Source organism: Liolophura sinensis, chromosome 6 (genome assembly GCF_032854445.1).
Source record: "Liolophura sinensis isolate JHLJ2023 chromosome 6, CUHK_Ljap_v2, whole genome shotgun sequence".
Taxonomy (NCBI): domain Eukaryota; kingdom Metazoa; phylum Mollusca; class Polyplacophora; order Chitonida; family Chitonidae; genus Liolophura; species Liolophura sinensis.
In genome coordinates, this window is record NC_088300.1 from 17785688 (window position 1) to 18074045 (window position 288358).

The 288358-nt window shown below is 39.0% G+C and overlaps 11 protein-coding genes and 1 long non-coding RNA gene across 19 annotated transcripts; 7 read left to right on the forward strand and 5 right to left on the reverse strand.

Annotated features, from left to right (window-relative positions):
• Positions 1-13301: 13301 nt before the first annotated feature.
• On the reverse strand, positions 13302-18088 carry LOC135468125 (claudin domain-containing protein 2-like). The gene is made up of 3 exons (XM_064746199.1): positions 17811-18088; positions 16032-16178; positions 13302-15427 (listed from the first exon to the last, which is right to left on the reverse strand). Exons 1-3 carry the CDS (start codon positions 18028-18030, stop codon positions 15255-15257), a joined length of 540 nt encoding a protein of 179 aa, XP_064602269.1. The 5' UTR covers positions 18031-18088; the 3' UTR covers positions 13302-15254.
• Positions 18089-26635: 8547 nt separating this feature from the next.
• On the forward strand, positions 26636-46076 carry LOC135468702 (uncharacterized). Of its 2 annotated transcripts, none has more exons than XM_064747096.1 (3): positions 26636-26891; positions 42932-43081; positions 44715-46076. In XM_064747096.1, the coding sequence occupies exons 1-3, from the start codon at positions 26705-26707 to the stop codon at positions 44864-44866; spliced, it is 489 nt and encodes a 162-aa protein (XP_064603166.1). In that variant the 5' UTR covers positions 26636-26704; the 3' UTR covers positions 44867-46076. The 2 variants fall into 2 exon arrangements, with proteins under 2 accessions (XP_064603166.1, XP_064603167.1); XM_064747097.1 differs by lacking the exon at positions 26636-26891 and adding an exon at positions 35206-35447.
• An 11077-nt stretch (positions 46077-57153) lies between these two features.
• On the forward strand, positions 57154-64663 carry LOC135466426 (dynein axonemal assembly factor 10-like). Its single transcript, XM_064743883.1, has 8 exons — positions 57154-57426; positions 58290-58390; positions 58530-58660; positions 59484-59585; positions 60213-60328; positions 60660-60794; positions 61012-61109; positions 61384-64663. Exons 1-8 carry the CDS (start codon positions 57253-57255, stop codon positions 61589-61591), a joined length of 1065 nt encoding a protein of 354 aa, XP_064599953.1. The 5' UTR covers positions 57154-57252; the 3' UTR covers positions 61592-64663.
• A 9501-nt stretch (positions 64664-74164) lies between these two features.
• LOC135466479 (mediator of RNA polymerase II transcription subunit 6-like) lies at positions 74165-133945 on the reverse strand. 3 transcript variants are annotated; one of them, XR_010444122.1, is made up of 10 exons: positions 133870-133945; positions 132956-133021; positions 130785-130917; positions 128699-128847; positions 127218-127313; positions 124587-124640; positions 123411-123589; positions 122029-122131; positions 117794-120534; positions 85306-85431 (listed from the first exon to the last, which is right to left on the reverse strand). XR_010444122.1 is itself a non-coding variant. In XM_064743975.1 (8 exons), the coding sequence occupies exons 1-8, from the start codon at positions 117921-117923 to the stop codon at positions 76253-76255; spliced, it is 831 nt and encodes a 276-aa protein (XP_064600045.1). In that variant the 5' UTR covers positions 117924-120388; the 3' UTR covers positions 74165-76252. The 3 variants fall into 3 exon arrangements, 2 of the variants coding, with proteins under 2 accessions (XP_064600045.1, XP_064600046.1); XM_064743975.1 differs by lacking the exons at positions 122029-122131; positions 123411-123589; positions 124587-124640; ... (3 more) ...; positions 132956-133021; positions 133870-133945 and adding exons at positions 74165-76368; positions 79033-79173; positions 81101-81169; ... (1 more) ...; positions 83436-83518; positions 84442-84533 and having other exon boundaries at positions 85272-85431; positions 117794-120388; XM_064743976.1 differs by lacking the exons at positions 117794-120534; positions 122029-122131; positions 123411-123589; ... (4 more) ...; positions 132956-133021; positions 133870-133945 and adding exons at positions 74165-76368; positions 79033-79173; positions 81101-81169; ... (2 more) ...; positions 84442-84533; positions 85911-86015 and having other exon boundaries at positions 85272-85431.
• LOC135468150 (uncharacterized) lies at positions 86379-100551 on the forward strand. Of its 2 annotated transcripts, none has more exons than XM_064746235.1 (9): positions 86379-86578; positions 88690-88824; positions 89739-89891; positions 91793-92029; positions 93006-93146; positions 93934-94146; positions 95225-95412; positions 96720-96999; positions 98037-100551. In XM_064746235.1, the coding sequence occupies exons 1-9, from the start codon at positions 86512-86514 to the stop codon at positions 98411-98413; spliced, it is 1791 nt and encodes a 596-aa protein (XP_064602305.1). In that variant the 5' UTR covers positions 86379-86511; the 3' UTR covers positions 98414-100551. The 2 variants fall into 2 exon arrangements, with proteins under 2 accessions (XP_064602305.1, XP_064602306.1); XM_064746236.1 differs by lacking the exon at positions 86379-86578 and adding an exon at positions 87197-87479.
• A 2893-nt stretch (positions 133946-136838) lies between the features above and the next one.
• LOC135466530 (uncharacterized) lies at positions 136839-155133 on the forward strand. The gene is made up of 16 exons (XM_064744066.1): positions 136839-136964; positions 138630-139839; positions 140286-140342; positions 140945-141057; positions 141955-141982; positions 142526-142991; positions 143368-143521; positions 144128-145335; positions 147792-147843; positions 148112-148198; positions 148720-148889; positions 150078-150246; positions 150579-150686; positions 151161-151267; positions 152240-152351; positions 152839-155133. The coding sequence occupies exons 2-16, from the start codon at positions 138687-138689 to the stop codon at positions 153586-153588; spliced, it is 4734 nt and encodes a 1577-aa protein (XP_064600136.1). The 5' UTR covers positions 136839-136964; positions 138630-138686; the 3' UTR covers positions 153589-155133.
• Positions 155134-158172: 3039 nt separating this feature from the next.
• Positions 158173-170562, reverse strand: LOC135466776 (isoaspartyl peptidase/L-asparaginase-like). 4 transcript variants are annotated; one of them, XM_064744448.1, is made up of 8 exons: positions 169742-170562; positions 168549-168664; positions 166042-166238; positions 164675-164817; positions 164145-164305; positions 163234-163376; positions 161948-162058; positions 158173-158948 (listed from the first exon to the last, which is right to left on the reverse strand). In XM_064744448.1, the coding sequence occupies exons 2-8, from the start codon at positions 168650-168652 to the stop codon at positions 158743-158745; spliced, it is 1065 nt and encodes a 354-aa protein (XP_064600518.1). In that variant the 5' UTR covers positions 168653-168664; positions 169742-170562; the 3' UTR covers positions 158173-158742. The 4 variants fall into 4 exon arrangements, with proteins under 4 accessions (XP_064600518.1, XP_064600517.1, XP_064600521.1 ...); XM_064744447.1 differs by having other exon boundaries at positions 169734-170562; XM_064744451.1 differs by lacking the exon at positions 168549-168664.
• A 660-nt stretch (positions 170563-171222) lies between these two features.
• LOC135466757 (retinoblastoma-binding protein 5 homolog) lies at positions 171223-185694 on the reverse strand. Its single transcript, XM_064744421.1, has 16 exons — positions 185498-185694; positions 183452-183477; positions 182768-182940; positions 182239-182379; positions 181751-181838; positions 180797-180868; positions 179810-179919; positions 179308-179427; positions 177659-177812; positions 176336-176407; positions 175376-175493; positions 174997-175063; positions 174717-174816; positions 173774-173894; positions 173459-173613; positions 171223-173009 (listed from the first exon to the last, which is right to left on the reverse strand). The coding sequence occupies exons 1-15, from the start codon at positions 185514-185516 to the stop codon at positions 173462-173464; spliced, it is 1533 nt and encodes a 510-aa protein (XP_064600491.1). The 5' UTR covers positions 185517-185694; the 3' UTR covers positions 171223-173009; positions 173459-173461.
• Positions 185695-185856: 162 nt separating this feature from the next.
• LOC135468240 (uncharacterized) lies at positions 185857-210335 on the forward strand. Its single transcript, XM_064746382.1, has 11 exons — positions 185857-185976; positions 187450-187535; positions 190112-190258; positions 196536-196724; positions 197871-198014; positions 198448-206157; positions 206606-206731; positions 207567-207662; positions 208196-208318; positions 208915-209010; positions 209284-210335. Exons 4-11 carry the CDS (start codon positions 196652-196654, stop codon positions 209484-209486), a joined length of 8571 nt encoding a protein of 2856 aa, XP_064602452.1. The 5' UTR covers positions 185857-185976; positions 187450-187535; positions 190112-190258; positions 196536-196651; the 3' UTR covers positions 209487-210335.
• Positions 210336-216934: 6599 nt separating this feature from the next.
• On the forward strand, positions 216935-220413 carry LOC135466507 (uncharacterized). Its single transcript, XR_010444123.1, has 3 exons — positions 216935-217055; positions 218059-218112; positions 220274-220413. It is a non-coding gene; the product is annotated as an uncharacterized LOC135466507 (long non-coding RNA).
• Positions 220414-220557: 144 nt separating this feature from the next.
• On the forward strand, positions 220558-229790 carry LOC135468977 (uncharacterized). The gene is made up of 11 exons (XM_064747480.1): positions 220558-220634; positions 221931-222138; positions 222728-222855; positions 223395-223597; positions 224239-224407; positions 224718-224889; positions 225103-225200; positions 225581-225722; positions 226973-227055; positions 227736-227901; positions 229643-229790. The coding sequence occupies exons 2-11, from the start codon at positions 221955-221957 to the stop codon at positions 229750-229752; spliced, it is 1455 nt and encodes a 484-aa protein (XP_064603550.1). The 5' UTR covers positions 220558-220634; positions 221931-221954; the 3' UTR covers positions 229753-229790.
• A 15829-nt stretch (positions 229791-245619) lies between these two features.
• LOC135466963 (muscarinic acetylcholine receptor M1-like) lies at positions 245620-274224 on the reverse strand. The gene is made up of 2 exons (XM_064744717.1): positions 272190-274224; positions 245620-245801 (listed from the first exon to the last, which is right to left on the reverse strand). Exons 1-2 carry the CDS (start codon positions 274222-274224, stop codon positions 245620-245622), a joined length of 2217 nt encoding a protein of 738 aa, XP_064600787.1.
• Positions 274225-288358: the final 14134 nt, after the last annotated feature.

Consider the following 288358-nt stretch of genomic DNA (forward strand, 5'->3'; position numbering starts at 1 on the left):
TACAGACGATGAAAATAATTTGCTACAAGAAATCAGTTGAGTTGTTATTTCCATTTCATATATTTTCCATTCACAAAGGCAGTCTTATATTTAAAATACACAGGACTTGCAAGTATAAATGCAAACCATTAGGCTGACTCCACAATTCACCAGATGGATTATAATGATACATAATGCTTCCCCATATACTATAACTACGCTGATTTTAACCTATACCAAACTCGACTAAACCATTCAAAAGCAAAACAAGAAACAAAATAACCCATAACCAGTCATTATGAATCTATAAAAGACACAGGCACATGGGCAGGATACATAATCAATGTCTCCCATGCGAATAGGTGTACATTATGTGCATATTGGTATACCTTAATGAAGATGTACAACACTCATACGCTGTTAACCACAGTTAATAGGGCCTACCCGTAGGTTACCTATTAGACAAATATAGACAATCTAGCCCATGTTAGCTTAATCTCATATACACATACATAACATGACCTGATCTAAGCTTGGATAGAACTTAATTTTGGCCACCCATATAAGACGTTCCAACGTTTAGATTGTTTCAGCACCTTGATAAATTAGTTTGGACCCATGGTACTAAAATTTCTGGCATCTAGTTAGAACGAAGACCAAAACTTGGAAACTATTTTGACTAATTGATCCTCTGTGGACATACATAAACCCTACAGAAAAGTATCCGGAATGCAGTTTACAGAACAAAACATTATCACGGAAACGAGGCCAGAATGACAGGCCGGCTAAGTATATAGACAGGATTACCCAGGAGTCGGCTACAAGGTTGGGGGGGGGGGGGGAGGGGATAAACTGAGCCATATAACATACACTTTCATCATAAACTACACCCATCAAGAACACTTACTACATAAATCGCGTCTCAAACTACTCAGAAATTATAATGTACTATATCAACTGTTTTTACATTATTGGTTCGATATCAACGAGCTTATTGAAGAAGATCGCGAGCGAAATCGCTCGACTCGGAGGTCGTATTGTTTGAGTTACGTGACCACAACCGCAAAACAATCTGTGTCGGTAACCAACTGAAAATGGCCTCAGTGGCCAACAATCGATTCCGGCCTATTCAAGAAGCAGACCTGAAATTATTTCTGGATGAGTTTATATATAGATAGAAATGGTTTTTCACATTAGTTTCCTTTGAGGGTGTTAATTTACAATAATTTTTGCCTTGCTGAAACTTACATACAGCCTGTCGCTCATTGCGTCTTCACACAAGACCTGTCTATCGAGAAAATTTACCAAAGAGGCATTAATGTACAAAGCTCGTTATCGAGAGAATCGTTAAGTTCATCCTCGGCATCCTGAAGAGGTGAAGATGTATTCGGGCCTTGCTCTTCTCCCGCTGCGCCCCTGAGGAGACTCCACGCCCTGGTCTGTTGCTGGTTTGCTAGACTTGCGCAGATGGTGAAGCTCAGACACTACCTGCTGTTTGGGGCTCTCCACAATTTGTTTTGACTGTGGATCAGTCAACCTTTGGCTGTTGACATACACCTCAACGGACGCCTCGATGTTTTCACGCGAAATCTGGATATCTTTGCAGAAGTGTATGAATGACTTGGGAATTGCTTTCTTGAATGTTTTGCCTGCTGAGTCAATAGACTTAAGGAAAAAGAACTCTGATTAATAATACATCGAGGCGTACCTAATAAGGAGTAGACATTTTGCAAAGTTCATCATGTGACGTTGTTCTCACACAAAAACATAATAACATCATCACATAATCACACACACAAAAATAACATAAATGTTAAATGTTTCATTTGAACTATATAATTCTTTTTGTATGAACATTTTCCTGATGTGAACAGGAAGGTCATCTGAAACCTGATCGCCTCCCTGGATGCTGAACACCAGTCCGGGTCACGGAGTTAACCTTAATCCCAGCGCAAAATGTAAGCAAGATTGAAATTTAAGATGAGTCCACAGGTGAACTCTAGTCATGGGATGAGATAAGTTGTTTTGCCCTCCCCTTTCAGATCCCAGTTATTTACTCATTACATGGTATGGATGTTAAACTTGTTAATGGTATAAGCAGTGAACCATTTATGGCATCGAATTATACTCCACAGTTTTAGCAATATGTCCCTTAAGTAGAATATCATTCTATACCTGTTTTCCCTACAAAAATGGGAATGTTTGGTATCTGTTTCATCTTATGCGAATAAGATATTAGCTCGGCGCATTTATTCATTGCTAATTTTTTTAACCAAACATAACACACTTAAAGATATGTCAAAATGAGATACGGTTTGTTCTCAATTTCCTCTAGTGCTGTGGGAATATAATAATTCTTATAGTACATGTAATATACACATTATTAATTAATATCTCCAGCAGATGTCAATTTATGTACTGCACAGCAATTTTGATGAGTTTGACAGGAAAAACTTTTCTTGTATTTCTGGAAACTATGCACAGACTATGATTTGATCTCTAGACCTCCGTTCGACCTTAAACTGATTCGATTTTACACAACTATATATATTTGTTACATTCAGCGTGTGAACTATAAGTTTAGCGGACATGTGTATGCAGAAACGACTGCATAAATATATGCTGTTCATTCAAACTTTTTAAAAAATATAACCTATACCTATGTTGTTTCAACATAGGAAACGTTCCTGCATGTAGATTAATTTGTCGGATAACCTATTATATCTCATACATGTACGTACATCTATAATTTTTGCTTTCATGAAAAACTTATACGTTCTGTGCTGTACTAGTCCTCTCAAACTAAACTTTCAAAAATGTATATTTGATTTCTGTTTACTCTTATGGGTTTGATTGTAACGAACAATGCCATGTTAAATATTTTTCCTTGTAGTGTTTGGAAACACATGTACCTGTAATTCGCGACCTAGTTTTATCTAGTTTTACAGTGAATTCAAGGTGTCTTGGGGGAAAGGTCATTCACTCGGAACCGGTCCGATATAGTTGTACTGGAAAATATCATTGCGCACCATGTTATCCACATCAATCTCTCCTGCTAGCGTAAATCGAGGTAGTGTATTACGAATTCAAAGGATGGATGTTTTGTAGGCTACATCGATAGTAGTTAAATCCGTTCAATATATTCTTTGCGTGGATGCTAATGTCTCGCGCCGTACATACGCATGCGTGTAATTATTACGCCCCAGGCGCTAAACTTGGTCATAATTCGAATTGTCGTCCCGTGCCAGCCCGGGTCGTGGTTCTTATGCGCCGGGTCTGAGTGATCGCAATAAAGGAGGGTTATAGCAAACCGCCTGTCCGTGTTAACAAGACAACCAGTGATACTATCACGGCAAAGTTCGCTTACATGAGTTTTCTGCTCAGAAATGAGACCGTGTTTTATGCGTACATGCGGCCGAGAATAGCCCATCCTGAATGTACTGACATGACCCTTAGCTGAGAACGCCTTCTCGACTGAAAAAAAAATAGGTGACATTCTGATGAGATTGAGTCAAAATCCATTGCTCATTGCGAGATCTGGTCGATATTCAGAGTAGATTTGGTCGAGAACTGAATGAGGAAGAGAGATTGCAGCGAGGACGCGAGATTCACTCGACAACGCGACATTCTGGCGAGGGCGCGTTTCTCTCCAGCACTTGGCGTTTCATCTGCTTACAAAACTCTTGTAAGTTCACACGATAGGACTCGGAAATGCCCCAAAAAGTTGTCCAGTACTTATACCCATCGCTTTGGTGTGTGTGCTGGTGGCTATTCTGTCGCATGGGATTGTATTCTTAACAGGGAGAACATTTCTCGCATGACACTTACACGATTGGCGAGGACGAGTCCAGCTCATATACATCAATATAGGAGGTGTGTAGGAACACGTGCTGGCTACGAACTTGGTCACTTGGGCGAATGCATGAACTCCATGATAGGAACAGCCCAAGGAAGGCTTGAAATATGGGCTGACGACATTTCTAAACACAGGCAAAAAACAAATTAATCAATGATTTGGCCTGCACATATAACGTATATATGGTCTGAGCGCCTCTTAGGATTATTCCAAACATTATTCGGAAGGTAAAATTACACGGAACAAGACGATTGTATTGCCAGATGGTATACCACAACGCTGTCTTTTATTTTAAATGCTCTTACTGTATGTTTATCATCATTCTATTACGTAAGTGGAAGAGGCAGGTTGAACTCTAACCGTGTGCATATGTTCGAGGGTGGTGAACCTACCTCGCGGTTCGCAACGGACATTCAACATAAAACGAATAACTTAAGGAAGATTTTCACACTACTGTGGCAATGCATCAGTCGAAAAAAATATACCATTTCTTCAAAGGTGTCGATTGCGTCAGCACGTAAATTATAAATGTAGTCTCTATTTCCAGCCTATCAGAATCTCAGCTATATCAACTAATTGTACTTTTCCTGTGACAAAATGGCCTACCTTGAATTTCTTTAGGCTGGATGGCGTTTGTTCACGCCATGGCCGCGTTTGGCTTTTGCCGGAATCCTGTGGTCTCTAATATTAATTATGGCTAACCTGTTAATAATATTTTTATCACTGCAGGAGATGGCAGAAATGTGTTTATATAACATTGTATGTAACTGGAATTCACACTGTGTACTTCCCAACAAATCCTGCCATCTATGTTACTTCTAACATTAGCTTAAGATTCTCTTATGAACTGATATTCTCCTTATACCAGTCTTCAGCCTACTTTACTTAATGAGATCCATTTTAACACTTATTTACGCAGACTGACAGTTTCAGAAACATGTTTTCCCTTCTGATTTTCTCTATAGATATCCTGTATTTGATGGCATCATCATTTTCGCTGTGAAGTTTAGCACTCTAGAAATCCAGCGCTAGTATAATCCCATACATTCATGGTCCTTCGTTCTGGCTGTGGTTTCAATCATTCTGGAGCTGACGGTCGTAAGGAGGCCTCCACCTCGCCATCATAGACATTTATCATTTCTCAACGAAGTTAGTGTCAGTGGAAATGTAAAGACATAACCGCATTCTCGGACGATCGGAGATGATTAAAATTCTAGCCAAAAGCTGTGCTAGTATTAAAAATTAGCCATTCGTAGTGCTTAAATTACCTTTATAAATTTTGTTATCTTCTGTTTCATTTGGGTCGCATACTTGGTGTAATCAAGCCTTTGTGTAATTTTACCTGAATGTCCCGATGGTTTAGTTATGTCTTAGTTAAATGAATGTTTAACACAGGTGCTGTTAACATTAGAAACTTACACTTCTATAAGGACGAATGATAGGTCACAGTATAATGTCCAATGTGTTCCATATACGAGTGAATTGATGATTTATGACACGGGTCAAATATTACGGCTCTGCGATGACGGCCATCAAACCAGGTATTCGCCGTCAAGGTGGTGTACCTCTGGGCTGTGGAATGTTCCCTCCCCTATGAGAGTAGGACATCCAGCCTAAGCGTATGCATTCTCATCGGAGAGTACAATTTAAGAGGAATGAATGTTGACTCTAGGGTCAGACGAGCTTATTATTATTACTTGTTGTTAAGGGAGTTGTTCACTATACAAGGCATAATAACTGTAACAGTTACAGATCAGGCTATAGACAGTAACACGACATCTTAATCCATCCATCGCTCTCCATATATCGCCATATCGTAACTGAACACGATGGGAGAATTCACCTTTGAGAAGGTCTCTAACAGAGTCAAGACAAATTCCATGTTAATCAACGTGGTTCTTGCTCTTCTGGCTGCTGCGAACTTTCTCAACATGCTGGCATTCACGACGACGGCCTGGGGACGGGTGTACTCAATCTCCGGGGGAGGCTTCTTTGGCTTCGGTCTCTGGCGAATCTGTTCCTCTGGCACACAGTCATTCAGTGCGGGCTCTCTCTGTACAGATACCACCGGATGGCCGCAAGGTAAGACAAAGCAGATATAGATATGTCTGTATGACAGCAGGATATTCGAAGAAAGAAAATGCGATCTGCGGATGCACATCCACATATTTTTCGAATAAAGGATTAAACAAACTGTAATATGATAGGCTGATCAGGATACATGCCCTAAGCCGTTGGAACAAAGAAAAAGAGTATCCGTAAAATGCTTTTTTCCAAGAGAAGCAACTTTAAACATTAAATCTTTCAGAGACATCTTTTACTTTGACTGATTGACATAATAATGTTTAACCAAAACATATTTTCAAATCTCTGCAGACTTTTTAATGCTTAACCGAAACATCTGCATAAATGTGTATTTTCAGACTGGTACGGTGCTTCTCAGACTTTAGCCATCTTTGGTTTCCTGGGTATCGTTGGTGGCTTGATCATGTTGATGCTGTTTCTCTGCTTGAAGCAATGCAAAGGCAACACATCATTTCTCTTTGGGACCGCCTTGTACATACTCATCACAGGTATGTAAGGGATATACAACACTACAGGAAGCCAAATCTACTCTCAAAAAATAATCTGTTAAATTTAACCGATAATCTTTTCTCTGAGTGATTCTAGAATGTATTCTGCTATTGCAACAGACTAAATATTAGCATACATATTCTGTTAATTCAATATAAAGATTGTATTAGACCAGCAAGATATTATGTTGACTATTATGACACACTTTTATATGTTGGAATAACAGAGCTCATTCCAGCGTCACTCAGACAACAGACTTTCTGTTAAAAATAACAGATTATGTTTTTAGTGTACCGTCCATATAGGGTGTTCTGAAGAGTTACTGGTGTGTTTATCAGGGAGAATGATTACTTCTCTTTCCTTCTTGCGAATTCTCTCCTTTTACAAACGGTTACATTTTGTTCGATCAGTTTGAAAGAAAATCGTGCTCCAATTCATTTCCGCTTCCTTTTCCTTCCATTTTCCTCCAGGTATCATTTACTTTATCGGAATCGTTATCTTTGGTGTGACGTTTGACACTTTGTATGGGGCCTTCGTAAGTGGGTTTGGTAGCCTGGCATCTTTGTCCTGGTCCTTCGGTGTAGCTCTCGTGGCGGACATCTTGTCTTTGACGGCAGGGGTTCTGTTGGCGATAGAAGCCAGACGAGGCAGATACACATCTCCCCGCCGAGAAAAACATTCCAAATCATCATCAAAGCACGGACACAAGAAACAGTCCAGCATCAGGGGGAAACAAGGCAATAAAAAGGTCTCTGACAAACCTACTACGACACATGAGCCCGAGTGCGCTAAGACACAGAGTTCACATACACCTGTAGAGGTATCAGCACCTCCAGCGTCGACAACTGACGCCAATTTTGACATTGAGTCATTTTCGACCACTCCAGCTAAGCCAAATTTGTCAAATATGTGCGGTAAATAAACCTAGTGACTGTGTGCTCGTTATTGAGCGAAATATGGAGTTTTTATCAAAAGAATTGAGCCTATTTTGTGTCTTAGGCCTTATATTCATTTCCTTGGAGCGACATGTAACTCTGAAGGTATACAGCGACACAATGTGCTGGAAAATAAGTAAAGTCAACATGAGTGCTTCATTCTATAAATTCACTTAACTCGCGTATATATTTTTACTAACTATATTTTGAGCAAAAGTATCAGTTGTTTTTTGTGGTTATCAATAAAATGCCTCAAAGAAGTATTTGTCTTATAAGCAAGAGTCAGCCGATGGGATGATATTCCCTTTCTCTGTGAAATATATTCTTCACGAAATAAGTTAATACAACTGAATTTCTTGTTCACTTAGCAACATCTTGCATTAACATAACTAATTGTAGAGAAGCTTCCTCTTCGGTCCTGTATTGTCAAATGATGTCTGTGCGATCTTCTAATAGTGCCATATTTATTTATGTATTATGATTGTTGTTTTACGCTCGAATTGTTCTATAGCTGGATGCCTCAGTTGCCAGGTGTGATATGGTTAGGACATCAAGCATGTGCTCTAGATATCTGTCGTGAGGTCAGCTGGCTGCACACTCACAATTCCGTTAATCTCCATTGAACTGTGACATGGTTTGAATTGATCAGAGACTGTATGACAATCAGTAAGCACGACGATGAGCACCTGAATGAATTGTCATACCCAATATTTTACTCATAAAACGTATACTATATATAATCTTTACAACTTTGCACAGTTTTGGCCTGATAACACCACCTTGTTTTATCCTTCATTTGAATGTGGTGCATGGAAAAGCCGACCTTTGTTGAATTCCGACAGTCCTAGCCGTCATTGGGTATGTTGTACAGAACATGTAAATGTATAGGACAATATGTGAATCTGAAGCAATCTGGAGAACTGCAAAACAGTTTCGGCTGGGGTTCACGTCGCTTGTTGTCGTAATTATCATCGTATACTATCAAGTCATGGGAAATCATGGACAGTGCAACATAAACCAACCAGTCAAAAGAGTGTGTATCTCTCCAGTTGCCATTTAACTCCATGTTAAACCAATATTCTTAAATATCTATTTCTGAAAAACGGTGGTGCTATATAAAACGATTCTATAGCGAGAAAACTATTAATCGTAGCCCATTCGTTGGGGCGAAACAGAAAGAGCGTGTCTTGGGTGCAAATTTCCCATTTCCAGCTCTCATAGCTAACGAGTTATCGTCTCTTTTTATTATACCTCAAACAGTTACAAAGACATAAAAATAAACAAATACAGATTCGGAATCCCTGGCTCGTATATCCTGGAATACATAAAAACAAAATTAAATTTCGGCAAATGGCGAGTTTCCACAGTTTTACCGGAAGTGAACGATTTTCGCACACTTATTGTATCTAGGAACAGCCTACCTGCATGTCAAATGTGAGCACAATCACTGGAATAGCTGTTCACATAAGTTTAAGTGTACGGGAATTTGGCCGCAATATTTCGGTTTATCTGTCAAACGATCTAGGCTTTTAGCAGTTTCACAAACTTGATGGAATAAAATAATAGTCCGAACCTTTTCAATAGGACTCCCAATAAAGGACGGTTACTGATTAAATCGTTATATTCTAGAAATCGTGGATACTTGGATGTTTGATATCTGAGAAATTATTTGTACTTATATATATGGAAAATCGAGCTGAAATTTACACGAGGCCTTGAATGTCCCTCTGCTCCCGCCCGTAAATTCAAGTGTAATTTTCATGAAGCTTTTTTCCAACTCCGCGAAGTGACGTCATTTTTCTTAGGAAACCATCGTGAAAACCTTTGTAAAAATGGTCGCCAAGTTAATTGGTATTGTTGTTTCCCAGACGAACGCCCCGGAAACTCCCGAGTGTCCACGAAACAATGAACTGTCCCAGATTGTGTACCTTGGCTTGTGCTGATAAAATCGTTCACTCTCCACAGATAAAACTGTAGATACTGTCACGAAGGACATGTTTTGTACCAGAACACCTAGATGATAATCGCCTATATATGTACATGCAAAACAACAAAACAGATCGTCGGATCAAAGTGTGATGTCAACATCTAACAATGCATAGTCAAATCGACTAGCCCGAGTACGGTCTAACACAAGCCTTCTATAGCTAAGATAGGGGATCTGCGATGAGGAAGACAACTAATTACTCCATCCAATATGGCGGCACTTACGCTATACCCCCGAGCTTGCCTGGGAAGTTAGGTCTGATTGGCGTGGTACTCGGTGTTTGCCTCTTGCTGGTGGGGTGCTGTACTCCACACTGGCGTATCACCCAGTCCGGACACAGCGGATTATGGGTAAACTGTGAGGTTGAAGTATGCCGTAATCATGAAATCACAGGTAATTCAATCAAACACTGGTGGTGATGGTCGGATACAATGATGAAAGTATATCGTGAATTATATTTTCTTTGATCACATATAAATATCCCATTATTTGTTCATTTATGATTGTGGTTTATAAACGTTATATTCAAGACTATTTCCCATAAACGAAGAATGGCGGGAACTGGACGTAAACGTTATCTGGCCGGGGCAAACGCTGGTACATGCAGAACCATAAACATTTGGCTTCTACTTTCCCGATTGTCAAATTTTCTCTGCCATGTGATGAGCGTGATGTGATTGCGTTTAAAGCCCTTAAGGGACGAGTTCAATAAAAATCATTAATAAAATATGAACTGATAACAGGCCGAATAATTTATGTCAGTATCATTTCCTTTATTAAAACATGATCTCTGCACAGAAATGAAATTAAACAACTGATAACCATCTCCGTCTAATAGCAGGAAATTAACATTTCCTGACAATGTTGAGTACAGTGTCTCGAATACACCACAAATACGTGTTATCACACGTAATCAGTTACCAGTATTACTCTACAAATCCTTCTTGCCTCTGCAGTCTCACTACAAGTCAGCCAGGCCATGGCCGTGATCGCTGTCATCCTCGGATTGCTTAATGCCTACATGAGCGCCGCCTACTTCCTGCCAAACCGCTTTCAGGGAAGAATGATCACATGTAGAGCTAACCTCCTGCTCTCAGCTCTGGCAGGTAAATTTAAAAATATCTGCTGTCTTTCCGCACCGGTATAAAGACGAAAGCAACATCCCACGGATGGCTGTGGGTTCCCCCGGGTTCTGCCTGGTTTCCACCCAACGCAATGCTCACCGCTGTCGATTAAGAGAAATATTCTTGAGTAAGGCGTAATATTCTTCGGTTTATTATTAAGGTTCAAAAATTCGTTATTTCGGTACTGTCTTGCTTGGTAGTATAAGGGTATACTGGTCAGTGCCAACATACTGTGGCTTGATGGAGAGTAATTTCTGAGGCCCTCTGTCTGATGACCTCTGTCTGATGGCCCCCACCACTGCATTGTTGAAAATGTTTGAGTTAATTTAAACAATCAAACATACACTCGTATCAAATAAATTATGACTAAGCTTCACTCGTATCTGGACGGCCTGTAAAAGTGTTGATGTCAAATGGACCCAACTTCCACTGCAAACCAGGCAGTTGAAGACTGTTTTTTTTTCTATTTTTTTTTTCTTCATATAAACTGTGGTGGTGAATTATTGAAATACGCTATATTTAGAACGAACTCTACGTGCGCGCAACGGTTTGGAAGTGTCGTGCAGACCACCGCGCTACCACATACAACGCAAAGCAACAGAGTGCGAGGTACATACATGGATTTTAATGTCCCAAGATAGCTGAGTTGTCGGTACGGCAACACAACCGCAGATCAGCACAGTGTACTAATAATATCTATATATTGGCCGACAAAAGTTAATGTTCAGATAGTATGGTGAACTTTATATCTCATATTTTCATGCAATAATGTGCAGGTATTTCAAGTATGTTCAAGTAACATTTATTTATTTGATTGGTGTTTTACGCCGTACTCAAGAATATTTCACTTATACGCCGGCGGCGGTGGAAGGAAACTGGGCAAAGCCTGGAGGAAACCCACGACCATCCGCAGGTTATTGTCAGACCTTCTAACTTACGGCCGAAGAGGAAGCCAGCATAGGCTGGACTTGAACTCACAGCGACCGCATTGGTGAGAGTGTTCAAGTAATACTATAACTAAAATTATCTGATATTAAGCACAGATTAGATTGAAGAAAAAGACATGAAATAATGCAAATAAAAATAATAAAAAACAATATAAGACCCATAAAGCCCACCATACAATGTGAACATTTATTACTGCATTTTTCTCGGTAAGAAAAATCTTTTAAAATTTCTAGTGAAGCTTACTTCATTTCTTTTTTGGGCGGGTGGGGAGGGGTCCTTGAACACAACCACTCAAACAACAGTCAGTCGTTCTATGAGAATTACGCTTCATCTTGCAGCTTTTTCCGTGCTGGTTTGTCTGTGTATGATGGGCTCCGAGGTTCACGGACTGTCCTATCTCAACTGGTCCTTCTACCTGGCGCTAGGTGGAGCCGTTTGTCTGTCCATTGGGGGTCTCTTGTGGCTGGTCCAGCTCTTTTGGTTGTGACACCCCAGTCACCTTGTATGCCGACCCGGAAGTTAAATACCAAACCGATCCTTGACGCAGTATACCTTCTGCGAAATTTCTAAAATGTATGTAAGGACTTGTGGGATTGTATTCCATTTTCCTCATTGCACTCTAAACGACATACTACAGCAGAGATCTGCACTACTATGCCAACAATCCCTAGGGCTAATCTCTAGGGCCAGTTCTCAAGGAAGAAAGTTAAGTTTGAGCAAGATAAAACATAGGTCCTTCTATCTGTGGATAAAACCGACGGCCGGAATAGTTACTCGAACATGTATGGAAAATCCTAGTCCGTTTCGAGAATCTGAGCAAGGGCAATGTCAGAAAGTACAGACTTTGGGATTAAGACTAATGTGCCTAAACTGTATGGAGGGCCAAATTAACATTTCATCGAAAATTATCGATCACTGCTACAGTGTGTCTGTTAGCATAAGCACTGTGAAGTCTGCTACTTCAAATCACCGACCTTGGTCAAACGGCCCTGACCATGCTGCTTTACTTGTTCTATGCCTGACCATGCTTTCGTTGGCCTTTGATTTATCGATTTCGACAAATGGTAGCGATTTATTGATATCGCTTATTCATTTATCGATATCGACACATCATTTACTGAATGAACGATATCGATAAATATTATTCGATACTCTGATATCTATAAATAGTGTTTATTGTTGGTTTTAATGGAAATGACTGCTACCTCTAAGATGTTAAGAGAGACAGGCAGATAAAAACATATTTTTATATACAACGGCCGATGAAGCATGGTCAGGCATCGAAGAAGTAAATGCAGCAGAGTCAGAGCCGTCTGACCGAGGTCGGTGATTTGATGCAGCAGACTTCACAGTGCTTATAACGGACACACTGTAGCAGTGATACAGATAATAGTATAATAGCTGTAAAAAATGGTAAATTTCATTCGTTTTACTTGATTCTGCTAAAACTTCTGGAAGGAAGGAACAATAATTATCAGAAGGCTGAAAAGGCGAAATTATCTACGTATAGTGGTATTTATCAACATCGATAAATGATTTAGAAATCACGAATCACGATAAATGATTTATCGATATCCCTAATTCATTTATTGATATCGATAAGTCATTTATTGGTATCGATAAATACCACTATTTAATCGATATCGATAAATCATTTATTGATATCGATAAATCATTTATTGATATCGGCAAATCATTTATCGATATTGATAATTCTCGTTAAACTCTTAATTTGGGCCATCATAAAAAAATGGACTAAGAGAAATCAACGTGTGATTTTCAAACATTAAATAAAATACAATAATCATTGACACAAAATGGGTCTACCTACAGCCACAGTTGACGGGAACTTGCTGCCTGCGCTTGTCTAGTTGCCTATCTTTAAAATAAATAAGAAACTGCAGATGGGGTGCCGTATTTACAATGTAGAATTAAAGGATGTTAAACAACACGATGTCAAAGATTGGCGCATATACTGTATCAAGCCTTTAATATAAATGTATATACATGCATACAATACTTCATTTTTGAAAGAATTACTAAGTTGTAGTCAGAAATATTAGATTTCGCACCATTTTGAGTAAAACAGTTCAATCCAAGGCTTGATTAACATATTTCTTTGAAGTATATCTTGGTGAACATATTTCACATGTAGGCCCGATATAGAATTGTTAGAAAAGTCGAAATACTACCATACATTGCAACTGTCATACGATGTATGGGAGATAACCGTACGGAACTGTTGGTTTTCACCAAAGAAAGCTTGTGTTACAGATAGCCTCCCTTGATCCCAACGCCATGTACGCAAGATGCCTCTGATCAACATGATAAGACAAAATAAATGTAAACGAAATTATTCAACAAGTACCTGCCTCTGTTATCGCCCTTTGTTCCTACTTGAAACATATGGTGAAAATGTCTTTATGCGTTAATATTTTACCTTTAGATTTAACAATGATCAACAAGATTAAAAAATATATAAGCTAGTCTATACAAATTATTCCACGACAAACGTCGGGGCGAAGGTTTGCTGGAAGTACCACTGACAAGTGCATCATTTCTGGTTTGGTGCAAATGCCATTTGCGACCAGTGGACAGTTTGTCAAGTGCCAGATCAAGGTAATACTAGACTTCTGCTGGTCTTGTGGCCATCTTCATAGGAATGTCCACACGTGTTTGCTCGTACGAAATTTCATTTTCTTAAAGAGAAACAGATGGATTTCAATGATTCATTAGCCACAAATTCACCAAATTTCCGTTTTGGAACGCTGGGAATCTGGGTTAAGTTACGCAACTAGTTCACCCATTTCTTTGGGTAAAAAACAATAACGCTGGGATCAGCCAATCAAACCACAAAGTAGTCAAATTCCAACTAAATTGAAACTGTGAATTTTTTGATGTTTTTCTTCAAAAGGGTCACTCATTTAGAGAATCAAAATGGTCGCTAAATAAGCTACGGTCGTTTTATCAGCAAAAGTATGTGGTTTGTTCCTATTTTTAGGCTGGTGAATTGGCAGACGTGTGGAGAATGATCATAAGTTATGGCTGTGATGCGATGATGGCAGACTAATTAGTCCAGTTAAGCCAGAAAATCATTTGTATCTGGTCTAAGCACATTCTCCTTGTACACTTGTATCAGTAGCACATGTACATACTACGGTACATTGTATCAGTGGTACATGAACATACTACGGTACATTGTATCAGTGGTACATGAACATACTACGGTACATTATATCAGTAGCACATGAACATACTACGGTACATTGTATCAGTGGTAAATGAACATACTACGGTACATTGTATCAGTGGTACATGAACATACTACGGTACATTATTAAAAAACACCCTATGTTGCATTGGTTAACAACCCTCTCACAGTTATATCACAGATAAAGCATTTCGATAAGCACAGAATATTTTCATCACGTCCTATCTTGCAAGAAAAGACATCGTCTTCAACTAGACGACATTTCCCAAAGCTGTTTTAATATTTTTTGATAGAAATTAATATGTACCATCTTCTGGCTTGTAGTAGGTTTCCTGTCATGAAGTTAGTAAAGATCCGCATATCTCTATAGTGACTGAAAAAGTAACGCCCAGAAAAGACATTCTATATTCACTGAAGTGGTCATTTCCTGTGGTCAGACTGACAGCATATATACAAAGTCTTTTTGGAGTGTGCACGTAGATCCGATGACAGCTGGTGATTCATTGCGTTTGGGCTACTTTAATATGACCACATCTACTGTATTGCTGAAAACCACTTCCACGTGGTTTACTACTGATATATCTTAATTATCGTCTGAGATTCCATCAGTTATCTGGCGTGGTTTCGCACCTGATGCAAATCACATATCGTCAACCCGTCTCTTCTGTCTCACAGTCAGAATCAGAAGGAACCCTGCCAAACACTGAAGACAACCAGACACAATCGCCAGAGCGAAGGACCAGGATAAATCTAAGGCGTGGATACTTGATGTTTTCTGGCTGTAGATTACCGTGCCGACCAGGATAGTTACCCCTGTAAAGTCAATATTTCGCTATTATAAAACTATTCAAAATTTGCCGAAGAGTTGTCTGGAGTTATGTTTTGTATAATGGAGACACAACTCTCAAACAGAACGGTCTATAGCTTGAACATATCTAGCTCCATCAGCTAAAACTGCTGACTGAGATACAAGTACACATACATTCACTGTGCTCTCTAATTGTGAAGGAGAGAATCTCTGTATGTCTGTTCCTTTTTTTTTCCACAACTGTGAATAGGGTCGACATCATGTTTGCCGGGTGTGTTGCTAAACACCCAACGAAATGCAGTTTCGACTATTCAATAAAATGGGTAATGATGAAGTCTAAAATTAGCACTGCACTACTTTAATAAACTGATATTTTCGGAAGGAAATAAACCATGTATTAAAGCTGATAATAGTTCCTTTGCCCTATGTACGGTTTACCGATTCTTCCGCATTTTCATTATTTGGCTTCTAGCCTGGTATTGAGAAACCCTTTCAGAAATAACGACTCCAAATCTCAGTTTCATGTATAAATATGTATGTATGCTTGGTGTCTTGGTGCTTCATGTACAATAATGCAGGAGAAAGTCTTTTTCAAAAAGTAGTTGGTACCTGAAACAACTGACGTCACAACGCCCCAACCAGCTACTGTGGGAGATGATACATCCGGCACGCATGCGTATAGGCCTATGACAATAACCGCCCCAAGCGAAAAGGTCATGCCGATTGTCTCCAGGACTTCAACACACTGAAACCATCCTAAAACAGAGATTTGAAAGACTTATGCCAAAAGACCTATAGAAACAAACATCACATTAACAATGAATGATGAAAATAATATGGTGATGACACCTTATGTAGTAACCAGTAATGATGATGATAATGGTGATGGAACTTTGTATTCAGTAACACAGAGTGCAATAACAAGTGATAGAAGGTAATAATGATGATGACTTCTTATTGTAACATAAAGTGCAATAATAACCTCACATGGGAATAATGATGCAATAACAAACGATGATGATACTGATGATTATGATGACTTGTAGAGTAACACCAGTTAGCGCTTCAGGGTGTCTTACTTGTATTTTTTATCCTTTATTTATCTTTTATTTATCCATTATTAATTTAAGTTTGGAGCAACAGATCAAAATTAATAATATGTGTGGAAAGCTGTTGCAAATAACTTATAATTAGCTATAATAAGCTGTCTGCAGCAATTTAAATCATAAAAATTTAGTCTGTGGGACCCAGTTCCTTTTTCTGCAGGTGTCATGTAAGTTTATTCACAGCTTCATAGTTTTCTCGAGATGTTTGAACAACGATTTTCCCCAGATTTTTGACATTTAACTGACTACTGGTAAAATGGAGACAACTTCCTGTCATGTGATGACTAGCCCAATATAGGTTGTGTACATATAAGGGAGCTACACAACCACATGTATGTCGTTGAGCGAGGCGCAGCGCGGTATTCAGAACATTTATCTTTTCATGGCGACTTATATTCATCGCACGTACACATATATCGTTATGACACACTTTTACTCAACACTGTAGCTCGGGCACAATGATAAAAATATGTAACACTTCCGGTTTATACATGATTTTTACTAGATGTCTAGCTGTGCCTAACTTAACACGTACTCCTCTTCTAATCATGATTTTAGGTCTGTATTCGCATTCGCTATATGCATTCCCCTACGCTGCTTAAATGTGCATGCATATCGTGCAATACCTGCTACATTCCAAAAAGTAATCCGTTAATTTTAACAGAAAGTCTGTTGTCTGAGTGATGCTAGAATGTATTCTGTTATTATAACACAATATTCTGTCATATTCAACATAATGTCTTGTAAGTGTAATAGAATATTTATGTTGAATTAATGGAATGTGTGTGTTATATGTGTGTTGTGTGTGCAATAACAGAATACATTCTAGCATCACTCAGACAAAAGACTTTCTGTTAAAAATTAACGGATTAGTTTTTGAGAGTACCAAACATATACAGGGGCTACTACATAGTAGCTTCACATAGTCACGACAAACACATATATCCAGCTTCACATAGTCACGACATACACATATATTCGGCTTCACATAGTCACGACATACATACACCCTGCGTGCGTTCAGTACAGGATTATCTAAACGAATGTGGTTTGTAATCAATGAGGGTGTGACGGTTGCAGTTTGGTTCAGGCTCTGTGCAAAGCGACGGGGGCGGGGGTGTATGGGTGTCGAACGCTAAACCCAGCTTACCCATCAGATTTGGCAATGTGCTTCTAATCATCACGATATATGAGTGTATCAGATAGCTGCAGTAGAAGACAAGGACTGAGTCAATACAGAGGGCATCATCCCAGCCCACTTACCCAGTGCCCATACACTTACCGTCCACGCCATCACTCAGCCGGGCCTTTAGTGTGTCGGATGTGTACAGCCTTCTACAAATGCTTTTCTCACACGTCTCCCATAGTCCCATATGTAGGATGTCCGAGGCTCGCCAGTATGGCGTAGCCACGGCTATGATCGCTAGGATCAAACCACATGTGGCCAACAGGATGGACACGCGGCCTAGACGGCTGGCGTGAACGAGAGAAAACATGGCCATTGCTAGAGGATGTAACTTTCGACGACCGGAGACAGATGAGGAATACACTGACTATAGGAGAAGTCTACCTTTCCGGGTCACGTTGCGCAAACGCAGCGTATGTGCATGTAAATACAGTGAATGTAGGTTAATACATGCCTCGCTAGATATCCTGAAATTTCTCTAGCTAGATACACTATATGAAGCGAAGATGTTACTTTTCTTTATCTGATTCTTGTTAAAACGCCACATCTACTCAAGAATGTTTCACCGACTTATAGGAGAGAAACCACTTTAATGCAACCGGATTGCTCGGGGTAAACCACCGACCTTTCAGAGGGCGGAGAACGTATATATACAGTGAATACATAGAGATATATATAGTGAATACATAGAGGCCTAGTGTATTAGATACAGTACTGTCGCTCTGTTCTTTATTTGTGCCAGTGAACGGAGAGTAAAAGCTGCAGGTTACACATGCGCACTGATTGGATGCTGGGGTAACAGACTCGTAAAAGAAATAAGTGTTAGAAGCCTACATATTCGACTTGCAATGGAAAGCTATTGCTTGTGAGGTGACCTTTTCGTTTCCTTATATACATCGATATACTTTACTGCTTTGTGTTTTCAGAGAAAATGTGATAAGTCAATTGGTTTATTTATAGCGAAAACAGATCAACAATTTCCGATAGATGAGAATTGCTGTGTCACATATAGCAAAATGTTGCAATCTGCTTTATTACGTTTATATGTTTAGCATTTTTTAAGTCTCAGATTATGCTTGAATCTGGTTGATTCACCTTAAATTCCCTATCAGAAAGTCTTAAGAGTTTTTCTTCAAAATTATCATTTTAAGGCCTTTGTGTGCTTGTGAATACGCAGTTTTACGTGTTAAACTTTAGGTGAAATACAGTGATACTAACTTTACGGCTATTACAGCTTAATATTACACCAAAGTGAAAGGAGTTTATGAAACAGCCTGAACTTTAAACGGTGATATATACTTTCTACTGAAGTACGCTTCGTACGCTCCCGGTTGCTAAAACCGTTTATAATACTAATTTTCATTTTGTCACACATTACCTGCATTCACAACGTTTGAAGTTTACAAAATTTTACACAAATATTTTATAGTTTAAAATGAACATAAAGCCAGTCACTAAAGCTGAATTAATTAATAAAGTAGTATTTCAGACATGTTCTAAAATATCTTTAAAATTCTACACCGCTTATCAACAAAATAAATAGCTAACAATAGTCAGTACTTAGCCACTCATTTCGTAACGCCATTTTGCCATGTTATAGCTATCTAGAGTGACGTCACAAAACCTAGGCGCTCTCCCCTACCATCTCGTCTACCGAAAATATAAACAAAAACGCCTGATACCTAACCAGCGAGTATCAGCTCTGTTCCGTTTTCAAAGGGCCGATGTTTCATTTAATTTGGCTCGCGGGCAAGGCGATGTTCGTGGACACAAACGTCGTGTTTTAGCGGTCCTGCTCGTCATCGTCCTGCACGGGTGTGAGCGTGTGGCCAAGCTGGCTGTACCGATTTCAGGGAATTTACCGAACATAGCAGGACCTTCTGATTGATGACAGACCCTTTCATTCAGATTTTGGGAAGATATTTTCGTGATAAATCTGACTTTACTAAGGAAAAATGATGCGAGGTCACCATATTTTTCTTCAAGCAATGACTCTCTCGAGGCGTGTTTTTGCCAGCTCACCCTGACAAGTTACTACAGTATCCTGCCCAACATGTGCGCCTTGTGACACGGGCAGCAGTTCTCAGTTCCCTGCTCATAAATGTGGTCAAAAAAGCACCCGTTTGACACTTAAACTAACCGCAAAATCCAGTTTATTGCACCGATATCCGTCTATCCACTATAAGAAACCACACTGACAATCGAGAGCTAATAAGTTTCTTGACGTGAATTAACACTTGACGCTTTCAGCACTAGTGATCGGCCAAGTTCATAAGGGCTTCGGAGTGAATTGTCAGTCAATGTCATATCCCCAATGCTGAACTTCATCTTTTTGGCTTGCAAAACTTTATAGAATTCCTCACATATTTTTATGTGATAACCGTATCCTATAACCTTTTTTTTCATGCCCATATAGTGGCAGACTTTACTTCACTTTCATGCGAGTTTTGTCGGAACATCATGTTTGAATAAACAATTATGGCCAACCCGTTATATTTCCTTTCGGATTCTTCCGTGGATTATATTGTATTTCTTTGTAAATATAAATTCAGAACCATGTGTATGTACTTCATTAATAAGTACTCTATAGCTGTTACTATATGAATAGTAGTGTAAGATTGCATTTAGGTTGAGTAAGTGGTTCGCAAACGGTATGAGGTAAACCATAAACGAATACCAGATAAAATTCAACTTAAGCAACATGTGTATACATCAATTCTGTATTTTAATGTTAAATCCAATGCGAAGTTCTGTCCGCTCTCTAATAAAACCGTTGTAGATTTGTCGCCATTTTGAAAACCACATCGAAAAATTTCTTGGTGATTAATACTTCTCTGATTAACACATTGGCAGCTACAGTAAATCCTACTTTTGGTCGCGTGCATTATTTCATACTCATACATGCATGGTAAGTTAAGTGTGGGGGCTTATCCTACACGTTATACCTTAGTGGTCAGTTTATATGGGGAATGCGCTTGGTTCATATATCTTTAGTTGGCCGAGCGTGTCACTTTAGAAACCATCATTCCTTCGACATGAGTTCTTATATACTCTTGAGTAGGGTATAAAAAGCAAATAAAATATTTTGCACAAATAAAGTTACATGTATACCAATTCAAACTCTTCTAAGTACGGCATATCAAACTGTCCTAAAATATCTGTTCATTGATTACACCTTATAATAGCCATTTACCATTATTTATTCCCTGTCATCATTATTTATTCCCTGTCATCATTATTTATTCCCTGTCATCATTATTTATTCCCTGTCATCATTATTTATTCCCTGTCATAATATAAACCCTCTCCATTCACTGTTTGTGAAATGAAGGAGACTGATGTCGTGAACGGGCCTTTAAACAAAATGAGCTTGTTGCTCGGAAACAATTTCATCCGATAACTGTTGACTACAGACTAAGATAGTGTCACGTCTGGTGACGAATTCATACTGTCAAAGCCCTTGCGCCATTTTCCACCTAGTGCTTCTGATAACCGATGATAGATACTCCTCTAATAGAAAAATATCATGCAGTGCCACACCAATGAAGTGTCTGTTTATGTTATGATACTTTAGCGTACTGTTTTGTTTTAAAGTAGTTTGCACAATATCTTATCTTTTCCCTGAAACTGAACTCCAGCTGTCCATTTTTCAAACCTGTCGCAAGGTTGCGAAAAGCGTATTTAATATGGTGACATATGTCATGGACATTATACGCCAGGCGCAAGTCAAGACTGCCTCGTAAAATGGGTCCCAGTGCAAACTCGCGTTGCTCTTCGATAAGGTTACGTCCTACTCTTGAAGAGAAGAATTGCCAGTAGAATCCCAGCGATGACACTCAACGCTGAGCTTCCTGCCGATACACCGAACGCCCAGGAGAATTTCGCCTCAGTTTTCTTCGTGAAGATGCTTGGTAGATTAGCCCTGATTTCTCCGCCAAATAGACCGATGCTCACGATCACTGTTAAACCTGAATACAATATCAAATCCTCAGTCAGTTGGACTATACTGACAGCTGACTATTCAAGAATCGAATCGGTGAATTGAGTTCTAAAAAGAGAGGTACAAATACACCATCTTTCTCATTCCAAGACATTTCCCATTTCAGGGGATACAGCATCGACTCTGATTGGCTGGTGTGAAAGACAGGCAAGAAAGGTCATTCCTTGCCTTAGCTGAATTTAGATATGGTACATTTATTCAAACATGACCAAGGCTGTAAACTTTAACCCAGGAAACCCTATATCTTCACTCAGGCAAATCATATCGGCTTCGATCGTGTAACCCTTTAAGTTACTGAAACACACTGGGATACCTTTTCCCGCGCAAAGGCGACTCCTATCCAAGCTGAGGTAAACACCATTGTTATGCATGAGACATATGTTCTAATTTGCTCGTAAAACGTCATGAATGAAGGAACGAACCATATATCGCACGGCTGAGGTTCCAATTACCGTAGTCGTGAAAGGTTCCCAACTGGGTATCTCTGGTACTGAACAAATACCTCAAGGCAATTAACAAGAACGAAAAATTAACTGTACACTTAAGCAATCTCAGACACTGAGTACACCGTACGGTGAACACCTGTATGGTCAAACATTGATGAGCTAGTGCATTCATACCCACTGTTTCTAATGAAACCTCAGACTATAAGTACTCCTATAGCAAGAAACTAGCTGTTCGTTCAGAAGTTTTAACTTGCTTTGTTACATAACAAAGTAACTGGCCATTGCACGTAACTCTACAATTCATAAGATTTTTTTGGGACTGAAATACTGCCGATGTGGCGTTAAATCCCAATTATCCATTCATTTAGGGATGAAATGAACACAGCATGTATGCACATTATTGTACCAGATTCAAAATGCATTTAAACTCGTTGGTTTAATCGATTTAGAATCAGGGAACTGAGTATCACTACTTACCAGTAAGAAAGCAGACAAGCATGTCGACAAAGCAGACAATGCTACTGTGTTCACTTTGGGACAGGTACATATAGACGCCTGTGAGAATGGCGGTGGCCAAAGACAAACAAAACCCCACAGCCTGAAGACCCTGGACGGCGTGAAACCAACCTTGGTAAACCAAAAGCATGAGTGGTTTTGACTCTGAATGGGCTGTTATCTGCTTGGTGAGTTATAGAAACGTACATATTTTGACCGAGCCACATAAACAGCAAGGTACAGATTGGTGTTTTACGCCGTACTCGTTTACACGACGGCGGCCATCGTTGTGGGAGGAAACAGGACAGAACCCTCCATCATCTGTAAATTCCCCACGTAGGACCGGAAGAAAAGCCAGCATGAGCTGGACTTGAACTCACAGCGACCCCTTTGGTCAGAGGTTCCTGTGTTATTGCGGCGCGCTGGCACGCTAATCACCTCGTCCATGGAGGCCGCAGTACAGATTTGAGGCCAGCTACATATACAGCAAAGTCACAGAGCTGGGCATAGGAAAGCGTATAGTAAGATACAGATTTTGGCGGATTTACAGATATAGCAATATACAATCTTAGACCCAGCTACAGGCCTTTCTAGGTGCAGATTTGGGCCTGGCTACACATATAGTAAGGGTCAGATTTGAGCTGGGATGAGCTTTAGGAAACCCGCTGAAGGTCATAAGGTGTTTGGGTTATATAAAAATAATATTTTAGATTTAACAAAAAGTCTTTTTCTGATTTCTGAATGATGCTGGAATGTATTCTGTCTTTACAGCTGATTATTCTGTCCTTGCAGCAGAATATTCCATTAAATACAGCACACGCATTTCAATACTTCAAAATAAAGGTTCTGTTAGACTAACAGTATATTTTATTGAATTTGACACAGAATTATACGTTATTATAACATAACACACCACCACAGTTTTTTTTATTAGTGTACACAAGAGACCTTGACCTATAGGCCTTGGCTACCAGGCTGTATGTCAACGAATAGATAGTCTTGGAGACTAAGTTTGACCTTAGAAAACCCACTGAGGTATCTGTGACTTCAACTGTCCGGTGATGTCAGTCTTAGAAAACCAAGGGTCATTTTGACTGAGGTCAGGACAGGAAACCAGTGCAAGTAAGTAAAACTTAAGCGGAATGGGCCCGATGATGTGACCTATACCTACCAAATTATATCAACATAAAGATAAGTATTTGTGCTATGAACAGGTAGGTGGAGTTGATGATAGGCAATAACCCATACTCTTGTGCCCATATAGGGCAAAGAGCTCACTGAATACGTACGTGTATATTGACTGAGTATGGTAGAGTGTCCTCATATTCACGCACCACATATTAATACCAGTTGTAGTCAACGAAAAAGTTTGACCAATTCATCTGACATGGGAAAAATGTTTTCACCTGGTGTTGCGTTCTCGGGGTAGATAGGTCCACAAAAATGCCATAAGCCGAGATGTAAGCCCTTCCCAGCGTCCATCCAGTAGGGTGAAGCTAGGCCGACCAGCTGAGCCCCCAAGCCGACAACCTGAACGCCCAGTACGATCTTCTTCATCACCGACGTGGCCTCCATTTTGTCCGGCTTTACGTGCCGATCGTTGTAAGACTCTCAACACCTTGACGCCCCCATCGATAACGTCTTCGTCTTTAGACGATCGTTATCAGTTAATACAGGCTTTAATCTGGGCGCATGTGCGGTCAACATCTTTCGTAAGCACAGAGATTATCGAGACAGTTGTAGAGCAAAGGCTGTGTTATCACCAATATTCTATACACATGTATAGCTGTAATTCCTCATCCTTTTTGCATGATTATTTGAGCTTATTTAAGCATGCATATTTCTAAGTTATCACATGACTTACCGTAACTGATAATACTAAACTTCGCGTAAAGCGTCGAAATGTGTCGACACAGTCACAGTATAGGTTTATTTATATATATATATATATAAACATAATTAAGCCGCACATGTATTGATAAATTTTATTCAGCGCTGTATATTAATGTGTGAAAATGATACCACTGCCAAATTAGCAAATCGTTAAAAAAATCATCTGATTAACACCACACTCAAGAATTTGAGAAAAGAAATAAACGTAAAATGAAACATATTTTGAAGCGTAGAATGGTTTTGATGCCCGATGAAACTTTTTGTCACGACAAATACATGACTGTGATGGTCATAAACACAGGCTTTGGTGAAATTTTGATTTCTCTCTGTAGAACAGCAAAATACAAAGTGTATAAGCTCCTGTTCTGCATGCTCCTGTCACGGTGTTTTACTGAAGTCCGAACGTTGTCATAATGTAGCTCTGTTTCAGGGAATGTCAGGATTAATTAGTACCAGGTAGCTGATTATTTCAAGATTCAATATCATGTCAGATCCAACTTTAAGTAGTGTCTGACTAGACTACCACCACAGCCTGTAGGCACAAGGCTTCTGCGCGATGGGCGAACGAGGGCCAGGTGAAGATGTGCTATGTGCGGGGCTCTGCCAGTGAGGTGAGAGCCTATGGAGCCGTAAACGTGACAGTTGAGGACGAGTTATATGCTTGGAGATGTCGGTGACACAAGAACCAAACGAAGATGCGTTATGTGAATGGCGACGACGGTGACACAAGAACCAAACGAAGGTGCGTTATGTGAATGGCGACGACGGTGACACAAGAATCAAATGAAGATGCGTTGTGTCCGTGGCGATGACGGTGACACAAGAACCAAACGAAGATGCGTTATGTACGTGGCGACGACAGTGAACACAAGAACCAAATGAAGATGGGTTATGTACGTGGCGATGACGGTGACACAAGAACCAAACGAAGATGCGTTATGTACATTGCGACGACGGTGAACACAAGAACCAAATAAAGATGGGTTATGTACGTGGCGATGACGGTGACACAAGAACCAAACGAAGATCCGTTATGTACGCGGCGACGATGGTAACACAAGAACCGAACGAAGATGCGTTATGTACGTGGCGATAAAGGTGACACTAACGAAAATGCATTATGCACGTGGCAATGACGGCGACGCGAAAATCAGTTGAGGGCGACTTATACGGGTGGCGCTGACGGTGAAAAGAACAAGACGAAGGACTTACGTGTGAGGCTCTGACAGAGAAACAAAAAAAAAAACAGCTGGAGACGATATGTTAGTGTCTCTGAAGTGGGCACGAGAACCAGACCATGATGAAAGAAATCGGCTAGAGTGGAAAACAGTATACTAGTATATGTACATGCAGTTATAAAGTGTTCAGTTTTCTAACGTAATATTAATGAAATTTCTGATATGCAGGCAACAGTTACATTTTATTCATTCACGTTATTTCCAAATACCGCTTTATGAAAAGCTAGTATTTCTTAAATACACAGTCATGTATACACTACAAAGTTTAGATCATCTGAGAATGAATTTGACACATAGACTACACATAGAAATGTATTGATATTTGATATATATGTACTTTCATATATATACATAGTTATATTCCAATAGTTACTGGAAGATAAGTGGTCTTCCTTGAATGCGCAAACTGTGCCACAAGTGTCGTCCACCGTTTATTGTCACCAAGGCTACACAAACAGTGAAAGCGGGGGAATGTAAAATGACCACGGCCACGAATCATGCGCACTAGAGGCAAGCGCCTCCAACGACCACCACAAAGAAACCTGTGTGAATCAAAAGGCTTGTCTCATAATTCAAAGAAAGTCGCGTTACTTTTCTATGTAGAATGTCACTGGGAGGAAAATTCAATTCGTATACAGTTCCATGAGGTGGATCACTGTGTACGCTATGTGTTGAGATCAAAACAGACATGGACAGCTGTAGTGCTTTTACTGAGGGCGCTTTGTGCCTTCGTGGCATTTACACGTGAAGACATTACATACACGATCTAGGTTAGTGAGCAGCTATATGCCAAAATGTGGCAGGAGGGGGGCTATATATAAGTAGCGTGAAGAAAATAACAACCACCGGTTTGTGGGATATAGCGTAAAAGCTTGTGTGTGTACCATACGGCTTCTCCATCCTTCCGTTCAGGTAGTCATGGAGGTAGTAGTGGACTTCAAGGATGCCCACCTTCTCACCAAGGTGGCTTTAGTCACAATCTCTGTGGCGGACTTGATCTTACTTATTGGAGTATCGACGAACTATTGGTACCATGAATCATACCGCTATCTCATACACCTTGGTAACCCTCATTTCGGGCTCTGGAGGGGAGGATACTACCTGTGTAAGTAGAATGTGTATTTGTGTTAAGACACCCGATCACACCCTTCTTCCCGATCCCCTACTCGACCAGACCACATTCCCGTCTGTGAGGGTATCTGGGCAGCATCGTGCCAATCACACCATATACCCCGCTAAGACAAACTCCGATATCAATGGCATATTTATACATCTATATATAAGCCTTTTTTCAAAATTTACCTGAAGAGCAGACGGTAACTTGCTTATTAGGCAACTATTCCAGGTATTAATATCGAATAACGTTTAATGCCTTCATTAGTGGGATTCATTCGTTAATATTTGAAAGACTTTCCTATCTGTTAGTTTTAAAAGGTTCTTCTGCTAAGAAATCATACGCAATATTTTATTAAAGGGAGTTAATCCAGTACCGGTACAGACACTTCGACAAACGTTTTTTTCACACGCCACACAGTGCAGTTATAACTCTCGATTCTCAGTCACTATGTCTTCTCTAAAAATAAGTACGTTAGTGTTTTGCCTAGTCTATATATAAGTGCATCCCAAATAGACGGGATTGTACCGGTGAAAACGAGGCTGGTAGACGATCGGCTAAGGTGTAGACCTGTACCAAATTCCTTGGCCTCCACACATTGATGCGGTACAAAATCTTACTAAAAGAGCCAGCCAGCCCTCAAAGAACTTACGTTTCAAATGTCTGAGAAAAAATGACACCTTGATACTGGAAACAATTCCCTAAAACTGCCAAGCGCATATTTCAACATTTTCCTGGGACAGTTTCTTATGCACGTTGAACAGATATTGGGCCTATACCAAACATAGAAGCGCAAGTCTCTGTAATACATGCACACCAACAAGGCGTATGCCAGTCAGGATGGCAGCTACATATGTATGAAAAGGCAATAGAATACAAAGTGTTACTTTTGCTGTAGGCCCGCTTTTGCCAAAGTTTCCGAAGTCAAAAGTCCATTCTAAGCATGTACCACGACTAATACAGCATCGGTTCATTAACGCTATATACATTGCAGTCTCGGCGGAGAGATTACACTATATCGATTGTGAGATACTGTACATTATCGGTTGAGGGTTACCATAAGTCTCGTTTGAAATCTGTAGAGATCCCACTGTATCAATTGTGAGACATTGTACACTTTCGGTTGACGGTTACTATAAATTCTCGGTTGAGATCTGTAGAGATCTCACTGTATCGATTGTGAGACACTGTACGCTATCGGTTGAGGGTTACTATAAATTCTCGGTTGAGATCTGTAGAGATCCCACTGTACCGATTGTGAAACACTGTACACTATCGGTTGAGGGTTACTATAGATTCTCGGTTGAGATCTGTAGAGATCCCACTGTATCGATTGTGAGATACTGTACACTATCGGTTGAGGGTTACTATAGATTCTCAGTTGAGATCTGTAGAGATCCCAGTGTATCGACTGTGAAACACTGTACACTTTCGGTTGAGGGTTACTATAGATTCTCGGTTGAGGTCTGTAGAGATCCCACTGTATCGATTATGAGATACTGTACACTATCGGTTGAGGGTTACTATAGATTCTCAGTTGATATCTGTAGAGATCCCAGTGTATCGACTGTGAAACACTGTACGCTTTCGGTTGAGGGTTACTATAGATTCTCGGTTGAGGTCTGTAGAGATCCCAGTGTATCGACTGTGAGACACTGCACATTATCTGTTGAGGGTTACTACAGAGTCTGGGTTGAGATCTGTAGAGATCCCAGTGTATCGACTGTGAGACACTGTACACTTTCGGTTGAGGGTTACTATAGATTCTCGGTTGAGATCAGTAGAGATCCCACTGTATCGATTGTGAGACACTGCACATTATCTGTTGAGGGTTACTACAGAGTCTGGGTTGAGATCTGTAGAGATCCCACTGTATCGATTGTTAGACACTGTACATTATCGGTTGAGGGTTACTACAGAGTCTGGGTTGAGATCTGTAGAGATCCCACTGTATCGATTGTGAGATACTGTACACTATCGGTTGAGGGTTACTATAGATTCTCAGTTGAGATTTGTAGAGATCCCACTGTATCGATTGTGAGACACTGTACACTATCGGTTGAGGGTTACTATAGATTCTCAGTTGAGATCTGTGGAGATCCCAGTGTATCGACTGTGAGACACTGTACACTTTCGGTTGAGGGTTACCATAGATTCTCGGTTGAGATCTGTAGAGATCCCACTGTATCGACTGTGAGACACTGCACATTATCTGTTGAGGGTTACTACAGAGTCTGGGTTGAGATCTGTAGAGATCCCACTGTATCGACTGTGAGACACTGTACACCTTCGGTTGAGGGTTACTATAGATTCTCGGTTGAGATCAGTAGATATCCCACTGTATCGATTGTGAGACACTGCACATTAGCTGTTGAGGGTTACTACAGAGTCTGGGTTGAGATCTGTAGAGATCCCTCTGTATCGATTGTGAGACACTGTACATTATCGGTTGAGGCTAACTATAGATTCTCGGTTGAGATCTGTAGAGATCCCACTGTATCGATTGTGAGACACTGTGCATTATCGGTTGAGGGTTACTACAGAGTCTGGGTTGAGATCTGTAGAGATCCCACTGTATCGATTGTGAGACACTGTATACTATCGGTTGAGGGTTACTATAGATTCTCGGTTGAGATCTGTAGAGATCCCTCTGTATCGATTGTTAGATACTGTACACTATCGGTTGAGGGTTACTATAGATTCTCGGTTGAGATGTGTAGAGATCCCTCTGTATCGATTGTGAGATACTACAGTATTGGTTGAGCGATACATTACAGTATCGTCTGAGATGTTATCGATTGAGATGTTTTAGTATTGTACAGCATCGTTTGTAACCGATACCGTAAAATTCTTCGTTATCGGCAAAAGAAATACGGTTCAATACTCATGATGCTCCCAACACCCCCACCCACTGCTCCTCCTGAGAAAATGTAGCGGTACACAGCATTAACTGTATCAGTAGGTGAAGCGTAATCAGTGATCAGTTCATACATTTCTGTTTGTTGCATACAGTAAGCCTAACTACGTTGATAATAGTTAATGCTGTTTCGGTAGTTACAAATGGTAAGCATTGGTGAACAAAATCTTTACTCGGTTAGCCATACCCACTTAAATATTTTAAATACTTAATTATAAGAAGCGGGCGACACAGGCAACTATATCAAGGTGCAATCAGTTCTTACCTGATCCAAAAATTATTACAGTTCCAGCACAAAAACCTTGGGTACCTTCTAACATTAGAGAATGATCTACCGAGGTCTCCTGTCTTGATGACAGTAGAGGATTTGGCTTATAATGAGGGATCTTAATTCTTTCAAGCTCTAATAGTCTCCATCATCTTTCTAATTTGAGCAAATTTTTACAGAAAGAAAATAATTTCGCCGTATGCGAATCCAAAAGAATTGTTTCATTCACATGTCGAGAATAAGTCGGTCAAACCAGCGTTTTATTTTTATAAACCGTCACAACTTCTGTTTAGTTGTGCATGCGCGCGAAGCAAAGATTTAGTTCACTGCGCAGTGTAACAATAGGTAACAATGTACCTGTTTTTACACAACTTATGACCGACTTGTTTAAGTAGTAAGTGTTCCTCATCAAGTGGGAAATGTTCGTAGCCAAACCAGATAGGCAGGTCAACCTTCCATGTATATTATCCTAATCCGTACGTTTTCCTCCGTGAGAATATAGGGTAGATATATTCTATTACTTGAAGTCTGCTTTGAGAGTATTTATAGACATGTACTTCATACCGGCGGAGCGAAACACGCTCTGTCAGTTTGTACCTCTGCAAGGATTAGCGATGCGCGCAAAAACAATGTACGAGTGGCGTGCGCAGCTCACTGTTGCACAAAGACCTAGATTACTTTTCTGGGCCTCTCACCTTGACAAGGTTTTAGTTCAAGAGGAAAAAATAAACATGACTTGCCATAAATGACAGACAGAAAACCATAAATCTAAATTTTGACCTCCCTTCGTTCTTTGCAGAATTTAAACCTGTCCATCTGAGTTCATTTATAACAACAGGCCTACACAGTTTTAACAAATACTCAGGTGAATCTCAAACCCCTCCCCCCCCCCCTCCACTTTTCCCTCCAGTGCACGGAAAAGCCAACTTCCTATTGAGGTGGCGTAGATACAGTTTATGACCATAGTTACTGCTGTTCAAGTCGCAGTCGTGCGACTATGACAGCAGATAGTAGTATTCATTCTCTCTTTGTTATGCCTGTTATGACCCTAATGACCTAATACACACATACATGTCTTTCTTGTGGCGCAATACAGACTGGCCATATCACCACAGTAACAATATATTTTAACGTTGAGAACGCGTGGATATCTAATAGGTTACGCGCGTATAGAGCAGGGCTTAGATCGACTTGCAATCGTAAGCAACTGGGTACAACCGGACGCAGTCGACAATGGCGTAGCGCCTATGTCGAAAAGTCTAACAAAACCTTACGATCGTGAGCAAATAGTGGAGTCTGATCAGACTCAGTTTTGGTGCGCCTACGTCGACTACGACTGGAAGCAAATGTGACTGGGCGGGGGCCCTTGTACACCACGCGTGGATGTAATTGATATAATATAATATACGTTTAAGTTGTCTTTTCTTTGGAAATTCTCGTGTCCATTTATTCCAACTTTTCTACACTCCCCATGTACACCATATGTTTGTGCCTTGCAAGAAGTGCCGTACAAGCACGGGCTAAGCCTCTAAACGTCACTGAGATTATTTTCCACCTCATCGGTCCACTCGGTGGTCGCCATTTTCGCCGTGCAACTCGAGCATCACTGGGAGCAACTGTGACCAAGTGGACTGAAGCATGCGCAGATTGACGGAACTTAGTACAGCTGGGTACTTCGAGTCTCAGAAAAGTAGACCATGTTCAACACAGAGCTGAGTCAGCAGTTGTTGGTGTTGGTGGATATGCAACCCAGAGTCCATTGTAATAGTAATAAAAGGAAGCACGCGTGGATCGACCAAAACCAGCGTCTGACCGTATGCTCCCAGTTGCTTCCGGTTGCCAAAAACCCAGTTGCTCCTAGTCGCAAGGCCAATCTACGCCCGGCTTAAGAACGACACAATGTTTCAACAATTTGTCATCACAAAATGATAAAAAAAACACATACTGCGCTAAGACAAACGATTTCATCAAGTGTTCGTATCGCCCTGTTGTAAGGTCAAACCTGTTTATCGTGTTTACGTGGATCCTGAATAAAGATTTATAAAAGTTCAACTAATCATTCTGATCCCAGCGTTTGTTAAATACAATAGAAGCCAGTTGTTTATCACTTTAAATAGTTTGTTTGGCTAGAGAGTTGACGGTAACAACATGGCGGGCTTTGCGACGGCCATTAACACCACTAAGGCAGCTTTTATCATGCTCTGTGTAGGCTTGATTATTTTCATTATTGGATTCGCAACAGATTACTGGTATTCAAAACACATCGCCTTTTATTACTATTACCATGGACTTTGGGTTGCATATCCACCAGGTATGTTTTCAAATAATTATGTCTTACTTACCATTACTTTTGTCTTTCAAATAAGACCTAAAAATTCGCTAAAACTTTATACATTCTATTTCCGTGGCACCAGTCCTTATGAACGCGCTCTCTTCCGTATATGTTACCTTATCACGCACTGTACTTCGCTCATGTCTCCTTACCGTGCATTGTATTGCAAAAATGTAACCGCATCACACATGGTATTTCCGTGGCACCAATCCTTAGGATCATACAATCCCATTTACCTTTCACCTTTTGTGGTAATTTTATTATGTATGTCACGTCACACTAAGCAATCTTCCCTATAATTATCATATCTTATGGCATATTTCATTTCTGTGGCTCCAGTCCACATGATCAAGTGATCTTCCGTTTAGGTTACCTTGTTATCTTATGTATGGTACATTTTATTTCTGTGGCCCTAGTCCATATGATCACGCCGTCTTTGATATATGTCACCATATCGTATATTGTACTTTGGCGGCACAAGGGCACACGTCATGCAATGTGCTATGGTTGCTAGACCGTCTGAGTGTTTTTTTTTAAATATTTTATCATGAAATTATAAGCAGGATTTATGCTTCCTACCTCTACCGTCCTACGGACCTGATTATTTCCTTGTAAGTGGATAGTGCTATGCTTTACGTGTAAATCTAACAGTTTATGTCACGATACCAGTTTAACTCGTTATATAGTTAGCACTTGGCTTTAATGTTTATATAGAGCATATATAGAGTTTATAAAAGCGTATGATTGATTACACCGCCCTCATTTTCTAAATATTTATACATAAGTAAAGCGTAGGTAAAAACCTGTTCTCAAAATTTCATGTTTGCTTGTTATTATGGTGAAAAACTGGTTTTCGCTGATGGCCTAGATGAAATTTCCGAGCATTTGTACACAAATAAATAGTAGCGCAAGTTTCAGCAACTAATTTTCGGAAGCACTTCGGCTTGTTTGTATATAGTAAAACCGGTCTGCTTATAGTGCAACTTTCACCGAACAACTTTTGGATTCACCTCTCAATACAATTAAATTGTATACCTGACTGTGACTGAAATTTTCACAGACACTTCAGCTTGTTTTGTATATTTTAAAATCGATCTCCTCACTGCATCTTTCACAGAACAACTCTAATTTGGATTCACTTTACAGTTAAGTTACATAGGCCTACTAGTAGCTGAGTGTGACAAATTTTCGGAGACACTTTGGCGTATCGCGTGTTGCAAAATCCCTCCATCCGTATATATATATATATATATATATATATATATATATATATATATATATATATATATATATATATATATATATATATATATATATATATATATATATATATATATATATATATGTATATATATATGGTCGTCTGTTGATGTTTTCCTCTGGCACATGACCTTAGGCATTTAACCAGTATAAACAGGTGCATTTATTTAGAGCAGGAGATAAAACGGAATTAAGTGATGACATTGCATAGTTTCGGTTGCCTATGGCTTATTACTATTCTATTTTGTCTATATTCAGCTATGGCTATGTTCTTTCCCTAATGCCGTCCGATTTGTATCGAAAGCTCAGCAGCTCTCGTCGAACAACTTTCGCTCTCACTTTTTATGTAACAATAAAAAGGATCAAGTATAGCATCATATATACTACATCATCTACAGAGCGCCTCCAGTTCTCGTAGTCGGGAGACTTAGCTGGGATCAATGACATGGGTTTTGTTTGGCGCTCAGTACTGTGATTTTAGAGCACGGAAACAGGACAGGTTGGCTCGGTGTCAAATAACACATAATGTAACTGGGCGAACTCGCCGTGCTACAAGATGACACAGCATATACACACACCGACAATGACTTCTCGTCGTCATATGATTGAAAAAAATAAGTACGACATAAAGGCCCAAGAATACATGCATGTACTAACTGTAACAGGAATTTTCGGAAACACTTCCGTTTGTACAAAACCGGCCAAACGAATATCACTTGTCCATTGATATTTCCGCCTACATGTAACATGGAACATTTGTTGAATTCGCCGAAACGTTCAAATTAAGATCGTCACTCTTTGCATAAGAGACGTTGGTTTTCGTTTTATTGGCTGGTAAACATCCGTTGTATAATGATTCAAGGAAATCAGGGATGAACGTTATTTTCAACTCCTGTGAACGAGTTCTCATTTTAATAAAATGTCAAATTATTTCTCACAGGAAGGTAGCAAATAAGAAGTGAATTTCATTCATGTACAAATGAAATAGCATGCGGATTTGCGAAGAGAATTCTTATACTGTACGCCACAGACGTGAATAAAGTTGAAACACAGTTAAGAAGTCTAACGGCTATAGATGACCCCTGTGGCCCACTCATATCCCTCAACCATGATGACCTCTCCCCAATCCCTCTCTTTTACCCCAGCCCGGGCAAAGTTACTTCTTGTGCATACCAGTGGCAGTAAGACGCCATCTGCTGGTGAGGCCTCCACATTTACCGGCTCAGAAACAGGCGTTGGTTTGTACGGCAGCATCTGTGTCACTTGATACCGTGTTGCAGACCTGCATCCTTACTCATTACACACACTTTTCCCATCAGCTACTTTTCCACAGCTCTAATTAACATAATTTCTCAGGGGCCCCACTAAGCCGATTGGTGGGCAAGTTCACAAGCAGGATATTCATTGGTTGAAATCCCAACTTCGGAAAGTTCTTCCAAACTTGAAGCCGGCTTACCAAGGCCGTGAGGTTAACGGGTTTGTTCTGGGGTATACATCCTGCATCAGCGTTAAACCGGGCTGTGGAGTGTAGGGCTGGAGACAAGCTTGGGGGAGAGTTTCAGAATTTGGGGGAGAATTGTTCAGTATTTGCTGTAGCTGTCAATATGTCGTTCCAATCAGCTACCACCCTGACAAAGATTGCTTTCATAGCAATGTGTATTGGGTTGTTACTGTTTATTATCGGATTTTCGACAGACTTCTGGGTTAAAGCATACGGACACCGTGGAATATACGTTCATCTTGGGCTCTGGGGTTTCGCTGCCTATATGTGTAAGTGCACAACTTCTTTTACCACACCCATAGGGCATTTACAGCCGCATATAGCGCTTGACTTCATTAAGGATACTGAAAATATACCATGATAGATTTTATAATCGATTTTAAGCATATGGCGCAGCATATTATGTATTAACATTCGACCCATATGCCATAAGTGAACTTTAACCCATACGTTGCTCTAGTCGGACGGGTATAGTGGCAACTAAGTGTGGTTCTTCCTAAGTTGCTAAACTGTTTACTAACATGTTTGTGTCATAGTTGCAAAGCTATACGTATACTTTTATATAGGCCCAAATTTCAGAACTCCTAGGACTTGCAGGAGAGCAGGTGTACCCACGTTGCGGATTTCTCATGAGATTGTATCTTTACATATACGACACAGCTTTTGTCATGCGGATGACAGTGGCGCTTGTAACTCACAGAAATCCCCCTGTGTACAGTCAACACAAAAGGAGACGTGGCATTTTCAACAAAATGTTAAATGTTTCCGAAGGAAAATTCAAAAAACACTTTGCACAGAATATACGATCATGAGCACGCAATTTCCCGGTCCTTCAATATTTGCTTTTAGTCAGTGCTTCTGCAAAAGCAATCAAGCTAACTGTTATCTCCTATAATATGCACATGTAGGTGGTGAAAATAATGAATTGGTAAAAGTAGAGTTCATAAACCATTTCCCATTCAAAAGGGTGAACGATCTAGCCTGCATACAATCATTTGAAAATCTGGTGTTACACTAGTAATCAAATAAATTTAGAAGGCCTTAAAATTAGGTCCATACTTCGTTAAAATCTAAAGTAAAAAGATCCCACCCCAGTGCAGATTTATATGTGTTTATAATACTGACTGTGTAGTCAAGCTTCTCTGACCTGTGTATCCCGATATGGCGCACTTTTATTTCGGTAATACATAAACAATTAATATATATTTTCCACCCCAAAGTAAATTTTAACCAAGGCACCTTCCACGTCTTCCATATATGTTTAAAGAAGCACACACGCAAAAAATAAATTAGGTCGGAAAACATTTAAAATGAAGTCCACAATGACCGTATAGTGTTGCCAGTCAAAGATTTCAGACAGGTGTGTAATTGGTAGGAAAGAAAGGGAGATATTTTTTGAAAACTTTTCTGCCTTTGTTGCATTGTGTTTTCGTGTATTAAATGGAAATTCAGATTATTTTTAGCGCGTTCATTTTTGTTGAGATATGACCATGTGACCATTTGGCTGACATATTACTGTTCCCGATGTAATCCATTGTACAGAAGAATTCTGAAAAATATAGGACACACATACACTCAATCTGTTAATTTTAACAGAAATTTTAACAGGATATTATGTTGAATATGACAGAATATTGTGTTATACATGATATATAATAGCAGAACACATTCTAGCATCACTCAGACAACAGGCACTCTGTTAGAATTAAGAGATATTTGGTGTAGATTAAAACGGTTAAACTAATAACTTTATACTTTAGTTTACTGCTTTATATTGGGATGCTAAAATAAACAAATAGTACATGTTGTTCTCAAAAGAAGCTTCCGTTCAGAGTTGAAAGATTTGTGTTTCTCTTATAGCTTGCTGAATCAAAAGGCGTAAACACTGACATTAATTAACGGATGTAGGGTACATGCCGAAGGCTTAAATGCTCGACGATGCGGGTATGCTTTATAGTGTTACATATACTACCATTAGTAGTACTACCTTTTACTACTCTGTGAGAAAAAAAAAACATAATTTGAGCGTTATTGTAATAGTGGAGTCAATCACGTGATGTGGCCATTTCAATAAATGTAATTAACTGGTCCATATGTAATAATAAAATCGACATCAGAGTCAGGTGAATGGTTTTTATTATTAGTTATTTTAGGCTAACTAGGCACATGTGGTCCAACATAGCTAGATGGGCATACAGTAAAAATATTTATCACATAATGTCATAGTTTAGCGATTCTCGATGCCCTTTATGGTTGAAATAAATTATTATACATCCATATAGCACAGCGTCCTCCGCGAGATAATTAGCTTTGAGTGAAATGCAGCGGTATAAAGAAATAATGAGTATGCTGTAGCCGTAGTTAACACTAGTTATAAAGTATTATCATTTCTAAAAAAATAATTTATTTTAAATTATTTTAATTTAATTTATAGTCTATTTAATTATAATAATTTAATTTATAGTCTGTGAAATATAGTACATATATTCGATCGTTTTAACATAAAGATTATAATAGCCTAACCGAATATTATGTTGAATATGACACGCCATTATGTTATAATAACAGGATACATTCAGTAGCATTACTCAGACAGCAGACTTCCCGTAAAAGTTAACAGATTGTTTTAAGTGTATCGAGGATTCAGGAATATACCCCTAACCATTGGGATGCCGTTTGATCAACTGACTGTTCCAAACAGTGTAACAAATGCTTAATTTCACACTATAACTAAGACGACACGTTTGTGTCTACAAAGGTTTATAAAGTTGAATTCCTCGAGCCACAGGATACGTTTTAAACTGTCTATGCAATTTTATATATTTTGACATTAATGACTTTTGGCGTGAAATGACAATAAGATAAATAAATATATTTGGACTTTCATGTCGAAAATCAATTGATGGAATCTGACTTGTGCACAAAAAAGAGTGTTATCAGAAAAAGGAGTGCTGAGGGTATCCCTCGACATCTTTGGTTGGGAAAATCTATGATTCAGATGTTCTGTATCTCTGATGTTCTGTATCTCTGATGTTCTGTGTAATATATGGTTGCATCTGGTTCAGCTTATCCCTGAGATATAGTGGATTTACAAGCATTCATGTCAACATGTTGGTTTTATTAACACTTTGAATCAAAGCGCTTCTGAGATGCTTATATTTGCAAACGAATTGGAAATTATCTAGGGACTTCGAGTTTGAAATGTGAATTGGATGTCATACCTGGAATTACGACTCCCATGAGCCATTGAAAACAGATGACCTCTTCTCTCGTATATATCACCAGCTTGCTATTTGTATGTATTATTTCTTACATATTCCTCTGGAAACTGGTCTGCTAATATGTTGTTATTATCGATTTGAAATGCCACTGCACATAGTGGTAAACAAATGTTGGACTTGACGCTTATAGATTCACAAAAAGGAAATATTTACTGTGGATAGCTCCATAGAAAAATCCGGTGGAAGTCAGCTTAGTATTTTCTCAAAAGTCAATGCTTTTTTTGTAACTGTAGATGTACAAGTAATACAAAAATACAGTAGGTTACAAAATCTTTTGCATGGAAAGCGCATTAGCTAGGGGAATAGCATGTTAACGGTATTTAACCTTTAACATTTTGGACAGAAACTCACGCTATACAGTCTGCTGCAGCTTTATCACGAAGACGTCGTGATGTTGTGGTCATTGTATTTGCGCATATATGTATAGGTGTGGTCATTTCCCAGTCCCACTGTTCGATGTGACATTCATAACTTAACTACCTAATTATCAACATCAGATACCATGTTCTTCAGATAAAAATTAATTCAGATTTCTTATATACTGTATGGTTGAAAACTAGGTATATGGCCGTAAAACGTTAAATAATTACACTATACATACATTTTTTTACACCTGTTACACTCTGTTACGAGTGTTTCGTTACTCAACTTTCCAATTATTCTATAAACTGTGTGTTTCTTTACTAATAATTGCGATGTAGGTATGGCCCATCGTCCAGTTTTGAGTTTCACTCATATTGACACTCAGTGTATAACAATGCATAATACTCTTAATGTTCCTCGAAGACCACTTGTCTTCAACAAATATGGTGCTCATATGTGAACGCGTTACGCGTGTGAAGTTCGTGAGTATGATGCCAAAGTTCTGTGGTTTACCCTGCACTCTCTGGCTCCTTCCACTCATCCCAACGACTGCCATCGTGTAAGACAAACATGCAAAGGCAAACGTGATTTTATTAGTAAAACAACTAGCAAATCCAAGAAACAAATGCTTTAGACCAGCTCGTTGTACCCTGCCAAAAGAGTATACTAAATATCTTTTACACCACATGAGGCTTGCCAATAGAACATTTTGGCATTGAACACGAATTGTTATGTTGGGGAAAACATAGTATTTTTTTTTTGCCTGTCTGTTTGTAACGATGAACCGACTCCCTCATGGTATCCAGTCCATGCCGTGTACACCACAAAATCTAGTACAGAAATGTTTGTATGCCCGGGAAAACATTTCATCAATGAGTACAAGCGGGAGAACACAAACAGGGGCCACACATGTGTTTCATCAGAAGTCATTATAGGCCTTCCCATGGAGTTGTTGTTGTTGTGCATCAGTGGAAACTTTCCATGCGGGGCCTGCCATGTTCTACAAAGTGATTGTAGGCTACGCTGTTTGTGACCACAATGGTAATACATATTAAAATACATGTGTAACCATAGTATTTACAGCAGCCCTTTTTATAATTTGTCCTATAGGACAAGGTCACCTTAATGTAAATTACCGCGTATCCCAAATGTCACGTGGGATTTTCTTTTCTTCCTGTTGTCTGGAAACGCAAGTTAGTCGTAATTAGTCGTAATTTCGATGAAATTCATCTGTGTAGTTCATTTGAGTTGCATTTATGTCATGGGCATACTCAAAATTATTTCAGTTGAACGATGACGGTGTGGCTCAGGAACAGTTCAAACCAGGTATCACAATGTGGAATGCTTCGCACTTTTTAAGAATCCTTTAAAAAGTGCATGCGCCTTTTATAGAATAAAGTAAAACCAAGCAGCCATCTTTAAACATGTGATAAAAGTTCTCAATATTAAATATACGAAATATGTTAAATCTGTAAAATTAAGCCAGTGAATGATTTTTCGGTTTAATATTGCTGTTTATTTTCGGTCTCCACAACCAGATGTTAGGCACGTTGGGTACAGATATTTTCTTCTTTATATGACTGCTCTGGTCTGAAAATAGTTAGCTATGGCTTTATACCTTCGATGGGAATCCGGGAATCCCATTCTCGTCGGCATGATTCCCTTCAACCAAAACTACAGGAATCGCTATTCTCGGCGGCATAATTCCTTCAACCAAAACTACGGGAATTCAATTCTCGTCGGCATTCCAGTAAGGGTAAAGAAATATTTTCCAAAATATAAAATGTTCTGATTTTAACCTTTCTAACTACAAGTGCATGTGCCATACCTCCTTAAGCATGTGCATACGACAAATAAATTATATGAAATATATTTCATATGATTTATAATTATAAAATCCACAAAATCTGTTTGCCATTATATGCATGACAACCTTAAGCAACAGCTTTGTGGTTCTAGATGTCAGTGGATAAACTATGGAAATAAAGGCCTTTGGCTGTTGAGGTTTCTGTTTTCTTTCCGAAAATAAGGCCTAGCATTGCCGAAGCCTGATTGTGTTCAAGCATGGTTTACACAGCTCCGCCCTGGCCGCATTCCACCCTATACCACTCACCCCCCAGGCGCCATAAATAGTCAACCGCAGTGTACACGTACCGTGCGTATGCGTGACTGCTGCTCACGCAGAATCAGCGTAGACTTGAGTGAAATTGGATTCGGGCAGTTACACATACAGCCAGTTATGCTGACACCTTGTCGGTGAGAGAGTTGATGCAGTGAGAGATCGGTACTCGCATGAGGCACAGTAATACGCCCTCGCCCCCCCCCCCCCCCATTCACCTCCCTGCTCCCCACATCCCTCACCCCCATACTCTATATGTGTCGTTATGCCTCGTATTACAGTTCAGGTTACAATTATATCACCATTATGTTGTTGTCGATTTGACGCTACATGTAAGAAAACATAGCATTCCCACTGTACTTCATATTTGTGTATTTGTAAGAAAATCTCACTAGGAGTAAGTATGACAACCATGATGGGATATACCGATGCAGCAATGTCTATGTAGCTGCAAATAGCTGTATTTTTATACAAGGGTTATTCCATAGATAGGGGGTTTAACATTGGTGGGTTTTCAGTACGCAGTTTGCAACACCCAGTAGCACCCGATGACAAAATTCAGTTCATTAATTTAATTGTTGTATAGAAAACCTCCAAAATTTCATGGTAAATATCAGGAAATGACCATATATATCGCTGCAAAGTGGCACAACGGGACACCACTTTGATGTCGAAACACGAAAACTCCAAATATCACTGGCAAAATTCACAATATTTGCACTTTTTGACTGGCGAAAAATCCAAATAAAAGTAAACTATAAACACACTGAATGGTGAAAAGCAGAACATCTCTATTTGAAGAGGACATCAGCACATGGCCACCTAACAGTTATGTCATGACAGACCCTCAAACATGAGATCGTATCATTGAATTTTAGTTTCCTCTGCGACTGTAGATCTGGCGGTATACCTGGCAAAAAGTAATGATTTTTATCTTCCTGTGTCCGATTTGCTTAAGCCATGGTAAGAGTGGAGGGGGGGGGGGGTATAAATTGCTATTTATGCATTTACATGAACAGTTAGAATAAAACACTGACAGGTAAATTGACAAGAGGCCATTTGCCAGTTATCACACTGTTGTCGCTGCTCTGGCCATACTCTCTATGCTGTACGTCTTTAATTATGCACCAATGCGGTAGCTGTGAGTTCAAGTCCAGCTCATGCTGGCTTCCTCTCCGGCCGTAAGTGGGAAGATCTCTCAGCAACCTGTGGATGGTCGTGGGTTTCCCCCGGGCTCTGCCCGGTTTCCACCCACCATAATGCTGGCCGCCGTCGTATAAGTGAAATATTCTTGAGTACGGCGTAAAACACCAATCAAATAAAATAAATAAATAAATCTTTAATTATGTGTTTGACGTTTGACGTATTTCTCCAGGTTCAGACAATTATGTCAGACAGCCTTCTTTGACATCTTTTATGACTGGTATTATACAGATAATGCATGTTGAGGGATGGGATAACAGGAAATGTCAACCGGAGTAAAGTAAAAGCATTTGTCGAGAGCTGACAGTTCCTGACATCCCATCCCCCAGCATGCACTATGCCCTCTATTTTACCTGTCCTCTCAGTTGGTACTTTATATCGATAACGGAGCTAGCCGTTGTCAAAGGGAGGTAAATGGAGTAGAATGAACGCACGTGATCGTTGGATATTAGCATGAGATCGTTGCCTATTGCCTCGTGAACTTGGGATATTCATGATCGTGACGTTTCTTTGTAAACAATGATTATTTCAGCTTGATCCATCATTGGGGAGCGAGTCTAGACGTTTAGTGTGCTTGCCTTTCAATCTCTTGTGTGTACACCTGTACATGTTCGTCACATGTGGGAGAGTTCATCAGTTACTTGCCAAAGGTCGGTGGTTTACTCCACTCATAAAACTGTATGGCACTGAATAACAATCAAAACCAAATCAAATTGAGTCGCCGTTGTGAGGGAAAGTTACAACGTTACATTTAAGTTAGTCTCAAGCATGTTTTTTCGCTTTTCAGCCTTTTGGCAGGCGACCCAGGCCATGGAATGCATCGGATTGATCCTTGGAGTCATTGCTCTCATCCTCGTTATCCTCTACCTGTTCGTCGACCAATTCAGAGGGAACAAAAACATCGTCCTCTACTCACTCGTCTCTGCCATAGCCGCCGGTAAGAAGTAGTATTGTTTTCCTATCGACATTATGAGTCATTATGAGCACTATTATTGTCTCATACACCTCCCCAAACTTACAGACGTTTCAACTGTAAATTTAATCTGTATAAGGAGGGTCTTACTCCTAAGGAACTGGTCTGACTACTTCGGTCACCAAGTGTAAGGCCAAGCGCCTCCGTAGTCGGCTACGCGAGTTTAATCATGATTCGTTTGGTACCAAAATCTATAGGCTATCTTGGACATTTATCTTGGTGTCTGAAATAAAATGAGAGGCAAAGTACTGGTGGGTCAAGTGCCAGCATACCGTGACATGGTAGAACGCCAGACAGCACTATAAATATAGTGTTCAAAAAAAAAGGAAAGAAAGAAAAGAAAAGAAAAACGCGCAGGTGAATCTTCTGAAGTTCAGAGTGAGATACTTGATTTAATATTCTGTTGATTTTAGCCAGGTTACACAGTGAGAGCGTTGGAATGTCAGTAATCATAAATCAAGCATTAGAAGCTGACACCAGGTCACCATTATGTGCCACGTTCCTGTTCTGGGAGGGTATAAAGCGAAATTAAAAGCCCAAGGAAACAACCATCTAGGGGGATGAGTCAGTTTTTGCCATTCAAAATAGTCATATCCAGTTTATTGGATGCAGGCCGTATCTCAACACCATTAAACATGTCGTAGGGTAGATGTTTTGCTAAGGGCGGATGATGTTTGCCTCTGCTGTGACTGCAAGTCAGTTCGAACCTGGTTCATAGGCTGTATTCATGTAGCTTCCCTATCCCTACACATGAATAATTTGAAATGCATGTTTTTTAGGAGTGGACACGTTTTCTGCTATATTTAATACCGAGATAGAATTCAGTGAGAGCGTAATTATCCTCACACTGTCATGAGATTGGATTACTCTTTTTCGAGCATATATGACTAATCTGTTCACCGACAAATCCATGGTTATTATTCCATTATCCACAACATCACGACGTTGTGTTCTGTCCTCTTTCTGCAATACAAAGCATATTAATAGGTCTTTATTATTACCATTTTATACACGCAAATATTTTTTGACGATGCCCAATCTGTCTCATGGGTTTAAAATGTTCGTCTCGATGCAGACAGTAGTGCTTCATTTACATTCAGGAGATTTCTTCACGTACTTTGGCTCTGTTTGGTTTCCTCCACCCATAAACAGACCTTGACCTGAAAGTCCGGATGTTTCCTCGGGTGTTTGAATCTCTTTGTATGGCTTCGCTGCCTATGAAGCTGACCAAAAATAATGCGTGCCTCAGATGAAAAGTAACAGAGGACTGTGTCCAGATATACTTCATACAAATTTTTTATTTATATTTTCTTATCGAGAAGTCAGACAAAGGCCTAGTTTTGTCAGAAGCCTCTGACCAATTCAGACCATGTGAGTTCAAGTCCAGCTCATTGTTGTTTCCCCTTTGGTCCTACACGGAAAGGCTTGCCAACAACCTACTAATGGACGTGCGGTTCTCCCGGCCCTGTCCGGTTTCCTCCTTCCATAATGTTAGCCGTCATCGTGCGAAGGAAATATTCTTAAATGCGGTGTAAAACACCAATCAATCAAAGAAATAAATAAACATGCAAAATTAAATCCGTGTTTTGTCTTTCAGGTATTTTCATCACTATCGGTATCATCATCTGGGGAACACATTACCCCTCCTACCAACTCGGCTGGTCGTTCGCCCTGGCCTGTGTGGGCGGAGTCTTCCTCTTCTTAGCCGGCCTTCTCCTCATCCCAGAGAAGAAACCCCAGCTGATCTAACTCAGGCTGACCACAAACTGCCACCATCACCGTCATGAGGGCCTTATGCTCACCCCTGGGCTTTGGTCGGATGTCATCATTTCTTTATCAGAAGACTGTCAAATCTTAATTATAACCAGAAGTGAATGTCACTCATTCCGTTGGGCTGTCTCTGCCACCGCAAGGCAGAAATATTCAAAACAAAGAAGTTTGGTTTCATTTGAGTTAATTGCCAGGTATATACCAGAGAAGAAAGCCGCACACTTTTCCCTTTGTGGAGGATTTATAAAAGAAAGTTCAGACGAAATTGTGTACATGGCGGTCGGTAGATATGCACCGAGAGGCAGTATGGGGAATCTGATCAGCGAAAGCCTCTTCTTGTAATTTCGCAGGGAGAATTTTCTCCACAAGTGACGTCATTTGAGGGATATTCTCCGTAGGTGACGTCATCTTGCTACACATAGAGATAGCGTATATTTGCGACAAAAAGTCTCCCTGCGAGCATCCACGAAAGAGGTCCCTGAAATTTGACAAATCAATTGCCATATTACAAAGGACTCATTACCTTGATGCAAGATCACCTTGGTAACGACGCCATTGCTTTCTAAGATGGGTTATTGTGGCATTCTGAATTCTGAAAAAGTTCTGAATTTCAGTCAGATGCATGATTTCAAGGTTGTGTCGCTTCATATTGTTAAGTTTTTAGAATCGTTGTTGACCTATAGAGTATATCTGCTAATGAATTTACAATTAAAAGTTTGTTTTTGTTGGATGAGCTAGGTCATGACAGTTTTACGAGAAGGTCATGACGGAACTGCACATGTACCCGGAATGCACAAAGGTGGAATACATGTACCTCATCGTCAAATAAATAAATTGTCACTTTCGAAAATATGGTAAGATAATACTTGTTAGTTTCATTTAAAGGACATTTTTGGATGTTCTGACCTTTAGTCCTTCTGGTTACTCTGATAACATATGGTGTGCGCTCCCATGTAAGGCCTGTAGACGACTAGATGGTAATTGTAGTTAGCTCAACTGCTGTGTTTATGTTAATGAAAATGTTATGTACAGAAGACGTTTACAAAATCACTCTTTAACACTGTCTGTATTTTAGGAAATGCGCATAATATGTGGTTCGGTGTACTTTTATGTTCATTCTTCTGCGTTACAAATTATGTGTGTATAAGTCTATGTATATCACTTTCTCAATAAAGAAACATGTAGTCTATGTTAACTCGAAGAGACGTTTTCCCTTCAGAGACGATGTGTCTATCACATATACTTAAAACACGTGGTGACCCTCACAACTATATCCGGCCCTTGACCTATGATCAATGTGTGTTCTAAAGCGGTTTTCAGTCAACCACAAGATTCATAGTTGTAAGCATCCAAGTTCCTGGTAAGGAGCAGGAGACGATAAATAACATGGAACGACATGAGCGAAATGTTGATTTTTGCCCATTCTTAAAGTTTAAAATACTACAGGTCACTGAAACTATCCTATCTGAAGGTAGACACATTCTGATTAGTTTCCCCAGAAAGAATTTAGTTAAGATACATATTTTTCATTTTTTTATAATAAAATTTTTTTTAAAAAAAGCCTCTCCTTCAAGGCCCAACTGACCTGGGTAAAATTCGCTTCGTTTTCTTCGCCAGTACTCTGTGACCAAAGAAAGCGCTGATGATTGGCTCAGAGCAGGTATGACATAACTGCAAAACGATGATGGTTTGTCATGTACCTGGCGAAAGTTGGTTTATTGTACAGGCAGTCAAGCCTGTCCCTGACAAGCAATGGCGGCCTGTCGTCATACGACTGTGCTATATAATATAGGGTTAGACAGGGTTTTGTACATGCTCTATCCGCTACAACGCTTAGGGACATACGAGACCTACGATTGTCCCATCTGAGGATTTGCTTACCGTATATACGACTGTCCATAGACCTATGACTAACATTCATATATGTGAGTCTAATGAACTTGTTTAATACAGCGCTATGCATATACCTTGTTTTTTAGGTATACAAAAAATCAGCTTGTATACTGTACATAAATTTACCCTGAACTTTCTATCCCCAAATACATTTCTAGATATATTTTGAGTCATAAAATATACTATCCAAAAAAAGAAACGCATAACCCGGTTTTTTGCGGTGGTGATGCAGTCTTTTCAATTATGCATAACTAAATAAGAATTGCTATTCTGCAAATATTTTTTTACACAGATTAAGGAAGGGTCCATATCTAGACAACAAGGCCATCAACTTGAGGTAAGACACTCACAATGAGTCTCCCACTTGAGTGGAATGTCAGTATCTGTTGTGACCACCACGGGCACGAATAACAGTTCTGACACGCCTTGTCATGGACTGGATGAGACGCTGGATAGAGGCCTGGGGAATGTTCTGCCACTCCTCCTGCAAACATGCAACTTGCTCTTGAAGCGTTTGGGGTTGAGGTTGACGTTGTCGTAGACGTCGATCAAGTTCATCCCACAGATGCTCAATTGGGTTAAGATCCGGGGAACGGGACAGCCAGGGTAGCACATTTACATTGTTTTCGGCGAGGAAGTCCCTTGTGACACGTGCCGTGTGCGGTCTGGCGTTGTTCTGCTGGAACAACTCCCGCTGAACGTCAATGACAGGTAAGAGGTGTGGCTGCAGGATGGTGTCTCGGTAGCGTACGGCCGTAAGATTTCCCTGAACGTGGACAAGATTTGAACGACCAGTATACGATATTGCTGCCCACATCATCACACTCCCTCCACCAAATCTGTCCACTTGGCGTACGCAGTTAGGGGCATAACGTTCGTGAGCACGTCTGTAAACCCGGTTTCTACCATCACGTCTCTGCAATAGGAATCTGGACTCATCACTGAACCAAATGCGTCTCCAGTTGCGTAGATTCCATGCAGTCACGTTGTTACACCATCGGAGGCGATTCGCGCGATGGTGAGGACGCAGCACGATCCCAACATAGGGCCTCCTGGCTCTCAGTCCATGTTCCCTCAGCCTGTTCCGCACTGTCTGACCTGATATCCTCCTCAGTCCCGGTATGCTGGCTGCTGTGCTTTCAGCTGTAGCACAACGGTCACGCAAATGGAGGACCATTATGTAGCGATCTTGGGCTGCTGTAGTGACACGTGGTCGACCTGAACGCCGACGGTCATTTGTTGTCCCAGTATTGTTGTAGCGGGCAGCAAGCCGTGAAATCGTGCTCTGGCTGACGTGTAGACGCCTAGAAATGGACGATTGGGACTCTCCAGCTTGAAGTCTTCCAATGGCAATATTTCTTGTGACAGTGTCAAGACGTGGCATGTTGAATTAGCTTGAAAACACCACTTGAAAGACGCCGATTTCCGGCCCGAAGTTGCGGTTTTATAGTCACACACTGTATGCTTTCCATGCGTAAGTTCGGCGTGTAAGACTGCACGTGATGCAGTGTGGTGTGTGTTTACTTCTTCCAAAAACGGCCTCCAAACTCAACATTTTCAACCAAGAAATGTTTTGAGGAATAAAATGTGTGCTAACTGTGACTATTAACAATATTAAAACACATTTTGCTCATGAAATGAAGACAAAATGTATTTATTTCATTTTAAAATAAAACAAAACACCTATGCGTTTCTTTTTTGGATAGTATATTACTTTTAGCGCCAAATCTCTTTCTTTTCAGGTAGCCTTCCAAACAAACCCCAATATATCTATCTTAAACAATATAAGAAGCCTCAGAATAGAGTGAAATAGCGAAATTTTAAGTCAGATATTTCTCATGCTTATTTATATGTATATACAAATATATTTGATTACTTATCATTTAATAATAAATTTAAAGTGTATTTATAAACCTCAAATCAGTGTAACTCCCCATCAAATTGTTCTTTATTAGACGGGGAATTACTAATATCAAGGTTTTCCCGTATTCATTTAGTTACTAATATGAATGTATATACATTCAGGCAAATTTTAAACAGTACTTTTAATTACTGTTGGTGGACAGATTTCATAGAGAAAGAGATTATTTTCCTGAGTCAAATGAAATCTTTTTAATTTTCTGTATATTATTTCGCTATACATGTGTAGTTGAGACAATCCGTGACTGAGGGGGTTAGCACGCCAGTACGGCGCGATCACCCAGGAGCTTCCCACCAAAGCAGGTGCTGCATGTGACGGTCTGGCAACCACCTGCGGATCGTCATGGGTTTCCCCCGTTGCCCGGTTTCCTCCTACCATAATGCTGGCCACCGTCGTATAAGTGAAATAATCTTGAGTGTGGCGTAAAAACTAATCAAATAAATAAATAATATGAATAGTTGCTTGTATCGTAGGTGACCGAACGGCATACCGTATACGGTTCGACCGAGCGTTGAAAATTGTCTATGCGGCAGCTGTTTGTAATATATGGCAGTTTTATGCACGCCATGGTAAGTTTCCGTATGTACATTGCAAACATCGCAACCTCCCGGTATTGCATAGCAGTCCCGTGCACGCTACTTTGTGGCAACTGCGCAATACTGCACGGCAGCCGCTTATTATTGTGCGTCAGTCGAACAGTACATTTTGTACATATCATGCTCTTGCTGCACTGTACTGCTCTCCTGTTGTGCAGTATATACTTACTGAAGGCTTGCCGTGTGCAAGTGTTGCTGGGTAGCCTGATACAAAACTCTGGAAACCAAGGATAAGCATGCAGACTTTACGGCCAAATCACCTTGACAATGATTCACAAATGATGTATGACCACCATGTTCATGGTTGAGTTTAAAAATCTACTGAATGAAAAAACTGCAGACCATAACAGATATAAAGCCATGGCTGTGAAAAATATTTGTCAACCATGTATATGTGTGGCCCATGGAGAGGTAGAAATAAATCCACAACACCAATGTTCAAGATGCCATTTTCACTTTTTTAATGGGAATAATTTGAATGTAGGCTGAATGAAATCCAACGCTCCCAGTAACGTATGGCCTCTAACGTTATCACGGATGGTAAATACCGATGTGACAGAATGTTTATCACCGTAGCTATCTGAATTACAGGTATCATTAGACTATGCTGGTAAATACTTCACACAAGTATAAAATGATGTTACTACATGAAACATTACGCAGTCGGATTACCAAAGCAATCCAAACGACAGTCACAACTATGTGTCTCATCCGGCCTGCTATTCCACCAGCAAACACCTGTAGACACCAAGGTCAGCACTTCACGCAGGTAAGTAACCAGGCCGGTGGGCACTCGGCCGCATCGTCGGGCAATCAAGAGAAACTTGCACTCCACCACGTAAAAGAGGGCCTTATTGCAAGAGATTTTGCAATATTTCGTGGCAGGATATAGGGAATATCATTAACATCAGTAGCGTCGTTTCCTTGACAACAAAGCGGTTATCATCATCTTCCGAAGAGAACAATTCCTTTCACACATCCTACCAAAATTAAACCCATCTGTTACATATGGCTTTAATATGTCCATTTTCCTCATCGAAAATTATCAGCAAACATTTATAAATATCATATTCTGTTCAGTGAGTGAGCAAAATTCACTATCAGAATCAGAAATAAAATTTACTTCTAACAATCGGCGGACGTGCGTTGCACATTAACTATTTCCACACTCACACTGAAGTAAATGTACACAAGTAAGTGTATGCGTCATTTGGTTGCAATATAGAGCAAACTCATAAAACACACATCAGAATAAATAAATCAGGCATAAACACAAGACAATGTTATTTTTACTAACAATGCAATTTTATTTAGAAGTCATAATGTCACCCTGAGAACAGCCAATAATATCATAACAGAAGTTGAATTCAAAATAACCTCCCTCTTTCTGCTTTTGCCTTGTGAGGTGAGTAACATTAAAAAGTCGGTCTACTGCTAACTGAGCCCTTATCAAGTAAAAACAACTTGTACTGTAACCTTATGTAATCAAATAAAAAGCTTTTTGTTAACACTTTATCAATATTAATTTCAAGGTCACACAAGGGCCTAAAATATATAATAAATTTTATATTAAATAAATTTGCTAAAGATAAAATTACTAAAAGCATATCACAAACTATTCCACATTTTTGAGGAAAGAAATAATTGAATGGATCATGTCATCAGAAACTGACATTATGCTGCTATTTCACGCAACATTAACCAGTAGTACACATGCTTTGTCAAATGATGAACTTCAAACCACATCTCAAATGCGCAGATGGCAGCTAACTCGAACTTGAAAACTATCAACAGTGACACATCCATGGTAAAAAAAAAAACACTGAAAGACAACAAAATTCCATCACAGTTACCTAATTAAGAACGCAAGTACATTTAATACTAGGTGTAGGTCAGCAACAGAAGCTCGAAAATGTTAGTAGTACCATCTATCCTATGACAAGTTCCTTGATACGTATTTTAAGACTAAACCAAGATTGACTTTCAAATCTAGGGAAATCAAAATTTGCTTAAGTCTCTCGCCTAAGGGCACCGATAGGACCATAATCAAGAAGTTTAAAGGTAACAACTTCAGACTAGATGATTTCAGTGCAACAGCAACAATAAGTAATCACTTGCAAAGTGCTAAAATTCAGTACAGTATTGAATGCATACAATATTGGAAAGTCTTGGAATAAAACTACAACATGGAACTCATACAATTAATGGTTATGATCTGCGGAGTGATGTACATTAAATCACTTAAATGGCATTACGCTACAAAAGGTCTTGATGAAATTTTACAACCTTTTGCGACACTGAATTCCATCTTTTATTAGATGTAATATAGCATTCCAGATAACTAACCTAATTCTTCCACCTTTTCGGATGTTTGAGGACAATTTTGAATGTAATTTATCTGCCTTAAAACTTTGATAATGGTGAAAATTTATGTTTAATTGGGTTTGCCAACATCAAGGCTTCACCGAGAAAATCAAGCTTTTAAGTCTAGATAGAGAAATCTCCTTAGAAAAGGTTTAAAACACCAGGTGAACATGTTAAAAGGTTGAAGAAATATAGGGTAGGCCTACTAGTAACCTGGTGAAATGCAATGAAAAGAAATTAACCCCATTAGTGGTTATAATATTTGTTTTATTATTTATATACTATATCTATTTGTTTGTAATATGTCCTACTCAGACAAGTCATACATCTCACGCAGCGGTCTTTGTGCGAGCAAACATCTCAGCAAGCCTCTATGGCACGCGGACCAAGACAGGATTGCACAGCCGTCAGCGCAGGTCTAGATATTTCAAAGCAAATATCCATCGCAAGAGTTCGTAACATTAACTAGATTTATAACTGTCACAAAAGATGATAAGAACACATTTATTCAAAATAATTCAATGAAAAACATCTCAACATGAGGAAACGTGAAGATTTTCTGTGAAAAATTCTTGTGTAAGGTGTTAAACAACAATCAAATCAGAAAATTAAAGTCGTTTAATTATTCCACACTTATATATATGTATATATATGTGGTATATTTCTGAGTATGTTTTGTTGTTTCCTGATCAAATACACAGGTGATTAATAAAAATGTTTTTAAATTGCTGTTTTCACATCGCCCTATTTATAGGTCCTCCATCTATAATATTAGTTGGTTCTTGGTAGGCTACATTGGCCTTCAACTTCGTCTTGAGTCGATGAAGCCTGCCACAGGCCAATATGACAGATCTTGGAACTGTAACAAGGCCGATATGAAAACAGCCATTTAATAACATAATATTATAAACCTGTTACAAGAATAGATTGAGCTAACTAAAAGCTGTGTTGTCAAACCATTACAAATGGTATGGTTTGTAGCTGGTGTACATACATTTAAGTAACTTCATAAACCTGTAAGGACATAGGTGGACAGGAATTTGACATTTAGTGATTTATACTAAATGAAATAATTTTTCCTTCACCATTACTGATGTTATGAATTTTATGTTTTATATTTTACCACAGATTATTGCTTACCCGGTATTAACAATATAATCTACAATATATTACCAACATAATATTAATAATTTTGAAATGTTCAGTTAATTAAAATATGCAGAAATGATGGAATTTTGTTCAATAAAAATATATTTAGAACTGTACCGTAAAAATGTTCAAGGTTATAGGCCTATACCAGTAAGCAAAGTTAACTACAATGGGGGATTGACATAGACATGGCCTTGAAATTATTTTATTGACATTGTTTCATTACTATGTCATAACGATAATGCAACATTAAAAACAGTTACAATGAAAACTGATACATTTAAGTTGTAACATATAGTAGCCATTGAGCAGACGTTGCGCAACAATTCATTTGTGACACAATGGCTTAAGGTACTTCTTCACACTAGCGCCACCTCCTGTGAATAAAAAATATCCCTCCGTCCCATTATTTTCACCATATATTAACTTGGGAGTCCTGAATAAAAACAATTGTTATATTGATACAATAAAATCAGTAATTTAATTGCCAGTTGAGCTATTAAAGTGAAGAACTTGGTAAGATGTGTCAAGGAAATATCCATCCATGTTAGACAAACATGTCTACAGATGGTAATGGTACACCTGCTCTGCACTGATGAAACATGTTGATAAATCACACGTAAATTAAACGCTTCCATTAATAAACCATACACAACTTAAAAATGCCCTTTGGGATAATAGTCTATACTTGAAATAATAGAAGCTTATAAGTGATTAAATTCACCAAAATTACATTCGGTGAAATGTCAAGGTATAGTACTGGCTGAATATATAATTGATAATATAATGGTTAAACTTGTATTTTCTTATAAATACAATGATGCGGCAATATATATATATATATATATATATATATAATATATATATATATATATATATATATATATATATATATATATATATATATATATATTCAGTAAAACTGTTAACATTACGAATTTATTTAGGTAATACAAAAGTTAATAGAACAAAAAAAAAAAAATAGCAAACCGTGGATCACATTGAAAACATCTAATTACCCAACTAATTTTTAAAAGGAATTATTTGAAAAGAAAAACACAATATGCACAATATGTAGCCTACATGGACATCGGCTAAGTGAACATTATATATAAATAATATATCATTGATAGGCCTATGAGGACATATTCATGAACTGAATACAATGAACTGCAAACCGTGGATATCGTTGATAACATCACAACATGCCTAAACATTACCATACTCATCCTAAAAATGAGAATTATTTGAAAAGAAAAAAAAATATATGTACACTTACATATTATGCCTACTACATACTACATGCCTACATGTGCCTCAGCACATGTTCAACAGCCATCGTTCCTGTAGTTCGTATTTTGTTGCATCACAAGTTGTTGTGACGATAAGTGACGTGTGAGATCACACCGTGACGACATCTGGCGACAGGGTGAAGAGGTTGCGGAGTGCAAGTTTCTCTTGATTGCCATCGGAACATAAACGATGATGGCGTGAATCCCAAAAACATGCTAACCTTGAGGTCAGAAAAAGCCACCTAATGGTTTAGGCAATTTAATCTTACATAACGGTATACACAGGGAGATAAGTCAAATCTAACACAAACATGGGAGCAGATTTATAACCTCTTCCCACACATACCCTACAGAGCGAAGTGTCGTAGTTTCTCTCATGAAATATCCTTTTCCTCTGTTAGCCCGTGGGTCCCTTCACTCAAAAAATCGATCTGTTAATTTTAACAGAAAGTCAGTTGTCTGAGCTAGAATGTATTCTGTTATTAAAACGTAATATTCTGTCATATTCAACATAATACCCTGTTAGTCTAATACAATCGTTATGCTGAATTAATATTTATTTGTTTATTTATTTGAATTGTGTTTTACGCCGTACTCAAGAATATTTCACTTATACGAAGGCGGCCAGCGTTATTGTGGGAGGAAACCGGGCAGAGCCCAGGGGAAACCCACGACCATGCATTGAGGTGCATTGGTTTCTCTTGGTATCTATCTGGTTCCCTCTATCAGATAGGTCCCTTCAAAGCTAGACGCCATGGGTCTGTGTGGTTTTCCTTTTGAGTTATAGACCCTTGCATGCCAAGGTACTGTTTTCTCTCGGGGTCCTCCCCTGCATATACCTAGATGCAATGGTCTTCCTCAGGATCTATATGGTTTCCCTTGTGAATTAGACCCCTGTATTTGGAAAACTGCAATGGCCTCTCTTGAGGTCTATTCAGTTTCCTCCGACGAAAGGGGCTTTTTTTTATTTCTTGTTTGTTTGTTCTTGTTTTTTGTTGTTGTTATGTTGTTTTTTGGCGGGGAGGGGGGTTGTCCGCGAAAATTTAGTATCCTAATTATTATACTACCTATGTAATTACGAGCAGCCGGCAAAAAGACAGATATCAGTAGGTCCGGGGCAATACGGTTTTATAATAAGGTGCAACTCTCTACCATCATAATTGTAGTTATCCGAAGCTAGCCATAACCAACCGGGTAATGTTTATTGCTAATTAAGCTAGTGCACAGCCAGATGAATTTTCTGCGCTATTAACAAACTTTGGTCCACGATACAACCAGAATTGGACGTATGGCCAGTTATTTAATAACGCGTTATTTAAGGATAATTAAATCGGTGGTATTATTAGTATGTACGTGTGTCAATTATGGATGGGCTTATACATGAAATATAGATCGTACTGATCTTTATCATAGTATGGCTGTGGTAACATATCTTTGGTGTGAATATCATGGGTTTAGTGCTTGTTAAATGTAAAATCATGACGCAAAATACTAGATAATTTAACCAACCCCTCCCCTCCAACTCTCCCTCGCCAATCGCCTACTGCCAGTCACCGGCTGGTTTCACCCATGTATCATGTAACAATGAATGAAAGAATGGTTATCGTTTAACGCCACATCGGCCATTTTGCAGTCATATCGTGGCGACATGTAATAATGAAATCTGTGCATGCCTGACATACAAGTGGCTATTGCAGACTGAGCAAATGAGCTGTGCATTCGTTCACGTTAAACCATACAGCAAAGCAGTCTATTGCTTGTGTCTTAAACAAGAATGAATGGTAATATGGTCTAACGTTACTTCCCCTTTTGGATTTATGTAATATGTAATCGTGAGACAAGACTATTTTCACATTAACAACGGCCCAGACAGAGCCCGGCAGAAACCAGATATGCCGACGGTCCGAATCCAAACTTAAATCCACAGTTTACAGAGGGTATCGCTCAGTGAAGGTTGAATAGGCCTACCATAAATATTGTTCGAGTGAGAGGTATCGTGTGTTATCATTTCTACCTCAAACAATATTTATGGTGTTCAATGCTTAGTGCTAATGCAATATAGATATATACGTAAATTAAGCACATGAAGAATTTCTGCCTCTTTTTTGGCGAACTATATATTGCGCACAAGTGCAACGCCTTGTGATGCGGTCCACAAAGATTTCATAGTGGCTGCATGAAGAGACAATGAATGTAGCAGACGGCATGTACAAAAGTAGTTCCGGCAAGGTCGTGTAATAGCAAAATGAATAACAAAAGTGATATCTTACTAGTGAAGATATAATTTTTATCAGTGAATTAAATACTGGGATTTTACTGATGTATAAATAATACAATGTTCATAGCACACAAAGGCTAGTCCACAGTGTCACCTACAACACATTTGACAACTTGACCAACGAGGACTGCAAAAGTAGTTCAAAATACAGAGAACGAAAAGCATCATTTTATAAACATGAAATCGTTGACTGTGTATAATGCTTCTTTTAAATACGGTACAAATAACCAATTGTGCAACTCTGTACCATTATATGTACAGATATCATGAGTTTAGGGCTTCCCCTGAATTTCAGTACAGGCTAATATGTTTGCCATATTTTTCACAGAAACAAAAAAAATGTTAAAAATCATATGGAATTTGTCATGTCACATGACATTTCAAATTCAGCATATAGGCCTATAGCCTATGTTTATCTTACACGTAGGCATGCCATACATGTCCCGCACGCACTTACTTAGGCCTACCTAGCTATGACATACCGTATTAAGTCTACATTGACACTTACATCGAACGTTAGTTTAAATTGTATAACACATAAAGTAATTAGTAAATCCCGTTTAATGCTAACCCAATGCTAATTTAAAACACAACACTGCAATTCTGTTACACCAGACTGAGACAATTAAATTATTTTTGAAACACCGCCTAATGCTTCGCTTCTGGGGCATAAATTGACCAACCCTAGTACCCAGTTGTCTCCCCTAGCAAAAAGTCTCCTCCATTTGGAGGAAAGAAGATCGGCGATCTGTCATGGCCCGCATGGACTTGTTGATATCCGTCTGTCGTTTTGGAAACGCAGAAGTCTCTCGAAGACCTCAAGACATTTGACCGACAGGCGAGCTTTCCAGCACAACCGAACAGAGGGGAAAATGGATAAACCACAGATTATTTCCCATGTTATGAAAAGTTTAAATTTCACTCTATTTGATGTGAAATGGATTCCCTGCAGCGCAAAATTTGTCGTACTCGGTAACCATCCGAGAGGAACAGGGGCTTTGAACGTTTACGAACTCTCCCATGCGGATTTGAAATCTGTGCTGGAGGTAATGTAATAATTATATGGGACACACGGTGTTAAGTTTTACAGGGTTCAAATTGTATTGGTAATTATATTGTAATGGTGAGTTCCAACCTCAAGGAAGGCGCTTCACTGCAGTCACGATTATACAACTACAGGTCCGGTCCTACAGCTGCATGAGTACAGTATGTAAAGAAGGATAAGGTGGGAAACACAATTTTTACAAATTTTAGAAATAAAGCATTTCTCCTGTGGGTTTACGCTCGTTTGTACTGTATGGTACACATATACACGTAGTAGTATGACCATACTTGTAGGATCGATCAAAACCCCTGCATTTCAAAATCATAGGAGGGGACTGCAGGTTTACAAAGAGATATTCGACTGAAATACTGCTCTAAATGAATTAACTGCGCGAAAGTAACAATGGTAACCTATGAACAGTTTGAGATTGCTCTGAAGTTTGGCAGAATTGTGTTTTGCTCCGAGGGTCACTAAAGTATATTATCTTACTGAGCCTCCTCACACATGCTACCAGCTTCAGACTGGAAAGTTGTGCTCGCACCTTTCAGTTTAGCCTGGTTGTGGCTAAAACTGCGCTCTAAATGACACAGAATCACTAAGGAAGCCCATTCCATAATCATGTATTAATCCCCCATGTAGATTAAGGATTCACGCAGTTAAGTAAGAATACCAATATTTTCAACAATTTCCGATATTCATATGCCTTAACCGTTGAAGAGAAACTGACAGTAACTATAAAGAACCTATGGTATTGAAAAAAGCTTATTTAAACTGTCAGCTCAATTCAGAGTCTTTAAATATTTGTATTATAAATAACATGAAGTATAGATATTTTAAATTTTTTATTTTGGCTCCTCTTAACAGAAAGAAAAGTCAGCATCATTGAAATGTGGAACATTTGGTGCTTCTCCCCGAAGCAGTCATCATCTGGCAACTGGAGATTTTGAAGGCAAAATGCAAATATGGTTTGTAACACTCTGTTTTTGTTGATTCTTTGAGACTTATTATTCCTTAAGGTTTTAATTTTATTTCTGATATTTCATGGTTTGAGCGTATGATGGAGTTGCATTGCCACATTATCTTTGATGCATTTGCTGTTTGCAGGAACCTTGAGCAGCCAGAAGTACCTGTTTATTCTGTGAAGGGCCACAAGGAGATCATCAATGCCATAGATGGTGTTGGGGGTCTGGGAATCGGGGAGGGGGCGCCAGAGATTGTCTCAGGAAGCAGAGATGGTGCGTCCAAAAAACGGCTATACTGCTAAAATAAGAAAATTTTCACAGAATTGAAATTTTGAAAAAAAGAACCAGAAGAAGTACATAATAACAGGCTGCTTTATGCTTATGAGAGTTTTCCAGTATTTAATACCAGATATGTCACCTGAAGGCAATGTACAAAGAAAGGCAATATTTTATTTTGATAAGATTATTTATGTTTATCTGTGGAGGAGAATCCTTATGTTATAGAGAGATTTTTGTGTTTCCGAAAGGCTATTTACTTGGTAATTGGTCCACCCTTGGCTAACTTTCCTGCACCAGTGAAATTATCTTTGTATCATAACGAAGTAAGAGTATGTATCAACCCTTCGGTATTTATTGGAGCCCTAAAGATCAGATTCAACTATTGCACTAAAAGCAACACTCTTGCAAGAGCCAGTCAGTGGTTGTCTCTTGACAGTTGTGATTCAGTGCTCGAATCTAACTCCTGCTGGTTTGGCCACAGATTAAGCTAGCAGATTTCTATTAAAGGGTGATTGTTTCCCAGCCCATAAACCTCAACACTATTAATTAGATTTTTCCCCAGTTAAATAAATGAATTCAATGTGTATGTGTGTTGGGATCAGGGCAGATGTGCCTGAACCAAATAATGTAAAAATTTACGTGTATGTTCATTAAGTGAAAATGTGGGAGAGTGGAATAAATTATGTAACTCACCAACTTGTGTATGTTTTTAGGTTCAGTCAAACCATGTCTGAATTAATCAGTATATCCATGTAGTATCAGTACGCCTGTAAGGTCGTATGTATCTGAACATGAATGATGTGTCTGTGCTTTTTAGGATCAGTAAAGGTGTGGGATCCTCGTCAGAAGGATGAACCTGTGGCAACCATGGAACCAGGAGAAGGGGAAGCAAAAAGGGACTGTTGGGCTGTAGCTTTTGGTGAGTTAAAAGGGTGCACACCAAACACATATATGGTCTTCTCAGTCAACCTTGAATTATCAGTATACATGTATGCATTTACATGGATAGTCTTCTGAAAATGTTTAATTGAAGTATGTTACATGTATGTAGTAAAATTTTTTATTTACACTTGTCAGGTCCTATAAGTTTATAAACTAATTAATTCACTGAAGCAAATTTTTCTCCAATATTCTATTCTATAACGAATTCCCAGCGCTCAGCTTGGTACTATAAATGCATGTTATTTACCATATGGTACATTTGCAAATGTAAATTCTGGTCACATGAATTGGTTTTGTGATCTAATGTAATTTCGTACACTGATCTGTAAATAAGAAGTCATCAGGTTACTCCAAATGTGTAGCAAGTTCTTGATTTATTATAGGTTACATTTCATTGTGGATTCTTTCATATTTACCAAACCCATATCACAACAGAAAGTTGATGTGTATCAGACAGTAGCAGTTGATCCAATATGAATCCTGCATGTGTTACCCATTGACAGTCCTGTCTGACAACAGGTTGTATATTATTCAATCATCATGTTGCATTGTCTAATTATACTATGTTTTATGGTGTTGTCAAAATGTCTTTCTCAATATACAGGTCATGCCTACACACCACATGATCGCTGTGTCTGTGCAGGCTATGATAACGGAGACCTCAAGCTCTTTGACCTCAGAACCATGAAACTGCGCTGGGAAACCAATGTTAAAAATGGGGTGAGTCAGGAAACTGCAATTTCTAGTTACGCTATATTTCTGTAGGACCAACGCCATAGTTTCAGTTTTATTTTAGTTTTCGTTCATTAATGAGCAATTATACACTCACTTGTACTTAGAACCTAACAGGACCTCTTACAGGTAAGGAATGAATTGATATGATATAATGCCATGTCAACAGTATTTCAGTCATGTTGTAGCAATTTACTACCACAAGGGAAAATATGTTAGCCCCTAATAGTGTTCATCAAAATTTTGCAGAACACCATTTTCAGTTGTGTTGTTTTTCTGCTACATCATTCTTTGAATGTTTTCTTTTGTCTTTGAGTAGATCTGTGGTCTGGAATTTGACAGAAAAGACATCAACATGAACAAACTAGGGGTGACAACTCTTGAGGCCAAAATCCATGTTTATGACATGCGAACACAGCATCCACAGAAAGGCTTCAGTAGTGTCAGTGAAAAGGTAATGAACTTCTGTGGTTACTTCCTTCTGTTGTTTTGTATTCATAGCTATTAGAAATTCATTGTAAACAAGTTTGTAATCTGAGGTGGTGGGAAACAAATTCAGTGGTTTACTACAATATTATCAATGACTGGTCATACACAGTACATGTTTGGGATACACAGTATATGTACATGTACCAGATGGTACTAGACAGCCTTATCTCCCCTTGTTTAAGGCACACAAGTCAACAGTCTGGGGTATCCGTCACCTTCCACAGAACAGGGACATTGCCATGACGTTAGGGGGTTCTGGATCGGTCAATCTATGGAAATAGTAAGTATCCTAATGAACAGCACATCAGTTGTGCCCTAGTTGATAGTGTAATGTTTGACTTTGCACTGAAGCGAACTACTTGTGTAAAGGATGTTGTAATTGTTGTAAAATGTAATTTTGTTTTGAAAAAATCAAATAACTAAATAAAATTGGCAAGGCCTTACAAAATGATGGTTATAGACTACTGTTCTCTAGAGTTCGTCTGGTACATTCTTTCTGTGCTTTACCAGAGACTGTTTCCATTGTTTTGTACAAGTACATGTTATGTTTTCAGTTCATACCCATCCCAGCGTGTGACTACCGACAGTGAGGGGAAGGAAGTTGGTGTGGCCGGTAGCCTCTCCCTCCAGCAGAATGTCACTCTGTCCACACAGCCCATTAATGCATTTGACTGGAGTCCAGACAAACAGGGCTTGTGTGCCTGCACATCATTTGATCAGACAGTCAGAGTTCTCATAGTAACAGGACTTGGAAAAATCTGAACATAGCCTACACGAACATGTAACCAGTCGATCATTGATATTACCATCCCGGCAGTTAACCAGTAGTTCATCAATATCACAATCCAAGCTGTCATCCAGGAATTCCATGATACCACCATCCAACATATCAACCAGGACTTCACTGATATCACAATCCAAGCTGTCATCCAGGAATTCCATGGTACCACCATTCAACCTGTCAACCAGTAATTCATTGATATCACTACCCAAGGTGTTGTTCAGGAATTCCATGATACCACCATCCAACCTGTCAACCAGTGATTCATTGATGTCACAATCCAAGCTGTCGTCCAGGAATTCCATGATACCACCATCCAACCTGTCAACCAGTAATTCATTGATATCACTACCCAAGGTGTTATTCAGGAATTCCATGATACCACCATCCAACCTGTCAACCAGTGATTCACTGATGTCACAATCCAAGCTGTCGTCCAGGAATTCCATGGTACCACTATCCAACCTGTCAACCAATAATTCATTGATATCACTATCCAAGGTGTCGACTAGCGGTTCCATGATACTACCAGTAAGCAGTGAAACCAGAAGTTCATTTGTATTACCATGGCAGTGAATTAATTAGTGGTTATCTGATTCATGTAACTGATATATGCAGTCAGTCAGTACATCATTGATATCACATGCAAACAAACGTCCAGCCAGTCATATACTGGTATCACAATACATCTGTGAGTAATGTTTGTTATCATTACCCTTTATATCAAAGTGCCACCAATCAACTAGGATATCGTTAATATCACAGTACTGCTCCAAACCTGTCATTACAACAACTGATATGACTTAGCCACCATACATTACCAGATCATACCTGGTACAGAACTGCTGTAACTTTAGAACTGGTCAGTGCTAAACCAGGTATCATGTTAAAATTTGTAAACCAGCATTGATACGAATTAACTCCCGTTTTGATTGATATTACAACTTCTGCTATGAACACAGTCAGCTATTGAGATTATTATTGCTCTATGACCAATCAGCAGCAGATCATTAGAGACTGTTTCAAGTCTGGTCATAGTGAACAAAATAATAGTTCTGCTTGTCAAATGTGTATTTTGGTATTAAGCAACTACAGAAGCTCAGAAGACAAAGCTTGATCGCAAACCTAACACCATGAGGAAGCACCAGTTGAATAACAGCCTCCATAGAGACTTCTGAAATATTAGAATGCCCAGTACAGACATGATTGATATGGAAATACTGAATACGGACATGGTCAATACAGACATGATTGATATGGAAATGCTGAACACGGACATGGTCAATACAGACATGATTGATGTGGAAATGCTGAACACGGACATGGTCAATACAGACATGATTGATATGGAAATGCTGAGCACGGACATGGTCAATCCAGGCATGATTGATATGGAAATGCTGAACACGGACATGGTCAATCCAGACATGATTGATATGGAAATGCTGAACACGGACATGGTCAATACAGACATGATTGATATGGAAATGCTGAACACGGACATGGTCAATACAGACATGATTCATATGGAAATGCTGAACACGGACATGGTCAATACAGACATGATTGATATGGAAATGCTGAGCACGGACATGGTCAATACAGACATGATTCATATGGAAATGCTGAACACGGACATGGTCAATACAGACATGATTCATATGGAAATGCTGAACACGGACATGGTCAATACAGACATGATTCATATGGAAATGCTGAACACGGACAGAATACAGACATGATTCATATGGAAATGCTGAACACGGACATGGTCAATACAGACATAGTCAATACAGACATGATTGATATGGAAATGCTGAACACGGACATGGTCAATACAAAGATGATTGATGTGGAAATGTTGAACACGGATGTGGTCATTACAGACGTGGTCAATACAGACATGGAAGATGTCAAAGTGGTGAATACAGACATGTTAGATATCAAAGTCTTGGATGCAAACATGATAGATGCCAACATGGCCAATACAGACATGGTCAGTTTTACACTCTGTGTTCAGCCAAACCAAACATTAATGATGCATGCATATGTTTCATTGTGGGAAGTTTTCTAAAAGCTGGGAGTGGTATGTTGTCAACCATTGATTCATCATGTAATCAGCTGATAAACCAAAGAATTTGTGATACAGCTGAGCTATAGTCATTGCAAGCCCTCTGTGCTTGGAAGGGAAAAATGTTAAACCTTTTACGATTTACTAGACTGACAGCCAGTAAAGTCTGCAGTATATGTGATGAAAGTTGTCACTGTCAGCCCATTAATAATCATGTCCTTCATAAACCATAAACATCCATATGGTAATGGACAACACCCCTTACTGATGACCGCTATATCAGATTATTACCTCTCATACTCTGATCATCGTCAGTATCATTGCCTAGCATCACGCCTTCATAGAATACACTCATGCCTGATCTGCACGCATGATCTCCCTGTGTACATAACCTTCCTCAGCCTGTGTCCATCGGTGCTAACTTTCACATGTATATTTATTACCTTCCCTCCTGTTGTCCTTGTGACTGATTCTGCCACATTCCCCCACTGAATCTCAGTTGAAGTTGGTTTGATGGAGCATACTGGTGTTGAGCTTCAAAATTACCACCAAGATGTTCGCATTATGACCTTCATTATAATCAACTTTTTGAGCATTACAACAGCACTACCTTGTGTTTCTGACAATGAGCAGCTAAACTGAAGTATATATTTTCTTTGGAGGTTTCAAAATAAAGTAGTCTGTGTTATGAATATCCAACAAGTACTGTTATGTCAATGCCTAAGTCACACTGTGGTAATCTCAAGGCATTCCACCACCCTCCCTACCCTAAAATCCTAAAAAGTCTGCTCGGGATTAAGTACAAGAGTAGTGACCAAGCGTCTTGGTATGCACAACTGTGTGTCCTGTTATCTTCCACTATTTTCTCCCTTTTGGAGGCATTACTTCGTTAATGTTCTTTTTTCACCTTGCATTTCTAAATTATTGTGAATACTTGTTTTAAGACTGCGAAGTATTAAATATATTACTTTTAAATGTTGGAGTCACGTTTTATTGTACATTGATCTATTGTGTGATGTACATTAATTTAATTTGCTTTCTCAGTTAGATTTAATTGATCTCCCCTACTTTCAATGCTCATGTGGCAATCGCCAGTCACGGTGCTTTGTATTGTGTGGTCTTGCATGAAGTTTATTCAGTGAAGACCACATCACTGATATTCACTGATATGACATTTGATATACACGAAAGAGTTCGCCAGTAACTCATAAAGGTCGATGGTTTAATCTAGACTTGTCTACCCATGAGACTACGTATATGGCTTCCTCAAGAATATAGCCGTACGTCGTACTAAAATGTTGAGAAAATCGAACAGAGTCTTGGTGGGATCGTAGACGCTCTTACTAAGACATGGTTTTTAGTGAATCTTGACGCCACCAAACTGGAAAAGTACGTACGAACACTCAAGAATATACCCAAGAATATAGCATTCGTTTCATTACGGCCTTGACAAGAGCCAAACGACGCAGTATGGATTACTCCAGAATGATTCCAGTAAGTCCCGCTAAGGCAGGTCTGCAAGAAGTAAAAACTCAAGTTTCAAGAACTCACACAGTTCTAAACGAAAAAATATTAACCCCGACAATCATCGGCTCGAAAATTTCGATGAGTCAACATACATGTATACTCTGAGAGCAAGACAGAGCCATGGATCAGGCTGATACTGGTAGAAGAGTGGTGCTTATATAGCCAGCCCCATTAGGAAGTGGGGTAGGGGTGGGGTGTGCAGATTGAGAGCCGAGCCGTGTATTTCGCCTATCCTGTAATTGTGCCTAAATATGGTAAAGCATTGCGCCTAATCGTTTAACAACATTTAATAGTGTGAAAGTCCTTCCTTCAATCGTGTATCATCACCATATCATGCTAAAGCTCTGCGCCTATAGGTGTGCATACTGGGAAAACTGCGCGTTTAATCGTAGAAACGCTCTAATCGTATTCTATTTTCCAGTCTGTTTTACATGGCTATGTTAATAAATAAATCATATACATCTGATTCATAAAACAGTGTAGAAAAATTATTTCATTCAAATGTTTTAACTGAATTCAACCCATAACCAAACGGGAGTTAATTCGTGCATCGGTACCAACACAAAAGTCATTTATTAGCAATATTTTATCTTTTAACTTTGGAGGGATTCTTCAGTTTTCATAAATGTTTTCTTGGATCACGTGCCCTGCTTTTTAGTTTTGTGCCATTCATCACAAAGTGGTGCAGATTGTACCATATCTGATATATATATATGTGAGCTGAAACCAAATATGACAGTATTTGACTGTATGAGCTCACAGCACTCATTATCATTGCCTTCATGGGCTCAGTCATCACCCTTGCCTTTATGAGGTCACTCATTAACCTTGCCTGCAAGGGCTCAGTCATTACCCTTGCTTCATGAGGTCACTCATTACCCTTGCCTTCATGAGGTCATTCATTACCCTTGCCTTCATGAGGTCACTCATGAACCTTGTCTGCATGGGACTCAGTAATTACCCTTGCCTTCATGAGGCCATTCATTAGACTTAATTACTTGTATGAGCTCAGTCATTACCATTGTCCTCATGAGGTCACAGCATGATTCCTCTTGCCTTCTTAATCGAGGTCATTCTATGACGTTTATGAAACAACGAATAGAATAGTTCACATAATATTATGTGACGGTATTTGGATCCAGATTGCCTTTAAATGGGACACCCTTCACACATGTGGAAATATTGGACTTTGGCGTTGATTTCCTGCTCGGCTAAACTATAAGTCAACGTCGTTATTCTTCGGTTTAATTCGTTTTGAACAAGGGGGCATAACTCTAAGATGCAAACCACCGACGGCTTGTTGAATGGCTACCTTGGGTGACCTTGTGAGTGCCATTTGACACAATGGCATTTAACTTCATTGAGCCCAGATTACTTAGGGGGTTTCCAGACTTACATGTGACGTAGACCTACGAATATGCCTGTACGTGCAGGTCCAAAGCGTGGGAGTGCTCTCGAGGAGGTATAGGTTTCTCGGTTGTTTCCTGTTCCACAGATAACAGATTGTGGAATGCAAACACTGACCTATATATATATATTACATTTGTTTGTAAGATTTAAGATTTGTTTGTAAGATTTATAATGTAGACATTAATAGTAATGTGCACTGGGAAAAAGTGCAGTTTACCAGGTTTAGTTTACCGAGAAAATATATTTGCAATAGTGTGATGTTTTACTGGGCGAAGGGGCCTGTTTGTGTTACAAGTATATATAATTTCCGGAACCTGAAAAGTAGAGGGGAGGGGGGTCCAAAAGATATGCTGCCCCCCCCCCCCCCCAACACACACACACTTTTGAAGTGAGGGGGGGGGGGGGTATGGCCCCCTTGGCCCCCCTGCCTCCTACGCCCCTGTCAAAGGTAAATTTTAATAGATTGTTACTTTGATAATAACAGCTATTCTGGTTGTTTCATAAACTACATTCCCTCTGCACGAATTAACAGGAGGCGTAATTAACACAAGTGTACAAGTTACTGAATTACACATTTATTGTATTGTATGAAAGCTGTACGATCAGAGGGATCACCAAAGCTAAAATGCATCTTTAAATCAACAGAAAAATTAGCGAAAAGTGATATTCTCCGATAAAAAGTACGTTAAGTTACCGTCGTCCACTCCATGTCGTAGAGATTTCTGCTAAGGCAAGGAAACAGGTCATAGTCTCTGTATAAATGAATAGCCTAGCTCAGGTTATCATCTGGCCAGTAACATGCGGAAAACATAGTTAAAACGCAAACATTGGTTTGTTAATACAGGAAAGGTGAACTGTGTGTTTCAATTCAGATAAAATATCCATAACCATACAAAGTACATAAGGTATGGTATTGAATATATTGAATAAAGCAAACATATATTATCGAATTAAGACAATTTGGGCTATTGCCAATGTATTTATCTACCACAAACTGAGAAGAACAAATGTACGGGACTGATATAGAACATTGAAGGTTCCACATAAAACACTGATATCTACATTTTTGTTGGCTTTTTTGCTTGTTTTGAGGGTATAACTTCTCTTTTAACAATATTTCGGTCATCTTATGACGGTGACTTGCAGCAAGCCCAATCCAATACCGACATATTTAAGCCTGAATATGCGTACATCCCGGTCAGGGTGTCACCGAATAAATACAGTTGTATATATGCATGTACATGTTCACAGTTTGAATTTAAGTAGATTATATACCATCATCGACAAAATTATACAATGAATGTATGACAAAAAAGGGAAGCGTCCAGCATCACGACTCATGAGCTCTAGGTTCATTCACACCCTGCTTTTGGAACACACTCCCAGCATCCAGTTCCGGTTTATGCAGAGAAAGCGAGCGCTGAACAACTATAGCTAACAACAACTTAAATGACTTTAATCTGTAGCCACATAGGGGCCTATATACCGTGTGCATGTCATACATACGCGGTATGTGTGTGTGTGACATGCAATCCATTATGTGTCCCCAGGTAACTTTATTGTGTGTCTAACTTTAAAAGGAAAGTCAATAAACTTATAAATGAAATATGTATGAAGTTTTTTTTTCTGTTTACGGGAAAATTGTTGGGTATTGGTAGGGGGAAGCCTGGATCAGTGGAAGTTGAGTAACACATCCCTGGCTGGATTAGTCAACAGCGCAACGGAATTACCCGTATATCCACGCACAGTTCCTTTGTAGTTACTTAGAATATTCACGAGGCCCATCCCATTATTTCTACAAATACCTTTACTTCTGTTTATTCTGCAACATATGTACCAGAGTGGGCTATACTCTTGTCAAAACTGCACATGGTTAACTCACCATTATATTTACATGTCACGCCTTATTGCTGCTTGTGATGCGCCGTGAACTGGCATTGAAATGATCCAGCCCGTAAATATCATCTTCCTACCAGCAAAGTTGATTCTGCGCTATAGACTTCGTAACATTGTTAGCTTGACTGAAAGAAGACGGTTGCCCACATATGCACTTATAAGCTGGTTTAACTTGCAAAATGCCTCTGACCCAATTTAACGTCACCCGTGTGAATGAATGACTATGACTTAACGCCATATCGGCAATATTTCAAAGCGAGGTCATTAAAAGTTTGGTTTATTTGCCCTTGCTATCGGCTTGGCTTTAAGTCAGTTTCAGGGCTTGAGTCCGTGTACCAGTGCCTTGACTGGATCAAATGTCCTGGATATGCGTTTTCTGGATGATGTTGCTATTATTTTGATCTGGCCTATATATGTTCGGACAAATTCGTGAATAAGCTTAAAACCGACTTGACAATGTAACGCATGCATTTCCAATAGCTGACTTCCTTTTAAACCAGTTCTGCTTTTATCCGGGGCTGAATTTGTCCGTGCATGTGAACGAGGTATAAATTTACAGTCTATCTGAACGCGTCAGAAATTATCCACCTGCTGCATGTCGCCTGTCTCTGTTGTGTATTTCACTGTAAAGCAAAGCCTATATTAAAACAAAGAAACTTTATTCCGATATCTTTCCATTTCTATAATGCGTGTAGAAACAGCAGTCTGATACATGTATGTCGTTCCTAAATTTACTCTGAGATACAATCAGTTCATTGAGCTTTAATCCCGTCAGCAATTTAGATTGTCTAAATTTATTTTTATAACACATTTCATATATTAACGTTGACATCCTGTCTTATAATTAGGTTTATGTTTGTCATGTGATATATGTAAAAAGAAACTGATGAATAAAAGAATCAGAATAAGACACTAGTTAAATAAACAGGCTAGGAATAAACGCTTAGTCGCTGAGCTGAAATACGTCGTGAGCGTTTATGATGAATATTTCAGTTTCCAAAGAGAGACTATGTATTTACGGGTACATGCTCGACGTTAGTCGTGTGGACCCAGTCTGCATGTGTGTACTAAGTGTTGACTTTAACATTTACGGTCTCTCTTATGATTTCTGTATACGTTTGGTGAAAATGGCTTTCAGATTTCAAGAGATAGATCAAGTTCACCCGCATATAGTGGCTCTCACAAAATATAACTTAATCCCAATAGCTTTGAAGAAATAGACTAAAGGTCATCAAAATAAATAAGGCTCCTTCAGTGGCGAAGTGTGCATGTGGTGCATACGTTTGGACCACAAGCATTCAAAATATAGGGTGCTTGCAGGGAGAAAGAGGCATAGGTTCACCGACATTGAAAAAAAAATGGGTCAAGGTCAGTGAAAAACAGCAGGGTTCTTTCTACAAAACATAACAAATATGTGGATCACAACTTCTATTTTTTCAGTGAGCGACGTTTCGTTATAGATACTGTAATGCCGTTATCAATCAACCTATGAAGAAACGTCGCTCACTGAATGAATAGAAGTTGTGATCCAAACATGTCACGCATATATTGTCCTTCTAAATACCATTGGGTTCTTTCTACATGACTGCACGTACAATTGGGTGCACTGCATACCCAGATGGTTAAAGCGTAGACTTGCTACAACTTGGGCACGACGTTAAACTCTAATCAAATGAATAAATATAAAGAGGTGCACATGTGAGATACGTTTCATGAAAAAAAAAAAACTTGAGTATTTAATAAAATAGGGTAAGGCCATTTAAGCACTAATAGAGAGAAAGCTATTGATCGTTGTTCAAATATGCTGATACATCGGAAAGTGCGTATCTTGGGCTACAATTTCTTGCAAATTAAAAAGGTTTAGCTCTCATAGTTTAAATTTACAGAGTATTAAAATTAAATCTCCAAAACCTTAAATTGTTTTTTTATATACAAATATACATAAAAAAGTAAAGCAGATTCGGAATCACCGGCCCATAACAGACTGGAATTCATCAGAGTTATATCAAAACTTTTTACGCTGTCACATTTTCGACCATTGGTGACCTTCTAAAATTTTTAGTGGATTTTAACGTCTTTTAAAAACTTTTTGTAACTATACAATATCCTTTTTCAGACAGTTGCGGTGTGCAGTGTTCGATGATAAACAGCATGGAAACCTACAATAAAGATCGTGAATATATTGCTATGCATATACTACTGTACACACGCATGAATGCACGTACCCACGAACATATGGACCTCAACCATTTTACGTAGACCTACCAAATACACACAACAAAGCGACGTTACATGTGTAACTTCATGAAAACTATCGGATGCTGAATTTCACACAAGGTGACAATTCGCCTATAAATCTTGTGTATAAATACGAGATAACTGTTTTATTCATTCGCTGAATGTCGATATATAGACATGTTTATGGTGCGTTATAAGTGAAATAACAACTCGCTATATATATACAAGAAGCACTTAGAGTTGACATTTTCCTTCCAGGTACATAGCACTGTATATATCCTGGGACATAGAGTATTTACACATAGACCTTGATAGTTCCCAAATGAGGTCCTTCAATCGCTAGCTTATTAGCTTTTAGAAGGTGCTATTATGATTCTGTCTTATCGGCATTAGGTCATGAATACGGTCGAAAATTCGAATCGGGCTGTCGATAGCTGAGTGACTTTGTTACAGTACACTGTATATACATATACCTAGTACTGCGCGACGGTGACGAATTTTGCGGATTCCTACCCGCTGTCTTTTAAATGAAAACTTCTTGAACTAAGCAAACTTCTTGAACTTTAACAAACGTCAAGCTAAAAATAAATTTATCCAAACAAATGCAATTTATGCGTTAATTTTATAATTGTTTTAATACAACCCACATTTAACCCGTAACAGAGATGCATGTGATTAGCAAATTGTCGCGTATATAGGTAGATCTAACGTGTTTACATTACATACCCTTGTATGTGGGCGTGGAAGATTGATCTTTTTTAAAAATTAGCTGACGCATTAAGCTGTCGTATGTAGAGGTGTATATCGAAACAAGAAAAATTCCCAAGTGTGGAGGACCCAAGACTATATACTACATACACACGTCACTGAAATTCGACAACTGACGTAGTAGGTTGGCATGCTTGTGACCCGGATGTTCCGCTGGTGAACAGCGAAAAGCTAATCTACCTGTTGTAAACATCCGTCATGTGTCCTTACGTCATCTTACATATTACCTACGCATGTGAATTGATATGCACACTGAGTATAGTGATGAACAAGGGAAAATTGCCCAGAATTGATGTTTACGATGGTTTGTTAAATTGGGCTCATAACTAACATCTATACAATCAAACTTGTCATGCATCTTAAAAGCTTTCTTAGTTTCTTTCACACTGTAGGGCTTTTATACCATTTATTGTATAAATACGGCTTTTAATGGTATGCGAGTTGACTTCATTTATTCAGAATGTTTCAAGGTAAACATATATTTTTAGACTATATCGGTAGGCTTGTACATAACGATTTTCTATAATACAACCACATCAACCTTTTCCGGTGGAAAAAGATGTAAAATTTCTATTCTTTCTTAAAAGATAAACAGTAAAAAAAACCTGATTTCCTATAACCTCTGATGTTGTCTAACACGACCAAATCTGTCCCGCTATATATTACCTCTGGCACACACCAGTTAGACCAGCTTCTTTCTTCTTATCCGGCTGTACGTGGGAAGGTCTTCCAGCAACTTGCGGATGGTCGTGGGTTTCCCCTGGGCTTTGCCCGGTTTTGTCCCACCATAATGCTGGCCGCCGTCGTATAAGTGAAATATTCTAGAGATCGCCGTAAAACACCAATGAAATAAATAAATAATAAATCTTTCTTCTTACATGCATGCATGATGTTTGCACATAGACAGTCTCCCTCGTACAGTATAAACAAAAATTAGCATACATGGGTACCTCAGTGAAATTATACGCATGAGTTCACTTGAATGCCTCACAGAATACACTTTTGTAATTTTCTGCTTTCCAGATTAAAGAAAACAGGGAGAAGGGTGCAATGAGAAAGGGGACAAAAGTAAAACTTGACCTCTGATTATAGCGAGTAACCGCTAACGAATATATTCCGATGTAAGTCACCCCAGCTGAACAAGATATTAACAATTATTTGCCTTCTTCTGACACATGTATGGCGTGTATGAGCATAGTTTACATAAACCGTGCCATGTGAGCAAACATGTACCGGTACTTTAATTTAAGAAACCGATCATAATATTCCGTATGAGAAATATGGTCACGAGGATCATACACCTCTATATTTTATTTATTTTATTGGCGTTTTAAGTCGTACAACGGCGGCCAGCATTATGGTGAGAGGAAACCGGGCAGGGGCTGGACTAGTAGGAGGCTCCTAGGTCATTGTTCCGTCTTGGTGTCATTAGCCTCGGACATGGACGTCACCGTACACGTCTGAAAGAGGTGGTTATAAAAGCCACTCCCGAACATACACTCGATAAAATATACATATAAACATATGCTGGCATTTTCCGATTGTTCACCATTTCAGGTCTGTGACTACATGTGAGTTCAAGTCAAGCTCATGCAGTTTTCCTCTCTGATCGTAAGTGGGAAAGTCTGCCAGAAAACTTCCAGTGCATGGTCGTGAGCCCTGGGCTCTGTCCGGTTTCTTCTTACCATAATTCTGCTCATGGTCGTGTGAGTGAAATATTTTTGAGTACGGTGTACAATAACTCCAGTAAAATAAAAAAAAAAAAAAAAGAAATATAGCTGTGGCCTCAGAGCCCAAAGTTGGCCAGTTTTCTGCCGAAAGGATAGAAACACTGCATATTAGAGAATATAGCTCTGTTCACTTTTTACTGAGGGAATGGCGACAAGAGACCGGATGAAAGGTTTACAGAAAGTGGACGGCGATATTCACAATTCAGGCCATCAACCATGACTCACTGCCATCAAGAAGAAACTTTTTTTATTTAGTATTGGAAACCCGGTGGCGTTGTCTAATAAGGCAACATGCAAGGCTTAATTGGAGAATTACAAAATCGTGAACATTTTGAACGCCTGGAGGAGACATAAACAAGCGAGCCTTGCCTGAGGAACAGGAATGAATAGTGATAAAGTTGAGGATACGGAAAGAATGAATGAATAAATGACTATGGCTTAACGACAAGGAAAGAAAAAATATGGGCATGTTATCTATATAAATGTTATATTATATTCAAGCATAACAGATCAAAATGCGAAACGTGATTAAGACACTAGGATGATTCACGAGAACGAGGAAAGAGACGTACACATAAGCTTGATTACTGTGAGAACAACCGCCAGAGGGCACATGAACGTTTTTCCTTCATCTGCACAATCGACACGAGCTATGAAGATAAAACAACACGAGCGTTCACGACATGAATTTCCCTTTTAGCAGTTTGTGAAAAAAAGTGACTTCAAAGTGCAGGTTGGCTGGGTTTTATCCCACATGTTTCCTCCCACCATAATGCTCCATGACTGAGTGCAGTGAAATATTCTTGAGTAGGGCTTAAAACACCTACCAAATAAATGAATAATTTCCATATGCTGGTCATGTAACAAGGGCCTGCCACGGATCTCAAAAATTCTTCCTTAGTTTCTGAGTGTCATTTTACTCTGTCTTTTATACCCCTGTTAAATACGAGAGTTGAGTTTAACGAACCAACTTGTGCAGAGCCTGAGATTCTGACCGGTCAGCCTTTGTCTGGGAAACACGAAACACCCCGATGGAAAACACAAAAAGAGACAGACCTATAGTTTAAATATATGAACATAGATACACTGTATCTTGTAGATCGTTGGTATATATTCGACAGGGACATATGTTGGGGAAATCGTGACAGTGTATACCGCTTGGGAGAATACACTTTATATGGCAGATGGTAAGTATACGACAGGTACATGTGTTGGGGAAATCGTGACAGAGTGTATACCGCATGGGAGAATACACTTTACATCGTAGATGGTAAGTATACGACAGGTACATGTGTTGGAGAAATCGTGACAGAGTATATACCGGCTGGGGAATTCAAGAGACAAGGACATACACTGTATATTCGACAAAGAAATATACGGAGCAGAGACATGCATGGATAAAATTTATTTATTTATTTGATTGGTGTTTTACGCCGTACTCAAGAATATTTCACTTATACGACGTCGGCCAGAATTATGGTGAGGGGAAACTGGGCGTAGCGCGGAGGAAACCCACGACGTAGCCAACGTGGGTAACCCCCAACCTTGGGAAGTTAACATCCCCATATGTGACGTAAAGATATGCACAGCACATTGGCTATACGCTATATTAATAGCTTACCCTAATATACCGGATCTATACGTCTGGGTACATAGATTAGCTTGCTTGCAATTTCCGGTGATACATTTAGCGTATTTCAATGGTATCATTCTCAAAAAAGGCATATTATAACGGAACAATTTGACGTTTTGCAGTAAGAAGGGATAACGACAGTGAACCACCACCGTGTCTTCTAGTGAATGAAAGACAAGCATCTTAACGATCCAGCCATGGTTCTTGAATATTTATTAATTTACTTCACAGCTGTGCAATGCCATAATCTAGACTTTTTCTCGGACAAAATGGCTGCCAGTTTACGGGGTCCATCTAGTACAATTTATTAAACAAATCCAGAGTGATATAAATCTGTGGCATTAATTGAAATCAGTACCTTTATACACTCTTGTCATGTTTGACACCTTTATTTCAGAACAAGTATTAATCACTTTTGAAGCCTTTCTCATGACCAAATCGGACATCCATTCGTGACTTTTACCATAGGAAATGACAATGTCTGAAGACCGGTATTTCACCATTTAGCAACACACAGCAGACCTTTCCCCCGTAACCATTCACCTCCTGAATGTTAACAATTTCAAAATTCATGATTTTTTTATGACAATTCATGACGCGATTCTCATTTGTTCACGATTATGAATACCCTGTCTTATAGCTGTTAATCAGGTCACATGTACTCTAGAACAAAGCAATACAATGTGCTTCAACCTTGATTACAGTACCATACTTCTAACTACACCCGAGTCTTGGGGAAGCTTTTCCCTGTGGAACTTCTCTTGGTAAATTTATCTGTATAGTTCTCAACCAGTCACCAATGTCACCCCTCATGATCTGAATGTATATGCTATAGAGGAATTACATACTATAAACATCTGATGTAGCCATGTTTCCACTCATGTTTGTTCTCATGGCAAGAGTCAGCAGCTGAGCATGGAACCTTTACCAATGTTCAATCAGCCGGTAACTGTGATGGGTGAATTTGCAATTTACTTGCTGGCACAGTCTCCCTGTCATTATTATAATGCACCTGTCTTGTGAGCATGCTGTATTAACGCACACCCTGTACCTTCTTGACATCAACTCACTCACTCAGTTAGTCACTCACTCACTCACTTAGTCAGTCAGTACATAGTTACCCTGGGGTATTAGACAAAACTCACAATAGTCACTACTGCAGCATGTCTTTGTAAGCACCCAACGGTATCACTTTCAGTGATGTTATTTACCAGTAGAAATAACAATCCTAATGCTGTGTATTTTACACATTTTGGTAAAGTCACTGTTGTAGAATCCAGGAGCTCTAATACTGTAATACTGTTCTGTAACCAAGCGAGGCTGGTTGTGTGGTAGTAACCACACCTTGAAAGCTTGTCATGACACTACCTCATCTCATTAACTTTGGTTTTTTCTCTGGAGGGGGTTTTATTGAATTTGATGTAGATTTCTCTTCCACTTTCTCTTGTTTAACTTCCACTTTGACTTCAGCTTTGACTTCTTCAGCTACAATAAGAAGAAAAGAAGCAACATAACCAAACACTAAATTTAATAAAAATTCAAACAGATGAGCTAGATGCGCACTTTGTATTACAAAATACAAATGACAACCCATTTGTAGTTAAGAGGGACATCAAGAAACATAACGACACACATTGGGTAGTTGAGCACTGCTAACAGTGAAATAAACACTCATATTCAATGGAAAACTGTCAAGAAGACAAATCTGTAAAATTTGGGGTGAACACACATTAGGCCCCAACAAATGCATTTGTCTGAAACGCATAAAAGAATACCAGCAGTATTGTGATGAGTATAACCCCTGAAGGGAATCTTCACGAGTGTTGATTATAGGTATATGGTTACCATGACAACTGCGCAAGTGCACAATAAAGTTCACCATAAAACTTTATATGGAAAACAGTTGCAGTTGTAGCCCTGACACAAAATCATTTCTATTTATATCGTATACATAAGGAAAATGGCTATCTGGTTACCATGCCAGCTGCGAAAATAAACAAATTTGAGTCGTAACACATCACCCTCTGTGTATGTATCCAGAAAAAAGTAAAGCAGGGTTACAGCCCGGGCACCAAATCAGATTTATTTGTATAGTATATAAAAGGATATCTGGTTGCCTTGACAACTATGATAATGGACAAATGTGAGTTGTGACACGTCGACTTCTGTGTATCTAAGTACCCATCAAAAATTAAGCCCTCTTTGTGGAAAACTGCTGGAGTTGTAGCCTGAACATAAAATCATATCTATTTATATAGTATACCTAGGGAAATTGTAATCTGGTAATCATGACAACCACGGAAATGAACAAATGTGAGTTGTGACACGTTGACTTCTGTGTATCTAAGTACCCATCAAAAATTAAAACTCTATGTGGAAAACTGCTGGAGTTGTAGCCCGAACATGAAATCATATCTATTTATATAGTATACCTAGGGAAATTGCAATCTGGTAATCATGACAACCACGGAAATGAACAAATGTGAGTTGCGACACGTCATCTGTGTATGCATGTACACATCAAAAACTTAAAACTCTACACAGAAAACAGTTGGAGTTATAGCCCGGACACGAATACACATGGACAGACGGACAAAATCGCTATAACACAATATGCTCCGCCTAATGGCGGTGGCGTATAAAGATGGATAAAATTAAGCAACTTTCTTCAATAATGAATCATGTCATGAATACAGTCGTTAGAAAATGCCTACCAACTTTAAGCAGTCTTACTTAAGGGTACCCTGATGTGACATTTGTCAGAAAATATGCATGTCTGTATTTGAATGTACCTGTGTCCCTATTTTACACAGCACAACAACCAACCAATTAAAAAGAGTCCTCAGAACACATAGAGTATGCAGATCATATCAAGAGAACACACTAATTAAATCCTGTCTAATTATATGGCATTATATTTTTAGTCAATGGTACAAGAACATGCAGAACTTCATAAATTTTCAACTCAATGACACAGACAATGACACAACACAAGCTTTGTACAACCCTCTAGGGCATCCTACCCACACTTCTGGAAATTTCAAAGAATAACGGTGTTGAATTAATCATCCACAGTCAATGATTTGTGTATGATACATTCTTTAGCTGTTTGTTAATATAAAATATGATGTTTCGGAAAAGCACAGGTGGGGTGCCCCACTTTATCACATGACGCTTGTTTTACATGACAGTTCATACAATGATATGATAAATACAAAAAATGTGCACATTTTAGTCCATGCTATTGTCTTTGAACATGATTAGATTAATCTTAATTACCAATGGTTTTATATTCAATGACATCTGAAATCAGGAGGCCCTTAATTTTAATGTTTGAAATATCTTGCTCACAAGTTCCTGTTTTGGTGAAGGCTCATTTTTCAAAATCTTGTTCACTATGAAATTCCATCATAACTCTTTTCTGAATAAAATGTCTGCTGTTTAATGTCAAGCGGGGTTTACACACGTATTTTATTTCTTTAATAAATCAGAAAGTCGATCTGTCCAAGAAAATACAAATTCACGTAATTCAATCTCGTGAAAGCAGGCTACTGATATACAGCATATGCTATACTGCCATTACTTTAAATCAAGTGACTGTAACAATGGTAAATCATTAATCCGGTACGCAAAACCAATAGAAGTACAAAATGCAAATTACTGTTTTTTAGCATTATTCCATCTTATAAGGTGAAAGAAGCCACTTGAAAAATGCTAAAACTTTAGGTAAAATACAGACCAATTAAACTCATAGACTAAAGGCGTTATTGTTTCTTAATAATGAGGCTTCACTCTGTACATGCATCTTATTGACTTTCTGTTTTTCATCCAGGAAATTATCCTAATGATTAATCTAAATGATATTGTTAAACCTTATCCCACACCCACACAAAATGGGTCAAACAACATCCCCACTAAGGACTGAATGACACAATATCTGTTTTCAAAATCTGTACATGGCCTACTACACAATAAACTACAAGCGGAACTGAAAACTTGCCAAAGCACTGTACCCAAATGATCAACACTGACAGTACATATGCCCTAATGACCAACACTACACTAAGATGACACCCTGAACTGACCTGGATGTACCCACCTGTCTTTTTATTATCAAATTCCATGCACATGATTCATAAAAAAACCCACCTGCTTTTTCTGGCTGAGTAGGAGCAACAAACTTAGGTGGAAATTTTTTTGATAGTTCTCCCAAAAGAAGGTCCACTCTTTGACGTTGAAACAAAGAACTTGGCTCTTCTTTCTGCTTCTTTTCTTTAGGTTTCACTTTCTCTGTTAAGGACAAATATATGATCAGACATCTCACCAACATTGTGGACAACACAAGCTTTATATTTGATGGTAAACTCAGTCGTGCTATGGAAGAAATTAAGTGACAACTCTTTAAATTTACTATTCTGATACAAGTACATGAGAAAATGTTATGAATTTGATGGTTCTCAGGTATCTGAATTTGGGCGGATAAAGCTGACAACAAAACCCATGTGAGAAACATTTGATAAGTAACTGAATGACACAATATCTGTTCTGAAATCTGTATTTCAAAATCTGTACATGGCCAACTACACAATAAAATACAAGTGAAACTGAAAACTTGATAAAGCACTGTACTTAAATGATCAACACTGACAGTACATATGCCCTACTGACCAACACTACACTAAGATGACACCCTGAACTGACCTGGATGTACCCACCTGTCTTTTTATCATCAAATTCCATGCACATGATTCATAAAAAATCCTCAGAGACTGACCTACTTTTTCTGGCTGAGTAGGAGCAACAAACTTAGGTGGTTTTTTGCTAAAAACCTGGCCTTTTTTCTTGAGAGTTGGATTCTAACTAGCCACATCCACTTAGGCAAGGGCATTATTTTGACACTGAAGACCCCTTAATTTATAGTCAGGATCTCAGTTAGAGTTTTTCAACATGTTTTAAAGCAAAAGGCCAGAGAAACTGGTAATATGACCCCACAAAAGACACCAGTTCAGGATTGCAAAATAGCTTGTATGTGCCACGGGAACATCAAATTCTAGCCAGCTGGATTGGAGACCTTTCTGACAGGTCATGAGAGTAATCTAGGAACAATCTTGTGTTATAACAGTGTTAAGGGTGGACTGGTTCATGTCTGTTACATTCTTTGAAGAGATAGTTAAGTTTGCCAAGGGCTTGTTTCACACCAGATACAGTACCAGAGCTGTCTTACTGATTCTATGCTGATGGTGTGCTGATGAATGGAGAGCTATAGAGTGAGAACTTATGACACTAAGTCAGTCAAGCAGCAGCCAAAATCCAAAACATTATTTGTCCTTTTTCTCTGTAAAACTCTTTCTACTGTTTTGTTTTTGTTTGTGAAGGCCATGGGGAAGAACAGCTTTGTACAAATTGACGGAGTAACCTTCAATACATGAAGATATTATTATTATTATTAGCAGCATATATAAGTGGTGGTGCTGGATACTCAAGAATATTTAGGTTACCTGACAGCGGCTAGCATTATGGTGGGAGGAAACCGAGCACAGCTTCGGGGAAACCCACGGCCATTCACAGGTTGCTGGAAGACCTTCCCACTTACAGCCAGAGGGGATTACCTACCCAATTTTGTAAGCTTTCATTACCCAACTCTATGTCCATCATCTTATCAAAGGAGAGCTACAGCATTGTATCCAGTATACAGTATCCAGCAAACCATACTGAGAACGTGGACAGAATTCACATAGAAAACACAACTCATGTTCAAGTAGTGTCACCTAACTTAATACTTACTCATGGTTGCCAGAACCAGTCTAGGCAAAAGGCAACCTTGTTTCCTTACATATTATAGAGAATTTTTTTTTTGCTTAATTGGCACTTTAGGTAATACTGTTCTTGAGTGTCATTAATCCAACAGCAGTTAGGATTATACACAGAAGTCACACAACAAAAGGCTTCACTTAGTGCATTACAGAAGCCCTGAGGCTGCACTAATGGCAGCTAGAGATGGATTCTGGCATACAATCTTACTGATCCAGGGCCTGTGCCCTGCAATGTGACTGGTACGTTTGACATCTGGCCAGTAAGGGGTTCCAGTGAACATGGGCCAACTACATGTAGTTTACCAAATATAGTGTTAAGTGATAATACATGCACACACCATAAAATCCCTATAAATCAGTAAAACTTTTCAGGAAGAATGTTTCCGCAAACTGTACTCTCTCACCTGTTTCCTCGGGATCCTTAAATTCCCACCAATAGCCCTTTGACGGGTGATACTTGGAGTATGACTGGGCTGGCAACAGAAAATCCATGCAGTGTTGTCAACATTTCACACATTACACAGAACGTATGATTTATACACTCAGAAACCATCACTAAACACATACATACATGTTAAGGCAGTCTGACAAGAGATATCAGCATTTAAATGGAGAAAATAAAATGACTTCACTCGTATGACAAACATGATTTTTTGGCGAAAAATAAGCATGATTAACTGAATCAGCATTTGTAGCTGAGATTAAAATGCACATGCAACACAATGCACTTCTAGTTAATAATTAAAACAGGAATGATGTGAATAATGCAAGTGTGAAAGGCAAAAAATTTTGTTCTTTTACATTCTTATGAAAATAGTGTGTGAAGCAAGAAAGTCAGGCAATGCTGGAGGAAGGGTGAAGAAGCCATCGATATATGGGTCAGCCCATGTAACTTGTTGCATAAAGGTTCCAGCACACACCACACCAGTGCAAGCGTAATGTTTCTCTTGATCAAATGGTGGAATGGGGCAAACACTAATGAGAAACTGTTACACACCCAGAAGCATGATTCAAACGCAATTTTATTTATGTAAAATGTTTCGTTCTCAGCTCATCATAATGACATCACATAAGTTAAAACTGCAACACTGCAGATATTGTGCTACAATCAAAACATGACTCATGATCCTGCTCACATTAGAGCCACCTCATGGGGTTAAAAGAAATATACTGCCTCTGCACTACACCCAATTTAGCCTTACAGTGTAGGTGAAGTAAAAAATAATGTGTGCTCTTCATGAACGGTAATATAGACAGCAACGTCCAGAAATACTTTACATTCTTTGCTAAGATACACCTTTTTTTTTCTGCTCACAGAATAGATGACTTAAACATGGTCTGAAAAGGCTGCAGTAAGTTATCTTAATCTAAATTCTTTTTATTACTTCCAAAAAAAAAACCTAAAATAAAAAAAGAACAAAAATAGCTTTGGGGACAATTTTGCACGGTGCTTTGAAAGCACTAACTCAGGTCATATCATTTATGTTCTTTTTGCTGTTTAAGTAAAACACAACCTCAGCCATTACCTTAGTATGCATGACAATGTTTATAGTTAAAACGGGATTATCATAAAATAAGCAATAATGTTACTATACTGATTCCACCATTTAAAAAAAAGCCATAGGTACATGTATACTGTCATCTTTCAGCTGTGGTTTTATTTTAGGGCCAATCACTATTGCCTCACTGTGGTTTTAAGTGTTTCAAAACTCTGGGCACTATCCCACTGGGCTCTCCAATGCGGTAGCTTTGACTTTGTCCAGTTCAGGCTGGCTTCCTCTTCAGCCGTATGTGGTCTGTCAGCAACCTGCATATGGACAGCTACATGTACAGGGCAGGGGAAGACCTATTGTATATCTCATACACTTCCCTGCATATGGACACCAAGGTTTTTTTCTTGATTTATCTATAGGCTCAAAGACAGACCATTTACATGAATGTATCGATCTATTACATGGGTATATACGGGCCCAGTATGTGGGGCCATTCTACCTCTGATTCACCAGGAGCATTTAGAGAGTTCTGGCTCATTGGTTATAACCCACTCAAATACTCACAGGCGTTTCACGGCATACATCCTAACATTCATGCAATCTTTTAGTTCTGTTTATTTTCAACCTTACTCATCCTTTCTCACTCACCTTCTTCAAATGCAGACTGGAGATTGAACACAGTGTTCAACTACAATGGAAAATTGAGGAAAACATTAGGTAAATATAGTTCATCATAACTTTACAAAGGGAGTAGGACACACCTAAATATGGGATTTCCTTCATTCTGATGCCTTGTTTTTACCAATATGAGCAGCAAACACTGTAAAGAAGAAATACAGTTCACCAAACTTGAAATCTCGTTTTTCAATGTGATTTCCTGCTTACCAGTACCTTCAAAATGACATGACTCACACATAACCACAAATGTATTGGGCAACGTGTCAACTTCGCCCTAAAGATATTGCTTAACATCAATTTCACGCTCAAACAGCCTCTGATGAGTCAACAAAAATATTCCTACACCTAAAAAAGCTCATTTGTATATGCTGAAACTAACAGAAGGAACAGAAGGTCTTTTCTTTTTTGTAAAAGCTTATGCAATTCCCATACATGGCAGTGACAAATGTCAAACAGCTTCTACTTACATATTTGCATATGGGCCAACAAGTCAGCTTCCTGTTTTGAAGAAGCCATATATATATCTTAATTACCATCACAACAGTACTATGAATAGCTATTTCCTCACCAGTCTGGAGTTGATGACAGATCCGAGGTCAGGAGCTTGGTATACCACACCGGCAATTATGTAATAGTCAGCATATGAGGTGACTACAATCAGACAAGCGAACAGATGTTAAATTTATTCCAAAAAAGAACTTTTCTATAAGAACCATCATAATACAATACTGAAGCCTGCTAGAAAATTTCATTTTTGTTGTCAACCTATACTGATTTAAAGCATGCACAAAACACTGGGTATTTATTTCTAAATACTTGTTTGTAATATATGATGTGGCCTGTCATATGAAAGAACCAAAAAGCTTATAAGCTTTAATCTTAGTGAGTAAAAATGGCTTCAAAGATTGTTTTCTTAATGCCCCAATGGTAAATGGTCAGTCTGGAAATTAAGTAGCCGTGGTATCATCGACGAATACTTCGGAACATTGACGAAATATATGCATAAATAGAGGGCTTACTAACAAATACAAATCAGCTGACTGTGGAGGAAAACAGAGCCCAGTGGAGACCACGTCCCACTGTCCGACAAGATCCTAACAAACCTGATGAGAGGGATGCTTTAAGAGAGAGTGAGAGAGAGCTCACTGTAGAGGAAACCAGAGCCCAGAGGAGACCATGTTCTACTTGTCTGGCAAGGACCTAACAAATCTGAAGAGAGGTTGTGGAGGAAACCAGAGCCCAGAGGAAACCATGTCTCTTTGTTTGGCAAGGATCTAACAAACCTGATGACAGAGACACTTCAAGAGACTGAGTGAGATAGCTGATTGTGGAGGAAACCAAAGCCCAGAGGAGACCACGTCCCAATGTCTGGCAAGAACCTAACAAACCTGACGAGATGGGCATTTCAAAGGAGCCAGAGAGCTGACTGTGGAGGAAACCATACCCCTTTGTCTGATAGGTACATGACTAATCTGTTATGAGGGACACTACAGAGGAAGGAGCTAGAGAGAGACTACTCAAAAGTATATTTTACTAAGTGATGAGATTGGTGAAGGGGGTCATTTAACTGATACCTTGCTGAGGTGAATGTCTGTGTTGCTTTCTGATGACATACAAGATAGGCTCTTGAACATGCAACAGTATATATTCCAACCCAACCATATTCCTAAAACAGAAGAAAGTTTACCAAAAAGTAGACACATATCTGACACACAAATATGAGCAATGAGCACAGGAAATGTGATTAGGCCCCTTTCCATTGTTTGTTTTTAGACCATCTTTAGTATGTAATATTGTAGAAAACAATTCAGAGTTTACAAAAAGCAAAACTGACTTCTCAAATGATGTTGAAAGAAAGATTGAGCACATTACGACTCTTCTAGGATTCAATATTTCACTTTTTAAAGTCAATTTTTAAAAAATAAACAGAACTGTACAAATGATGTATGTAAAGACTGATGTTGAGTAATTTAGGATATTAGAACCCATCAGGGGTGACATCTGCACATCTATTTTCTTTATATCTTTCCTCTCACTAACAGATGAAAATTAAGCAAATTTAAACCACGGAACTTTGCTTGATGGGAACTAGTGGTAACCAGCTCAGTCACGGAGGCCCCTCACATATTTTACAGATGAGACAATTTGACACATGCACAAATATCTATAATCAATCATCTGTATAGGATGATAAATACATCAAAGCATGTATACGGTCTTTCCAAACAGGGGTGGTATGTGGGAAGGTCTGCCAGCAACCTGCAGATGGCCGTGTGTTTCCCACTGCCTCTCCTCGCTTTCCTCCATACTGCTCGCCACCGTGAAATATTCTTGAGTATTAAATAAACAAACAAACAAGGGCAAGATATGACAGGAACACTAGAGTGCGAAAGAAAAAACCTACTGAAGTTGATCTGGGCTTACACGCTGCATCTTCACTATCTCATTGTTACATGTGCAGTCATAGAAAGGGTTACTTCTGTCAGAGAAGTAGTCTACGATGTTGGTGGGGTTGAGCAGGTGACTCCTGGCTGAATTACACCACGATATGCTGAGGCTATTGTCTGAAAAACAACAATACATAAATGCATAAACGGCTACAGTTAATTATGATTCTCATTAAATGTCTGTCACACTGACCTTCTGTGCTCTGTAATGATTAAGTATTTCGTGATAATGCACTCCATGAAGTAATAAATGATTGTAAATACCGGCATACAAGAAGTCATTCGTAAAATCATACATTATTGAATTTGTAAATGGGACACTACAGTTAACACGAAATCTGCGTCTGAAGATCGTACGCTTCCCAAAGGAGGGTGTCACAATCGTGGAATTCAACAGACATATAAATGTAGGTCGATGATGATTAATGCTATGCGGGAAATTTTCCCGATGAAGGATGCGCACTTTATATTTGACGCTGTGTTGTTGTTGTACTCAACCTCAAGTGGTATTACGTGACCTAAAAGACCTCACACTAACGAAATACGCTAAAACAAAGAAACCATTACACTTTTTATGGCATAAAATGCACGTTTACCTGATTTATCTACAGAAGCCATAGTCAGTCTCTTTTCTTGTACCGGTATCAGTAAAGTCAACAAAAGAGAGAAACGCTTCCAGTGGGACAGGGGAAGTAACTGATGGCCACCGACGTAAAGTACATGTATGCAGTTCAACGGGACAATATAGGCCTTAGTACATGTTCAATACAAGTCCAATCTTAGCCCACAAAAATTGATGCAACCCAATGTTGGTGTTTATGACCGTCACTTTAATTACCCACGCAAATCAAGAATCGGAAATCCCAGATGTTTAACACATCTAGGTTACGGTATGGCTGGGCCTGTGGGGGTAGGGTATAAAACAAGCGTCGAATGGCCATAAAACCTACAGCAAACCAGTCTTGGAAAGGTTGTAGTCAGGATGGTTGAATCGGATGTTCTCACATGAAAAGTTATCTACTAGGCTTAAAAACAACCTCTGGGTCGCCGACACAACACAGTTATCAAGGAAAAAGCCGTTTAGAATCCACGTCTAAAAATAGAAACGTTGTCACAAGTTCGCATCCTGGGAACCCCCAAAACTCTTCATAAAAACACGCAAGCCTGTGGATAAGGCTTACAACTCAAACTGACACCATGAAGGTAACATCGGGATCCACCATGCTGGCACATGTATTATTTTGGCTCATGTCCGTTGCATCAGGTAAGACAAATATATCAGACCAGTGCAGATACGTGACAATGTATGGTGTATGCAGGTTAAAGTTTAACCGTAAACATTTTACAAACAACATTATTCATTTTGCTTCTAATTTGACTTTTTTACTTCCATTATCCATGATCCTTCATAAATGTGACACTTTCCAGAACGTTTACCTGTAACGTTACAATATACCGCTTATGTACTAGCATTATACCTATATAATGGACTTCTAGTACTAGTTGTATAGCTGCACGTGGACACATGGAACCATGAAATGGCCTCTGCTAACGAATAGTCAAGAAATGCATAATATTCAGTCTACTTTTACAGATTAAATTCTGTGTTATAAACGTCAATTACTATGATTCTAAATATTTTATAAATTTTTCAAGGATAACGATTCAGGCGCATATATACACACTGGGAATAATATATCACTACTAGCCAATGCATACATTGTAGGCCAATACGTAGGTATATTCCGTGCTATATATAGACACAGAATCCCCTGTATGACGGACTGCGTAAATTCAGCGTAGCGCCATCTAACGTCAGGGGGAGGGAACCTTGCCACAGAACCCTTGTGCTATAGTAGGCCTACATGTATCTCACAAAAGCCTTCCAAGGCGCTACCGTCTGGAGCGGGGTTGTGAAATACATATACCCACTCATTTCGAAACTAAGCAGTTTTTATATTGGCTCCCATTAAATCTAGAAGTCAGTGTTGATATGATAGTTCACCTTGAACGTCATGAAATTCGGAAAATAAATGTGAAATATTCACAAATTGTTACGGAAGCGATCCAGTTTTTGGCAGAGTCATTTTGAAATAGGAGCTCAAGAGAGGCCTACAGGCCTACACTGGGTTTCCCATACTGTTCGAGTAGGCCCCACCAATAAGGTAAGGCAATAAGGCAAGGTCGGACAAAATTTTGTCCGACCAAAGACGGAAAGCACTCATTAATTTAATGAATCAACTGGGAAAATTTGTGAAATCCATTGCCTTAGGTCTAGGTATAGTCATGTTTTTGCCACAAGGCAACCTTCCTCGAAAACCGAAACTTCAGATTCAGACATTGTTGAAAATACGCGTCAACATTTATTCATAAATTGCAGGAAGGAGTATAACCATGAATTCTTAACACATGAGCTCCTCCTTTTCGGAGTTTAACGCACAGTCAGGTCTGCACGTTACATGTGTCACTGACACAGGCAAAGGTCATTAATCATAACACTGAGTCCATACCAACCTCAAAAACATCGCAGCAGATTTCCAAACTCCAACTGGATGAAACCGATCTCAGTGAGATCCGCGCTGAGGGCATCGAAAGTTACCTGAACTAAGTTTAAAGTTCTTTTTTGTGCCTCTCTAGGTTCAGTGAAGAAGATTGAAGTTGTGCTTAAATACAGTGATGGAGATACAATAGATTTTTGGAAAATTTCAGTGCCAAACAGCGAGTTAAAGTTCATTAGTTTCATCGGTGATGCTAGTAAATTAAAAAGGTAGTATTCAAGATTCCACCTGAAAATTACATACAGTAGAGGAGGTGAGTGCTATGTAGACCTATCCTACTACACACTAGTCAGATTTGAGTTTCTGCAGCCCAATTAAATGAGAAGGATGAAAAGGAGTCATTAGGTTCATTGTGTGTGTGTATACATGTACTGTGTCAGAAGTGCTAAAGCCATTGAAGTATCATGCCAAATATCACACCAGACATGACACTCCACCCAGTCATAGTATACTGACATCGAGCCAGCCATGTTTTTCTCGGCTCTACCCTCTCAATGCTGATTGCCAAGCAAAGCAGCAACAAGTATCACCTTTAAAGCCACTGGTATGACCCGAGCTGCATGGTTTTGTTCCCAATTCTCTCAAAGGTGTCAAACTAGTAGTGAAATAAAACAGGAAAAGGTCATGCAATTATCGTCCACAGGAGCAAACATTTAGAATAGAATACTATAATGTTCATTCAACAGGGTCTGAATGATAACCATGGGCAATTTAACGTACATGTACATTGATAAGTTAAATGACGGTCTTCAGGTTTAAGTATACTGCGTGTTAGATATATATTGATATGTATGTATGATCTCCGTTTGAATTGCAGTCATGATGTCCCCATGTAGACCAGGAGAAGAGTATTGTGTTTTTGCAAGGGAGTGTTACAACAAAAACACTCAAGTGTGTTGCGGAGATATGATCAGAAACAAGAATGAGAGCCTGGGATGCTGCCTCATTAGAGGTGAGAGCATACGTTTACTATATAATTCACTATTTTATAAATGATCTTGAATGGTGTTTATTGTGTTACATCCAGAGAAGAAAAACAATGCATAGTTATAATGTATTTTATCATATTTTTTTAAATGTATGTTCACATTTTGTCTTGACGTTCAGTATGAAAATAATATGAAAAACACGATCTATTAAGTAGAGGACAGGTGATTCTCATGCAAAAATTGGTGGAGGCCACAGCACAGTTTTAATTCTCATTATGTTATGATAACTTTTGTGACAATTTATGATAAAAACGAATTAGAGTTGTGATGATGGGCAGATAGTGGTGACAAACAAGGTAGAAAGTTTGACAGGCCTTACAACAGTTAAGCCAAAACTTCAAGCTGCTTAATTGGAGAACTTAATGAGATGGCTCAATACAAAGAAAGCATGAATTGTTCTGTCTTCATCAGGCAAATATGTTCATGTTTGTACTTTAATTTAATTTAACTTGGCTGTTCCTACAATATTGATCCAGTTTGCAACTGAACAATCTCCTACTAGTTGAGTGAGGGGGGTTTATCACGTAATTGATGAAGTGTTTCTCCAAAAATTTGATCGATGTGCATGTGAAATAGTGTTGAGTTTAGCCTTGAACCCTCAATAAAATAAGTAAATAAATAAGGCCACAACAACTTAAATTGTTAACTGTTTCACGGGCAGAATAAATCTGTCTCCAGTGTCGGAAGAGGTTATAGAAATACCTAAATCAAAAAAAATAAAAAGGTGGATCTAAATACTATTTTCAGGTATTTTTATTCCAATTTATGATTTTTCAATATAAGCTCATCCATAAAACACAAAATATAATTAATTTCACCTAAAACAAAAGAAAACAACAGCTTTTCATACATGTAGCCTCATTGTTTGAATTTTCAGGAAAAGAAAGGGCAAAGTTCTATAAGACACAATCACACATGTGTTGTGGGAAGGAAATTCTGGAGAGATCACCTGGTCAGGTGTGTTGCGGTGGGCAATTGAGAAGTGCCTCCAGTGGGATTTGCTGCAGAGACAACTGGAATGGACACACAGGTATGCCCCCTATGCCACATTTGTTACATTTTATAAGAGTCATGTCAGATATTTCTCCAATGGCTTACATGTACATGTATTTGATCGTGTTTTACACTGCACCAAGAAACGAGACAAAAACAACAGCCAAACCACCAAAAACTGAACCCAAAATACTGAAGTGCTGGATGATAATTTCATTTACTGTATTTCTGAAGTTTGGTATATCAAAATGCATAATCAGAAGTTAAAAACGGCCTTAAAATAATACTTTTCAAGCCAACACCTAAGTTCTTCTGATAAGAATTTAATCAGAACACTCTTGAAAATGAAAAATGCTAAACTTTTAAGAGTAATGACAACAATGTTAGTAACTACATGTACACCGCAAGGGAGTTAGCAACTACACCGCAAGGGAGTTAGCAATTACACTGCGAGGGAGTTAGTAACTACACCGCAAGGGAGTAAGTAACTACACTGCAAGGGAGTAAGTGTACACTGAACAAAAATATGATAGTTTATAATATATCATAAAACTATGATAAAAAAAAAGTCAAGTCTTCATACAAATTTCTTTCACTCATAGCTTAGTCAACTTTTAATTCAGAACACTGGAGTTGCCAGCCATGGCCGTCTTTATCACCAGGGACAAGCAGTTGGTCAGCGGGTGTATACGTGACAACAAGGCTTTACAGTGTAGCTGTTGCAACGGTACTGGATTCAGCTATACTTTGCTTTTGTCTGCTATGGTTTTGATTTGATTGATTGTTTTTTCACTCCATACTCAAGAATATTTAACTTATATGACGGTGGCCAGCATTATGGTGGGCAGATGTGTAACCCACAACCATAATAATAATAATGGCTTTATTTCAAGAAGGTAAAATACAATGCGTATACTCAGTCAACACTGGGTTTATCTACCATGAGGCCCTCAGACACAAACAATTTGAAACAATACGTTGCATTACATATGCGTTGGAAAACATGGTAATTTGGATTGTGTGAACCACATGCAACAAGATTTTGTAAACAGTATATATATAGCTGTACAGTGGCAAATTAAATCAACACAAAGTACTTAAACAGTGAAATAATAATAAAAGCATGGGTGAATTTTTCCACCATAACTATCCCAACCAATGGAAGAGACAGGTTAGAGGGAGACGGCCCATTACCGACCCCTTTATATCTCATCCAGAAGTTGGGACCTCATGAAACACATGTTCAAAACACAGAACGAGTGATTGGGTGATGGCCCTTTCCCATCCCCTTCTCATCTGCACACGAGTGTAATGATGGCATTCTCAAAAAGAAGTATCATTTTTGGTATGTAATCCCTTGATGATATCGGTTCTTAAAACATCTTAAGGACATTGAATTTCTTTACTCAAAGCATTCCATAGAATTGGTCCTGAGTAAGAATTTTTATAAGTTTCAGTTCTTCGGAAATCTCTTTGGAGTTTTTAGGAGTTTTTAGTTTAACTCCGATAGATCTTAAATTAATAGCAGGGTTTAATTCAGTCGAGAGTATAGTAGACATATATGCTGGGAAACAGTCATTAACGGATTGCAGGTTGCTGGCAGGCCTTCTCATGTATGGCCGGAGAGGAAGCCAGCATGAGCTGGACTTGAACTCACAGCGACCTTATTGGTGAGAGGCTCCTTGGTCATTGCGCTGCGCTGGCACGCTATAAACCTCCTGGGCCACCAAAGCCACCATTGTCTTCATGGATTATTAGACAGCACCATCTTCCCCTCTAATCCAGTGTTACAGGTTTACAGATTAACTAAGCAAATCTTCTACTTTTCACATACATATATTATCCCTGATTGTCCTGCACAGGTTGATTTTTCTGTATGCCACTAAAGTGGTTGAAAGACTTCAACATCACCACATTTGTTTTGTCATTTTATTTTAGCAGGTGAGAACGTACGGTGTTGCGGTAATAAATGGTTCAACATTGCAACTCAGGAATGTTGCGAATCAGGGGACCACTCTCAAGTGCATGCCCGTGGACAAGACACAGCTTGCTGTGACCTGGATGTCTACAACACAAAGACACAGCGTTGCGACCCCTCGGGAAAGGTGTGGCCCATGTTCCAGTATCAGTGTGGAGAACAGATGTATAACTCCACTCAGCAGATCTGTTGTGATGGTTAGTTCAGATTTATTCTTATTTATTTGTTGGAATAGTGTTGAATACCCTACTCGGGAAGTTTCCCACTTAACCAGGTACAAGTATCTCACAGACCTCAGTGCAGTCGAATGTCCACATATTATTTATTTATTTATTTATTAATTTTAAAAGCCATACTCAATAATTTTACACTTCTATATAATGGCTCTCACGTTTATGGGCGGAGGAAACCAGACTGCTCCTACAGTAAACCTCTGACCTTCATCAGGTATATAACAAATTTCTGGCCTTAAGGCGACAGTTGGACATTCACACTTTCAACTTTAAGACAATAGCACATATGTAGAGAGGTATTAAAAACATCACTGATAATTCTAGCTAGAGCGTGTCATACAATCCCTGCTCTATTGGCAATTCACAGACATTAGCCAACAAACAAAAACAATAGATCCTGTGTGGACAGTTTGATTAGTCCCTTGGTTTGATGAGCATGGACAGAAAAGGTGGGCAAACTACACAGGTTGAATGAGGAAGTGGCATGTGTTTTAAACCTGTGAGATGGCGCTTGTATTACAACATCTACAACATCAGAATCTATTAGTAACATCGAACTGTTTATAAGGTGATGTCATTATTATGACCTAAGAGAGAAACATTTGACATCAATAAAATATGTGCATACTAAATTGTCCATGAGGGGTCTCTGTGGCTCAGTTGTAATGCGTAATGCACAGCGTAATGACCCAGGAGCCTCTCACCAATGCGGTCGGTGAGAGTTCAAGTCCAGTATATGCTGGCTTCCTCTCTGGCTGTATGTGGGAAGGTCTGACAACAACCTGCGGATGGTCATGGATTTCCACTGGGCTTTGCCTGGTTTCCTCCCACCATAATGCTGGCCGCCATCGTTTAAGTGAAATATTCTTGAGTATGGCTTAAAACACCAATCAAATAAATAAATAAATAAGTAAAATTGTCCATGAAATTGATTTTGCAGATCATCTTCACAACAAACCCAGTGAAAGTCATAAATGCTGCGGATCCAGACTACATGATGAAAACAAGGAAACTTGCTGTAGAGACAGAAAACATGCGAAAACTTGGCTAACAAAGAGTGGTGGAGAATGTTGTGGCACATGTAAGTGAGGTTTGTGAAGTGAAGAGTGGTGGAGAATGTTGTGGCACATGTAAGTAAGGTTTGTGAAGCGAAGAGTGGTGGAGAATGTGGCGGCACATGTAAGTGAGGTTTGTGAAACGAAGAGTGGTGGAGAATGTTGTGGCACATGTAAGTGAGGTTTGTGAAGCGAAGGGTGGTGGAGAATGTTGCGGCACATGTAAGTGAGGTTTGTGAAGCGAAGGGTGGTGGAGAATGTTGCGGCACATGTAAGTGAGGTTTGTGAAGCGAAGAGTGGTGGAGAATGTTGCGGCACATGTAAGTGAGGTTTATGAAGCGAAGGGTGGTGGAGAATGTTGCGGCACATGTAAGTGACGTTTGTGAAGCGAAGCGTGGTGGAGAATGTTGCGGCACATGTAAGTGAGGTATGTGAAGCGAAGAGTGGTGGAGAATGTTGTGGCACATGTAAGTGAGGTATGTGAAGCGAAGAGTGGTGGAGAATGTTGCGGCACATGTAAGTGAGGTTTGTGAAGCGAAGAGTGGTGGAGAATGTTGTGGCACATGTAAGTGAGGTTTGTGAAGCGAAGGGTGGTGGAGAATGTTGCTGCACATGTAAGTGGGGTCTTTGAACTGAGATTTATTGTAGGGCATCTTACATTATGACCTAGAACAAAAATTACCACTAAAAATCATCATTGTCAGAATTTATAACATGTGTGAAAAAAATGTTCATGACCATTGTCCTTGATGCCAAGATGGCTGACTGTTGTGGTGCTTTTCTTGTGATCCTGTATTTTCTGTATTTGTGCAGTCTACATAGACCCTGAGACCCAGACGTGCTGTGACAAGAAGGTGATGACAAAGGATAGATTGAATGGGCTAACAGAGTGTTGTGGGCAGGAACTGTACAACCCTCAGACAAGCCTCTGCTGTAATGGACAGATCCACTTGGTCAGAGACACCAGCAGATACACCTGTTGCGAAGGCAAAGTCATGGAAAAGAACACACTGCAGTGCATAGATGGTGCGTATATTACATTTTACCTCGTAACATGAAAACTCATTTTTTTTTTTACTTTTATTTAATTGTTCATTTTTTTTTTAACTATGAATCTTACAATACCAGCATTGTTGTGTTGCTGAATGACAATTTATACAAATACTGTCATGTCGCAAACCATTTGTGCAGACTGCTTGGAAGCCGTGAAACTTATGGGTGGGGAAAACTGGGGTGCTTGGAGGAAACCACCAGATTTCACTAGAAAACTGACAAACCTCCTGACTTGGAACTTCATTTAAGTCTACGAACTTATTGGTTAGGGTATGGTAAGCTGTCGCCAGTGTTTTCAAAAATTACAGCAAAAAAGCCAGCAAATTCCCTTGACCCTTCTCAGTTTGTTTCATGCTATTTTCACGTAAACATAAACAATAATGTGCTGAACCACTGTATTTAATTGAACATATTTCATGTGAGGCTGAACTTTCAACAAGGCTTTGTAAAGCTTACCCAAATATATAATCTGTACTTTGTTTTTTTGTTTTTTCTGTACTTTGAGCTCTTCTCGGTTTCCTCCCACCATACTGCTCGCTGCCATTTTATAAGTGAAACATTCTTAAAACATTGCGTAAAACACCAATCAAAGAAAGAAAGAAATAAACCTGTGACAGTACTACTGCAATACTCAGAATAGATAATGCATCCAATACATTTGTTGCCGAAACACCTGAATAGTTAAGACATAAACATGTCTCCGGTCACATGTGGAAAGGTCCGCCAGCCACCTGCAAACTGTTGTGGCTGTCTGCCAGGCTCTGCCTAGTTTCCTCCCACAATAATGCTTGCCATGGTTGTATAAGTGAAATATTCTTTTGTTGGGCATAAAATACCAATCAAATAAATAAATCATAATCTTGTGGACTCTACGCCCCCCTGTGAAATGACTAGAGTTTGTACAGCTATAGCAGGTGACCTGTGTGCATGGTGAACATCTCACAGGTTTGACACTTATCGAATCCAACATGACTTCCTGATCTACCAACTTGGCTGGGTTGACTTGACCATGCATGGGGTAAATGTATGCATATTTTTATTCATACTTCAGGTCATATTCACCCCTTGAGTGAAAAGAAGTGTAAACATGAGGAAAGTGACTGTGTATGTGATGGACTGAAGATCAACAGCATCCAGGCTCTTTGTTGTCATGCTGTTGTCGTCAAGAAGGACAAACCCTATCACGATGGCTGCTGCAGACACGGTGACATGGTTGATACATATAGTCTAACCGGAAAGGTAAATACATGAAGCAGGGTTGTAAGAAAAAGCATATGATGACTTATGCTGCAGACATTGTGTCATGGATAGAGTTAGATCTAGGCATCAAAACAGACAGTCAAATACCAGCTGATGTTCCAGGTCGATAAGTGGAAGTTAATTTCCAAAACAATGTTCAACAAAAAAACCTCTAATAAAGTATATACAAAGTATGAAATTAAGAGGGATTTACAATCACAGCACATTTTGATGGATGCAGTGACGTGGGACAAAACCATGTGATGACTGGTGCTGTAATATTTGAATTATGGATACATTAAAGACTGTGAGGTTTACTATACAGGTTATTCATACGCCTTGAGCTAGACCACTGCTTTATGGCTGATGATGTGGACAGTGAACTACTGCATTATCACTGATGCTGTCAACAGTGGGCTACTGCATTGTGCCCGAATCTTTACACAGTGGGCTATTGCATTATGACCCATGCTGTACACAGTGGGCTATTGCATTATGACCCATGCTATACACAGTGGGCTGCCGCATTATCACTGATGCTGTACACAGTGGGCTACTGCATTATTATTTAAGCTGTACACATTGGGCTACAGCATTATGATTGATGCAGTACACAGTGGGCTACTGCATTGTGCCCAAAGCTGTACACAGTAAGCTACTGCATTATCACTGATGCTGTACACAGTGGGCTGCTGCATTATCACTGATGCTGTACACAGTGGGCTACTGCATTTTTTTTAAGCTGTACACAGTGGGCTACTGCATTATCACTGATGTTGTACACAAAAGGCTACTGCATCTTGATCGATGCAGTACACAGTGGGCTACTGCATTGTGCTTGAAGCTGTACACTGAGCACACATTGTATACAATGAGCTACTGCATTATCACTGATGCTGTATACAGTGGGCTACTGCATTATCACTGATGCTGTACAATATACAGATGAGTCTGTTTGATTACATGTATGCCTCAATATGTATACTTTCTCACAATAAAAGTATAGTATACACATTGACATACATGTACAATTTTGTCATCAATACATACAAGAACAGAAACCATAATAAAAAAAAATGAACCAGACTACCTGCATAGCATCTTCTAAAGGAGTTCTAATAATGGTAAGAAAACCTCAGATGCACATGTTCATTTGCAGTCTTATTTTGGATGTTTAACACTGAGGCATACATAACACACGCAGTCTCAGTTGTTGTTGTTGTTGTTTTAGCACATCAAGACAATATGTGACAAAATCCTGTCATCATTACAGCTACATAAACATGTTGTCTTGGTTTTGTGTATAGGATTTTAGCCCATGCCACACTGGGGCACCTGGCAAACTCTGCAATGACATATACAACCCAAAAGTGGAAATATGCTGCAATGGAAAGAGACTTTCAAAGAAGTATTTTGGATGTTGTGCAGAAAAAGTCTTCGTCAAAACGTCAACAACGATGTGTGAAAATGGCAATGTGGTATACAAGCGCAATAAGGAAAATGATGTCATCAAGGAAACGTCACATCCCATTTCATGTGAAACTGTCTGCACAAAGAAGCTACCAAGAAACTTCAAAAATCAAGCAGGTAAAATACATTTGTGATATTTAAAGCAGGAAACTAACTACTGTACTTAAAACATGAAACAGCATCAAGTTACATGGAAGGCAATGTATTGGTCAACTTTCCTGAAGACCATTAGGTCATCATAAGTGCAGATCAAATCTGACATTTATTTATTTTATTTGATTGGTGTTTAGTGTCGTATTGAAGAATATTATGCTGGGAGGAAACTGGGGAGTCCTCAACTATCTGCAGGTTGCTCATTTAAAGTACATTATTCTGCATTGTATTCTCATAATGTATTTATTTATTTGATTGGTGTTTTTTGCCATACTCAAGAATATTTCAATTGTATGACAGTGGCCAGCATTATTGTTGGAGGAAACCGGGCAGAACCCAGGCAAAACCCACGACCATTCACAGGTTGCTGGAAGACCTTCCCACATAGGGCACTAACACTAACATCTGTATCATCAAAAGACAGATCAACTCTGACACAAACATATGTATCATCATAATGCAAACTGAATGTGAAAACAATTGCATGTGTACATCTATATATTGTTTATACAGCTGATGTTAATATTGCCGCCGATATATCATATTGTATTATTATCGTGCTGCTTACCAAATTTGACAAAAATATTCATACGTTTCAGATCACCCTGTCACATAAGAACACATGCGCGTGATCTTGTCATATTGTGCACACAGATCAGATATAAATTTTTTCTCTTACATTATACTGTAAACTAAGTCAAATACTGGCATCAACATATTCCAGAACAGTTTAATATAAGCACATAAATTCATAATAGACATTATCATGCTGTAGTAACATGAACATTTCTCCATGATATCAAACTGAGCAAATCTTTCATAAAACAGCATTAAGAATAATAAAACTGACCACATCCTATTCCCACTCCTATGTTAAGGTTTATAAGTGCATGTGCCATCAACCTACGAACTAAATCAAAGGCGAAATATCATCCACATCATTACATGTACAAGTGACTTACACTTCTTTATCTGCGATTTTTTTTTTTTTTTTTTTGCAGTTGTATTGGCGAAATTAAAACGTTTTAAACGCAAAGGGCCACAACCCTACATTGGGGGCAAGAATGTTCAGAATCTGAAGAATGGAGGAGGAGTTGGCAAAATCTTAAGAGTGCGTGTGGATCTCAGCCCGCAATGTGCACGTCAGTGTCGTCTCTACAAAGGGGATGAGTTCCTGGTAATTAGCAGTTCATCTGGTAAGAGGAGGTCTGGTAAAGTCCGGTACACACTCCAGGAGGGGGATTCTTTGGTTAAGCTAACACCTTCTAATAGGAGAACACTGAGAAAAAAGGCAAGATGGTGGTGCAGGAAACAGTGCAGGAAACAAGGCAGAACAAAGCGTACATGTAGGAAGTGTAATAACAACATCTCCTTATGATGAATGGCTGTAGATTAGTTGTTATTTATTTAGTGTGAAAATGGAAGTAAGATGTGGGAATGTTTCCCATTATACATAATAGACTGTGTCTCCAAGACTGCAGCTCTGGACTAATTTTGTAGTTTGCAGACCCAATCACAATGAAAAGTTAACTAATAAAGATTAAGAAATATCATAAAACTGGACAAAACTATTCACCTTTTTTAAAAAGCTGAGATTTCTAATGCACATTCTTGAACCTACATGTCACTTGTACCAAATACAGTATTCATGTGCATCTAATACATGCTCGCCCCGATATGGCTGAAATATTGCCAATGTGGAATTATGTCATAATCATTCAAATACATGCCAGTAATCAGCCATGGCCAGTCATCATCTATAAGACACCAGAAAGAGATGAGCATTTAGAATTTCTCTCTATAAGTCTGCTTTTGGCTATATGCACACACAGACTAAAATACCCATAGTCTCTTATGGTGGTTCAAATCTCAGCATAACAACATACTCTTTGCAGGCTTTCGTAGTGTTTTATCAAAAAATATAATTATATTTTTAGAGACTGTTAAAAAAAATCTTGCTATATATGTTATTTTTATGTTCATTTACATTATCTTTTTGATTGTGTGTTGCATTTGTTACATGTACTTGTTAATACGTCACTTGTTGTTTGTTGTTATTTGTTGTTTGACCAGGGCTTGTAATATTCCATTTGTACATTTATCTATATGATACATACAAGTACCTTATTGCTCAAGAAGGTTTGCATGTGTACATATATGTATATCTAGTAGGCTTACAATTTGTCATTTGCTTGTAATATGTGGCAATTATACTTCACAGGTATTGTAATGTACTATAATACCTGCATGTACTTATATGTGTATGTAACAATCCTATGGTAAAAACTAAAGGGTTCATGAAACTGTTATATGATGATTATAAATGCTGCAGTGTTTAAACTTTTTAATAATACAGAAATGAAAAAAAAGTTTAAAAGTTTCATTTTTCATTTATGAGGCATATATAAAACTAAAACCTTAACCTACAACCACAGATAGAGTTTAAAAAGAAAGAAAATATTAAGTTTCAAGAGTCTTTTTATGAAGGAGGCCTCCGTGGCTCAGTTGGTTAGCGCGCTAGCGCAGCGTAATGACCTAGGAGTCTCTCACCAATGCGGTCGCTGTGAGCTCAAGTCCAGCTCATGCTGGCTTCCCCTCCGGCCGTAAGTGGGAAGGTCTGCCAGCAACCTGCGGATGGTTGTGGTTTCCCCCGGGCTGTGCCCGGTTTCCACCCACCATAATGCTGGCCCCCGTCGTATAAGTGAAATATTCTTGAGTACGGCGTAAAACACCAATCAATCAATCAATCAATCTTTTAATGAAAGCAAATCGTAAGTGAATGTATGTGAAATTCAGTATGATGCTTGCCAAAAGATATTTAAAAAATGCTGCAGGTACAAGTGAGGAAATAAATAATGAAAAGAATATGGCTGGTTAAGGTGTGAAAAACTTTAAAAACAAGATGTCAGTATTCCATAATCAGATCAAACATTATTAAAACAGCCACATTCCTTTAAATATACAATGTTGATCTAGTCAGATTTTAAACAAGACCTGCTTGTGTTGGGCAACTAGTTATAAGAAAGGACGAAGTACATCAGAATATAAGTGGCTATGACAAGATATATATGTGAGAGAGTTCCACAATATAGAAAATTGCCTTCTCAGAATTCTAATTCTTTTCACTTTAAGATGCATAAATTATGAAAGATTGTCATGATAATCTCTTTAAATTTTGACTATACTTTCAACATCTGCATATAAGCTCAATACGATTATTGTGAAAGGAAATGGCCAAATATTGTTGTAAAAAACAATTTGACTTCCCAAACGGGTGTTCATGTTTCAAAGTAATGTCTCAGTTTTAATGAATTAGATTAAGGATTCCTTAATCAGGTATGTACGTTTAATACATGTCTGATTTAAAAAGAGTATTCTACAAACAAGTAACAGGTGTACATGTAGTTTTTCAGGTACTTTGCCAATTTGTTATTTATTAAAACAGTTGTAAGATGTGCACAATTTAAAATGTATATATTTTTTGTACAATTTCATTAAATAAATCTTCTACATGTGTATGTGTAGTTATGTGTATTTTATGTTTTATTGTCAGATATTATAAATTCATATGCCATACTCAAGAATATTTCAAGTTCACTTACACAAAGGTGGCCAACATAATGGGAGGAAACCAGGCAGATCCCACGGTGAAACCCACAACCATCCGCACATGGCTGTCAGACCTTCCCATGTACGGCCTGGGAAGAAGCCCGCATAAGCTGGACTGGAGCTCACAGAAATCACATTAGTGAGAAACTCTTGGGTCATTGCGTCATGATGGCATGCTAATCACCTTGGCCAAGGAGGCCGCTCAAATAAAATAAATGAATACATTGTTTCTAATATGGGTCATTCATTGTGATATGAAATTGTGCTTCTGTTGATAAATTAAGAAATCAAAACACAGTTAACATTTGTAATATCCATCTCCCCTGTCCTCAATTACATTTTTTTATTAATTTGATTTGTGTTTTATGCCATACTCAAGAATATTTCACTTATACCACAGTGACCAGCAGTATGGTGGGAGGAATTCCTCAGTTACATAGACTCCGTAAAAGCTTATATCCCTGCATAGTAGGCCTAAACTTGTGTATCAGTGAATATTTTAAATTGATATGTTCCAGTCTTTTGTTGCTGTTATGTCACAATATATATATATAACTTAATACAAAGGTACTGTCAGTGAGTGCATGACTGGAGTATTCAACTTCAGGGAGGCACATGTCATACAACCTGTATGTACATATATATCTTCTCAATACCTCTTCTGAAGTGGAAAAAAAACACAAAAATCCCCTTCCTCATTATCTTTTAAACTTAAATGTACATGTACATATAAAAATCCCAAGATGACAAGGTTCTTATTTTTGGCATATAAACTAGCCCCTAAAACTAGGAACTAAAGAATAGCATGTGAGTATGTTGTAATATATTACAAGGGCAAGTAAACTCTTCATGCAGATGTAGACTATGTATTTGTATGTTTGTCAAGTGAAGCATGAAAAGGCACATGATACAGCATATTTCATGTTAGTTACAGACAGTCCTGAAATTCCTGAAATATGGAGACTATCTAGATCGAATAACATTCCAACATCATATTTACTGAGGGGCATTATCCAAACTGAACGTGCAAGTGGGCATACACTAGGAATGGACAAAATATGCTTTCACTTGGAGATGAGATATAAATCTCAAAAGGCTCTGTTTTTTTTTTTTTTTGTTTGTTTGTTTGGCAGGAGGTGGGGTTAATATCACTTATAACATTATTTCACACAAACAGACAACACCCAATAAGGGAGGTGACGAGCATTTTTGTATCTTATGTGTTATGTACATGTGAAGATTAAATTTACAAATGTTAAAAATTACATGTAGTCTCAGCTCAAAATATTAATCTGTCATTGCACTTAATGACAGAAACAATTACACAACTGTAAAGGAAAGAAAAAATGGTGGTTGCATCTACACTGTATTGCTCAATTCCTGTAGCAGCATTACAAAAGCAATACAAGAAGGTACTCTCATAATGGACAATGGTTTTATGGAAATAAAGAAACTTGCGCAAACGTATAATTTCTACATGTATACTAACCTCTCTATTTTATGCATATTTTCTGTTGAAAATTTTCTGAAATGATGTCATCAATGAACTCAAAGGAATGCCACACCAGCTGAACATTCATGCTTTTCTCCCCCAAAGAGTTATTTTGACAGTATCGTTGTTAACATCATGATTGCTGGCTATTTCATTTTCTGACTGACCGTTTACAATTGAACACATCTGCATGTTAAGATATTAAAAAAACATTTCATGTATCCTTAACAGAACAACCTTAAACAAAGGCATACAATTCATAAGGAAGATATAGTTATGTACATTATGCAGTAGGTATGTACATTATGTAGTAGGTATGTACATTATGTAGTAGGTATGTACATTATGCAGTAGGCATGTGAGTGAGTGAGTGAAAGTTTTAACGTCTCTTTCAACAATATTTCGGTTTTATCGCGACAATAAAATGTCAAGTAGTCAAGTAGTAGCTTGATATAGGAGCAAATAAGTGAACGCAAGTCCGAATTTGGAACGTCAGTTTGGGTAGTAACGGAATGCAAAGCCGCCTTCGCGGCTTCATCTGCAGCAGTATTCCCAGGGATACCCATATGCCCGGGCACCCAACAAAAGACAATGATAAAATCTTCATTAAGTCGTTTAAACATCTCCCTGATAGACAGAATGTCTGGATGTACAGGCGAACTAGCCCGAATTGCCTGGAGGCAGGAAAGGGAGTCAGAGCAGATGAGAAATCTGCCACCTCCTAGCTCTGGAATGGACCGAAGTGCGCACAAAATTGCCTTGGCTTCCGCAGTAAATACAAAACAGGAATTTGGAAACCGAGTTGAAATGGTTCTGGGCCCAAGGACAGCGGCAGAAGCCACGCCATCATCATTCTTGGAACCGTCAGTGAATATGTGGTGATAAAATGGATACTTTGAACACATATTACTAAACTCCTGCTGGTATACAAAAGGGTTGGTGGAAGATTTCTTCAGGGAGGAAAGCGAGGTATCAACCTGAGCCTCAGGACATAACCACGGTGGATCTTCCTGGATGCGTATGGGGGTGATAGTATCCAGCCCAAGTCCAGTTGGTTGCACATGTTCCTGGATGCGGACACCCAGTGGAGGAAGTCTTCAAATTCCGGATGGAAGACACAATCAAAGGCTGGGTTGGATGGATTGGCTCTAAGCTTGGTGATATACTGTAAGGATAGTTTAGTTCTCCGAAGCTCCAGGGGAGGCTCGTTTGCCTCAACATACAGACTCTCCACAGGAGAGGTACGGAAAGCACCTAAGCACAACCGTAGGGCCTGGTGATGTACAGTATTGAGTTTCTTCAACTGGGAGCATGACGCACCTCCATAAACACTGCAGGTATAGTCTAGCTTAGAACGAATCAGTGCTTGATAGAGCTGAAGTAGGGTTTCATGATCCCCTCCCCATCGAGCACTAGAGACAACCTTCAAAATATCAAGCGCCTTTAGGCATCTGGCTCTAAGATAATTAATGTGAGATTTAAATGTAAGGTGCTTATCGAAGATCACCCCGAGGAATTTTGCCTCTGGCTACCCTATCTTGATGGGGGACACATCTAAAAATACCTTGGGGTCTTCATGGGGGAAGTACTTCCGACAAAAGTGTACACAGTTAGTCTTCGACTTGGAGAACTTAAAATCCGTTCTCCAGTGCCCAGGCATGGATTTTGTTAAGGCAAATCTGCAGCTGTCTCTCAATAGTGTGCATACCTTTGCCTTGACAAGAGATACCAATATCGTCCACAAAAAGGGACGCATTCATACTAGGAGATAAAACTCTGGCAAGGCTATTAATCTTAATGCTAAAGAGAGTAACTGATAAAATGCTGCCTTGAGGAACCCCCTGATCTTGTTTAAAGTAGTCAGATAGGGTAGCCCCAACCCGAACTTGGAAGTGACGATGGTCTAAGAATTTACGAATAAAGTCAGGAAGCCGACCTCTAAGTCCAAATCCATGCATATCTTTCATAATGCCATATTTCCAAGTAGTGTCATATGCCTTTTCCAGATCAAAAAAGACAGATACGACATGGTCACGATTAACGATACCGTTCTTAATAAAGCATTCTAGACGAACAAGGTGATCAACAGTACTGCGATTCTTTCGAAATCCACATTGAATATCGCTTATCAACTCATTAGTCTCCAAAAACCAAACCAAGCGATTGTTAATCATCCTCTCCATAGTCTTGCATACACAACTGGTTAAGGAAAAAGGACAATAGTTATTTGGATCGGTAGAATCCTTTCCGGGCTTTGGGATGGGGACAATAATAGCGTTTTGCCATGAGGCAGGAAAATTCCCGGAAATCCAAATGGTATTAAAAATTCCAAGAAGCACCCTCAAGGAAGATTCTGGAAGGTATCGTAAAAGCTGATAGTGGATATCATCTGGCCCTGGAGTTGAGTCATGGGCCTTGCTCAGGGATGCGGATAGTTCATGTAGAGAAAATGTAGCATTGTAGGATTCTTCATTTGAGGATGTAAAATCAAGAGGACTTGCCTCGGTCCGTTCCTTGTTACGCTGGAACTGAGGCAAGTAATTATGTGAAGACGAATGGTGCGCAAAAGAAGCGCCCAACCTATTGGCTATGTCAAGTTTTTCTGTCAAAGAATTATTCCCGTCTTTAAGATGATTGACAGTGACATTGGATCCCTTGCCTTTGATGCGTTGGATCATATTCCAGACTTTTGACATAGGGGTACGATGATTAATCTTAGAAACATAACGTTTCCAAGAGTCACGTTTGGACCGTTTGATAGTCCTACGGGCTTCAGCTCGAGTACGCCTAACATCGTCTAAATTACCGGGAGGTGGTCTACATCGGTACACGCGCTCAGCATGTTTCCTGAAATGCCTAGCTCGTTTACAGCCCTCCGTGAACCACGGTTTCTTAATACGGGGAACCGCACAAAATTTCGGGATACATTTGGAGGCTACATCGATTAGCTGATCCGAGAATAACTGGATAGGATCAACTGCATCAAGAAAAAGGTCGCTAGTAAGTGTTTCACTTAAAGTCTGCTTTATCATAATTTAAGCGTGGAAGGGAGGAAGATACCGGCTCCTCAAGGGTAAGTATGGTGGGGAAGTGGTCGCTTCCGCACAGATCATCATGGACGCTCCAGCTGAATTCCAATCTTAGCCCTGCATCAGCCAAAGCTAAATCAAGGACCGAAATAAATGCCCTATGCAGGATGAAGGTAAGTATGTGTGCCATCATTTAAGACGCATAGAGAGTTATTAGATATAAAATCCTCCAATACAGAGCCCTTCTGGTTACGTTTAGAGTCATCCCAGAGAACACTATGGGCATTAAAGTCACCCAAAAGAAGACACGGTTTAGGTAATTGATCATATAAATTTTGCAGCTCTTGTTGGTGAAGAGTAGAAGAAGGTGGTATATAAATAGAACAGATTGTTAATACTATACCCAGTGTGATACGCACTGCCACCGCCTGCAAATCGGTGTTCAGTGCCATTCTATTGTGTATTACACCCTGCCTAATCAAAAGAGAAGAACCCCCTGATGCCTTTCCATTCGTAGACGTGGCAACAGCGTGATGAGATACATAACCTCGACATTGATAACTAGGATCAGTCATCAGAGTTTCCTGCAAGCTAAAAGCTATAGGATTGAGGTCTTGAGCTAACATCTGGAGCTCTGCCAGGTTACACCTCAATCCTCTACAGTTCCACTGTAAGATCTTTGTAGTAGCCATTATTAATATTTATCTATTCTTTTTCTTTTTTCTGGACTTCTTATACATCACTGCCCTACGTTCAGCAAAATCCTCCTCTGACAACGTTATCAAGTTCCTCTGTTTTTTAACCATGTCAACTTTAGAGTCTCGTCGCAATGTGCGATAATATGACCCCAGGGATGTTGAGACAGGTACCAAGACCTCACCCTTGCCATTGGTATAGGCAGGCAAGTCTTCGGGTGCATCCATTTCCGAAAGAGATTCCTCCATATTGGATTCTCCACCAGCCCTAGACATATCAGATTGCTGAGAGCTTCCCTGAGGATCAAGGCAATCTGCTATATCTCTAGTGTCTAACTGTGACATTGTAGACGGGTCAGGGCTGAACGTGCTACCCCATAAGGACGGGCTCTTACCAAGTGCACCTTTGGAGGGCGTCACGCCACTGGATTGCGTCTCCTTAATGCAGGATGGCGTAGTATTCGAAATTTCTGACGATCTAGGGGGTGAGGAGGTATTCGAGATTTGACTCATACTGACAACCCACTCCGGGCTATTTGACATCTGAGATGCCTCGCAAAGGCTCTGGGGCCCACCTACTACTGGCGATCTGCTTAACTTCCTGACCTTATTTGTAGCATCAATGCGCTTATGTCGAATCTTTTTGCTGGAGGACATGGAGTTAGTGACAACTTGCCACTCTCCAGCTTCCTCGTTGTCAGTAGCAGAGTTATCCAAAGTCCCTTTATTTTGTTGACTGGAAGGAACAGACTCGCCAGAAACCCCAATTTCCATATCATCCCCATGTCCCTCACTATAATTACCATCATCATCTCCTCGACCTTCATTCTCATCTTTATTGTCACCTTCAACTTCATAAACATTACTATCTTTATCATCATCATTATTATCATTGCAATCGTTATCGTCATTATTGCCATTGTCATTTTCATCGCTCAACGGGCAGTCCTTTTGAAAGTGGCCTGCCTGTTTACACTTGAGGCATTTATCCTTTAAAGGACAGTCGGCCTTGAAATGTTCTGCGCTATCACAGATGTGACAGGCACGGACCTGACCTCTGTACCACAAAGGAATTCTAAAATTCCCAACCGAAATTGATTGTGGAATGATCTCGGTCACACCACTCATGTAAATACGGCGCATACCATTCTCAAGTGACCTATCAAAAAGGTAATGTTCCTGGCTGACGTGATGGACCGTGCCATACTGGGACCTCAAACCTGGAATAGTGTCATCGGGCACCTCGATCAGACATCGAGATCTAACCAGGAGCCTTTGCTCCTCCACATTATATATTGGACAATCTACCCCTTTGAATGAGAAGCTGCTAGTCAACAGCTGTTCCTTCACAGTTCGCGTAGCCGCTGTAAAATTCCAGACATCTCTAGAGACATTGATTAGTCCCTTTAAGACATTAGGCCCACTCCCCACTAACTCCTTTAGCTGATTGTATACTTCAACCGGTTGTACACCTCCCTGTATTACAAGGTTAAGGCTTAAGGGTCTATTTACTCGCCTTGCCCACAACATTGTGGGCCAGGGCGAGAACTACTACCCTAAAGAGAGGACCACAACTATGCGTTTGGAACAGTGTGGATGCTGAGTGCAAAATAGATACAATATTACAAAGTGGAAATGCACTTAACTATGTACAGTCTATTTACAGAGAGGCTAGTGAATATGTCCTGCCTCTAAGAGCGACAGAACGTAATGTCGCACCACCTTCAGACTGGGTGACCACTAAACAAAAGCTGAGAGCACAAAGGCTAGTTCCACGGCCAGCCAGGGACTCGCAGTAGGTATGTACATTATGCAGTAGGTATGTACATTGTGCAGTAGGTATGTACATTGTGCAGTAGGTATGTACATTATGCAGTAGGTATGTACATTGTGCAGTAGGTATGTACATTGTGCAGTAGGTATGTACATTATGCACTAGGTATGTACATTGTGCAGTAGATATGTACATTGTGCAGTAGGTATGTACATTATGCAATAGGTATGTACATTATGTAGTAGGTATATACATTATGCAGTAAGTATGTACATTATGCAGTAGGTATGTACATTATGTAGTAGGTATGTACATTATGCAGTAGGTATGTACATTATGCAGTAGGTATGTACATTATGTAGTAGGTATGTACATTATGCAGTAGGTATGTACATTATGTAGTAGGTATGTACATTATGCAGTATGTACATTATGCAGTAGGTATGTACATTATGTAGTAGGTATGTACATTATGCAGTAGGTATGTACATTATCTAGTAGGTATGTACATTATGTAATAAGTATGTACATTATGTAGTAGGTATGTACATTATGCAGTATGTACATTATGCAGTAGGTATGTACATTATGTAGTAGGTATGTACATTATGCAGTAGGTATGTACATTGTTTAGTAGGTATGTACATTATGTAATAAGTATGTACATTATGTAGTAGGTATGTACATTATGTAGTATGTACATTAAGTAGTAGGTATGTACATTATGTAGTAGGTATGTACATTATGCAGTAGGTATGTACATTATCTAGTAGGTATGTACATTGTGTAGTAGGTATGTACATTATGTAGTAAGTATGTACATTATGCAGTAGGTATGTACATTGTGTAGTAGGTATGTACATTATGCAGTAGGTATGTACATTATGCAGTAGGTATGTACATTATGTAGTAGGTATGGACATTATGTAGTATGTACATTAAGTAGTAGGTATGTACATTATGTAGTAGGTATGTACATTATGCAGTAGGTATGTACATTATCTAGTAGGTATGTACATTGTGTAGTAGGTATGTACATTATGTAGTACGTATGTACATTATGCAGTAGGTATGTACATTGTGTAGTAGGTATGTACATTATGCAGTAGGTATGTACATTATGCAGTAGGTATGTACATTATGTAGTAGGTATGGACATTATGTAGTAGGTATGTACATTATGCAGTAGGTATGTACTTTATGCAGTAGGTATGTACATTGTGCAGTAGGTATGCACATTATGCAGTAGGTATGTACATTATGTAGTAGGTATGTACATTATGCAGTAGGTATGTACATTATGTAGTAGGTACGCACATTATGTAGTAGGTACGTACATTATGTAGTAGGTATGTACATTATGTAGTAGGTACGCACATTATGTAGTAGGTATGCACATTATGTAATAAGTATGTACATTATGTAGTAGGTATGCACATTATGTAATAGGTAGTAGGTATGCACATGATGTAGTAGGTATGCACATGATGTAGTAGGTATGTACAATATGTAGTAGGTATGCACATTATGTAGTAGGTATGTACATTATGTAGTAGGTATGTACATTATGTAATAGGTAGTAGGTATGCACATGATGTAGTAGGTATGCACATGATGTAGTAGGTATGTACAATATGTAGTAGGTATGCACATTATGTAGTAGGTATGTACATTATGTAGTAGGTATGTACATTATGTAATAGGTAGTAGGTATGCACATGATGTAGTAGGTATGTACATTATGTAGTAGGTATGTACAATATGTAGTAGGTATGCACATTATGTAGTAGGTATGTACATTATGTAGTAGGTATGTACATTATGTAATAGGTAGTAGGTATGCACATGATGTAGTAGGTATGCACATGATGTAGTAGGTATGTACAATATGTAGTAGGTATGTACAATATGTAGTAGGTATGCACATTATGTAGTAGGTATGTACATTATGTAGTAGGTATGTACATTATGTAATAGGTAGTAGGTATGCACATGATGTAGTAGGTATGTACATTATGTAGTAGGTATGTACATTATGTAATAGGTAGTAGGTATGCACATGATGTAGTAGGTATGTACATGATGTAGTAGGTATGTACAATATGTAGTAGGTATGTACATTATGTAGTAGGTATGTACATAATGCAGTAGGTATGTACATTATGTAATAGGTATGTACATTATGCAGTATGTACATACATTATGTAGTAGGTATGTACATTATGTAGTAGGTATGTACATTGTTTAGTAGGTATGCACATTATGTAATAAGTATGTACATTATGTAGTAGGTATGCACATTATGTAATGGGTAGCAGGTATGCACATGATGTAGTAGGTATGCACATGATGTAGTAGGTATGCACATTATGTAGTAGGCACATGTACAGGTATGTATTTGGGTAGTAGGTATGTATTTGGGTAGTAGGTATGTATATACGTATGTTCATATGCTTGGGGTTTAACGTCCTTTACAATTTTTCGATCATACGACGAGGAGGAGTACATATACTGTGTCTTCTTGTGGCAGAACAAGTCCATGCCACCAAAGTGCTGTCGCCACTGACGTATCATGCCGAAGACACACGACACCCCACCCAGTCACACTGCACTAATATCGGGCCAACCACCTATATTTCCTTGCTCTATTAAACCTCAGAGTGCTGAGCGCTAAGCAAAGTACCATTTTTTTTTCTTTGGTATGACCTGACCTGAATTTGATCCCGAGGTCTCCCGACATCGATGCTCTAACCATTAAGCCACAAAAGCAGTCACTGTTAGGAGTAGCCCTGTCTGCATGCATGGCCATTAAGATGGATGCCCGCAAAGTCTACCGTCAGACACTGAGCTATAAAGTAAGGCTACATGTACCAAAGAGTTTGCCTGTAGGAGACACAGAAATGGAAAACTTCAGGTCAAGGATTCTTATACACAAAAGAGACATACATGTACATGGAGGAAGTGAATTTGGCAATTAACTGTCATTAATTCAACACAGAGGGAATAATTTCCCTCATGTTATTGTACTCTACATGTAGATGTATTTAAAACCCAAGCTCAATACCTCCTCCACCTTTTCGCGCATCAAAGAGCAACTTACAGTACAGTTTATGCACATTTTTAATCTGATTTTGGAGACATAACAACATTGGTAGGACTGGCCAAAATCCAGGGCTTTACACAAAGTATAAGTTTATCTGACTTCACATGCCTTCAGAATATCCTCAAACAAACAAGCACCCTGCAAGCATGTGAAAAGGTTGAAGTACAGTACATGGATGAGTGTACATGTACTGTGAATCTTCACCCTCTACAACCACTAGAACACTTTTTCAGAGGAATTTACACACAGAATTATTTTGAAAATGATGCTCAAAATGACTTGTATGGTTCATTAAAGATGCTTCTTAAAACTGTGCAAATTATTTCCCTAGTCCATGCCCCATAGTTCTCTCAGAATACTTCAAAATACTGGTTGCAGAGGTGTTTGAAAAGGTTGAAGGGTTGGGGTATGTTCTACCCCGTCATATTGAAGAAGACGTAGATTTACATCCATTTATGATCGAGACGTCTGTGTCATTTTGTCATAGTGTGGGACTATACCTCTTACACACAGTGTCTTTCTTTCTCATTTTCTTGATTTTCCTAGATTCTTTCTGGTCAAAACTTAAAAATCCCACAAGTACATGCACCAGAAATACCATGAGTCATACAATCTAAGATTAAAATTCACTATTCCAAACATACGTAAATTATTGGGTCAGTGAGAAATATACACTGTATACATAATTCCCATCACAACATCTGGAAATTTTGGCTGCATGACAATTTGTTTACTAGCTAGTCCTGTCTTCACAAACACATTTTGTCAACGTCTGTTCCATCACAAGGTGTGTCAAACTTCTGAATCCATGAAAAACACATGGGTATTTTCTGGGAGTTACCCAGGAACATTCAGAACTTAAGTTTGTGCACCCTGAGTCAATTTGGGCCGCAAAGCCGCGCCTATATATCATAAACACCATCTTTATAGGTCAAACCTGCTATGTTCCTGCATGTATAATATACCAAACAAACCTACACTCACAACCATGCACTTAATCTAAAGTAATATACCAATAAAGATGCAACAAAGTTCAAAATATCACATTGATAATCATATTGTTTATTCTTCAACTTATCAGAAAAGAAATCTGTGCACTACTGAATACTGTGGTTACCACATCATGCATTCACCACATTGCACTTAGTTAAAGTGTTAGTAGTTCAAATCCCACCATGCATTCATTATGTTCCACAAATATCTTTTAGATATAACAACCACATAGATATACATGTATATATATATTGTTAAGCTGGAGATAATAAAAAAGGAATTACTGTGCTTCATTTGAAGTTTGGTGAGTAAAACTGCATTTCCACAAGCACAAAAAAGCATTCAGTGATACTTTTGATGGAAACATTTAACATTCATAAGAGATTGATCCAACTTCAAACAAACAAAAAAACAAATATTAAGTGGACCTGTTAGGCCCTTATAATGGCAAAAAAAAAGAGAAAAATAAATGGTAATTAAAAATTAAGAAAGAAAAGGGATAAACAGGATTTTCTAAGACTGCCAGGTATGTAGCACATGCATGTATGTTTCCAAGAGCATAGTTCCATAAATGAGTGAAGAAATAAAATATTGGTTTCAGATGCTTGGACTATTGTATTGTACCTTTAATTTACTGATGATAGACTCATAGCCAAAAGAAAGGATACGTTGTTTGAATTTACACATTATTTGTTTTTCTCATTTTCAGTAAAATCTTGAAATTTCTGGTTAAACTTATTACCATATTTAAATTCAGAACACAAACGCAGCTATTAGACAATCGTCACAAAGTATATCAAACATACATAAATGTACATGTAGATTTCAAAACTGGACACTAATAGTAACAACAAAGCCCTTATCACTGACTTGATACCTCAACTGGTAGACTAAAGCAGTAGGGCTACCCAAAGCCACAAGTTGATTTCTTTGGTGTTTTACGCCGTACTCAAGAATATTTCACTTACACGATTGCAGGCCATGGTCATGAATATTTCACAAATGACAGCAATCAGTTTTATGGGTAGAGGAAACAGGAGTGCTCTGTGGAAATAACCAACTTTCCACAGGTAAATAACTGCCCATACCTAACCTACAGATTTTCATACTATACTGCGGAAATCAATGGGTTTTCAACAAACTTGCGCAAATGTTCATGGGAGCATTGTCAACCACTCATTGTCAACAAGACCCCACAGGCAATGAGAGCAGGGAATTTATAAATTCCCTGCCCAATGTTGGATTTGAACCTACACCTTGTGTGTCCTCGAGATTGAAAGGCAAACGCCTCTAACCATGTGATCATCACCCGCTCCCTAAAGCTATTTTATTCTTCACACCTGAAAATGTAGATTAAATGTATTTCGGTATGAGATTTGATAAAGTGCTAAAGTTGAGAGGTGTACCTGTCAGTGTAACATAATTGAAGACTCATAATTTGCATGATGCGTAAGCAAATTCGCAAAAGTACATGTACATGTGTGTATAACTAAAATTATTACAGTTCCTACATTATTCCTATTATTACAGGGACTCAGGAGTTTTACAGAAATGAGCTGTATAATCCTAATCAAGAACTGTAACTAAATTAAATATAATCACATCACACAAGTAAAGGTATGTTACAATACCTGCATATACATGTAGCGTATTCAATGAGTGCAGGTTACTGGGACAATGAAAACACTGTCTGTGGCTTTAACTGGGACATTCCCTTCAAATTTTAAGGTAATTTTTCAAGTATTATACAATCAGTTTTTCTTTTCAAAACTATTTAAGAAGATGTGTTTACTATGTGTTTATACAGATGATTAACACTGCCACTGTAGTGACTGTCATATAAGGTGCATGCAGCACTACTACATAGAACAAACACAGAAGTAAATTAACAATAAATTCCCACTAGCTGGCTCATTCATGAATTTAAAGGTAATCATTCTTTGGCCTAGAAAACACCCACATTGTATGTACCTGTACCTGTATGTACATGTAAAGAGGGCAGGTCACTTAAACCTGACACAGGATTTCCTGCTCTTTGAAAATATGTAACCCCATGTTCACAGGAATGTGAACATTTCTAGAAGTAGCTTAGCACAAGCATAAATATACAAATGTAGGTGTACTATACTAATATTACTAAAGGATTCATTTATCTATTTAATTGGTGTTCCATTGAGCAGAGTCTTGGGTTGGGGGGGGGGGGGGGGGCAGTAAGTTGCCGGGGTAACCCACAACCATCAACAACCTGTACTATTAAAGGAACGCATATACCATACCATAGGTGTACAATGTGTACTCAACAAAATTATAATAATAATCATTTTTTGACCTAGAACACATCCACATTGTATGTATGTACATGTAAATAGGGCAGGTAACTTAATGCTGACACAGGATTTCCTGCTCTTTGAAAATATGTAATGCATATACCATACCATAGGTGTACAATGTATACTCAACAAAATCATAAACACACAACACAATTTTAAATTGTTTTCTCTTAGTATTAAATACTATGCTAACTTAACAACTGGAGTAAGTATTCATTATCAATTGTGGCTTCAATTTCCACCAGAATTTCACATTTTAATGCAACAATCCAAGAGCTACATGTAAGGTAGCATGAAAACAGTGTGGTCGGTAATCTCAGTTCACTCTAACGGTGGATTTTTTTTTTTTTTTTGATTGGTGTTTTACGCCGTACTCAAGAATATTTCACTTATACGATGGCGGCCAGCCATCGTATAAGTGGGTGAAACAATGAGTGGGTGGAAACCAGGCACAGCCCGGGGGAAACCCACGACCATCCGCAGGTTGTTGACAGACCTTCCCACTTACGGCCGGAGAGGAAGCCAGCATGAGCTGGACTTGAACTCACAGCGACCGCATTGGTGAGAGGTGCAAAGTATATTTAACACTGTTCCAAATCTGGTGTAGACATGGACAGGTTTAGGCCTACATATACATGTTCAGTTGTAGAGGACTAAAATGTAAACAATCATACATGTAGGTATGATTAAAAAGTTATTTGTGTGTCCATCAACTTTATGGGTCTAAGTTTTCCTCCATTTGGGCACTGTAAGCTCTCTGCTCTAACCAGTTCATATTACTATATTTGTTGGCATGCATTTTATTAGTTACTGCTACTGCACATGCTGTACCACACAAAATACTTCCAAAATGATTCCATAAACAATCTTGAGGATATAAATCTCAAATGATCATTTGTATTTCTTTCTTTTTGATGGGATAAATAAATTAAATGTATAGCTAAAGACATGCACACAGATCTTCGAATTCCAGGTCTCTGAATGGGGTGGCCTATGGCACATGTAGTGTTGAAAACAAAGATGATGTAAATACATCTAATTTAAGATACAATCCTATACAACAGCAGGTAAAAGAAGCATCAGTAACAGTACTTGTATTTCATCATCAACAGAAATGGTTTGACCTTGACCTTAGGTTAGGCTACACCCGAAAGGTATTGCGAAACACCTACATTCAATGTACATCAATGGCATCACCTGTTGTGGTGAATCATAGCTTAATTTGTGCATCAACAAATGTCAAGTGTAACAGATAAGAGTATATCCACATACCTGACACACCTTCATAACTGTATCAGTATATGTTTAGCGTTTTTTTTTTAGAGTCCCACTAATGCATGGAGATAATTTGATGAGAATTTCTATATAGTAGTTCAGGAATTTATCCTGAATGTCCTGGTCTGCCGATTTGTAATCATGTAAATATGCTCTGCAGGAAATAACACGCATGTCTTCCAAGTCTTGCTGATTCATCATAACACATTTTCTGTTTCTGTCAACATTCTGAACAGTTGCGTCTCCCACAGTATGTGACACTGTTGTTTAATCTAAGGCCTCCATGGTTGGTAAAGTGTGACCTCAACCAACCATGCATGAGATACCCGATAATGGCTACTTTACAACAATCAACAGGATGTAAATAAAACACAGTACTGATTAATTATTTATTTGATTGTTGTCATACTCGCTTATATAATAGTGGTCAGGTTTACCGGGTGGAGGTAACCAGGATGCTCAAGTAAACCTCACAAGTAAGCAAGAAAGCCTCACAAGTAAGCCACCAACCCTTGGCGCCAATTCTTGGCACCAACCCTTGGCACCAATCCTTGGTACCAACTTTTTACCACCTGCGATATTCAGGTGCATGCCATTTATTGGTGAAAGACAACATAGTGGTTTACAGTGAACATAAGACTAAGTCTATAGCCTCACAAGTAAGCCACCAATCCTTGGCATCAACTTTTTACCACATCTGATGTTCAGCTTGCATGCCATATATTGGTGAAGGCAACACAGAGGTCTTCATTGAACATAAAGCTCAGCCATTAGCCTCAAAAGTAAGCCACCAATCCTTGGCACCATCTATTTACCAGGTGTGACATTCAGCATGCATGCCATTTATTGGTGAAAGACAACATAGTGGTCTTCAATGAACATAAGACTAAGTCTATAGCCTCACAAGTAAGTCATCAATCTTTGCCACCAACTTTTTACCACATTTGATGTTCAGCATGCATGCCATATATTGGCAAAAGACAACACAGTGGTCTTCAGTGAATGTAAGACTAAGCCTATACCTCACAAACACTGTCAACCATTAAGGCCCTACAAAGGAATCTAGTAGAAATTCTATGTCTAAGAACAGCATTGAAGCCAAACCTTGATATATGATGAACATGTAAATAGAAGTGAGTCATCACTCATCAAGAAGCCTACTGTCATACTGTACTTGAAGCCTGAGAATATAACTTTAAAATAAAATCATTAGGTCTTTGGCAAATCATGGTGAGGAAAAGCAATATTTCAGGCACTGCAGTCACCTGGAGTTGACTTCCATACAAGTCACAACATCCCCACCCTAATACAGAACCCAACTCCCCTACAAGCCCGTTGTGCACCTACTCTCAATAAGCCACACATAGATCCTGCTCCCCAGTTTTGACTTAAACCCCACAACAACAGGCCTGTCTGTACATTATCCTACAGGTATATGTATAAAATAGCCCAGTGCTGCTTTCCATGCAAAAAAATTCAGGAGACACTGTACATGTACCACCAGTATCAATGTAGTACGGGTTACATGCTTTATAGCTTTGGAGATTTTAGCATTACATGTACACCTGTATGAGCTTCGATGTTTTCATTATAAACTATTCATTGCTGTGGCATCTCCATGCTGCCGTTTATCCTGAAAATATGTTCAACAGACCCTGCAAAGGGTTTTTTGTTGCATTATTTCTCACCTGTTCAGACAAAATAACTTTTAGAGGAAAAAACAGTGGAAGGAGGACTAACCCTACCACATCTGTATGCTTAACCCCTTCCCCTAACTTGATGTTACAAAGATTCTGATTTGCTGTTTTGAAAAGATATGTGTTTAGGTGTGACAAACCTCCCAAATACACATGATAATGCCACAATCTAACTCCGCAACCTCTTACAAAGACAAGCGGCTAGCTGATTGGTGAGCGTAATTTTAAAACTAAAGCATAAGGAATAACGAGTGATGGATTGTAGCTTAACACTATACATACATGTACCAGGTACATGCATATACTCAAGACTTTTTCACTTCCAACACATGTACCAGCAGTCAGTATTATGGGTGGAGATGTTATAAATCCATCGACCTTTGGTTAGTTACTGATGAACTTTCCCACAGATATTACTGTGACTGTATAGATTTGCACATCATACCTGTGGATGACAACAAGTATAAGACTGCATAAACTGCCACATATTGACAGCTACTCCAAGACTGGTCTCTTGTCCCTTTTGATTAAAGGATGGGACTCCACTAAATATAGGACACCAACCAAAACATGGCTGTCTATAGGTACACACTGCAATCACATACACGCGAAAATACTATTTCCAAAAATGAAAAAATTATAGTGACTTTATTACTGTCCGGATGGTCAAAATTAAATTGACATGTTTCAATGGTACATGTATGTACACTACATGGGCAAGCTTTTATAGCTCACTTTTCCTTAGACACAACGAATCTCACCTGGTTGGTTGGGAAGGTTCATCCAGTAAATTCCCAAGCACCTAGGCCGTAATTCCACAAGGTAACACAGGTATGCATGTCCAAACACTGCAAGAATCCGCAGTTGCACTTGAAGAATGTGTAGTATCATTTACACACATACTGAAATTCATGAGCCTGTCTGCTCACACTGCATTTCAGCAATAATTTTACATCACCACTTGCTTCAATATAACATTTGAATTTTTGCATAATCGGCTAAACACTGTAATCCACATCACACTTATATTATGCACTGCTCTGTCCACATCTGTAATATCTGCTACGCCTACATGGATTACCTGTGTAATCCACAACCGCGCTCACATCTGTTCCATCTACGTGTCATTTGTCTCACACTTGTCATCCGCCCTGTCTACATCTGTAATATCTGCTACTACTACATGGATTACCTGTGTAATCCACAACCGCGCTCACATCTGTTCCATCTACGTGTCATTTGTCTCACACTTGTCATCCGCCCTGTCTACATCTGTAATATCTGCTACTACTACATGGATTACCTGTGTAATCCACAACCGCGCTCACATCTGTTCCATCTACGTGTCATTTGTCTCACACTTGTCATCCGCCCTGTCTACATCTGTAATATCTGCTACAACTACATGGATTACCTGTGTAATCCACAACCACACTCACATCTGTTCCATCTATGAGTCATCTGTCTCACACTTGTCATCCACAGTCCTGTCCAGATTTGTAATATCTGCTACAGCCTTGTATCATTTGTCTCATATTTGTGTCATCCACAGCCCCGCTTTGCACCTCTAATAGCCACTTCAGCCTTGTATCATTTGTCTCACATTTGTGTCATCCACAGCCCTGCTTCGCACCTCTAATAGCCACTTCAGCCTTGTACCATTTGTCTCACATTTGTGTCATCCACAGCCCTGCTTCACACCTCTAATAGCCACTTCAGCTTGTATCATTTGTCTCACATTTGTGTCATCCACAGCCCTGCTTCGCACCTCTAATAGCCACTTCAGCCTTGTATCATTTGTCTCACATTTGTGTCATCCACAGCCCTGCTTCGCACCTCTAATAGCCACTTCAGCCTTGTATCATTTGTCTCACATTTGTGTCATCCACAGCCCTGCTTCACACCACTAATAGCCACTTCAGCCTTGTACCATTTGTCTCACATTTGTGTCATCCACAGCCCCACTTCGCACCTCTAATAGCCACTTCAGCCTTGTATCATTTGTCTCACATTTGTGTCATCCACAGCCCTGCTTCACACCTCAAATAGCCACTACAGCCTTGTTCCATTTGTCTCCCATTTGTGTCATCCACAGCCCTGCTTCACACCTCTAATAGCCACCACATCCTTGTATCATTTGTCTCACATTTGTGTCATCCATGCCCTGTCCACATCTGTAATAGCCACTACATCCTTGCATCATTTGTCTCACATTTGTGCCACCCATTGCCCTGTCCAAGCCTGTGATATCTGCTAAAACTTCGTATCATTTGTCTCACAGTTGTATAGTCCACTGCCCTGCTCCACATCTGTGATGTCTGCTAAAGCTGCATGTATCTTTTTCCTCACATTTGTATCATATCATGTAGGTGGTATGTAACTAGCTGCTGTACGGCTGATTTGTCACTAAATGTACTTGATGTACATTACACAGTGGTATGCTTAGTGTCAATCTAATCAAAATTTACTTTTTACCACAGCTGTTTTCATTCACCCATGCATGTTCATCATTTCCATTCAGGCGTACGGAGTTTTGATTGCACTGTATACTATAACATTTTCATCTTTACTTCAATTCCTCTTCCGCAGGATAATGGTTATGTTGTACAGCGAAAGGATACTGGTTGCGTTGTACAGTGAAAGGATACTGGTTATGTGGTACAGTGAAAGGACAATGGATATGTTGTACAGTGAAAAAATACTGGTTGCTTTGTAGAGTGAAAGGATACTGGTTATGTTGTACAGTGAAAGGGTACTGGTTATGTTGTACAGTGAAAGTTGTGTGTGATTGAGTTTGAACACTCATGTACATGTACAAATGCATGTACTAGGAACAGAGAGCTATTGTCTCCAGCATAACCTTTGACACAAAGAACAGTCAGTGAGTGAAATCTAGGCTATATGAACATATTCTTAGTAAGGGCGTACAGTGTGCGCGGACACCACAAGACTGCAAATTGAGCTCGTTCGACTATTTTATTTTCTGTCTATACTGGATCATGTGACTGCATTCTAAAATCCTGTAACAATAAACAAACCATTCGACATCATCGAGAGATCATGACTGCAGACTGGGATTATGTGACTGCTGACTGGGACACCACGAATGTACATGTAGGCTGGGATATCAGATCACCGTAATCTGAGATCATATGACTCTAGGCTGGGATTACATCTCAGGCTGGGATGCTGTGACTGTTAACTAGGATCATGTTGCTGATGACTGGGGTACTATGACTGTAGTCTGTGATCATGTGACTGTAGTCTAGGATCCTGTGACTGTAGACTGGGATCATGTGACGGCTGATGGGAATACAATGACTGTAGTCTGTGATCATGTGACGGTAGACTGGGATCATGTGACAGAAGAGTGAAATCATGTGACTATAGACTTGGTTTGTCCTCCACTTTCAGCTGTCTCCTCATCTTGTAGAATGGACACCTCTTTCTCCAGCAGTAGCTGAAGGTTTGACTCCTGATATTCTGGCCAGGTCAACATAGGCTGGAAAAGACAAATACATTAAAGAGTGCTAAGAAGAAAAAAAGAACTAACAAAGTTCAATTATTTGTCAATTAATGCACCATGAGAGGACTTATTGACAGTGGACATACCACCATAAGAAATTCAGAATTTTTGAGTTGGTTCAGCTAAATACAAGAATGAGTTGCATGGAATCCTAATAAAACCTTCTCAGCCAATATTTTTCGAGAAATGTCAGTTAAGAGAATTCTAAAAGGGTAACATGTCACTGTTCTAAACTGTCTGCCCAACAAGACATAACAGGCAAATGAGAAAGCGCAAAGGTTCCCATAATGTAACGTTCACTCCTGAATCTCACAAATCAACATATGATAGATTGAAAGTGAATGAATTTTGAGTCTAGCAAACCACATATGATCTTCATTTCTATCTATAATGTATTAAAAAGTATTTGTAATTCCCAACGATCGGTACCGCAGAACGGAAGTTACATACGTGTAGTAGGCCTGATAATTACTACACAATACCGTATCTTACATGTACAGAGTTCTCAGAACATCTCCCATTGTCTAGGCAATGAGAGGAGGTAACCAAGTCAAAAAATTCAGTCATCGGCCGAGTTTCTAACAATCATGACTTGAGTGAGTTGATAGTCAAAGGGAAACACTGAGTGAGTTGATAGTCAAAGGGAAACACTTTTTTTTTTCTCTTTAACAACACTCCTGCCATAATGCTGGCCGCAGTCGTATAAGTGAAATATTCTTTAGTCAGCGTAAAACAACAATCAAATAAATAAATAAATGTTAACAATACTCACATGACAAACCAGATCTGGCCGGAATGTTAACCACCATGAATACAGCCTTTGGACTGCTGTTATTTATTTATTTCATTTGTGTTTAAATGTTTAAATTTTGTTACCTAATTCTGCTTAATCTTTGGTGCAAGAAGGCGTGTAATTTGCTACTATTCACATGAACAGTCTATAGATTAAAACCCTAACTGAGGAAAACTGACAAGAGGCCATATTTCACCAGTGACCATTTACTAACTATCACACTAGCATCACTGCTTTGGATTTACTCTCTATACAGTAATTCTCTTATATTTTACACTATTCAAGACCACACACATCAAGACCCATAATGCCAATTTCCACTGCACGCAGCGCCATACGCTGATGATGTACACCGCAACGTCATAAAATAGACCATTATTTGTTATGCATAACCATTTCCACTGTACATGGCACGATATGGCTCCTGTGGGATGCTGCTTGATAGAGTAAAGATGGTGCAACGTAAAGATGCTATAAAGACTGGACTTATTAATGAACACCAAAATAGCTTCAGTAAAAACAGGTAAAAAGAACTGGAGAAATAAGGATACCTCGGATTTTAACAGTTATATTTGTTTTAAATTTCAGTGTTTTTGGACTTTTACACAAGTTCACCTTGACCCTGATCCAGCAAAAGTTAAAAGTATATCATTAAATACCAATGATTAAAACCTCACCTTGTAGATCTGAACATACTGTGCAGGTACCAGATCCTGGACATAGGTCATCATGGTGTAGTTCATGAGAATCAGGTGTACCCCAGAACCATGAACCCAAGATCTTTATTAAAAGAAATACCAGACCAAATGTATATACATGTATGCATCAATAAATTTATCCCACAGAAAATTTAAATTTAAAAGCCTACCTTTCAATTTTGTGATGTTTCAGTTCAATTAGGAACAAAATTGCACACATGGAGAAAATCGAAAGGGTGCCATGTTATCAATTTAAGCCTACATAAGTTGTTATGTCTATAACTTAAGAATGCAACGGTTTCCCTTGACATCATGCAGACACTGTGTGTGGCGACATGATGTTTCCCGTTGCTCTACCATACTGCATTCCATGCCCCAGTCAGAATTCCAGACTAATGGTTGATTCTTAAAGTTACCAAGCACGTCCGAAGAAAATTATTATTTCTTTTCATTAAATAAGACAAAGATACATGTTCAAATCCAGGTAATATCATAACAGGTACATCAAGGTGTTAAAGACAAAAATAACAATCAAGTATGGTACTTCTGTATCAGTATTCAAAAACACTCCTATTTTTAAATTTTTATTGGAGTCATTTCCATGTCATCTGCAAGTTCGATGCTCTCATTTTTCATGAAGTGGAGGTCAGGGAGTTTAAATTAATATTATGCTAAATACTTTCAAAACCCTTAAAATTACATGCCTGAAACAATTCAGACATGTAACCTACATCTGAAATATGAACTACATGAATGTAATATGATGTGATTGCGATGATGGACAAAATCATAGGTGATGAGAAACCAGATAGATTGCTGGTTAGAGTTGTGAGAAATGATACTATTAACTAAAAAAAAATTGCTTAAGCTCCCCAGTTTACTGGTTAAGTATAAGTTTACACAAAAAATGCAACCCAACCCTCAAAATGTGCCTTGCTCATAACCAACACCTACAGCAGCTTACTAATGATATAGCACGGTAGGGGAGATAACCCAATTTTGTGATCAATCTTGTTCATATCAACTGCATGTCTAAACAGCTTCTGAATTTGGTTTGGATTAAGTGATGAAATGAGTATTTAAGTGATGAAATATCAGATTTTATTGATTTGCCTAAAATATACCAGCATTTCTTCCATTCACAAAAACTTAGTGGAAGGACATCTATATGTTAAGTCAGTACTGCGAAAGTGTCGAGTGTCACATCTGATATACTTAGCATTCACTGTGAGAAAGTGAAGTATTATCATGACACTGTGAAAGAGGACATATAAGGTTCTTCTGTTTAGTCTTTATTATATGGACATCTCCTGCTGGGTGCTCTTTATTGACAAGATGTACTTTAGACTATTTGTACTCACTCCATTTTAGGAATAAGGCGGACTCTCTTGACACGGGTCATCTGTTTGAGGAAGGCAATAAACTTGGGTAGCTCCTCCCACCCTAACACCTCTTCACTGATCCTCGCTTTAGGCTTCAGGTGTACCAGGTACATCATGTCAGGGTCCAAGTTGTCCAGGGACGCCTCCAGAGGGTGAGCCTGATAGGTATAGTGCCAAGAAAATATAATCATAAATCACGACCAAATACCTTCAGATCAAAAAGCACAAAAAGAACAGCTAATGTCGATGGTGAAAAACAAAGGAAGTTTAGATTTACGACAGTCGTGCGAGGAATAACAAGCCGTAAAATCCACTCATTTACAGCCCAAAGTGTCTTCCCATGGGTCTGCAGTTGTCTCCATTCATAAGCATGAAGGTCATTAAGTAAATAATACACATGCACATTACCACAGAAAATAACCCAATTACAGAAATTTAACCTAATATAAATAGCTTGTGTGTAAGTTGTTGGACAGAAAATGTCACACGTGCATGTATTTATATTATTAGCACAATGTTGCCAAATTTTACTCCATTAAACTACGCGTGGCCGAGGAGGTAAGCACACCAGCGCTGCACAATGACCTAAGAGGCTCTCACCAATGAGGTCGCCGTTAGTTAAAGTAAGTGTTGAAAGGCATTCAGATATTTGAAAACTATGGTGGGCTTTATGAGCCATACTGATAGTATCTAGGAACTCTGAAGTCAAATCAACATCTTTTCCTGACGTTCACCAGAAGGAAGGGAATTTTGGGAACATTATTACAGTAATCTTTCACTCACGGGTAAAAAAGAGTTCTTGTGACGTCAGAGTTCCTAACCTCTGACAGTAGATGGTCCATAAAGTTCACCTTAGAATTCACATGTTTGAGCACCTTTAACTTGTTTCACAAAAATCTAAAAAAAATAAGTGCAAGTATATTTATGTATAGTTTTAAGTGCTCTATTTAGTGGTGCCTACTTCAATTTTACGAGGTCTTTTCCTTTCACTTTGGACTTGAAAGGTTACCTTCCCGGGTTCTGCGCCATTTCCTCCCACCACAAAGCTGGCTGCCGTCGTATAAGTGAAATAATCTTAAGTATGGCATAACACCCCAATCAAATGAATACATAAACAAATCGATCAATTCAGCTACATGAACCAGGCATACTTACTACAAGCATTCGCCTCCTTGAAGGAATAGGAGGGCTGAACAACGATTTATCCACCTGTAAAAAATGTACAAAACAAAGATGTCATTGTGCTTTATCATATCAGTACTCCAGGAAAAGCTTAAAAATACTTCCCTTTCATTACATGTACTTTTTGTTGTTTATCAAATTATTTGATTCAAATCTTACCCAGTCTTAAAAATCGTTTTCAGAAAATCTTTATATCCATGGGATTAGGTTTGCATGACATATACAATATGTACAAGGAATATAAGGTATTTTTCTAAATTTGGTGGTGATATTTCATGGTTTGTGTTGTCCTGAGATTTAGCATCAGTTATAACGTTATTTCAGCACTATTACAGGTGGTGTTTCCTGTTCGCAAGTTGGTGTATACATTTATAGTGCTGCCCCACTGCATTGCTATGTCAAAGACAGCAGACATGATGCCTCACCCAGTTACTCTTACATCAGACTAACCAACATGACATGACAGGAAACTACCAAGATTTACAAGTTTAAAGTGCATGTGGCCTAGGGATGACCTAACTAAAGTCTCACACTTTTAAGCCTGACCAAAATCAGAACTAATGAATAAATGTTAAGCTAATTGCACACATTTTAAATAAATAAATAAATTTCATGGACAACTATTTTATTTATTTGGTTGCATCAGTTTTTCGTTCATAATATGGCTGTGGAGGAAACAGAGAGAATAAGCAAGATGACTGCGGCTGAAATTTACACACTACATGTATGTGCGAGAAAACAAACCCATGCATCATTTCACCAGGTTACTATGTTAAAGTTTTGTGACTCTCCATAATCCAGCATAATTCAGCCAATTTCAGCAAATGCCTGACTTTACAAGGGATCAGGAAAAGTATCAAGATGAAAACTTTGAAAAGTGCATGTGAAAAACTGAACTGAGCTGAATTCTAGGCTGTCATCAAAGTGTGTAAGGTTGTAGAGTACGCATAGATGACCCTGCTTTGGTTTATCCCTTATGATTATGCATCCTGATGCACTACCCACAAAAGCCATCTGGCTCATTGCAACAGCTTTCTTGTAAGTTTATGCCAAATAATATAATATAATAATGTGTTTATTGCAGACAGGATGTCCATACACCCACCCACAAAAGCCATCTGGCTCATTACAACAGCTTTCTTGTAAGTTTATGCCAAATAATATAATATAATAATGTGTTTATTGCAGACAGGATGTCCATACACAGAGATGTATAACAGTGAATGTGAGATAAGATGGAATAATGTTAAGGTCAACAATGCAAGTACCTGTTAATACAACATATGACACAAATCACATAAAGGTGATCCCTTAAAGCAGAACCCCAACGCCTTTATTTTCATATTAAATGCTCCCTAGACACAACATTTTTGCTATGTTAGTATGTAAACTACATTTAAAAAAATATTATTTTAACTAAATCCACTTTAAAAACCGCATTAAAGTTGGTCTGTCTGCCTATCTTGTTGGCCGCACAGCCCTGCACTGACAAACCCATGCATTAGGCCTACCCACCAAGTGCTTTTCCTGAAGCTATCGTTTGACTTAATCTACAATTACCCCTACGTGTACACTTCTTACTTAGCACCCTGAAAATCATATATGTGAAACAGTTTTACAACAAACATTATGAAAGATACCGGAGTTGCATTACATCCTGGAGAAGCGTGTACAGCATAGTGAGGGGGTGATATGATGACCAATTTTTGGTCACATAGTGGCCACCATAGATGACGTAAGTGAATTGGATGAATTGGACATCAATGGAAATGTGGTAATACCCACGGAGAACTTTTTTTTATAGTTTTTATAGCCAAGTCGAACGACAGGCCTACCAGCTACGACACGAGGATCCATGCAGTCGGGCCAGCTGATTATGAGTTGCACTGATGACAACGGTCTGTCCATCTACACTGGTGAAAGTAACAATTAAGCTTATCTTTTATGTTATATATATGTTAAAAATATGTTAAAAATATCACCGGTAAAAATAAACAAGGTTTGAATTATAATGGAAACAGTGATTGACAACACATAGAAATGCCAAATTAAATTCTGCCTGAGTTCCAGTTACGGGCTCCAAGGTATAGCATGCTGTGGACTATCATGCGTGCACAGCAGCCTGGAGGCAAGGTCTGAACTGGAGGGCCGCTCTGTAGCTCTGTGGCTGTTGTAGGGCAATGGCTAGCGGCTCTCTACAGTTCGTGTTACAGCCTGCTGTTTCAAGGTAAACTTCTGCATTTCGCATGTGAAAATCTGGACTCTTCACAGTACAATGCTCTGTGTTACTGCAAGGGCAATGCCACCCTTGAGCATGGAATAATTTCAAAATTAGTTGTAAAAGTATAGCAGTTTTTTTCTGCCGTCTGTGTTGTACACATAGAGAAGCCTCACATGCCTGCAAGGATTGTACCGCTGAGACGTCACAAGGTCAATCAAAGTGGAGTAGATTTTCTGATGTTTGTTCACCAAATTCTGCCGTTTATCTTCCCTTTTCGACATTTTAAACGATCAGAATTGAATCAAGAAACATAACATCTATGTGCAGTTTTGAAGGTCTAGTGCTGGGGTTCTACTTCAGTTACTGTCTCAACATATGCTTACCTGCATCAAATAGGTAGTATCAAATAGCAAGCTGTAGAGGATAGAGGACATGTGATGTATTCGACTGTCAGAAGTGGGGAAAGCCAGGTCAACATTCTGTAAACACACAATAGACAGTAACAGTTTAACTTCACGTAACAAGCCGTAAACATACCCAACACATTTATCTCAATATTGAAAATGCCGTTAAAGAGGCTATACCACAGACTTCTGGCATCGATCAGCGCTATTCCCATCAAGTTTCTGCTGCTATATGTAGTTTAGAATAGTACAAATAATTACAGTTCATAAAATATCAAGAGCCTCCTCTGTGTACATAGAAACCATCCAAAATCTGTAACATTACTCCATATTTTATAAAGCCAATCATATTACACCTTTTTCAAACTTCAGAATCATTTTAACACCGTAAATAGTATAAGTATGAATCTGTTACTTAGTGAAAGGCAACAATTTGATTGATTAATAATTGATGTTTGTAAATATAGAAAATTTTATTTGATTATCAAATATTAAATTTTGCCACAAATCTCTGGTATGGCTTTTTAACTGTGAAGAAGTTAAGGTATATCCAGGTAAATTTCAAAGGTTCCATGAGCTTTTGATCGTCATACCAGGATGTTTATGAGGAGAATAAGACCTTTAATTTCAAGTATCGTTTAGATGTCAGTACTACAAATGACTGGCTGATATCTAAACATTCCACTGTATACATGTACTGTAATAAATAAAGTACTATTCATAATTACTTCCAAAAGTATGACTGTATAAAGCCATGTTTACATTAACTGAGAGAATTTATCCTAGTTGTACTGTATTTACTATCGACCTGAGGCGCCATTTCAAATTCACAAACATGTACAGTACATCTACCTGGTATCACATCCAAGCATTAATTGACTCATTTTCTTTATGTATTTATTCACTTGATTGCTTTGTAATGACTGGCTTCATTTATACATATTTGTCATGATAGTCAGTTTCCACAATGGTGGAGAGTCAGAGTCAGTTTCCACAATGGTGGAGAGTCCGAGTCAGTTTCCACAATGGTGGAGAGTCAGAGTAAGTTTCCACAATGGTGGAGAGTCAGAGTCCGAATCAGTTTCTGTGGCAAATACTGAAAAGTGTGTGAATCTTCGTGAATAATTTTGAATGTGTGACCTTTAGAAATGTAACTATGAAAACCATCTAAGGTCACATATATAAACAGTGGTGGAATCCACACATTTTTTATTTTTGGAAGCAATTAAATGTCATGAGATATTACTTCTAGTGTGAAAATTTACATTTTCCCAGCAGGATATCATCCTACCTTCCAAACACCTCTCTAAGCACTTTTCTAAACTCAATAGAACTCCAAAAATCTGGCAAAATGAGCAACTTAGTCATGGAGGAAATTTGAGGAAATTTTAAGTGTCATAACTAACCATTCAGTCACAACCCAATCACTCATAACCACCATCACTATATAGTACACTTACCCTAAACTGTTGTGCTGAGAGGAAGAGATAGAATTCTGCCCTGCCCACACTGAAAAGCCCATCTCTAGCTGCCAGGGAGTGAAGCAGTCTGGTCATGAAAATGCCCTCTACCACCATGGGTACCACACCCACCACACTGAGGGGTGGATCTACAAGTAAAGTACACAGATACCGTACCTGGCACTGACAGTCATTCCACAAGATGGCATACAAATACTGTATCTGGTACTGACAGTAATTCCACTGGATGGTGTACAGATACTGTACCTGGTACTGACATTCATTTCACTGGATGGTGTACAGATACCGTACCTGGCACTGACAGTCATTCCACTGGATGGTGTACAGATACCGTACCTGGTACTGACAGTCATTTCACTGGATGGTGTACAGAAACTGTACCTGGCACTGACAGTCATTTCACTGGATGGTGTACAGATACCGTACTTGGCACTGACAGTCATTTCACTGGAAGGTGTACAGATACCGTACCTGGTACTGACAGTAATTCCACTGGATGGTGTACAGATACCGTACCTGGTACTGACAGTCATTTCACTAGATGGTGTACAGATACCGTACCTGGTACTGACAGTCATTCCACTGGATGGTGTACAGATACCGTACCTGGCACTGACAGTCATTCCACTGGATGGTGTACAGATACCGTACCTGGCACTGACAGTCATTTCACTGGATGGTGTACAGATACTGTACCTGGCACTGACAGTCATTCCACTGGATGGTGTACAGATACTGTACCTGGTACTGACATTCATTTCACTGGATGGTGTACAGATACCGTACCTGGCACTGACAGTCATTTCACTGGATGGTGTACAGATACTGTACCTGGCACTGACAGTCATTCCACTGGATGGTGTACAGATACTGTACCTGGTACTGACAGTCATTCCACTGGATGGTGTACAGATACCGTACCTGGTACTGACAGTCATTTCACTGGAAGGTGTACAGATACCGTACCTGGTACTGACAGTCATTCCACTGGATTGTGGACAGATACTGTATCTGGCACTGACAGTCATTCCACAAGATGGCACACAAATACTGTATCTGGTACTGACAGTCATTCCACTGGATGGTATACAGGTACATGTACATGTAAAGTACATTTGTGGACGTGCATCTTGAAATCATTATACCAGTACAGCATTTTATAACAATAGAGCTCATCATAAAGGTTTCCCACATATTTGCATGTCATGTGACATGCATTTATTTATTTATTTATTTATTTGATTGGTGTTTTACATCATACTCAAAAATATTTCACTTTTCACCACGGCAGCCAGCATTATGGTGGGAGGAAACCAGGCAGAGCCCTGTGGAAACCCACGACAATCCGCACGTTACGTGACATAAAACTTACAACTTTAAAGCTGAAAATCGCTGAGTGAAAAGGGCTATATATGTACAGTATGTAATGCTGAAAACATTCATCTACGGTCAAAACTACTCGTCCAAAATTGTCCATGTACTACACCTGGCACATTTACATGCTATATAGTGCGCATACAATGTACTGGTGGCTAGGAAGAACGTATGCTTTCTAATCAAATTGTTCTCAGTGCACAAAAACAACATTCAATTAAACAGAAGTGATGCCACATAAGCTGGCAATATTAACTTGATCCCTGACATCACTGCTTTTTTTTTATTTATTTAATTACATGTATTTACTTAATAGTATTTAAACGCCAAATACAAGAATTTAACACTCATACGATGGTCCGTTTTATGTTTGAAGGGAAAGCAGAGTGCCCAGGATAAACCACCATGCACACTATACCAGTGTAAGACAACTTGAACAAAGATTAGACTTCACAAGCAGCCACACGGGCATTGTCAACAGATTTATACTGTTATAAAGCCCCAACAAATGGAAAAAGCAGGGGAATCCATAAAATCCCTGTTCAACTGGAACCTATATCTCCATAAAAAACGCTATTCTACGAATACTGTTAGTTATATGGTTAATCAGTGAGAACAGGCCAATTGCTTCAGTGATCTGACCATTATTTTCACAATTGTACGAAGGGACGTAGCCTAGTCAGTGACTTACCCTCTTTCCATTCTCTGGGTTTCACAAGACGTAAGAGTCTTTGCAAGGTTTCCTTTTCTTCAGGTCTTTTTGCTGTAAACAGGTTCAGCTTTTCTACATGTACTCTCAACCTACTGACCTTCGTTCTCCATTTCTACAATGACAGAATCAGCTTTTTTAGAAACGTAAAAATGTTGAAAAGATTATATTTCTGCAAAGTACAAAAACATGCGCGAAAGATGAATTAAATTTAACAAGGCATTCAAAGAATGTCGGTAGCTCACCTGAGTGAGCTGTTTGTAAAACTGCATAATGTTCCAGTCATGTAATACATTCAAATATTGACCTATAAACCCCCAAAAAGGTTGAGTGATTGACACTGTCATATACAGATATTATCCTCTAATTATGTAGCTCTAAGACCTTGCCATCAAATCAACAAGAAAGACCAAAATTATTATACTGCCACAACAATCAACGTTCATCGTATGCATACGGATTGCAGAGCAATTGTAACCCTGTGAATGGCTGAGCAAAATGTTGCGCTATGAGACTTCCTTGGTCTTTGATAGGCAAATCGCTATCGATGATTGGCTATCCGTATACTATGGATTGCCACTGCAACCCTATGATTGGCCAAAAACTTTAACCAAACAGGATACCGACATCAACAAAGCCATAAACAATATCTGATCCCCCTCTCACAATACATCTCCTTACTTTGTAAGGTGACCTAAAAATAGTTTCAATAGTGCATTCTTCAGCATCTGCAAAAACTGCTTCTCTGATGCACCTTAATGATTTATTTATTAATTTGACTGGTGTTTTATGCCATACTCAAGAATATTTTACTTATATGACGGCAGCCAGCATTATGGTGGGAGGACCCAGGACCATTCACAGGTTGCTGGCAGACCTTCTCCATCTTAATGACATCAGGTAATCCTGCGGAACACCAATTGTTCTCGTTTGGATTATCATTTTGTTTATTAAATTTTGTAAGCTCACTACAGCCCAGACCCTCTGAACTATTGACTTCATATTTTGAAGTAAAATTACCCTAAACTGGTACCTGAAGTTGTTTGCTAGCTAATTCAAACCTGTTACAGTCACAAAAAGACTATGTTTTTCCTGAACATCATTTCCTAAAGTTTCAACCAACATATGTTTTACATCACTGGGTAATTTAACATTTGCTGTAAATAAAAATTAAACCAATGCACCTTTCATGGTCAATTGTTGCAATGCGGGATCTGTCTTGGAAGCATGTGATACTGATGTGAAATATGGTACGAACACTACATGGTACTACCTCGTACTGGAGAAATGCTTTTGCAATCAGCTATACACCAGGAAATACAATATGACCACCATGCTATTCACCACTCAAATCTACAGATATCAACTGACCATAATCAATGGAGAGTTCAAATGGAAGTGCAACTTCATCTAATCTATACTGTACATGTAGAAAAGTCTTTGGCACTCAAATCTACGTGACAGTCCCCTTTAAATCTATGAAAGTCAAGTATTAATACATCTAGGTAATGAAGAATTTTCATGAAACTTTGAGCCAGTAATATTCAATCTCACATTGCGATTAATTTATAGAACTCCACTTTATCTTTTATAATTACATGGCGTTCTGTTATGATGACATTTTGTGAATAAATTATCTTAACATTTTGGTTGTTAGAAGGCAGAGAAATATATGAAAGATACCTAGCTAAAAATATCTGTGTCATTCTGCCCTGCCAGATGTCAGTTGATGATAAACTTGATAGAAAATGCATTGAAGATATCCTCTGTACAATGCCAAATTCTGACTTGCCAAACAACAGAGCAGTACAACACTGTGTTTGATTAATCTGGCATTAGAATTATATACAGATCAGTATGTGATTATTTCAAGGTAGAATACATAGCAAATTTGCTTTCAGTAAATGTTTTTTTGCCATTTATCACGGCGTTATATTTTTCTGTCATGGGAGTCACACATGATCAACAATCTGTAAAAACCCATAGCTGTTCATTTTTCCCCTTTTACATCTTGCAAATCTTCAACAATTTGATGAGGCAAACGCATATGGTAAATTGGTTGGTGCCACTGTAAGACTACGATTTAGATAGAATGTGCAAGCAGTGAGGATTTTTTCATCGCAGCTGTCACGAGAGTCACAGTTAGTCTTTACCATTTTTGCCACTTGCCATGTTAGCTAGGCAAGACGTATACCCCTCAATGATGGTCCTTTACAGGGCTGCAAGAAAAATATACTATGGATGAATCTTCCCTTATTTCCTGAAGTAGCATAAGAAAACAATAAAGAAAAGGAACAGTAGAGTCACGGGAGTGGCTGTGGAATGGCTGTATTTCTCCAGGGTCACTGACTTCTGTGTGTATACTGCGTCTTCTGAGCCCATGCCGACAAAGTGCTGCCACTACTGAAGTATCATGCCACAGACACCAGACATGACACCCCACCCAGTCACATTATACTGACACCAGGCCAACCAGTCATGTTTCCTTGAACTATCTTGTCAATGCTGAGCGTCAAGAGAGGCACAAGCAAGTACCATTTTTAAAGTTTTGGTATGACTCAAACTGGCTCAGTAAAATGTGTCATGTTCATAATACAATATTATTTGCACCTCTGCATTCTTCTCTCTCTCTCTACCTGTATATACATATATGTCAATCATAGCACTTGCAGGACATCTTACCACAATACCATGAGCAGCCAGGACAACGGTATCATGTATCCCTTTGACAGTTACATACCACGTGTGCAAATCACCTTTTTATCACCTGTATATCTATGAGCACACCTTTGCAGTTAACTGCTACTGCCTGGTATCTTCATCCAAGCACTGAAACGAATTCCATGACTTACATAAGTGAACATGATCTGTTTACCATGAAACTTTCAGAACCTTTATGGCACCTACAAAACATTATCAAACCTCATCTCCATAACACAACACTCATCTGTGTCTCTAGCACCTCTAGACCACCTGGGAGATATTCATTATGAAACCATTAATAGAGGTAATCACCATTACTATCACTGATTACCAAACCACCAAAGCTCAACATTTTATCACTCACTTGCATATCTGAGACAAACTTCTCCTGAGCCTCAGCTATAATGACCTTGGAGGCTTTACTGCTCCTCAAAAATGCTGGCGTCATTAGCCCTAGCCCTGAAGAAGAAAAAAAGACAGGTGGAACAAATCAAAGATGTTGCTTCTTGGACAGAGACTTTTATATGGACTTAAGGACAAAACAAAGAATTGACTTTACTGAGTTCAGTGTAGTAATTCAGTAGGAACATGATGCAATAGTATGTTTCGTTCTGACATTTTGTTTAAGTTTAGAGTGTTAGAAATGACTGCAGTGTTTAGTTTTACAGATAATAATCTCACTCTCCTGAGTTTATAACATTCCTCAAGCTCTAATGACTAAGCTCATCAGAAAAGGGGGGAAAAGAGCTCGCCTCTGTTCATTTATTTACTTCATTGAGATTTTATGTACTTAAAAATATTTAAGTTATCCTCTTTTGTGCATAGAAACCAATATTTTCACATATGACTGGAAAGTAAGCCAGCATGAGCTGTACTTGAAATCACAGGCACCGCATTGGTGAGAGGTTCCTGGATGATTGGGCCATGCTGGCGAGCTAACCCTCTCGGCCACGGAGGCCATCATGTTTTCTTTAGAAATGGGCAAATACATGTATCAGTCATTTTTTTTCTTCAATGTTTCATTAAAATTTTAAAGGCAAGGATAACACTAAAATGGAGTATATATCAGATGAAAGACCATTCAAGACTCGCCAAGAAAATAGTCAGGTTTACTTTTCCAACCAAGTGAAACGTCAGATTCTATGGTAGTCTGTAGTGAACCAGATGGTATCAGACATCACATCCACATTTGTTTGCTTGAGATAGTTTGTTTCAAGGTGCGTTCGGCAAATGTATTCATAAATCTATATGTACATGTATACTCATGTTTAATGATGAAATGTAGCAATATATATGTGTTAAGAGGCAAAAAACTGATGTGACGTCAATGGTCTTGAGACCCCCCTTTTCTGATGAGCTTACTGTCAGCCACCATATAATTCAAACTTTCAAATGTAATTTACTAGGTTGAAAAAATTAAAAACAAGAACTAAAAAGAACTATTTTTATTGACAACGTTTAGTGGTCTTTCATCTGACATGTACTTCACGTTAGCATTTTCTTTACCTTCAATATAATTTCTGATGATAATTTCTGTGATACAGTGTATGTCCAAGAAATGATCTCTGTCAATGTTTACCTGGGTTACATTCCAAAACCACAGTCTCATCAGGTAATAAATCACAGACTTTCTCAACCACACAGTCTGCAACAGAGAGTAGACAAGCATTGCTGTAAACATGACCCTTAATTTGGTGAAAATTGCCTGAACTGTACAATGAAACTTGAAATGTGGCATTCTGAAATGCTTTGTCAAATCAATGGAGTACTGAGTTAATCAAAAAACATTTTGTAACAGCCTTTACTCACTTTCACCCTTAGCATCATTCCCTCAAAACTCAATGTCCACTTTTTTAAATGGCCACAGATTTGTTTCATGTTTACCTGAGATGTTCTTATCAAGGAGATAATTAGCCATTGGCCGCTTGTTTTCTTTTAGCTGAACCTGAGCCTCTGTAACCAGTTCCTCAGTAATCTTCTTCTGAAATTCTTGGACGCTGGACAGCATACGAGAAGACATGGGCAAGGCACTCCAGCCAGCATTGAACCAGCCTCCAACCTCTCTTCGCATGATTGCACACAGACATGGGTAACAAATATTGTACAGACTTTTCATCATTCAGGTCTGCAAATTCAAACATAATGAAAGAACATAGTTCATTGATTGTTAGTTTCATGCTTATTTTTTAAATTAACTTTGTTTTCATGATGAACTTAGTCCTACAATAACACTGTCTCTTTACAAAAATTTGGATTTATCTCAAATTGGTGTTTAACGCTATACTCAAGAATTCTTGTATGACAGTGTTTATGGGCAGAAGAAATGAAAGTGCAGGAGTACACAACCACTTCTTACAAGCTTGACAGCGTCTGGACTAAAAGTCGAAACAGAAGCTTCAAGAGCTGAATTTGAACACACCACCTTATAGGTAAAAAAATCATATAGATGCAGCCAGCCAGCCCTTCAACCAGCAAGCAAGGGTTCCTGAATGTTTTAAAAGATAAATGAAAGACTAGATCCTGTACTTTTTAACACACAATCATCAGCATTAATACTGGTTTCTGTGCAGTAAATAGTGCTCTCTCTCACCTATCCTCAGCCAGCTTAATATGTGTTCCAGCAGGACTATGAGGTAATAGATTAGTACCGAAGGTAATAGGTTAGTACCGAAGCCCATAAAAAGCACAAAGTAAGCAATGGAACGATCTACACAGCGAAGCAACATTATTTCATCTCTTAACTTATCTTCGCAGTAACTTGTCTTCGTTTTGTTTCATCGCTTTGAAATATCGTTCCATTGTTTCAAAGTAACATGTCATGGGTTAATTTGTTCCATCAGCCTTACAAGAAAAGAATTAGGTTCCTGGTGCATTGATTATCAAATATGTATTTTATTACTATTTCTGCTTGGGTCACTGTTTTCGAACACTCATCAGGAGAAAAGCGCAAAGCTAGAAAACTCGATATGGGTGCATATTTCACAAATGATTCAATACCTGGTCAATGCAGTACAGTGTCTATAGGCATATGCGAGCGCCAGTACAAATATTTAAAAAATCTAGTCATTCAAGGCTATACGGTGTCCAAATTTCGCTACATGACTGACAAAATACATTTTTGATGATTGTTCCATTTAACCACACATGCAAATTGTTAGGTTAACAAAAGCCAGTGGTGCGAAATAAGAAAGGTGCATTTCGCCACACAGCTTGTCAAGCGCCAAATAAGGTGAACATCAACGAAGTTTGAACTTACAATTTTATGTCCTGCAGTGCCTGCCGTGTGAGCGAGTTACGGCCCTTGGGGCACTCTCCTCCATCGTGTGCGCTGCCATTGTTTGCACGTCGAGTAGATGGTTGTTGGCTTCAGCCGAAGCTTACTGCAAAGACGACCAATCAAACAGCCTGAGCGAGGTGATCTGTGGATCTAATAGACTTTGTCGATCGGTTAAAACTGATGTAAGAATATTTATGTATTTAGAAGAGTGAGTGAAGGTGATCAGAGAAAGTAGTGTGCTCGCACAGGCATGGTCAGTTTCTTGACTGAGTGTTACAAACGTGTGAAGCCTTCAACTTCTGATCTAGTTTCAAAGAAACGTGTGCATTGGAATAGTGAATTGTCAGTCTGCCTTGACATTTTTGCAGTTAGTAATAAGTCTTTCAATGGCCATTAAGCGCATATTGTGACAGTATATTTATATACATGTACTGTAAGATAACATACATACATGTGATGAAGCCCAACATCAATAACATAGAACTAATATTGCTTCTAATGTATGATGGAGCATGGACCACTTAACAGTTAACCACTGCCAAGCTTAATGCACATCAGACTGCATACTGTTTTCGTATTGCGCATCAGCGTATTTCTTTGATGCGATTTCTAAATTTAATTGTACGTTCTCAATGGAAATGGCTGCTTCTGTATCATCCTTCTGCCACCAGGTGGCAGCACGCTAAGTTAACTCCACCCACTGGACTTAATGATTGACAATTGGTCCAGTTAAGGCCAATCCTTTTCAGAATCTACTTTTTCATTCCTTGTTAGAATAATTTTTTGCGATTATCGCTAACAACTGCATTATATAATTTTGTAATTTTTTTTTTCTTTTTTTTTTTTTGACGTTTGTTATTTTTGAAATTGGTTTGGGTAATGTATTTTCTTCGGGATGCTAAAGGTAGTTTAAAGTACATTGCTGTCTGGTCGTTATTACTAATATTTGGAACATGGTAACTGCGTTTAGTTATTGAATTTTTTTTATTTGATTCATTCAATCAGTATGATCGTGTTCTATCTTTCGATCATTATGATTATATGAATATTATCATACTGATCGAGTTTATATTACCATACTGATCGAATAATGGAACAGGTATTTTCTAACATGATGTCAAATTAAAACTCTTAAAACTCTAAATAAGCACAGTTATCCAGTGTTAGATATTAATAAATTTGACATTTTCTTATAAAACACCTGTTCCATCACCAGTTTGATCAGTAGGATAGGGAAATATAAAATGTTTGTGAGATCGGGATAATTTATACTAATTTTTTTTATTACACTTTATTTTTATCCATTGATCTACTTTCTGATAAGTGTTTTTTCAAGAGGTCGTCTAAATGCTCATACCAGTATGCTCTTTATTATATATCATTTTGACCTCAAGTTGGATTACATACTACCTATGTATAATCATTCGTTTCACAGTTTATCCAACATTCTTCTCATTAATAATGGTTGTTATAGTTTATGTTTTAACTTGCAAAAAAAAACAAAACATTGTGACCATTGTTTCTTGACAGTTTTCGTAAATATACCCAGATTCCTCAACCTGTGCGCATATGAAAGAGCATCTTTCAGTGCAATTTATGCACATTTTTAATTTGATTCTGGAGACAATTCTACATAAGCCAACTTCAAGGCTTCACAAAGAGTGTAATTTTATCAGTCTACACCCAATATGGCCTTCAAAATATGCTTGAAAAAACACCTTGCAAACATGCCACCTTACAAAACGGTATAATGTATTTCTGAACTATCTATACTATCTATATTTATGAGCATGTGAGATTCAAACAATTACATGAACATTCATGATCTGCCTTTTTCCTTCTTTCAGAGTGCATGTATGTACATGTATAACTTCTGCTAACTGAGAAGATCATGTTGATTCATTATGGCTAAACAGATGCTTAAACAAGCTGCCCTCTCTGGAATGAAGAGTAAAGATGATTTACTGGACCTCAAAAGAATAAATAACCAACCTCTGGACAAAAACAGCTCTAACCTTTCTTCTTTACATATGGACAATTATTTACCATTCACACCATTGGGCAGGAAGAAAACCTTCTCCACATCTACACCCATCACCCACTTTGCTGGAGACGGCACAGAGACATCCCAAATTAACAAGTTCCAGATTCGGAACATGGAAAACAGCGATTCTGAGGAGGAGACTATGGAGGACGAGTCTCAGGGTGCTTCTGACCATTCCAGGAGTGCTCCAGTCCAGGAACATGGCTACACCAAATCCTTATCCCATGACACTGACACATCTTCAGGGAAAGAGGCCGATAGTGAGACAAAGGCCAGTGTCTTCCACAGTGATCAACAATCATCCCGTGAATTGGAAGCTGACAGTAAAGATGGTTTAAAGTTAAAACCTGCTGCAGACACTGATGATAAGAAAAGTGATTCAGACACGTGTAGTGCTCCATATGAAACTGCTACCGGTGGGAGTAAGACTGAGGAGACAGTCAGTGGTCCTCCTGAAATATCCACCGTGAGTGGTGATGAAGGTAATAAAGGCCAGGAATCAGCCCAGACCTTCAAGATGACGAATGATAATGCATGTGAGATGTCTGTCAAAAGCAGTGTAAAGCAGGAAGAGTTGGATCCAGTGATCCCTACTGGAGGAGAGGGTAAGGTGATAGAGGAACATGGGAAACTGCAAGGTGAGGAGAAGGTGACAAAGACACAAGTGAAAGGAGCCACAAGTCAGGCATCTCATGAGATGGAGTGTCAGACAGAGGAAGTAAGTGTGGAAGAAAGCTCTGGTGAGGAGGATCAGGAAGAAAAACCAGAGAAGAAACAGAAACTGGACAAGGATGAGGAGGACATTGGGGGTACCACCCTGACCTTGCTGTGTGAGTCAATTACCAAAGAGACGCTGGGCCAGTCGTGTAATGAGGAGGATGCTGGGGAGGATATTGAAGATGAGGAAGATGATGATGACGACGATGAGGAAGAAGAGGAAGTGGAAAGGAGAAAGGCAAAAAAGCAGAGGAAATCTAATGCTGGGCAGAATGTAGTATGGAAAGACGAATATGGTAAATGAAGTTAGAGTGGTACATGTACATAGACAAATATTTATGTGGGGCCTCCTTGGCCAAGTGGTTAGCGTGCTAGCGCAGCATAATCACCTAGGAGCCTCTTACCAATGCGATCACTGTGAGTCAAAGTCCAGCTCATGCTGACTTCTTCCTCAGTTGTATGTGGGAAGGTAGTCCAGCAACCTGCACATGGCTATGGGTATAGCCTGAGGCCCGGACTCTGCTCCTACCACCTTAATGCCGGCAGTTATCGCATAAGTGAAACAATTTTAAGTACGGCATAAAACCCCAATGAAATAAATATATAAAATAATAATTTTAAACTTTTCATAGATTGTGTTGTGTCAGGGTTTGTTGTCAGAAATAGAAAGTGCATTCTCATATTCAATGATCTATTAATTTGCGAATTGCCGAAGTACCAGTCTTTTGTTGTGTTTTTTCAGGGTCTAATCGCGAGCTAGATGGGGATCCTGAACTCCTTGCTGTTCCCTTCAAGCATGGTAAGTACAAATACAGTTGTGTAAAGAAATAATGTCTTCGTTTGAATGTCACTATAAATATGTTACTATAACACAGATTCCAGGATTTTCAAAGCATCTGTTACAAGACAACAGTAAATTGTCATCTCAAGTTTTGTATATATAAATAAACTTTCAGAAGCACATAAAACACTTGGGATCCCAATGGTGATTCCAACACCTTTTTTTACAAGAAATTAATTAGACGTATCAAAAATCTGTTAAATGGTCCTATAAGTTAGAGAAATCTATCAGAATAAAACAAAATGTGTCACTTGAAAAATGCTAAACTTAAGGTGAAATACAGTAAGTGCACTTTTAATAATTCTAGAATTGAAATAATTATTTCCTCTTAATCATGTTCTCTGGTTTCTTTGATTATGCAAATGTACATTTCTCAGAACACTATGTAGTAATACCTTTGATAATTTTGGCACTGAAAGTGATATAAAATCTCACGTGCAAAATCTCCATTTAAGTGTAAAGCAGTTCTAGTAGTGTTGGCCCTTAACCTTATCCCACTGACCACTAATCGCAGTCCCTCCCCACACTGATTACTAGACTAACTGTTTGTTTGCCATCAGGCTGGAAGCGTGAGCTGGTTATAAGGGGCATATATGAGGAGTACAGTAAATCTGGCCAGCCCAAGAGGAAGCCCGCAGACGTCTATTACTTCACCCCAGAGGGCACAAAACTGGTATGTGACTGTCACAATGTTGTTGTTAACAGATACACGGTCAAGTTCTAAGGCCAGTGATCCAAATAATTCACACCAAATCTCTGTGTCATTCTTCATCAAGAGTTTTGTACTTTTGCAATATGTGATCACCAAGACATTTTGATATTTGTCTGGAAAAACTTTCTTGGTTGTGCTTTCTGAAGGAACAAATTTCTTGGGGTAGGTGTGCCTGTGTCAAGAACAGATTTTTGGGTGTACCTCCCTCAAGTTCAGATTTTCAGGTGTTATCTCAAAAACAAATTTCATGAGTATGCGTTCTTGTAAGTTAAATTTCTAGAGGGTGCCTTTTTGGAGGTCAGATTTCTAGGGTATGCCTTTTAGATTAAATTTCTAGAGTGTGCCTTCTTGGAGGTCAAATTTCTAGGGTATGGCTTCTTGTAGGTCAAGTTTCTAGGGTGTGTCTTTTTGGGTGGGCATCCTTGTAGATCTAATTTTCAGATGAGGTTTTTTGTAGATCAGATTTCTTTGATGGGCATTTTTGGGCAGGTATTCTTACAGATCTAATTTTTTTAGGTATACCTTCTTGTAGATCAAATTTTTTGCTTGTGCCTTCTGAAAGATCAGATTGATAGATCAAAGAACAAAGTGTTGAATGTGCCTTCAAGAACATCCCATAATAAGAATTCAACATAAAAGCATTATATAAAGTCATGATAAAAGAAGAAAATGAGAATAATTAAAATAGATAACTTAAGATTGTGATTCTTGATATTAATAATACTTGTACTTTTTTAATATCTAGATATGTTACTAAAGCCATTTACCATAAGGCAGTTATTAGGAGTAAACTTGAATTGATTTTGTTTGTTTTTCTGTTTAATGTTTTCATGTTTACTTATTTATATTTTCTTGCAGAGATCAAAGATTATGATTGCCAATTACTGTAAGTTTGTCTTCTTCAGTCTTTTATTTATTAACTTTAATATATATGTACTTTTATAAAATGACATCCTGCTAGTGTTTTAAACTGATTGTTTAAATTGTTGCTTTTCAATTAGATTAATTCAGTTTCCTCTGGCTTATCTAATGGAGAGGGCTGAAGAATAAAGGGTATTCATTTCATTGGTGCCCAAATCTGTTGTGTCTTTCTGCAAAGAAAGTTGTGAAAAGTTTCATAAAACTTGTGACCTTTATTATTGCATTAAAAATCTAATTTTTGTGCCAGTTTGCACATTTCATCAGTTTTTCTTGGCTTGTTAATACTGACACAGGGTGCATATTTGTGTAGTCAACTCCTGGCACAGTCAACCATTTTATCATTTGTGCCACAATATGCTACCCATTCCATTAGAAATCCTAAGTACTCTCACCCATAACCAATGTTCAGTAAAGGATTGAACATCGTGTGTCCTCAATTCCTTGTTTATTTTGTTTTATTTTATTGTTTTGTCGAACAGAGGTTTTATTTTTCTGTCATGTTTTGCAGTGCTTGAGTCTGGCTCAGAAATGACCCAGGCAAATTTTTCGTTTATTCGACGACCAATACATAAACCTCCACTCGAGATGGTACGTCAAGCAGGTAAATCAGTTGGACGTGGGGCTGGCAGAAGATCCTCTTCCATGTCACGATCCCCTGCTAAAACACCTGTAGTGACAAACTCACCTGGGCGTGGGGGCAGGAAGAGGAAACGAGGGCGCCCCAGGAAGTATGAAGTGATCATGATGCCCCCGGAGAAGAACCTTCCCCCTCCTGAGGTGGTACTTGAGAGAGAGGGTAAGGAGGAGCCTTACGAACAGCCATCCCCAGTGTCTCCGGTCCAAGTGAAACCCCCATCATCAACCACAGTGGTCGTAGTCCCACCCAAGAAAGTTAAGGCGGTGGCACGCAAGAGTACCACCCAGGCCGCCAAATGGAACAACCAGCCTGTCATGCGCTCTCCAAGTGATAAACCGTAAGTTATCTCCCCTTGTTGTTTTGATTGGTTATCATACATGTATCTTAGGTTTGTGTGCTCAGTCAGTAGATCCTCAATAAAACTCCACCTAATTTTTCACTGTCTCCCTCAAACATGCATGTTTCTTGTTTGGTTTGTCCCCTATATAATTTTAGTTGTTTTTTCACATGGCAACCCCTGAAATATGGTGAAGTTACGAAGAATTGATTTGCGCAGTTTTTTTGAATGTGGGCCAAGGGGTCTTTGTGTTTTTAGCATGGGCTTTGCATACAAGCTAAACTCTGGGCGATATTTGTAAATTTAAACATGTACCAGGCTAGCCATACTGTTATGTGGCAGTACTTAACTTTTCTTACCAATTGTATGACCTCAGGGTGGGGAGCTCAGTGGATCAGCTGTGTGGACTGGACTGTCCAGGGCGAGGAGGTGAACCCCCAGACCTCCAGTGTGCCATGTGTATGTGCCTCTTCCACCCCCAGTGTGTTAATCTCCCGGGCCTCCCTAGACCAGCTATGTTCATCTGCAGGGTAAGAGACATTTGTCTTGTCATACCTCGAAACAATTAACTAAATAACTAACTTTTATGATTAACATCCTTTGCATCATTTGCACCCAGAGTACTTTATTGTATCAAGAAATTTGTGAATGGATTTTATTTTTTCATATATTAGATATGTAACAATTTACATCAAAGTTAATTATTGCAGGAATACATTGTCATAAAGGCAGTGTTATGCAATAAATTGAAAACACATTTAGGAAGTGCATTAAAAGTGGGCCTTTGCTTTTTCATAAGTACCTGGGGGCTGTCATAGGCCTATCTTGAAATTATACTAAGCGCTAGCTCACAGTGAAGCTGTATGTCATCATCATGACATACAAGACCTTTGATACCTTTAATATACCTTTTATATGACTTGACTCTTTCTAGAAGCAGCCCCAGTACAAAGTCATTTGATGCTATAATTTTATTTAGGAGCTCCTGAGTCATTGTGCTATGCTATCACACCAACCACTGATAATGCAATAGATAAATAAATACAAAAACAATTTAATGATATAATAATAAATTTTGATGTCCAGTTTTATCTTTTGGTACCCATGAATGACATCATTAACATTTGTCTTCACAGAGATGTCAGAGCAGTGGAAAGATAGTGACAACTACCAGTCCCTTGGCGACTGTACAGACTGTGAGGAACACGTCAAGTCCCTCTTCGTCATGGACGGTCAGTAGTGCCTCCCCGAGGATGATCATAAAAAACACCAATAACAAGGTGACACTGATAACCACCCCATCAGCGAGCACTGCCATGCCCGCCCTCAGGAACTGCCTCAACAACACCCCGCCAGTCCCAACAGCTGTCATGACAAACAGAGCAGCCAATGCTGCCGGCAATGTGAAGACATTCCTGATACCCATGTCACCGCAAGGGGCTAACACAGTCCCTCTTATCAACTCTATGGGTGTCTCTCTTATTGGTCCAGTCGCCCCAGTCACTGTGACCTCTTCGCCAGTGCCCAGTGTCATCAAACCCCCAGAACTGACAAGCCACATGCCCAGTGGGTCTGTGCCCACTCCACCTTCTGGGTTAATAGGCGCCCTTCCTAAGCTTACCCCAGCCCCTATCCCAAAGCCACCTTCTGGACCCACAAGCATGTCTAGTGCCAGTCATCCTCAACCTCCACAGCTGTTCAAAAATGGTGTTTCTGTGTTTAACTTGACCAAGCCAACTGTCAGCAGCCCACCAGCATCTTCGATTAAGGATTCCACGATCAGTGTGTCAAACGCTACCCTAGTGACCAAAACCTTGAAGGACCCCAATAAGCCAGGTGGTGGAGGTGGGGGTGAGGGCGGGGGTGGAGAGGTAGTGACTGAGGACGAGAATAAATCCACCCCCGCCCAACTGTTAACCCTTCCTTCTGCTGTGGTCAGTCGTCTTAACCTCAAACAGCCCTTGGCACTGAAGATCAATAATGTGCAGGTAGTGGCGCCTCCGTCCTGCTTCATGAAGTCACATGATGGTGTGGTGAAGGTGTGCCTCCCTGCCCACACCATCCCTCTGCTGGCTGGAACCTCCTCCACACTGAACATGCAGGTTAAGGTGTCTGGGGACAGTCAGAACAATAGCCTCAAGCTTGTACAGGCAGATCCCAGTGCCTTAGACAGTCTTAGTAAAACTGACAAAGCTCCAGATGGTTCTGTGCCCTGTAAGATGGACTCCAGATCTACGAGTAAACCCAAACGCAACCTCAAGATCTGCCATTTCAGGAATCTGTGGAGCGGCTATGAGGCTATGCAGCGGATTTTCACACATTTACATGTCAAAGATCTGCTGAGGTATAGTCTGAACTCTTTGTGCTGTATCCATGGAGATAAGGTTCTTTGTTGGGCAGTGTTACTGATGTGATTTTTCGCTTCATGAAGTTATGTGGCATTTAACATGATAGTGTTCCCATTGGTTCGTAAAACTACTTCAATTTTGTTGAAAGCTTTTCAAAATTTTGGATGTCCTTGAAAAAGAGTACTTTTTTTGGTACTACTGTAAATTTTCAGCCTTTTCATCGACTAATTATGAAAATGACGCTGAAATGATTTGCTTGTGTCATTTAAGATGCAAGCTTCATAAAACTGCAAAGTATTTCCCCATAGCTCTCTCAGAATGTTTCAAAATATTAGTGAAAGAGGCGGTTCAAAGCTTGAAAAATTAGGATATTTGTTTTTCAGTATTAAATATTGTATTGCATGGTGTTCAAATTGGGACCAACAAAAAACCTACCAAAATAGTATCCGTTTATCTCCACATGAAGCAGACCATTTCTTTTTATTATTTATACAACTGTGAAGTCCCAGTTTTTCCTTAACTGATAAAAATGATATTGTCACTAGTAAGATATCACTTTTGTTATTACATTTTGCTATTACACTGCTGGAGACCTTGACCCTTAGTGGACTGCATCACAAGGCCGTGCACTTCCACGCAATACTAGTATATAGTTCGCCTAAAAAAGAGGTAGAAATTCTTCAGCATGTATAATTACTTACAGACAGCATTTCAAAACTGAAGAAAGGTTTTGTGAGCGCGGACATTAATGAAATTGCCGCACGTATTAATAGAATCAGAAATAAGAAATAAGACGGCACATTGCTTATTGTTTTCATGGATGTAACAGATAAACTGATACGCATTTATATACATGTAGAGAAAATGTCAGGATATAAATAATAAATAGAATATTGCACAGTGAAGGTTGAATACCATAAATATTGTTCTTGTGATAGGTAGAAATGATAACGCGAAGTGTCAGGTGATTCATCATTTCTACCTCTCACTAGTGTCTTGTGGGTGTCATTTCTACCTCTCACTAGTGTCTTGTGGGTGTCATTTCCACCTCTCACTAGTGTCTTGTTGGGTGTCATTTCCACCTCTCACTAGTGTCTTGTGGGTGTCATTTTCTACCTCTCACTAGTGTCTTGTGGGTGTCATTTCTACCTCTCACTAGTGTCTTGTGGGTGTCATTTCTACCTCTCACTAGTGTCTTGTGGGTGTCATTTCCACCTCTCACTAGTGTCTTGTGGGTGTCATTTCCACCTCTCACTAGTGTCTTGTGGGTGTCATTTCCACCTCTCACTAGTGTCTTGTGGGTGTCATTTCTACCTCTCACTAGTGTCTTGTGGGTGTCATTTCCACCTCTCACTAGTGTCTTGTGGGTGTCATTTCTACCTCTCACTAGTGTCTTGTGGGTGTCATTTCTACCTCTCACTAGTGTCTTGTGGGTGTCATTTCTACCTCTCACTAGTGTCTTGTGGGTGTCATTTCTACCTCTCACTAGTGTCTTGTGGGTGTCATTTCCACCTCTCACTAGTGTCTTGTGGGTGTCATTTCCACCTCTCACTAGTGTCTTGTGGGTGTCATTTCTACCTTTCATTGAACAATATTTAGGGTATTCAACCGTCACTGTGCAATATTCTCTGAGTATTTGATCAGGCATACGATACAATACACCATGCCAAGTGTGTCATTTTATCTCTGCATCAAGAGAATATAGTTAAGGCAATAGTAAATATAGAACACATTTTGCACATGAGGAAAAATTTTGAAATATGACAACTTCACAGTTACTACCTATGCGTGTTTGTTGTAGTTTCTGTTCTCATGGTACAAATCCAACTGTGCATATGCATGTATTATGTGAAACAGAGAGGATAAAGTGCTATGTGTTGTATTACAAAGCCACCAGCACTTTCTTACCTTTTTGGTAGAATGACAGGAAGTTTCCAAAAAAGTCAGTTGGACAATTTTTTGTGTTAAGTTTTGATCAAATACATTTGAGAGTCTGAATACATTATCCTATTTATTCACCTGTTAACTCTTCTTTCTGCATTTCTGGCTATACTGAACTGATCCATCACAGCTCTAGGCTCTAAGATGACATAGTTTGTTTCCTCTTTAATATTTGCTCTGTCCAGTCTGACCTGACTGTCTAATAAAAAGATAGGGATTTTAAAGAAATTGAAATGGAGAGAAAACATTCTGCTATCAAGATCCCAATAAAACCTTTGGCATAGGACCTTTTTTAGAGGATCAGTTGCGTTGCACCCGACAGACAAATTTTTAAGGATGATCTTGCATTTTGATGTATACACTCAGTTAAGTGAGACTAGAAATAAGTGCCACACACATGAGAATGAAAAAGCAATATGCTCCAGATCCTGTTGTTTTAGATTTATTGTTGTATTTTTATTGGTTCATAGATTTATGTTTCTTTGTTGTATATTGCTCTTTGTTTTCTCAGGGTCAGATGTGTTTGCAAAACATGGGACCGGCTGGTTCGACAGCTACCAATGGTAAGACTCATCTGATAATGATCAAATTATTCCCCCTGCATTCTTGCATACATAGAAGGAACAATATATTTCTTTAATTCAGATTGATTGTATTTACCAGAGAAATATGCTATTGAATGTTTAATAGCTCTCATGTGCAGTGTTCAGCATGTAATTTAAAGCAAAATGGAACAATGATCGTGTTAGGAGGATGTGTGTAAAAAAAAAACAAAAACAAATTCTCACCAATTGATAACATTTTTATTCTTAAATATGTTTTCCATTTCAGTGGGAACATTTAAATTTAACAGGCATTTATGTCAGGCACTGGCAGAAAGCTGTGCAGTTCCTTAATAGAGTTAGGACAGAATCTCTGGTAAGTTTTGCAAAGAAACATCATCATCAGTACATTAGATATAAATGGTTGAAAGTTTGGACTATTTCAAATGGTCATATTATTGCTAATGTATGCGATTTCATGGGCAACACAGTTACTAAGGTGGGAGTGGTTAGTAAATAAGTGCTAGAACACACAAGATTTGCTTTCAATCCCAGAATATATGTGTTAACTCGCTCTCACTGTTCTTGGAGCCTTGTTGACAGTATGCAATTTGTGTTGTCTAATGCTGAGTGACCTGACTGAAGACCCCTTGTCTTTCACTAATATGGTGTGCATATCGTCACATGTATGGAAGTTTGTCAGTAACTTGCCCAAGGTCAGTGGTTTACTCCACGTATAAAACTGACAGCCATGATAAATGAAAACTTTAGGAGTATAGCGTTAAACAACAATTAGATCAATGAAGCTACAAAGTCAGGTTGATCTTAAAAATTAATTATGAACAGTATATAGGGGAAAAATATCAAAATGAATATTTATAACAATTTGCTCTGCAGGATTTTCGGAAGTATGATGCTCAGCTTGTAGAATCAGAGTTGTTTCCCGTGCTCGGTGAACTACCCTTAAAACAACTCCAGTTTGGAGAGGTGACCACACCATTCCTACACCAAGTGGCGATCAGCATGACCCATCTCACTCACTTCTCTGCACAGGTCAGAGGGGAAAGGTCAGTCAAAGGCTAATGAAAAGTTACTGGTGTGAGAGATTCAGACTCTGGACAAGAAAATTTCACAGCTTGTTTAAAAATGTGTACTATGAAAGATGCATGCAGGCGTCCTTTTTTGACATGAACGGTGGTTTGGGTTATGTGAACTAAATTTCACCTCACATGAGCAAATGGGAATGGTTTGCATGAAAAATTAGCGATACTCATGCGTACATGTACTTGCCAGCTAATACATTTTTATCAGCCACTTCCCCAACTGCTGACCAGCCTGTGCGGCTAGCGCCTATTCTCCTGTGGAAAATTCTCACACTGACCTAACGTATCATGTACCATGTTTAAGTGTTTGGGTTAGATTATATGAGTAGTGGGTAAAGTTAGCCTTAATATAGTTGTGCACCTCAAAGAAGTAAAGAAGTACCGCTGAAGGCCGAGACATTTGGGTACATTTTGTAACCACAGCCACTCGCCTTTGTAGGATAATTCAGTCACACTTTGAAATAAAGTTCTTTTCCAGCTTCTCGCCATGTGACACCATATTTCTGAGACTGTTCTCTTGATACATTATATTATGAAATTAACATCTAACTTTACTTGAGTATGCCAAGCATGTATGAAGTACCAGCACGCGAAACAAGAGCTTCATGTGTAAAACAAGATATCTTGACTTAAGTCAAAGATTCCCAGACAGCTACGATTAATACGTTTTGCTCTAGGAAGATTAAACTTTGCACACTCACTGATTCTTTTTATACTGCAATGCACCAACCGTAATTTGAACTCCTTAGTTTTTAAGCACTGGTACTTTGTAACTTAAGTCTTATCTTGGTAATAAATACTAGCCCTGGTCCCCATGGTTGCCTGAAGTGGTATTCTTTTCCACCTGTTTCAGGGGAAATTTTCCCTTTATTATCATAGCATGAGTAAGCAGGAGGTATCGGGTAGTATAGTGTGTAAACATCTGCTTTAAAGATATCATCTAATGAAGGACAATAAGGAGAATGCATGTAAATATTACTCCATCGTTACAACAATAAGTAAATATATATATACCTGCTTTTTTTTAAGAGAGGACACATCGTCACTTCAGTATCCTGTTTCTTTGTTGATAAAGAGCATTTCTTCATCATTTTTTCTTTTGATACATGTACATGTAAGTATTCCAACTTTTTTTCTCTTTTTTTGCTGCAGTGGCCGTAGTCTTAATTTTGTAAAACTCAGCCATTTGAAGGTGCTAAGAGAGTTAAAGCTGTATCATAGCAAGAAAGAAATGGACGGTGATGAAGAGTGCTTGGAAGGGGGACAACTCAAGGTTTCCAAATTTGCTGATCTAGGATGTATGAGACATTTAGAAGTTTTGGTGAGGATCTGTTTTGTTTTAAAACTTTACAGCTGTCACTTAGCTAATCAAACAGATTTTGACAGATTATGAGACACTAAAAAGAGCTCTGTCTAATTTACATCTACATTTCACTTTGTTTAAATAATAGTGCATTGAAATGGATCTGTTTTCTATGATAATTTGGTACTCCTAACTGCTTGTGTACATCTGAAAATTGTTTAAAGCAACAATAAACAATAATTGAAAAAAATTTCCGTATGTGTTACCTCCCAGTAATCAATTCACTCAACATATAAACCTTGGGAAACCATTGTCCATAAATCATTATTCCTTCCCTGCTCTATTCTCAGGTGCTGAAAGGTATTGCAGGGGTGCGAGAGAGCGACTGGAGCTTTCTATGGAAAATGAACATGCTACGGGAACTAGAACTGAGTGACTGCTCATCCTGGAAGTCTGCAGTAAGTCCTCAATGAGGTCAAACTTTAATGGCGAGGCCTTAAACATTATGATTTTGGAGGTGCATATAAATGCATGCTGATAACTTTAATACAGTGGGATTTAGATTACACCTTTTCTGTGACAGTAATTAAGGACGTGTTCAAAGTACAAAGGGCTAAAATTAACTATCCAAGACACCTGACATGTGTCACTGGATTAAATATAAAAAATAAAAACATTTCGCCTCTCAAAATTGAAGTTAATGATGAGGTTCATTTATTGATTTATTTTTCAGTGACCTTTAAACTCTGTCCTTAAATTTTTGATGTGATCGAATTAAGTCGAAATTACAATGCAAGGTGTTTGCCTAAATTAATCTAATCTGAAGCCCAAATATAATATATTATTATTTTTTTTTTGTTACATCTCTCTGTAAATTATGCATTGACATTTATGAAGTTCTGCACACCTAGACATGTGTTTTGTAATTACAGGTGTATCGTGCCCTGGGTCAGTGTCAGAGGTTGCAGGTTCTTAAGTTGTCTAGGGGAGGGACATTCCCAGACACAGGCATGGCAGATGCACTATCAAACCTGACAGAGTAAGTCAGCACCCTGCACATGGCTTTGTTAGTTTGGCAAATTCACAGAGGGTTGATCAATTGATGTGATTGATAGATTGTGGTTTTACACAATACTGATTGATGATATCAGTCAGTTTTAGGGGTGGAGGAAATGAAGGTGTCTGTACTAAACCATTGACCAGTAGCCAGTTTCTGAAGAACTTTTGCACTTGTGACCTTTATATGCACCTTATTTGGTGGAAAACAAATGGTTTTAAAAGAACGTTAGACCGGTTACTCAGTCACAAACGTTGTCAAGGATTTATTGTCTCCAAGGCTCCCAAAACAGAGAACGCGTGGAGTCTAGAAATTCCCTCTCCAATACTAGGTTCGAATCTGCACCAAGTGTGTCCAAGCGATTTGAAAACAGTACATCGTATCTAACAAAAACAAAGCCACATGCCTGGATATTTGATATTTGTTTATTTGATGGATGTTTTATGCGGGGATATTTGATAGCCTGTGATGATCAAATCATCTAAAGTGTTCAAATATTCTTCTGTATAATATTACAAATAACCAGTTAATTAGAAATTTGGTATCAGATAGATTTACGTTTTATGCCTTCTACCTTAGCAACTTACCCTAACTCTGCAACCAATGTTTTGAAACATTGTGAGATATCTATGGGGTGTAGAGAATTAATTTGTACAGTTTTATGAAGTTTGCATCTTTAATGACACAAGTATATCACTTTCATAACAACTGTATGCATAAATTCCACTGTAAAAAGTGCTTTAGTGGCTGAAAAGTTTGAAGATTTACAGTACTTAAGATCACACTTTGCTCTATGATACCTACATGCCATGGGCTAAAAGTGCATAGTGATTTGATGTGCACATTTCATTATCTTTTGGTGTGGGGACTGATAACTCACTGTGTATATGCTGTACATATACATGTGCATCCAGATGTCTTGTATTTCACTTTACTATTCCCCTCCTGTTCTAGATTAAGACACCTTGAGCTGAGGACATGGATTATTCCACACACCTTACAGGATGTGTTACCTGAGCTGGAACACCTGCACACGCTTGTTCTTACACCTGATACTACATCAAAGGTAATTGCTATTTTGTAGTTTATATAGGTCTGCCAATGTGTGCAGAGTTTTAAACGACTGATTGCAAAACAGCCGTCCAATCACACTAAAGTTAAGTCTTCTCTAAACTAGGCAGCGTCTCTTCTCGTCTTGCCAAGCTGATGAGGCTCACTGAGGTGTGACGGAGATATGAACTACTGTCACTGATCGACTACCGCTAATCCCCTACTCCCCACAGAGAGTTTACGACTTAAGACAACAGCCCCTGCAAGGCATCATGGTATACATTTTCTAAAAATGCATCTGAAATTATTGAGAACATATGGTAGTTCATATGATTTCTTCTTTTGACCAAAATTGATTAATATTTCACATGTTGGGATTTTGTAGAATTCTCACAAATTGAGAAAATGTTATCATTTTGATCATACACAACATGTTTGGTGGCCCCATGACAGGGATATAGTTTATTATCATTATATCAATGTAACATATCAATATCTTCCAGGCGGCAGTGATAAATAGGAATACCTTGTCAGCGGTATGGGACCTGTCCCTCCTGAAGAATCTGAAGTGGGGTATTAAACACAGTCGTGACGGGACCATCATCCTGAACAATGGGAGCGGAGAGGAGGGAGACTCGGCGGCTAGCTCCGTCTCTCAGGTCAAACAGACCACTCAGTGCATTCCTTTCTTAGCGGACGAGCTGTCGTCAGACCACATTGAGCCGGTTGATATTGATCGGATGACTCAGTTCATCAGTGTAGAACAACTGAGGGAGAAGCTACACAGTTTGTTACCCAAGACCAATATAGAGGTGTACTTGATCTCCTGTAAACAGACTAGTGGTGAGGCTAACATGATCAAGGGAGGTACCGGTGAGGTTGATCAGGGCAAGGCTGGTGTAAGCAATGTCAGTGGTACTAAGGCTGGTGTAAGTGATGTCAGTGGTACTAAGGCTGGTGTAAGCGATGTCAGTGGTATTAAATCTGGTGTAAGTGATGTCAGTGGTATTAAATCTGGTGTAAGTGATGTCAGTGGTAGTCAGGCTGGCGTAAGTGAGATCAGTATTATTAAGACAGGGGTTAGCGAGAACAGTGTCAGTAAAAGACACTCACAGTCAGGCACAGATGATGGTATTGAGGATATGGAAACAGAGGTCTCCTCAGTTGTGAGCATTACACCTCAGGACACCTCAGCTGTGAGTTATCAAGATGAACCCAGCTTATCTGGGGAAGACCCGGCAAGAACAGCATAATACCCTGGGTTGTATTGTACCCTTAACACTGTGGCTTCTCACCCCTGCTCCCACAGTCAAGTCAAACCATTCACATTCAACTTCAGAGCTGATTTGGTTCAACTAAAATAGGTACAGTTAACTAGTGATCACTAATCACTGTGAATACTGGCTATTTTCCTGCTAAGCTTTATCCAAAGTGTCAGGCCACAGATAGAGTACTGCAAGCTCACTGTGGCTCACTGTGGTTCAATGTGGACCTCGCAGCATGTGCAAAGTATATCTGTGTCAAATTTTCAACAGAAAGAAAACAGTGCTTCAGATGTTATACATGTCACCTCATATAGGCTTACCATTACCATGACAAAAGGCTGAAGACATGCTGTGCAGAAGTGCATGCTATGTGCTGCTCATTTAAGCAGGTGTTTTAAAGCAGTGAGAAGTTTGTATTGGACACAAACTATAGTAGTGAGTGAGTACAGTGGAAACAGTTATGGTTCGACCTGTACAGTCATGGAACACAGTGATGCTTCAATGTGGACATGGCGATGACTCAACATTGACACATTGGTGATTCAGTGTGGACATGGTGATGATTCAACTTGGACACAGTGATGATCCAGTGTGAATGTTGTGATGACTCAACTTGGGTACAGTGATAATTTAGTGTGGATGTGGTGGTTCAATGTGGACACAGATTTTGTGTGGACACAATGATTATTCAGTGTGGACATGATGATGGTTCAATCTAGAGACAGTGATGATTCAGTGTGGACATGGCAATGGTTCAATCTAGAGACAGTGATGATTCAGTGTGGACATGGCAATGGTTCAACTTAGAGACAGTCATGATTCAGTGTGGACATGGCAATGGTTCAATCTAGAGACAGTGATGATTCAGTGTGGACATGGCAATGGTTCAACTTAGAGACAGTCATGATTCAGTGTGGACATGACGATGGTTCAATCTAGAGACAGTGATGATTCAGTGTGGACATGGCAATGGTTCAATCTAGAGACAGTGATGATTCAGTGTGGACATGACGATGGTTCAGTCTGGAGACAGTGATGATTCAGTGTGGACATGGCAATGGTTCAGCTTAGACACAGTCATGGTTCAGTGTGGACATGGCGCTGCAGGGGTTTATAGAAGTCATCTGGACAAGCTGGTATTCGGTACATTGATTGAATAAAAAAACTCAGTATCTGGTCATATTCATTCAATTTGGATTGATTTTTGAAAGAAATTTTCAAAATTTTTATTATTAAACTCAATTTGAACATCTACAAAGTTCCGTGAAGCAACCTGTTCGCATTGCAAGTTATCTCCCTTGTACAGAAATCTTCATGACCAGCTGTGTTCATCAGACAAGTTCTGGAAGAGGGGGGTGTATGAAATCAAACATAACACGCAGTAACCTACTTTGGTCTCTGCCATTAATTATTGTGTACCGAGTGAGCAGACGTTCCACCCAGACAAACCAACCTGGATCAAACATCATATATTCCTTGCTCCTTGCAAGCAGTTATTGTTCGTGTTTTTGAATGACTTCATCAAGTGTTCAGCAGCAGGGACTTGGATCAGGTGTCCTGTGGTGTGTGTATATATATATATATATATATATATATATATATATATATGTGTGTGTGTTAATATTGGAAAATTTAACACATCATTCACAGTAATTTTCTTCGTTATGTGCTTCTACAGAAAATTTGGTTAGAGAAACAGTTATCAAGCTTCCAGTTGTTTTCTTTGTCAGACTTTTGTTTTCTGGATTTACTTGTAGTTTTGATGTTTATGTTATGACATGTATTTTGGTATGTTTTAATGCACATTCAGCAACTACTTCTTGTCCTGAAAGATGCCAGATGTGAACAAGGTGTTCTTTAACTATCGAAATTAAAGAGCTGCATAAGAGAAAGACAGTGTTTCTTAATTGACAACTATAAGAATATGGTTTTAAATTTCACATCCAAAAGGAAGTCAGTTCTTGGCATATATGTCATTTCACAATGCTGTGTGAGGGTGCTTGTTTATAATGTAGTGCTTACTGAAAAATACATGTCTAAACTATGACTAATATGTAAAATAAGAAAATTGAAGGATTCACGAAGTAATAAGAGACAATTTGATAGATAACTTGTCAGCGGCATGGGACCTGTCATTCCTGAAGAGGGCTGTAAAACAGTCATGACATGACCCTGCAGCTAGCCCCTCAGGTCAAACAGACCACCCATTGTGTTTCCTTCTCAGTGGATGAGCTGTCATCAGACCCCACTGAGCATAATAAGGAACAATTTTGATAGATAACTTTCTTGATTGGAACATACCAGGGTGGGTGAACATATCTTATTTTTAAATATTTTGCATTTAACTGTTATATGGAGTGAAACAAGTTACCTTTTGAAATGAACAAACTATCAGATATGAAGTGAGAAATTAATACTTTATTTTCATGAGATGCTCTAAACAAATGTGAATGCTAAAAAATTTCACTGAAGAGCTACACCCAGAGCTTTGAAATAACTGTAAATGTCAATATGGTGAAGATTTTTTTTGCAACTGAACTCTGAATGAACATTTTTACATTCATTTGAATATTGTTATGAAAACAAAATTCCTTAAAATTGTTGAAAATGTTACGTTTCCGAGTTGATTTTTTGTTGCAGACATGCTGTGAGCTATATGTGTTGGCCACTGTATTATACCGATACTGTACATGTATATCAGCTGTAAAAAGCAATAAAGATATCACGTTTAATATTGTATCTTTGTTATCGGGTCTGAAAGTTACTGATTATGGCTGGATTGATACCTGAATATACCAGTAGGGGATGTTTTATCTTACACACACATTGTAAGACAAATGAGGTTTCTTTTCACTTGCAATGGCAACTCAGGTCCAGGCTGGATTAACCATTGTCCTTTGTTGTTACAGGAACATTTTGTATTTATTTATTTGATTGGTGTTTTACGCCTTACTCAAGAATATTTCACTTATATGATGGCTGCCAGCATGATGGTGGGAGGAAACCAGGCAGAGCCTGGGGAAACCCACTACTGTCCACAGGTTGCTGACAAACCAGCCAGCATGATCTGGACTTGAACTCACAGCGATCGTATTGGCGAAAGGCCTCTGGGTCATTACACTGCACTAGTGCCCTAACCAATTGAGCCACGGAGGCCTTGAGCATTTTGTATAAACCAGTTAAGCCATAATTCAGTACAAATGTAGGAATGGACAATAAACTACTCAGCATAGGCGAAAGTTACTTTCGTTGTAAAGTTCCCAACTGGAACTTTTTATTCATTGTGTCATTCTTATTTTAGCTCACCTGTACAAAGTACAGATATAGCTTCTTAAAAAGAACTGCATGTATTGAACTTAGGTTTTCCACACATGTATAGCACAATATCAGGAGGGGGGTGTTCTATCAATGATTTGCTGTGGTCCTATCAAATAATGTAAACTGTAAAAATTTACAGCTTAGCAGGGTGAGTCCATGCCGCCAAAGTGCTGCCGCCAAAGTGCTGCCGCCACTGAAGTGTCATGCCAAAGACACCAGATGTGACACCCCACCCAGTCACATCACACTCCAGGCCAACCAATCCTGTTTCCTTGCTCTAACCTCTCAGTGCTAAGCACCAAGAGACGCTGCAACGTTTGTCAAGTCTTTGGTACGATCCGACCTGGGTTTGATCCCAGGCCTCTAACCATTAGAGACTTGCTATGTGGTATGTTTGGTATGTGGTATCTCAAAAAATATTGCATGTATGGAGTGGAGGGTTACGTGTTGGGGACGTTCTATCATTGATACACTGTGAATATTAATTACCGTAAATTACAAAATTCACCATTTAAATGTTGGGTGTGGTTTCAAGAAGTGCTGCATCTCAGAGAGAGCTTAAGTTTTACAGACATGTATGTATAAAGTACAGTGATAGGGGAATTCCATTGTCGATGCTCTGAATGAATATTCATTACCATAATTTACAAAATTCCTGAATTCTGTACATTATGTATTGAGCTGAGGTTTTGCATTCAGGTGCCTTCTACAGACGACCTCTTTGGTAGCATTGCTACCAAATCCATTAAAATTTGAACTGAGATGAAGAAAATGCTAGGATTTATTTTCTTTCATTCATAAAATGGCCACCAGTTTTATGAAGGGGGAAAGCAGATGGGGCCGTGTATATCATGCAAGTGGTCTCCCACAAACTTCGTGTAAGACTACACAGGACAGTGTCATTTTATCTGGCCACCAAGATGTACTCTTTACCTGAGAACATTTATCTGTATTATGTACATGTACAAATGATCTGAAGACACCACAGCTAGGTGTTTGTGGTCTTTATAACTGCAGTGGAAAGTGGATTTCAAAACATGATCTCATTGGTCAATGGTCTGTAGTCTGCAGCAAGATGAGTGTCTTGGATAACGGAGCCAACAAAGGCACCATCTCTTGCACAAAGCCGAATAGCGCTGTGACTTTGGATTCTTAAGAACCACTCTCCATAAGAGTACATGTAGGCCTGCAATGTTTATCCACTTCTTGTCAAATGAATGCCCATTAAGAAAAGGACTACAAAACAACACATCCATTTTTTTTGTTGTATTTACTTAATTGATGTATAATACTTATTCTCGTTTTCCCCACTATACAGAACGAACACTAATGGCATGGCATTAACAAGATCTCGTCATCTGTCCTTTTTGATTTGCAATTCTATAACATGAGAATGATGAAAAAGGACAGAGAATCTTATCAAATACTGGAGCAACTTACTGACAAAGCGCATGTAAATAGCCTGCAGGTGTTCAACTAAAAGGAAACTTATTTACTGTCCGTTAGACCTAAGTGACACCTTGATGCACCTTTATTTTCAAATTCAATTTAACAGTGATGTAAGAAGTGTTCACATAAAAAAAAACTTAGGTGATTATCAACCTGGTCTGATTTTAGTATAACATGGGAGCTTTAATGCAACAAAGAAAACTCTAAATTTGTTTAAATGATCAAATTGTACTGTATACATAATATAGAGGGAAAACAGGTCTAGAAGGTTTATTTGGATTTTTACAAAAATTTACAAACTCAAAAACGTGTTTCGATAATATTATATATTAATATTATGTTATAAGTAAAAAAAATTATCCACTAAGTAATTTATCAGGAAATTTTTTCCACACAATCCTCCTGATGGTCAAGCCCGTAATGAAGCTGGTTTTGTTTGAGCCACGCCCAGGCCATCCTCTGAGTTGTGAAGTGCAGGCCCACCTGTCCATCCTTACTAACAGCCACCCCACCCCCTGATCCCTTAACCCGAGAGGTCATGAACTCCAGGGCAGACTCCAAGGCCTTCTGAGGGGATAGACCTGCAAAAATTAACAATGGGAACCTCTGTATCAGTACTATCAATCAGACTGAAGTGGTAGATGTTATTTAGAAAGTGGATTATAAATAGCAGAATCTGTGCTACATTCAGAAAGTGTAACGTCTAATACTGATAATAGTGCAATAAAAAGCTGTATTTCATCAGTGGGAAAATGGTCATGTTTTGTGTGCCTGATAACTGTATGCAGAACTTTTAATCACAAACTATTATGAATACCAAGCAATATCCCCAACTATAATTTGCATAAAATCGTATCTTTTAAGTTCACAAATTTCACCAAACACATTTACTTTCCTCAAATACAAATGCCTCCGCTTATGAATGTCAGGAAAGCCTGAGCTTGACAGGAAGTCAAGACACAGACGAACTGACTTTGGACCCTTTCTGGCAAAACTACTGTCTATTTCTTCCTGCATGTTCCATGGAAACAATCAATCAGAACAAACATGGTTATGGCTGCAACAATTCAGAACTCTTTGGCAGAGGTAAATCTAGCCTTAGCCTGTCAAATTTGTTTATCTTGAAGCTTTGTTTTCTGATGTCAGCAATACATGCTTATCTACTGAGATCAAACAAATATTCCAAGAATGGTGTTCTTTTACTCAGGATTTCTCATTTGTAAGCCATTAAATTATTGGTCTCTTTATAATATTTTGTGGAAACTCTAAATGAACACGTTTGTAGTTACAGGTATTCACACAACACCAAACTCAAAATCGCGTTTTTTTCTGGTCCTGATTGAGTTTATTTATATTTTACACACCGACTATAACCTGATGTTTAGTTTAATTCCACTTTAATCACTGGTAATTTTGTGAATGTGAGAGAGAAGGATTGCTGATATGTACAGATACTATTACAACTGTATTATCCTGATCAGAGATACACATTGTATACTAAAACAGTTATAAACCATGGTGATGCATGTTGAGTTGCTGGTTGTTATATTAAAGGAAAGAAAGGAACTAACAAACATCATATCAAAAGTAAATATGTGCACATACAGAGATATAAGGTTTACGGTAAATGTCCTAACGTGTCCACCTGGCACTCGGAAAGTCTATCCCAGGATTCACTGCGTTGGCTGTGGTGTCACTCAGAGTTGCAGGAGAGCATGTAATAAACAAACTCACACTTCAGTGAGCAGTTAGTCTGTACTCCTAGCACCAACAGTTCATGTTTTTCTCAGTCTTAATCATAATCGTTTCTGGTGCCTAAACAAGGGGCTCGAGCGGGGGTCTCAAGCTGGGAAGAACATAATGACTGATGTCAACATAAAAAGGGGCCACTCTGGGGGATTGTTTGATGACACAGGTTTGAAGTGAAGTTCTCTGCTTTGAGTCTGATATTACAAAATTTCAGTTTCAATTTGTCACAATGATGACTTGACATGCACAGATACACAACCATAGTAAATTCACCGAGCAGGCTAGCTTCAGTAACTAACTCAAAAAGCTGCCTGCTCCCTATATAAAATCGATACATGTGCCTTCTTTTTTATTGTTATACATAGCACTTTGCACTGTACACTGTAGTTTTTAATACAAAGAATCCGTAAATCTTACATACGACAACATGGCTCAGCATGAAGAGGATAGTGCAACGACTGGTTGACCCATATCAGTATAATGGCTCGGTCGGGGCGGCTTACTTGCCTTCGGTAAATCGTCTCAGTGAAGCAGCACTAAATAAAAGAGTGGTGGAAATCCGTCCTGCAACAAGGAGGTGCGTTCTATACACCCTAAGGAGTCCTTCGTCGTCATATGACTGAAAAATTGTTGAGTACGACGTTAAACCCCAAGCACTCACTCACTCACTCACATCGAATGTGCTTTGCAGACAAGGCTCTGTGCTTCTACTGGGTTACGCAGGTCAACACGCAGATTTAATGAGGGGTCAGACAGGCCTGATTCTGCTGGACTAACCATGAAGTTTGCTGAAGACAGATGGTTATGTGATCAGCATTGCGTGCTAAAAGGATGCTTGGGTCTCAAATCAGCGCAGTGACACTCTTCTCTGATGGCAGTTCGTTTGTGAACACTGTAGGTGGGGGAACAACATGGCTTGGGTCCATTTACTCAACCAGCGTCGGAAAATTAGGCCATATTTTTACCCCCGAATACCGGGGTCTAAAATTGACATGTATGAATCCCTAAGTTAATTTGAAATATATATAAGTAAAACACTGCAAAAAAAAATGTATTCTGAACCTTTTCCTGAAAAGAATTTCTGCACTTCACTATAAAATCTAAAAAGAGACACAGCTACTGAAAATACGCCCATGAAGTCATGGCTATCTAAGACTTTATAAATAAAAATCTCCTAACTTTCTGAGAGTAGGAGTTCAAGTGAACACATCATATGCCCCAAGACATGCATTTCTTTGAAATGTATAATAGAATACTAGCAGCAGTGTGCTGATTACATGTGCAACCGTACCGCTGAGGGGAATCTTCATGGGTGCTGATCATAGGTATGTGGCTGCCATGACAACCGCGCAGTGGACAAATGTCCACCAAAAATGAAAACTTTTTCGCGGAAAACATTTGGAATTGCAGCCGGACATGAAATCAATTCTCTTTATATAGTATGGCTATTTGGTTACCATGACAACTGCAAAAATGAACAAAGGTGATTCGTGACACATCGTCATCTGTTTATCTATCTATTTACCAAAAATCAAAACTCACTATGGAAAACTGCTGGAGTTATAGCCCAGACACGAACACGAACTGACAGACAGACAAAATTGCTATAACATAATACAGCTTGCCTAATGGTGGGGACGAATAAAAATGAGCACCCTTCTCCACTGTCATATAATCGCAATACATCCTGAAAGGTTGGATCAAACCATATGACTAAAGTCATTTCATATCAGCCTTTCATGTCAGCCTTTCACCAGACTCTATACATGTTGACCAACAGCTTAAATGCACTTACCTAACTTCTATTAGCAAGCCACTCAGTGATCCTTACCTTCTCTCATGAGATCTGTGGTATGCTTTGCTAAGCAGACCTTGATGATTGCCTCCCCATGGCCAGTGGTTGACACGCCCCCCACTTCATTATCACAGTAACCACCACACCCTGAACCACAAAGACAAGAACAGCATGGACATCCGGAAATCCAAATCATTCACTTGTGGCAAAACAAATTCTTCTGCCTAAACTTTTATCTGTACATATAGTATTAATTTATAGTGTTTTTGCCTGTAGATTTTCCATGTGCATAAATCTTGAATACCATCTTTGCAGGAAACACCTTTAATTAATTTCTTTAAAAAAAATGACATATGGTAATCAATCCAGTTGTCATATCAAGTTATCATCACCCTGTGACTGTCACAGGTTAAAAGTAGATGGAAAAGACCAGTCCAGACAAAATGTATATGCATCAATAAACTACATGTGCCCCACATGAAGTTTAAAAAGGATAACTTTTCATCTTTGTAATGCTGCATAACTTTGCTGAGAAAATCGAAAGCTCTGCCATGTTATCAATTTTGACACAATACCATGTTTTTGGTTGCTTTAGCAAGGTGCACTTCATGACCTCATAAGAAGTTCAGAATACACATTGATTTCTTGAGGTACCAAGCACATCAGAAAACAATGGCTATGTCCCTTTAAAGGACACATGAAACACTTTGGTTTTCTTTCTCGATGTGCAGATTATCATGTGTAATAACATTTAACAGCACAAACAAATTTTTCAACTTCTACTTTGCGGGGGGTAAAAATAGCTTCAAAGTAGTTTTCTTAAGGCCCCAGCGGTCAGTCTTGAAATTAAGTAGCTTGCAGCGGTGACCTCAATGATGATCCCTGTTTAAAAAGAACTGTTGGGATAGGTCGAATGGGGGTGGGGGTGTGTGGAACAGACCAAATGGGAACGCTAAGCTGGCCCAAAGTTCAGTATCTGTGTACATGTCCCTTGCCCACACTATAGGAACACGGTTTGCCACGCTCAGGGCACTTTGAGGGTGTTCAGCGAGTTTGGTCAACGATGATGTAATTTCTGAAAAACCTGATCACTGACAGAAAATATGCATAATACAGAGGGGTAATTATCAGGTAAAAAATACCCTCAAAATGAAATTTTTTTAAACAAAAATTATGGGGCATAATTTTCTTCATTTGGCATAGAAACATAATCTTTGTTTTATACTTCCTTTTCATGTATCCTTTAAAATTGTTACATCACATTTCCACGATTCCACACAGACAAGTTTCAGTGTACAGTGTAATCTTTGTATGTACATTACCTATAAGAGGACTGTCTCCCACCCGGCCTGGTCTTTTGGCAGTTATACCTCCTGTGGATGTTCCAAACGCGACGTTGCCAGAGCTGTCCAGTGCTGTGGCTCCAACCGTGTCACACCCAATGGGGGGGCAGGCAACTGTAGTTCTGAAATTTGAATCAATCAATCAATCAATCAATCGAGCAGTTGTTAAATTTGAATGAATGAATGAACAGATTATGGTTTTAATGCCACAGCAGTAGTTAGTGACTTTGAATGCATGAATTAATTAATTAATTAAATTTTAGCTTAATCAGCAGTTCTGAAATTTGGATGACTGAATTGATTACGGCTTAACACCCCATCAGTAGTTCTGAAATCTGAATGACTGAATTGATTATGGCTTAACACCCCATCAGTAGTTCTGAAATCTGATGTGAATACATACAGTTCAAATATATGTTATAGTGTTAGAATGCAAAATATATCACGAATTCTGATGATGGTCAAGTTTACAAAAAGAGAAAACTGGGCAAACACTACAGCAAATTGATCCTCAAAAGTCAGTTAAAACTTGCTGGCTTCCTCTCCGGATGGTAGTGGGTTTCCCCCAGGCTCTGCCTGGTTTCCTTCCACCATAATGCTGGCCACCATTGTATAAGTGAAATATTTTTGAGTACAGCATAAAACACCAATCAAATAAATAAATAAATCAAATGATGGGCTGATGAAGTACTTGGCATACTTACTATGGTTGCCTTTTTTTCATTAAAGTTGTGTCAGAATTTAGCTTTGTTCTCTGGCTTCTAATGTAGAGACCTACATGTGCTTTAAAGTTAGTGAAGTTATTATAATGAGTTCTGAAGTTTATTTACCTACATGTATACCACACTTATTAACAGGACTTACGCGGGAATATCACTGAAAAGACTTACCTGTCTCTAAAGAGAACATCAACGGTCGTTCGAAATTTCATGAATCTCTCCCAAGATTTGCGAGCATCGTCTGTGACTAAAGTGGATTGTGGTACGGTCTCAACACCACGCTCCTCAGCAAACTTATTGGCCCCTTCTCCCACCAGTAACACGTGATCTGTCTAAAATTTGAATTCAGAGTGAGCTCCATACATTTATGCCATAGTGGTTGAAAGAAAATCAATTTAAGCAAACTTAGTGTAAGACTACTTGAGTTGTCCAACGAGGCCTGTATACCACTTCTACAACCAGAACGACAGCAGGTGAATCTCAGAAACTAACATCTCACATGTCCTGGGTAATTGAGAGATATACTTAATGGAATGGTCCCCTGAACAGAACTTGGATTCTTCACCATGTAAACTCTTCATTTTTCATAAATTCGACTTCACTTGCTTGATGGATTCAAGTTGGCAAGTTTCCTTGTAAAAAGTAACAAACTTTAGAAGAGAAATGCCTTAAAATTGAGTGTACAGGTATGTCACTTGTACCTCCTCCATGATAAGACGGGCTAACTGTATTGGGTTTTTGATGTTCTGCACACAGGCCACAGCTCCAGCATTCAGTTGTGATCCCTCCATGATGACAGCATCCATTTCTACATCTCCAGCAGAGTTCAAAACTGAGCCAGTTCCTGTAAACCATACGATCCATCTGAATAAGTGACTATCTCAGAATGGATATGTGTATGGAGAATTCAGGACTAAGCCAGTCTCTTAACCACAGGATTCATAAAAATAAGTGGCAGACAAATGGATATATGTATGGCGAATTCAGGACTAAGCCAGTCTCTGCAACACAGGATTCATGAGAATAAGTGGCAGACAAATGGATATATGTATGGAGAATTCAGGACTAAGCCAGTCTCCTAAACACAGGATTCATAAGAATAAGTGGCAGACAAATGGATATATGTATGGAGAATTCAGGACTAAGTCAGTCTCTGAAACACAGGATTCATGAGAATAAGTGGCAGGCAAATGGATATCTGTGTGGAGAATTCAGGACAAAGCCAGTCTGCAACACAGGATTCACAAGAATAAGTGGCAGACAAATGGATACATGTATGCAGAATTGAGGATTAAGCCAGTCTCTGCAACACAGGATAGGGACGGATTGGGTCACCCTAAGAACTTATTGTGAAGACTGATTTGTTATCAGAAAATACTTATAATTTTGATGCCAACATATAAGTTTAAGGCCTGTATATGATGCTTAAGTGGAGATAAAGAAACTACTGTTTTTCTTTGGGTGTTACAGAAAAAAAAAACAAACACTCATGATCACTGCAAAAGCAAAATGCAGTAAGTCTCAGATAAAAGCCCATATATATATATATATATATATATATATATATATATATATATATATATATATGGAGATTTTCAAGACTGAGTGACAGCAGGATAGCTATACTTGAGGGTGAGACAAACAACAGGTGTGTAGAATTTAGGGCTGTGTTGGATTTAAAGATAGAAGAGTGAAGAGAGAGTGTGGAGAATTCAGGACTGACGGCCAAGCCAAAAGCAGAGTACCAAAGCTTGTATCAAATTAAGACTTGTGGATTTTGAATTCAAATCTGAGCAGACTCAATAGAAGCATGACAAAAACTTCTGCCTCAATAAAAGCCTGAAATCAGGTTCCTCTTCTTCTACAATAAATTTTGTATAATTTGACACTATTTCACAAAGGATCCACTTAAGATGAAGTGGTCCAGTCATGTTATAAACAAATACAACATAAATAAATAAATCAATCAATAAGTAAATGCATAAATAAATAAGTAAAAGTAAATAAACATTTAAAAAAGAAAATAATGAATTTGTACACATACTGAGAATGTACTGTCCTTGCTTACCCGCATCAAACACTGGGTCATCTTCCATAAGTGTGATGGCAGCTTCTACCGCCTGCACAGCGCTGCCTCCCTGCTGCAGAACTGCATAACCTGCCCTAGCTGCAGCCTTCACCCCAGCTACACTTGCTTCTGCCATGTGGTCTGGAATCGCCCATGCCCCACCATGAACTATGATGACAGGGGTTACCATACCAAACCTACAGGTTAATATTCCCTACACATGAGCACAAGACTTTTTCTTTAAAACAAAATACAAAAATATGGATTTCTCACAATTTATATCGTTATAATAATTACATATCCCAAAAGGTACTCACATGTACAGTGAGGGTCTAACAGTATGTTCCTTTTGATTAACACACAACGAAATCTACAGGAACGTTTAATACCTGAAGTGACAAAGGTAATACACAGGCTAGAGTAGGATAAGAGATAAGAGACCCAGATAAGAAACCCTGAAATTAAATACCATACAGTACAGCTCAGTCCAAAAGTCAAAGCCAAACAGGAGATTAGCGCAATCCTAAAAGCCTTGCAAGGACTTTGTAGAGGGCTTGTATACAGACAGTCACCTGCAGAGTCAGTGATTCGTCCACTGTGACAGATCACACACATGGTGCGCCTATTCTCTGGCTGTGGGAAGTTGATGACGGAAAATATAGTTTTGTTTGAAGAATTTAAAAGATTTTTGAAACACTAACACAATACATGAAACTGAAGCAAAATATCCAATGTGTGTGCTTTTGATCGCAAAGTGTCGGTCTTCTTTTAAGTAGTGATTTACGAGTGAGTCCAATCCAGATTTGTAATGGATCACCACAACTGCTAAAACCAGCTCATTCTTTGTACAGTACCCATAACAAATTAAAAGATGGACAAATATCTTGCGTTTTTTCGTAGAGGGTTTTCCATGTTGTGGGAGTCCTCTGCCAGTGAAAAATTATTTACCACTCAACAAGGGGACTGCATCTTTTGCCTGCAAACAAGGATACGTCTGCAAACACAACTATATTCACGCCTTGCGACGATAATCCTACGCGCCTCAGCAGGTCTCCAACATGGCCCAGAAGAGGGTTTGTCAGGTGCCAGTGGAGCGTTATTCAGTATCTCAGAGCACGATACGAGCATTAAACAACTGGCTTTTAGTCTGAGCTGTACTCTATGTATACATGTAGCTTAACAAATATTATGAAATGCCTTCCTGAACTAGTAATATTACCTGGCTGGCCTTTTTTAGCCCAACTATAAACCAGGTCAAAGTCTCACTCTAAACGCAGTATTTCATGGACTTGACAGGAACAAGTTAAATTCACATAAATATTCATGTGACATATATTCACGTTACACGTTACTCAGTTTGATTAAATTTAAACATTATCAAGAAAAAAAAATACAAGGTAAAGCTGCTACCATTGATATGTAAGCTTCAATACACATGATTCGGGATATAGTATGGATATCTATATTATATCCCAGATATGACAAAATCTTTGCAGTTCATGTTTAAGAAGACGGTAAATTCCAAGGGCCACTTGACAAAAGTGATGGTAGGCTAAGCTGACTGTAACTATCACGACGCATAAAAACATATAATGTCATGTTAAATAGTCAGCTTAGCCCACAATCGCTTGCAAGAGGTCCCTAACTTCACTACGTTATTAACAATATATTGCATTACTTCATCATGGCAAGCTAAAGGTATTGGAAAAACATGAGGTACATCTATGTACAGGGTTAGAACACATACAAAGGGGCCAATGTAGTATGCATACAACATGCCCTGGTGTTATCATTCTGAACTATGTGATTAGATTGCTTAATCAGAGAGTGCAGATTGCTCAGATGTAACAAGTAGGAGAGTGCTGTAAATTTATGGAAATATATATTTTTGAGGACTGGTGATTATTTACTTTACCCACATCAACTAATCTTCATTATAAAAATCAAGTGAGACAGTGCATTTATCGCTACGTTTTTATATCATTCCGTTCACTACCTTGATCAGATGGCTGCAAGTCTTCCTACCGAAAAGATCATTGTTATCCAATCAGATACATACCAGTTCAAGTTGGCAAAGGATTTATGCAAATAGAAAATTTCAGACAAGCCAGTCAAATGCTCTGTGCAGTGAAAGCACTTATGAACACTGGGTTGATTAAAATGAAAAGGTGATCAAATGGTTTAGAAGTATTTAGACATCATGTTTATTACAGCAAACCTGCAACTGGGCGCCCATTGCTGTCTTTATTCCTCACTCCTCGAAGGAGTGAAAAGTGCTTTTATTGTCGTATTTTACCTGCCAATGGCTGTGAATGCAGAAAAACTATGCATTTTGTTGCTGTTCCACCTATGCTGTCACAGAAACTACGATTTGATTGGATAGTGGATATTTATTAATATTCATCAGCTTATGCGTCCAGTGGATTGGTTGTTTCTGCCCGTTGGATCAAGCTAGTCAACACAGCTGTATGCAAAATGTTTAAACTGATAAAATGACATAAACTTACATGTAGGTTATTTCCATGCAGTAGAGGTAAGCTTCTTTACAACACATAGGTTTAATAAACACACAAATGACTGTAACAATGACTGCCAGATACAAAACTTGCATACTTCTTGCATCCTGCATATTGGAAAAAAAAAGCAGAAAAACCCAATTAGCAGAATCCCAATAGTATTTTAAACATTGCTTAGCCAAATACATTAACTTGTGTGCGCAGTTACATGCATTATGTTCAACAGCATGTACAACTGTACTTTTGTCAGATTTATGCGATTATTATTCATGATCTCAAAACCCTTGACAAACATACTGTACATGTATTTGTAAACTAAAGTAATGAAGTGATACACAATAACTACATATATATCATGAAATAAAAAATTTGCGAAGTAACCAATGCAAGTATTGTCGCAAACAACATACCAGTCTAGTAACATGGTTTTCATGTTGGCATTCAAATGGTAAGGTTATAATAGTTTCATACTGAAAATCTGAAAACATTTTGTTTAAAATGCTTCACAAAATTAATACAGTGAATCTGTAAGCCTTTTTGAATATATGTGAACTTATGGCCAGGGTGCCAGCCTTTACTAGTTACTTAGTTACTCAGCAAAAGGATAAGGAAGTACCTGGTGTCAGTATAACCCAATATGAGGGTTACTGTCACCATATATTTCAATATCCTGTAGCTACATGTAGGTAACAGTGTAATAAATTTATCATCGAACTGCAGAGAGCAAGCACATGTGCCATTCAGTCATGCAATTCATCATCTGATGTTGGAGAAAAAGAAAAACCTGTAAACCACACACCCACCCCACCCCCTTTTAACAAAAAGACACATTAATCTGAGCTATATAAATACAGAAAATTTGATTTCATCAGAGAATATAGATTGTTTTGTCAAAAATCTCCAGTGCCGCCTCTTTAAGCAAACCTTGTAATGTGGGAACTGAAGAATTTCCTGTATGCTGACCAGAGCTGGGCAGTTTAACCTTTTTTGAAGCCTGGCTCTGCAAGCAGCCAAGTTTGACGTAGTTGTGATCTATTAACTGCAACAGACGTTTCTGAAACCATACATTTACACATTTGGTGTTGTTTCTCACAGGAACTCCTAAAACTCCATTGCTCGAATGAGGGTTACCCCACTTGGCAACTAATTAGCTTAATTTATTGAAACGATCATTACCGTAATACCTTTTTGTTCTTTCATCTTCTTTTTATGGGCCTCCTTTCTGTCCTTTCCATACTGGCAATCCAAGACATTTCTGGTTAGGATTATATCAGAAGCCAGTTTTTCTCTCCAGTACACTCTAAACTTTTGAGTGGGCGAAAACTGGGTAGATCCAAAATTTCGTTTTGCAACTTTCCATACAGCAAATTCCCAATGAGTACCTTCTTACCTTCATATGGCACAACCAAATCAGACGACTGCTTCACAGAAGTTCGAGTTAATGCACCATGAGAACAAAGATGCCCAAGGGTAAGAGGAGGATATGTTGGACTACATCCAAATGGCTGATGGATGTAGTGTGAAGACTTGAATATACCACAAGATGTTGTGTTGCTGTATATGACGTTTTTAGTTAGATTTTGCCCCCAAACCAACTCCAAGAACAACTCAATTATGTGCTTGATGTCTCAGAACTGTCAAAGGCTCTCAGCTAGGTCTGTGGCACATAATTTCTTGTGGAAATTGACAGGCTTTGAGGTATTCGTGGGCAAGGTACGTCAGATAATGAGGGATGTCTTTCGTTTTTACTAACTTCTACTGTTCATGGTGCATGGTAGTGCACAGGTACTAGGCCCGAGGCCATGTAAGTCTCTTCAGCAGGTTGGAGGGTGGCCTTCATCAATCAAGAGCTCGTGGCCACTCTTAACTGATGTTGTGTGTCATTCAGCCTGTTCAACAATCGGTCCCTTTTCCTCTGTAAATATCTAACACGGAATGACTTCAGTTTGTAACCTACCACGACACCAGCAAGAAACGATAAACCCAGTAAAATAACCGCCCCACGGTTTCCTGACGCCATTTTCTTGTGTGCTATCTGTTGTGACGAGTAAGTCGAGATCACGTGCTATGTTAGCTCACACATCTTGAGACAGTCCACTCGTACCTGGGTTAGTAGATGGTATAACAATAAGTTTATTCTGAAAAGTTGGTTCCTTTACGAATTAAGGATTAATATCTCCCTGATATTCTAAAAACAATGCCTAATAATAATGAGAAATTATAATCGGCACAGCACGGACACCATTGTGCGCTCCACCCAAAGCAGGGAAAATAAGCATTACCTCTCCGAATATTTTAACACTATCGGTATTGGTCAAAATTCTTGAAAGTTTATGTCTATTCACATTTACCAAAATGGAAAGTGCAAATTTCAATAATTTAATAATATATATGACACAAACTGCCGTATCCAGTAGAAATAATACAAGTAACATCCTAATATTTATCGCATTACTACGTATGCATCTTGTAAATTTCAACAGAATCACAAAATCTTTGTAGTTCACCTTTAATGGCACACTAAATCAGCAATTTCCATGAGAAGGTTAGAATTCTTCTATTATCAGCAACATCTCATGATGAAAGACCAAATCATAACAAAACTCAAATTACATATATGAAAAATATATTTAATCCAACATTCAACATACAGCTGAAAGTTGGCTTGATGCCAGGAGTGTTTCGTGATGTCAGGAAGCAGTAAGCTTTTCCATGGACTTTATTTGCATGAAGGTGAGACAAATATAACGAAAAATGGACAATAGTGTATGTGAATTTTACATACAAATATTAACATCTATCACTTAAAATAGCATGGAAATTGGACAAATGGTTGTTTTACCTGTACTTTTTCAAACATGTTTCTTGATCCTAACATTATGTCATTATGACAAACTAATATTTTCTATTTTTAGATTCTGGGTTAACATCATGCTCCAGGATTTTTCACTTATGCATGTATGATAGCAGTTAGTTTTCTGGATGGAGGAGGCTAGAGTGCCTGGAGTAAACAACGGATCTTTAGTGAGTTATTGCCTGTGTCACCTGTGACACATCATACTGGAGGAAAGCTAGTGGTCTCCAGTGAATTTGATGCAAGACAACACACAGGCCACCATCGACTACTTATTGCCCCCAATATCTCAAGAAGAATGAAAGCACTGCAGGTGTAGCTAGAAATTTTCCTGTCTGAGAATAGTACTGAACCCAACTCTTCTGTGAGCTATGCTTACACATAGGGAATGAACAGGAAGCCATTTAACCACTTGGCTAAGAATTGAAGAGTATGCAATGTCTCTGATCATGTAACACATATCTGATTCACAAACATTTTTTCCTCCAGTAATATAGTTACATGCATCAGTACAAAAGTGCACATACTAAGCACCTATAAAACAGTTATCTGACTGTTGCTTATCGCCATATTCAAGAGGTTTTATATGTAACTTACAAGACCTCTGTGGGCTTGGGCTGGCTTCCTCTCCATCCGTACATGGGAAGGTCTGCCAACAACCTGCAGCTGGTTGTGGGCCTCCCCCTGGGGTCTGCCCAGTTTCCTCCCACCATAATGCTGGCCGCCATCTTGTAAGTGAAATATTCTTGAGTATGATGTAAAACACCAATCAAATAAATAAATAAATACACGACACAGAACACTGGAGGGTCCAACATATCTACATGTGATCTACAGATATACAGAGGTGGTCTTCCATGAAGATTACTCAGCCAAAATGGTCACAAATGCATCTTTGAATGCTCATTGTCACCAAGGCTGCACGAGAAGTGAGAGAACCAGGTCATGAGGATACATGTAGCAATGTGTAAATATTGCACATATACATGTAGCACTAGTTATCTGGTAAAAATGTTAGTTATATACGTACAGGCGATGATGTACAGTAATACATATTTGCACTGCACTGCTTTTGTAATAGAGTTACTGGAACCAATTATTTGGCTGGTAACAAAGCATAGTGTTTTTTTTTTCCATACATGTTCAAAGCACATCACAAGCATTAGCCCTATTTAAAGCTCAAGTCCTCAAGAAGGGAACAGTTTTACATGGTGTAAAACCCCTGTGGACAGATACACAACAGGCTCCAGCTGTGCTAATGAATCAGTAGTACAAATGCTAATTATATTGTTCAGACTAGCTTGACGGTCACAAATAGTACACCTTGTCACTCCCCACTCCAGTTTAAACACAAGACAATGTAAATACACTGATTGAGACATTCATCAGAAAGCAGTTGGAAGCACATCTCAGAGACTGGAAGAAACAGTGTTCTGGTGATTCTGATCTCCTGAACAAGGCCGACATCGCGCCCATTGAGACGTCCCTCCATCAGCTGTCATTGTTCTCTGATGCTAGGCGCAACATGTCTGCAGATCCCAATTGGCTTTGATACTGGAAGCGAGTTTTCCTTAGCCCGTTATACAGGTGGCAGCACTCTTGAAATAAAAAGAAAAAGAAAAAAAAAGCCAATCTGTAGATAAATGCTGTTATTAGCCAATAATTGTACCTGATTATACATGTGACATTTGTACCTGTTAACATATAAACATGAAATCTAATTTAATAATAAACAATGTTTTATACTAGTGAAAAGACTGTAGTTTAGGATATTAGTACGCATGCCCGTCCCTGGCAATACACAAGAACATTTATGACTGAAACGCATTGCAGTAAGGAGAATCAGAATTTGTCATACCCGGCAACATTAGTTTTTAGGATTTCCTTCTGTTGACAAAGTAACACATATATCTTTAAGAATCACTATAAGCTTAAGACATACAGGAGGATTATATTAAGTCCCTTGCCTTCATTCTCACTTGCTTTGAAATTATTATAATATATACATGCACTTTCTTTTGAGGCAACCAGTCATTGTTCCATCTACCTTTTATGCATTCTCCTTCAAATCATAGTCCCCCTTAGCACCTCTGTCCCTCGTCTTGGTTTTGTCCAGTCTTCCTGACCGGTGGGGCTTCGGACGACTTCTCTTACTCTGGCTTTTATCCTGGGGCTTCTTCACATTCAACAACGGGTGGATTTCTGCCAAAAGCAAACTGGTCTGTTACTAAGATCAGATGGTCAATGTACAAGATGCACATGTACGACAGACAACCCATCATGTGCTGAGGGCAAGCAATTGTTACATACATGTGCTGGGCCAATTTTCAAACCCTGTAGTAATCTATCTCACTTCGCTTACCATCTATGGGAGCTTGAGGTAGATCCACATCTACTGGTTTAACTTTCTTTTTCTTTGGTACAGGCTGATCTGTTGTCTCCTTCCTCTTCCTCTCCTGGTGGACCTGACTCTCTTCTTGAGGCTAACACAAACAGATGCAGAATAACGACCAGAGATTTTCACTGACCCTTCTATTGGATACACCACGCAATGCACCATAGCAAACATAGATTTCCACAGTCTCTTTTTGTAGCTTACGCTGCGTTCCGTAGCAGGCCTATGAGTCATATTTTAGAGTTCACGCTGTGTGAATCTTGTTCTTTCAACCTCATGACTCGTATATATCATTCGTGAACTTGAAAGTTATCTGAAGTATCAAGTTTGTGACCTTCACCTTGGGAAGTTTAGCAAAGATTGCAAATGAGGAACAGGCCCATGAAAAGTATACTAAGATGTCAGCTAACCATTGTTAAACCTTCTCACCCTCTGTCCATGCATGTCATCGATATCACTGCAGTAAAACAACAACATCAACGAGTTACTCACTGCCAGCAAGACAGAGGCATAAACTGCCTACACAGTTGCCATCTCATTTCGTAGGCATGAATGGCGAAACTGTCCGAATGATTCAGCCTAGTTCCTTTGACCAAATTCACAACAAAAAGGTGTTAATGAGGGTTACTGAAGGCAGCATTACACCCACAAGTATATATAGGCTTACCCAACAGCAACAAAATTGGATCCTTAGATTATATTTATACTCTTGTGTGAATGATAGTGAATGAAGTTCAAACAATGTTGCTCTCAAGATTCAATAAACCATATTATCCATCAAGTCAGAGAGACTTATTAAAGATATAACATTTTAAGACATTTTGCCATCTAGTGCATGGAAAACACTGCATTGCACAAGTCCCAACCACTAAGGTTTCCATCATATTTCCAAGCTTTCCTTCCTACTCACTGTTTCAGTGGGCATCTGTGGCCAGCCCTCTTCTGGCTCATCAATCTCTGGAGACACAGGCAAGAACATGAGGGCCTGTTCATCTTCACCCTCTTCATCACTACAACAACAGCAATAACAACACTTACAATCATCAGCAACAGTTAAAACCTCCTCGTATACAAAGCAGACATCAAGAGGAATAACTGTGATGTTTGATGATAACCAGATGAGAAAAGTTGTGTACTCAGGACAATGATAGCAGACAGCTGGGGAGGGGGAGGGGGTGTTTAACTGTTACCTGCTCACAAAGGCTTGGATAGGTTCCACTGAAGTCACATCCACTTCCAAGTCCTCTTCATCCAAACCTGTATAATCAAAACCACACATCAGTCCAAATACGCCTCACCATAAATTCAACATTTCTTAAATTAACATTTCTCTTTTTCGAAGTTAACTTTATAGAATTTATTTATTTCATTATGATGTTTAACGCTGTACTAAAGAATTTTTTCACTCATACGATGGTAGTCAGGTATGCCAGATACCAAAAAATTTTCCTGACACAACTATTGTTGTGTCAACAAATGCAGGAATTAAGCATAGAACCTCATTTATCAGAGGTTATAAATGAAAGCTTTAACTTGAACACAGATTGTTTCTGCTCTGTCTGACTGTACCTTTGGTCTCCTCTTTTTCCTTGTCCTCATCTTCGATATCAAACTCTGACTCTCTCTCTTCATACTCCACATTCTCGTCCAGCTCTTTGAAGTCTGGAGCAAAGGCACTCCAGTTTTCCTGTTTTACACAAACAGAATACAGAGTTATATGAAATTGAAAGGCATTCTTAAATGTGCAAATCCCCTTCCTACAAAGGGACAATATGCTGCATTTTAAATCTGTCTCGTAATGAGCTATCTTGACCACCACCAAAACTTGAAGAAAATGTCCACAGCCTAAGGCTTGTGCGTAGACAAAATTTCATCCAAATCCCTACGTTACTTTTTCCACATTATTATGTTTGCTGACAAACAGACAAAGAAATGAAGGCTGAAACATAATCACCTAAGATGGAGGTAAAACATGTCAAATATCTATAACTATTACATGATCATAAAATGTTACATTGTAATAACAAACACAGACCATGTAATGCATGCTCCAGATCTCTAACCATAAGCCCTTAACAAGTCGAGTACAATGATTAAAATATAAAACCTCCAGGTGTTGTTTGTTCATAACGGTGGTGAAGGTGGTATAAATTATGAATAATTAGCAAACATCTACAAATCAACTGAAAAAAAAAAAGCATTTATTCAAGACTATTTCTCTTACAGGACGGTGGCCTGGCTAATGCATGGAGAAAAATTACACACAAACAAACCTAATGACTAAGCTGTAGTCAACCTAGCAGGGTCAGATTTAAACAACAGATGATGGTTTATCTAAAAAATTTCAAATAGAATCCTTGCATTCCCAGATTTACAGCTCTTGGAGAACAAAGTTAAATTTTCATTTTGTAAAAAAATCTTAATACCTGTACAGGGCTGCAATTTTCAGATGGGAACCACAATTTTCTTTTATTTACATGTAGGTATGGCTAAGTTTATCATTGTTAGACTAGGGGTGAGCTTACTTACAACTTGATTCTGTGCCCATATTGAAACCAGGCCACTGGATATAGAGCATATGATTGGTCTGACAGGATGCCACTGAAAGCAAAAGGGTAACGTTTGACAAACACTGATGCAAATCAGTTAACATAAATGTACATGCTGGAAGGTATTGAAATATGTATTTGGTGCAAAACAGTTTGATCTGAAAAGTCTAGTGGAATACATTTGTCTCCATTTTTTGGCAATCCATAAAAGTACAAGTCTGAGTACACTGACTGTTGGTTGAGAAATATGCGGATACGCCATACTCAAGACAGCTCAACCTACAGTCAGAGACCAGCACATTTGGCTAAATAGTGTGCAACAGGTAGGGGCCTGAATAACCACTTCTCCTACTTAGCTGGTCATATCCACATCATAGCATATCCCCTTCCAATTGCCACACAACTTTTTATCTTATGTCCAATACAGTATCATGTCTCCAGGTCATGTGGTACAGTCATGTTTTTAAGATGGCCGGCATGTATTTCAAATGGGTGAATACAATTTTGGGTACGTGCCTATAAGCAGACTTTTTTTCTGTCTTTTTTTTTTTTTTTGTTTTTTAATTTTTTGGAATTGGGCTATATATAGTGCAATAATTTTGCACTATCTTAAATAAAGTTGACTACGAAAAAAAAAAGTCCAGGGGTTTGACTGTTGGTGACGATTCAACTTTTCATGTGACCTAGTCAAACGACAAGACTAATGGTGGTTGTGTTCAAATAACTGGCAACAGTATGGCCTGGAGGCATTTTACGCGTGAAACTATACTTTCTTGGATTATCATTACAAAGTTTTGTGTGGCAATTGGAAGGGGATATGTTATGATGTGGATATGACTAGTCAGAGGTAGGTGAAGTTGTTATTCGCGCCCCACCCTGTTCAGGGGTAGAAAGAAGAAAGACCTAAACAGCCACTACCATTTTTTCTGATGTGCTTGGTAACTCAATAAATTAGGTTTTAATCTGAAATTCTTAGATGGCCATGGGGTGCAACATGTTAAAGATACTGGAAACGGTATGTCAGGTCACTCATTCCCCACAATATATGGTCATAAGGTAAACAGGCTTCGGGTGGTGTAAGCAAAATCATTTCAGGTTAAAGAGATAACTTCCATCTAATTGATCAAACTGATAACATAGTGGAAATTTCGATTTTCTCAGTGTGAGCAATCATGCTTAATTTGAACTGCAACATCTTGGTTGTGAAACATCACAAAGACATAAAGTTATGTCTTATCGACGCATATATATTTAACCTGCCTGGTGTTGTCTTTTCTTTTATGAGCCAAAGAATAGTACATACCACAACATCTAATAACAGTTCTCCTTTAGTGCCATGGAGAATTTTCACCAAATTCCCAACACTCTTCTCCCAGATGTACAGAGCGTGCTGTCTCGCAGAACCAGCCACAATAAATTCCCCATCTCCAGAGAAACAACATTTCTTCCACAAAGTCCTGAAATCAAAGGCTTGCTCATGTGAGATCTGATTTTCACATTTCAACAACTTTGTAAGGGTCCACATATACATTATATTGCTGATAATCATAATATCTCCTTGTAGCAGCACTACCCTAATGCCGATGCTGACTCACTGAAGTATCATAACAAACTACACTCAACCTGGAACTCGAAAAACTCTTTCTGCCTGTATCAAGACAGTCCAAAGCTATGAACTCTTTTGTTCTGTCCTTTATTACATTGCAATTATCGGTGTATGTGTACTCATAAAACACCCAGATAGTACACAAACACAGCAATGTCACATAAGAGAACGATGTGTTCTACTGAAATTTGGATCCTTTTGTGTACATTGTAGCTTGCCCTAGAGTGTCCCATTGCAAACACATCAAAACTGAACTCAGCATTGGTGAGGTTTATAGAAGGAGCAGCCCCAACAGAAAGCTACAGTCAGTCCAGCAGGAGCTGGATGTAAGCATTCAACTTCGCTGTCACTGAGACATGGTCTTTAGAACAATTTTGCTTGTGCTGGATTACTTTCTGACTGTACATGGGAAGATCTGGCAGCAACCTGCAGATGGTTGTAGGCTTCCCTGGCTTAACCCCACCATAATGCTGGCAGCCGTCATATAAGTTAAATTTTCAATTAAATGAAAAAAAAAATAAATAAATAAACCTGCTGATCATCCACAGACTTAGAACACATTATTTTTACAGTAATACAAATACTTTACTATATCAATTTATCATTGAAAACCTACATATTGCTATAGGTCTAGTACCTACATCCAAAATCATATGGTTTCTGTACAGATAACCTACTTGTTATCTAGATCCTGTAGATTCTATACAGATAACCTACTTGTTGACTAGATCCTGTAGATTCTATACAGATAACCTACTTGCCGACTAGATCCTGTAGATTCTATACAGATAACCTACTTGCCGACTAGATCCTGTAGATTCTGTACAGATTACCTACTTGTTGACTAGATCCTTTAGATTCTGTACAGATAACCTACTTGTTGACTAGATCCTGTAGATTATGTACAGATAACCTACTTGTTGACTAGATCCTTTAGATTCTGTACAGATAACCTACTTGTTGACTAGATCCTGTAGATTCTATACAGATAACCTACTTGTTAACTAGATCCTGTAGATTCTGTACAGATAACCTACTTGTTGACTAGATCCTGTAGATTCTGTACAGATAACCTACTTGTTGACTAGATCCTGTAGATTCTGTACAGATAACCTACTTGTTAACTAGATTCTGTAGATTCTATACAGATAACCCACTTGCTGACTAGATCCTGTAGATTCTGTACAGATAACCTACTTGTTGACTAGATCCTTTAGATTCTATACAGATAACCTACTTGTTAACTAGATCCTGTAGATTCTGTACAGATAACCTACTTGTTAACAAGATCCTGTAGTTTCTCTACACACAACATACATGTTTCTGTACAGATAATGGTAACCTACTTGTTAACAAGATCCTGTAGTTTCTGTATAGGCTCTGGTTCTCCATCACGTCCACATGCTAACACCTCCCCACTCTCATACACACGGATAATTCTGTCAGCAGAGTTTACTAAAAAGCAACTGGAAAACAAATGGGAGTTACATAATTATTTGAAATAACTTCCACTCAGCACCTCTGGGTAGCAGCCCTCAAGATGAAAGAACAATTAATAGTATACCAATTGTACAAACAACTTTTTTTTGTTTCCATACATGTAAGTATGACATTACGCAGTCATGGAAAATTATGGTCAGGAAAGTCTGAAAATACCTTACCCTACCTCCAAATTACATCAGCAATCACTGGCTCTCATAAAATCAGTTGCTTCTTGCTTTTCAAATTTTGAATAAGAAAGTATGAAATCAGCCAATTAGAGGATAATTTCTATACCCGGACATACTAAAATGGATGTACACATTAACTTAACATAGGCAAAGGAACACTATTGGTAAACAAACTTACTTGCCTCTCCTAGCAAATTCTATAGATTTTATGGACGTGGCATTTAGCGTGCCTGTTGTAACACGGAATGATGCCACCAGCTCCATTGATGTCTCCTTGAAAACCAACACCTGCAACATAGAACAAATTCTCTTTCTAACTGTGGCGTGAATGCCGAAGGGTTTCTCAAAAGTGTCTTTAATTTAATGACCGAGTAGGGCATTTATTTTTTTTTTTTTTGGGCTGTGTCAGTTTCTCAGAGCTCGTCTTAAATCTCTCTGACAGGCATAACTTCTAAGACATGTCAAGAACGTAGTTTTGGAAGAAAATTGGAACTACTCAATGGAAAGTGGTAAAAAATGTAGATACAGCAAAAACAACACAAGCATGGAAGAAAGGTGGATAAGCGTGTGAATACTTCCCTGTTCCATATTTTGTAGCAGGTTACTGAAAAGTGGAAAATTTTTTACCCGTGGCTTATCACGGCGTCTATGGGTCAAAATTGCTATCATATTTGCAGTTTTTTTCATGGTCATGACTGGACTTTAGCCAAAGTACAGTCAAAAGTTGCAATCTGTCAATGGCATAGATTTGTTCAAACACTCACGCTACAGTAAATGAAATAGTATAGATGCACCAAAGCTAAAATGAATATCTGAAAACATTAAAATATGTTTCTTGCCAACATTGGAAATCATCTGTTAGTTATGCACATATCCACAAGTATTACTTACATGCCAAATTGTTCTTTATATTAAAACAAACTTGTTACTATTACAATTATTAAATATTAATATTACAATTTTTTGCCTCTTACATTCAAACTTGCAAATTTACATTTTACGCACTTACTTCAGTTGTTGCCTGACAATCCCTGCGGAATATAATTAGTATATTAGGCGCAATAAAGCCGAACAATCACATTTTCCAGATACAGCTTTGAGATCCCGACTTGTATACAGCAAAAAAATGTTGTATATTTCTATTTAACAAGTATAATTTGGTTACCCGTCCTTTGGCATTTCCTGTATATATGTAATCTCCTCTTCTATCAAATGATGCCACTATATTCAGGTCAGACTGTAAGCAGAGGAACACAGAAAAATGACAATTTTTCCTCTCAAATTTACACAATAACGCTTCCTCTTAACAAGTAACAAACTATCAAAGCTCTGCAAAACACTTCTGTAAAATTAAGATTGCATAGCAGAAAGATTTTAAAAAAGGCATTCAGAGAATAACGAGAGCTCACCTGATTGAACAGTTCATAAAACTGCACAATGTTCAAATCATGTGAGACTTTCAAATATTGACCTCTAAACTACAATAAAGTAGAATGTTTGACACTGTCATACACAGATATTATTCTGTAATAAGATAGTGCTAAGATCTTCCCATTAAATCAAAAAGAAGGGCCAATATTATTATACTATTACAGCTATAACTTTTTATCGTATGCATATGGACAGCAAAGCAGTGACTTAGTATGTTATGGAGTTGTATATCATCGTGGTGGTAAGAGACACTATGGGGAGTTCGTGCAAAAATTTATATCAGAGGTTTTTGATATGCAAATCATGAAGTGCATTGTTAATCCATGTATTATGGGAGGCAAATACTACCCTGTGAATGCCTGAGGATACGTTGAGCTATGAGGTAAAAAAACTTCCTTGGTCTTTGATATGTAAATCTCTAACAACTGGCTATCTGTGTACTTTGGGTGGCCACTGCAACCCCAAAATTGATCAAAGATTTTAATCAAACTGTACCCCACTCTCCTTACTTCATTCAGGTGAGCTAAAAATTACTGTAAAAACGCTGTGACAACATTCTCAAGAAGCTATGTCAATGGTTATATATTAACTAGTTTCCAAAGAGTGACAAGTATAAACTTTAAACACAATATCAAAAATATAACCAAATTGTCTCATGCATGCCACTGATGTTAGTGTTACATCCTACCTCATCATCAAGGGGAATAACTTTGTGTGTACTATTGAGGTTCATCAGCACAGCTGCATGTTTCATTGGACACACCAAAAACTTCGCACTGAAAACATAAAAAATGTGCCTCATTACTTGACATTTCATAAACTGAATGATAATCTACACATATATCTAATAAGAAGAGACACTGGAAGAATGTAACTGCAAAACATATACGTACATTCTAATTTACAGGCTTCAAAAAACCTGAGTTTAGGTGTCAAAACATGTAGTACACATAATCTGCATAAAACTACCAAGAGTAATCTGTGATATAATACTTTACAAATCACAAACTCACAATGCGACTAAAATGCAATATTTACAACAAATAAACTTTCAAATTCACAACAGAATCTGAGTTTTACAATGACAGTCCTCTACATAATACTATGTTCCTGTGACTTATAAACAATCTTAATCATTCACACTGTAGCTCCATTGTATTGAAAAGATGGACGTACCTGTCACGTGGGTTGAACTGGACTTTGAGGATGGGGGAGGGAAATCTGAATGTACGATCACAGTCCCCTGACACCACGTCCCACACTGATACAGTGTTATCTGTAGCCGCACTTAGCAATTTATGTCCATTTCTGTTCCAGCTAAGGAAAACAATAAATAACAATAAATACCTCTGAAATCTATCTGGGTAAAATTTCAGGAATGAGCGTTTTTTACAAACACTACTTCTCCTCTACTTTTCAGAGTCAGAAAGATTAGAAAGAATAATTATTCACACTAATGTCTGTAGCTAAGTTGAATGATTTCAATAAAATTTGAAAATGAGCTGTTTTCTGTAATAACACTGAGCCTATTAAAGGAATAAATGAGTATCTCTTCACCTGATATATACAGTGTGTAGTAAATGTCTCACAAGGTTTGCAAACATCAGTTACACTAGTCATACTGCCAGCAATGTAACACAGTTGCTGAAGGGACAGACATAAAGAGATAAGCCATACAAGTGCATTCGTTCACATAACAACCTACCTGAGAGAGCAGACAGGGTGAACATGTGCACCAATCACCTTGGTAATGCCACGTGTCAGGAAATCCCACAAGACAATCCTTCCATCATTACAACCCACAGCCAGAAGTGTCCCTTGTCGGTTAAAGGAGCATGTTACTGCGATGCTCACACAGTCCAGGGCTCCATCAAAATCCTAAGTCCAAAGTTAAAAAACAACATCAATAACCTTCTCTAACCTCCATTCAAAAACAAAAAGTAAATAAATCTGCAATTACAAAAACCAGCAATTTAGTACTGCTTCTTTATCACTTAAATATACTGAGTCCAGCCACTGCTAGGTAAAGGACTTTGGGTATGTCTGACAAATTATATCTAATTATCTGCTTCCCATACTATATCACCACATATTTTTGAAGCAAACTGTCTTCGGCAAGTTCTATATATTAGAATCAAATGCTTCACATTGCACTGCTTTAGGGCAGGACATAACATTCCAGTAATATATGGCATGGGGAGACTAGGTAACAAATGTTTCCAAAACCCATTTCAATGTCTCATCAAAAACAAAGTTCTTAGGGTTAAGGAGACAACCACGAATGGTAGGAACAAGTTATGATGGTAGTTTTGAAACAAGGTTTAATGGTCAAAGAAAATGAAAAAATTGGCCATTGAAGGAAGATTTTTTCTGTAGCTGTTATCCTCACCTCAGGGAAATTCTGTCCAAAGGATTCTGAAACATTAAAGTAAGAAAAAAAGTTAGCTGTTTTTGTAAGCAGTTAGATATGTTTGATGTGATCTTAACCAGAACCAACAGTGGTATAATAACAGTGCGATCCCCTCGGCTAGGTACTGCTGACTGAGAAGATGTCAGGTAAGAAACACTACGGAGGCTGTAAGTGCAGATGGACAAATACAATGTCTAATTTTTCAGGCTAGCTGCATTGCTAACTCGCTGTCGTCTTTTCCGTGGTGATCTGAAAGTTTTTGCTATTGCTGCTGTGCTCAACTATATTGTGCATGATGTAACTTTCAGAAATATTGCAAGAATGATGCATTGTGGCTAGACATTTAAATGCCTATGGCAAGAATAACAACAAATCAAGAGACCTGGTGAGACATTTGGATTGCTGACCTACTCAAGCGACAAGTTATGTAAGATCTATACACCAGGCTGGGCAGCTAGCTACAGCAGGTATGTTAAGCAATGTCTACATATTGGATTTATCAAGAGTAACCATCCAGGGAGGAAATTGATGACCTTGGTTGATGGGCTCATGGTGAGTCTCAGGGCAAGCATCTATAACGGGCCAAGTTAACTTTAGCAAGTTGTTATAGGGCCTATTAGAGTTACGAGTTCTCAGGAGTTCTGCGTGGGGGGTGCTCACGCATATACCGGAAGCTGGGGTTAGAACCCCGGTGGTACACGGCCTTCATGCAACCACAACTTCGGGCATACATGCGAGCGCCCCCACGCGAGAGTCCTGTGAACTCGTATCTCTCATAGGCCCTACATACCCACAGTATATAGTGTGATCATATTACAACGCTGAGTAGTTCAATTAAATTTCAACAATTTCTGAAATTTACTTGCCTTAGCTTTTGATCACTAAGTTGAAAAATCCAGTCAGTCCATTACACAAAGTACTTTGCCTCGTTTGCAGAATGAATTAACCTTTATTGAATCTGGGATATAGTTAGTTGCAGAATGTAACTCTTGGTATCGACCTATACAAAGTGTTTGGAGAGTTAAGGGGAATAACTGCTTCTACTGTGTCAGACTGACGGTAAACCACATTCACCGCAACTTCACACCCATTAAATCTTCCCTAGCATAAATTTATGTCAACCAAGTGTTTCCCATAATCAACTAACCTGTTCTGAGTCTTGCCGAACCAAAAACGATCCACGACAAATTCAAAATATATATGTTTTCAGACACTACACCCATTTTGATCACTTGTGCAAATGAATGAGACTGAAGTGCCATCTAATGACATGGGAAGTGAACCAGCCAAATGGACGACTAGACTTGCCTAGTCTTACTATAACAATTGCATTAGGTATTACCTCCCCTGAACGACCTTACTTTTTTCTAGGCTCAATCACATGACTTGTATGTATGACTATCAGAACGAAATATAGGCCACAGTGTGTGTAGTGCCTGAAAATGTATTTATTTTGTGAATTTTTGCGGTGGTCATGGATCCTTTTTGTTTCAGTGAGACTCAGAACAGATTAGTTCATTATGGAGACCACTTAGCTGACATCGATTTTTGCTAGGGAAGATTTAATGTGCATGTGAAGATGCGGTAAGTGTTGCTTACCGACATCAGAAGCAGTTGTTGTGTGGGTCAATACCAAGAATTACATCCGCAACTAGGGAAATAGTTTGGTATACTAATTACTATATACCAGATTGAACTAAACACTGAGGGCACAACTCGCAATGCATGGCAGAAGTTCTACGAAAAATCAGGCTGTTCTTAGGCCTAATTACACACATTGCCACAATCAAAGTACCGAGTGCCAAAAGCATTTGGTCACTCACAGTCAGGAGTGTATCTAAATTTACATTTGTCAGGTTGCTTCTGCTCAACATGGTGCAACAACAACAACAACAGCAGCAACAACAATGAGAATCAAGGACGAGCTTTGGAAGAGCTACAATGTTTTGACACCTTTGTAGACACAGTGACAGCACTCCAAACATTCAATAATGGAAAAACTTAACGATTAATTGGTAGGCATACCTAACAACTCCAAATTCATCCTCTATAGCAGCATAAGTACGTTGTTAAAGCAGACGAGTTCAATAATATTCCTTGATGTAAACCAAGCCAGGGAGAAACGATTAATTTTGCTTATAAGACCAAATAATTCTGTTTTCTAGTTAAAAATCGAAAGTCATGAAAATGTAGCATCCTTAAAAGAAAGCACCAAAAAGATAAGGAGATAATTTGGAACCTGTTATTTAACCATTATGTGTGTTATTTCAATCGATCGTTTATATACACAGAGTGCTCCCGTTGTAAATTATTTGCCGCTCTTCTGTGTACGAGTCAAGCCTTCATGCTAAAGGTACGAGTTGTGAATTGGATGAAGTGTCAAATTACGATCTGTAGCATGTGCGTGTGTGGCTTTCCTTAGCCGACGTCTTTCCCATCAATCACAGTCTCTGTGGGCAGAGGAAGAGGGAGAGAGAGAGGGAGTTAGAACACCACGAGGAGTGGTACGTAAAACTTTCTCTCCAGTTAGTTAGGTTAATGTCGCAAGGCTCCAGCCGAGAGCGTGACCAAATCTGCAATGTGTCGTCTGCTAAATCTATTTTGTCAACATCATGTATTGTTGTCTGTGAAAGTTTTGGTTTTCATCAGTTTATTTTTCTTGGGAGTACTTGGCTCGGAGACAGAAAGACAAAGAAGGTAACACCAGTCTGACATATTTATATTGTTTTTATTGTTAAAGAGATGATCAGTTTGCTGAAAAAAAAATTTATAACTAGGCGTACGTAAATGTGTCTCGGTTGATCATGTAGATCTACTCTTTCACTTTTGTAGAATAATAAAAATAGAGGATATAGTTATTAGACTATTTGGCAGTGAATGATGAATGCTATAAATGTTTTTTCAAATAAGATATGGGCAACTGTAGCAGTGGATTGTATGCTTTTCACACTGACCTTGCTGTCCATTCTTGTATTTATCTACTTCACTGTATAATATTATTTTTATATATAGACCTATCAATTTATTATTATTTTTTTTTTTTTTTGATTGGGGTATTATGCAGTGCTCAAGAATTGTGTTACTATAAATGAAAAGTTTTGTTTTAATAACATGATTTACATGTTATTGCACATACCAGTAACCACATATGATGGAAAAAGCATGCAAGACACCATCAGCCAGTGTGGCAACAAAAAGGCAACAAATTTAAAAGAATTATTAATATCATATTTAAAGAACTACTATAATATATATGATCAAGATGTTTCAAGGTATGACACATTCATGAAATTTAGCACCTACACTGTACCTTTTTTCTTGTTATGCTTAACCAGTCATGGACAGGACTTCACTGTAGTACCTATGATCTATGAAAGTTACGTTTTCTATAGTACCACTTGTTGATTTTGATACTTTTTTTCCCCAAAATGACAGTATGTGCTTATTAATAGGTTAGCCCAGAATTGACTCAGACAACACAGTACTGTATCATGGCTTCACTTTGACCAAATGTTATGTTTCCCATTCAATCATGGCCCAGCCTCTACATGTACATATTATAAAGAGAACATTGCACCATGAAGTTTGAATATCACAGATCATGAGATGTTTGTTATGAACGATGAAAAGGAAACTCCACTCTACTCCACTTTTCAGTCGTCATTTGTCTCTGTCAGGAACAATATTGTTGCATGGTACCCGTGGTTAAACTTTTAATGCTGTGCAACATTTTTTTTTTTTCAGTTGAATTTATAAATAGATAGGTTATTTAGATAATGGGTTGTGTTTTGTTGACAGGAGAATTTACAACAAAATATGCTCTCTAAAGATAGCTAGTTCAATAAAAATCAACATTAAAACCAAAGTTTTTCTACATTTCATTGTTATAAGATGCTGTGACATGGTCAGTCACAACACAGATGCCGTCCGTCACTGTATTAGGTCCTGGTGATAGACCGATATGTATCCCCTTGCAGGCAACCCAATGTGTGCAGCGATGACCCTGATAATCCATGTTGTCCGGGTTGGAAGATATCTGAAACGTCAGGACTTTGTTTAACAGGTAAGTTACCTGAACCATTTTATTAGTCTGCAGATCTATACATGTTGCTCTTTAGGTCTTAAATAAATGAAATAAATTTTGCTAACCCATATGCATGCATACAGCATTGGTACATCTAGGCCATTGATCTTGCGAAGCATAATGAACTGGTACATAAATGTTCTATTATCAGACCAGTTTGATATAAAGATCTGGCATTTGGCTCAGTGGTAGGGCATGAGACTTCAAACCAATGGGCAAAAGGCTCAATTTAATCCCCATCCTGGACAGAATTTCTAGGTTACCCTGCCCCTATTGTTTGTAATGAATGTAAGCAAACCACAGCACATACATCTTGCATTCATGGAGTACTTACTTACAACATATTTTGTGTGCAAGCCTGTATGTTAAGCGTGGGAAAGGTCATGAGTAATTTGCCAAAGATTGCTGGTTTACTCTGAGAACCTTGGTTTCCTCCACCCGTAAACTTGATAACTATTATAGAAAGGAAAAATGCCCGAGTTTTGATCAGTAAATAAATGCATATGCTTATTATCACATGTACATGTATGGCTATCCCACAGATAAAGTATTCACTTGCATTTGGTATATTGAAATTAATGAGTAAAACTTACATGTGTAAACCAATAAACTGAAGAAAATGCTCATGTCAACTGCCAGTGATCATTTTTCAAACGCTAAGCAGAATTGAATTGTGACTAGAAAAGTGCATTTGCTTTAGAGGGGTTTTATGCAAGTATTTTATGCAATCTTTATAAAACAGTCAATAAATTACTATAAAATATGTTTTAAGTTATATGTACATAATGAAAGAAGAACTAATGTGTAAAGATATCATGCAAGAGGCAACATTCTGTTCTTTTATCTTGGAATTCATGGACTAAATCTTGACATGAAATTGTGGAGGAAGGTTTTTGTATTTATTTATTTATTTGATTGATGTTTTACGCAATACTCCAGAATAGTTGACTTGTATGAGGGCAGTCAACATTATGATGGGGTGAAACCGAGCAGAGCCAGGGGTAAACTCATGACCATCTGCAGGTACCTGGAAGACCTTCCCTGGTATGCCCAGAGAGAAAGCCAACATGAGCTGGACTTGAACTCAAAGGGACAGCATTCGTGCCCCCACATGTTAACCACCTCAGCCGCAGAGCCCCCCACCCCACCCCATCCCCCGATAAAACGGATTGAACAATGACAGGAAAAGCAGTTATAAAAATGTGACTCTCAATATTCATGGAAGTATATGTATGTGTCAACCTACATTGTTAGCAGCTCAGCCAAAGGTCATCTCAGGCGTCGCAAACAGTAACACGAACATTGTCTTATATGACAGAAGTGTCTGTTGAGGTCAGCCAGCATCACCGCTGCCATATATCTTCATGATGGTTGAGTTTCAAGGGGTTAATCTATTATGTAAAAAAACAGTCAACTGCAAGTCATAGCATTAAAGGTTCTAGTTGCTGTGAAAATCCCCAAAATGTAATTTTGGACAATCTGTTCATTGTGTTTTGTGGACTTTCTGTCAAATTGTAAATACTTGTGTGGCTTGTGTTACATTAGTCTCTGTTAGTGTATTCCAAATGTAAGTCATATTCCTGCCTAATTAGCAAGAATGTTAGCTGTATTCAGAGTACATGTACTTAGATATGCATTATTAGGTAATAATGCATAATATCAAGTTCTGAGATGCTCAAGCAGTCACTAGATGTAGTTCACGTTCACATACATGTAGCGTAGGTGAACTGTGATCTGACTGCTTTCATAGTTTCACTGTTTATAGGTGGCTGGTACTTACATATGCAATGGTATTTTGTCTCTGTCTACTGTTTTGGCAACAACCGTGGCCCCTGTGTTCTTTCTAACGACTCTTCCATTACATGTATTATCTTGTGTATATTTAAAGACACTAAGACTAAGAGGTTGCTTGACTTGTACCATAAAATGACTAAGTACCAGCTTCGCTAAGGAAAACAGCTAACAGCCTAGTATCTTCGAGTACCATTAGCATGGCCTATATACATGTACTGTTGTTTCTTCTGAAATTCCTGTGTCTTGCGAGTCTGATGCATGATGTACACATGCATGTATGAATAGTTACTGTAATATTCTCATGTATTCTCTTGTGGACCTCTTGATACAAACTGTATGTAGATCTACCCTAATTCTTCATCCTTTTCAGTGTCTTTGCAACTAATATTTTGAACATTCTGAGAGAACCATAGGGTGTAGGGAACTAATTTGCACATTTTCATCAAGCTTAAGCGAATCATGTTAGCATCATTGTGATAATAATTGTTTGCTTAAATTCATTGCAGCAAAAGTTCTTGCATATAAAGTTTAAATTTACATTCAGTGAATACCTCAGTGGAAGTTGAAACTAACTTTGTATTATAAAATAAAGAATTTGTAGTCATAATTGACTTCTGAAACTGGTCAGATGAGTCACACCCAAGCCAATCATAGTTTGTGTCAGATGTTGGTTTACTTGTAAGATTTGCTATCTTTGACTGTGAGTAGTACTTATCGGTTGATGATTCACACTGATCGTGACTTTCTCTGTTTCTCCATAGCTGTATGTGAAGATGGGTGTGGACAGGGAATCTGTATTGGGGCCAATCTCTGCCAGTGCCCCGATGGTTCATTGGCCAACTACTGTCAAGGAGATACCAAATCTGCAATAAGAGATGTGTCTGAAGAAAAAGCCACACTCCCTCCAGGTAAACTAAAAAAATTGTCTGTCAGAAAAGTAACATCTACAGTCTAGTTTTCTTCTTTGGCCCCCTTTCCCAAAATTTTATGTGTATAGATAAACAGGAAAAATTTTAAAATTTTGAAACTTGTCAAAAGGTTGATGGTTTCCCTCTGGCATTCCCCTTTTCACCCTGGCCATCATTGTAAGCAAAAAATTAATGAGAGTTCATTAAACAACAATCAGATATATAAATACCATTACATATTGAAATTGGAAATGTTAAACTAAGTTATTCTCAGCCTTTTTCTACAAAAATGAAACTGTGTTACATATTTTACACTTTTATATGCAACAAAATTAACTGTACATAATACACATACTTTCTAAATTCTGTTGTAATTGTGCAGGTTTATAAGTCAGGTATCAAGATTAACAGCTTCATTTACATACACAAGCTCACCATTGCTGAATACAGATACATGTAACCTTTGTTTAAATAACCTATGTCCATGTGTATGTACAGATGACTTCCATCATATAAGTGAAATATTCTAGGTTACTTGTACTTCTTAAAACTCCTATCACATGAATAATTAATTCTGTCAAAAACTCGACACCTAACATATTAAGCTCTTAAGGGTGAAAACTTCTTGCCAGCACAGCACATCTGTCATGGTCAAGTTTTTTGTAAATATTTACTTTTTTGATGAGCATGTGTTTTATCCATTCGCATCTTCTGGAGGCCGTGTCAGGCAGCCACATGGAAGGGTAAAGGGAGAATTCCTGCCTGGAAATGACCCAGATCCCCCAGACAACCTGGCCTCACTCTCTGCTATCTGTTAACTCTAAACATACCAAACACACAAGCACTAAAATTGTATACAATCTCCCAGAGATGGCTTTTTTTATGTTTTTGTCATTTCCTCATTCAAAAAGAAACCCTAAAAACAGGAACAAATGTTGTGCAAAAAGTAAATCAAAATGTATACATGTACATCTATATATTCTTATTGTCACCTTTATTATTGTAAATGTATCCGTAAATACAATATGTACCCAGTACATTTCATATAGTACATCCACCCACATGCATGATTACAAAATTTGAAACTTCAGGCGCACGTACATGTACTTTGCATCAACATCTGCCCAACCTGACCTTCAGGACCTTATGCATGAGGTTCCATCAGCATGATCTTGGTAACATCTTTGAATATAAAGGTCTGTTGATAAGATTCATGCAAATGTTCACTTTATCCAGTGACCCGCCATTGGCAGTAGGTTACATTGTAATGTGTGAAAGTACATGTGGTGCTTCAGCAAAAGTGATGGGTATTAATTTGGTTCCATCCCTGTGGTGTAATAAGGTTCACTTGTCTTACATCAAATTTGAAAAAACAACGATATTCTCTTTGCAAATTTTTAATATTTAATAAATTTTCTGATTCCAACTACAGCGCATCCATTGGTTTCTGAGAAATAACTGCCGTAAATATTGTTGAGTTTGCTCATTTCTTGGTGGAGGTTCATTTTGTTTATCAGTGGGATGGGTGCATAATTTTTTTTTTATATTTAATGATATTTTCAGATGTTCAAGATCTATTTAGATTCAAAGACGCGACCTCATTTGTCAAGAGTCTTCATGGTGTTCGCAGCCAGTACTTTATCTTGTCTGTTTCAGTTAAAGGATTGAGGACTAAATCTGAAAATTATCAAAATAAATGAAAGAACTATTATCAGAAATTTTACACAATTTCCTCACTCGTGCCAACAAAATAAATTTTAAACTGCACATACAGTTTACAGAGATTATGTCGGGGAATGCATTGGGCATTTTCTCCAAATTATTTCTGCCTTAAAAGGGTCGGGTTTTATGGTTATCACAACTATCAAATTTGACCTGAAATTTCACTGAAAAAAAGGTCCCTAGAAAAAGGCCAATAAAGGTTATCGTAAATTACTTTAGGAGATAAAACTTAAATATTATTTCACAATGATGTCACCCTTAACTGTCTGAACAAACATCATCCTTCCTGAAAAATACTTGACCTTCCAAACTATTGGGCACCCAAACTAGCCAAGTTATAGTAAAACTAGCGAGTAAAATATGACAAAATATAATGATTTACATTTTTGTGTCATTCACAGGCTTAAAAGCTTTCAGAAAGCATTATTTTGAGTTGCATTTTATGAATTTTCTTTGTTTAAATTGTATTGACCATACATGAAGTTTGGTATCAGGACCTTTAATTTTTTTCTTGATATAGCCCTGCCATATAGTAAAATATACATGTATGTACAGGATGTGTCCTGATTACTTTGTAAGTTTCAATGGCTGCTGGAAATGAAGTGAATTTCTGAAGTCTTTGTGCTAGATAAGAAAGTGACATCTAAACTCAGAGTCAAAGCCAATATCTTGTTGTAAACTAGCCCACTTTATCCCCATACATGTAGCTTGTCTTCAGTGCTGTACAGGGTACAAGGTACTTTACTGTACAAAGGTTAAGGAATTACCAGGCCTCCTCCATGCCACCGAATAATTTTTTCATTGACCTATTCTAACTCTGCCCTGGGAGCACAGATTACACCCTGCTGATGTGTGTAACCTGGGACTGACTTTGAAGAAATGGCTTGTTAGTATTATGTTGTAGCTGTTTTTTCATGGTGGGGGTGGGGGGAGGAGGCTAGTTAGCTTGATCTGTGTTTCTGAGACTCTAGTAGTTCTTATGATACCACAAGACTTAGTAGCAGTGTGTCATCTGGGAGTGGGCAATGTGCTGGTCATTTGTGTACACACCATACTTCCTGCGACCAGATGGGGCTCACTAGATACAAGGTCCATATCAAAGCTAGATGTTTACCTTGAAACTACCCACATGGTGTCCAGTAAACACAACACTCCAGGGGCGAATTAACTCCAGACTTTCAGACTCTGGACGCATGGTCTCTGAACACAAAAGAGCTAGGAGACATTCATGAAATAAGAATTGGACTTTGTCCAGTTTTCCACCTTCCTCAAAGTACCAGTCTTATTAACCCTCATTAATGTCTTCACCAAGATTTCTTACCATAAATCAACTGTTAATGAGCTGCTGGTACATTCCATTAAGTTCTTTTGATGGGAGGACCAGACTTTTGATTGGAGGAATAAGGGAAGCTAATTATTCTAGTTCTGCTTACAGTAGGCTGAATGGTTCATGGAAAACTGGATTTGTCTGTCCTGAGATCCCCCTTAAAAAATACACAATTTTTGTGTTAAACTGAACATTTTCTGTACGATGTTGCTTCTAGATACCAGCAGTATACTTACTTGTACATGTAATTAAGATACATGCTTTCTCATTAAGAAAAACCCTTCTAACATCTTTTCCCCCTATCTCCCATCCTCAAGAAATCATGCCGTCCCCCTGTTTTATTACATGTGCCCTAATTCCTCAGCTCTTTTTTATATAAAAGAGCAAATTTAAGTGCAATTTATGCAAATTTTTAATTTAATTTTGGAAACAAAACAACATTGGTTGGATTGGCCAATTTCAGGCCTTTACAGAAAGTATAATTTTATCAGACCACACAGAGTAATTGCACCCAGAATTTGCTTGAATAAACACCTCGCAATCATGCCAAATGGTTGAAGAATTACAGTAAACGCATATATGTGCAGATTCCTACTTAATCAAGTGAACACTTTGTAATATTTATTTCCTTTGGAAGCTTTTATCTGAAACAGTACAGGTACTTGGTATAAATTTTTTTTCTTTAGCCCACTCATTTAATTCCTGGCTCCAGATTCTCCTGTTCTCACTGTACAATGCCCTTGGAGTCAGTAAGCAGTCAGTGACTTTCGAGTCTCTGCATTCTGCATCATTCATTGAAGATCACTGTCTTCCGCCAATATGGTGTGCACATCTGTATCTCACATGTGGGAAAGTTTGTCAGCGGGTGGGTTGTTTGCCACTCTGGTTTCATCAACCCACAAAACTGATTGCCATAGTATAATTATAAAATTTTTAGTATGGTCGCATTCAGATGAATAAATAGAATTTCTGGCAGAGACATGTACCGGTAACTTAATAATTAAATTGTCAAATTACTGAGTTTAGTAAATTATTTCTCATTTGTACTCATTTGAATTGTACATACAAGGGTGTCTTTTCGTTGCAGATTTGTCACCATTCACACATGCCTTTCATTAGTAAAGCCTCCCACGCTGATTTGGAAAATTACTTTACGTGTCACTGTATTAAAATATATAAAGGGTTGCTACATTAATCTGGCCAAGTTATCAAATTACTCTCCATAATCAAACAGATCTGTCTATATGTGGCATATTGCCTGTGCAGCTTTTCTGGTCAGTGCTTGTATTATGCTAGATATATTTTGACATTTTTATGAAATTCGGATATGAAAAAGAGTGGTCTGTGCAGAGAAACATATGTTTATATGAATGCTCATATGGTTCTTAGTGGGTGTTTATTATCATATAAACTTTGCCAGAAGGAGGATAGTGACTATATAAACAGTTAGCATAAGTGTATTAGATATTTATAACCAAGGCCACAAATACATGTACATGTACTTCATACCCGTGGTTTCTCAACACTTCTATGCACTGCAGTGACAGTCATGTATCGAAGCAAAATGTAGGACTGCAAATTTTTTTTTCTTTTCCTTTCTTAAAGTGGATTTTGCTATCAACATTTCTAGATTCATTAAGGAATTAATAATAGAAGCAAAATCTTTTCTTTATGTTATCTTCTCACATTGCTTTAACAGTCCATCTATGTTTTTTGTTCCATATGTTTAACATTCAAAATTCAGAATAAAAAGCCAACACTGTTTATGTTTGGCCACCTTGTTAAGTCTCACTAAGAGTTCGTAGGTCAACCTTCTGATAATTTTTTTTTTCAGTCAACAGACAGTCCTGTCCAAAGTATATGTATGGCTAACAAATTCCATGTGATGTAAAAAAGTACATGCATATCTCTGATAAGGCAAATGTTTTATTTCAAATACTTGTATTGCTACTGGCACATGCAGAGAGGCCCTATGCTGTTAATCTACACGCACTGCAATTTTCCTTCTAATTGCTTCAGAAACTGCACCATTGAATTATGCTCCATATATTAAGGCCTTGTACAAAAGGCAACCGTCCTTGTGTAGTGACTGAAACATGTATAAAGATTAAATGCTAATACAGGATATCCGGACTTGCATGTGCTTTAGATTGACATTTAAAGAACAGAGTAAGAAAGAGGAAATGCCTATAAAATATGAAGGAAATGCCTGTGAAATATTATTGTAAGAACAGTTGTACAGTGTGGTTGTAAACAATAAAACCTAAGCCATGAGTTACGACTTGTTAGTGTATCTTCTTAAGGTTAAGAGACAGCCACACTCAAAAATATTTCGAACATGCTGTCTGTTGAGTCTTCAAGTCTGAAAGCCAGTTCAGAGAGTTTCTTATACTTTTGTCTGTTGGACAACAGATGATTTCCTACTGGTTATGTAAATATATTTACTTATTTATTTGATGGTTGTTTAATTATATACCCAAGAATTTTTTATTTATGTGATGGCAGTCAATGCTATAAATGGAAACCTTCATGCCCAGGGTAAACCACTAATCTTTGCCAAATTACTGACCTCCCCATGTACACACCCTGATTGAACAAATGTTAACATGTGTAAAATGGCTGCTTCTTGCCACTAAGTCCCCGTGATCAGTTAAAAGGTCAAAGGGAATTTACAAATTCCCTATCCAAGTTCGGGTTTGGACCCATACTTCATTCATCCTAGCTAGAAATATTGAAAAGGAAACTGTTTTGTTGGAAGTGATGGTGTAAGGGTCAACAAATTAAATAGACACAAATATAGATGCATTTACACATGTAAGCACTATTAAGTGTGGTCTAATTAGTAAATTAATACCTGTTTGTCAAGTCAACATGGTGTGTATGTACAGTGTATGTAAATCTCTGTTTATATCTCATTGCTAGCACTACTGTCTGTTCCATCTGTTTAATAGTACAGTTTCTGAGTCAGTCTCATAAAAAAATAAGAAAAGAAATCAGATAAATGAGAAAAAAAAGGAAAAAGCATTCTGTAGATATTTGAAAGAGGGAGTACCAACCTTCTAGCTAATGCATCCTTTAGTTTGGGCTATTTTGCATTCAATTTTAGTTAGACTGAAGTCAGTCTTCAAAATGTATGATAAAATTAAAAGACATACATTTAGATTTATTGACTTAAAGTTGCACATGAACATAGTTGTTTGTATCTGGACTTTCATTTCTCTGCTGCAGAGTATAAGTATGACAAATCTGTGGCCCAGGGGAGGGGTCTTGGGTCAGCATCCAGCCAAGAATTCTCAGAGATTAGCCCCTCTTGTGAGGATCTGGGATGCCAGCAGAGATGTGATATGAGTGATGGCATCCCACACTGTAGCTGTGGTCCTGGCTACACCCTACACTCAGATGGCTTAACCTGTACTGGTAAGATATGTAAATGTTTAGCAATTAGCACTTAACCATAATGTTACATAGATACTTTTAAGCTTTGTTCATCATGTTAGAAATATGAACATGAAAATAAGGTATATCAATTTCTGTCATAAATTATTCCAATTTTATATTAAATAAAAACATACAAGCATGCTAAATTGAAGTTGGAAAAGTGGAAACTAGCAAGTAAACCTTTACACTCTGTTCAGAACTTCAGAGTCATAACAGGGTATGTTCTTTATCTCTTTCATTGGAAATATGTTACATATTTTTGTTATTGAGAAATGCCACAGAAGTTAAGTTTTTGACTGTTAAAACGCTAATAATGTTGTGCCAGGTCTACTGATTTATATATGAAGATGTATTGTCAGCGTATCCTCAGGTGCAAAGTGAAATATTTTATTCCATTGATAGTTTGCATTAGTGGTTGTTTACATACTATTTACTAAATCTCTCTAGAATTAACTAGGAAACTGTGAACAATAGCACAATACATCTGAACTTACATGTATTTGTGTGAAACAAGAAAATCTCTTTTCTTCTAAAGGATTCTATCAACTAGAATTCATTTGTGGAAGTAAAGATTTGGTATTGGTTTTTCTTGCAGTTTTATGTGTCCTAATAATATGTCCAATTAATACCATCTACCTCGCTTTTCATGCTCATGTTTTCAGTTGTAAAATGCCAAACCAAAGTCTTTACAAATACATACTAACTCAACCAGTTTTGAAAACACAACTACAGTACGTTAGTAATGAGGCATACTTCTCAATGTACAATGTGATGGATTTAGCTAATAAATTCTTATAAAATTGGAAGGCTTTCCAATCCCACATAGCCATAGAAATGCTGTAATTAAAAATATAAACATAGAAAGATTTCAAAAACGCCAAAGTTATGATTCTTGACGATAAAAGAAGTTAAGAAAAGGACAAACATGCATTTTATCCAGACTTTCTACCCTCATTTTAGTCACCACAAATCACCTAAAAGGCATCTCTCAAAGACCAGAGCTTCGTGGGCTAGGCGGCCAATGGACTTGCCTACTATGGGCTGTAATAGTCTGACCCCTTCTTAACAGTTGGCATGATGCACTCCTGATATGCCTATTAATTATATATGTAAATACTTTTTCAGATGTTGATGAGTGTGTGCAGTATGCCCATATATGCAGCCATAGTTGTCGCAATATAGCTGGAGGGTTTGTGTGTGATTGTCAGTCTGGGTACAGGCTTCATTCAGATGGGAGAACATGTAATAAGGTAGAGGAGCCTGTCACAGGTATGTATACATCTGAAAGTTTCTATGAGTGGCTGGGAGAAGGCAGTGGTCTAATTGTTGCTTGCCTTTCGATCGCAAAGACACATGAGACGCAGGTTCAAACCTGGCTTCAGACAGAAGATTTGTAAATTCCCCAGCTCTCACTACATGTAGTGACAATAAGTGGTTTATGATGCTCGTGTATCCATTTGTCATTTGTATGGCATAGTTCATCAGTAACTTGCCAAAGATCGATGGTTTACCCTGCGTAATCCCGACTCATCCAACCATAATACTGACCCCCATCATATGAGTGAAGAATTCTGAGTATGGCCTTGAACAAAAAGCATTTAATTTATGAGTAACCATGAATTCCTGTGGAATTTTGTCTGAAGTCCACACAAAATGCTTGCCTATTTTCTTTTTTGAAAACACACTTTTTTTTTTTTTACAGACACACCCTCCGCTGAAGATCCCTCTGCAGTTCCTTACCACTGGAGACAATATATTGATGACATGTTAGACCCTCATAAGCCATCACCAGAAGAACCAGCCCAGAGGGCCACCCAGCCAAAGATGAGCATTAAAGCCAGAGTAAGGACAACTAAACAGAGGGGCATCCAAGAGCCATATGTACCTCCATCGGAAGGCACGGACACTCAGGACAGACCCTCATTTGTTGAGCATGATTCATCCAGACAACCAACGCACCTTCACGGAGGCCATCCTTCATTACCACACCAGCCTGGCCCTGGCTTTAGAAGTGAAACATCTGGACATGATCCTTACAATCTGCCTTCACAGTTTAATCCAAATGCTCGATATGAGCAGCTTCCTCCTGAGTTGACCAAGCAAATGTTTGGAAAATATGATCGCAAGAAGTTGGTTCCATTTGACTTTGAAGATCAAGAATATCAAGAACCATTTCGAAAGGGTGGTCCATCAGCAGAGGGACCTGGGTCAAGAGCCATATTCTGGGAAGAAATCCCAACTGACATTGCAACGACACTCACCAAAGTTACCCCCTGTGGGTCTGGGTACAACTGCCCTGATGCCTTACCTGAGTTTGCTGACCCTTCTTTCCAAGTACCTGATTTGGCTGATCCCTTTCTTCAGGCTCCTAATCCACCCCTAGAACCTCCTCCTGCTGTGATACCAATTGAAAAGCAGAGACTCGCAGACCGAGGCAGCTTGAACAAACCGCAAATCAAAACGAAGAAGGTGAGTCGACGAAAGGAGCATAGACCCAGGGGACATAAACATAGGAGGAGACACAGGAAGGGCAAAACTCGCAACAAGAAGACTAAAACTGATAAAACCAAACCATCACCTTCTACTTACTTGAAGAAACCTACAACGTCAGCTTCTAACAGTAAAAGCAAGTTGGACGGAGAGCAGTGGCAGAAGGATGGGAAGGCTTGTAGAGGAGACTTGTGCTATTTTCCTGAAGAGTCTGAGGAAGAAAATGTAACACCATTTGGTGTTGTTCAAACTGATGACTTTGGTCAATGTCCAGAGGGATTTGAACTTTTGATTGTGAATGACTTTCAAGTATGTAAACCACTCGCAGAGCTTGCAAGATCCCGAACATTTCCAGCTGCTCTTCCTACAATGTCTACCACTCCGCACCAGACAGCTAAAGAGACTGGCAATAATGTAGATTCTGACATAGCCATTGACTTGGAGAGTGAAGTAGAATCTGTCAAGTCTGTACCATCAACACGACCTCCATTTATCAACTTCTGCGTAAAAGAAGGCAAAATCATGATCATTACAGCAAAAGGGATACACTGTAAACACAAATCTGAAGAAAACATATTTGTTGATTGTGAAGAACATGAAGTCTATGTGGAGACTGTAGCTGGATATATTTGCAGGGATCCCTCAACAGAAGATATCTTGTCCACCCCTATCCAGTGCCCTTCTGGGCACACCTTGATAAAGACCAACACTGGGTATGAATGCAGAGGAACAGTGGTTCTGGAATCATCCTGTCCTGAAAACTATGAAACTGTGCAAACCATGTCAGGAACAATATGTAGCCCCTCATCTCCATTTACGTCCACAGGAAAGACCACTTGTCCACCAGGTACAGTCCTAACAGAATCTGAGAAAGGAACCGAGTGTCTCCACATAATAGATGAACTGTTAGCAGCAACAACTGTTGTATCAGATGACCTTGTCACAACGGACCATCCCAGGGAGTACCCTATAGGGCTGCCTCCTAAACCAGATGTGCCCACCACCTCACCTGTACCTGACTTAACAACTGCGTCCATACTTTGCCCACCTGGTCAGATCGGTGTACAAACTGACACAGGTCCTGTTTGTAAGTACTACACAAAATTGGAGAGAGGCAGAGGAGATCTTCCACCCTTTTGTCCAGAAGGAAGGACAATGATGAACACAGAGTCTGGACTACTCTGTATCGGAGCTTCAGTAATGGTCGAGTATGATGGACCAGTTACACTTTTATACAGTGAAACAGAGGAATCAGGCCCGAATATCTCACCTTGCCCAAAGGGACAGGTTTTAGTTAGCACAGAAGATGGGGAAAAGTGCCAGGACCTCCAGCGCCCATTTGTTTTACCAACTGATGATATACTACTTGTGCGAAATGTTTGTCCACATGGACAGGTTGCCGTTAACACATCTGATGGATCTGAGTGCCGTTGGATTGGCATAGAGAAGGAAACTGGCCCTGAGCCTCTATGTCCTGAAGGGTGTTCAATCCAGCAGACTAACTTTGGATTGCTGTGTATTAATGACACCACAGGTGAGCCTGCTTTAGATGGTAACTTTTCCTGTCCTGATGGGCAGATAGCTCTTTTCACTCCAAAGGGCAGTATGTGTAAATCAGAGGGTGTCATTGTTGGGAAAATATTAACTGTTACTGAGATAGATGACCTTCAAACAGAACCAGGATGTGGTTTAGATAACCTTGTGTTTCAAACACTGGCTGGACCCCTCTGTCTAGATAAAGTGTCTAGAGAACCTGTGATTCATGAAGAGAAAATCTGTCCTGACTCTGAGCTTGGAGTACTTTCTCCATCCGGTGTTGTCTGCAAGCTGAGATCAGACATTTTGCTTTACACTTTGACGTGGGGTTCTTGTAGTATTGGACAAACAGTTGCAGCAACAGAGGCAGGATCTATATGTGTATATCAGGATACCAAATATCCTGTGTTTGATGACAGCATACCATGCCCCGATGGCCAGGCTCCAGTTGTGACACCATCTGGAACATTTTGCAAATTGAGATCAGCCATAGTGACTTCATTTGAAGAAACGGATGCATCAGGAGGATGCCAATCAGGGCAGACAGTTCTGGAGACAGCAGCAGGTGCCATTTGCATCAACAGTGAAACGCTGCTCCCAATTATCGATGAAAGCATTTCGTGTGCTGAAGGACACGTGCCAATTGTTACCCCAGGAGGGACATTCTGTAGACATCGGTTATCGTTACTGACAAGACTATCAGAGAAACAAATATATGCCTGTGCTGATGGTCAGACGATTGTGGAAACAGAAGCTGGGGCCATTTGTATCCATAGTGAAACTCTGGAACCAGTCATTGATGAGAGTGTATCGAGATGTCAGAATGGCCAAGCAGCTGTGGTTACGCCCTCAGGGACTCGGTGTAAGCCAAGATTATCCATTTTGACAAGATTGGTTAAAAAACCAAAAGGCGATATTAAGACTGAAACAGAAATTTCCACTCATTCTTGTGTTGAAGGACAGAAAATTCTTGAAACAGAAGCCGGAGCAATCTGCATCCACAGTGAAACACTACAACCTGTGATTGATGAGACTGTATCTTGTATAGATGGGCAAACCCCTATTGTAACTCCTACAGGAACTTTATGTAAACTTCACTCTGCAATACTTACCAGGTTAACTGTAGATGAGAGTGATAAGCATGAAATTTCTACAGAATTTGAAACACTGTCATGCAGTGAGGGTCAAGAGGTTTTAGAAACAGCAGCAGGTGCCATCTGCATTCATGGAGAAACTTATCAGCCAGTCATCGATGAATCATTGTCTTGTCCTGATTCTCAGGCACCAGTTGTTACACCTGCTGGAACTTTGTGTAAACTACGCTCATTAATACTGACACCATTGTCGGAAACACAACTACAAACTTGTGCAGAAGATCACAAGGTTTTAGAAACAGATGCTGGACTAATTTGTATTCATAATATGACTTTACAACCCATTGTTGATGAAAGGGTATCATGTCCAGATGGTCAGGCACCTGTTGTGACCCCAAATGGAACATTGTGTATCCTTCGTTCTGCAATTTTACAGAAGCTCCCTAAGGTTGAAGGACCAGTCTGTGAAGGACATCAGTTGCTGGAAACAGAGGCTGGGGCTGTTTGTTTTCATAATTGGACAATGCAGCCCATGATTGATCAAGACTCTGTTTGCCCAGATGGACAGATATCAGTTCTGACCCCAACGGGTGCATGCTGTAAACTTCACACTGCAGTCCTAACAATTTTAAATGAAAATGGCACTTTGACAACACAATCTCCTGTACCATCTTGTGACGAAGGCCAGAGAATATTGAAAACAGAAGCAGGCATTATCTGCATTCACACGAACACTTTACAGCCAGTTGTTGATGGACGTATAACATGCCCAGTTGATTATACACCTATTATCACACCAACAGGTTCGGTTTGTACTCGTCATTCAGCTATATTAACAAGACTGTCCGAAACAGGAACTCTATTTTGCACTGAAGGACAAGATATTCTAGAAACTGAGATAGGTCCCATTTGCACACAGGGTGAGATATCAAGGCCCATTGTTGACCACAGCTTGTCTTGCCCTCAAGCAGAAACACCTACTGTAACTCCAGTGGGCACGGCATGTATGCCAAGTTCTATCATAGAAGGACTTTTAGAACAAACAGGTGAAACAGGTAGTTGTGGTATAGGAAGAAGAATACATGAGACTGAAGGAGGTCTGATTTGTGTAGACAAAGAAACTGATCAGCCAGTGATAGATGAGGGCATGTTCTGCCCTGAGGGACAGGCAGCCGTTGTGTCTCCAACAGGAACGTTTTGTATGCTTCATGCCATTATCTATGGTCGACTGTCAAGAATACCTGCAAAAAGCACTTACATGTCCATGACGACTCCATCAACACCGGAATCTTGCCAAGATGGGCAATTTGTACTTCAGACAGATGCGGGACCAATTTGTGTTTATGTGGAAACCCAGGATGCAGTTGTGGATGTGACCGTATCCTGTCCAGATGGACTGTTGCCAGTTGTGGCACCATCAGGGACGTTCTGTTTGCTGCAGACAAAAATATTTGCAAAGCTTTCACAGCTATCTGTCAAAACTAACGATTCATTCTCTGAGAACATGGTGAATGTTACTGAGGAAGAAAATGCTTGTGGTGAAGGACAGAGAGTTCATAAACAGAAATCACAAGAAATATGTGTTTATGAGGAAACTTCAGAACCAGTCTTAGATTTTAGCATAACTTGTCCTAAATCTAAAATTGCTGTATTGACACCAACTGGATTTGTCTGCAAGTCACAGAGGTCAATTTATGGTAAGAAGAAGTTTGTGAGTGAAATCACAAAATCAGCAATGGAGGACAATGACGTAGATGAAGTAGATAGAGAACTTAGTTGTGGCTCTGGAAGCAAAGTGTATCAGACTGAAGATGGATTAATCTGTATTGATACAGAAACAGAAGAGCCAATATTTGATGAAAGTGTAACCTGCCCTGATAGCAAAGTGCCATACGTCACACCATCCGGCACAGTTTGTAAACTAAGACTGCGTGAAACTGATGCAGAAGCATCAAGGAAAGACAGATTTGAAGAAGATTTAGCAAATACATGTGGTGATGGCCAGAAGATGCTTTCAATCAGTGCTGGAGTCATTTGTGTCCATGAAGATTCTCTGGAGCCCGTTATTGATGAGTCAGTGTTTTGTCCACAAGGCAAAGTAGCTGTACGGACACCATCAGGTACATCTTGTAGATTAGAGGAAAGAATTTTTGTGACCAGCACTACTGAATTTACCACGCTAACCACTGCTGAAGCCACCACGCCCACCACTGCTCAAGCCACCATACCCACCACTGCTCAAGCCAGCACACCCAGCATTACTGTATCAACCAAAAGCACAGTACCCACATGTCCACTCGGTGAGAAATTAGTCATTCGGCAAAATCAGTACATTTGTGAGATGGAACAATCACTAACAACACAGACCACTATTTCAGAAGCACCAACATGCGGTGAAGGACAGATTGTTGGGGAATCTGAGCTAGGGATGGTTTGTCTTTATCATCACTCTCTTAAAACTGTCATTGATGAACAGGTGGAATGTGATCTAGGTGACATTGCTGTTGTAACCCCTCATGGAACTGTGTGTATGTTGCGAACTGTGATATTAAAAGAGTCTGCACCAACGACACCTCTATCAAGACCAGCACCAGCGCCAGCACCTACTGCAAGTGTTCCAATATGCCCAAGAGGACTAACTCCTGTGTTGAGAAATGGACAGTTTGTTTGTAGACATGTGATTGTGAGCAAAGCTAATGTGGAACCTTCCACTGCTCGCCCTGAACAAACAGAGAGGTGTGATGTGGGTCAAAGGATTTACCTTACGTCTGTAGGTAAAATTTGTGTTCAAGAACACACATTAGAGCCAGTAATTAACAGATCTGTGAGCTGCTCCAGTGGTGACGTGGCTGTTTTTACACCATCTGGAGTGGCTTGTAAAAACAGGACAGCTATCTACCAAAGCTTGCCAAATCCAACAGAGGCTCCAGAAGTGACAGAGACCTATCCTGATGTTGATAAGGGCTGTCCAGAAGGTCAAGTGGTTGTGTCCCACAATGGTCAGTTAATCTGCAGGCCAGATGATGAGGTGAACACTGGAGGTGAATGTCCTCCAGGATATCAAAAAGTTATGATTGAAGGTTTAACAGAGTATCAATGTCAGTATGTTGGTTTTAGTACAGACAAGGGCTCCAGGGAAGCAGAAAGGAACTATGAGCGGAACCTTAAGTGTCCATTTGGGCTTGTTTTGACGCATACGCCCAATGGGCCAGCATGTAGATATCCGTCCAAGACAAGTAGGACTGCTGGAACTGGTGCTGATGATCTACCAGCAGGAGCTAATAATATTCCGGACAGTAGTTTTATACCACCAGTAGTTACAGATCGAGGACAGCCTTGTAGTGGAGGAACAAACTGTGGAGGTGAAAACACCAGGCCACATGGTCAGACTGTCACATGTCCAGAGGGTGTGAACTGTGTTGGCTTCCGACCTGGTGTCCATGTTCCGGTGGCCCCTTGTTTGCAAGGAATAAACTGTGCTGTACCTGTCGTAAGGACACCTGTGGTTAGCTCTGGGTGTTTCAACGGAATTCAAATCGCCAATGGTCAGCCTTGTGCTAGTATGCCTGGAGTCTTTCCTCAACTCAGTAACACACCATGTGGATCAGGATCTAACTGCGGGATTCCTTGCTCTACTAGTAACTGCCGTGGTGGGGCTGTGGTCCCACCCATGTACAATGGTTGTGGGAACGGAGGCACTACTGCTGGAGGGTGTGGTATCCAACCTAGACCATCTTATCCCTTTTCTGTCACGCAATCCTGCAGCAATGGGTTTCAGCCTTATCAAAGAGGGAAAATTTACATGTGTGTTCCACTGAAGATTCAGGGGTTATGCGGCAGTAACGTAATGCTGAAGACCCTCCTTGGTTCAGAGAGGTGTAATGGTGTCCACCAAGCAGTTCCTCCTCATCGTTCCATCACTCCCTGCACTCTGAATAATGGCTACCCTATCACGGGCAAGTTGTCCTCTGCCTGTACCCCACTAGACGGCCTCACGCCTGTTGAGGGAGCTGAAGGAGTGTGTAGAGCTGGAGAGCAGTTGTTTCAGTCAGCTAGAGGTAGGACTGTGTGTCTCCCTGTCTCCTCAATTGCTGCTACATCAGCTCCGGAGGTACAGCAGGAGGCACTCCCTACATGCAGAACTTCAGAAAGGCTGGTGAAAACGGACAGGGGTTACATCTGCCAAAGATTGCCCTCCTCAGGATGTAACCCAGAGTGTGCAAATGGAGGGACCTGTGACAATGGGGTGTGTAGGTGTCCCAGGGGGCTCTCAGGCAGCAGCTGTCAGACAGGTGAGTCTCCCAGTTCAGTGTTCTGAGCAATTTTATGGTAGTTACATGTACAAAACAACCTCTTATTTCACAAATTCAGATGTAACTTCATGGGCAAGAAATCCAGCCACATCTACAAGTAAAAAACAGACAACATCATTTCTGAAAACAATTGTCAAGAAATTGTTTTACATAAATTTCTGAAAACATACATCAATGTAGCTATGTTTGAAGTGTGTGTGATACATAGCTGATTATAAGCTAGATGCGAGTACATATATATACATATACTCAGTGGAGGTATTTTAGTGTATTTACGTGCCTACCAAAGGCAAGTAGTGTATATTTATGCTAAATAGTAATTAGAGAATGGTGTCTTTGGTAGATTTTATTTCACAAAAGGTGGAATGCAACGACTTGAAACATGCTGAAGCTTTATTCGTTATTTTCTTTTACAATTTGTTTACAGATATTGACGAGTGTAAACGTCTGCCAGAGAGACACTGCCATTACAAGTGTATGAATGGGTTTGGTAGTTACAGATGTGTCTGCCCCACTGGCTATACACTTAACGCAGACAGGCGCACATGTAAAGGTAGGACGTCTGAACACATCATGGATAGGAGAAATGGCATGATTAATATTAACCCTACAGCTTCAAATAAGTAATAAACATGTTCAGCCTACATGTAGTTGATGGCATCATGCAATGCTGTTGAAGCTATTACAAGTGACAAAAGTCTTCATAAGGGAAGGCCGATGAAGAAGGCTATGGTTTTGGTTGAAGTTAACTGCAGTAATTTGATAAATGATTTTGTATGTTCAGACCTAGCAAATTATTAGGTTAACATTTATATAAGCATTGATCATAAATTATTTGATTGGTGGCCAGATTAAGCTGGGGACACACTTGGCAGATTTCTTCGCTTGTAAGGATGAACTTAATCACCTGCGAAATATGCTGATGATATTGGCAGCATAGTTGCAGACACACAAGGTGGATATATCCATTGATGGGGATCAGTGGGTTATGTCATGTGACCTAGTAAACCATGTGACACAAGCAATATTTCATAGTTCAACACAATTCCATTTTGTTTGATGAGTCAGCTCAATTGCAGAAATTCGCTGGAGCGCACGCACTGAATGGACAGAGTGAAATTACCGGTGTATTTCTTCGCTAGTATCTGACATATTTGATACAGGCGAATTTCGAGGCAGACAAGATCGCCAGCGAAATACACCGTCGCCAGTGCGGACACACTAGGTGGATGTTCAGAAATTAGCTAAATACACCTGTACAAGGCTAAAAAGCCGTCAAATTTGTAATCAGCTTGATGGTGGGAGGAAACCAGCCAGATTATGCTTGTTGCTAATGTATAGGAATATGTGTTACTTGTTGCTAATGTATAGGAATACGTTTTTTCCAGCAATAAGATGCACACCAGAGTGTAGAAATGGTGGCACTTGTGTGGGAGGAGTGTGTAGATGTACTGCAGGCTTCACAGGAAGGCAGTGTGAGATCGGTAAGGGGAGATTTGCGGCACTGCTTTCTGACAGGGTTTCTTTTGTCCAGAGAGAGAATTTGTCAGATAATTTTTTTGGCAAGAAGGCAGCTTCAGATCAAAGGATTTTGCAAAGGGTCATAAAGGAAGCATTTGTGGCTATTGGTCAGAAGCAGGTCACCCACAGGAGGAAGTAGTAGATCCTTGAGAAATACAATGCAGATATAAATAGTGATAGAGCTTTTAGCATATATTATATTGCTCGTTGCCTAGTGTTTGCTGGTATGGCGTTAACTAACAAATACATGTACTTTATTTGACCTCTGATTTTCCCCAACTGTATGAAGCTGTATTTTAGAGGCAAATAGATGTTGTAAAACATTACTTGTGGTGTGGGACTTTCCTCTCTGAGGGTATGATCCTGCCTACCTTCTAAACAAACCTCATAACACCTTCATAAGATCAGTTGGACTCTCAGAATCAGGCAAAATGAGTAAGTCATGGATGGAAGTCAATTACAGTAAATAAAGATTGTCTGGTGTGTGCTGTTTCAGATGTGGATGAGTGCTCTGGGAGAGAGGGCTTATGTGAGTATCAGTGTCGTAACACAGTCGGAAGCTACACCTGTGTGTGTTCTGCAGGTTCCCGCCTCAGGGAAGATGGCAGATCTTGCGAAAGTAAGTGCTATAGAACTAGTACCAGGAATTTCAGCCTCACCAAACACATTGTACATGTGTTTTCACAAAATCTATATTCATATGTAGTACATTGTTTTCACCTCATCTAGCATCATGTACCTAGTTTTCAACCACATGTGTCTGTCATGTGGTCAACGGTTTTTACACCCGTCACTTCGGTTTAGTTCACCTGTAAACCTTACCCTCATTGTATAAGTAGAAAATTCTTGAGCATGCTGTTAATCACCAATTAATCAAACAATTAGCCTCACCAATAGATTGTACACGCACCTCATTTTCAACTTCACAAAGAAGTTTTCAGCCTCGTCCAACACGTTATTTTCAGTGTTTTTCAGCTCCACCTAGCACAGTTTCCCCCTTTCTTAGCCTCATCTAACACATTGTTTCTCTGCGTTTTCAGCCTCACATAACACATTGTAACTCCTTTTTTAGCCCCACCTATTGACATAGTGTTTAGTTTTCAACCTCACAGGAAAACACTGTATGATCTTTTCAGCCTCAACAAGCACATTTAGTACATTGTTTTAGCCTCAGCTAATTTACTGAATGGTGTCTCTGTGGTACTTATCTTTCAGGACAGAGCTGCATGCCTTCATGTCAGAATGGAGCCACTTGTAAGGACCATCGCTGCTTCTGTGCCCCGGGCTATTATGGTGTCAGCTGTCAATTAGGTAAGATATTTAATCAGTCTGATTTGCCATTAAAATATTTTGAATTTTAAAATATAATGCATGATTTGTTTGAGTGAGACAATGACTGAAATATTATTATGAATGTTTTATGTTTATGAAGATAACCCTGTCCGTTGACTGAACCAGTTTAAAGACAACCAAACAATTGTAGATTTAAGAAGCTAATGCATTAAGTCAGTAATGTTATAATGTGATGCTTCATTCTCGCACACATGATGTTTCAATTTTGACTTGCTTAATTTTTGCTTTCAGATATCAATGAATGTTTCCACTTCCGACCATGCAGTCACCTGTGTCACAATACCAAAGGTAGTTATGTCTGCGCCTGTCGATCTGGATTCCGATTGGCTTCAGATGGTCACATGTGCCTTCGGAATCCCTCACCAGAGAGCCCCACCAGACGCAGACGAAGACCCAGAACCACACGAAGGAGAAAAGCCACAGCATTAGGGTAGTTGGTTTTAATGACTGAGGTACTGATATATTAGGCTTTAATTGTTATTAAGGACATGGGTCTTAGTATCCCTTTGTTCCCTCTGATATCTGTTGGATGTACATGTATCAGATACATATATTGGCTCATTTCTATGTGCATTTATATGTTTGTTTCTGTGTGTTATTTTTTAGCCATTTTTCTGATTTTGGCTTTCTGTTAGTGTCAGTTATATTGTTTATCACTTTCATGCTAAAACTTTGGTTAATGAAGTTGTCACTAGTTTTTATGTGATAGTCTAGTGGAAATAATAGTATTTATCAGTTTCATATTGGAGCTGTAGTTATTGAAGTGTTTGTTTGAAGTACTGTTATTCACATTGATTGCTTGAATGATATGTTATTAACAATCGTGACATGTACATCCCAGATGTAAAAATGAATACTAGTAAGCAAGTATTTGTCTGGGTGATGTGGTGAGTGGAGGGGGTTCATGCATCAGTATACAAGTGGAAGACTGTCAGAAAATATAAATCTACAGGACTCAGATCTGAATACTTCTATGGTCACTGAAGTAGTTTAGTGGAATATTTCACTGAGCAGTTTTGTACATGTTGAAAAGAAAACCAAATACCTTTTCGGATAACTTTTGACTGTTTATCTTGATGGAGAATACTTTAAATTATATTTGTAGAATAGTTTTCTTGTAACATTTATCAGTCCATCTTATGTTAAACAGACCATTAGGATGCAGTAGTGTGCTGTCACATGTTTATGATGACAAATGGTCATGATGTACTGACTTCTTCATGTTTGGAATAGCTATGAAATTCTCTCTGATCTGTATGGCTCAATCCTTATACTTCTGTGTCAATGTATTTAAACTGCTCCTGGTTTCACATTTACCAACAGGAATTCTCATGAAAACTGAATACTTTTTTTTCAAGTTGTTTAGTTTTGATACAAGCAAGCAAATGTTGTCACCTCCATATTGAACCATTAGTTTTACGTCATTTGCATTCATCTACCTCATACTGTTTTAGCACTTTTTGCCCTGTAGATCTAGTCAGTGGTTTACGCAATGTATTCATCTCCGTGTTACTTTAACATGTAAGGTACAGATACTACATTTTTTTATTTCTTTTATGCTAGTTCTCTCTGGGTAATTCACCCAAGAAGAAGATAACTGTTTCACTTCCAAGACAATCGAGTTTCACCTGAGGAGTAACCAGCCCCATTGATTCTTTCCAATATGATTTGTGGTTTATTCATTGCTCCCACTGCCTGTTCATCATTGATTCACTACTGTGGTTATTGCTAGAAAAATTGTCTGTTATTAAGCCTGTTATTTTGAGAAGGCCAGGTTTGTGTCTTGTGTTTTATGTAAGACAGGCTAGGCACCATATGGTAGGCCTAGTGCAGGTCACAACATTGTCTACAGACCCTTTTGGTCAACTTTGGTACAGTATCATATGATACTGAAAATGATTTAATATTTTTAGCATGAGTGGACATAATAGCTTTAAATATATTTAACTTGTACGCCATTTTATTACTCAAAAGTATGTATATACTACAGGTATTTTTTAATAAAGTGTTTCACGTAATATAAATAGGTTTAATTTATTTGTGTTTTATGAGCATGCAGCAAGTTTGATTTTGGGAGGGCAAAACTGAGAGAGGGCATTGCATCAGAATTTAATAGGTCGTATACTTGTACATGTACCTGCATTACATTCAGCCAGACAAAATGTCAAAGTGACTTTGTATATGTGTGCTAACAACCTCCTTGTATAATAAATAGCATATGCTTGACTAAACCTCCAAACACTACTGGAATATGAACAAACCATGACCACTTAAATTACCTTTGCTGGCCATTGGTGGCACAGGATGGATATGAATAGGCTATTGGGAATTGAGGTGTCATGCCTGGTATCACGTAATTCACAAATGACATTCCTCCTTATTGAAAAGTCGTCATTTTTTCTTCACTTGTGAAGAGACTTGATTTCATTGAAAGTCCTCTAAGGAATGTCTACCTCCTGGAAATGTTCACAGCTTAAGAGGCGAGTTGCACCCATGAGAAAATGTGTTCCTCTAGAATCGAGATTCAATGCTTTGTATATTGTACCCAATGCAAATTATCGCTTTGTCTTTAACAGAATCCCCAGAATATGACGTGCTAAGAGCTAGAAGTGAACTTCGCCAAAGAATGTGCTGGGGTTTAGATGTGTGATGTATGGACTGTCTGCACATAGTGAGTCGAGAGACAGTTTTCGTAGATCAAGTCCATACATACAAAGGCTTGCCTACTACTACATGCAAAGAGAATGTTGTATGGGCCTATCACAGGTGGTTGTATATGTAGCTAAAGACGATTTCTAATGATAGAGGGAAGATAATTAACCACAGAAAACCTACACCAAGGGAATAGGGTAGTATGCAACATGGAGGAAATGGGCATGACACGGAATGGAAATGTCTAGAAATATAACCAATTAAGAGAGGATTAATTAATACCACAAGGACAAACACACACGTGTCACATGAGACAAGCCAGGTTGTACATAAACCCTACACTGCGTGGTAATACATGTGTATGCGTGTCGAACGATGCGAGTTCACTGTAGTGTCAAACATATGTCGGGTTATTCAAAACCTTCAGTGAATTAAGTGTTGTCGGGAGCGTTATCTGACTACCCCTGGTTGGATCCTCTTGTTCACCAAGGCTTCACCGCCTGGCGTGGCAGGCTATTGATTCAATAGAATACATATTCTATTATTCTAACAGGATTTTATGTTCAATATGACAAAATACTGTGTTGCAATAACAGAATACATTCTAGCATTACTCAGACAACAGACTTTCTGTTAAAGGTAACATTTTAATTTTTTGAGTGTACATTGTTCAGTTGAATAATGGTTGAATGATTTGAGCATAGATTTGAACGTTCTCAGAATTATCTGGGACGACATCGTTGTTTGGAGTATTGAATACGGTATAATGAAAAGACCCAACTGCATGTTGGAGTACGTTCATTTGGAAGGCTCTGTAAATGCTTCCTTGGATTACAGCTGTAAGGTTTTATGCGCTTTAGAAGTAAGGCGTAAAACACCAGTCAAATAAATAAAACATAATTACATGATCTAATAGTAACTCCTCCATCTGCATTGTCATAAACCCTATACGTTACTGATCAATACTCTCAGTATTTCTCAAGAAAAAATTCAACACGAGTTGTAACAATTATATTGACATCGATGTCCTTTAGTTTATTTGATCGCCCATTTGACAGGCAAAATGTCTTTCAATGACGCATAGTCGCATCGCATCATGTTTGGTGTTAAAAGACTATGTTCAGGAGTGAGATAAATGTCGTCCCTTAATATATGGTGCTAACTCCAACAGCATGGAATGACAATGTATAGTGGGCCTGTATTTAAAAAAATCGACTGAGATAAAAGGATGCGTGTATGTGAAAAATCCAATGCATCAAAAAACGGTATGTCTGAAGAGAGTGGATCTACTCAAACTCAATCTAAAAGGCATGTTAAAAAACAGTATTTAATTTTATTAATTTATTTATTTGACTGGTGTCTTACGCCGTTCTCAAGAATACGACGGCGGCCAGCATTATGGTGGGAGAAAGTCGGGCAGAACCCGGTTGAAACCCATCACCATCCACAGGTTGCTGCCAAACCTTCCCCAAGTACCGCCGGAGAGGAAGTGAGCATGTGCTCAACGCGATAGCATTGGTGAGAGGCTCCTGGGTCAATGCGCCCTGCTGGCGTGCTAACCACCTCGGCCCCCATGCTTCATTTTTCATCGAAGACATACGAATCAAGACTGACGTTTTACGTAAGGGTATTAGGCAGAGTTTTCGCCATGCTGTTGTATGTGACCAATAGGGCCTATTAACCTAAATTAAACCATTGTTGTGACGTGACATCAGTGTTGTACACTGGATTATTTTTGACGAACCCAGACTTGGGAGTCTGGATTTGTTACGTTACACTTCAGCTGAGTCCCTGTAAGATATCGGTGCTGTCTGCTTGTGGGCTTGTAAAAGACATTTAGCTGCTAAAGGCCATATTTAACCAATTGTCCCACAAACAACTCATCGGTGACTTGAATCGGTGCTGCCTGCTTTTCGGCTTGTAAAAGATATTTAGCTGCTATAGGATGTATTTAACCAATTGTCCCACAAACAACTCGTCGGTGACTCGAATCGGTGCTGTCTGCTTTTCGGCTTGTAAAAGACATTTAGCTGCTATAGGGTGTATTTAACCAATTGTCCCACAAACAACTCGTCGGTGACTCGAATCGGTGCTGTCTGCTTGTGGACATCTAAAGGACATTTAGTTGTTATAGGCCATATTTAATCAATTGTCCCACAAACAACTCGTCGGTGATTCGAACCCAATTAAATACTGCTGCTGTAATTGGCACGCCGTCAACTATTCGGGTGAGCTTTAGGGCAGGCTCTACAGGCTTGATGTTTGAAGGGATTATAATCTTAACCATATCAGAACACAAACATGAGCAGGTAATCTATCCGCCTGCTTGCGTACAAGCTCACCTATATAGTGTAAGTTCATATCACTCGTCCCAAAGGACAACGGGACGCAATCTGTTGAATACATAAAGATATTTTTTGCAGACTGGCAAAGGAATAATATACACGTGCAGTCTATATTTACACATTATGAAATCAGAAGAAAATGATAAATTAAAAGTATCTTTTAAGGCCTCATCTAGTATTTTAGCCACTCCAATTGCCGCGAGGAATAACGTGCAGATAAACAGTTCGTATATACCGTCAATGTAAGAGATTAAAAGAAACATGTAGCACCAAGTAAAATAAAGTAAATTTGATAATTATTACAACTGTTTCGAATAATCGCCCACGCATAGAACAAAATCCGTTGAATATTTCACCTGTTTACTACCTAGTGCAATCCTGGACATAAAATATATCACAGGTTCCTTCAACAAATCCCATAGAACTTTGGAACCATATCACATTAAATAGTCAAGGGGAGAATACTCTTGTCAAACACGTGTTGAGTTAGTTTTGTTCGGTGATGTCTGAATAGCTTTTAACGGCGTACTCAAGAACTTTTCACTCATATACATGGTGGCGGTCAGGTATATGCATGGATGAGTCATGGAGCAACCCACCACCTTTCGCTTCCTATACATGACAAACCTTTTTATTTAAAGCTTCTTTGCCAGGCTGAATTATAGTGAGGATTCGAGCCTGCGACCCCATAGCTCAAGGGCAAATCTTATGCGACAAGACCAGCCATGAAAGTTATGACTGTAAAAGCATTACTGCAAAAGCAAGACTGCAACTATATTAAAGTTAAAAGAAAAGAATGGCATACTTTTCGAATAAATATGATAGCGAGTTGTTTGAGTGTAAAATATTACTGTTCAATTATCATACAAGTACATGCGCAGTGGGGTAGACATTCTGGATGTGGAAAACGAGCGAAGACGACGCTTAGGCACCGGTAGCTCTTGAATCACAGAGACTTCCGAGGGAATAAAATGAGAAAATTATGTGACAATGCTTATCCAGCCTTCTGGTCCTACTACATGTATATCGGCATATATTCCAAAACCCCAAATACTCAGTGTATATACAGACGAAGATTTTCCAAAACCCGAATTATAATGCATGTAAGATTTTGCTGCTGTAAGCGCTGGGTGAGTGGAGGGAGGTGTTGCCTATGCTGCCATTATTTGTTTGTTACGTGTGTGACATTACCTATATGTATAGCTTGAATCTCTGTCATTACACGATGTTTCTGTTATTTGAATGTTAATACGTTGTCGCGTCTTCCCAGTCACAGCAGGCCTATATGTGATCGCAGGGTGTAATGCGCGGAAAGGAAAAAGGTATCATTGTATGGGTAGCTCTATGCAACGTTCATGCTCGACGGAAAGATGTTCAAATATGTTTAAATTCTGTCAAGGATTTATTTGTGTTAAAGAAAGACTGTTTAGATATTTCTTTTGTGATAAAGACATATACAATTGTTGTAGACCGATGCGCGTAACACTGCGACAGATCTGCAGTTATTATATACCTGTATTTCAATGAATGCATTAGATTAATTCGTTATCAGGAACGGGTTAATCCATTGGATCGATGAAAGTGCAGTCCATGATCACACAGGAAGTTTTTTGTGAGCGTACACAATACATGCGTACATATGTATGTGTGAAGTTGCGTATAGGCCCTATATGCTGTCCGTTATAAAACTACTGCATGTATGAGGGATGCCTACGGGTCATTGTACTTTACGCAGAAAAGACTACCGCAGCTAGGTCCAGCTATAAATCATGTATATAGCAGTCTAAAGTTAGACTGACATCCACGTGGGCTTCAACGTGGGCTCCAACAGCTGACCTCTGACCGATACACGTATACTCTCAAAAAAGCTTCATTTAAATCCATCCCCTAGCTGAGGGACAGAGGATTGTATTTTCGTCTAACGGATTAATCCGTTTCTAAGAACGAATTATTAAATTCGAATTAAACCGTAATCGGGAACAGATTAGTTCGTGAAATTGATTGCATTTTTATCTATCTAACAGATTAATCCGTTTCTAATAGGGAATTATTAAACCCGTTCCTCATTAAGTCCGAAAATGCAATCCGTCATCGGATGATTCCTTTGAGGGTTTATCATGGGAGCTAGTGTTGCACGGTGCTCATCGCCATTCAGAATTGAAGAGGTTATGGAGGAGTGACCTCATTCATTTTCCTCATAAAATATTCGCATGTGACGGTCCGCATGTACTCTCAAAAAGGCAATATTTACCCTTCTGTACATATGTTTGTGTGCCTGGTGATGTAAACAAGACGTATATAGCATGCAGGTATACAATATTGTATCAATTTTTAGTGAGTGTGAGTACCAATATCCATAAATACGATTTATATGCATTTTTGATACAGTTAATGCATGTGCCTAGCTGAGGTACACATCTTGTATAGCTTTTGTACCCTCTTTATGTTTAGTATATATAATTTGTGTATTGTATATAAATGTACCGGTATTAATGTTTTGTCAATTATATTATTTACTTGTTGTTGACATTCTGTGCCCCGTATGGAGCCTCAATACCGTCGCGTATTCTTCTTTCAATATAATCGAATTGACCACATGCATAGTTATTCGCAGTTCAATTTGACACGACTTTGACCTCGCCACTGACCTGTGCTATTATGGCAGAATACATGTATCTGTATGGCCCTGAATAGTTCATGTGCGGTGTCAAAACTTAAAATAGCTGAATTAGCACAGAATATCTACACAAGGATTTCTCTCCACTCAGAAGATGCCGTGTGTACCCACAAACCATATAACAGCAATGCGCTAACCGTGTGGACTTTGGACTCTGGGAGGTGGAAAAAACTGGAATGCAAAGTTAGTGGGGACTGACTGTGCAGGTTTTTTTTTTACATGTCAACGGCTTTCAAACAAGGCCAGGATATCAGCGCTTTTCACGGATTATCACACGAGATCTGTTGCACCTTAAATCAGCTGCTGTCTAGCAAGAGTTTATAAAGCAGGTTAGTCTTTCAACTTTGTTATTTATCATCAATATTTGATGTTACTCACTTGCGGGGTGTCATATGTCGAATATATACACATGACTACACCGTTCATGTCTGTGAAAACAAATTAATGTTCGGCATACGCGATGTACCTGTGCGACCTGCGGCCTCGTACTCAAGTAGCCGAAAGGGCACATTCTGTCAACTTATGATACAACAACATGTATTTATTTTTTAATTTCAAAATTGAAAACCAGATAGCCTTAAAATATCAACCCGCAGAATCATGAAATAAAGAGGGCGTTACATATACGCCTTCAAACTGCCGAATCAAAACGCACAATTTGATAGAATGTCGCTTTTAATTTTTGACAATTAATTTTACATGGTGAAAATGCTAATGAGTAATTTCTTTTGTATGATATAAAGAGTATAGTTTATAGTGCTTTGTGCAGGTAGATTTCATATACGGGGTAACGACGGGAATAACTCTCACTTAGTGTATACGACGGGGATAAAACTAAAACTGGGTCACCACGGACAGGCAGGGTGTGATGGAGGTGTGTGCTGAAACTATTTAATATTCAGTAGCCTTCTGGCCAATGGAATCGTTGCCTTTGTGCAGCGTGGCACATACAATTTACCTTTGGCGGGGTTGAGCTATTCACAACCCAAACATGTCTTTTTGTGTTTTGCGTAATGGTGAGATAAACACAATGTATACACACTCAACAGATAAAGGCAGTGTGTACAGACCTTCAAGTGAACCTACCTTTTGTTGATATAGACTGTTTCTAGAATATAAAGTTGCATGTGACATCATCACTCTGACAGAACAATAGCCATACTCAGCCATATTGGAGTCCTTTTAACATGGGTTGATATAGCCACATTACTCCAATATGGCTGCCAGAAGTGGGTCATCCACCTCCCCCCCCCCCCACAATATGGAATACATACCATACACTACTTTTTATCTTCAATAACAAAAATTGTCTGTGTTTTTCTTCTTTTTCAGGTTACACATACTTTTATGTGGCAGTTAACGAACTAAAAAGCCTAGTTTTATTTGGTAAGTATTTTAACAGACACAAAAGATGATCTGTTCCTATATAAATTTATCAGGAGATGGATTAATTGTTAGGAAGTCTGAAAATATTGTGACATTAAGTTACTCCACCACATAATTCACCCCCAAGCTATCTAAGTTCTCTGTTCCCCACCTTCCTCCCACACCATCCCCATCATTCTTCCCTCCTTCTTTTCTGTAGGTTTGCCTGGGTGTAATCAAGTTACAGGGCCCTGTAATGTGGTATACTGGTTTCACCTGAGTAACCACATGCCTGACCCAGCTATTCACCTGTATCAGGTGTAATTATTGGTGTTTTGTAACACTAACCTATTAAAATCTGAATTCTAGGTCAACCATTGAAATAGCTGGTAAGCATACAAGGTCATTTATACAGGGAAAAGTCAACACAAGGCTGTAGGGATGTTTGGGTTGATAGGCTGTGTGAAAAGGCTTAGCGGCTTATCGTCTTTTATAGCTTGTCAACTTTTATATTTATCACTCTACTGTCATGCCTGATTTACAATCCTCAAAATAATTGTGAACACTTGACTTGTCACATTGCATTGCTGTGTGTGGATTAAACTAGAAACTGTGTAATATATAATATATAAAAAAGTGTAACAGTATATTGAAGCCTTTTCCTGTATTTAATGTACCCTAATTCTTCAACCTTTTTGTCCACCTCAGCAACCAGTATTATGAAGCATTCTGGGAGAACTAGAGGACATAGAGAAATAATGTGCACATTTTTATGAAGCTTGCATCTTTAGTGACGCAAACAAATTGTTTTTAGCATCATTTTCATAATCATTTTGTGCATAAATTCCACTGAAAAAGTGCTTTAGTGGGTAAAAATGTTGAAGATTTCATTCAGGTGCACTATGGGCTTTTCTCGGCCAGACAGACCATGTGACTCACAAATTCCCGTTTACAGCAATATGCTCCAATATTACAAATCTTGCGTGATAATGCATGAAAAGCAGATAGTGCACCGAGCTTGAAGATTAACAGTATTCAGTTTGTATGTATACATGTACCTGTACATGCATGGGTTACATATAGCCTGCCATAAAATTACACTTTAAGAAGAATTGCTCAGTAAATTTGTGGCATTTCTAAAGCGCCAGTTTGCAGTATTGTGCAGAGTGATAAGTGTATATTGTGTATACCTTCAAGGATAGTGGAGACTAGGATAAAATAATATAATATACCCAGGCAGGACAAAAGCTGGCCAAGACACACCACCTCTGGTGTAACAGATTGATTTTGAAGTTGCACAGCTTGAGTACTTAAGCTTTTGAAAGTTGTATTCAGGTCGGCGAGAAAAAGTCTATACATTTCTGATATAATGCATAAGGGTAATTTTGCACTAAAGTGAGTAAATATATTATGTGTTAAAATGGCTATGTGTGTTTGCTAAAACATGAACTTATGCATAAACATGTACTTAAAGGCTGAAGGCCAGTAGGACTAACATAATGTCATGATATTGATGTAGTGAAAGGTGTACAAATATAATATGCTAACCTGATAAACAGGTTTTAAGATTTTGTTAGGTTCAGTTGGAGTGAAGAGACTTCCATTTCATTACACTGGGCCTCGGTGACATAGTTTCCAATGTGATCAGATCACTGTGATTTCAAATCTAGCTCTTCTTACTTCCTCTCTGGCTGTTTGTGGGAAGCACTGCCGTTAACCTGAGGATACTTGCGAGTTTCCAAAGCCCATTTTTTCCTCTCACCATAGTGCTGGCCATGGTAGGAAAAGTGAAATATTCTTGAGTAAAACTTCAATCAAATAAATAAATAAAATAAATATCTGAACACTTTTGATTACCGGTCAATTCTCAGTATATACCAGTACATACATGTTGTTTTTGCGTGTCTATTATCATGTAGATCCAGCTGTTCATATTTCATGCACCTTTATGATATTTAATGGTTCATAGTACTGATATATAATTTCTTTCTCTATCTGTAGAAATAACTTTATACTTTCTGTACTCTGAATGTTGAAAATTTGAATGGAAATCTGTCCAGTGTACATATTTCAACAAAGTAATGGAAATAATGATGATGCAGCAGTAAATGGACAAAATTTCTCATTTCCAAAAAAAATTTAAAAATTCCACTGTCTTAATCCTTTGTTTTCTTCACAACAGGTAACAACTGAAGAGAGCCAATATGATGTCTGTGCCACTGAGGAAAACTTTGACACCAATAGAGAATTGCCAGTTTAGAAAACAACTTCAGAACCTTATCTTAAGGAATTTCATCCCAGGTGGTAGTGCAAATTACCCACGATGCCTCAGTGGTATGACAACGAGATTGAAAAGACATCCCTGTGCGGTGAATGACCAGCCATGCATTGTGCGCTCGCTCCAGGATTCTGCAACTTCTCCAGTTATCTCCCATAATAATATCATTCGTAGTCGTCAAGAAGATGTTGAGATTCCCAATGTCTCCCTTGTGGAGTATATATTCTCAAGGATTGACTCCCATCGTCAAGATTCCATTGCTTTGGTAAGTATCAAATTGGTTTGCATTCAGTATTTGTGGCATTTGAATTTCGAGAAATTTTTTTCATGTCTTGTTAGTTAGACTCACTTTTGTGGGTTGCCCATTTTTTTTTTATCTGACAGTTCCAGTAATATCTGGATTAACTTTCTAAAATAACTATACTGGCCCATCCTTCACCTCTGTTCTCTGCTGTTACAGTATCATGCTACAACTGGCCCATCCTTCACCTCTGTTCTCTGCTGTTACAGTATAATGCTACAACTGGCCCATCCTTCACCTCTGTTCTCTGCTGTTACAGTATAATGCTACAATTGGCCCATCCTTCACCTCTGTTCTCTGCTGTTACAGTGTAATGCTACAACTGGCCCATCCTTCACCTCTGTTCCCTGCTGTTACAGTATAATGCTACATCTGGCCAGTCCTTCACCTTTTTTCTCTAATGTAACAAGATAATGGTACATCTGGCCAGTCCTTCAACTTTTTTCTCTAATGTTACAAGATCATGGTACTACTGGCCAATCCTTCACCTTTTTTCTCTAACGTTACAGGTTAATGGCACATCTGGCCAGTCCTTCACATTTCTTGTCTGTTGTTCCAGCTTAATGGTACAACTAGCCAGTCATTCACCGTTGTTCTCTAATGTTCATAGGACAGTGGTACAACTGGCCAGACCCTCACCTCTGTTCTTTGCTGGTACAGGTTAATGATACACCTGGCCAGTCCTTCACCTCTGCTCTCTACTGTTCCAGGTTAATGGTACAACTGGTCAGTCCTTGACCTCTGCTCTCTAAAGTGACAGGTTAATGGCACAACTGGCCAATCCTTCACCTTTGCTCTCTACTGTTCCAGGTTAATGATACACCCGGCCAGTCCTTCACCTCTATTCTTTATTGTTCCAGGTTAATGGTACAACTGGTCAGTCCTTGACCTCTGTTCTCCACTGTTCCAGGTTAATGGTACAATTGGCCAATCTTTCACCTCTGTTCTCTGCTGTTCCAGGTTACTAGTACACCTAGCCAGTCCTTCACCTTTGTTCTCTTATGTAACAGATTAATGGTACAACTGACCAGTCCTTCACCTTTGTTCTTTACTGTTCTAGGTTAATGGTACAATTGGCCAATCTTTCACCTCTGTTCTCTGCTGTTCCAGGTTACTAGTACACCTAGCCAGTCCTTCACCTTTGCTCTCTTATGTAACAGGTTAATGGTACAACTGGTCAATCTTTCACCCCTGTTCTCTGCTGTTCCATGTTACTAGTACACCTAGCCAATCCTTCACCTTTGTTCTCTTATGTAACAGGTTAATGGTACAACTGGGGAGTCCATGACATTTGCCCAGCTGAAAGCATCCGTCAGGAAAGTTGCCAGTGCCCTGACAAGGCTGAGGTATAAGAAAGGTGACTGTGTGTGCTTGTTCTCACCCAATGTACCCGAATTCTGCATTATGTTCCTGGCGGTGTCTGCTATTGGAGGTATTGTGACCACAGCAAACCCGCTCTATAGTGCAAGTAAGTACAGTACAGACCGCTTCAGTAAACAGAAATAAGCGAGTATTTTTTTCTGTGCTAGTGTTCGCCTATTCCATCAGCGGGAGGATGTTGGAACATTGTAAAGGCCTGGATGTAATGATGTGTTATTACAGTTACATGTAATTTCATTACATTCACCTCACATTTCACTTGTGCTGTACATAAATGTAGACTGTAAATACCGTGGAATGAATCCCTGGTATAGGAAAAATACCAAAATAAACACCAAAGCTACAGTTTCTCTGATGAGATCTTGTGTGTTGGGGAGAAGTTTGATTTTTCAATATCGATACTGAATAAATATTTGCATATACTACATGTAGTAGAAGTAAGGCCCAAAATTCTACACCCAGATATGGCTGATGATACATGTAGGCCTATACACCATCCAGCACGTTGTTTTATCAATGATCCTAGGATTGTTAGTTCACTGATAATCTTTTTTGCATTTTGCTACATGTATGCAAGTATTCATGTAATACAAAGAGCATTGGCAAACAACTGGACATGAATACATAAATCTGCTGATGACAGCTTATATTAATTAACAACCTGTGTTTTTGCTCAGAGGAGCTTGCTCAACAGCTTAAACACTCTCAGTCTGTGGCTGTGGTTACAAAGGAGGCTACTGCAGACCTGGTGAAGGAAGCCTGTGCCTCTCAGACAGCTGTCAAGGTAAGTATACCATTTGCTAGTGTAAAATTAATTGGTTCAAATGAGCACTGGAACCTGTACTGCTTGAAGACAAGCTTCGTTATTATTTGTTTGATGATGTCTGTAATTCAAAAAATTTAGTTGTGTTCGCATTCCCACTGCTTCAGAGTACTTTGCATAAAATTCCCTAAATGCTGAACAGTGCGGAAGGATATAGCAAGATGATCAGTGTTAAAGTCTCAGATATTATACAACTTACACTTGACTCATCAAATGAAAATTGGATAAGACTGGTTTATTTATTTAAGATTGCAGCAAGTCACATACCTTTGTTCTGTTGTCATTTGACTCTGACAAGACGATACAAAAAGTCGCATCATTTGAATGTAGTTTAACCAACACAGATTGTTGTCTGTGCAAACTATGTATATTAATTAACTGAGTAACTTTTGAGACAGTCATGCATGCATGCAGTATCTTTGCCGTATTAAGATCTCAGCCGGTTTTGCAGTCTACCATAAAAGCTTGAACAGGTTCATTCACCTCTTTGGAGCTTTGTTAGGCATGTTTTTCTTGATCAGGAAATCATTGTGCTGGGAGAAGCAGAGGGATGTCGGCCATTTTCCTCCCTACTAGAGGATGATGGGAAAGCCTTCCCTGAGAATGTGGACATTGATCCCAGAAAGGACATTCTAGTACTGCCGTACTCCAGCGGTACTACAGGGCTCCCAAAGGGAGTGATGCTGTCCCACAGGAATGTCGTCTCTAATATTGTTCAACTTGGGTGAGAACCTACATTGATTGCATGGTTAGATACAACACTGGTTCGTAATTAGATTGAGGAAGCTTTAAAACTGGGCAATGTTAGAAGATGTAACAATTTCAAGACAGCAGCTGAATGGGTCCTTAATTTCCTATTGTTTACTTTTGACACTTGTCCCATGCTTGGCATCAAGTTGTAATCTGGTTTCAGATGGTTTAATAACTATACTGACCACATGAGGTACAGGTTCAATCCCAGCCTTTGACAGGGAATTTGTTGTTTAACCCAGCTCTCACTGTGTCTGGGGCCTCGGCTTGTGGCATGGTGACAGAAATTGAATAAGCCGAGCCATCAACGACACACTTGTGAACATTCAACAGTTCTACATTTCAGTGAAGATCGATTGTCTTTTATCATTACCTGGTGTGGATATTTGTACGTCACATGTGGGAAAGTTCTTCACTAAACGGCCAAAGGTTGCTGCATTACCCGACTCTGGCTTACTCCATTGCCATCGTATAATTGAAAAAATCCATCAACAATCATAAATTAAAATACACAGTTAAATCTTTATGCATAACCAGGTTCCTCGGTCATCTTGCCCAGTCCCCTTGTAATCAAGGTTTTAGTCTGTTTTAGCATGACTGTTTTCCTGTCTTCAGAAATGCTGTCCCCCTGTACACCAGTGACTCCATGGTGGGCGTTCTCCCTTTCTTCCATATCTACGGCATGGTGGTCACCCAGTTTGGTGCTCTCCGTGATGGCTGCTCTATGGTGACACTCCCCAAGTTTGACCCCCAGGAATTTCTCAGTGTTATGGAAAAGTACAAGGTATGTGTTGACAATATTGGTCAATAGCTGAGACATCTCACAAAAACTTCATTGTCTTGCACTTTGGTCCCTCGTTAACTTAATTGTCCACTTGTATAGATGGGATGTCAAAATTTTACCTACCCAAAGGCCAGCCAACTAATAAATTACACCACAGGAGACCCACAGGAGCGGCTTTCCAGTACTTAACAGTAGCAGTGGGAATGTACCCTTAGCTCAGTTGGTACAGCCCTAAACTTCAGCTTCTCCGAGGTAAAATCTTAGTGTGAGCGATGTAGTGAAATCATAACAGTTATCTCCCCTGTTCTAGGTCAGTGTAGCTCCAATTGTTCCACCAATTGCCCTGTACCTCAGCAAGCATGAGTCTGTGGCAAACTACGATCTCAGCAACTTACGGATGATCATCAGCGGGGCAGCACCCTTGGGGGAAGGTTTACAGCACGATCTCGCTGATAGACTCAAGGTCCCAAATATTCTGCAAGGTAGTCGTCTGCTTTATAGGTTTACTTACATCTGTTGAGGATAGGCCTACCGGTATTCTGTTTTTCTTCATTCATGCCTCATGAATTTTATGTGATTCCCAAAAGAAGCAATAGATATTCAGATATTCTGAGAAACTTTATCAGGTAAAATGTATGATGGAATAGTGCCTGGAAACACAATGTCACAGTAATATTGGTGTATTACATGCTTAGGCTATGGACTGACAGAAACCAGCCCTGTCACCCACTGTGACAACTTCCCTCCCAAGTTTGGCACTGTGGGGACTTGTCTCGCTAATACAGAGGCCAAGGTGAGTGTGACAGTCTCCTGAAATCTTGAAATCTTGAATTCTTGAACTCATGAACTCTTGAACTCTTGAACTAATTGTAATCAGAATTTTTAAGGGTGTAAAAATTCTGAATGATAACTGTTCAAAAGGACATGAGGGTATAAAGTTATCTGTTAAATCTTCATTCTTTTGCCAGCCTTACTATTGTGCCATTAACTGTTTGTGCCATTCCACAGTGATCATACCTTGGTCACACACAGATACATTCTGGTGCTGACATATTGTTGTATTGATGGGTTTTCTGGGTTGAGGAAAACTACAGCTGAACATTTCTTGCTGCAAATGGAAATCTACATCATGTAGGCACTTTTCACTTTATAAAATAAAAGTGTGTTGTGCAGGTACTGGACACAGAGACAGGTGAGCTGCTGGGACCAGGTGAGGAGGGAGAGCTGTGTGTGAGGGGGCCACAGGTGATGATGGGATACCTGAACAACCCCCAGGCCACCCAGGACATGATCAGGGATGGCTGGCTTCATACAGGTGAGAATGTTTACAGGTGTGTTGGACTGAAAGCAATTGGTTTTCCAAGAAGTAAGTCTGCAGGTTGCCTCAAACAAGTAAGTTTTATATCAACCACCATTTGAGACAAATAATCTAGAGGGCCCGGTTGTTCCATAGAGTTTTATTAGTTACATGGTTACTGAGTGATGGGATATGCAAATGTAAGATGTCAATAATCCTAACACCTGAGTAACCATGTAACAAATTTATCCTGCAAAGACCCATCAATTCAGTGCAGAGGACCGATGATAATGTATAGGTGAACTGCTTCAGGGATTTGACCATCATATTCACACAACCCAACAAAGAGAGATAACCTACTCAGCAGACAAATTTGATGTCGTCTGCAGGACTTGAGAATATATCTGTACCCCACGTGACCGTGGTTGTCCAATAAAATGTGGAGTATTTTGTCTGGTGCCAGATAATAACAAATAGTGGTGTTGAATCATATTATGTATTTACGATTTGAACAAAACCCAGCAAACAGTACAGTTGTACAGAGACGAAAAGGAACAACAGCAGATTTAGTTCACACTTATGATGTACTGTTACACAATTATTTTTGGGCTAAGAACAAAACTGAATACTTAGCTTTAAGTCAAATCTGGCATTAAATCTTAAGACAATTCTGAGCAACTGGGCCCTGGTGTGTTGGATTGATGATGATGATGGGTTCTCAAACAGGTGAGTTGGACATTAACCACCAGGTAAGACAAATACATAGTCTAAAGATGCGTTATATTGATGATAAGTAAGTCTGATATCAACCACCAGGTGAGAGAAATAGTGTACAGGTGCGTCAGATTGATGGTGACGGGTTCTTCAACAAGTAAGTCTGATATCAACCACCAGGTAAGAGAAATAGTATACAGGTGTGTCAGATTGATGGTGGCGGGTTCTTCAACAAGTAAGTCTGATATCAACCACCAGGTGAGAGAAATAATGTACAGATGTGTCAAATTGATGGTGATGGGTTCTTCAACAAGTGAAGTTTGATATCAACCACCAGGTGAGAGAAATAGTGTACACGTGTGTCAAATTGATGGTGATGGGTTCTTCAACAAGTAAGTCTGATATCAACCACCAGGTGAGAGAAATAGTGTACACGTGTGTCAAATTGATGGTGATGGGTTCTTCAACAAGTAAGTCTGATATCAACCATTGAGGCATACATGTGCATTGATGATCAACTCTTGTTTCAATCAGAGAACATGTTTTGTTTTCAGGAGACATTTGTCACTATGATGAGAATGGCTGTTTTACTGTGACTGACAGACTGAAGGAGCTCATCAAGTATAAGGGTTTCCAGGTCAGTCCATTCACAAAATGTGAAGATTGGGAATGATGGCGATTTAATTCTGTAGTGTATGTAATGTAAATATGTATGCGCAATCAAACAATTAGTACAAACCCACCATTACAGTTTGTAAGATTTCATTATTTTCAAGAGGAAAAAAATGCTGAAACACTTCACATTTCTCACAAATTGAACGATTTTTAAGTTTCCTCAGATGTGGGAAAAAATTTATTCTGCTCGTAAAACAGGAATATAAATTGGTGTGGCCTTACATATGAAGAAAAATGATATTTCATGACCAACTTTAACAGCATTGAAATGTGAGCTAGATGTATTCCACAAAACAATGTGTTTAGAAAGTTGTGGAAATATTGGAGCAGTTTATGTATTTGCAGTACCAGTCTTTGTGTATATTTCTCAATGACGATACCCGATGTGGCGTTAAGCCATAATCATTCATTCATTCATTCATTGATGATACATGCAGATAAGCTCTACGTTGCATATGTGGTGAAGGTACAAGAACCTTATACAAGAGCCCAAGGATATTCTGCCTAATTTTCCTGTATTTTACGACAAGAACTGATCATGTTTGCTGATATAATTCATCATTTTCTTGTACCTGTTGCATTTGTGAAGGTAAGAATTTTATTTAAAGTCAAATGTAAATTGAGCTGATTTTCCTGTGGTAGGTACCACCGGCTGAACTGGAGGCCCTGTTGATCTCCCACCCCGAGATTGATGATGCAGCTGTGATAGGAGTTCCTGATGACCAGGCTGGAGAGTTACCCAGGGCTTACGTCGTCACTGCACAGAACTCCAGGGTCACTGAGGCGGACATCAACCAGTTTGTAGACAGTAAGCTCATCACATCATTTCTTACTAATTTGTTTATAAATACTGTTCTTCACTTTATGGCTGAAATATTACCAGTGTAAAATTAAACCTCAGTCATACATTAAATTTGAATGAAGAATAGCAGATTTTGAAGTTTCAAGCTGGCAAAAGTCCTTGTTTTTGAACAGGCATGGTATACATCTTTAACTCATGATTATTAGGTGTCCATGCTACTATCCTAGCGGGACACCTCTTGAAATCGTTGGGATTATTATTAGGGGTTCAGGCCTCACAGCTCTGATTTTTCTTCTTATTTTTTTTTATTATGCTTATTATTGTTCCTCATGGTTTTGTTGCTGAGTTGTAGAAACATTGGTAAGAGCTAGAAAGCTGGAATTTTAAGACATGGCCTAAACCTGTGAGCTGTAACACCATCCTAGTTTAAAAATCTTCTTCTGGAGAACAGCTGGTCCATTGAAGCTTCAAATTTTTACTGAATGTTGTCCAATAGTGTACCATTCTAGTTTGCAAAGCTCAATATCATTCATGTATGAAAATCTTTTTTAAATTTTATTTTGATAATGATGCATTTTTAGTGGGCTTAAATTTACAAATTAGGATAGAGAGATAACACCAGCATAAAAAACATTGGTTTTTGTTTTGTACAATAAACAAATGTATGGCATATATTGACATCTCAATTACAAATCTGCAAGAGTAATTTTTATACTTTGTGTTGTTTTCATCATTTAACCAAAAGACAACAAAAATTTGACAAAACCGTCCTATGGAGATAACATGGGAGCTTTGTGATAGACTGCAAGAAACCATTGACTACAGTTTACCATGGGAACGGTCATCAGCTCTGTGACAATGTATTCTTTCTGTCTTTTGGTACAGACTTCACAACGATGTATTCTTTCTGTCTTTTATCCTCGGGTATCAGCAAGAGATCAAAGCCGCCTAATCTCTGTTCTAGTCTTCAGTGCATGGCAAATTGTAAATGAGGCTTGGGAGTGTAGGGTTTCAAATCCAGTACTTTCCTTTACATTTTTTTTGTATTTTTTACCATTATCATGAACTTTATAAACATCAGGTTACTGGAAGTGGTAAAAGTTTGGTAGCATTGGACCTCGGCAGCATTGTTGGATAACAGCTTTGATTATCATTAAATTGCTATTCATCTCCATGAATTCTGCCAGCAGCTTCTAATTCACTCATAGGATACATTAGCATTGCTGAAGATTTGATATTGGAGATGACTTACCCTAATTCTTCAACCTTTTCAACCAACACTGTAACCAATATTTTGAAACATTCTGAGAGAACTATGGAGTCTAGAGAAATAATTTGTTCAGTTTGCAAAGCACAAATCCTTCCTAGTGTTAATTTCATATTAGCATAAAATTCTTCGAAGAAAGTGCTTTAATGGTTGAAAAGGTTGCAAATTTACCTTTGGCTATTGTAAATAACTGTATTAATATAAAAATAGATAGAGTAGATGGAGATGAAGAGACTGAAACCTACAGGTTTAATTTACTCTCCAAAAATCTGTCGATCTCTCTCTTGCCCAAAGTGATCATAGGCTATGTTGATTGTAACTATGGCAACACATTTTAAAAACATGTTATTCCATGGTACTTGCAGTCAACCTATGATCACTTTGCGCAAGAGGACTCTAAAAATAATACATCCTGAAACACTTATGTCTTGTTTGCTTTCTTTGTCTTACTATAAAATTGCATACCAATTTGTCTTGCAGGTCATGTGTCGCCACACAAGAAACTAAGAGGGGGGATTAAGTTTTTGTCACAGATTCCTAAATCTCCAAGCGGCAAAATCCTGCGAAGATTGCTCAGACAGTCACAGTAGACTAAATTGGCTATGGTTTATACTCCTTTCATCATTGCACCAGTTTACTTTGTATAAACCCTTATTAACAACCAACAGTCTTGTTCTGTATTCCAGTATTTAAATGTTACAAACAAGGAAAGTTTTTGAATACATTAATGTTAATATTCAAGAAGTTCTTTGAAGGAACAGGAATGATGTCAAGGGTTGTGGTAAATGTTAATAAAAAAATATTCAGAAAAAGAGAGTATGATGCAAAAGATTTCGGTTATACAGAAGTATTTTAAACAGAAACATGTCTGAATCCACAATATTTGTCCGCTGAGAGTTTGGTATTTTAAATGCATGTGTATGTAAACATGTTGTATGTTCCACTGTAGTGGTGGATAAAAAATTGTCTTGCATCTTTGCCTTTTCAGTTGTATCATTTTCGGCCTTGCAAAAGGCATCTACCTTTTTGGGGTGTGTATGCACTGTTGTGCTTTATACTAAATAAGAAACTTGATATTGCCATGGAAAAAAGTTATAATATTTATTAATTTACATGTTACTTTTACTTTTCTCTATGCAGCTAATATTTTACATTTTAATGTTTGAATATCACAAGCAGCTTGAAGTCTTTTGACTACCATTATTTGTTTTGTTTCCATTTCTATTGGATACTGAAGTTTTATGTGTAGTTTACATAACTCAATGTTGCCTTTCCTGTTTTTCTTGCATTCATGTACTTCTGAATAGTAATTAAGATCAAATGGACAGTTAATGTTTTGGTTTCATTAGGATGTGTTTGATGCAAATTATTGGGCTAAAGAATGTTTATCTTCTTGTCGGGACAATTAAAGGCAGCTTAATGTTAATGATACGAGTATTTGTCCCTCGACAAAAAGGATATCAGTATTAGCCTCATGAACAATGCTCAAGACACCCAAACTTACTCACAATTGTTTCTCAGGTTATTAAACACTTTGACAAAAGAATAAGCCATGTGATAAATGCTGTTAATTACTTCTGCTTCCTTCAAAAAACAAAAATTCTTGAATAAATTTGTCAGTCAATCAATCAATTAAAATCAGAATAGCCTACCAGCCTACTAAAGTCTGTGGTTGCCTCAGCTGGGAAACTAGAGAGGGAACTGGGCTTAATGTGTGTGGTGATTATAAAAGTGATATTAAGGAGGATTAATAATATTAAAACTATATTTAAATGTTCAAAGTTTCCATCATCAAATATATCTATATTGGTACAGCAGAGAAGACAACATTTATATAAATGATTACTCTGGATTTGGTTTTTGAAATTTTGGTTTGATCTCTCCATTTTTGTACTTGTTCCACATGATCTTTTCATAATTTCAGTCTTATTGAACTTGCATTTTTAAAGTTACAAGTTATTGAGTTTGAAATAAGAAGTATCATATAAATGCACAGATAACAGGGCCTGTATTTTGTGGGAGCATTCTAAGATTTATTGTGTACTATTAAGTATTTCTCAGATGTCTACATGCTGCTTTAAGGTATCTATGTACATTTTTATATACATGTAGGAGTCTCATTTATAACTATAACCATGTGATATTAAGGAGACAGCCCTGTTTGTGGGAATTATTGCAGCATTTGGCCTTTGATATGTAAATCATGTATTTGTTTTATCACACTTGTTCAAATTGCGTATTATGTATGTACTGTATGGTAATTGTATTTATCCCAGTACAGTGAATTGTAATCTCAAAGCTGGATGAAGTTCTTTGTAACTCTAAGGTAAGCAAACTGACAAGTGCAACCCATGAAAGCTGTCATGAGAATAGCCTTTTCTGTTGTGAACTATGGTGGGAAAGATCTCCTGAGCTCATAAATGTTAATGCCATCGAGCAGTATTTGAGCCAATTATGTGCAGATATGTAGTTAATTAAACAGTTGGCCCAGAATTCAGATCCTGGGTCTAGCAATTAAGACCCGACATTGATCCGGTAGTTCAGAGCCAAAGTCAGTGGTCCCAGAATAAAGGCTGTACATCTAAAAAATCAGGACCAAGGTCATTGATCCCATGGATCAGAATTAAGGTCATTCATCAAAATAATCAGGCCCAAGGTCATTGATCTCATGGTTCAGAACCTAGGTCATCTTTCCAGGAAATGAGGACCAAGGTCATTGATCCCACAGTTCATGCCCAGGGTCATCAGTTCAAGTAATCAGGACCAAGGTCATTGATCACACGGTTCAGAACCAAGGTCATCTTTTTGGGAAATGAGGACCAAGGTCATTGATCCCACAGTTCATGCCCAAGGTCATCAGCTCAAGTAATCAGGACCAAGGTCATTGATCCCACAGTTCAGAACCGAAGTCGTCAATCCAAATAATGATGTCCAGGGTCATTGAGCTCATGGTTCTGGGTTTATCTAATCCATCCAAGTCATCAGCACCAAGGTCATTGACCCCATGGTTCAGAACCAAAGTTATCTTTTCATCAAACGAGGGCCTAGATCGTTGATTCCATGGTATTGAAACCCTGGGTTTGGACCAACAGCAATTATCTCATTTTTGAGTCCCAGTAGTGTTGACCTCAGTGTCCAAATTGTCGATGTCTTACTGTTTACGGCAGCGTTTATTTACAAAGAGCCATGAATCTAGCTCGCCTTTTAGCAAGCTGTGGTTTTCAATTTAATACATGAAAATACACATATCCATCAAAAAATTTAAAAGGAAAATATGGACAAAAATATGTATTCAAGATGTGTTAATCGTGTTATACTGCTGTGTTCACAGTTTACTGGATATATGGGGTTACATTTACGTTGTATTTTAGAGCCTATGAAAATTCACATTCAAATGTTTTTACATGTTGGGGGGTGTTGTTTTATGCCCTTTGTATCAAGTGCTTTATAGGACTTTATTCTAGATGCTATGTCCATGTACATGAATGTTAACATTTTACTGAAGATATGATCTTCCGAGCAGCTGTAACAACGTCTCTTAATATTGTAAGTATGGGAAAGTTCCGCTTTGATGGCCGAAAATATTCCATGTCCATGAAATCTGAAATATCGCGAGAATGAATAAAGCTCTTGTTATATGCTTTAATACTTAAATGCGAATGTGTACGTGTTTTTGGCATTGTTAGTTTCAATTTCAAAGAGCGAGATTTTGTTATTTAACAGATGTATAAATGAATTTCGATCACGAACAAAGAGTTCTTAGGCACCTGTTCTGGACTGAAACCTCTGCCCTTATCCACTGTTACTAGGCTAGATCGAGAAAGGCAGTATCGTAGATAGGATCAACCCTATTTCAGGGTGAACCCAATGGTATACTGCGTTTTTTTCTCCGGATTCTATCCGTTGGGACTACTTAATGAGTGATTACCATGCAGATGTACGTTTTCCGGGTGCTGTGACCCTTCGGCTAGAATTGGCTTACTTCTGTTTTCGTGTCGGCGATGTGACAATCAGGCTGTAAGTCTGCCTGTCAGTCCGAATGTTTGTTGTATGCACGATACAACTTAAACTCTTAAGGTTACACAAACTTCTTCCACAGACCCTCTTATAGTCGTGAGGAAGATATCTTTAAGTTTTCATATAACAACGTATGGTTCATGGTCATTGGGGCTAGTATATATTTTCATGTGAACACTAGCTATTTAACTATTCAGGACATTAACTGGCAATCTTATTCTTCACATGAGCCTGCTGATGGTATGTCATTGGTAAGATATCCAGCCACGAGGCACACGAGCTGCGATTTCATTCTCAACGTAGGACAGGGTTTATCATATTCCTCAGTTTTGCTGGGTTATCAAAATACCAGAATCTAAATCTATCGTGAATAGAAATCATGGACAAAAAACCCACACCGGGTCGAATGTAAATGCTGGCAAACATACCTGAAATCTGCTCAGATCTAACTGAGCCAAAAGGAACTAATTTTCAAAGTTTTTTTTATAAACTGCCATATAAAATAGATTCAACTGCTACATATGATCCCAAATGTAAAATAATTGCGACCTTATAGATTAGGCGAGGTTTTTTTGTGGACTCCAGATCTCCCTGTCGGTTTCATTGGTCCCTGTTTTAATGTCGATACTATTACAGATGGGTCAGCTTTATATTTGCATTCGCATAGAACAATCATTAGCCGAATACTCAGGGTATGCCTTGACCTGGTTTGTAGATGACTTTCCTTAGAAAACTTTCTTCTGGTATTGCATGGCATGCACGCGGTGGATAGCGGACATACAAGCTAAAATATACGAACAAATATATCTGGAATTATAGCCCTGAACTAATGACTGTTGAAGTCACGAATACTCTGTAATCATACAAATGGAACAGACTGTGAAGATGCCATGTTTCCACATGTTTCCACATTTTACCGCCACGAAGTGCACACCGACTGGAGTGCTGGGTGCCTTTTTCTTCAGTTGTATCCATATTCGAGTACATACCTTTTGGCTGAAGTGGTGTCCCCTTGACTGAGTTGCCACAACCCCGATGGCGACCAGATTCACGGCTGTACAGACAGCTTGTTACCGCGGGTTCCACAAGGCCATGTCTGGTTACTAATTGAGTTAAGTACAAAGGAAGTGCTTTAACTTTATCATTCAAACCCATATGTAACGCAGCAGAGCAGAATATTTCACTTATTTGGGTTGACATGTTTCAATTGTTTTTCTACATATCACTGACGTCGCACACAAACCTTTCATGATATGAGCTCTAACACTCTTCTGAAGAACATAAAGGGTTCCAAAACATTATTTTAAGTTACGATGTTTGAAATATGACCGAGTGCGATTAAAGGTTTAATCAGTTTTGACGAGTAACGAGAAATTTGCCCAGAACCTTCAATACTCAGGACCATAGCCCAGAATCGAAGGTCAAGCTTATCGTAACTGTCGTCGCAAAATATTTGTTTATCATGTGTCACATTGGTAGTTACATTACATTGTAATCGATTAACTCACCACTGCGTTATGAAACGGGCCCCGTGTGGGTTTTCGCTTTATTGTCGCGAGATGACGCCTTGCATACAGGTGAACACGTGGTAGCGCACAGCAAGATCTGTCATGCAGTTTGAGCCAGAGTTGTTATCATGGGATTTAATGAAACACATAACCTAGGGTTTATATTTTGACTATGCCCTCATATTTTATCTGTCTTTTTGTTAAGTACTTAAAATTCCCTTATTTTTCACAATCTCGTAACACGAACAATAGTACTTATATGCACGTGTGCGTGTAAGGTAGCCGAATGAGTCATTGACACGGTATAAGGCCGAGATAAATATAAAACGTTTTTCCAAGAAATATTTCTGAATGCATAAGCTGGTAATTATGTTTGTTTGACTCATTTCCTCAAGCATATCCTTAGCTAGCGGGACACATATACACACTTTATTGATCATTTTCTTTGCCTTGTAAGCCTACAGATGTGACAGTGAAAACACATTGTGAGATAGAGTTCTTGGAAAAATAGATCCAGACGATGTTGCGTTGCGGAAGTTGCCGTTATGTGGTCGATTTAATGAGGCCAGAATGGAATGATATTTTAAGCCAGTAGCAGGGTATACACCAGATACTAGGAGAATGTAGATTTAGCAGCTTACGTTGTTGTTCATCTACCGGAATTATTACATTATAGATAACATTATGTAACACGTGTTACACTATAGGTACGCCTGACCCAAGCATGTTTCTGATCATTACGTCAATGTGTCCATAATGTAACTCACCAGTATTAGATTAGACTGTCTTCTCAAATCTGTTTTTGCCTCTTTCATCCGATCTTATCATAGGGGACTCGCTGGAAAGTTTAGAACACACTTTTTGTAGGCTATAGGTACCTATACAATCTTCTATTATTCCTGTGAGAAAATATATAGTTGAGTAAAGCTGTGCATGGTCTGCGGGAAACCACATCGGTTTAGGCTACCAGACTAACCTATAAATCAGGGGAGGTTTTAAGCGAGTATGACCTCACAGGTCAAGAGGACTTTGTAACATACTTCGACCAGCTTAGATGACTAAACCCAAAGCGAGAACCCTGTCGGCCTCCAGCAGCAAATTCTGCCTTGAACAAATACTGCTCATCAGTAACCAGAATTCTACTTACACAAATATGTCAGTTCAGAAATGACTGAATTTTATTCAGTAATGAGCACAAAATGAGTAATTGTTACCCATAGTATAATACAACATAATCATTAGCATATTGACCGCTTCGATGACCTAATGACCAGAGCGTCCGCTTCGATGTCAGTCATATCAAGGACTTTTTTTATTGATTGACTGGTCTTTTACGCCGTATTCAAGAATATTTTACTTATACGACGATGCCCAACTTTATGGCCAAAGTCTCTAAAAATGGAACTTGCTGCTACCTCGCCTGGCGCCCAGAACTGAGAGGCTAGAGCAAGGAAACTGGCTGGCTGACCCGGTGTCGGAATAATGTGACTGGGTGAGGTGTCATGTCTGGTTTCTTCGGCATGATACTTCGGTGGCGGCAGCACTTTGGAGGCATGGACTCGGCCTGCCACAAGAAGACACAATATATGTTCACACACCTAATGATGACGCGTCATATGACTGAAAAATTGCTGAGCACGACGTTAAACCCCAAGCATACATTCATACATACACACATACATACATACACACATACACACATACGCACATACATTACCTTATTAGTAGTTTTTGCTACCCATAATGTGATTAAGTTACATCACAGATAAAACGTTCTACCCATTAAGTAAAAATTATTACATTACGGGATTTATTTACTCTACGGGCGTCTACAAAACTCTGCTTTGTAAGACGCATGGCTTAGTGCTTTTGCAGAGACAAACTGTAACAACTTAGGCTGTAAATAGCACGAAGGAATCAATGACAATAAACACAAGTTTTTATTTTCTTCTCATCCTATTCTCACTATGAAAGAAAAAGTCTATACATACACAGTTTTTTTCTGTTGCACGTAAATTATGATTAAGTCAAAAACGCGAAACAACGTTCTAGCTGCATGGCTGTCGGAGAGAGTAGGTGTGTTTACAATTCGCTTATTTTGTATATGCTATTACTTTAATCAGTTCTTGATCGAGTTCGGTGATTTCCAGGATTATTTGAAAATACTTGAATAATCGAAAGATAATGATGTCAAGGTAACTAAGGAAGGTTTTGCAGGTGTATTACCATTTTTGTTCATTGGCGTAAATAGGAAGATCGAATAGGCAATAATCTTTGATTGGACACTGTGTAATATGTGATGGGGTAAGGTGTTATATACCTAGCGTCTTTCGTACGATCCTTATGTGGTATGAATTTGCCAGCATAAAGATCGTCATTTTTCATGTGACCCTGGCCATATTCCGAAACGATGTCCAAAGCCCTTTCATGTCACAGTCTAAGAATGAAATAATCAGAATACGGAAAAGACAAATATGGAAACAACAGCAAAAATAACCAGTGCTTGTCAAATGCGTCAGTTGTGTGTGCGAAATGGCCTCGTCAATTTTCACCCGGTTCGGTTTACCCGGCATACGGTCATTGACATTATCAGCCGTTGACTGCTGGAATCAACGCCCTTTTAGCACTTCCGTTTCTCGGAAATTTAGTGTATAAAATCTTTTTTTCTCTGCCAGCCTGCGATTTTTGGTGTACAGGTGCGTGCTTGTGTACATCCCCCCACACTCCCTGTTCACGGGGCAATAAGTGATCGACGACCTCGTTTGCAAGTGAAGTATATACTGACCGACATCGTGCAAGTGAAGTATATACTGACCGATATTGTGCAAGTGAAGTATATACTGACCGACATCGTGCAAGTGAAGTATAGACTGACCGATATTGTGCAAGTGAAATATTTACTGACCGACATCGTGCAAGTGAAGTATAGACTGACCGATATTGTGCAAGTGAAGTATATACTGACCGACATCGTGCAAGTGAAGTATAGACTGACCGACATCGTGCAAGTGAAGTATAGACTGACCGATATTGTGCAAGTGAAGTATATACTGACCTACATCGTGCAAGTGAAGTATAGACTGACCGACATCGTGCAAGTGAAGTATAGACTGACCGATATTGTGCAAGTGAAGTATATACTGACCGACATCGTGTAAGTGAAGTATAGACTGACCGATATTGTGCAAGTGAAGTATATACTGACCGACATCGTGTAAGTGAAGTATATACTGACCGACATCGTGTAAGTGAAGTGTTTTTAAGTATTAAGTCAAACAATCGATCAAAATGCTTTGCCAAGTTTTGCTAATAGCAAATGCCGCATAAGATCACAAATGTATGTACGGACAGCTATATGGTTGTGTATAGGTTCCAGATCATACTGTCACGCACCCCACTCCATCACCTCCTCACAAACTGAGCATAGCTCCGCTGTTTAAATTATTTTGGCCCAGTGTGTGAGCTTATAAGGTGAAACATATTGCTTAACTGAAGATTCGTAATTAATAAGGATTAGAAACAATGATTTGTAAAATCCATCTCATATTTTGAAATTATCGAAAAAAGTGCTATAATATATTATATATACACTTATATAGGCCTACTGAGAAGATAAAGCTAATGACAACAGCATCCAAATTAAAAGGTTGTGAACCTCAAATTAGATTTTATGTTTGAATTGAAATGAAAAGATTTATTCGCCATACTTATAAAACATAAACATATATTGTTGCCAGAGTCTCTTACTAATGTGTGAATGTGTGAATGAATGAATGTATGCTTGGGGTTTAACGTCGTACTTAACAATTTTTCATTTACATGACGACGAGGAGTGATTGTGTGTGTACATATACTTTGTTTTCTTGTGGCAGGGCAAGTCCATGCCGCCAAAGCGCTGCCGCCACTGCAGTATTATGACCAAGATACCTTCCATGACACCCCACCCAGTCACATTATGCTGAAACCGGGTCAACCAGTCCTGTTACTTTGCTCTAACCTTTGCTAAAACAAGTATCATGTTTAAAATCTTTGGTATGACCAGTCCCGGGTTTGATCCCAGGGTCTCTGCCGACTTCGAGGCAGACATTAAGCTATCGAAGCGGTCTACAAATGTATGGAATACAAACTTAAATTGTTTGTAGTATCGGGGTATAGCCCCCAAAGCCTTTCTACATTGTAGAAAGCTTGTGTTTATATTTGACATACATACATCTGATCATTGTGTTAAGGAGAGCAAACCTTATATTCACTAACGCTTAACCAGAGCTTTGAAGTGGAGATGACTTATTTTTAGGGATCTTTATAACATGCAGATTTTGTCTTGACACTGTGTAATATTTATTCTTAATTGCTGATTGCATAAATCCTTTTAAAGTCTGCCATATACAACTAATGAAATTAATGAATGAACGAATGGCTGAATATATAAATATATATACACGAATGCGTATATACGCTTGTGAGAAAGAAAAGATGGCTGATTTCTGAATGGTCGATGAATTGATTGATGGACGGATTGACGGATGGAATGATTGGACTACAGATAAGATCCATCCTCCATTCCGACGGAAGAGATGAGAGGTGTAACAGATAAAGGTTGTGGAATATTCCTTCAGCGGAAGACGTGTCCAGTTTTCATTATTAGGTTTCGACAAAATATTACTCGAACGTCCAAAGTGTTGTGCCATTGATGGAAATGGAAAAGTGAGTTGCTGAATAAAGACGTCCATTAAATAAATTACTTCAGGGACCGCCAAATATCAGGAGACTCCTGTATACTCTATGGGGAGGATTGGCTGGGGTGGAGTGGCGTGGATTGACTAATAGAGTATGTGACACGCCGGTTCAGACATCTTCCCCGGAAATCATACTGAACATAGGTACCCTTGAGCAGGTGAATGGTGGCACCCCCACCTATCACCCCACCAACAGGTCAGGGACGGATTACCGTGAACTCACCGGGATAACCAAATTTTGTATACTTTTGAAAGACATAATATATACAACAACAGAAAGTGACTGGTGAGCCTGAATGGAGTAGATGCTAAAATAAGACCATAATTTCCTTCTGGGTGGCGCCGTAGTGATCAGGGTCGAGGGGTTGTCTTCGGTGTACGTCTGATGTGGTAGAAAGGGGTGAGTTCTAAGGCACTAGCATATCAAAAAGTCTAGTGGTAGAGGTCAGTTACAGTAGATAAAGCTCTAAAAGGCTAATTGTAAGGGCGGGTGAAGGCAATCATACTTGAAAGAGGCTTGTGGTAGAGACAGATGAGAGCTGATACACCTGAAAGAATCTAGTGGTAGAGACAGATGAGAGCAGATACACCTAAAAGAGACTAGTGGTAGAGACAGATGAGAGCAGATACACCTGAAAGAGGCTTGAGGTAGGGACAGATGCACCTGAAAGAGGCTAGTGGTAGGAACTAATGAGAACACATGCACCTGAAAGAGGCTAGTGGTAGGGACAGATGAGAGGAGATACACCTAAAACAGACGAGTGGTAGAGACTGATAAGACCAGATACACCTGAAAGAGGCTTGTGGTAGGGACAGATGCACCTGAAAGAGACTAGTGGTGGGCACTAATGAGAACACATGCACCTGAAAGAGGCTAGTGGTTAGGACAGATGAGAGCAGATACACCTGAAAGAGGCTTGTGGTAGAGACTGATGAGAGCAGATAAACCTGAAAGAGGCTAGTGTTTGGGACTGATGAGAGCAGATACACCTGAAAGAGACTAGCGGTAGGGACTGGTGAGAGGAGATACACATGAAAGAGATAAGTGGGAGAGACTGAGGAGAGGAGATGCAACTGAAAGAGGCTTGTGGTAGGGACTGATGAGAGGAGATGCAACCGAAAGAGACTTGTGGTGGGGATTGATTAGAGCAGATACACCTGAAAGAGACTAGTGGTAGAGACTGATGAGAGCAGATATACCTGAAGGAGACTAGCGGTAGGGGCTGGTGAAAGCAGATATACCTGAAAGACGCGAATGGTAGAGACTAATGAGAGCAGATACACCTGAAAGAGGCTTGTGGTAGGGACAGGTGAGAGCAGATACGCCTGAAAGAGGCTTGTGCTAGAGACAGATGAGAGCAGATACACCTGAAAGAGGCTTGTGGTAGGGACTAATGAGAGCAGATACAGCTGAAGGGGGTTTGTGGTAGAAATTGATAAGAGGAGATACACATGAAAGAGACAAGTGGTAGAGACTGATGAGAGAAGATACACTTGAAAGAGGCTCGCGGTAGGGAGAGCAGATGTACCTGAAAGAGGCGTGTGGTGGGGACTGATGAAAGGAGGTACACATGAAAGAGACTTGTGGTAGGGACTGATGAGAGCAGAAAACCTGAAGGTGGCTAGCGGTAGGGGCTGATGAGAGGAGATACGCCTGAAAGATGCTCGTGGTTGGGACTGATAAGAACAGATACACATGAAAGAGACTAGCGGTAGGGTTTGATAAGAGGAGATACACCTGAAAGAGGCTCGTGGTGTGGACTGATGAGAACAGATGCACCTGAAGGAGGCTAGTGACAGAGAGAGATGAGACGAGATACACCTGAAAGAGGCTTGTGGTGGGAACTGATGAAAGGCGGTACACATGAAAGAGACTAGCGGTAGGGACTGATGACAGGAGATACACCTGGAAGAGGCTCGTGGTGGGGACTGATGAGAACAGTTACACCTGAAGGAGGCTAGCGGTAGGGACTGATGAAAGGAGGTACATATGAAAGAGATTAGTGGTAGGGACTGATGAGAGCAGAAAACCTGAAGGAGGCTAGCGGTAGAGACTGATGAGAGCAGATATACCTGAAAGAGGCGTGTGGGGGGGACTGATGAAAGGAGGTACACATGAAAGAGACTTGTGGTATGGACTGATGAGAGCAGGAAACCTGAAGGTGGCCAGCGGTAGGGACTGATTAGAGCAGATACACATTAAAGAGGCTCGTGGTGGGGACTGATGAGAACAGATACACATGATAGGGACTAGTGGTAGAGACTGATGGGAGCAGATATACCTGAAAGAGGATGGTAGAGACTGATGAGAGCAGATATACCTGAAGGAGGCTATCGGTAGAGACTGATGAGAGCAGATATACCTGAAGGAGGCTAGCGGTAGGGACTGATGAGAGCAGATGCACCGGAAAGGGGCTTGTGGTGGGGACTGATGAGAGGAGATACACATGAAAGAGACTTCTGCTGGGGACTGATGAGAGCAGATACACCTGAAAGAGACTAGCGATAGAGACTGATGAGAGTAGAGATACATGAAAGAGGCTTGAGGTAAAGACAGATGAGAGCACAAACACATGAAAGAGACGAGTGGTAGAGACTGATGAGAGCAGATACACCTGAAAGTGATTTTTCGGTTGGGTTGATAACTTCAAAGGCGCATGAGGTGAAGAAAGAGTATGTACACCTGACAGAAGCCAGAAGGTAAAGTAGAGATGTTACCAGAGGGGTAGGGAGCGGGGTGATGCGACACGGGGGGGGATAGGTAGTTAGACCCTAGCAGAGCACACAAATCCTCTCCAGTTGTCAGTGGTTTCACGCCAGCCTCCCCAAACCCGGAGAAACAAGTATCGGCAAACTCCTACACAGATGCTGAATAGGCCCACTTCGATTCGTTTTATTGCAAATATCTAGGTTATCGAAAAATCCCAATGGTAAAATTTTTTTCGGTAGTCCGTGTAAAGAAGCCTGGGTGCTGGATAGAATGCGACCGGGTTTGAGGTTGAGAGACAAAAGTAAACGGAGAGAACGTCAATTGGAAGGCCAGGATCTGTGTGGTCTTTGTATGGGGAAATGCTGGACGGAGAGTCCCTTGTTCTACTTCAACTCACCATTCGCTCAGATCCTCCGGATAAATCAATAGTGGAGAAATGAAATTTGTTCAGTGTTTTGCCTCCCCGGCATGGCCTTTTTAGGAGCCTTTCAGAATGGGATCCTTGAAAGTAACACGAAACATTCTAATCTTTGTGATCGACAATGTCCTTAAAGCAACTCCAGTAACTGGGTAAAATCCCACTCGCTGGGGTACCACGAACTTTGCGGATCAACAGTACAAGAGGCGATTATAGCACACTGACGTTTTTCAATTGGCCATTAACAATAGTCTTTCAGACATCCCTGCAACAGGAACACAAAATAAAGAAAACTGGATAAAAATCATTGAATTATCAATCAAGAACAACTTAAACACACACTTCTGTCAAGTTACTTCAAATTTATTCACTGAACAGTTTGAATGAATTGCATTAGTTGTTGAATAAATTAGCAAAATAAAACAAGTGCATCAAATAAGTGAAGTTAACGCAATGAATGCATTCAATTTTTAACCGTCTTGAATGAAACCGATCAATGTGATAGAGTATTGCATATGACAAGGAAGACAAAATGCAAGTATATAATGAATTAAATGTGAATATCATTCTCAAAGGATATAAATTAAAAATTATCTGTCCAAGAAAATGTGCCGTGATGAAATATGTACAGTTTTGGATGGTTGACAAACCTGGCAAAAATTACAGTGCTCTGACAACCAATGTAATGAAATACATTTTCATAAACGAATATTCAACAAACATGACTTCCTACCCGGTACACTAGTACTCCCATCGGTCGGCACAGTAAAACTTTGGTAAAGAGCAACCGGGCATTTCTAACCGTTTATAACAAGAAATATTGAGCAAAGCCGTTTTTGAAATGTCCGCCCGATTGTAACAGTTATATATCTCTTGATAGAATTGGCTTTTCACTTAAACAGGATCATAATGTTTACATCTTAGATTCAAAATAACATGTACAGATAATGTATTTATAGCGATTGTACTTCCAAGGAACTAACTTTTGAAAACTGAGCCGCACACCTGTTAATCAACTGAGTCTTCTGTCTTATCAAGCACAGAACAGAGACAGCGATGTCATGATCGGTGTGGTCTCACTCCAGAAAGCGTCAGTATAAAAAGGTCTATTTTTCGAAATGTTACACGGAAATAAAAGTTAAAAATTTAGTAAGCATCTGTAGGAAGACAACCTGAAAAGTGTCTATGAAAATACCTTTACTGAAACAATGCAGTCAAATTTTTTGATTGTAAAGTGAGCTTCATGGGTCATATTAATGACGTCAGTGACGTCACATCCAAGTCTAATGTAGGTATTTAATGTCAGATTAGCTTTTCATGCACAGGCACACATTACACGAGAAAATGAAAGTAAGGAATTCATGTGTTCTTGCCAGTTTTGAATAGTCTCCTTGTGACTGTTACGTTTTTTTTTTTCGTTGTCTTACTTTAAAACCATTGCTTTGATGTGGAATTCCACGTGCGGTGAAGTTATAGCGCTGCGCCCCGTATATGGTAGTTGCTTGAATGATTAATAACAGTTTCATTTTCAGATGTTAAGAGTTTTGAACTCCAACTTCAGCATGATACGGGGAAAAATTTTATATTCAAAAATAAACATTTCCTTGTAAACGCTGGTAATTATCGCAAAATTCTCGTTTTTCCATAAGAAGTCAAAGCACAAAATTTAGTTGATTTTTAGGTGTATCTGCTCTTTATTTGAATAGTTAGGTCATGTGAACAAACTTAAATGTGCTATTTGCAATAATAATAATAATCGACTTCAGTCTTCCAAGAACTATATAGCATACAGAAATGTAATTTTACAGAATTTGAAACGTAACATATCACCGCTCATTGTCACTGGACTAGGTTTAAGGGGCGTTGAAAAGAGAGAAGTACATTTCAAGACCAACTTCAGGGCCAGCCACCGGAATTTGTTTTGTAACCATTATTGCTTCAGGTAAAAAAACAATAGTCAGTAATGAGCTGCTTTCCTAGCCAATTACGACTTTTCACGGCAAGCGAAATTAGAACTTACCGTTAACACTCTTTGGGTGAAAAAATACCATGATCAAAGATTCTGTTTGGGTTTATTTTGGGGAACCGATTCTATTTTTGAAAGTCGTAGTAAATTATTCACAGCTCTGTTCGTTAACTGTTCCAAGCAGGGAGAGTCGTCAGGGTGGCCTGGAATGCAGTGAACAGGCCATTGTATTGACAGACCTTGTAGAGACATTGGCACTCGATAGACCATTCACACAGTGTAACACCCCTTCCCTCCTTCCCTCCCCCCAGTTCAGATCTTGTTTCATTTACACCAGCAAATAGTGTAAGCAGACTATCACCAGTGGTATGTTTTGATGATGAGACGACAATAGTCTAGGTGTTGACCATACGGCAGTGTGGCCAGGTAATCAAATCAAAGTCATTAGGCAAATGAAAGAAAATATACAGATGGAATGAGTGCAGGTGTGAGGGCGTTAATCACAGAGCATGGGTCGAACCATGAAGCGGTGACAATCTATGTACGTCTGGTCAAGTGCTGATGAAAAATACCATATATCTACGAGCGACCGAGGAGGCTTACAAAAGTAACGTCATCAAAATATGACAGAGGCATTTCCTCCACTGAATTAAGAAGGCCTCGTGATTTTATAGACCACTGTGTGTCTCAAACACATTCATTCAGGCTTCTGCCATGTCAGAACCGTCCATCACACTGATAACTTCCTCTATATCTGTCTTTGTATAGACAAAGACTGAGCACAAAATATTATACTTGACCTACGATGCCACACTCCATGCTCAGCGAGCGTCCACCCTTTGGAATTCAAGTCTCACACGGTGAGATATGGCTAGACTTTCGTGGACCACGTAACAAAGTGTCTCCGTCATGCCGTGAATTTCTTTTCAGACATCCTCAGTAGTGCGCCGCAGTGACATTTGTCACCTGACAAACTGTGGAATGGCCACTGTTTCCAGAGGGATAATTTCCAAAAAAATGTTTTATTATATAGTTGGGACAAATTGTTATTTTTCAGCGGTAAATATACCAGTATACCATGAAGAAGCACCGTCCGTCAAGTTTATTGAGATCGCCCTCTGGAGCCGCACCCACTGGTGTAAGCAGACGGCCCCCTGCCCCGGGGTTCGTGCCGCCGGAAACACCGACACGTCAGAATCCGCCAGAAGGTCCGCCGGAAGTTAGCGTTGCACATGGCGTAGCACACGGGGTTCACAGTACTGTTAATGTAGCACAACCAGTAACCTGTAAATGAGAGAATACATCAAGTTACAAAGGCATGCTTTGTACAGTAATAATAAAAATACCTGTACAGAATAGACTTCTACAATCACATTTGAAAGGCAATAAGGCCCTCACAAAAAGTTGCTTCCACCAAACAGTCCACCATTCAAATTTTTAAAAATTTCCATGTAGCCTAATGCTTTGACCCACACAAAACAGCTGGATATTTGATGTCACCTTCCATGACTATTATGAAAGAGGCAATATTGTAGCAGTATATTAAGTAAAAACACACGTGCAACTGTAGACTTGATGTATTCTAAAAACTGGCGGTTAAAACATGGCGAACGTTCAGCAGTCGAGAAATAACATAGCATTCCAGTTCCATCCGTACACACAGGCAATTGTTGGACAATTTGCGCACACTTTAGTTTTCGTATATCATACTAATAAGAAATTTGGTTGTAGAATGTACATATATTTAGGTGAAACGGAAGACTATCATTTGATGAGCCAGGGGTAAAAACTGAATTCAGCTCATGACAAATCTGCTCATCTGTCAGATTTATCTGGCATGTATCTCTCTTGTCCTAAAGTAAGTCACGTGACCCGTCCACCTGGTATCATGTGAATCAAATTCAATCAGTATATATTTACCAACGTTCGATATGTCAGTTTAGTCAATGTCAGGTATAACTGTCATAAGACTGATCGGAAATGTTGATGAGGATGATGGGGTGACAGAATCCATTCCATAGACACCACGCTCTTGTCATTCTAGGTTCATAATCAGTTCTCAAACCTTTCGCTAGGCTCGATATTCTCTATAAGCTTTAGACTACTGGACTCTGTGATCACACAGACTACTGAGTCCGATTTCATTAAAATATGTCTCCTTTAAATCAAAAGTCAGAAATGGTTTTGCGGAGTGGGAACAAGGACCACGAAACGATCTTTGACAAGCAAAAATTTTATTCATTAAATTTGGTGTGTTCTATTTCGTTATTTATTGTTTGTTTCACAATAACTTTCTCAGAATTTACGGCGTCAAACAATATTTTGACTTTGTTACGTGAGAAAGAACAATTTTAAAGTGACTTGAAATTTTGACTAAAGTCCAAGATCGCTTCGTGATCCCGGGGCCAGGATTTTTACAGTCATTATATTTGATATCACTGATATATGTAAGTCACACAAGGACAACTACAGCGTAACTATGATTCGATTGACAGCCATATTGGATTTTGAGCACAACCTTCAAGCATGTTATCAAAAACCAATGTACCGATCTTACTAAAACGAGACTAGTTACATAAAGTTTGCAGAAAGCATTAAATCCGTTCCAATTTCAAAATGTATTCATAATTTCATAGAGTATTCTCATAGAGTATAGATATATTTTGGGCTGATGATTCCGAAACTGCCGTTCATTTCTGTTTATGATTATAACATTCCGAGATATTGTCAAACAAACCAATTTTGAAGTTCCTTAATTTTAATGGCCTGTAAATCTAAAACTTTGTGAGCTAGAAATTTGAAGTTTGTACCAAATTGTTACCTATGTTTAGTGGGTAATTAGACAATTACTTCAACTATACCTGTCTAATTTGTCAAAAGGGGCCGTGTCATGTCGTAATCCGCTCCGTAATGCAGCAGAAGCTGAAAACCATTCGTGAAGGCTGCTTAGAAGATTTGAAACAGCAAGCTGTTCTAGTCAAAATTTTCCTGTATTTATAACATTGACTTGTCTCTATATATTAAGTTATAGGTCTTAGTATTTCATAAATTCATGGCATAAGATGTATTCTCTTTGTATGTTATAATTAGGTCAATGTTGGTTCAGCATGACCTAGCCATTCCTTTGTGTCAAGAACACCTCTACAGATTCTTTTTGTCGCCTTGGGCACTTTTCAAGTCAAGTCTAGGCGAATTCATACTTCAAAGAAATGATTCACGACAGAATGTGCACCGAGTCGTGAACTATACTGCCGTCTTTACAACAATTAAGACCCTTTATGAGCATGCTGAGAGACATTTTCCGCCACCATAGAACGGAGTATAAAAACGATATGAACTACATGCGGCCAGAAATGCTTCCTAGAAGTGTACTGTTGTATAGGTCTATTATAGTTTTCAACATGACTGTAGCATTCCAGTAATATGTGTGCATCTTTGTAAAGTTCTTTGTTACTTTTTGCTATTGCTGTTGTGTTTTATAGCCCTCTCGTTTCAGAGACCTATGTAGAACTCTTTCTCTGTTTTATATTACATGTAGATGCAGCCATTCTGGAATTAGAGCTAGATCCAGTTTGCGAAGAGGGTCCAGTGCTGCATGAGATTCGTATCCGTACGAAAACGGCAACGGTTTCCTGTCATTCTATCTATACGACATAGGGATAGTTTCCAGTTTAACACTGCAATGATCCTTTTTCGTGGATATCAAGTTACCAAAGTATCCTGTATAATGCGAGTACATACCTCGCAATATAGCATTTGTTAGATCATGTGTGTCGTGTAAGGATTTCTATCAAAGTCACAAGTTATTACGAAAAAATTCGTTTGCCAAGGATTAAACACGTTCACTCAGAGTATGGGAGTAAACATGCATAGAAACTCCAGAATCTTGGAGGCCTGCTTAACTCTTGTGCCTAATACCGCCTATTCCAGGCCTAGGTAAGTACATGGATCATCGGTGGTGAATGAAATTGTTACATTGGATGTACAAAACAGCTGCAATCAAAGCGCAACTGAGATGCATGTTTCGAATGCAGCTTAAAATGATTCGGTTACCGTCTTGTCTTAAGAGGCTGTTAAAAGGTTGGTTCAAACACACACCAATTTTTTCAATGAACAAACATTTCCAATGTAAAATATCTGATCCATAGTTTTTTTTAAACGTGATTATGAAATATTAAATAAAAGAAATTAAAAACGATTAAGGCTGGTGCAATGATCATTTAATTCTTGATCTCAAACTCAAACTTGATTGATTTTTTGACTCACATAGGTAGTCAAACGGTTTGATCATTCGTAAAAGAATCAACGGGATAGCACAAGTAAATTGACAAGTGACCGTGTTTCACCGGTTACCATGTGTAACCATTTGCCAACTATCACGCTGTCCTTACTGCTCTGTTTTTATTCTCTGTGCTGTAAACTTTAATATTTGAACCCTACACCCAATATGGTATTGGAATTCTAGTACAGTAAAATTGTTCAATTGTGCCATATGGAATCCTGGCTACAAATGAATTATGCAAATTCAAATAACGGGCATACTACAATTCCCTAAATTATTACACGCCACCATGTGTAGTATAAGTTAGTCAAGGTTAAAGGTTGGAATCATGTCTTACACATTTTCTAGGAAAGGTTATATTAAAAGTGTCGAAGGCTTTCGTTCGTGGACCAGACAAACGAAACGCTTTAGGAGATATATTTCCTCTGACACTATGTTGCAGATAAATCAAACACGATCAAAATGTCAAGTTTCTTTTTATTATGACGCTCCTCGTATCCACACATGACCAGTGAGTATATGTCTGTGATAACTTCTTATAGATATTTATGTGTACCCACACTTCCTGTGCCAGAATTCTAAGGTTAAGTCTAATAAATCAGACACACTGGTAAAGACTCTCCTCCTGACCCCATAGTGAAGATTGCTCCAGATTCCTATGCCAGTTTATATGTAACCTATGAAGCAGGGTGTCCGGGTTGGCTATTCCCGGGTCTTCCTGAGTGGGGCTGTGCGTAGGGCTCGTGGGTATAAGAGAGAAGGCTGGAGGAGTGCCACATGAGTATCCGTGTCTACAGGCTGTGGACTATCGCTATCTCAACTCGTCGTCCCTGACAGATGGTGTCACTAACCCCGATGCCACATGTAATAAATTGTCCCTAGCAATTACAAGAATCATAGCGCTTCGAACCACCTCGACCATAATCGAAACGTTTAGCACGCCGAACAAGATTGGATAAATTCCAATAGTCTCGAAGTTTTTTTCTCGGAAGAAGTGGTTGCAGATTTCCCTGGTCGTTCGTCATTGTAAGGACGTAATTGGCAGAATTTTCACATACTGCCTGTAATATAAATGGTCGATGTGCCTTTCGCTTACTCAACGAGCTCAGATACACGGCTGTAGATGTGTGAGCCCTTAATTGGCTCTATCGGGCTACATTTTAATTAGGCCTAGGCTTATTTTTTTGAGAGGGAAATAATAATGTCTTTTTGCGTCTTGAACGCTCGAATTTCGGCATGTTGGCAAAAGATTCCCGTAGGAATATGTGTAATGAACGAGCGTTCTTTGCTTATTGAACGACGCCATCCGTCTAGTTTTCTCAGCCAATGAAAAAATAGAAGTCCAATCTATTGACGGTGACAATGTATCAATAATCGAATAAACCGCTGGCAATTTGAACTGTTTGTGTTTCTTCCACATAATCTTTTTGGATATCGGGCTCAGTGAATAAAACAACCTGTTCTGTTTTACATTCTCCATTGATGGATGCACTGAAGCAAGTGAATCGGCTATCGGGTTCTCAAACGAACGTTTTAGTGTACGTCTTTCAAAACATTTGCTACCCGCTATACAAATACGCACCAGTTTCGGATTTAATTTAACAGAGAAAACACGTCCAAAGTATGTAGCATCCAAACAGAATTATCACAAAGTCTTGAACGTATCTCATTTTTTTTAAAATATGTTCAACAACTGGGACTGTGTCGAACATCAAGGATATCGGGAAAACGACAATGATCCGACTTAGATGCATTAAAACATCGGCTAACATAATTTTAGCCAATCAAAAATATTTGTACCAAACCGTGTGGTCTTCTCCATGACGTGAGCTATATTTAGATATCTCGCCCAAAATTTTTTACTCCATGCAGCTTGCACTTCTCTACAACATATCAAAAATCAACCTAGCATGATCACCATATTTTGAGCTATTGTTGCTGGAAGTGAAATCATAGTATTTTGTCACTTTGGCACCTACAGTGGGGGTGGGTAGTAACACTGGGCAAACAGTTTTCCGTTCTACACAAAAAATTCTGATATATTTGAACTAGGTGCAAAACAGCAGTGCAGAAATTTCTGGTGTATCAACAACTTGTAATATCTCTGTAACAGTACTCCTTCATTCTTCATTTCGGAAGCAAATCATGGGCCCAGTTGCACGAATTGCGCATGTGTAACCTTAAGGGTACAGTAGGGCTCATTTATAGCTGTTACTGTGGTAAAGAGGGGATTGTACGGTAATTTTCAGCCGGGCAGATGGTCTTTAACGGTTTCCTTACCAAACCCCTGGCTTCCGTGGCTTCTGCACAGACCTGTTAAGCACGTGTTTCGCCGAGTCACACATATTCTTTCTGAAATTATGAGCAGTTGTTATGATAAAGATCATAATTGTATGTAGGCCTAACATTATGCAGTGTGCAGTTTTAAATACGGAAAGAATCAATCCACCGTGATATGTACAACGTACAAATCAGTTCTGCACAAAGAAGGCAGTCAGCCATAATCTGTCAGGCTTGTTTGATCCTGTCTACAATGACCTCAGTGATCATATAGCGAGCCACACAACTGACATGTTAACATGTTGGCACCAGTACCCATAGCCTTGTGATCAAATCCGATCATTTACACCGATATGCACGACTACCTCTTCATTCTGAAGAGTACTGTTGAAATGTTGTTTCTATCTCTGGGTCTGGCACAGAGTACAAGAAGCACACCTGAGCCGAACCAAGCTGTGACAAAGTAACATATGTTTAAATATGGTTAGATCACGAGTTTTATCTAGAAGAGCACTCAGAATCCTGTGATTCACATAGAGCTGACCTTTCAAACAGCATCGAGTGTGTGACGTAACATACCCGCCGGTACGTTTACCTCCCCGACTAATATCATATCACGCTGTTATGTCTATAAATAGAAAGAAAACTGAGTTTGTTTACTTGTTAGATTTGCGTCCTGCTTTATGTAAAGGTGAACTTTCGGAATTTCCTTCAGTGATGAAAGTGTTATTTCGCACAGTTTGTAGATATCGCTTTTGTACTTACATTTTTTTTTTTACAGTTCACACCCAGACGCCTCGACTTTAAAAAAGAAACATTTGTTTCAAGACGGCAAGCTCAGCGGCATGACGTCATAATGCATGTACATTAAAACTATACATCTCTACATTACACAACAATAAGACACGATGTCATACATACGTAGCTGGACGTATCTAGGTCAGCTGCGTTGGTTTAAGCTTGTTGTTGATTGGTCTATAATGCATGCCCTATGTGGAGGGAGTTAAACAGAATGGCAGCGTGAAATATTCAGTTTTTGCCACATTTTTTCATTTTTTGGGGTATAATATACTTTAACACCTTCGTCTTTGTGTTTGCTGTGTAGCCCGAAACCGCTGAAGTTTGTTTCGTACCGAGTCAAATTCCGAGAATGCTGATTGCCAAGCAAACAACGCCATTGCGTACATCAAAATAAGATATATACTTATTCACTGAGCAAATCTAGAGATCAAAGTGTACAAGTTGTGTACTTTTCGGAATGGCAAATTATTATTCAAGTAATCATTCATGATTCATCGATCTTCTTGTAGGCTTTGAGTACTCTCATATCCTCCCCAGCTTAACTCAGTGGGTTTACCACTTGATTATGTTTACAGACGTTTGATCATTTAATCGATCAGTTTGAGTATATAGTTAGCAGGGCGTATAAGAATTACGATAAACAATGAGTTTCTCGTGAAGATGGAACTTGGCTTGATTTCTTTACTTACACTTTTTGGATTTAGATTTAGATGGGCCATATAAGATAAAATGGTAAGCTGTGTGAGTTAGTTTTATCTTTTAAATCGCAAAGCCTCTCTCAGCATTGTTTTCAATTTTAGCGTCTTTCAGTTTTTCAGAATTCTTCCGATTATCATCACCGAATGACTTATACAACAACATTCTATTCGGGGTAGTGTGGTGCAGTGTTCAACTCTTTCCACCATATGCTACGTTATGGCGGATATTGTAAACACCATCGTGACTAGCTACATTGCCACCATAATAAGCAATAACAAAACGTGTAGTCTATGAACTCCTCTAAACCCGTACCAACTGAAAATGACAGAGACTCAGGGGAAATACAACAAAAATCTGATTCTAGAGGAACATTTCCGATAAACTTACCATCTCAGAGACTCGTTCAATATCACTGCGGATAAAATATTAGTGGTTCGCAATGTTATAACAGATGCCGTTATTTATACGAGCTACAAACAGCGCACAAGGTGTTTATTTTCCAGGGCAGTGTTAAGTTGCATATTTTTGGATGACTTGAAAGGTGGCGGCCATTTTGCAGCGTAAACATTTATGCAGGAAAGACATTGCTTTGTTACCCGTAACATGGACAAGACAAACCAGGCGTTAAACAACAATCAAAAAGAAAAAAAAAAGAGGAAAAAGATAAATGAGTGTGTTTATTCGTTCTCATCCAGGTCGTCTGTACCAGGTCCATGCCGACCATCGCTCAGGCAATATATACCGTCAGGCCATGAAAACATGACATAATAGATAGTGAAATTCTTATATAATTCAGGGGAAAAAATGCTCAGAAAAACATTACATTTGTGAGAGATAAAGACGCTTTCTGGTCAGGACAATATACTCTTCTATGGTTTTCGACTGAAAGATCTGTTTTTCTTTAACAATAGACGGTTTGATAAACCTGTTTACTTTTAATAATTAACACCTTAATAAACCAGTTTTCCTTTAATAATAAACACCTTTCACTGCCAATACCCGTTTGTCAGTTATGCGTTTTCAAAGTGTCTGCGTATACCCGGGCACAATCAATGAGTATCGACATGACGAATTAACCTCTACCTCTTTCCAATGCGAACTTTTCTAACGACAAGGAAAATGCTTGAGTAACGTGTGCAAAGAAATATCACTGTGGAAGCCATTTTATTGCAGCACGAATGGGTAATCTGTCAGTATAAAGAATGGACAGGTTATAAGGTTGAGGGACGAGGACATAGAACGGCCTGATGGCCAAGGCGCCTTACACAAGGCTAAACAATCGACACCCCAGAGCTAAGCCGGTAATTGACAGCTAACTTGGATTCGAGCGGAAATGAGCAATTAGCAGAATGTATTTTTTGTTACAGGTATCACAATGAAACGGGAATTAGTCATGTCTAGCCATGTCGGAAGTTCACTGATCAGTGAATCAGGTCAAAGGTCAAGCATGCTGATATAGCGGCTTTCGCTAACATCCAGTGTGACTGATGATTCTGCGTACGACGCTATTTCAAAGACTTTCTACTTTCATCCATGTACAGATATTATGTGCCAACGTCAGTATAATATTTAAACTCACGATTCTGTTATATAGAGTCGATGATAACCATCTTCCGTGGTGTTTTGGTGTTTTCTTATGTGTTATAAATATGGCGTTTGTTGGTGCAGATCTGACTTATGGTGATGTTTTATACACAGATGTTTCCGTACCTGTGTTAAGGTATACATGAAACATATGTTTATTGTTTCTTAATACGCAGTTGAATACGTGTCCTTAATAATTAAAGTACAAGAAATGAAAATCCCAGCCGTGTTTTTGGGTGCTAAAAATGGCTTTAAACTACAGTTTTACTAAAGCCTCTGTGGTCAGTCCGATGATAGCTTACACCCGATGATAGCTGTCCAAAGTTCAGAAGAAAACTGATATTTACTAGCTGTTTAATGCAGCTATATTGGTTAATGTAAAGATATATTATGTTACATGATATAATAATAGTCTTACAGCATAGAGAGCAAACTAAATTCAGACGAGGAATTTTGTCCGTCCATCATCAACAAGTCTGATTGAGCAGATTTCTGTACTTGAGAACGGCTTGCACATACTCGTTTTCTTTCTCCCCCTAGTCATGAATTAACTCCCTTGGAAAACCAATCTGCTGATGTGTGTAAGAAGTTAATCAGTTTTATGGGGTTGGTAAATCGGAATTTAGTACATGCCACAAATCCCGGTAGGCTTTCAACTGCCATGTATGTGATTGCAGATACGACCACTGGAGGAGGCTGGGGAAACTGCTTGGCTGGATTTAATGATATCGCTATCACCATCGGGTCATTCCACAAACCCTCGGTAGGCCTTAGTCGGCATTTTTCTAATTCTCGGGGCGGTAGAGTGAAGAGACCAATAAGTAGCTAGTGTTAATATGCCACGAAGGTGTCATGTTGGCTCTTTTATATTGCTAACACACAAGCGTATTCAGCTGTTATGGTCATGTAGCGGTGGAGAAGACTGGGTTTAGGTCTGCTCTCCGTATAGTTATTGTATACCCTGTCTGGGAAAGTTATACTACAAAAATCTCACAAGTTATTTGAGTGGACTTAGTGCTGTATTTTAATTTACCTCTGTCAGGTACAAGGTACTGGACTAAAGCAACTGAATAAGACGAAATTTAAAATAAATTTATTGTATAGTCTTGTTTACTCCATTGTTTCTTAACGTCGCTTTCAATGTCATTTAGACGTAAACATGTATACATGTGAAACTTATTGATGGAAGAATTAAAAAGACACGCCCTATTGATCTACACCTTTACGAACACCCTTAGCCCGTGCACGCGAATCTCATCCTATAATCTTTATATCTACATTTAACTCCAACAATAACACCGTATATGCTGCCATTCAAACCAATCAAATTCCCTTACAGTCCAGACTTCGTACTGAATTTGAGGGAACAAAATTTCTAAAAGCAAACAGAAAAGCCAATAACTTGAAACAACCACTAATCTAGGCCAAATTCAGTTCTATGTCCACGGGGACTTTTTCTGTACTTCACATTTGTAATGGATGTCAAAAATATTATACATGGGTGAAAGTGGAGATACTCTGCGGAACAGAACGAGGGTCCATCGACAACAAATCAACACTGATTCTTTACGACATCTGAAAGCCAGTAAACACATTGGGCATGTACCCAAAATATGATGATTAAATTCGCAATATTACCCTTTTATAAATTATTTTCGGAGGATACTACAAAACGTGTTCATGTGGAACAGCACTTCTTTCGGAAATTCAAGCCCGAACTATTGTTTGTTTAGTTTATTTAAGCTCTATTTGTCTACAGATCTAAATCCCTGTAAGCTTATTTCTGTGTATACATTTAGCAGGCCAAACTACACAACTGTATTCATGTATATATATATGTTCCTTGTGACTATTAATTGTACCATTTTGAAAAGTCTCAAAAGAGACGAAACGTGTTAATTTATTTTATTTATTTGATTGGTCTTTTCACGCCGGAATGTTTCACTTACACGACAACAGCCAGCATTATGGTGGGAGGAAACAGGGCAGAACCGGGGAAAACCCACGACCATCTGCAGGTTGCTGGCAGACCTTCCCACGTACGGCCGAAAGGGAAGCCAGCATGAGCTGGACTTGAACTCACAGCGACTGCGCGAAATGCGTCAATGGTTTAAATACAAGTATAATGTTATGTTAGTCTTCCGAGATTTCGTTTATCGTACACGTCACTAGCTTCAGCCAGCAAGTCATTCTCCTGGATATACCATGTCGATCATGATCAGCTGTTTATGGAGTAGCGAGGAAGCAAGAATATGACCCGTCTTAATTCAGGCTTGGCAAAACCAAATATTGCAGTTAGAAATTTCTAGGCCATTCAAATATACTACAACCTTCAGCTTAGCTCCGGGGTTACTATACTCAGTGGATATAGACTGCATTGTCAGAGTAGTTACCGAATGGCTTTCATAAGCTGGCTTTGATTAGCCTGGTCTACAAGGGCCTGCGTGTACCCAATTTGGAGACACGGTCTCGGCGGGGCTCAAGCCGCCATCCGGTCAGCACTATCAGAGCACAGTGACCAGGCTAAACATATTAATTGGGGGAAAGGTCTCTGGAGTGCCCGTACAGGACAAGTGAAGCAATGTTTCGCTCGCTTTATCTCGACCTGCAGATTAAAGACGCTGGAAAATTTAGCTGGCAGACAAAATGACCAGAGGCGAAATAACTATCAGACCGAAATGTCTACAACCCAAATGAAATACTAGTATAAAGTGAAGTTCGCGAATGTCCATCCTCCTTACATGTAGAGCTACTACTGTACCAGCAACATCTTTCCGCAGGTCTTCTTGTGCAAGCTGCATAAGAACAAATTAGCAGACGATGTTCCTAGAAGGATTCCATATATCTGAAAGCTTTACAATAGCAGATGTGCTTCTGTAGTGAGCCAGTAAAAAATTTTGTAATTAGCATGCACTTACACCATTGCTTCCCAATCATTCCAAAATTCTGCACAATGGTTTATGCACTAAACTGTAAGTTATGTCGGTTTTCTTTGCAAGTAGCCAAACCATATCTGTAACCAAAGATGATAACAGAAGAGGCATTTACACAATTTCGTAAATATCCTCGCTTGTTCAAGTAAGTAAGTAAGTGTTCAATAACAACTTACTTTTATTTACCTGAATGATATTTTATCCCATTTTCAAGACTTTTTCACGCCGTTATCAACAGTGAGTACATGAAGTCTGTAGAAAGACTGATTATCACTCAGTCTGTCATCGAGATAAAATGTATGTATGTGTATAGATAAGTTGGTTCACAGTAAACATGACGACAAGAAAGCGTGAGTGAGAAAGCTTTTTGTCGGGCTTGTCACACTCTTCATTTCACGATATTTAAAGCAGTGTGCAACTGGTCCATGAATTTGTATTTTAAGGCCCAATGTATTTGTAGGAACTGGGCATTATATAACCAAGCCTTGCTTGGAACACGTAGTCACATCTCTGAATGGAATTTAAATTACCAGAGTGCAATAGCGATTAACAGCGCGGTTTGGAAAACTCGAACCCTTCATTTCAAAGAATCTTTGGTTTACAATTATTTCAGTGTACTGAAAACAACGAATATTGCGATGGGAATGTATTCTGAGCCCTCCGTCTAGAGCCCACCACCCTTACCCAATGCAATCTTCCATCACTTTCCAGAGAGCAGATTCTTTCCAAGCCTCTTGGTGTGATATAAAGCCCGTCCTTACCTACATGTACCAATATCTTTCTGATTTCAGCAGAACGCAATCATGTTGTGTTATACAAGAACACAGGTTCTTCTTCATCGATCTTTGTATTTGGCGATTTTCAAACAGAGCGATTTGGATTACAGTTTCACATGGCCTAACTAAGCGTTTTGCCCAGGGAGAACATGAATAACTCAGCGAATGAGTTCGTTATTGGTTTGGAAAACTCGAACCCTTCATTTCAAAGAAGCTTTGGTTTACAATTTTTAACTATACTTTTTAACTTTTAAACAGACACGACTGGCGATGTTGGAGACAAGATCTCGGTACAAGTGCATTTGCCTTAACACACACTGCTGTAACTTCTTTTAACACAGCAGGGGACTTTTTGGTCAATCATAAAACTCGTCCACATTGACAAAGAACGAAGATAAGCACCTGTATTGCGTACAAAGGAAAGTGTACTTGACCGAATTAAGCTTTACATACTTTCAGGCTATGCTAGACATTATTGTATGAGATTACACCTTCTAAGTATATGATACCGATAATAAAAAAACATCCACTGATTTAGTATGCTAACCATGCCAAAGACACATGTTAATAAAACTTTGCCAACTCTCGACATATGACAGACGGTGGTTAAAAAAAATTCCCATCTTCACCGAGAAGTCGACTTTTTTCTACTATCATTGTAATATGACATGTATTTGCTTTACGAAAAGTTGTATTCTGCAGCAACCGGATATGCATATAATGGGAAATACTCGGCAGGAATCAATTTGTGGTCATGTCCGCGGAGCAGGCCGCCAACAGCTGCTTCTCCATCAGCTATAGGCTGTATTCAACCTCCTCACGGATTGGTCAACGCTATCGACAAATATTTCACCATGCGTCGAGAAAGCCTCAACCGATGAACTCCTCCTTCTGATCGATGGAGCTAGTATTTTTCTCAGACACTCAAATGGCTCCCCTGCCAAATTTAACACCCATAAAACATCAGCGAACCTTGTTGGAATATCGGCTAGAATACTGTTTGGGGACTAGCGATTCCAGCAAGACCTGTTGACAAAGCAGCAGATGGTTCTGTCATTAATTCAACTATTTTTTCTCTCGTCCCGCTGATGTAAGGAACAGGGGTAGGGAAGTTTGTTTTGTTGAGGTTCACCCAACCACCAAATACATATGCTTCCTCACGATTTGAACATTCCAGAGAGGCTTGTCTGCTTTTATAAAAATCCGGCAAACGCCTCTTTGCCTGGAAACTGTCTGGTTGGCTTGGAACCTCAATCTTGTTAGAGAGGATCGAGGTGAGAAGGCCCCACGGTCAGAGATATAGGGGACTTGTGGATTATCAGGACCGATGGTGCACCCTGACGGAGAGAGAAGTGTTCAATAGCCGAACGTCACTGATCGGCCGCGACCCGCTTCCTCGGCCCGTGACAATGCGACCGGTTGAAGTCATGGACGCTGGAAACCCTCAGCTAAGAGGCTAATAAAGTATTGATTAAACTTCAGATCCCATGGAGAGCCGTATGTTCCTTAGGGCGGTAGGAGGACCAAGGCACTCCTGTCAGCTTGTAGGTCTGACACAGGAAGTCGGTGGTTAGGAAGGGAACCTCTCATGCCAAAAAGTGGAAGCATAATAGCTTAAACAACACGACGACAAATTCCGTCAGAGATAATGGAGTGCTGAACTGATTTCCTGTCCCAACACACAAGGAATCTGTCAGCACAAAAAAAAAAGGCAAAGCGCGCAGGTTTATGGCGTCCGAACTTCAAACCAATACGAATGGCGTCATTAATGGTGGCCAATACATGAATGGCGTGAGTATCTCAAGCCAAGTAAGACAAACATGTTAGAACTTCTAATCAAATCTGAATATCCAGACTATTTGTGATAGACGTAAGTCGTACCACTGGGATTTCCTGTTTTATAGGTCAAATACCTCAAACCTGCAGCAAGATGCACCTTTCAGCAGGTTTATACATGAAACTTCAACAGTCCAGTGTTACTCATGTTCCAAAAATACAGGGTAAGCAAATAAAAACGTCTCTGATGACATGGCTCTGTTCTGATTTAATTTCATTTAGATTCAATTCCATTAACTCATTCTCTTATATTTGATTACATAACCCAATCATGAAATATAACAAAAATAGTCTACCAAGTTAAATGTAAACAGAATTAAATCAAAAATGGATAACAAACACAATAGGCCATTGCTATACCATTCCAATATGGCTGTCATCTGAGCGGAAGGAACCTTCTAAAGGGTCCAGTATACGCTGTAAATTTACGATGAAAAAGATTTCTTCTGATGGAGTACTTTAAATTTAGCTTTACAAACACAGCCTAGATCGCGGTACACATCACACGCATGTTCGCTTATAAATGGTTTTTTTGTGTTCTTGAGTGACCTGTTCATGCCCAGTACAAATCCAAGGCCAGTGCATATAGTATTGATATCCAGCGGGCTTGTTACATGTGGCATCTGCAAAAAAGACTAACACAGAAACAGCCCCAAAGTCCTAAGGGATCGTGCTAACGTGCGTTGTGATCGTATGTGGCTGGAGTATGTCACTAGCTTAAAGTTTATCTCTTGACTGACTATTTGTAACGTAAAGTATCAACATGGAATAATTACAAGAATTTGACGTCGTCGTCTGCTTCAAGCTTCAGGACTCCCTTCTATAATATAACAAGCAGATGAATACTCTAACATCACAGATAACTTCAAACATCACGAACAACTTCTAACATCACAGATGGCTCTTTCGAGTGTAGTTTGTTACATCATGAATGAACCGTTTTGACAGCCAACTGTATAACATCGCTGGCAGCGGTAGCTTCATGGACAGCCTATAACATTACAGATAACATCTTTAACAGCTTTTTACCATCACGGAAAGCTTCTGTAACACAAAAAGTAACTTGTAACTTTAAGGAAGAGTGATGCCAATCGTAAAACTATCACTTTTACCTTTCCCTATGTAATTTTTTGTATTGAAAATTAGTGTTGTCTTTAGCATGCAGGATATTCCCCTATCTACTGGTTACAAGGAAAGATATTCGATGGTACGTACACATATACAATAGAACGGAGGATAAAGTTACAGAAGCACTCATATCATATATGCATCAGATATGTACGTCGAAACTAAGCGTATGAGTTACGATACTTCGTTGGGTAATGCCAGCTTCTTTGCTAACATCAAAGCTATTGAGACGCATGGATAGACATCAATATTGGCAATGTATCATAGTATATCGTACCACTGTGCTTACGGGTCACAGTAGACAGTGGGCCTCCTGGCAATATGGTACTACAGTTTGGATCCCTGTCATGTACGTATAGTCACACGTCGGTTCCTTCTGTTACACAGCCGAGTTAAGGCATACGGTACCACGGGCATATGGACCAATGCTATACTAAAGGGACAATGGCGTCTTTGCAATAATCGGCCAGGCCGGCAACATGTTCTTTGGGTCAGAAAGGGCGCTTTTATACCGATACTGAGTGCTAGAAAGTTGGTTAATCTAGATACAACCGACCTGAGCCTGTATAGATTTTGCATTTCCTTGTTTGTGCTTCTGGAATGAGGTAATTCACTGTTCAAACTTCACCCTTCCAAATCTATAGACAGTTTTATAGACCAACAGCAAGTGGGATTGGGGAGAAAAGAAGGGTGTTGGAGTGCTGTGAATAAAGCGCGCGCTGGACGACACTAACATCCCCTCTTCACAAACACGACGATCAACGGCGACAAAGACTGTTTATCTTGTCACTATGACAACAAGCAGAAATGTTCAAGAGGCTCATGGTAACATTTTGCAATATATATGGAAATATCGTCAGTGGAAACACTGGAATTCTATGATATGGCAGCGAGGGGGAATGATCCGCAAATACCAGCTGTATTGTATTATTTGACCACATAATAGGAGATAACTGCGGGGTCCATTTACACTAAACCCTCCGCTGTTAGGACAGATCGTGATTTCAACAAATCTGCGAAGATTTGTATGCGCATTACTGAACCCCGGAAATAAAATAAAACAACGGAATGTTCGGTAATGAATTTGATCGTGTGAAAGGCCATAAATACCATGAATTCAGCTAGAGGAATGAATGTCAACTCTGACTTGTATTTGTACCTATTATAAAATATTTACAACAAAAAAACCATTAGGGCACCCTTCTGCGCGTCCAGAATCTAGACTCGGTCAGATATAGAGGGCGCTCTCTTTCTGGCCCAGGCTTATGGGTTCCAGAATGAATTATTAAGACCTTGACGAGTGATTGAGCTGTGGATTTATGTCAGGTACCTGGTGTCGATTCCACGAAGTCATTTCTGGCTTAACTCAAACTTTAAAATGTCCTCACAATGTTTAGCTTTCATCCATTGAAATTTTGATACATTTCTTTAAGAATAACATTCTGGTGCCCTAAAATAAGCACTTACATCTTTTTTCATTCAGATTTTTATTTAAATCACAAATAGTTTGTGGAGTTGGTATCAGGCCATGCGTCCCCACTTTTTGGGATTCTAATAGGTGTGCAAAAATTCACGAACCTAACTGACGTAAACGTGGCTTGAGTACGGCATACGTTCGAATAAATTGAACAGCCAAAAAAAAAACAACAATAAGACTTAGATATTCAGTATTCCATTTGATGGTGTACCTTTGTGTGAATACGACGCATTATGGCCGAATCTTTTCATTCTATGTCTGTATACGCGACTGCCCCTAGTCATGGATCATACATGAAAAGGCAAATCATGTGAAACAAAAACATGAAAATGCATGGACTTTCATGTGTTACAAGGCATGCTACCATTTCACATTTAGCCTTCAAGATAACTCGGACGTCGCCATTTTTTTTATTATTAATAAATTACACAATTTGAATTATTTAACTCGCGTACAAACGTTATAGTGTTGTTTTCTCCCGTCACGCAATCGCTGTTGGACTTAACGATTGAAATAACTATCCGAGAGCCTTCTGATAGGGTTTCATTAAATCTTTAAAAAAATATATTTATTGCAAAGCTCCTTTATTATTGATGCTTTGTCATTCTAGACACACCTCTTTTGGGGCTCAATGTTCATTAAGGCATCACTTGATAAACCTGGAATTCAGTTTGTTATACAGCCAGGGGCATTTCGTTTCACAGATTTATACCACGGGTATAGCAATGATAAAGCATTATCCCACACGAACCAGGCAATTTATAGAAATAAAAACAGACCAAAAGAAAAACTATCGTCTTAATGAACAATTTCAGTTTTAAAGACATATATTTAATGTATGGGTGTCCTTATCCTTCTATAATAGAGCACAGTTTTGAATCATTATGCAAGGATATATCGTTTACGATGAATATCGGATTTCCATACTTGGCCTTGGTGTATGAATGTTGGTGGAGTTTTCCTCGTTTAACCAGAACTATGACATTGTTTCTCAAAAATAAAAGACATTTACTTCCTATAGTATTAAATATGATATGTAGATTAGTGTATACCAAATGGGAGTTATTGTTATCATAACAAATCAGATGTATTTTTAGTTGGAAAGGATCAACCCATCAAATATGGCAATACGACATACCTCCAAATATTGGTTCAGAAGGAATGAATGGTTATGGCTTAACGCCACTTCGACAATACCGCCCCCATGTCATGGCGATTGGTTCATACAGAGACAATACTGATTCAGTGCACGTGTTCTATAGTGTTGTGTGGCCAAATGGCAAATGGGCCCAGACAACATTTCTAATGTGTTTTCACTGTTCTGTGTTAACCATGATGAGTTGAAAATCGTGCATCACAAGCAGTTCACTTATATACGTACAATGGACGGTATCGTTTCAATCGGTTTAATTTTTACCATTGTGAGTCCGCTTCTTTTATCAGATCATTACATCATTTTAATAAATACGTACACTGCCCAAAAAGCAGTGTTGTCCAATATTACTTTATAGTGTAGACTTCTACATCCAAAAATAGTATGGCCTAATTAAGGACCGACACCATTCCGGCCCTACACCAAAAAGTATACTGTAGACTACACCGGAAAGGAGTGTAAGTCAACACTGAAAAGTATAATCAGCCCACATTACTTCTTTTATAACAAAGAACGGCATAAACATTACACCGACTGGTAGTGCGTGCTAATCGCATGCCCTCGTGGTAAAAGACATCAGTCGTGGGGCTCTTTCTCGAAGGGTTTCTTCCTTACGCCGGTCGCAAATACCAAGGAGGTGTAAGCCGTCAGTATACGACGTCTTGGTGATTAGACCGGCGTAACGTTACAACCTGTTTGAGAAACCGAGCACTGTGAAGGATAATCTCGTTATAAACATATAGTTATAACTACGGAAGGAGACATTTAGATTTGTCCATTAGATAACTTTTCTATTTAAAGCCTTTTTATTATGTTTCCCCACAAAACTCTCCAAGATTTGCCTTGTGGGCTCGTTACTTGTATCCACGGTGGTCATTACTACTGACAATGATTTGTTAAGCAATCAGCGACGCTCCAAATACCTGAAGGGCTGACACGTCTCAGAAGAAATTAGACGAAATCATGTCACCGACCCATTATCATCAGCGCAGCAGTACGTCCTCCTGATGAATAACTTTAAATACGTATCCTAGAAGAGGCGCTGTCAATTCGCCAATCTGAACAAGACACAACCTCAATCTGAGACTTACATCGTAACTTTTGCGGATTGACAGGCTTATAATGACGTCACACGGGGCTACGTCAGGTGTCCAAATTGGATACAGATGCATGTATCGTCATTCCTTGTGTCTCTGTCTCTGTTTTCTCTGCATGATTTTAATACAACAGAAAAATGCGCTGACTCAGCGGTCACACCCCTCACTATATTCAGTCTCTCGCCCAAACAGCGGGTCAAAGCTTTGGGAAAACAGGCTGTCAAATGAAGTATTTACGATCAAATTACTTAACCTTAACTTCTCTCGTAATGAAGTATGGTATCAGATGTGCAAGATCCCGCTCAGTTAGTTTTGCAAACACTTGGTCGCGGACGACGTACGTTTTATAACATAGCATAGTGTAACTATGATCTATGTAAACTATGAGAACAGAAAACGCTAAAATGTTACAACAGCATGCTATGAACCAAGAAGACAATCAGTATTTATTCCGCCTTTTCGTTCAGAATATTTATCTGCTGTTCGTTTGACATTTGTTGGCTCGTAATTCACACCATATACCACCTCTTCATACAGCCTTTGCCGGCTGTTCATCCAACATTTGCTAACTTTCATACAGCCTTTGCCCGCTGTTCATCAAACATTTGCTAACTTTTATACAGCCTTTGCCGGCTGTTCATCCAACATTGGCCAACTTTCATACAGCCTTTGCCGGCTATTCATCTAACATTTGCCAACTTTCATACAGCCTTTGCCGGCTGTTCATCCAACATTGGCCAACATTCATACAGCCTTTGCCGGCTGTTCATCCAACATTGGCCAACTTTCATACAGATTTTGCCGGCTGTTCATCCAACATTTGCCAACTTTCACACAGCCCTTTGCCGGCTGTTCATCCAACATTTGCTAACTTTCATATTGCATTTGCAAATGCAAAGTTTTTCGCCTCTCATCTATATGAAATTTAGCGGGTCTTCGCCGGGCATTTACTGAATCTTCAAATATCATTCAGATTTTCATACATCTGCCGTTGACTCTTCAAACAGCATTTGGCGGCTGTTCAGACAGAATTTGTCGAATCTTCAGGCAAATCTTCAGGCAAAACTTGCTGTCGAATCTTCAGATAGCACTCAGCGCCTCTTCAGTCAGCTGAATTTTCGAATTCAGACAGCATTCGCCGTCAGACAGCTAACAGCATGTGCCGTCTCTTCGTCCATGCAGGTTAAAGACCTAACTAATAGCTGACAGACATTTTCACTGTACAATAATGGTCATAATGGCACAAAGGGAAACTTTGGACAATGTCAACGCCACATAGATCACGTGTTCATCGTATCACGGATGTTTTACCACTCAAGTGGTGTGTACCCTATCCGTGACGCAGTGGTTTCCCGTTTATCCATACAGACTTGATGTCAAAATAATAAAATAGGCCACCATTATATTTATGAAATAATCTTGAACACCGCGGAAATAACCAGCTTTTATCACCAAGCAGAGTCAAGCAGCGTAAAATAAATTCAAGAATGGTTTGAATCACAAGGAAAGCAATAAGATATCACTGGCCCGGATAATCTGCCCTTGTGCACACTATTCTGTATTTAAGAATTGTTTCCAAAAGCGCAGGTGTGAAACCTTGATCAACGGATATGATGAATTAAGAACAGATGATAACGTATCTGTCTTTACAAGTGTCCACCGTTTCACTGTCGCAACTAAGCGCTTTTTACAAAAACTATTGGCTCTCTATTTCCATCTATAGTCCCACATATTTCCCCTGTATAACTCATATTTAACATGTTTTTATGTGTTTTGTATGTTACTGTACGTATACACATGCATATGTAATCACATATATTTATCTGGAAATATACGTGTTCAGGCATTTATATGAATATTTTTCCCTGAATATTTATCACTGTATACATATCAATGTTTATCTGTATACCCTATAATTGTCGTATTTGTATTGTACTTACTTGTAAACAAATGTATGTCAGAGGAGATTCCCTAGAGGCCAATTAGCTGTGGGTTGTCCTCATTAAATAAATAAATAGCCGGAAGTGTCAGTACGGTGTAGTGCGTGACTGTACAATTTCACAGTGTTGCATGAACAGTTGTTATCAAGGAATATAAAGAGCGCTTTCCTACCTGTTTGGATATGGGAAGATGAAATGCTGTTTCCCGTATATACCTGTACAGGCAGCATGTTGATATTCGAGGAATAATTTGATGTCACTTTTTGAGGCGAAGAGACATTGTTTGAGGCGGAGAGACATGGAGTCAAGAATATACTGCTTTGATATAGGCTATACCTAAATTAATGGACCAGTGGCGTCTAATAAGTAGCCATTAGCATCAATGTATTTTCACCTTATTCTGCTTAAGTCGTTGTGCATGGGTGCGCTTAAGGGGCACGGGAGAAAACCACAGACCACATAAACTCTCTCTGTGCGGCTGTAAGTGGTGTTAATAGTCCATGCTGTAATATATTTAATACGGTGATATAGCCCAATGTCACTTTTACAAGAATATTGTTCATGCAGTAATATACTTAATACAATGATATAGCCTAATGATACTTTATGAAGATATAGCTCATGCAGTAATATACTTAATACGGTGGTATATATTTAACTCCGTGCTACATTGCGTAACTCTGCGTTGGAGGAAGTAATACTTAATACGGTGATACAATGATACTTAACGAGAATATAGCCGATGCAATAATACTTAATACGGTGATATAGCCTAACGATGCTTTACGGGGATGTGCAGTAGTAATGCAGTAATACTTAATACGGTCATATAGCCCAATGATACTTTAGGAGGATATAGCCCATGCGGGTATACTTAATACGGTCATATTGCCCAGTGATACTTTACAAGGGTATCGTCCATGCAGTAATACTTAATACGTTGATTTAGTCCAACAGAGAGTTTATGTGGCCTAGATGTTTTCTCCCGTGCCCCTTAAGCGTACTCAAGCATATGTTACGCGGATATAGCCCATGCAGTAATACTTAATACGGTGATATAGCCCAGTGATACTTTACGAGGATATAACCCACAGTAATACTTAATACGGTGATATAGCCCAATGATACCTTACGAGGATATAGCCCACGCAGTAATACTTAATACGGTCATATAGCCCAGTGATACTTTACGAGGATATAGCCCATGTAGTAATATTTAATACGGTCATATAGCCCAGTGATACTTTACGAGGAAATAGTCCATGCAGTAATATAATACTTAATCCGGTGATATATTGTACTGGTACTTTAAGATGGCATAGCCCATAGCCCGAATACTTTATTCTGTAATGTAGCCCAGTGTTATTATATAGTGATATACACGTACTGTAGTCCAATGATACTTATATGGTGTGCCATCTGAATGACACAGTCACACGTACAGGGGTGGGAATTTAACTCCGTGCTACGTTGTGTAACTCTGCGTTGGAGGAAGTTGCACCAGCAAAGCTAAGTGTAACTAAGACTGACATTGATTAACAGGAGTGGCCGGCAGTTGGTGGGTCAATTGAAGATTATGGATTAGGATGTAGCATAGAGCTTATTTTGCCAACCGTTGTGTCTCTCCAGAAAGCCTGTAATCGTGGAACGCACATGAGAAGCGCCACTAATTACGTGGACACGGCCATCTTCTGCTCCCATGGCTTCGGGACAACGTCCTCATTGATAGCAGCCCATGCGATAACCCTCAAAGAACTATCCGCCAACTGTCACACTAAATTGCTATCCCCTGTAATATTGATCATGTCTGGTCCGATCCGGGCGGACGTAGTGTAACGTTATGATAGGGCCTATGAGGGCACCGCCTGGCCATCCATCCCCGAAAACTGCCCACAGCTGGCCCCTGCCAGGTCGACAGCCCAGCTAATGCGCCCCGATGTGGATAGCTGATCAGACCTTGCCTCAATCATGACACATCATTTCACAGGTGGCCTCTAGCTCAGGCTCGTTCCCCTCACACCCCCTCATAATGACTTACACCTCGTATCAAAGGGCCTTAATTAAAATCACGGTCTTGTACCAAGTAACCAAGTGTTTTATGTGAGCGTATGAAGCACGGGATTCTTCCTCGAACTATTCCGTGGTAGCGCGACAGCTTCGGGAACGGTAGATCCAGGGTCATTCCTGGATCGAGTCAAACCTAAGACCCTAAAAGAGGCAGTTTAAACTTCCTCTCTTGGCGTTCAGTATGAAGGGGATAAGGCAACAACTGGTTGACCCGTATCAGTATAATGGCTCGGGCGGGGCGTCTTACTTGCCTTCGGTAAGGCGTCTCAGTGAAGCAGCACTAGATAAAAGAGCGGCGGAAAGCCGTCCTGAAACAAGGACAACATGCACTCTAAGGATTCCTTCGTCGTCATATGACTGAAAAATTGTTAAATACGACGTTAAATCCCAAGCACTCAATCACTCACTCGAACTATTCCGATAAATACAAACAGATACTAGTAGTAATATATATATATATATATATATATATATATATATATATATATATATATATATATATATATATATATATATATATATATATATATATATATGCTCCACCCATAGATTTTAAAAAGTTTGACAATAAATCAAACTTTATCCTGGTAAAGTACTTAATTCCTGTCAAATCAACACGCATCTTCGAATAACATCTATATCTGTCTGTAGCCATTCAAACATTCCCAACAACAGCACTAGGGAAAGACGCATGTTTATGTTTATACATTGAAGGAATACCATAGTAATATATGATATCTTTATATTTTCTATCCTGTTTAATGTTGTATACCACTGGTGGTGGTCACCAATGGCCTAACTCTTGTTTAGATTAACACACAGGGTTTCCAAGGCCCGGTTTATACAGGTATCATAATGGAAAACATGAGTATCATCAAGCCATGAAAAGTCGATGCTGTACAATGTAAGCCTTTAACTACAGAGTAGAGTATATCATTGTAGAATAACATGTAATTTGATATTATTGACGTTAAGTTCTTTAACTGAAGTATGAAAAAACAACTGAAATAAACATTAAATATGCTTATATTATATCATTATAGAATAACATGTAATTTGATATTATTGACGTTAAGTTCTTTAACTGAAGTATGAAAAAACAACTGAAATAAACATTAAATATGCTTATATTATATCATTATAGAATAACATGTAATTTGATATTATTGACATTAAGTTCTTTAACTGAAGTATGAAAAAACAACTGAAATAAACATTAAATATGCTTATATTTTGTTTTGTATTGTCTGTTTGTATATTGAGGGTTCAGAACATGGTAGACATTGAGCTAAGTGCATATCAGTGGCAGTATAAAGGTTAAGAGTTGAGTTTTTCAGAATTATCATTTCTTTGCTATATCATTTCTTTATAGGGTAGCGTAAAAGCACGAAGGAAATCTCGTTTTCTAATCACTTTTGTAAACGAGCCTTTAACATATAAAAATATATGAAAGAATCTGTCGTTCAAAAGAGGATAATATTATCGCTTGAAAGTCCGGTAACTGGATGCCGTTGCGTTATGATTGTCAATAGAGATATTTTAGTTAGAAACTAAAAGTTCAATTTGTAAGTTCTAACTTCAAACTAGAATAGGTAAACTAATTCAAATTTGAACTTAGAAGTTACAACTTTTAACCTCTAACCAAAGGTCTCTAACCTTCTATACTGGATGTGGTAATTTCTGCTGGATTTTATACCGTAATCACAGGTAATGACATGTATCTGTATATAAAATTAATGAAAAGATTATAATGCATTCGCACTGTCACAGTTAAACCGGAAGTTAGATCGACACCAAACTGACCTGGCACATTTTAATTTATTTTTATTCCCAGTCGCAAAAAATATAATGTGATAATATTGTCAATTTCCCAGTTCGGTTTATAAACATCAACTCTATTTGATCAGCTTTGGTGCTCACCAAATAAAAAAACAACTATCTTATTGGTTTGCGCCAACCGGAAGTAGCAAGGACACTAAAACCGGAAGTGTCTAAGTGAGTAAAACGAAGGCAGAGTGTTATTGAGGATAGACTTTCCGACATTAACTGTTATGTAGGGGTGCATACTCTTTGGAAATGTTATGATAACTGACTAAACGATGTCCGTAGGTATGATCCTATTTTAGGTGTGGTGTTCGCTGCTTTGACGGAACCTAATCAGTATATACCACTGACAGCATGTGTGTTTCTTGTGGTGAAGTGGCTTGCATGTTTTAGCCAGATTACATTTGGATTCTCTAAAAATGCTAATACAGTCTCTTTATTTTCAGTAAATCAAAGTGTTGTGTGAGAAACATTTTTTATTAATTGCTAAAAAGTGCATTATTGCCTTTCTAGCTCTTTTCTTCACGTATAGAGTTCGGAAGGAAACATCGTGTGTATAGCTCAAAGCTAAACATCGCCATTATAGGGAATAATGATAAGGTAACACTGACTGGAAAGTCTCCTTGAGACAGGTTCCTACCCCTGATTAGTGGTAGTATGATATCATCAGTACTTTAGTCCATTAGACAGGCGTATAGCCAAGGGGTCCGCTACATACAACATAGCCTTGAGAAAACGGCCAATTCACCTCAGTGTAACGGAATTACACACTTGTTCATTTAGGCTTCTTGCAAGCAGAAGCATATGTCCAGAATGCCGTGAGGGTTATGATGTTATAGAATAGGTTCACAGGCCACACACAAAGCTTTATAACGTCGACGACTTGTCTGGCCACCTTGTCAACGTCACAATGAAATACTGCTTCAAACAACCTTCAAAAGCAAAACTATTAAGGTGCACGGCATGTCATAATAAGAGAGCTGTCATTCATCACCTATCTCCATTAATCAGAAGCACGTGTCGTCTGGGTCCGTTACACTGTATCTGCGCGTTCCTGTCTAGTTTGCTACTCAAACAGGAATAGAGTTGGAAGACTAACACAGCTGCGATAAATACTGCGAAGCATTGCTCAACACACAACTGCTATTACACAAATGAAACAAAGGTGGTAGCGAGGAAATGCGATTACACAGGAAGGATATATAAAGAGTATAGTCTATTCTTGTCTGGTATTTGCAGACTTCTGTGTGTAATGAAGTAGAACAAAGCCGGATAGTGCTCAAGCGACACTCTATCAGGAGAACAGAGCCCCAGCGTCTGTCAACTACGACCATCCACTTATTTCCTTTGAAACACACAAGCTATTGAATTCCGGTGGGAAGAAAGGCACAGAAAAAACTTTAATCAAACGGCAGCATAATGAAATGGTAACTCTTTAAAGTCTGGGCTTTCCTTTTGGGGGGGAAAGCAAAGAATGTGATTTTTATCCATTGACAACGGCCTGGCAACGGTATGGAGGATTGAATATATATGACCTGTGTAACAGAGAAGTGTATGAGGTCCTGTCAGTGTCAGATCTGATTGAAACACACTTAATATGTAGGTCGTCTGCGCCTGATATGTGGTAATTACAGACGGTGTGTGATATCAGAGCCATCAATACTCCAATATACAGGACTCAGTTAAATCGGATGAAAGTATAACTGCATCTCATATGAGGAACAGACTTATCCTGTAGTCTGAATGTTTGAGTATAGTAGAATAATACACCAATGAATTAATGAATGATACTTACCTATAGAGTACAGGGTGGAATCGATGCACCCGGTACAAAAAGCCTCCACTACTGTAAACAAATTATATGGTGTCCAAGTCACTATAAACGCCAGTAAAATAGCACTTAGAGTCTTTGCCGCCTTTTTCTCCTGTTTCCTTTCTTGTCGTTTTCTTCTAGCCCTTTGGCTTTTCATTTTCGTGGCGATATTTGCGGCCAGTTTAGCTTGCATTACCATCCGGTTTGGATCTGTGTTTGCTGCTGGGTGGCTGTGCGGCATAACTCTCCGGCCCAGGGCTGGCGTGCCCGTGGGTGGTGGGGGCGGTGGTCCCATGGGGCGGAAGCTGACGTTGTGGGTAAAGCTTGACTCTACCTCACATCTCCTCCGGGCGAGGGTGTCGCTGGAGTCACTGTCCTCACTCCGTCCGCACTCGACACGGTCCACTGACAAGTCGTCTTCGTCACTGTCCGCTATCATCTGGATAATCGGCTTCTCCCGGCGGTTCGAACCCCCGTCCGCCGGCAGCTTGATCAAGATAGTGTACATGGAATCATTCCTCCTCTCCATTAGAGGTTCGATGTCGGCGTCCGTGATGCCTGTGACGGCGGACAGGTCGCTGTGACGGCTGAATGTACCAGTGATGTCAGTGGAAGGCGTAAGTGGAGAAGGTCTTCGAGAATCCACGGACAACAAGGGTATCATCATATTACTCGGGCTGCCTCTCACTTTATGTTTAGCATTAGAATTATTGTGTTCATGAAACGTCACATCCTTGGACATCGTTGTTAGAAGCCCCGGTCGTGTTGATGAGGATGTGGCGTTACTATAAGGGCTATCTACATCCGGAGACCCCGGGGGTTCGCTAGTACTCGATTCCTCCAGATAATCCGGATCGCGGTCAATCTTACAACAGATGAGTCTCTGGGCTAATGTTTTCTTTTGTTCCGGCACTACGCCTTGTAGATCTATGTCCTCTAAATCAGGAGAGGAATCGCTTCGTCGTTGACTCAGGCTAGAAATACCCTCATCGTCACTAGAAAACGCCGACTTCTTGCTGCCGTTATGTTCTTTCCCAGCCTGTAGTTTCGCTAGACCTTTCTGACGTTTTTCCGTTTCTCGGTATATTTGGAAATATAAAAGTGACATAATCGTTACGGGTAAATAGAAAGCTCCAACAGCCGTAACGATTGTGAGAAAAGTGTTAGTCTTGAGAAATTGAATGTAACAATCCGTGGCCGGTACTCTCCTTTGTCCTTCTATGTAAGGCCACGCGAATATCCATGGTGTCCACATGACAGCGGATATAAACCAAGCACAGGCTATCATGATGGCAGCCCTCTTGGGTGTCCTTTTGGCTCGGTAGGTAAGAGGGCGAGTCACAGATAAATACCGGTCAAAACTGATGATCAACAAATTAGCCACGGAGGCGTTACTCATAGTGTAATCCAGCGAGAGCCAAACATCACAGAGGATGGAGCCGAAGGGCCAGTAGCCCGCCAACAGGTAAACCGTGTACAAGGGCATCGACACGACGGCGATGGTGAAGTCAGCCACAGCTAAACTTAGAAGAAAATAATTGCTGACAGTTTGAAGCGCCTTGTCAAGTTTGAACGCCAGTACTACCATGATGTTTCCCCATGCCGTCAGCACTATCAACACGAACACCACTAAAGCGATCAGCACTACTTCAGTCGTGGAGTGAAACGCTAGCGTCTCCGTGGAGTTGTCAAACCCACTACTGTTCGTCGTGTTGTAAAAGCAATTCCATAATGTGGTCCCATTCCCCGTGTACGATGAGTTACATATCCTCTCAGAAAAGTCCATGGTGATGTTCTGAACAGAGGTCATAGTGGAAGGGAATGCGGTGTCCGTGGTCCACTCGGAGATCAGGGCAGCGGGACCTGAGGTCGCCCTCGGTCCATTCGAGGTCGTCACCGAGGTCGTCCAAGGGTTCAGACTGGACACATTGGTCCAGTTGAAGTTACCCGTAGCGCCTAGTGTTTGGTCCAACTCACTAAAATTACGGTTCTCTTTAGTAGTTGCCATGCTTGCCATCATGACTCTTGGAACCTGAGGGATCTAGGAATGGACGAACCAGTCCAATCTGTTGCTCACAGACGTTGTCCACGCGGACAAAGCCTCAAACTTAACCAAATGGGTAACCGCACTTCTCCATGCTGAATACCTCTGGTATTAAATAATCACCCAGGCAGATTGCTTTAATAAGTTTTAGCTATTAATACCATGATAATCCCGGACCAGACAAGTGTCTGACCTTCCAGGAAGGAACGGTGTTCTCCTGACCTTAAGCGCCCGTGACAGTTCCGTGAATCTTGAACAACTGTTCCCATGTCTTCTCGGACTGGTGAAGATCTGGAAAAATGAGAGCTGACGGTTAGCATAACGGAAAAAACACTAGTTTTGAATATACCAATCAATAACAACGCATAGAAGTAAATATACAGCTGGTCGAGCCTATGGTATCCATCCTTGAACAAAACGCCCTCAACTCTGTCGAATATAAAAAAATCCACAGAATAGAGAACAGCGACGACAGTACGATAGTAGGCAAATCGTCACCCGAAACCGGTAATAATGTGGCCTCTTGTCAGTGTGCCTCATTTAACGTTTTTGCTAACTGAAGATAAGTACTTGTTACAAGCTGTGATTCAAGATTCCATTGCCATCCTTTCAGGTGTATCGACGCGTAATACAAAGTACACAGCAAACCAATACAGCACATTATATGTGTTTACCTGCGGCGTAGACCCAGGTAAATACAACCGTTATGAATGGGTGAGTTAGAATGAGATCATCTTAATCACCCCAGCCTATGTATCTCATGTGTAAGCAAGGCCTCGCTCACCCTCGACGGTCGTTCACGAACCACACAGCATGCCGGGAAAACAACAGCTCCTGTAATCAAATTGTTTCCCAAGATCACACCTGTTCTGTGCCATTGATCAGTCAACAGAAAGAACGGTATCTTACAGTGCACACCTTTTGGCGGAGTGGCAATCTGCATGACACAGCCTACGAGGTCAGCTAAACAGTTTTTGACAGTCTGGTCGACTTGTTCCTACATATGCAGTACGTAGGGCCTATTTTCCGTATCAATTAACCCTGCTTTACGGACACGGCTAACAATACACCATGACAGACATATTATTTATTGTGATACACAAATAGCAAGGTTGTGACACCTCTTCTCTCGCAGGCAAGCGCTCGTGGCACACAGAAGTGAGTCATTCGGATGTTCCTGACTTATAATTATCCCAGTTTTATCACATGTTACCAAATATAAATTATCTATATTATAGGGATAATTGCTCTTATTCTGTGTTAACATATGAAGAGGTACAGGCTACGTATATGTACTAAGGTAGAGTAAATCATTCTTATTACATCATTTCTTATTATGTATGCCATCAATCGATAATCCCTCAGCGATTCCGTCAGTTCTGTGGTTGCCAGTGTATTGTTGCAGCGAGCGAAAATCCTTCTAGCAGACCGTTGTTATGATTCCTAATACATAACCCAACACCAGGAAGCTTTACATATTCATGTCTTAGACACTTCATGTCCAAAGGCGTGATTGAAAACTTTAACGAGAACTTTTTCTTTATTTAAGTATTTCAATACAACCTTCTTAAAAAGCGTTATCAGCATATCTAGTCGTGAGCTGAGTTTTAAATGAAGAAACTTGGGGAGAACGCTTTGCATGTTTTTGGTTTCTTGCATAATCCACACGTGATTAATTGATGGCTTGATAGATTAATTGACCCGCGTGTACAGACATGCAAACTAATTGTTTGCTATGACAAAAGAAAAATCGTAATGGTTGTCTTTGATTCGCCTTATCCACAGAGTTGTCTATCAACTACACAGTAATTAACCTTGCACTTGAGGTTAGAGCCGAGTAAGTCTTTTATGAAACTCATCATGTCGCCGTATGCAAAGAGTTTAAACACTGTTAAATCCATTTATGAAAAGCAAAGCTTTGATCATTTTTGCTTTTTGAAACGTAGTCAAAATACACAATATTTCAAAAAAAAATATAATAATACCGCTGTAAGGAGCAAGGCTGACTTACGGACGTTGCATGAGGAAGTGTAAACATTCTTGATGCATTTATATGGAGAGGAACTGCAAGCTCTTTCTCTCTCTAGGACATAATATAAAAATTTTTATATTATTTTAAAGACATTTCTGATGTTAACAATCTTGAAATCCTTATTTGCTAACCTTTTGTTGATACAGGTGAGTCATGCCAACAAAATGTGTTTAGCAGATCATCAAGGTCAAGAAGATATAATTCCAGAAATGCTTAATAAAGGTTATATCCATTCAGAGTTTTCTGAATTACCGTGTACCTGGCACAGTGCAGAGATGACCTGTCCACATGGGCGTGGCCTAAGAAACTTGACGGATACCACCCTTTCGCGTCGTCGGCATCAGCCAGACCTGATTTAACATGTGAAGGCACAGACAGACAATTCCTTGAGGTCAGTTCGCTTGCTTCCTGATATGAGTTCAGATGGCCACAAAAAAACGTCACTAGAACAGGAACTAGTGTAAAATGCTGACTCGATGGGCAAATACCTTCACCCAAATCTCTTCTCTCTCAACAAATACGTGGAGAGAAACTAATTGGGTGTCGTGCAAACGGCAGCGGGCAGTCAATGAGTCAAACAGAAGTATGTTAAGAGGGACAGAGCTTACCGTGGAGACTGTAGCGTCAAGAAACTGGGCTATGCCCACTCTGGGTTCCTCAACAGACAGGCACAATCAATGACCCGTATTTACAGTGTCTGTCAAGTGAAAATTAATCGTAAAATAGGGAGAACGTATGTCGGCTTCAACGTTAAACATTACGGAAGGTCTGTGCGCCGAATTATCTAAGGATTTCGACCGGATTAACGATGAAAGATCTGGCAAGTTAAACACGTTTTGCGAAAGCGCAAGAGAGTAGCCATAGCATGATACAGTATTTAAACCAGTCATGTATAAGGAGACGGATTAACCCATATATATATTAACCCATATATATATATATATATATATATATATATATATATATATATATATATATATATATATATATATATATATATATTACACATTTGTTTGCTTGTTTATTTGTAATCTTACGCCACACTCAATACAAATTTTTGTAGGAATTTCACGATTTTGAAGGCAGTCAGCTTTACGGGTATAGAAAACCTGTACTAAACGGGCTTAGGAAACAACCACACTTGATCGACACTTTATCCTGTTCTTCTGTAATATGGACCTACGGTACCATACAGGTGTGGATTTGGAAAAGTGATGCGAATGTTTCACAAATGAAGCATACTTGATATACCATTCCACTACGAAGAAAACAGAACAAAAAATATATTGAACGCATACTGTATAAGTGTGGGAACGATGTCCTATTAGATGTAGCTCTCATGATAATGACCAAAGGCAAAACGTAGCAACAAAGAAAAAGATAAGTCTGAATCGACGTTCGTAACCAGCCGCCAAACATAATGGACGTTTTATGTTAATAATCGCAAGTAGGCATTCATAAATTCACTAATATACACCGCTGGCAACTATCAGGCCTTTAACCAGTGAGACCGCGCTTGCTGTATAGGTTGCGACTTTAAGTTAGGATCTCACCAATGCGGTCGCTGTAAGTTCAAGTCCAGCTCATGCTGGCTTCCTCTCCGGTCGTAGGTGGGAAGGTCTACCAGCAACCTGCGGATGGTCGTGGGTTTCCCCTGGACTCTGCCCGGTTTCCTCCCACCATAATGCTGGCCGCCGTCGTATAAGTGAAATATTCTTGAGTACGGCGTAAAACACCAATCAAATAAATAAATTAACAAATTTAAGTTAGGAGGTAGGCCTACCAGACGAAGGTTGGATGTTCACTTCGAGACATACATACGGTTTTATAATCAGTCAGCTTTGTACTATTTGGATAGCCGCTTATTATTTGGGGAATAAACCAAGTACTCCATGCTGAACCCGGTGTCAGTATAATGTGATTGAGTGTGGTGTTGTACTCAATGTTTTCGGCATGGCGTTTTCAGTAAGGCACCACGATAAATATGTTGGGAATGAGATCGGCTTGTTGCAAGTATCGAGACACCGTCATGATATGACGAATTTTGTTAAAAGTGACCTCAAATCACAAACATACAAATCAAAGGTTTTCGTATTATGTAAGAGGTAAGAACCTCTGTTATATTGTTCACATCTGGCACCTAGTCTTTGACAAGTATAACATTCTGCTCGATATTTGTACTAATGTGGTACCCTGTATATGGATGGAAATTATTTCACGCGTTACACAATCTCATCTCGTATTTTACAGTTACCATTAACGTGCAGAGGTCATAAAGCTAACGAAACTGTGAATTTCTGTGAGATTCAGTGATAGATTCAACAAATCTTATAAATAATTTACATGTTTTGTCACTAGGGAATGTGAATGTACGGAGGCCATCCCGACAATCACAATATATCAAGCAATTTGATTCGTAAAACCAACTTCTTTTAATGCACAAAACAAAATGAATTGTGATTTTTTTTTCATCGTTCATCTGGAAAAAGTTTGACAATTAATATCGTGGACATTAATAATTGACGAACTAAAAGGTGATGTTTTTCATACTTTTTAAAACTGATACATCGACTGATACACTATACATATGCACTTTTAGGCCTATATTATCGACCATCGATAGACGGTCTGGACCTTTTCGCACCTCCTCGCTGTGAAGAGGTTCACTCCAAGCCCGAACGCTGTCGTAAGATAGTTACGTGGAAATGTCAAGACTGTATCAATTAACCTCTTTGTGTCATCTTGTTTAATCGAAATCAAGCATGGTGCTTACTCAGTCGATATCAGGAAAGAAGACCTTTAAACTCAACAGAAACTACTCCTTCATTTTAGACCCACTAAATCGAAGAACTGATAATTAAACAACTACATGGAATGTAGAGAGTGAAATGCTCTTTCCTAACAGATACAGGAAAAATCGTTCTTTTTAATCAATAGCACATTCTTTGCCTGAAGCAACTTCTTAAGACAGTGAAAGAAAAATGTAGCCATAGGTCATCACACTTACCTTATCTCACTGTCAGGATAGGCTGGAAACTCCCCTCGGGCCTTCGCTCCCTTTGGGCCGATAGCTGCGCCTGGAAACGAGAGGGAAACCCGCGTTAGACGCTGTATTGATTTTAACAGTATAGCGCTTGTGCAATATTTAAGGTTTTCCTTGTCTATCATGTGTAATCGATGACAGTTTTGAAGGTAGTCCTTCGATGAGTGCTATCCCTTCAGCCTGCTGACAAAGCCACAGGCTGTCTTATCATCCCAGTATAGGCCATTTAATGTTATTACACTTTAGATCATACCTTACCTATTTTACCTATCAATAATCTATCTGGTTTAATGGAAGTTCTCGTTCGCTGGTGAATTCCCTGTAGACGGTTTATGGTGGGAATGGCTATTACTTCCTCATACAGTATGTATACCCTGTACAGAAAAAGTTTGGTGTATTCATTCTGTATACTGAAGTCATATAAAGATGAAAGATTATGCTGTTTCAGGAGAAGATATTTCTGCTGAATCAGTGGCAATTACAACCTGATGGTGGTGAAAAATCAGTGAAGGAGGAAATGTCATTTGCAATACTCTCTTTAAGCAATGCACTGTGTACAAAAACTACACAAGATGTGTACGACAGGCCATATTAGTTGTAAACAAATTTGCACAGGGAAATTAATGTGTACGTTTCATACATCATCTTTATGTAACTACATTTTTAATGGGTACCAAATTGTGTATCTGTGATACACATCTTGTTTACATCGCGAGGTACACAAACACGTGTACAAAGCGAGACACATTTGCTTCATTAGAGTATGCAGTGTAAACAACAGAGATGCCCCACAAGAATTGGTAATACTAGATTTCAAATCCATATCAGCCACACATGCATTTCCAAAGGGCCTTGGTAGGGGTGAGCAAGAAATGAAAGAGGAACTGTTTACTCACAGGGTATTCTGGGCGAAATAAACACAGACCACGTGAACTTTAACTGAGGAAAATGCCCCCAATGAAGTTATTATTAAACTAAGATTATACTTCACAGCATTAAAGTGCTGAGAGACGACCATTTTCGTTCAAAAGCCAAGACAGATTTTTTTCTAGATTGTATGGAATATTCCATTTCCGTCATTGATAAATTAGGTCTAACAAGACGACAGAAGTGTTCTTGAATTGGGATATTTTATTATATAAAGTGTCATTAAATTTTAAATGGATGTTGTGTAAACATGTTTAGCACCTTGATGAAGTGATTTTGTGAATGCATATCACAACACAATGTAAATTTAATCGAACAGAGAATTCTGTCGTTTTGTCAGAAGATCTGATTAATATATAACTTTCTGGCCATACATTGGAAGTTGGTGCATTTTTCTTCTCTTGGAACATTTAGTGCAAAATTATTTACTAAAGTGTTTCTCAACTATGATAAAATTGTGTTCACGAACGAATAACAGTTCATAAATTCTTTTGAATAACATAGTTATATTGCGATATTTTTCTCTCTCTCCTTTCCTGTAAATAAGTTAGTTAATGTTCAACTGCACGTGCTCTACAAGGAATGTCTGCTGTCGTAAAACTATTTCAACCAAGAAATACCAATCTTTCAGATAACCTTTGTATATTCGATGCTCAATGATGAAATTTTCTGCGAGCATATCTTGTATGTTATGTGTGACTAAGCCTTTTATAAACCCGGACATAATTCAATGAAAAACTGTGAAATTTTTATTAGCACGTGTTTTAGGTGTAATGTATCAGTGGAAATACACCTTTCCCAACTGTTATTTAGTATGTAACTGATACAATAATAACAGGACGCTAATGTGCTTATAGCAAATTAGAAGAACAGGCATGGTCACGTAAACAATTTACTATCATGAATTGTTTGTTACAGTTACAATAAGTGGCCCACAGTCGGGGAAGACACTGCCAGATGAGATGTCAAGTTTCGTGCCAGCGGCGTGGCATTTCACCGTGTCATTGATACAGGTGGAATAATACTGACACCGACCTATAGTAATTAGTAAACGATAGACACAGTTTATAGCGCAATGCCCATGGTAGGGGATGCAATAAAGGCAACGCCTACGGCTTGTTTTCATAGACTGTATGATTATAGTCACGTGTATACGAAAGTTGTCCACTTGCAGATCCTTTCCTTTCATTCATGTAGGGTTCGTGTTTATTTTCCACGCAATGCCGGATTAATCATTGTTCACTTGTTTGTAATACATGAGTACTGCGTCACGAGCTCGAGCTTAAATCGTCAAAGCAAGAATCAGAAATGAACAATAGACTATGCAACTTTGGTTCGAAGGCTGTAAAGGTTCCCCATTCCTTCGTGAAACAGAGACTTGTGTTTATCTGTTCAGGATCAGGGGAACCTTGGATTCATCTTTAGAGCTCAAGCCATGTTCAGATACACATAAACGACTCACGCCCAAGAACATTCAATTATTCCCAGTTCATATCATCTTCTGAAGTCGGACTGGCATTTAAACATGCACATATTTTACGTAAAGTTTTGGAAAAGCAGACAGGCCATATCCACGATTAACATATATGATACATATATACCACTGTCAGTTTGTGTCGATTTCTCTCAGTCAAACAATGTATACATGTTTGAGATTTCATGTTACTTTCCTCATAATTAAACGACGGACTCTACAGACAATATCTGCGATAAAATGTATGTTACCGTTTACAATGACAAGATTGAGAAGAACATTTTACAGTGGATCGTTGCATTGATTCGCATTGCATAATGACATGTCGCTTCACAAGTCACAATGAAATATTGCCGATGAATGACGTCACACTTTCAATGAGATATGGGTGACATCTATACGTTACATCATACTTCTCAATATGATACCGTAAGTGAGATATATACTTCACAGTACCTGATGAGATATCGTTACACTTTCCAAAGAAATATCAGTGATATGTGTACGTAACGCCACACTTATCAATATGATACCGTAAGTGAGATCTCTGATAGACAGTTCCCCATGAGATACCGTCACAGCTTTTCAAAGGGATATCTGGAATATGTGTACACGGCGAGCGGATGAGATTGCAGAACAGTGCACACTATGCACAAAAAAATAGATAGGCCGTTCTCACAAAGCCAATACACATATCTGACGGTTAAATATTGATGGCTTTAATACCAACTAAAACAAATAAATGAATAAATGTTTGGGGTTTAACGCGGTACTTCACAATTTTTCAGTCATTTGACGAGGACTCATCATTAGGTGTGTGTACATATATACTGTGCCTTCTTGTAGAAGGGCGAGTTCGTGACGCCAAAGTGCTGCAGCCACTGAAGCATCATGCACCAGACATGACACCACAACCAGTCACTTTATATTGACACCGGCCCAACCAGTTCTGTTTCCTTGCCCTGGCCTCTCAGTGCTGAGCGTAAAGCGAGGCAGCAACAAGTAACTTTTTTCAGAGCCTAAAGTCGGGAACAAATTGGGGACACCCGACGTCGAAGAAGACACTCTAACCATTAGGCCACCGAGGGGGTCTCAACTAAAACTAAAGAGCATAAAGACCACTGCTGTGTATGAATAAAAGTATAAATAATAAAGTTAGACATTTTCCTCTTACACAATAACGAGCTTGATCTTGATGACACCAATATTCCAAATATCTGACCTGATTTCATATTGCATATATTACATTTAGCAGAACATTGCCCAGTGCGATGATCGTGAGTCATAAACAATGCATATATAACGTGATATTTAGCTGACGGCATGCCTACATGATTAAGGTGAATAATTAATCAGTTGTACATGTCACAGCTGACTGAGTTGGTTAGGGTATAGGTCTAGGCGTTAACAAATCCCCCCTATCTGGTAGGCCAGGAAAAACACAGATAACCATCTTAGATTCACAATTATACAAATTCTTTAAAACACCTAAGGCTTTCACATTTCACACACATTACTCAATGGATAATATGAACATTCAAGCACCATGTGTGAAATAGAACTAAAACAGCAATGGATTCCAAAATGCATTACAGATGGATCAGAAACCAGGCACCACAACCCAGACGCTTGAGTCATTCTGTCTGCGCATTTCAGAAATTTGAAATTTGTTGCAGTTTTAATACTATATGTGTTCCACCCATGACGCTGATATTTTTATGATACGCGTCTAATACCCATTAAATAATGTGTGGGAAATATCAAGGTCATACATTTAACGAACTTTGAATAATTACGTATTTAAGTCGGTCACATTAAATATACAGACAGGATAGTAACATTGCCAAGAACTCTGGCCCGAACAGCCACCTGTACAGCTGGTAAGTAAACTTGATGACGTTATGTCGCGTGGGTGACCACCGACAGTATAAGTTATTTATGACACAGACCTAGGAGTCAGCGTGTAAATGTCTTATCACACACGCTAGATCGACCAGCACACATATAAAGGTCTGATACCATGAATATTGCAGGTTTATGCCACTAACACTCGGACACCATTTACTGGCTGTGCCGGTGGCGCCGCGACTTTCAAGACGAATCAATTTTTCTAGATCGGCAATAATTCGCACAACGGTTACCATTTTGTGCATAGTTCTACTAGTAGTGCTACTTCCTTCGGGATTCCAAGTGAAGAAAGATGTATTAAGATTCCAGCAACTCTTAAATCAAAAGTATGAATTGCAGGGAAAGTTTGAGAGTCATTCTTTGTTTAAAAAAAAACAAAAAGGATAAGGCTCTATACCACTTAATGGTGGAACGTCTTCAATCCTTTTACTGAATTTGTTCAAGATATAGTGAACACGGTTGAATCAGCTGTGTTCTTTGTCCATAGATCAGAACTTATATGTCTAAGACCAACAGCTTTATGCGGGGATGGAGATTTTATATCGTTATTTAACGAGAAAGGTCAGTGGGTTCAAGGTAAGATGTAGAGAGTTAGAACCAGAGCGGATCTGTTTTCATCGCTGAGTCCCCAGAGACGGATCAAACTGCTGTCAATATTATACTGGTGTATGTGATTAAATGTAAATCATCTGAGAATAAGGTCAAGTTAGTGACATTTTTATCCCGTCCGGTGTTAGGATAGAAAACACGGCTGGTCAATAGTTGATACACAGTCCCATGGTATAACGGGGAAGAAAGAAGGGAGTTGTGATAACAATGTGAAAAAATATAAGCAGTTTTGTCAGTATGTCGAAATAAATATGATCTCAGTGTTCAAGATTAAATATACACTAATATTTTCAAATAAGCACCAAGAGAAAAGGCTTGCTCTGTTGCGAACAAACAAGCTGATTTGCATATCATGCTGATATTGGAATAAGACAAGTAGTAGCTAAAATGTCGGCACAACCGCTGTTTGTTAATTTATTTGAATGATGTTTTTCGCCGTGCTCAAGAATGTTTCACTTATACGACGGTGGTCAGAATTATGGTGGGAGGAAACCGGGCAGAACAGAGGAAACTCGCGACAATCCGCAAGCTGCTGGCGGAACTCACAGCGACGGCATTGTTGAGAGCCTTAGCGCCGCCCTGACAGGTTAACCACTCGGCAATGGAACCCAAAATAGACACCATTTTATGATTTCTCTTGAGAATGCTAACAGCTATCCCCATGTTAGGTGTCTGTGCGTTATACATGTCACAGTCAAGCATAATACTAAACGATTCCACGTTTGCTGTTACAATGACCATCGTGGATCTATGTGTCGAAATTGACATTCGTATACCAGTTGTCTACCAAAATGGACGTTCCGGGTCAATAATCTCAAGGCCAATTCCCAAAACGACGTTTCAAGCAAACTGCCGAATTCAAAGTACTAATAAAGTATATAAAGTAGGAAATTAAGACGGAATCAGGTCAATCAGTGATTTTGGAAATACGCAGGGAGTGTGCACCATGCTAAGATATAAGTTGTCGATAATTAAAGTATGTATCACAGTTGCCAACGCTAAAGTGTCACCTGTGCAGGTCTAACTCCTGCCCATATCCACGCAGTTCATGTTCTCTTATTTCAGTGGGACAAATTTCAATCACCTTCTACGATGAACTCTCGTTTTGGGTAGTTCTAACTCACTATTGCACATGCTCGTTATTTCGTTATTTCGTTCTTACAAGAGAATTCATATTTTTCCATCACTAGAATATTAACATTATTTAACTTGGACTACAGAAGGTCTTTGCATGGCCACTAACACATACAGATCTGTCTGCGCAGGAACGCTGTGCCACCACCTCAACCCTAACGGAATCGCTTTGCTTTCTTTGTGAGAGTGTAATGTAAGGTATTCATGGCAAGGTTGTGAACGGTTAATAACTGACTTTAATAGTCACCTGAAATTTGGGATTGATTCGCCCCTTGAAGCGAGGTCAGGGTGTCCTAGTAACCTCGGTTTGGCCGAAAACACCGAGTCTGGGGAATTACTGCTCCTCCACTCCCTTTCCGCTTTTTGATTGACAGCCTCTCTGTATGTCAATATCAGCGAGCTGTCAAACCTAAGACCTCAACCACGTTTCTTCCGGCCTTCAGCTTCCCTGGTAGATCTCGATGATGTTAGCTCACCACGTTTTTGATGGGACATCACCCCTTTATCATATGGACAGTGGGAGATAGATTTAGTTGCCCTCTGTATTCAAGGAAAACTGAACATAGTCTCCACTATCAGTCCTATCTGAGTATAATCATGGATTTTCCAGACAACACCATAGCTTTTCTAGGTACACACAGACCTAGTAAGACAAATCATGGCTTAACCAGGCAAATCATGACTGAATCAGATAAATCATGGCTAAATCGGATAAATCACGGATCAGTCAGATAAATCATGGCTCAATCGGATAAGTCATGGCTCAGTCAGATAAATCATGGCTCAGTCGAATAAGTCACGGCCTAAGCAGACAAATCATGGCTCAGTGGAATAAATCATGGCCCAATCGGACAAATCACGGCTCAGTCAGATAAATCACGGCCCAATCAGATAAATCACGGCTCAGTTGGATAAATCATGGCTCAATCGGATAAATCATGGCTCAATCGGATAAATCATGGCCTAAGCACACAAATCATGGCCTAAGCACAAAAATCATGACCTAATCAGAGAAAATGGCATAATCAGAGAAATCAAGTCTTGGCTCAATCAAATAAACCATAGATCAGTCAGATAAATCATTGCCTAATCAGACAAAACATGGCCAAAACATGGCCTAATAGTACAAATCGTGACACAATCAGATAAACTATGACCTAATGAGAAAATCGTAGTTCAGTCAGATAAATCATGTCTTAATTGGACAAATAATGGCACAATCAGAAAAAATGTCATAATGAGAAAATTGCCAGGATGAGACAAATCGTAGTTATCGTCATAAAGATCATGGTACAATCAGATAAATCATGGCGTAATTACACAAAAATGGGACAATCAGATAAACCATTCCCTAATCAAACAAACCATGGATAGGCCAGATAAGTCATGGCTAAGTCAGATAAATCATGGCCGGAATAAACAAATCATAGGCGAGTTAGATAAATCCTGGTCTTAATCAGAAAAAAAAATGACTCATTTAGATAAATCATGACCTAATCAAACAAAAAGATCACCAATGCGGACATAACGAATACTGGATTATTAAATATGAAAGTTGATAGCTTTTTTTGTAACATTCTGTATACGTGTACAACAACACCATTTTATCGTGTTACGACTCTGTTCTAATGTTCTTCCGCCTTTCCCAATAAACTATGGTCATGCTGTAGGCCCTTGTAATTCAAACATTGTTAAAATATCATTAGTAGTCCTGGAAAACATGGAAATAAATTATTAAACATGGAAAGAGACATTTTCCGTACCAAACAGTGCGGTCAAGCTGAAATCCTGATAAATGCATCATTCAGACGAGAGACCTATACATCGATCCGTCACTGGGGGGAGGTTGTCTCTTTGAAGTTGTCGCTGAGGGAACTCTGTGATATGGAACAAAAGCATAATACATCCATTTCACCAAAGCTCTTCCGGTTGATTAGTACTTTGCTCAGTCGGGTGAAAAATTGAAAGAGGTGATTGCAATATACAATAACAAAGAAAACAGTATTTACTAATTGTAACTCCTACTCGTACAGCTGTTTTATCATTTAGAGACAATTCAGTTTATTTATATGTCTACTCTTTGGTCGACTTTTCCCTGTAGTAATGATGTACAGTAGGTTATTAGTAGCTCATTAGCTCTGCTTTCACCTCCTACACCTTTACATTTCAGATATGAGTCGAGGGATTAGTCTGCGGTTTCGTTTCGGTCCAGTTGTTTAAACTAATGGTAATCTGATGATTAGCTTATGACATGACGTAAAGTTAATCCGCTCAAATCTATATAATAGATATTTTAACATACGTTGTACCAAATCTGTACACCAAAAAGGATGACATTGAGATGAAATCGTGATCTGAAACATTTTAACAGCCACGATGGCGAAATAAATTTATATAAGCCCTATGCTTGTTTATCTTGGGAGTTTCATAGGTCGCATAAATCTATGCCAAAGGCTCCGTTATCAATCATATGGGAGTCATCGTGGTAGGCATCTTTTGAGTGCAACGATGAAAAGTGCATTTAAGAGAATTTATATGTATGTATGTATGTATGTATGTATGTATGTATGTATGTATGTATGTATGTGGTCATGTATGCTTGGAGTTTTACGTCGTCCGTAACAATTTTTCAGTGATATGACAACGAGGAGTCGTTAGATGTGTGTGTATGTATACATTGCGTCTTTTTTATCACATGGCGAAACCATGCCGCCAAAGTGCTGCCGCCATTGAAGTTTCATGCCGAAGGCGCCATACATGACACTCCACCCAGTCACATTATACTAACACAGGGCCAGCCAGTCCTGTTTTCTTGCTCTAACCGCTCAGCGATAAGGGGCAAGCAACGCAACAGCGAGTAAGACAAGAAGTCTTTGACATGACCCGTCCCGGAGGAGAATTTATAATGTTGCCTGACATACTTGATCGTAGGTTAACACCATGAATTTTCATAGGTCATATATACGTTTGCACAGAGGTC

What these genes read in the sequence shown, in the direction of transcription:
- LOC135468125 (XM_064746199.1), bottom strand. Translation starts at nt 18,030, where the DNA reads ATGGCCATGTTTTCTCTCGTTCACGCCAGCCGTCTAGGCCGCGTGTCC. An exon ending in GCTGAGTGATGGCGTGGACG is followed by an intron (nt 16,179 to 17,810) that starts GTAAGTGTATGG and finishes TCTCTGTTTTAG; the next exon opens with GATGGTTTCAGTGTGTTGAA. An exon ending in TGTGACGTCAGTTGTTTCAG is followed by an intron (nt 15,428 to 16,031) that starts GTACCAACTACT and finishes TTGACTTTACAG; the next exon opens with GGGTAACTATCCTGGTCGGC.
- LOC135468702 (XM_064747096.1), top strand. Translation starts at nt 26,705, where the DNA reads ATGGAGGTAGTAGTGGACTTCAAGGATGCCCACCTTCTCACCAAGGTG. An exon ending in GAGGGGAGGATACTACCTGT is followed by an intron (nt 26,892 to 42,931) that starts GTAAGTAGAATG and finishes TTCGCTTTTCAG; the next exon opens with CCTTTTGGCAGGCGACCCAG. An exon ending in CGTCTCTGCCATAGCCGCCG is followed by an intron (nt 43,082 to 44,714) that starts GTAAGAAGTAGT and finishes TTTGTCTTTCAG; the next exon opens with GTATTTTCATCACTATCGGT.
- LOC135466426 (XM_064743883.1), top strand. Translation starts at nt 57,253, where the DNA reads ATGGATAAACCACAGATTATTTCCCATGTTATGAAAAGTTTAAATTTC. An exon ending in GAAGGCAAAATGCAAATATG is followed by an intron (nt 58,391 to 58,529) that starts GTTTGTAACACT and finishes TGCTGTTTGCAG; the next exon opens with GAACCTTGAGCAGCCAGAAG. An exon ending in AAACCAATGTTAAAAATGGG is followed by an intron (nt 60,329 to 60,659) that starts GTGAGTCAGGAA and finishes GTCTTTGAGTAG; the next exon opens with ATCTGTGGTCTGGAATTTGA.
- LOC135468150 (XM_064746235.1), top strand. Translation starts at nt 86,512, where the DNA reads ATGAAGGTAACATCGGGATCCACCATGCTGGCACATGTATTATTTTGG. An exon ending in GGGATGCTGCCTCATTAGAG is followed by an intron (nt 88,825 to 89,738) that starts GTGAGAGCATAC and finishes TTGAATTTTCAG; the next exon opens with GAAAAGAAAGGGCAAAGTTC. An exon ending in TGGAGAATGTTGTGGCACAT is followed by an intron (nt 93,147 to 93,933) that starts GTAAGTGAGGTT and finishes GTATTTGTGCAG; the next exon opens with TCTACATAGACCCTGAGACC.
- LOC135466479 (XM_064743975.1), bottom strand. Translation starts at nt 117,923, where the DNA reads ATGATACTACACATTCTTCAAGTGCAACTGCGGATTCTTGCAGTGTTT. An exon ending in CCAGTCTGCATTTGAAGAAG is followed by an intron (nt 81,170 to 82,837) that starts GTGAGTGAGAAA and finishes TTCTGTTGCCAG; the next exon opens with CCCAGTCATACTCCAAGTAT. An exon ending in TAAGGATCCCGAGGAAACAG is followed by an intron (nt 79,174 to 81,100) that starts GTGAGAGAGTAC and finishes TGTCCTTAACAG; the next exon opens with AGAAAGTGAAACCTAAAGAA.
- LOC135466530 (XM_064744066.1), top strand. Translation starts at nt 138,687, where the DNA reads ATGGCTAAACAGATGCTTAAACAAGCTGCCCTCTCTGGAATGAAGAGT. An exon ending in GCACAGGTCAGAGGGGAAAG is followed by an intron (nt 148,890 to 150,077) that starts GTCAGTCAAAGG and finishes TTTTTGCTGCAG; the next exon opens with TGGCCGTAGTCTTAATTTTG. An exon ending in GCTCATCCTGGAAGTCTGCA is followed by an intron (nt 150,687 to 151,160) that starts GTAAGTCCTCAA and finishes TTGTAATTACAG; the next exon opens with GTGTATCGTGCCCTGGGTCA.
- LOC135466776 (XM_064744447.1), bottom strand. Translation starts at nt 169,757, where the DNA reads ATGAAAGAACAAAAAGGTATTACG. An exon ending in GATGTTCTCTTTAGAGACAG is followed by an intron (nt 163,377 to 164,144) that starts GTAAGTCTTTTC and finishes TTCAAATTTCAG; the next exon opens with AACTACAGTTGCCTGCCCCC. An exon ending in GGGAGACAGTCCTCTTATAG is followed by an intron (nt 162,059 to 163,233) that starts GTAATGTACATA and finishes TTTGTGGTTCAG; the next exon opens with GGTGTGGTGGTTACTGTGAT.
- LOC135466757 (XM_064744421.1), bottom strand. An exon ending in CACCCTGTCTGCTCTCTCAG is followed by an intron (nt 182,380 to 182,767) that starts GTAGGTTGTTAT and finishes TGTTTTCCTTAG; the next exon opens with CTGGAACAGAAATGGACATA. An exon ending in CAGTTCAACCCACGTGACAG is followed by an intron (nt 181,839 to 182,238) that starts GTACGTCCATCT and finishes TTATGTTTTCAG; the next exon opens with TGCGAAGTTTTTGGTGTGTC.
- LOC135468240 (XM_064746382.1), top strand. Translation starts at nt 196,652, where the DNA reads ATGAGTGATGGCATCCCACACTGTAGCTGTGGTCCTGGCTACACCCTA. An exon ending in GGTAGAGGAGCCTGTCACAG is followed by an intron (nt 198,015 to 198,447) that starts GTATGTATACAT and finishes TTTTTTTTACAG; the next exon opens with ACACACCCTCCGCTGAAGAT. An exon ending in TGGTGTCAGCTGTCAATTAG is followed by an intron (nt 209,011 to 209,283) that starts GTAAGATATTTA and finishes TTTTGCTTTCAG; the next exon opens with ATATCAATGAATGTTTCCAC.
- LOC135468977 (XM_064747480.1), top strand. Translation starts at nt 221,955, where the DNA reads ATGACATTTGCCCAGCTGAAAGCATCCGTCAGGAAAGTTGCCAGTGCC. An exon ending in TCGCTAATACAGAGGCCAAG is followed by an intron (nt 225,201 to 225,580) that starts GTGAGTGTGACA and finishes TGTGTTGTGCAG; the next exon opens with GTACTGGACACAGAGACAGG. An exon ending in GGATGGCTGGCTTCATACAG is followed by an intron (nt 225,723 to 226,972) that starts GTGAGAATGTTT and finishes TTTTGTTTTCAG; the next exon opens with GAGACATTTGTCACTATGAT.
- LOC135466963 (XM_064744717.1), bottom strand. Translation starts at nt 274,224, where the DNA reads ATGGCAAGCATGGCAACTACTAAAGAGAACCGTAATTTTAGTGAGTTG. An exon ending in TTCCACCCTGTACTCTATAG is followed by an intron (nt 245,802 to 272,189) that starts GTAAGTATCATT and finishes TCTCATTTACAG; the next exon opens with GTTACTGGTTGTGCTACATT.